Raw genomic sequence first — 288,358 nt, 5'->3', positions numbered from 1 at the left:
GACGTATTTCTTCCGCCTATATATATATCCATATACCCTAAAACCTTCGGGGAATAGAATAGATCGGGGGTTCCGCCGCCGCAAGCCTCTGTAGCCAGCAAAAACCAATCTGGACCCTGTTCCGGCACCCTGCCGGAGGGGGAACCCTCACCGGTGGCCATCTTCATCATCCCGGCGCTCTCCATGACGAGGAGGGAGTAGTTCACGCTCGGGGCTGAGGGTATGTACCAGTAGCTATGTGTTTGATCTCTCTCTCTCCCTCGTGTTCTTGATTTGGCACGATCTGGATGTATCGCGAGCTTTGCTATTATAGTTGGATCTTATGTTTCTTCTCCCCCTCTACTCTCTTGTAATGGATTGAGTTTTCCCTTTGAACTAATCTTATCGGATTGAGTCTTTAATGATTTGAGAACACTTGATGTATGTCTTGCCGTGCGTATCTGTGGTGACAATGGGATATCACGTGATCCACTTGATGTATGTTTTGGTGATCAACTTGCGGGTTCCGCCCATGAACCTATGCATAGGGGTTGGCACACGTTTTCATCTTGATTCTCCGGTAGAAACTTTGGGGCACTCTTTGAAGTTCTATGTGTTGGTTGAATAGATGAATCTGAGATTGTGTGATGCATATCGTATAATCATACCCACGGATACTTGAGGTGACATTGGAGTATCTAGGTGACATTAGGGTTTTGGTTGATTTGTGTCTTAAGGTGTTATTCTAGTACGAACTCTAGGGCTGTTTGTGACACTTATAGGAATAGCCCAACGGATTGATTGGAAAGAATAACTTTGAGGTGGTTTCGTACCGTACCATAATCTCTTCGTTTGTTCTCTGCTATTAGTGACTTCGGATTGACTCTTTGTTGCATGTTGAGGGATAGTTATATGATCCAACTATGTTATTATTGTTGAGAGAACTTGCACTAGTGAAAGTATGAACCCTAGGCCTTGTTTCCTAGTATTGCAATATCGTTTGTGCTCACTTTTATCGCTTGCTACCTTGCTGTTTTTATATTTTCAGATTACAAAAACCTATATCTACCATCCATATTGCACTCGTATCACCATCTCTTCGCCGAACTAGTGCACCTATACAATTTACCATTGTATTGGGTGTGTTGGGGACACAAGAGACTCTTTGTTATTTGGTTGCAAGGTTGCTTGAGAGAGACCATCTTCATCCTACACCTCCCACGGATTGATAAACCTTAGGTCATCCACTTGAGGGAAATTTGCTACTGTCCTACAAACCTCTACACTTGGAGGCCCAACAACGTTTACAAGAAGAAGGTTGCGTAGTAGACATCAGTGATTCCCGTAGCATGCACGTATGGTGAATCGTTATGTAACGAAGTTGGAGCATGAGGTATTTATTGATTGTCTTCCTTATGAGTGGCGGTCGGGGACGAGCGATGGTCTTTTCCTACCAATCTATCCCCCTAGGAGCATGCGCGTAGTACTTTGTTTTGATGACTAATAGATTTTTGCAATAAGTATGTGAGTTCTTTATGACTAATGCTGAGTCCATGGATTATACGCACTCTCACCCTTCCATCATTGCTAGCCTCTTCGGTACCGTGCATTGCCCTTTCTCACCTCGAGAGTTGGTGCAAACATCGCCGGTGCATCCAAACCCCGTGATATGATACGCTCTGTCACACATAAGCCTCATTATATCTTCCTCAAAATAGCCACCATACCTACCTATCATGGCATTTCCACAGCCATTCCGAGATATATTGCCATGCAACTTCCATCATCATCATATACATGACTTGGGCATTTATTGTCATGTTGCTTTGCATGATCGTAAGATAGCTAGCATGATGTTTTCATGGCTTGTCCATTTTTTGATGTCATTGCTACGCTAGATCATTGCACATCCCGGTACACCGCCGGAGGCATTCATATAGAGTCATATCTTTGTTCTAGATATCGAGTTGTAATATTGAGTTGTAAGTAAATAAAAGTGTGATGATCATCATTATTACAGCATTGCCCCAGTGAGGAAAGGATGATGGAGACTATGATTCCCCCACAAGTCGGGATGAGACTCCGGACGAAAAAAAAGAAAGATAAAGGCCAAAAAAAGAGAAGGCCCAAAAAAAGAAAACAAAAAATGAGAGAAAAAGAGAGAAGGGGCAATGTTACTATCCTTTTACCACACTTGTGCTTCAAAGTAGCACCATGTTCTTCATATAGAGAGTCTCTTGAGTTATCACTTTCATATACTAGTGGGAATTTTCATTATAGAACTTGGCTTGTATATTCCAACGATGGGCTTCCTGAAATGCCCTAGGTCTTCATGAGCAAGCAAGTTGGATGCACACCCACTTAGTTTCAGTTTGAGCTTTCATACACTTATAGCTCTAGTGCATCCGTTGCATGGCAATCCCTACTCCTCACATTGACATCAATTGATGGGCATCTCCATAGCCCGTTGATTAGCCGCGTCGATGTGAGACTTTCTCCTTTTTTGTCTTCTCCACATAACCCCCATCATCATATTCTATTCCACCTATAGTGTTATGTCCATGGCTCACGCTCATGTATTGCATGAAAGTTGAAAAGGTTTGAGAAACATCAAAAGTATGAAACAATTTCTTGGCTTGTCATCGGGGTTGTGCATGATGTGAATATTTTGTGTGGTGAAGATGGAGCACAACCAGACTATATGATTTTGTAGGGATAACTTTCTTTGGCCTTGTTATTTTGAAAAGACATGATTGCTTTATTAGTAGGCTTGAAGTATTATTGTTTTTATGTCAAAAGATAGACTATTGCTTTGAATCACTCCTGTCTTAATATTCATGCCATGATTAGACATATGATCAAGATTATGCTAGGTAGCATTCCACATCAAAAATTATCTTTTTTATCATTTACCTACTCGAGGATGAGCAGGAATTAAGCTTGGCGATGCTGATACGTCTCCGTCGTATCTATAATTTTTTATTGTTCCATGCCAATATTATAAAACTTCCATATACTTTTGGAAACTTTTTATATTATTTTTGGGACTAACATATTGATCCAGTGCCCAGTGCCAGTTCCTGTTTGTTGCATGTTTTATGTTTCGCAGAATATCCATATCAAACGGAATCCAAATGGGATAAAAACGGACGGAGCTTATTTTTGGAATATTTGGAAAATTTCGGAAGAAGAATCAACGCGAGATGGTGCCCGAGGTGGCCACGAGGCAGGGGGGCGCGCCTGCCCCCCTGGGCGCGCCCTTGACCTTCGTGGGCCACCCGTAAGGCGGTTGATGCCCTTCTTCGGCCGCAAGAAAGCTAATTTTTGGTAAAAAAATCACTACGAAGGTTTCAGTCCAATCGGAGTTACGGATCTCCATATATATATATATATATATATATATATATATATGAACCGGTGAGAGGGCAGCGGGGGAGAACGCAGAAACAGAGAGAGACAGAGAGATAGATCCAATCTCGGAGGGGATCTCGCCCCTCCCACGCCATGGAGACCATGGACCCGAGGGGAAACCTTTCTCCCATCTAGGGAGGAGGTCAAGGAAGAAGAAGAAGGAGGGGGGCTCTCTCCCCCTCGCTTCCGGTCGCGCCGGAACGCCGCCGGGGGTCATCATCATCACCGCGATCTACACCAACACCTCCACCATCTTCACCAACATCTCCATCACCTTCCCCCCTCTATCTACAGCGGTCCACTCTCCCACAACCCGCTGTACCCTCTACTTGAACATGGTGCTTTATGCTTCATATTATTATCCAATGATGTGTTGCCATCCTATGATGTCTGAGTAGATTTTCGTTGTCCTATCGGTGGTTGATGAATTGCTATGATTGATTTAATTTGCTTGTGGTTATGTTGCTGTCCTTTGGTGCCCATCATAAGAGCGCGCGCGTGGATCACACCATAGGGTTAGTTGTATGTTGATAGGACTATGTATTGGAGGGCAAGAGTGACAGAAGCTTCAACCTAGCATAGAAATTGATGCATACGGGATTGAAGGGGGACCAATATATCTTAATGCTATGGCTGGGTTTTACCTTAATGAACGTTAGTAGTTGCGGATGCTTGCTAATAGTTCCAATCATAAGTGCATAGAATTCCAAGTAAGGGATGACATGCTAGAAGTGGCCTCTCCCACATAAAACTTGCTATCGGTCTAGTAAAGTAGTCAATTGCTTAGGGACAATTTCACAACTCCTACCACCACTTTTCCACACTCGCTATATTTACTTTATTGCTTCTTTACTTACAACAGCCCCTAGTTTTTGTTTAAGTGCTCTTTATATTCATGCAAACCTATCCAAAAACACCTACAAAGTACTTCTAGTTTCATACTTGTTTCCAGTAAAGCGATGTCAAGCATACGTAGAGTTGTATCGGTGGTCGATAGAACTTGAGGGAATATTTGTTCTACCTTTAGCTCCTCGTTGGGTTCTACACTCTTACTTATCGAAAGAGGCTACAATTGATCCCCTATACTTGTGGGTTATCACCGCTCCAGGCTCTGCTTCAGGTCTGCGACCTCCGCAGTATGAGCGGCAGCAGCCAGCAGCGACGCCTGTTTATTCACATAGACATTTTATGTTAGACTCATGCGAACATTATTTTGATCCTCTGTTCGGCTTTTTCTTTCCGAACACCGAACAGAGCATCAGGGGCTACTATCTAGACTGTGATATTCTTTCTACAATTACATCACTTACCTCAAAGCCTGCTAAAAGGCTAGCACAGGCTTCGGTCAGTCCGCTTTTGGCGGACTGAACCTTCTTGATCACCGTACCCATAAGGATATGGTGTTCATCCACAATGGAAGCGCCTCGCAGCGCTTCCAGCAGATTATCCGGTGCCTCTGGTTGGATGGAGGTCACCGGCAGAACAGGAACACCTCCTCCTTTCGGGGAAGGCCGTTCGCTGGACTCTGGAGCCGTGTAGGTCTCCGGAATGATATCCGGCTGGGGCCGAATGAAACTTAGCCCCCATCACCAGTCCCCATGGGGGCTTTTTCCCCTTGTGTTCGGCGGCCGAGGAGTCATCCTTGGGTGCCACCCTGACGATCTCCAAAACCTCTCCCCGGTCTGGGAAGGTCCTTTGGGACACCACCTCGTCATCACCCTTGGTCGATACAGAGTGAGCGGGCGGCGGTGACATGCTAGCCATCTCCTTTGAGTCTAGTGAACCCTCTGTCGAGGATCGCGGGGAGCTGTCGCGGGCCGGACTGCAATGGCATAATTTAAACATATTAATATTACAAAGTGGAAAGGCCAGGCACTTGGATGTGCATAAGGTTTTTGGTACTTACGAGGCAGCCCGAGGCTTGGTCCGGGGCATTCACTCCGGACTGCTATTGATATCCCACGTGGAGTTATCTGCAAGGGAGCCCTTCCCCCTCTTGGGCGCCTTCGCCCCCAGATTTGTGGAGGCCCCCCTTTTCTTCCTCCCCCCTCAAGGGGGGAGTCGCTTTCTTCCTCCTCCTCCTTGTCGTCGTCTTCGGCGGCCGGAGAGTTAGTCTCGTCTTCGGACGACATGTCCGAAGCACCCTTTCAGCGAAGGCCACTCCTTGTCCCTTTGGCCGTTTTCTTGGCCTTCTTCTCCGGCACATCATAAGGCTCCGGAAACAACATCTTCGTCAGGAGTGGGGTTTCTTCGTCTTCGAGTAGCGGGGCCGGACAATTAATCCGCCCCGCTATGTCGGTCCAGGCCTAAAAAATTGATAGGAAGGCTTAGACTCCTTCCTCAAAATATGCCAGTAAAGGCTATACCTTGAAAACATGAAAGAACTTACCAAATTAGCCTGGCGTTTTAAGCTAAGCCCGCGATCCTCGGTCGTAGGCGGTGGTGCCTCGCCGACCTTGAAAAGCACTTTCCAGATTTCTTCGTGCGTCGTGCCGAAGAGCTCTAGCAGCGTCTGGTGCTTGGCCGGATCGAACTCCCACAAGTAGCAAGCCCGGCGTTGGCACGGAAGGATCCGGCGAATGAGCATAACCGGGATCATGTTGACAAGTTTGATTCTCTTGGTTATCAATTTCTGGATGCACGTCTGGAGCCCAGTCAGCTCGTTCGAAGAACCCCAGGTTAGGCCCTTCTCTTTCCAGCAGGTGAGCCGCATCGGAACTCCAGATCGGAATTTGGGGGCCGCCGCCCAATTGGTGTCGCGCGGCTCAGTGATGTAGAACCACCCCGACTACCACCCCTTCACCATCTCCACGAAGGAGCCTTCGAGCCAGGCGACATTGGGCATCTTGCCCACCATGGCACCTCCGCAGTCTGCTTGTTGGCCGCTCACCACCTTCGGCTTCACATTGAAGGTCTTCAGCCATAGGCCGAAGTGAGGTGGGATGCGGAGAAAGGCCTCACACACGACTATAAATGCCGACATGTTGAGGAGAAAGTTGGGGGCTAGATCATGGAAGTCTAGCCCGTAGTAAAACATCAGTCCGCGGACAAACGGATGGAGAGGGAATCCCAGCCCGGACGAAATGCGCGAGGAACACCACCCTCTCATGGGGCTCGGGGGTAGGGACGATCTGTCCCTTGGCCGGAAGTCGGTGAACGATCTCCTTGGCCAGGTATCCGGCCTCTCAGAGCTCCTTGATATCTTTCTTCTTAACGGAAGAGGCCATCCACTTGCCTCCAGCTCCAGATCCGGACATGGTTGGAGTGCTTTCTCGGGCGGGGAAAGCTAGAGCTTGGGCGCTGGAGCTCAAAAATGGATGGGCAGAGGAAGGAGAAGGCGTGGGTGAATGAGGACAAATCCTTATCCCCTTATAAAGGCCGCGAATGTCAAATGCCTCCCCACTCGCCTTAAAACTCGCCTATTCCCAAGTGCTGTGTAAACGGCACGGTTGGGTTACCCACGCCCGTATTGATAAGAATCCCGTAATAAGGGGACACGATCTCTGCTTTGACAAGACGTGCCAGTAGCAACCGCTACTCGAAACGTGGAGCGGCAGACGAAAAATGGTTTGAAATTATGACCGGACAGATGCGATGTCATGTTACAGAGAGTTGTCAGCAGATTGGACTCGTGTAAAATTATATTCTCTCTGCGATTGCGTGTGGTGTGTGTTACAGGTCCGGACACGATACTTCCGAAGACTATTTTGGAGTTCGGAAGGAGGAACCCGCCTTGCAATGCCGAAGACAGACCTACGCGCCGGATACCTTGTCATTGAAGCCACGTTCAGGGGCTACTGAGGGAGTCCTGGACTAAGGGGTCCTCGGGCATCCGGCCTGTTAGCCATGGGCCGGACAGATGGGCTGTGAAGATACGAAGACGAAGACTACACCCGTGTCCGGATGGGACTCTCCTTGGCGTGGAAGGCAAGCTTGGCGATCGAATATGTAGATTCCTTTATTTGTAACCGACCTTGTGTAACCCTAGATCCTCCCGGTGTCTATATAAACCGGAGAACTTAGTCCGGAGGGGGATATACTCATTACCATAGTCATACAAGCTAGACCTCTAGGGTTTAGCCATTACGATCTCGTGGTAGATCAACTCTTGTAATACTCATATTCATCAAGATCAATCAAGCAGGAAGTAGGGTATTACCTCCATAGAGAGGGCCCGAACCTGGGTAAACATCGTGTCCCCCGTCTCCTACTACCATCGACCTTAGACGCACAGTTCGGGACCCCCTACCCGAGATCCGCCGGTTTTCACACCGAGAATCTTCACCTCGACCGGAAACACAAAGAGTTGCCCCTCAACCTACTGCACCTACTTAAATCAATGTTATATTCATGACCCAATCATGAGCTCTCAAGACAAATTATTATACATAATTTTTATGCTCGGCTTTCTCGTAATGATCAATACATGCTCGATACTTCTTGTACTGGTTCTTTTATGAAGAAGACTATTGAAATCAGGTGGGATCTTTCGGAAAGAATTAGACGCAACTCCGAAGATTGGGAACTCGATGAAGGTAAAGAGTCAGAGGTATTAAGCTTGAGTTTGATTGTGTTAAATCTTTTATGAATACCGATGCCTTTCAAAAGTTTAGCACTAAATACGGACTTGACTCTGAGATAGTAGCCTCATTTTATGAATCATTTGCTACTCATGTTGATCTCCCCAAAGGGAAGTGGTTTAAATATCATCCCGCTATCAGAGAAAAGATTGAGGAACCAATTATAGTCAAAAATGAAACTATCATTTACAATTTGGATCCAGTTGTGCCTACTGCTTGTATTGAAAAACCACCTTTCCCTGTTAGGATAAAGGAACATGTTAAAGTCTCAAGTGTGGTTAACAAAAGTAATATTAAAACACCTAGACCCCCTGAACAAATTAAGGTAGAACCTAGTATTTCTATGGTTAAAGATCTCTTGGTCGATAATATAGATGGGCATGTTGTTTATCTCTGTGATGAAGCTGCTAGAATTACCAAACCTTATACTAAAGATAAGAACAAGCCTGTTGTTGGCATGCCTGTCGTCTTAGTTTGAATAGGAGATCATTGCTGTCATGGTTTATGTGATTTGGGTCTACTAGTGTGAGAGCTATTCCTTTTCCCTTATACCAAGAAATTATGAATGATATACACTACAAAAAAACCACTTCCGTGATGATACGTGTTTGTCACAGTAGGTCATGTTTTTTGTCATGCATGTACATCCATGACAATTTTATGACAGAATCAAGATAGTCATACCTGTGCTGTCATAGAAGTGTTCCATGACAATACCAAAATTATCATCATGGAAGTGTCCACTTCCATGATGATAAATGGCGCGTCATGGAAGTGCTTTCGTCAAGGGTAACCGACACGTGGCATCCACCGTAACGGGTCGCCGTTAAGCTATCGGGTTCCGGTTTGGATCCAATAACCCGTTAACAGCCCGGACCAATGGGGACTTTCCACGTGTAAAATCATCATTGGCTGGAGGAAACACGTGTCGGCTCCTCGGTGGGCCAGATGTCATCCGTCCAATGGAGGAGACATGCCTATGATACGTTGACACGTGGCAGGGCCCAACAGAGGCCCATATAGGTTAAAGAGGTCGGCCCAGTCAAAGGCCCGTAATATTTAGTTAGGTACTAGTGGGCTAGCCCAATAACGGCCTGTTTAAACATGGCCCATTTACGGCCCGAAGCCAGATCTAACCGTTAATTGTTCATCGAATATTAGGGCCCAATTACGGCCCAGTGACATTTCGGCCTGTTAGAGGCCCGATGTAGACATGGGCCCATTTCAGCCCGGTGTGTCCTTTGGCCTGGGAATGGCCCATGCTGCCCATGGGCCATATATGGTCCGATGCGACATCCGGCCCTCTAACGGCCCGCGATAAAGGTGGCAACAGTTCAGCCCAACGTGACTTTGGGCCTGTTAAAGGACTGTTGTATAATTCGGCCCGTTGATGCCTCTACTAAGCTTTTAGCCTCTTAAAGGCCCATGATATCAGTGGGCCAACTAAGGCCAGAGATATGTTTCGGCCTGGTAATGGCCCGTCATATAACTGGGCCAATAATGGCCCGGTCTACGTTTCAGCCTGCTGAAGGCCCATCGATGACTTGTGAAAATTGAGGCCCAATGTGCATTTCGGCCTGCTAAAGGCCCATGGTTTCTTCTAGGCCGTAACAGGCCAGCAGAATATTCAGCCTCTTAATGGCCCAAAGCTACATGGGCCCAACAAAGTGCTGGGTCCACTAAAGGCCCAACTAAACTTTGGGCCGAATATAGGCCCGTGTAAGTTGTGGGCCTGGCGCAAAGTATGAAGGCCCCAATGGCCTTTCAGGCCAAAGAAAGTTGCGGGCCGGCCCAATTGTGGCCCGCTAAAATGCAGGCCCGTTAGAGGCGAATGTTTTGGCCCGGTCGACTACATCAGATTTTTGCCCTTTTTTCAGATAGCGAATGATGGCAGAACTAGTAGGATTTAAGAACAAACCTACTCTATGCAATAAACAAATTACGACATAGTAACTTAGAATGAACCTACACTATACAATAAAGGATTTATGGTATGTTACATCCACTGGGCATCAAAGTTCTCCACCAGTGATCATAAAGCGCAATGAAGAAGCAGATTAGAAAAACTGGGCGCCATTGTAGCGTAACAAAATAATAATGAACCAAGACCACTTCCAAGATAGTTCAAGAAAGGTTAGCCTTGTGCGGGAACTACTGCGCAAGCTACTGAGCAAGGTTGTGAGACCGGCCTAGCATGTCGGTCATAGCTTCTAGGTGTAGCTGTTTAGCAATGAGGTTCTCATTGGTGTTCTCCGCAATCTTTCCTAGAGATGGGACTTCAAGTCGAAGTCGAGTTGCAGAATGCCTTTCTGCTAGAACTTGGGACTCTAGAAGTTGAACTGATTCAGACAGCGAATTCTGTGAGCTTGTCTGACTGCTAGTCTCAAGTAACTTGAACACTGCATCAAGACAAGACTTTGGGGTTGTCTCGCTATCTTCAAGATGTTTTTGCCTTCTTTATTGCAATATATGTTGGGATTGTCTCACAACCTTCAGTAGACTTGTGCATGCCATCAGGCATATCACCCTGAAACAAGTAGAGAGATGACAGGTTTTGCACATGTATAAACAAAGATGATAAGTGTGCTGTCAATTCCATCCAATTTCAAATTAGAAAATAAAGAGTAAGCTCAGAATATCAATAGCACAATTTGGCATTGTTCATAATGCGGGGAGCTTCACCACACTACTGGATTACCATGTCAACAAAACAAGCATAAATGAAGGGCAAAGACAATCATTGTATCTATTTTGGTTAATGTGCATGGCATGTTGTTCATATCATCAGCCACATCAGTAAGATAAAATAGGAGATGACAAGGTGCAAACACGGGCTGCTTCACCACACACTAGATTATAGATCCACAAAAACAAGCATACATATAGGGGGTATTGAGTAATGTGCATGGTATGAATAAGGAATTTGGTTTTACAAGTAAAACTTATAACTTACGGTTGCTGCGAGCATGCATTTTGATAGAAACAACAAACTAAACAACAGTTAACGATAGGGAGTATGAGCAAATTAAACAGCAGTTGAGGATAAAGGCTTTAGAAGGACTAACTTACATTAACAGTTAACACCGGCTTTATAATTCCCTTCCCCATGTCAAGGGAAGGATAACTCAAGAATTTCAGCACATAATCTTCTTCATGTACTCTACATTTTGTAGAGAGTAATTATAGATATGATAATACTGGAAGGGATAGAGGATAATGAAGATAAGATGCAGATTGATGCTACATAATCAACTACCAATCTCTGGAAGTACAAGCGCCACAGGACAAAATGTACTGACAAGAGCAATGGGCTACACTTCCGCACTAGCATTGTCTGTGTATTCAACTTTTTGGTAAGATTAAATATAGATCTGATATTTTTAGTAAATGGTGTGCGAGGGAGATCTGATATTTTTAAGATGCAGAATGCTACACAGTGATCCAATCCCCCTTCCCATAATATAAGAGTGTTTTGAACACTTGTGTACTATACAAAATGCTCTTGTACTATGGGACGGAGGGAGTAGCTGTTAATGTAAGTGTAGTGATAAACGGCGTTCAGTCCTTACAAGAGGACTGCAGAGATAAACCTCTTTAAAAGCATTGGGTTGCTAAATTTATGTAAGAGTCGATACGGATCTTATAATGTCCACCAAATGGAGGATAACGAGGCTAACATGTTCAGTGATGCTACATAATCAACCAGCTATGAAAGTAAGTATGGTCATACAGGGCAAGAGGTACTCACAGGAGCAATGCAGTGTGCAGTATAGTTGCGAGATTCCGTGGTCCCTTGAGAATGAATGTTCTTCTGCAAACAGTTTTTCGTACAAGTGAGACGTTAAGGCACATGCAGAAATGTAGTTCAAATTGTGATGTGATATCATAGACAATACCTTACGCTGCATACGAGACCAATGTGTAACAAGATTATTCCAGTCACTATCTAATGAATGTAGCACTGGAGACTTTACAGAAATTTCATTTAGAGGCTTGCAATCGAAGTGCACTTGCCTCAGGTAGGAGCGATACTTCATCAATGAGTGCTTGAAAAGCGCAACCATCCCTTGCTCGTCTTGACTATCTAGTTTCGTTCTTGCCTATTTAAAAGAATGAAATCTTGTGTCTTCTATCAGTAGAAACATATGCAGTAATTACCATGAATAACATTAGTACATGACTTACGCGTAAGTTGCGGAGGAACAATGGAAATTGTTCTTTGTCTGTGGTATAATCTTTCCATGAAGGAAAGATGCGCACAAAGTTCCTAACAACAATATAAGCTTCGTCTTGTAAACTGGGAAGAAGTGGAATAGGAGTCCTATTTGCTGCAATTGGGGCTCTCTCTCGTTCGAAAAGGGATTTGGCATCTGGATTTGGTGTACTCTTTGTTGGAATGGGGGTTTTGCATCATAGAGCTAGTGCTATGTCAACTGGCATCATCATACTGTTTGCGGCAGTTGGGGTCTGCTGAGTTGGGGCATCAGAGATGGCCGATGTAGTAGGGCTAGAGTCTGCTAGAGTTGTGGCCGTGTTTTCTGGGTCTGGTGATATTGCAACTACACCTAATGGGCTATTTGATTTATCAGGTGTCACTACCTTTTCCAAATACTTTGTTCGTGCTCCTCCACGATCAGCAATCGCCCTCTTCCTTTTCAACATCTGATACACAAGAACATCATTTGAATGGATAAATATGGTATGATGACACATGGAATATGTACTGAAAATGGATAGGCAGGGCGTATTCACGTGCACAATGTGTAAACTAAGCTAATGGCAGTGCAACAAAGTAGAAGCAATGCAAAGCATCAGTTGCAAGATATGTGCGACCAATATAACCTTGGAAAGTTAGAGCAAGCACCTTGATGGGTGAATAAGATAGGGCATCTGCCTCTGACTCCTGCACTAGGGAGCTACATTGACAGAGGTCTCCCTCTAGCTCAGAATCACTGTTAGGATCATATTCTGAGCATGAATCTGTAGGTGGAGAGCATTTGCATTGCATTGCATCCAGACTTGATTTCAGTCCCTTAATGCCATGTTTGACAGCCATGGCATTGTTCTTGTCGGTGTACAAAAGTATGGGGCCTTACGTACCCCTTTACCTGTGCACGGGCAGTCGTAGCCACGCCTGCGGCTGGGCTTGGTGGGGCAGAGGAAGGGAAGGAACAAGGCTGCCGAGGCAGCACTCAAGCCAGAGGCATGAAGAGCAAAGGGGCAAGGCGGATTCCCCCGGCAAGCCCCTTGCCGGGGCGTCCTGCACAGCCCCGGCAAGAGCCTTGCCGGGGCGACTTGCCCAACACCAGCAAGGCCGCCACCCTTGAGCATGAGAGTCTTGACACCATCGACAAACAACAAGACCAAGGCTCAGGGGCACCTGCGTGGTGGCATGCAGATCTTTGTGAAGACCAAAGGCCTGCAAATCTAGATGGGAAGCAGAAGACGAAGACCCCCGGTGAGATCCTTGCCGGGGACAGGCGAAGGCCCCTGGCAAGATCCTTGCGAGGACGACCACGAGTCTTGCCGGGGACAACCACAAGACCCCGGCAAGACCCTTGCCGGGACCCTGGCAAGGCCCTTGCCAGGGGCATCTGCAGGGCCACAGCCTGGCCCACACCTACCAAGGCTCCGCTACCCCGTGCCCGTTCCAACACGGCGATCAGCCCGCCAACTAGGCGAGCGCTTGTGTGGCAGCATGTAGCTTCCGGGCCAACTAAGCAAGCACCTGTGTGGTGGCATGCAGATCTTCGTGAAGACTCTGTCACCGCACCAGCACAGCAACCTGCCAGCGTGCATGGCGCTGCATGCCTCGTCAGCTTGTACGCGCGTCGAAGCAAGGCGAGGCGGCGACGGACGGGACGAGCTTCATTGCCGTCCCCGATAAAGCAAGAGGACACATAGGAGGCACATTAAATGCATTTGTCCCACGATGTTAGGGATAGACTTGTACAATGTAGATGCTTTCCACCTTGTTGGATTTTGGGTTCCAGCAAAACCCTTGAGGTTCGAACACTGGGGTGCGCACGAAGATCTCTCCTCCCCCAAGCACTCTCCCTCACCGCGGTCTCAAGGCTCAGCACGTCAAACTCGCAGAACAAAGGGACACAAGATTTATACTGGTTCGGGCCACCGATGTGGTGTAATACCCTACTCCAGTGTGGTGTGGTGGATTGCCTCTTGGGCTGAGGATGAACAGTTACAAGGGAAGAACAGCCTCCTGAGGAGAGGCGCTCTTGTGCTTAGTGAGCTTATGTGGGTGAGGATGATCTGAATAGCCCAAGATCAGTTGCTTCCTCGGCCCCCCTTTCCTACTGTGGTGGCTAGCCCTATTTATAGAGGCCCTGGTCCTCTCCCCAAATGTTAGGCAGGAAGGGATCCCACAACGGCCAAATTTGAAGGGAGACAACTAGTACAAGTTATCCTGACTAAAGGTGGTCTTCGCCTGCCAATGGCTTTGATGGTGATCCTGTCTTGGGCTCCACGGTGACCTCCGTCCTGCCGTCCTACTGGTCTTGGTCTCATTGCACTGATATGGAAACCTTTGCCTGATGCCTCGGGACTCCTCGCATGCGCTTGCCTCTTTAGTACCAAAGAGGAAACGAGGACACTGCGCGTGCTGGCGCCTACCTGGCCCCGGTCGTCATGGCTTGCGTCACAGGAACCTCGCGAGGTGCCCCTTGCCTTGATCTCTCCGCCCCTCGCGAGCCAACCTGGTGAGGCCACCCCCGAGGAGGTCTTGCATCGTCCGCCTCGCGAGGGTTGGCCCCTCGCGAGGGTCTTGAGTGTTTACTGGTGAAGATGGGCCGTACGGGGCTGCTGGGGGAGCCACGCCGTGGGCCGCAGGCAGGCAAGTCTGGGGACCCCCATTCCCAGGACGCCGACAGTAGCCCCCGGGCCCAAGGCGCGCTCGGACTTGGCTTCGAGGTGAAGCCAAGGGGCAAGTGCGGAGCTCTGCGGGCCCCAACAGCATGCGGCCTCGCTGACGCGTGGCGATTGATTGGACGTGGGTGTCTCCGCTTCCCCATGCTGCCTCGGCAACTGCCCGACTGACAAAAGACTGGCGCGGGTTGTATTCGCCTTCATTGCCTTGCTTCGTCTTGCTCCAGATCCCCTTTCTTGCCCATCGCTTCCAGAGACTCTAGATCCACACAGTTCCCCTCGAGCTTGCCGTCGATGGCGCCCAAGAAAGCTCGGGCTACTCCTCCGCCATCCTGGTACGAGCCCGCGCTCGACGTGTCGAGCGTGTCGGAGAAGAACCTTGCCGCCGTGCGTCTGATGACGGCGGAGCGTGACGAGAAGAGGAAGACTGTGCTCCAGGTCGGTTCCACCGAGTCGGAGATTCCCGACAGCACCTTCTACCCCTTCTTCACGAGCAGCATCGTCGTCGGGTTGGTTCCCCCTTCTCCGACTTCTTCTACTCCGTCCTCAGCCACTACAAGATCCACGCTCTCCATCTTCACCCCAACTCCATCCTCCTCCTGTCGATCCTCGCATTCTACTGCGAGGCGTATGTTGGAGTGATGCCGTCCATGGCGCTGCTGTGCCACTTCTTCTTCCTTCGGATCAAGGAGGGCTACCACTCCGGATGCGTTGGCTTCGTCGCGGCCAACAAGACCAATGCCATCTCGAAGGCCGGGAAGAAGGCCGAGGGCTTCAGGAGCAAGTGGGTCCTGATTATCACAAAATTCCTACTGTACTGTACCATTTCTACAATTTATATTGAGAAATATAAGCCATAGAAACTAGAAAACAAGCAAACTACGCAATGAAAACAGAATCTGTCAGAAACAGAACAGTCAGTAATGATCTGAACAGCAACCATACGTCTGCTACTCCAAAAATTATGAGATAAATTGGTGTACGTGAGGAATTTGTCTATTAATCTTCTGCAAAAAGAATCAACTCAAAAGCACTCTTCTGTAAAAAATGGTAGCTAATCCCGCGAGCGCAAAGTTTCTGTTTTTTACAGCAAGATCACATTAACTCTCACCCAAGTCTTCCCAAAGGTCTTACTTGGCACTTTATTGAAACAAAAATCTATAAAACATGATTACTACAGTAGCTTAATCATGTAAACACACAAAAACAGTAAGGGTAAGTATTGGGTTGTCTCCCAACAAGCGCTTTTTCTTTAATGCCTTTTAGCTAGGCATGATGATTTCAATGATGCTCACATAAAAGAAAAGAATTGAAACATAAAGAGAGCATCATGAAGAATATGACTCGCACATTTGAATCTAGCCCACTTCCTATGCCTAGGATTTTGTGAACACATAATTTATAGGAACAAGAATCAACTAGCATAGGGAGGCAAAAAAAGTATAACTTCAAAACTTTAAGCACATAGAGAGGAAACTTGATATTATTGCAACTCCTACAAGCATATATTCCTCCCTCATAATAACTTTCAGTAGCATCATGAATGAATTCAAACCTTCACAACTTTTCAACCGTTTGTCCAAATCCAACGAAACCAACTTCACTTCTACGTTATGATCCCCTCTATCCAGTAAAACAACTTAAACATATTTTTGAAAATTTTAAAAATTGAATTCAAACAGATTTGTTTTTGAACTTTGTTGGATTGTAACTTGAGTTTTATAAGTCCGTTTGAGATGATTCTTTTTGCAAATCGAAGCTCTTGACCTAAAATTTCTGATAAGGCCAAATTCACTTAATTTTGGTGCTGTTAGAAATGGTTTCCTGTTGCAAGAGTTATTTGCTTGGTTTTGAAGTTTTCCGAATTGTTTTCTTCGTTCTTTCCGATCTTTCGAGTGATTGTTATGTGTGATTGCTATTGCTTGCTCAGGATTGATTGAAACGGAGAGTGACGAGTAGAACTATCAGGAGTGATGAGTGTGAATCATCTTCATCAATAGTACAAGACAAGTTCACACTTTGATCATACCCCTTACTACCCAGTTTTTATGCATTAGATTCAATGCTCAAACACTGCATGGTTAGGGCTTGTTAACAAGTGGGTTTTGGGAAGTAGATGATTGAGGTAGAACCTACTATCCATTTTATATCAAACCCCTGGGAGTTACTTCTATGTTATGCTTCTACTGCTATGCTATGCTCGTAGACGTAGATTGGTTGAGTGTATCCATGACAGATGTGAGATTTTTAATTAATGGTTAACTTAAGGTGGCTACTTAAATACACATCTGGGTGGATTGGTTGAGGCACCCTGGGGATATACCAGTGGCATGCCCGGACACCTGGGGATATACCAGTGTTGTTCTAGGAGATCCTGGGGTACCCGTGTGATCATCCAATGGTTCGCCACCCAGGCTCAAAGGGATCATAAGATTATTCATGCTAGACACTTCTGTGTGCAGCCACAAGATATTATGGGCTCTAGTATAGTTGAGTATGTTGCATGACCTCTTTCAGTGGTAGACTAGCAGATGTAGGGGATGTAGGTTGGTACTGTCTACCCAGAGTAAAGAGTTAATGTTTCTGAAAGACTGTGCCTCTGTCATCTGTTTGTCAAACACCATGTAGTGCGACAAAACCAATGGAGGAGATCGAGTCTTGTGCGGAAAAGTGCGCAAACCTCTACAGAGTGTACAAACTAATCATGATTAGCCGTGTCCCCGGTTATGGACGTCTTGAGTATCTGGTACTTGAATTATTGATTTGATCTCAACACTTTACTTAATTAATTTGATTGGGTTAATGAGTATTATTTTGGGATTGAGATGGGGTTACCATTCTCAATGTTTTCAACGAACTTTGTAGTTATATAAAATATATTCCTTTGCAGTAGGAAAAAATTGGCTCTTTGCAAAAATAAACTTAGATATTTCCACCAGCCATATATGCATGTAGTGATAGCTATTATTCATCATTGCCCTATGGTGTGAATTTGCCAGTACATTCAATGTACTGACCCTTTGTGGCTGCAACGTCTCATGTTGCAGGAATCTTATGACGAGTAAGTGATACGTTAGGGTTATGATTTCTACACTCAGCTTTGCCGTTGGTGTTGATGGAATCCACAATCTTGTTGTTACTTTCGCTATTTGGATTGAGGTAATAGTACTTACACTACTTTATACATGTGATTTACCTCTGTTATAAATCCTCGAGTACTGTGTGTGTGAGCATACCGATCCAGGGGTGACACTTAAGCATAGAGACTTGACCGTCTGAGGTCGGGTCGCTACAATATCATGTGACGAATAAAAATATAGCTCCGAGTAAGGTATACCGATAGTTTTGAAGACGAAAGAGGGGATGCCTTCCGGGGCATCCCCAAGCTTAGGCGCTTGAGTCTTCTTTGAATATTACCTTGGGGTGCCTTGGGCATCCCCAAGCTTTGGGTCTTTCCACTCCTTATTCTCCTCATATCGATATCTCACTCAAAGCTTGAAAACTTCAATCACACAAAACTTAACGGAACTTCGTGAGATAGGTTAGTATGATAAAGAGTAAACCATTCACTTTGGTACTGTCAAAGACAAGGTTCATAATTATTCTCACACAATGCCTAATGTACCATACCATTTCTACAATTTATATTGAGAAATATAAGCCATAGAAACTAGAAAATAAGCAAACTATGCAATGAAAACAGAATCTGTCAGAAACAGAACAGTCTGTAATGATCTGAACAGCAACCATACGTCAGCTACTCCAAAAATTATGAGATAAATTGGTGTACGTGAGGAATTTGTCTATTAATCTTCTGCAAAAAGAATCAACTCAAAAGAACTCTTCTGTAAAAAATGGTAGCTAATCCCACGAGCGCAAAGTTTCTGTTTTTACAGCAAGATCACATTAACTCTCACCCAAGTCTTCCCAAAGGTCTTACTTGGCACTTTATTGAAACAAAAAGCTATAAAACATGATTACTACAGTAGCTTAATCATGTAAACACACAAAAACAGTAAGGGTAAGTATTGGGTTGTCTCCCAACAAGCGCTTTTCTTTAATGCCTTTTAGCTGGGCATGATGATTTCAATGATGCTCACGTAAAAGAAAAGAATTGAAACATAAAGAGAGCATCATGAAGAATATGACTAGCACATTTGAATCTATCCCACTTCCTATGCCTAGGGATTTCGTGAACACATAATTTATAGGAACAAGAATCAACTAGCATAGGAAGGCAAAACAAGTATAACTTCAAAACTTTAAGCACATAGAGAGGAAACTTGATATTATTGCAACTCCTACAAGCATATATTCCTCCCTCATAATAACTTTCAATAGCATCATGAATGAATTCAAACCTTCACAACTTTTCAACCGTTTGTCCAAATCCAACGAAACCAACGCCACTTCTACGTTATGATCCCCTCTATCCAGTAAAACAACTTAAACATATTTTTGAAAGTTTTAAAATTTGAATTCAAACAGATTTGTTTTTGAACTTCATTGGATCGTAACTTGAGTTTTATAACTCCGTTTGAGATGATTCTTTTTGCAAATCGAAGCTCTTGACCTACACTTTTTGATAAGGCCAAATTCACTTAATTTTGGTACTCTTAGAAATGATTTTCTGTTGCAAGAGTTATTTGCTTGGTTTCGAAGTTTTCCGAATTGTTTTCCTCGTTCTTTCCGATCTTTGGAGTGATTGTTATGTGTGATTGCTATTGCTTGCTCACGATTGATTGAAACAGTGTGTGACGAGTAGAACTATCAGGAGTTATGAGTGCGAATCATCTTCATCAATAGTACAAGGCAAGTTCACACTTTGATCATACCCCTTACTACCCAGTTTTTATGCATTAGATTCAATGCTCAAACACTGCATGGTTAGGGCTTGTTAACAAGTGGGTTTTGGGAAGTAGATGATTGAGGTAGAACCTACTATCCTTTTTATATCAAACCCCTGGGAGTTACTTCTATGTTATGCTTATACTGCTATGCTATGTTCGTAGACGTGGATTGGTTGAGTGTATCCATGACAGATGTGAGATTGTTAATTAATGGTTAACTTAAGGTGGCTACTTAAATACACATCTGGGTGGATTGGTTGAGGCACCCTGGGCATATACCAGTGGCATGCCCGGACACCTAGGGATATACCAGTGTTGTTCTAGGAGATCCCGGGGTACCCGTGTGATCATCCTATGGTTCGCCACCCAGGCTCAAAGGGATCATAAGATTATTCATGCTAGACACTTCCGTGTGTAGCCACAAGATATTATGGGCTCTAGCATAGTTGAGTATGTTGCATGACCTCTTTCAGTGGTAGACTAGCAGATGTAGGGGATGTAGGTTGGTACTGTCTACCCAGAGTAAAGAGTTAATGTTTCTGAAAGACTGTGCCTCGGTCATCCGTTTCTCAAACACCATGTAGTGCGACAAAACAAATGGAGGAGATCGAGTCTTGTGGGAAAAAGTGCGCAAACCTCTACAGAGTGTACAAACTAATTCATGATTAGCCGTGTCCCCGGTTATGGACATCTTGACTATCTGGTACTTGAATTATTGATTTCATCTCAACACTTTACTTAATTAATTTGATTGGGTTAATCAGTATTATTTTGGGATTGAGATGGGGTTACCATTCTCAATGTTTTCAACAAACTTTGTAGTTAAATAAAATATATTCCTTTGCAGTAGGGAAAAATTGGCTCTTTGCAAAAATAAACTTAGATATTTCCACCAGCCATATATGCATGTAGTGATAGCTATTATTCATCATTGCCCTATGGTGTGAATTTGCCAGTACATTCAATGTACTGACCCTTTGTGGCTGCAACGTCTCATGTTGCAGGAATCTTACGACGAGTAAGTGATACGTTAGGGTTACGATTTCTACGCTCAGCTTTGCCGTTGGTGTCGATGGGAATCCACAATCTTGTTGTTACTTCCGCTATTTGGATTGAGGTAATAGTATTTACACTACTTTATACATGTGATTTACCTCTGTTATAAATCCTCGAGTACTGTGTGTGTCAGCATACCGATCCAGGGATGACACTTAAGCACAGAGACTTGACCGTCTGAGGTCGGGTCGCTACAATATCATGTGACGAATAAAAATATAGCTCCGAGTAAGGTATACCGATAGTTTTGAAGACGAAAGAGGGGATGCCTTCCGGGGCATCCCCAAGCTTAGGCACTTGAGTCTTCTTTGAATATTACCTTGGGGTGCCTTGGGCATCCCCAAGCTTTGGGTCTTCCACTCCTTATTCTCCTCATATCGATATCTCACTCAAAGCTTGAAAACTTCAATCACACAAAACTTAACGGAACTTCGTGAGATAGGTTAGTATGATAAAGAGTAAACCATTCACTTTGGTACTGTCAAAGACAAGGTTCATAATTATTCTCACACAATGCCTACTGTACCATACCATTTCTACAATTTATATTGAGAAATATAAGCCATAGAAACTAGAAAACAAGCAAACTATGCAATGAAAACAGAATCTGTCAGAAACAGAATAGTCTGTAATGATCTGAACAGCAACCATACGTCTGCTACTCCAAAATTATGAGATAAATTGGTGTATGTGAGGAATTTGTCTTTTAATATTCTGCAAAAAGAATCAACTCAAAATCACTCTTCTGTAAAAAATGGTAGCTAATCCCGCGGGCGCAAAGTTTCTGTTTTTACAGCAAGATCACATTAACTCTCACCCAAGTCTTCCCAAAGGTCTTACTTGGCACTTTATTGAAACAAAAAGCTATAAAACATGATTACTACAGTAGCTTAATCATGTAAACACACAAAAACAGTAAGGGTAAGTATTGGGTTGTCTCCCAACAAGCGCTTTTCTTTAATGCCTTTTAGCTGGGCATGATGATTTCAATGATGCTCACGTAAAAGAAAAGAATTGAAACATAAAGAGAGCATCATGAAGAATATGACTAGCACATTTGAATCTATCCCACTTCCTATGCCTAGGGATTTTGTGAACACATAATTTATAGGAACAAGAATCAACTAGCATAGGAAGGCAAAACAAGTATATCTTCAAAACTTTAAGCACATAGAGAGGAAACTTGATATTATTGCAACTCCTACAAGCATATATTCCTCCCTCCTAATAACTTTCAGTAGCATCATGAATGAATTCAACAATATAACTATTCACTCATGTCTGCGGTTCCAGTATTCTGAAACAGGGTGGTCCACCCTAAAAGAGTATTGACAACAAATATGACAAGGCAAGCATAGAGGTAGTGAATCAATCATTACTTGTGAGCTTACTAGGACAAGTATGCAGAAGAATTGTAACTGCAGTAAGAGACCGTCCAAAATCTGAATCAAGAAGTTGGTCTAGCACTTATTATATGCAACTAATCGACGTGAATAATTGGATATCATATCCAATGAGTAAGAAAGACAAGTAAAATTGTCAACAAATCTGGCCTGCAGTAGTAATCAGGGTCAATGTCACTATGACCAACAATCCAAAATGACTAGTGTCTATTCCTAGTGCTGAAATTTTGAAACCCTGTGAACTTTACAGGTACTAAAGATTACTGACATACATCTAAACCATTAAGTGTAGGTAGCACTCATTACACAACAAACCCTAATGACAGTCCTGCCTAATGAGTAATGAATCGATTAGAAAATAGGTGATGAGGAGTGGCTGCTGAGTGTTGAGGACGTATCTCAGGATACATCAGGTTAGCTTCGTGGCTGCTGCACGCCTGAGCCTTGAACGGACTGGTAAGGTAGGCACAGCGGCGCGCCCGGGCAGCGGTGACGCTCTTGGGCGAGCGGCTCCTGACCTCCTGTTAGTCCGGCGTCTCCTCCTAGAGTCATGCCGTCCAGGGACGACAAGTCGTCGGCGAGGCAGGCGGCTAGGGGCGAGTAGAGATCGGAAGCACAACAGAACAGAGGGGAATCAGGGCCTGGGCCGACCCAAAATCCTAGGGTGGGTCGCAGCCCACCGTGGGCACCCTGTAGACACACACCCGAGCGGCGTACATGCATTTTCAAAACTAAATTAGGAACATCTAGCTGAGCAATTAAATGACTCTGTTTTAATAATATCAGATTCGTATTTGAACAACTAAGCTTGTTTAGCTTGATGGGTGGAGCAGTGCTATTATGACACGAAGCACGTATGCTGATCGTATAGTTATCATAAAAGGGGGGAAACCCTAAGCATTTTTTTAGCAAAAGAGGGTTTCCCGTCCGATTTCTATTAAAGAAACCACCATGGAAACAACATGATCAATTAAACCCTCACTACTGGAATCAAGATCTTTGCCGTCAGCCAGCTCTTTGCCATCAGCTAGCTGACGGCAAAGAAGGTATTTGCCATCAGCTTACAGAAAACTGACGGCAAAGAAAGAGCTGACGACAAAGATCATGTTTTTCGTCAACCAGCTCTTTGCCGTCTCCTAGCAGACAGCCTAGAAGCTTTGCCGTCTGCTAGCAGACGACAAAGAGGGAGGGTGGGCCACTAACGAGAACCACCTAACGGCCACTTACTTTGCCGTCTGCTAGCAGACGACAAAGAAAGTGGCCAACCTAACGGCCGTTCCCCCCAGCCCCACCCCACTACCTAGGCTCTTTGCCGTCTGCTAGCAGACGACAAAGAAAGTGGCCGGTAGGTGGTTCTCGTTAGTGGGCCACCCTTCCTCTTTGCGGCAAAGAGATTTGACCTAACTAAAAACGGTCAGTGCGCCACGCCCCACCCCTCTCTCTCTCCCCTCACCTCACCCGCGCCGCCCCCGTGCCCGAGCCGCCGCCGCCCCGGGCCAACCTGCCCTGTCGCCGGTCGCCCGCCCGCCCCGCCCAGGGGACGCAAGCCGCCGCCCTGCCCCACCCTATCGCCAGAGCCGTGCCACGCCGCCCCGGCCGCCGGAGCCACACCGTCACCGGCCTCCCTTCCCCTCGGCGTCCTCAACCCGCGCCCCTTCCCCGTGGCCTGCCTCCTCAACCCGCGCCCCCTCCCAGTGGCGAGTTTCTCTTTTTTTAAGATTTAGTTTAGGTTTGTTTAGCTTAGTTTAGTTTACGTTAGGTTAGTTTAGTTTAGTTTAGGGTTTTTTCTGCTTTTTAAGAATAAACAAGAAAGATGAAAAAAAGAAGTAAAGAAGAAGAGGAAGAAGAAGAAGAAGAGGAAGAAGAAGATGGAAAAAAAGAACAATAAGTAGAGAAGAAGAAGAAGAAGAAGAAGAAGAAGAAGAAGAAGAAGAAGAAAGAAGAAGATGAAAAAAGAAGAAGTAGAAGTAGAAGATGAAAAAAAAGTAGGAAAAGTGAGGGTCGTCGAGGGAAAATAGGGTCGCCGAGTGGTCGAGAGGTCGAGGATCGTGGGAAAAAGGAGTCGAGGGTCTAGGGGTCGAGGGGTCGAGGGTCGAGGGGAAAAGGGGTTAGCTATAAAATGACCTATACTTAGTGTCGGGGATATACCCCGTGGCGTAACCCGGCCGGAAGTATAACCCGGCCGGACTGGACGACTCACTGGTAATCCGCCCGGAGCTTGGCGATTCTCGGGTAACCCGCCCAATCTTGGCGGTTCATTAGTAACCCGGCGGGCGGGTCAGATGGATGACGAGGCCCAAGGCCCAGAAGGCCGGTTCACGTTTAATGGTAGGCCGGTTTATGAGGAAAACACAAGAAATATTCCCTTACAAAGGAAGCAAGACTAGGACTCCACTTGTAATAGAGTAATCCTAATCCAACTAGGACTAGTCATGTAAACCGCCCTTCAACATATATAAGGAGGGGCAGGGCTCCCCAAAGGGGAGAGACAAGCAAGAAGAAACAATCTCTAGGGCTAGACACAAAGAGCCGGTTTACAGCGACTCCCTCGTGATGATAATGAGACCTAGCCACAAACAGCATGTAGGGCTATTACCGGATGATATTTTCCGGGGCCCGAAGCTGTCTAAATCCTTGTCTTGTGTGTTGATCCGCCCTGCGTCTCTCGTCTCACTCAACCCCTCTCAAGCTACCACATAGATGCGTTGGCCTAGCGACTAAGTCCTGACACAAAGTCCACTATAAAAATGGCGTCGTGCCATGGACAGGAGGCTCGCACCGGTTTAAATGTTGTGGCCAATTCTCGCGCCTACGCCGGATTAAATGTCGTGGCCAACTCTCGCGCCTGCACCGACTACCGCTGCCGCGGCCGACTCGATAGTCCGCACCCGTGCGCGCTGGTTTCCAACACCGCGGCCGACTCACCCAGTCGGGCTTACAATGCCGCGGCCGGCTCTCCCGTCCGCACCGGCTTACAACGCCGCGGCCGGTTCATTCGTCTGCTCCCGCGGCCGAATCGCCCGTGGTGATCATCAACTCCGCGGTGGATAATTTCTGGCCTAACATATCAAGGTGAAATCTGTCCGATCAATTTTTATTGATACATTTTTTATTGTTTAAAAGAACAAATTACTCCGGCTTGCGATATTATTTATGCAGGAGCAATTGTTCATCGCAAAAGCTATGGCAGTATTATGGATGTCTAGTTTGCACTACCATTATAATGCGGTAGCATCTGACCACACCATCAAGCTCGGTGAAAATATCTGCAAGCCGCCATCAACATGATGTGGTTAACTCGCCCGTTCTCACCGGTTTACGATGCTGCGGCCGACTCATCTGTCCGAGCCGCTACTGATGCTGCGGTCGTCTTTACCGTCTGTCTCTCGCAGCCTGGTCTACATCAACACACCGGGCCGCACCTGTCTGCATGAGTTTTTTATTGAGTATGAGCAAGTCACAGCTTGGGTAGCCCGGTTTTCTTTCAACAAAACGGAGGCAAATTGTCATATACTATCAACCGTCGTCTGCACAGGGTGGCCCAATGGGCAGGCGCACAAGTCGTCGCCACTACAGTTTGGTTAACTTCAAATAGCCAGTTGAAAGAAACCATTGGCCGAGTTGCTGACACGGCTCATACGGGATCATTTATAACCCGCCGCAGTCACCTCAACCTTCTATGGATTCACATCGTGCTATCAACACCAATGATATACAACTTATGCCGGTTTATGTCACGGTCAAATATGGAGAATCTCATGCCAACTCCTTGAGTCACCTTGAGACTCGGGGGCTACAATGATATGACTCAACAAATGTTGCCGGTTTTCAGTGAAGTCAAGAACCCCGGGACGATGGAGGGAAAGATAACCCGGTCCCGGAGGCTACTACTATATTGATGAAAATTTAAAGGCCGTCAGAAAATTTATGGCTTAAAAAGTATATGACAATTACAAAATCCCGGCTCAATGAAGAAGTTCCGGGTCATCAGAAAGGATTCCGGTTCAAAATCCGGTTCAAGAGACATCTCTCTCCTATAAAGCGTTGAAGCTCTCAAATATCCGGTTTAAAATCCGGCTCAAGGGACGTCAGTCTTACTGAAGCTCCCAAACATCCGGTTTACAATCCGGTTCAAGGGAAATTTGTCTCCTACAAAGTTTTGACGCTCTCAAATCCGGTTTAAGAATTTCCGGTTCAAAAAGAATTAATTTCTCGCAAGTTCAAGCTCTCAGAAAAATTACAGGGACCAAAGAGAGTTGGATGCACAGCACAACTCAAACATAGGTATCCGGTGAGCACATCTCACGAATATGTCACTTGGGGGCTTCCTGTTCAAACATAGGTGTATTCACCAAAGAGAACATAGCGTTACTACCCTTTTGACTGGGTTATCTTGTTCAAACATAGGTGTATTCACCAAAGAGGACATAACCCTTCCGGGTCATCCTGCCTGTATGCCAGCTGCTTCTTCATCAGGTAATCCTGATTGGCCCGCGAACTCTTAACAGTCAATCTTTAAAACAAGACCCTGAACTCGTTAAGGTTAAAACGCCGGTTTGTCATGTGAGGGCACGGCTTACAGATAGCGAGGATGAACCCAGGCTACTAAGCCGCCTTCATTGAAACTTGGTTAAACCTGCCTGTTTGCATGATGCTACTCCGACCTCGTGTACTCTCGATAAGTCAATCTTTAAACAAGACCCTGAACTTATCCAGGTTAAAACATCGATTGGTCATGTGAGAGCCGGCTTACAGAAAGCGAGGATACTCCAGTGGCTATCATGCTAGTTTCATTGAAGTATTCTGTTATCATACACATACATCATCATATATTGCATCATACATTGCATCATCATTACATCATCATAGCATACATCATATCTGCATGGATATACTGGTTTATATTGCAGGAACCGGTTTTCAAACCAGGTTATATTATTCAAATCTTTAATAGCCAACATGGCTGGATTTTTATTACGGTTATCAATAACCAATATTATGATTGAGGTTTTCAAAGTTGCTTCAGCGCATTGGCTATTATTTTATCAATGGATATGATTTATTCTACAATGGAAGGAATAGTCCCGAGTCGCTGCAGGCTTACGACCCGGCACTTGGGGGCTACATTATTCAGATCATGATTATATCAAATATAGAAGTCTCATGTCGCTGCAAGCATGCACCATGGCACTTGTGGGCTAATGCAAGGGCATTTTTTACTTGCCTCATTGAAGACTCGACTCATCACATCATAATGAGCCGGCCCTTGGGGGCTACCAATTGCTCCTGTCAAAAAATTTAAGGTACACAAGTCTTAATCCGTTATATTGAAGGATCCACTGCTCAGTTGGTAAAGCACAAAGCTCTTAACCTTGTGGACGTGGGTTCAAGCCCCATGATGGGGGTTACATTATATGATGTTCTTTTCAAAGAAGTATATATAAAAGTCCTAGCTCAATATTATCTTACTGAGCCGACCCTTGGGGGATACACGTTGTTGTTCAAGTCTACATGATCATATTTATAAAGTCCCTGCTCATTATTGCATAATGACCCGGCCCTTGGGGGCTACACTGGTTGAAGCTTTTATGAGTATAAGGCAATTACAAGTCCCAGGTTGCTACAAGCATGACAACCCGACACTTGGGGGCTACATACAAGGAGTCTTCGGTTTTTACTAGTGACTGAGATGAGCAACATGGATTTCTTCAAAGTGGCAGTAATTATATGGAAACAAGTCTCAAATCATTACTTTGTTCTGTTCAAGACTTGGGGGCTACAGGTAATATGGATATAAGGGAGAAATATCTTCCAATTTTCAGTTTTGAGCTAACCAGATTGACCCGGTGTCTGCAACAATTATGACCCGGCGTCACCAACAATTATTGACCCGGCGTCACCAATCATTATGACCTGGTGTCTGCAAAAATCATAACCCGGCGTCATGAATAATCATGAACCGACGTTGGCAACAATCATGAACCGGCGTTGGCAACAATCATGAACCGGCGTTGGCAACAATCATGACCCAGAATTATCAGTTTTTATAACCCGACGATTTTGGAAATCATAGATCGGCAAGTTCTATATTTTCAAGCCGACTAAATATCAGTTGAATATTTGAAGACCAATATTTTTGTCAAGTCAGAGCATTGAAGGCCGATAAATGGATTCTTTATTGACAAAATATCTTCTGCAAGCAAATCGTTTATGAAGATGGTTATTGGCTCAGATTTTTCAGAAGGAAGAAATGACAAGGACTTAAGGATGATCAAGTGCCGGTTTACAAGAATATTTAAACCGGAGCACAACCCGCCGAATTTGTTCTTGTGTTTATGTTGAAGATCAGTTTAGCATGGATAAATCCAAATTAAACTTGGGGCTAATGTCGGGGATATACCCCGCGGCGTAAGCCGGCCGGACTGGACGACTCACTGGTAACCCGCCCGGAGCTTGGCGATTCACGGGTAACCCGCCCGATCTTGGCGGTTGATTAGTAACTCGGCGGGCGGGTCAGATGGATGACGAGGCCCAAGGCCCAGAAGGCCGGTTCACGTTTAATTGTGGGCTGGTTTATGAGGAAAGCACAAGGAATATTCCCTTACAAAGGAAGCAAGACTAGGACTCCACTTGTAATAGAGTAATCCTAATCCAACTAGGACTAGTCATGTAAACCGCCCTTCAACATATATAAGGAGGGGCAGGGCTCCCCAAAGGGGAGAGACAAGCAAGAAGAAACAATCTCTAGGGCTAGACACAAAGAGCCGGTTTACAGCGACTCCCTCGTGATGATAATGAGACCTAGCCACAAACAGCATGTAGGGCTATTACCGGATGATATTTTCCGGGGCCCGAAGCTGTCTAAATCCTTGTCTTGTGTGTTGATCCGCCCTGCGTCTCTCGTCTCACTCAACCCCTCTCAAGCTACCACATAGATGCGTTGGCCTAGCGACTAAGTCCTGACACAAAGTCCACTATAAAAATGGCGTCGTGCCATGGACAGGAGGCTCGCACCGGTTTAAATGTTGTGGCCAATTCTCGCGCCTACGCCGGATTAAATGTCGTGGCCAACTCTCGCGCCTGCACCGACTACCGCTGCCGCGGCCGACTCGATAGTCCGCACCCGTGCGCGCTGGTTTCCAACACCGCGGCCGACTCACCCAGTCGGGCTTACAATGCCGCGGCCGGCTCTCCCGTCCGCACCGGCTTACAACGCCGCGGCCGGTTCATTCGTCTGCTCCCGCGGCCGAATCGCCCGTGGTGATCATCAACTCCGCGGTGGATAATTTCTGGCCTAACATATCAAGGTGAAATCTGTCCGATCAATTTTTATTGATACATTTTTTATTGTTTAAAAGAACAAATTACTCCGGCTTGCGATATTATTTATGCAGGAGCAATTGTTCATCGCAAAAGCTATGGCAGTATTATGGATGTCTAGTTTGCACTACCATTATAATGCGGTAGCATCTGACCACACCATCAAGCTCGGTGAAAATATCTGCAAGCCGCCATCAACATGATGTGGTTAACTCGCCCGTTCTCACCGGTTTACGATGCTGCGGCCGACTCATCTGTCCGAGCCGCTACTGATGCTGCGGTCGTCTTTACCGTCTGTCTCTCGCAGCCTGGTCTACATCAACACACCGGGCCGCACCTGTCTGCATGAGTTTTTTATTGAGTATGAGCAAGTCACAGCTTGGGTAGCCCGGTTTTCTTTCAACAAAACGGAGGCAAATTGTCATATACTATCAACCGTCGTCTGCACAGGGTGGCCCAATGGGCAGGCGCACAAGTCGTCGCCACTACAGTTTGGTTAACTTCAAATAGCCAGTTGAAAGAAACCATTGGCCGAGTTGCTGACACGGCTCATACGGGATCATTTATAACCCGCCGCAGTCACCTCAACCTTCTATGGATTCACATCGTGCTATCAACACCAATGATATACAACTTATGCCGGTTTATGTCACGGTCAAATATGGAGAATCTCATGCCAACTCCTTGAGTCACCTTGAGACTCGGGGGCTACAATGATATGACTCAACAAATGTTGCCGGTTTTCAGTGAAGTCAAGAACCCCGGGACGATGGAGGGAAAGATAACCCGGTCCCGGAGGCTACTACTATATTGATGAAAATTTAAAGGCCGTCAGAAAATTTCTGGCTTAAAAAGAATATGACAATTACAAAATCCCGGCTCAATGAAGAAGTTCCGGGTCATCAGAAAGGATTCCGGTTCAAAATCCGGTTCAAGAGACATCTCTCTCCTATAAAGCGTTGAAGCTCTCAAATATCCGGTTTAAAATCCGGCTCAAGGGACGTCAGTCTTACTGAAGCTCCCAAACATCCGGTTTACAATCCGGTTCAAGGGAAATTTGTCTCCTACAAAGTTTTGACGCTCTCAAATCCGGTTTAAGAATTTCCGGTTCAAAAAGAATTAATTTCTCGCAAGTTCAAGCTCTCAGAAAAATTACAGGGACCAAAGAGAGTTGGATGCACAGCACAACTCAAACATAGGTATCCGGTGAGCACATCTCACGAATATGTCACTTGGGGGCTTCCTGTTCAAACATAGGTGTATTCACCAAAGAGAACATAGCGTTACTACCCTTTTGACTGGGTTATCTTGTTCAAACATAGGTGTATTCACCAAAGAGGACATAACCCTTCCGGGTCATCCTGCCTGTATGCCAGCTGCTTCTTCATCAGGTAATCCTGATTGGCCAGATGAACTCTTAACAGTCAATCTTTAAAACAAGACCCTGAACTCGTTAAGGTTAAAACGCCGGTTTGTCATGTGAGGGCACGGCTTACAGATAGCGAGGATGAACCCAGGCTACTAAGCCGCCTTCATTGAAACTTGGTTAAACCTGCCTGTTTGCATGATGCTACTCCGACCTCGTGTACTCTCGATAAGTCAATCTTTAAACAAGACCCTGCACTTATCCAGGTTAAAACATCGATTGGGTCATGTGAGAGCCGGCTTACAGAAAGCAAGGATACTCCAGTGGCTATCATGTTAGTTTCATTGAAGTATTCTGTTATCATACACATACATCATCATATATTGCATCATACATTGCATCATCATTACATCATCATAGCATACATCATATCTGCATGGATATATTGGTTTATATTGCAGGAACCGGTTTTCAAAACAGGTTATATTATTCAAATCTTGAATAGCCAAGCAAAGCTGGATTTTTACTATGGTTATCAATAACCAATATTATGATTGAGGTTTTCAAAGTCGCTTCAGCGCATTGGCTATTATTTTATCAATGGATATGATTTATTCTACAATGGAAGGAATAGTCCCGAGTCGCTGCAGGCTTACGACCCGGCACTTGGGGGCTACATTATTCAGATCATGATTATATCAAATATAGAAGTCTCATGTCGCTGCAAGCATGCACCATGGCACTTGTGGGCTAATGCAAGGGCATTTTTTACTTGCCTCATTGAAGACTCGACTCATCACATCATAATGAGCCGGCCCTTGGGGGCTACCAATTGCTCCTGTCAAAAAATTTAAGGTACACAAGTCTTAATCCGTTATATTGAAGGATCCACTGCTCAGTTGGTAAAGCACAAAGCTCTTAACCTTGTGGACGTGGGTTCAAGCCCCATGATGGGGGTTACATTATATGATGTTCTTTTCAAAGAAGTATATATAAAAGTCCTAGCTCAATATTATCTTACTGAGCCGACCCTTGGGGGATACACGTTGTTGTTCAAGTCTACATGATCATATTTATAAAGTCCCTGCTCATTATTGCATAATGACCCGGCCCTTGGGGGCTACACTGGTTGAAGCTTTTATGAGTATAAGGCAATTACAAGTCCCAGGTTGCTACAAGCATGACAACCCGACACTTGGGGGCTACATACAAGGAGTCTTCGGTTTTTACTAGTGACTGAGATGAGCAACATGGATTTCTTCAAAGTGGCAGTAATTATATGGAAACAAGTCTCAAATCATTACTTTGTTCTGTTCAAGACTTGGGGGCTACAGGTAATATGGATATAAGGGAGAAATATCTTCCAATTTTCAGTTTTGAGCTAACCAGATTGACCCGGTGTCTGCAACAATTATGACCCGGCGTCACCAACAATTATTGACCCGGCGTCACCAATCATTATGACCTGGTGTCTGCAAAAATCATAACCCGGCGTCATGAATAATCATGAACCGGCGTTGGCAACAATCATGAACCGGCGTTGGCAACAATCATGAACCGGCGTTGGCAACAATCATGACCCAGAATTATCAGTTTTTATAACCCGACGATTTTGGAAATCATAGATCGGCAAGTTCTATATTTTCAAGCCGACTAAATATCAGTTGAATATTTGAAGACCAATATTTTTGTCAAGTCAGAGCATTGAAGGCCGATAAATGGATTCTTTATTGACAAAATATCTTCTGCAAGCAAATCGTTTATGAAGATGGTTATTGGCTCAGATTTTTCAGAAGGAAGAAATGACAAGGACTTAAGGATGATCAAGTGCCGGTTTACAAGAATATTTAAACCGGAGCACAACCCGCCGAATTTGTTCTTGTGTTTATGTTGAAGATCAGTTTAGCATGGATAAATCCAAATTAAACTTGGGGCTAATGTCGGGGATATACCCCACGGCGTAACCCGGCCGGAAGTATAACCCGGCCGGACTGGACGACTCACTGGTAACCCGCCCGGAGCTTGGCGATTCACGGGTAACCCGCCCGATCTTGGCGGTTGATTAGTAACTCGGCGGGCGGGTCAGATGGATGACGAGGCCCAAGGCCCAGAAGGCCGGTTCACGTTTAATGGTGGGCTGGTTTATGAGGAAAGCACAAGGAATATTCCCTTACAAAGGAAGCAAGACTAGGACTCCACTTGTAATAGAGTAATCCTAATCCAACTAGGACTAGTCATGTAAACCGCCCCTTCAACATATACAAGGAGGGGCAGGGCTCCCCAAAGGGGAGAGACAAGCAAGAAGAAACAATCTCTAGGGCTAGACACAAAGAGCCGGTTTACGGCGACTCCCTCGTGATGATAATGAGACCTAGCCACAAATAGCATGTAGGGCTATTACTGGATGATGTTTCCCGGGGCCCGAAGCTGTCTAAATCCTTGTCTTGTGTGTTGATCCGCCCTGCGTCTCTCGTCTCACTCAACCCCTCTCAAGCTACCACATAGATGCGTTGGCCTAGCGACTAAGTCCTGACACTAAGGACATCTGTCGTGACAAAACCACGACACTTAGCATTTTTTTCCTCCTAAATGACTTAATATGCTTAGTTAGCTAAAAATGGCATAACTACCTAGGATAGCTCAGTAATGATCTATACTTAGCTTACCTAGTTCATTTATGACATAGTTAGCTTACTTAGGTAAAAAATGGCATAATAACCTTGGCTTAGCTGCAAATTGCCATATAATTAGTTTATTTTCCTCCAAAATGACAAAATAACCTTACATAGCTCCAAAATGACTGATTTTAATTAGGATAGCTCTAAAATGACCTACACTTACCATTTTGTCCTCCAAAATGAATAAATATGCTTAGTTAGCTAAAAATGGCATAACTACCTAGGTTAGCTCAAAAATGACCTATACTTAGCTTCTTTAGTTAATTTATTACATACTTAGGTAAAAAAATGGCATGATAACCTTGGTTTAGCTCCAAAATGACATAGACTTAGCTTATTTTCCTCCAAAATGACAATATAACCTTACCTACCTCCAAAATGACCGATTTTAACTAGGATAGCTGTAAAATGACCTACACTTGCCATTTTGTCCTCCAAAATGAATAAATATGCTTAGTTAGCTCAAAAATGGCATAACTACCTAGGTTAGCTAAAAAATGACATATACTTAGCTTCTTCAGTTCATTTATGACATACTTAGCATACCTAGGTCAAAAATGGCATGATAATCTTGGTTACCTCCAAAATGACATAGACTTAGCTTATTTTCCTCGAAAATGACATAATAACCTTACTAAGCTCCAAAATGACCTATTTACCTAGCTTAGCTCTAAAATGACCTACACTTAGCATTTTTACCTAGCTTAGCTAAAAAATGGCACTTTACCTACCTTAGTTAGAAGAAGAAGATAAAGAAGAGGAGAGGAGAAAAAGAAATAGAAGAAAAAAATCTTCTTCTTCTTCTTCTTGTTTTTATTTTTCTTCTTCTTGTTCTAGCTAGTCTTCTTCTTCTTCTTCTAACTTTCTTCTTTCCTGATTTGCAGATTTGCTTTAGATGAGGAAGCTTGTGTTGATGGAGTCTACTCTTATCCTTGTGCTTCCTTTTTGTTTTGATTTTGTACGATGAACAATGTGAAACTTGCGACCTATATATGTACGTATGGACGAAACCATTGTATGCTTGTTGTTGGATATGTTGGCTATATGTTGCATCTGGACTTTTGATTTGGTATGTATATGTGTTGGATGATCATATCCATATGGCAGGGATATGATTTGGTATGTATATGTGTTGGTATGCTTGTTGAAAGTATTTTCAAATGTGTGTGTATATATATATATATGTGTGTGTGTGAAATTCTATGAAATTAAATGAATTTAAGAAAAAGACAGAAAAAACAGGGGCTATACAGGCTCTTTGCCATCTGCTGGCAGATGGCAAAGAGCTTTGCTATCAGCCAGCAGACGGCAAAGCTGCCACGTGGCAGCTACCTGTGCAACCTGGGGGGCACTGGGCTGGCCTATATGGCCAGTAGACGGAAAAGCACATCGTTAACCCCATAACGGACCTAAGTTGCCACGTGTGCCGTGCATGCCCTTTGCCGTCTGCTGGCAGATGACAAAGACCTTTGCATCTTTGCTGTCTGCCAGCAGACGGCAAAGTGCCCTTTACCGTAGTTTGTTCATCCGAATGTGGAGCCGTCTGCTGGCTGACGGCAAAGGCCTTTGCCGTCCGCCATGCATGCCTTTGCCATCAGCCATGGAAGACGGCTAAGTGTCTGATTCCTGTAGTGCTTGAGCATGATCAATTAAACCCTGTTATGACTGTGCCATGCCAGATTTGAAGCTGCAAACCACAGAAATGCTATTTAGCAACCATTATTTGCTTCGAATTAAGAACTAAATTGTAAGAGCTGAAAAGAAAGTACAGTAACCAAGTTACGACTTTCTGGTTGAGATCAAAAAGTTGAGCAGATAAGAAGTACCACCTCTCTTGCGGCACAGTGTAGGCATCGGGGGTGCGACGACTGTTGGTGGCGTTGAAGCAGATCTGCGACGGTAGACGGGTGCATCGGGGGATAAGTCCCGTTGCGGTGGACGAGAAGGTCGTGTGAGCGGCCCCGGCAAAGAGGACGACAACACCGATGAAGCGAGAGGACGTGATGCAAGGCTCCTGGTCCGTCGCCGTGGATGAGAAATGTCCATTCTAGCAGTGGACGATGCGGTCTTGGTAGGCGCTCCGGCATGGTGGAGGACGGTGGCGATGGATGGGGTGGAGGACGGCGGCGATGGATGGGGTGGTGGACGGAGGAGGCTGGTGTGGGGATGGTGTTCTAGCGCGGCTGGTGTATGAATGGGAAAGTGGAGGGAGAGGTATGGGGAACCATGTTTTTGGGACACACCTGTCTGAAATATGGGAAAGTTACGGACTTAGCCCCCGTATAAAATTTGGACGTCTCGTCGGTTGGGGATAGGACGGTAATCTCGCATCTCCCCAATATTTGCCTAGAGCAATTTCGAGCGAGGAGAGGGTGTTTTGGCGCCCACAGTGTATGAACTGAGCTGACAGGTAGGGCGGTCGTGTCACGTCTGAGTGAAGTTACAAACCTACCCGTATTGAAAATATTTGCCTACATCAATTTCGGCTGAGTCGAGTTTGTTTTGCCGCCCACCGTGTATGAATGGGGTAATGGAGGGAGAGACAGAGGTCTTTCGAATGAGCTTGAATCAAATGTGTTTTACCGCCCACGTTTGGCGCTCACCGTGTCTGAATGGGCTCAGAGGCGGTCGTGTCACATCTAATTGAAGTTACTAATCTACCCCTATTGAGAGAAGTGGAAATCGGGCCGATGGATTGTCCGTGTAAGGGGTAGACAGTAATTTGGATCTCCCAAACACTGGCTTCGGGCAGCCGACGTGGGAGTGGACATTTTGCCGCTTCTTTCGAATTTTGGGACAATAAGCATCCACGTTTAGCCTGGCAACTAAATTCGAATCCATTTTGTATTCTTATACGAATCTTTATAAATCATTCTATGTGTTTTTATATATCTTCAAAAACATGACAAAGATGTATTCCACTGTCATATATGAATATGATTTACAAATGCCGATACTCGAATTCAGAAGCTAGAATCCAGTTTAAGGTGAATTCGAATATTTGAAACCACTTTATGTCCAACTCAAGTGTCACACGCATCATAATGTGCACTCCCATTTAGATGTGTACAGAAGCGATGTCTCAAGATTCAAAATACCGAGTCAATCAACCAATAATGTACATACAGACATATAAAAACTTATAGAGTATATGGATCAATAATATCAACTAACATACATAAGCCAGGCCGTTGTACTTTTTTTTTGCTAGAAGAGCATCATTTTTTTAGCGAAGTTAGTACAACACCTTGGCCTTTCAGATGCGTGCCACTTAAGGACCATCTATACTACTATTATTGTTGGATGCACATTCAGCCTGATTGGCATATTTGTAGGTCTGGCACAGCAATCAAAATGAAATGTCTCATTGTCTTATCAATTAATATAGACTTGTGCTAAAAAATTACAAACGAAAAAATAAAAAAACAATTATTACATGATCTCTAAAACAAATGGTTTGATCGTTTACATGAACAAACAACACAAAGGTTATTCAATGATGGAAAAAAACATTTCACCTATGATTTACCAAGTGGGAATTTAATTTCCTCTTTTCCTTCAGGACCTTAACAATGCAGTCAGTCTCAGGTTGTTTCATTTTGAAATCCACCAAATATTTAACGGTTTTTTGAGTACTGCTTGTGATTGTGTTGTTTGCTTCCTCAACATGTCAACTTCATCTCTAAGTGCAGAACCAGAATCTCTTTCTACCAATAGTTTAGCCTCTAGAGCATGAGCAATTGGCAATTCATGATGCACGATTGGGCTGGTGCCACTGCTGTGGGATGATACAACGTCCATGGGGACCTCGCTCTTTGATCTCGGCCTAACCTGTTTTGCCATTAAAGTTCCGATTGGACTCCAAAAAGTTGAAGTTAGCAAAACATCTCAACTAGGAGTTAGAACAGCAAACCAGTTAAACAAACAAGGAATTAAAGAGTTTCAATTGGATGCTGAAAAGTAGTTATTAACATCATTGTAACCGGTTGCAGCAGCAAAGCAGTTTAACAAACAAGTTCTGCAAAAGGTACCTGTTGTGGCATTGGAGTTTCTCTTGGATCTTGAAAAGTTGAGTAGCCAGTAACGTGATTAGAGCAACCGGTTGCAGCAGCAAAGCAGTTAAACAAACAAGTTTTGCAAAAGGTACCTGTTGTGGTATTGGAGTTTCTCTTGGATCCTGAAAAGTTGAGTAGCCAGTAACGTGATTAGAGCAACCGGTTGTAGCAGCAAAGCAGTTAAACAAACAAGTTTTGCAAAAGGAACCTGTTGTGGCATTGGAGTTTCTCTTGGATCCTGAAAAGTTGAGTAGTCAGTAACTTGATTAAAGCAACAAGTTACGGCAGCAAACCTGTTACACAAATATATTTTTGAAAATGTACCTGCTTTGCAATTGGACTTCCAATTGGATCCTGACAACTTGAAGTTGGTAAGATGATTACAGCAACAAGTTACAGCAACAAACCAGGTAAACAAGGAAGTTTCTGAAAACATACCTGTTGTGCCAACAGAGTTTCAGTTGGATCCTGCAAACTTGAATGTTAGCAATCAGAAATAAAGTGTTGCAAGAGCCATAAGAAATTAACATCAAACTAGTAAAACTAACCAGTTTTGGCAACGTATTTAATTACACATGAACTAGTAAAACTAACAAGTTCTTGGCAATGTATTAAAGTAACAAGTCGGTACCGTTTACCATCAACACGGACATCTGTAAATTTCTTTGATGTAAGAAAAATGATTCCAACACACACACACACACACACACACATATAATTCAAAAAGACGGTGTCCCTCATATAAACCTGATAGTTCTCTATCTATGAACATGAAAACATTACTAGTGCTACAAGTGATAACAGCAAACCATTTAAACAAATAGGGTATCAGAACGTAAATTACATGTGAATTCTGCTGCACCTTAGAAGTACATATGACCAGCTATCTACGTGCTTAAGTAGCTATTTAAGTTCAGGCAGACAGGTAATTCTTAACAGTAAGTATCAAACACATAGATAGACGCAGTCTATAATAGGATTAACAGGCTATGGCATTATGTAATCAGTAGCAAACTAAATTAAGCCAAGCAATGTAATTGAACAATTTTGCAATAAGTGGCTAACTAAAATTCCGAGAAGCAGGTAACTGAACTTACGCTAGCTCTTTGTACATGCACACTGCAACTTCTTTTTCGCTTACAAGGTCTACGAAGGAGTCCATGGCATCAATTGCTTGGATACGCAGTCCCAATACTTCTTTCTTCCCACACTGCATTGGTAAGTCGAATGGTTAATCTGATAAGATGGTGTGTCCTTGATATGTTATATCAGGACGGGTTGTCAGACTAGTTTTAGCAACACATCACAATGGCTTTTACTGTATATTTCATGCGATTACATTTGGCATATCGAGATCTAAGCAATCTATAATAGGATGAAAAGACTGGCATCCTTCACATTATTGGCGAACTCAGTTCATAGAAACAAGCAATTCAACCATTCTGAGGGTAAATCAAAAGCGCCACTGGAATATTTTTCACTAACCCAATCATACACGCAAAAAGGGGCGACGCCACCATAGGTGCTGGTATGGGCGGCCGCCTCGGGTGGCTGGAAAGTGTGCACCTAGTTTGAGTCGTCCAGGTTGGCCGAGGCTAGTTTTTATGTCTTAGCGCACGAGCAGGCAATGTAAAAAATGAAGAAAAATGTTTCAATTTGGATGGGCCAATAACGTAAGTGCAAGGTAGGCCGTATATCAGGCTCGCGGCCCGAACGAGCGCCTCCCATATTGATCGACAGTAGGAAAAATCCCAATTCGTTCGCTCCAGCCTCCAGTCTGGTTCGCTCCTAACCTAGCTGCTGCTGGACATACCGACACAGCACTTCCTTGCGCCCTCGTTGGATGCCGGTCGCCGGGCTTCAAGCGATTGGAAGGACAAGAAGATGAAGATCCAACCCTGGATGTAGCCTGCGTGGGAGGCAGCGACGGCAGCACGGGCATGGCATCGAGCTTGCGCAAACTGACAGTTGTAGCTTGCAAGAGCAGCATGCGCAACGAGCAGGTACATCACATCCCTGGTTATATCTAATTCAACTGTTCAATTTCTAGCTAATAGTTAAACCTGACGGTGTTGTAAAACGGCTTGTATGTAGGGAATCTATGAGAAAATGAAACTAATTTATGCGTATTTTATAACTCCCCCAATCAATACTGAACTGACTGAACTTGATGTATCTAATCAAGTTTCCAGTGCAAACATACAAGCTCATGTTGTTCTTGAGCCTAAAGTGTCTAATGAATAGACTGCTAATGAAAGATTTGATGCAAACATTTTACATGCTCCTGGTGATGAACATATAGTGTCTAATGAGGGTTCTAATGCAAGCATTTTGCAAGCTCCCGTTGAAGGATTTAGTGTCTAATGATGATCTACTATGTTGAGAGAGACATGGAGATTTCCAGGAATTGATGACAAGCAAATTATAGTACATTTTCATGGCTTGAGGAAACGTCGAGGCCATCTACCAGAAAGTCCCCGTATCATGACAACGTAGCATAAATACTTTTCTAATCTGTTGTTTGAAACTATTGGCATACTTGTGCAGGATAGATATATTGATATGCAGTTTGCGCACTGGTTATAGGTGCAATTACACTTCAATATTTTCAGCCAGAGAACGAATAATTCAAGCAGGTACAGACCATGTTAGTACTCCTTGTACACCATGTTGCATTTTGTGTTTTTTGGTCCTTACATCATTTAGTGTTTTATAATCTAGAACTACTTTGGATCATTAGCTGGTTTTCAAAGTGCATGTAGCTCCACATTTCTCAAGTTATGTTGATTTCCGGAGTGCAAGTGCCTTCGTATTTTTTAAGTTAAACTTTCACCCCTGGTAACTTGAATTCGTGGATCCGCCACTGCACACAAATCATACACGCAGGCCAAGACGAAATAAATGGAATGCATGGACTTATGCTAGCTCGTTGTACAGGTTCACTGCAGCTTTGCTTGCGCTTGGGATGTTCCATGTACAAGTCCATGCTACCACTTGCTTGGATGTGCAGGCCTTGTGCTCCTTGCATCCCCCTCTGCATTTTTGACATGGCGAATGGTTGATCAAATAAGAGAAATCGACCTTGCTATTGTACCGGAGGACAGGTACTTACAAGGTTATACCGGTGTGCAGGATGTGTGCCAGATCCCGTAGCACCGTCATGCTTCGCTAAAAAATGGTTTTTCTTCTTTCAAATGATATATTCAGAAGAAATAAGAGTTAAATTCAGAGTTGCATAGGCGTGTAAGCTAAGAGAGAAGTGAAAGGATATCCAAACATCATCGGAACAGTGCACAAGGGAGTGATATGTGGATACCTAGTTCGGGCCGGCGTTTGGGCATGCTCGCCTAGCTAGAGTGCGGGTCACTTCAGAGCCGTTGAGGGTGATGCGCTGGCGCTGGCTGGCCATGCACGGATGCAGATCTTGAGTGGCAGCGGAGCGCTACAATGTGGTGGACGAGACCGTTGGTGAAGCCCCAACGGCCTCGGGGGGCGGAGGTGCGACGATGTGCTCGGTGAAGTAGCCCCAGTGAGGTGGGAGACGTCATCGGTGAAGCGCACCTCATGCTATGGAAGACAGTGTCTGTGAGGCACGTCGGTTGCGGCGGCCGATGTTGTCGGTGGACCACCCGGTCCGACAGACGAGGGCGTAGATGAGGTAGCTCCGGTAAGGTGGTGAAGTGCGACCGTTGTCTTCGTCGTCGTTGTCCAGCACAGAGTCGGGGAATAGACGAGATGAGGGGCGATTCGAACTTTGCTTGGGTTGGTGGCGAATTAGGGATTTGAGCGCTCTGGGCGCGGAATGGGACGATGGAGAAGGGAGATTTTGTAGGGCTGGAATTGGGGCCGCCAGATATTTCAATCCGAAACGTGGAAGCACGAACTTATTTTGTCGTCGTTCTTTTTGGGGGGGGGGGGGGGGGGGGGGGGAGGGAGGGAGGGGGTGGGTGGCTGGGTGCTAGCGTCCGTACGACACACGCAACCACCACAACACGACCCTGGTATGCCTGGTGCGCCTACATTTGAGAATGCAAACAAATCTTCTTTGATTTGCAAACGAATCAGTATGTATTACCATGCCCGTGTTTTCCTTGCAAATAATTAGTCATTTGAAACAAGATACTATAATTAATTAATGAGGAGTTATTTGAATTAGAGTGTGTGTCACATAGTGATCTCCAATTCTAACGTGGATTTCGCATTTCACGGTATCCATGCTACTTTTTTAATACAAATTCATATGTATAAGATGAACACCATGGTAGTGAGAAAACTTTGGATGGATTAAAACATATGACCTACAAAATATCACAACAATCGAGTCAATGTCAACTTTTCCAAACCTAGTATGGCACGAATTTGAAATAATTACGAAGGCCATATGCATGGTCCTCAATTCAAATCTTATAATGTACACTAAACTGAAACATCGATATTAAGTCTCATACTATCTACATCCAAATGTTGTTTTTAGCCCCACCCCCCTTGCACACACGCTTCATACTTCCTGTATCGATCAATCTTCCTCTCCTAACCACCTTAGGAAGCTATAGGTTTCCGACATACGTTCATTCTTTCTCTCCATGTTTCGATCTCTAACTCTCTCAACTACACAACCCCCTTTTTCCACTCTGTTACCAAATGTATCTACCTCACACACCCGCCATTGCACTCCATGCCGCGATTTCTCTCTCTCTCCCACCCTCTCTCGCTAGATACATGCATTGCCTATCTAGGACTCCCCTCTCATGCGGACGCACGCACATTGTCTATCTAGGTCACTCTCTCGAGACTCTCTCACTCTTTCTTCCGCACGGTGGCCCACACTCTCTCAATCTTGCTCTCTTTATCTAAGTCTCGATTAACCTCACTTTCTCTCACACACAAATGATATATCTCCCTGTTCGGGCCTCGATCGACACACTCTATACTCTCTCACGCAGATTGTCTATCTAGGTCAGTCCATCCAAGTTGCCCCCACTCTTTCGACCTCATGGCGGGCCACGCTCGCTCAATCTCTCTCTCTCTCTCTCTCTCTATGTATGTATCGATTGACCTCGCTCTTTCTCGGACACAAACGATATATCTCCATGTTTGGGCCCAATTCGACATATTCATATTGTATACTCTCTCACGCACATTGTCTATCTAGGTCATTCTGTCCAACCCGTCTCACTCTTTTGGTAGCACGACGACCCACACTCGCTCAATCTCTCTCCCTTTATCTATGTAATCGGTTGACCTTGCTTCCTCCCATGCACAAAATATATCTACATGTCATTGACTGGATCATCTCTCAAGCTCTATCTTACAACCCTCACCCTTCCCAAAAGCTCAATCGGACAATATCTCTCCAGAGCATATATATCTTTTCAACGAATGCCGGACCACACTCACTTTGTTCTCTCTATCTATTCGTGTCTCGATTGACCTCTCTTTCTCACGTCGTATCATCCACACATTGAAACTACCTCTCCATCCTTCGTAGAGCCGGAGCTATTTACATTGCAAGGGGGACTCCAACGTTGGATTAATTTGTGAAGGCATTTATTCCGGTGGGTTTAGTTATATTTTCGTAGCATTCGGCCCACAACTACTCCAAACACCGTTGCAACCCCCGCACCTCCCCCAATTGATTTCCCTCTAGCTCGATCATCGCTCTCTCGCACGTCCTTTCTCACCTTCCACGTCGCACCATGGTATTTTTGCAAAAAGCTCTGTTGTTTTCTTTAATTATTACAAATAAGCTACAAAACTACACATTGATAGTCCACCTGTAATAATGGAACAAATTTTGACCCACAAATTAAAGTGCTACAAACTACACACCAAGGGGCCCACCTGTCATGGAACAAATTTGGACCCATATATAAATTAAAAATTAAAAAGGACGAGGATCGAACATGCGACCAGGGCTTTCAAGACGCACATCAATAGGCAACATAGTACACCAACGTTTGTTGTACCCCCCCTTTGTTGATATAATGTTTTTATATTACCACAGCTTATTTAATGGATAACATGTTTTAATATTAATTTTAGTACATTAGTGGGACCGGCTCGTTAGCATGTACTATTCGCCATCACTTACTGGTGGGTTCCATGTCTGATCTCTCTCTCTCTCCTCCCCTTCTACGATTAGACTCACGGGCAAACACGAAGAACACTCGGGCGATGTTGCCGTTGACCATATTTGGACGTGGTCACAAGTTACGGCACCAGTTTCACGTACTAGTAGTACTAGTCAATATGTACGTGCAATGCACGTTAATTTGGAAGTATATTAATTGCATGCGGATATTAAGTATGATATTATTTGCGTGTTATTATTCGATTAGCACTATTTTTGGCATGAAATTAACTACACGCTAAACGTGTTGAGCGCTCGACATTGAAGCAGTCTAGGTCGTTGGATTGACATGATTTGATGACCGAGATTAATTGGATCTGCCCCTTTGGTATAGATATAGATTATACATGTAACAAGTTTAGGAACAAAAGTGACCGTGACGGACAAGTTATCTACTACTCCGTAATAATTAAATGCGTTGATAAATAGATGTATCCCCTAGTGCTCGAACAAGGGGATTGGTCGCGCCCTACAAGTATTTGGAATTGACTTCCCTAAAACAATATTTGGAATTGACGTGGTATTTAATATGAAATGTTTGCGATGAGAAGGAATACATGTGGCTTGATGACGTTTTCTATTTAATTTGATACGGCTCTAGCAAAACATTCAATCGATCAAACCATAGATTTCATTCAGTTTGACTCTGACTTTACATTCATACGACAATCGAACTAAAATAAACGAAAACGATAAACGTTCGTATTTTAAGCATGGAAATCCGAACGTTTTTCATGGAAAATTTAGATTATGCGGTGGCGGTGGGGGCGTCTTGTGGTGGGAAGCGGCTCCTCTGCCGTGCTCTGTGTGTCATCGGGCCACTGACTGACAGGGACGGTGACGTCTTGCGCCATTGTTGGCGTACTCCTAGATGTTGGCCCTAGCTTCAAGGAAGGCCAGAATGTTCTGGACTTCAGTCTCCAGGAGCGAGTCAACTGATGGGAGGAGACGACTGAGGGAGACCTGGATTCGGGGGTCCTCAGGTGTCCGGCCTGTTTGATATGGGCCGGATTGATGGGCCATGAAGATAAAGCGTAAGGTTATCCCCCGTATTCAAGTAGGACTCCTGAATTCGTGAACGACAAGATTGGAGTCCGGAGGTATTATTTCCTTCCCTTGTAAACCGACTCTGTACCCCTCTGGTGTATATATAAACCGAAGGATTTAGTCCGTAGAGGCTATCAGAATTCACATAGGCTAGACAGCTAGGGTTTAGCCATTACGATCTCAAGGTAGATCAACTCTTGTAACCCCTATACTCATCAAAGAGAATCAAGCAGGAAGTAGGGTTTTACCTCCATTAAGAAGGCCCGAACCTGGGTAAACATCGTGTCCCCTTTGTCTCCTGCTAACTTCGATCCTCAGACGCACAGTCCAGGACCCCCTACCCGAGATCGGCCGGTTTTGACACCGACTGGTGTTGGTGCAAGGAAGCGGTCGACGGTGGCGATCCATGCCGCTGATGGGGGCACTGGCACCCGCGCGGGGACAGGCGATAGCAAAGGTGAGGCGTAGACATTCGTGTGCATGGGCACCAGCACAGGCGCGCGCGCGTTCGTGCACGCGCAGGCGCATGCGCTAGCAGGTGCACGGGCACTGGCACGGGCGCGTGTGTCAGTGCACGTGTAGGCGCATGCGCTGGCAGGTGCACGGGCGCGTGAAAGTCACCGGGGACCTCGTGGAACCCCATGGCATCAAGCTCGGCGACAATGTGCGGCTCCCAGCCCATCAATGCCACGGGGATGGGCGCTGGCGCAGTCGGGGCGACGGGAGCGGGGACAGGCGCAGCGTCTTCCCACAAGGCTAGTTCAAGCTCGTCCTAATGCGCCTTATGTTCTTGAGACTCCGGCTGGGTGTCTTCCTCAGGAAACTAGAAGACTAAGGGCAGACCATCATGATGCGGCATGGCGTACGGCTAGGTCAGGTTGGTTGGAGGTAGACGACAGGAGAATCAGAGAGCAAGAGAGAAGATTGTAACGATACTGGGTAGTGCGGGGGTGATTTTAAACTGCGGCGCCGGCGCCATTAATAGTGGGGGAAGTTGGGACAAAGGTGGGCGGCCGAGACTGGTCAAAGGGCTTGCCTCCCGGTGAGCATGCGCAGCGGCCTGCTCGCACGCCTCCCGGTCAGCCGGCGCAACGGTCTTCTCGCACGCCTCCCATCGACTCACACGCTTGCTCGGACGGCACCTGCCGATGAGAAGCGGGTCTCGTGGCGGCACATAAACGCCCACAGTTTGAATAGTGAAAGCGTTCGCCTTAACTTGACAGGTTTTTGTTCCAAAATACCTTGGCTCTTCATTGATGCAACTTCTCATAAGCAGCTTGTCTCAAATTGAACAAAAAAATTACGACAACATATTTTTGCCATATCACGAGACCATGCTCAGTTTCATGAATTTCCGGTCACTTTTGGAGTTTTTGAAATTTAAAATCCAGGATTCAAAACAATATCATAACCTACATATGCAATAAATTTTCAAGCGATACATCTTTACTGTTGTAGATGTTAATATTTCTTAAGAAAGGATTTGGTCAAACGTTTTTCTTAGTTAGACTTCAGACAAGTTATATATGCAGAGTAAAAGGATAATCCCTCCGTACCAGTGCATTGCCTGATATATTAACGCAAGTACTAGGCACGAACAAACGGGGCTCAATTCTGTGCTCATCCTGGTGTAGTACTCCTATTAGTTACTAGGCAATGGAGTTGACGGGTGACCTTGGGTAGTGGTGACCGAGGGAATTGAACTGTGCTCGGCACGGTAGGTAAGGTTGTCTAGTTACTAAAGCGTCCCTCCATTGTTCATCGGTAGTCATTATGGACCAGGGACATGAGGGGAATTTCCTAGGGCTGGAATTCTGCCGCCAGATATTTTGACTCGAAACGCGGAGGCTCAACTGGTTGGGGTTGGCTAATGTGCGTACCAGGCACGCCACCAGAAGGACACGAGCCCGGGTTTTTTTTGAGGATCAACACGAGCCCGGGTCTGGCTGGTACGCCATTGGGTGCTACCATTTGAGAATACAAAAGGAATCTTTTAAATTGCCGAACGAATCTATATGTATCACAATGCCCGGATTTTCCTTGCAAATTACTGATCATTCCAAAAGGCACGGTAATTGTTCTATGACGAGTTCTTGAATTAGAGTGAGTTTGTGATATAGTGATCGCAACGTGGATTTCACATTTCATGGCATCCCTAGTAAGTTTTTCATTGCAAATTCAAATTTAAAAAATGAAAGGTATTGTGGTGAGAAAACTTTGTATGTATCAAGCATATGACACACAGACACACACAAATGCAACAACAATCCAGTAAGTATAGTGCATTTATTTTTACAAACCATGCATGTATGAAACGAATTCAAAATACTCCCTCTGTTCCTAATATTTGTATTTTAGAGATTTTAACAAGTGACTACATACAGAGCAAAATGAGTGAATCTACACTCTAAAATATGTCTATATACATCCGTATGTGGCGGTCCATTTGAAATATCTAAAAAGACTAATATTTAGGAACGAAGGGAGTAAAATGTAAGCCATGCATGGTCCTCAATTCAATATTTAAAATGAACAGGAAACTGAAACATGAATATTAAGTCTAGTACTACATACATGCAAATGTTGTGTTTAGGTCTCTCCATCGCCCCCCCCACACACACATACTTCATGTGTCGATTGATGTTCATTTCTTTGTTAATAGAGCTATTGGTATCCATCACACGCGCGCTCGTTATTGCTCTTCACGTTTCGATCTCCATTTATGTCATTCCCGCCCTCACACTCTCAACAAATGTATTTCTCACACACAACCTCATCGTGCCCTCCATGACAAACGCTTCCTCTCTCTCTCTCTCAAGAAAAATATGTTGCCTTTGTAAAACACCTTCACCGTGTGCGCACACACAAAGTCTATCTACGCCACTCTCTCGGTAACTATCTCCCTCCAGCCCTCACCACAGCTTCGCCGCATGATATCTCGGTGTATCGTCTTTAACATTCGAGTGTACGCTAGGCCACACTCCCTCGATCTCTTCCTCTATAAATGACTCGATTGACCTCGCTTCTTCGCGTTGTCTCTCTCACACATAGATGCTCACACTACACCTCTTGCATAGGCGGAGCTATGTACATTGTCGGTGTCAGCATCCTGGGACCGGGGGTGCCCAGACTTGTCTGCCTGCAGCCCATGACGTGGCTCCATCGGCGGCCTGGTACGGCCCAGCTTCAGGATCAACAACCTAAGACCCTCGCGAGGGGCCAAGCCTCGGAAGGCGGACGACACCAAGACCTCCTCGAGGGACGGCCTCCTCAGGTTGGCTCCCGAGCAGCGGAGATTTCTATGCAAGGCTCACCTCGCAGGTTCAGATGATGTGAGCCATGACGATCAAGGCCAGGCGGGCGCCAGCAGGCGCAGTGTACCAGTTTCCTCTTTTGTGCTAAGGAGGCAAGCGCAGGCACGGGGTCCCAGGAATCAGCCAAAGGTTTCCATTTCGGTGCAACAAGACCAAGACCGCCAGGATGGCAGGACGGAGGTTATCACCGAGCCCACCACGGTGTCATGACCAGAGGCTTTTGCAGGTGAAGTCTACTTTTTTTAGGATAGCATGTACTAGTTGTCCCCCTTCAAATTTGGCGGTTGTGGGATCCCTTCCCGCCTTACATTTGGGAAGAGGACTAAGGCCACTATAAATAGGACCTGGCAACCACGATAGAGGGGGAGGGATCATTCGGATCATCCTCACACCAACCAGCTCATCGAGCACAAGAACACCTCACCTCTTGAGGCTGTTGGACCATTGTACTAGTTCATCCTCAGCCTGTCGAGGCAATCCACCACAAAGCTGGAGTAGAGTATTACACCGCAAGGTGGCCCGAACCAGGATAAACTGTTGTGTCCCTTCTACATCCAGTTCATCGAGCTAGGCAGTGAGATTAGCGAGTAGGCAGACTAGGGAGGACGAGTTCTTCGCACGCACCCTAGAGTTCAAACCTCTCAAGGGTCTGCGGAACCCTGAATCTGACATTTGGCGAGCCAGGTAGGCGTGCGTCAGAGCATCTCTTCCGCCGGTCGACTCGCCACCGCTCCACCGCTTCCATGGCTGATGCCCGTCGAGCACGTGCTGAGCGTCGGGCCACCCTCGCCGCTCACGTCGCCCAGATGGTGCCTGCCGACGGGCCTCCCCGTCGTTCTCCATCGCATGCCGCCAACGCCGCCACCGGCCCGGCAGGGCGCGAGTAGCAAGCTTCGTCGCTGCACCCCTCTGTGCGGCGTGATGGACGCACGGCCACCCCGTCGCTGACTCCGGCTGGTTCGTCATCTCATGCTCGTCACGGGCCGGCGGACGCGCAAGCTACACTGCTCATGGCGCGCGAGCTCCTATGCTGTCGCCCCGTCGACGACTTCTACGAAGACTGGCTGGACCGCATCGCCGAGCTAGTCAGCGCCGCTGGAGGCTCCCCTGCACTGTCTCTCTCACTGCCTCGCCCGCCGCCTGCTGCGGGCGACGTAGCCCATGGAGCACCTCCTCCACCTCCCCGTCAAGACGTCGGCCTCAGGCCAAGGCGCGCGGCCCCACGGCGTGACCCGCCGCATAGGGCGCCCACGCGTGAAGAAGAAAGCTGCCAGGAGGTCCAACGGCCGCAAGAAGATGCTCCTGTACTCCCAGCACCACCTCGTCAAGACCGCACGCCGCCTGCGGTGGTAGCATGTGAGCGCCAAGATCAGGCTCCACCTCCACGACGAGCTCCCGTAACTACCGCGGGCAGCCGTGCCTTTACTCTGGAGCTTCGCAGCTTCATCTTGCCAGGGAAGTTCAAGCCTGACATGCCTCCATGCTATGACCGCACCCCCGAGCCTGCTGAGTTCCTGCAGCTCTACAGGCTGACCATCGAGGTGGCCAACGGCGACGAGAAGGTCATGGCGAACTGGTTTCCCATGGCCCTCAAAGATGGCGCATGCTCGTGGCTCCTGAAGCTGTCCGCGGGGTTGATCTCCTCCTGGGGCGAGATGCGCGAGCGTTTCGTTGGCAACTTCCAGGGCACTCGCGACTGCCCGCCGGCTGCGGGTGACCTGCGGTGCATCAAGCAGCAGCCAGGGGAGACCCTGCAGAAGTACATCTAGTGCTTCAACAGTGTACGCCTCAAGACCTGCAAGGTTTCGGACGAGGCCATTATCTCAGCGTTTTGTGATGGCGTCCGCGACGTCAAGATGAAGGAAGAGCTCGCCGTACACGAGGACCTCTGCATGGCTCTGGAGATGTTCAACACGGCAACCAGGTGCGCAAGAGCTGAGGAGGGTCGCCTCTCCCTCCTGGAGCCCCCGGGGACAGACCCAGAAGACAAGAAGGCCAAGGCCAAGGACGTGAAGCTCAAGGGGTCGGTCATGCTTGCGGCTGAGCCGGAGATGAAGCGCGGCTGCGACCACCCAGAGTTATCCAAGGGCAACCACCCGTTCTGTGTCTTCCACAACATGCACAACCACAACACCAACGACTGTCGGGAGCTCAGGGCCATCCGCGACGGGCGCCTCGGTCGTCGCCCTGAGCGCAACGACCGAGGCTACGGCCGCGCAGGAGGCCGAGGAGGAGGACGCTGGGTTGACCGTGGCCCCCGCCAGGAGTGGTGCGACCAGCCTCGTGAGGAGCACTGGCAGGCCCAACCTCGTGAGGGCACCTGGAGAGATCAACCTCGTGAGGATTGTACTCAGGGCAACACCGGCCTCCCTCCGCTGCCACCACCACCAAGAAACGACGACCACCACCAGGATGAGGGGGCTGGGGGCTTCCAGGAGCCTCACGCCATCGCCTGCATCCTGGGCGATGCTCAGGCCCCAGCCTCTCATCGCATCTTCAGGCAGTTTGCACGCGAAGTGAACGCGGCCCTCCCCAGGCTCGAGGCCACGCGACCGCTCAGGTGGTCCAAGTGCACCATCACCTTCAGCTCGACCGACCAGCTCAAATGCACGGCAACCGCCGGTGCCCACCCGACGCTCTACTCGCCCGTCATCAGCAACGTCCTCGTCACCAAGACTCTCACCGATGGTGCTGCGGGGCTCAACGTTCTTTCCATCAAGACGTCCGACCGCCTCCAAGTTCCCTATGACCAGCTGCTGCCCACCAAGCCTTTCTTAGGAGTAACCGACGGTTCCACCACCCTGATAGGGCAGATCCGCCTTCGTGTCACCTTCGACAAGTGCGACAACTACCGCACTGAGCTCATCGACTTCGACATCACCCACATCCGCCTTCCGTACAATGCCATCCTTGGATATCTATCCCTGGCCAAGTTCATGGCGGTGACTCATCATGGTTACAATGTCCTCAAGATGCCAGGGAACCGCGACATCATCACGATGGCCTGCGAGGAGAAGGACGCAGTGTGCTCTCTCGAGCGTGCCTACCAGGCTGCGGTAGTCGAGAACCTTGATGACGAAGCCACCGTCTACCCTCCTAAGGCTGTCCCCAAGAAGAAGAAGCAGCTGCTCCACCAAGGGCCTCAGGAGAATGACATCTCCAGCGGTACCACCTCAGGACCTGCGCCCACAGACGGGACGCCTCCCTCTCTTGCATAGGAAGGTGCGTCCGGTGCCCCTCTTAGGCTGGGATCCGGGGATCTCCTCTGGAGGGCCTTTGACCTAGCCAACGTCATGAGGGAGGAGCTCGGGCACCACGTGGAGGTGTGCTTCAGCGCGCGCTTCCGGCAGGAGGGCACAAGGCATGGGGTGCCAGGTGCTCAGGAGTTCATCACCGAGGCAACCAAGGAGCTTCAAGAGGCGAGAGCCATGCGCGGCGACCGCCACGCACCACCCGGCGTGGATCCTTGTCCTCGCGAGGACAACGAGCTACGCGCCTGCGTCAACATCCCTAGGCTCAACAGGGCCGCATCTCAGGGGCGCTTCTGGCCATCGCGCATTGGTGGGTGCGAGGACCCCCCTCACAGCTACCTTAGCATGCCTTTCAGCCTGCCGAACATGGTTGTTACCTTCCAGTGCCACATGCGGAGCGTCCTGGCGGCTTAGGAGGCCAGGCACCAAGCGGTCCTGATGGAGATGGTGACGGTCCTTCACGAGCCTGCGGGGCCTCTGGAGCATCCTGAGGCGCAAGGCCAAGCTGGCTCGTGAGGAACGACTCCTTCAGCACGCGTCTTCAGCTACTCCAACATCTCTTCAGCAACGGTGCCAGGTGACATTTTCCGGTTTATTCAGTTGGGGGCGCCCCTCGGGCTGCATCATCCCCAGGCCACATGGGTCCGTGCCTGTGGCATGTATTGTTTGCATCTATCAGAACTAGCTTTACTCTTTCCATTAGTCGCTTTATGATTATCATCTGCCTGTCCGGTACCTCGTTGCCATGAAGGTCGTACGCCCTTGAAAACCCACCCACGACCGCCTCATGATTAAGGACTGGCACGACGTCTGTGCTTGGGTCTGTCCCTGCAGCATTGCTAAACCCAAGAGGTTGAGCTCCGGCTCGCGGGCCAGCTCTCGTGCATGTCGCCTCCCATGGCCCGTGGTGCTTTGTTCTCGCATGGGCTAATCGCAGGAGGATGAGCTAGGACGCGCGACCCGGTGCCTCGCCACCACGGGAGCCGCGCGTCGGTTGTTTTTCTTCAGGACTTTTGCATGAGAAGACTGGGCACGGCATCTGTGCTCGGGTCCAACCCTGCAGCGTCGACAAACCCAACGACTGAGCTCTGTCTGACGGGCCGGCCCCATTCACGTCACCTCCTGGGGTCGTTGGTGTTTGGCCTTCTCATGTGATAACCTCAGGAGATTTATTCGGCGCAGGTCGCCTAACCATCTCGCAGGATCGTCACAAGTGTTCCGAATCAAATTCAGGCGCAACCCGCCTTGAGGTAGGGCCTCATGAGTCCCGCGCTGGCTCACAAGTGCCCAGACACACCTCCTCTAGCCCTGCCGTGCAAGCCATGTGTCAGGGCGGGGCTGTACACGCCCTGAGGGCTCCACTCAGAGGGAGCCCCCACCCACGCACCAGTGGAAGCACCAAGCTCAGCGTTGGTAGTCGACACACTCAAGGAGCGGCTATGCCCGTGCAAGTGCGGAAGCGCCATGCTCTGTGCTGGTGATAAACAACTGAGGGCGGCCCCATGTCCGCACCAACCTCGGGGAGTCGCCAGGCTCGGTGTTCAGGCTCACCGCAACCTTTCCCTTCGGGAGAGTCGTGCGAGGGGGCTGGGCACGGGGGCTACGCTCAGGTCACGCCTGGCGTACGCCGCCCTGCCAGGTCCCTCGGACCTGGTCTTCGCGTGCCCCTCCCGAGCGGGACCTCGGCGAGGGAAGGTATGGTGGTCTGTTCTCACGTCAAGGGGACTCCTGAGCATCGCGACCCAACGGCGGCTGAGGTATGCGCGGGGCCGGGCCCTGCCGACGCAGAACACTAATTCCTATTCTTGCATCTCCTTCCCGAGGGCTGTTTGCGCGTCAAGGAGGACTCTTGAGCATCGCGATGAAGGAAATATGCCCTAGAGGCAATAATAAAGTTATTATTTATTTCCTTATATCATGATAGATGTTTATTATTCATGCTAGAATTGTATTAACCGGAAACATAATACTTGTGTGAATACATAGACAAACAGAGTGTCACTAGTATGCCTCTACTTGACTAGCTTGTTGATAAAAGATGGTTATGTTTCCTAGCCATTGACATGAGTTTTCATTTGATTAATGGGATCACATCTTTAGGAGAATGATGTGATTGACTTGACCCATTCCGTTAGCTTAGCACACGGCCGTTTAGTATTCTGCTATTGCTTTCTTCATGACTTATACATGTTCCTATGACTATGAGATTATGCAACTCCCATTTATCGGAGGAACACTTTGTGTGCTACCAAATGTTACAACGTAACTGGGTGATTATAAAGGTGCTCTACAGGTGTATTCGAAGGTACTTGTTGGGTTGGCATATTTCGAGATTAGGATTTGTCACTTTGATTGTCGGAGAGGTATCTCTGGGCCCACTCGGTAATGCACATCACTTAAGCCCTGCAAGCATTGCAACTAATGATTTAGTTGCGGGATGATGTATTACAGAACGAGTAAAGAGACTTGCCAGTAACGATATTGAACTAGGTATTGAGATACCGACGATCGAATCTCGGGCAAGTAACATACCGATGACAAAGGGAACAACGCATGTTGTTATGCGGTCTGACCGATAAAGATCTTCGTAGAATATGTGAGGGCCAATATGAGCATCCAGGTTCCGCTATTGGTTATTGATCAGAGACGTGTCTAGGTCATGTCTACATAGTTCTCGAACCCGTAGGGTCCGCACGCTTAAAGTTTCGATGACAATTATATTATGAGTTTATATGTTTTGATGTACCGAAGATTGTTCGGAGTCCCGGATGTGATCACGGACATAACGAGGAGTCTCGAAATGGTCGACACATGAAGATTGATATATTGGACGACTATATTCGGACACCGGAATGGTTCCGGGGGTTATCGGATATATACCGGAGTACCGGGGGGTTACCGGAACCCCCCCGGGGATTAATGGGCCTACATGGGCCTTAGTGGAGAAGAGGAGGGGCGGCCAGGGCAGGCCGCGCGCCCCCTCCCCCTCTAGTCCGAATTGGACAAGGAGGGGGGCCCTTTCCTTCTTCTCCTCCTCCTCTTTCCCCCCTTCTCCTAATCCAACAAGGAAGGGAGGGAGTCCTACTCCCGGTGGGAGTAGGACTCCTCCTGGCGCGCCCCTCTCCTGGCCGGCCACCTCTCCACCCTTGCTCCTTTATATACGGGGACAGGGGGCACCCCAAAGACACAACAATTGATCTGTTGATCTTTTAGCCGTGTGCGGTGGCCCCCTCCACCATAGTCTACCTCGATAATACTGTAGCGGTGCTTAGGCGAAGCCCTGCGTCGGTAGAACATCATCATCATCACCACGCCGTCGTGCTGACGAAACTCTCCCTCAACACTCGGCTAGATCGGAGTTCGAGGGACGTCATCGGGCTGAACGTGTGCTGAACTCGGAGGTGCCGTGCGTTCGGTACTTGATCGGTCGGATCGTGAAGACGTACGACTACATCAACCGCGTTGTGCTAACGCTTCCGCTTTCGGTCTATGAGGGTACGTGGACAACACTCTCCCCTCTCATTGCTATGCATCACCATGATCTTGCGTGTGCGGAGGAATTTTTTTGAAATTACTACGTTCCCCAACAGTGGCATCCGAGCCAGGTTTTATGCGTATATGTCATATGCACGAGTAGAAAACAAGTGAGTTGTGGGCGATATAAGTCATACTGCTTACTAGTATGTCATACTTTGGTTCGGCGGTATTGTTGGAAGAAGCAGCCCGGACCGACATTACACGTACGCTTACGCGAGACTGGTTCTACCGACGTGCTTTGCACACAGTTGGCTGGCGGGTGTCAGTTTCTCCAACTTTAGTTGAACCGAGTGTGGCTACGCCCGGTCCTTGAGAAGGTTAAAACAGCACTAACTTGATGAACTATCGTTGTGGTTTTGATGCGTAGGTAAGAACGGTTCTTGCTCAGCCCATAGCAGCCACGTAAAACTTGCAACAACAAAGTAGAGGGCGTCTAACTTGTTTTTGCAGGGCATGTTGTGATGTAATATGGTCAAGATATGATGCTAAATTTTATTGTATGAGATGATCATGTTTTGTAACCGAGTTATCGGCAACTGACAAGAGCCATATGGTTGTCGCTTTCTTGTATGCAATGCAATCACCCTGTAATGCTTTACTTTATCACTAAGCGGTACCGATAGTCGTAGAAGCATAAGATTGGCGAGACGACAACGATGCTACAATGGAGATCAAGGTGTCGCGCTGGTGACGATGCTGATCATGACGGTGCTTTGGAGATGGAGATCACAAGCACAAGATGATGATGGCCATATCATATCACTTATATTGATTGCATGTGATGTTTATCTTTTTATGCATCTTATCTTGCTTTGATTGACGGTGGCATTATAAGATGATCCCTCACTAAATTATCAAAGTATAAATGTTCTCCCTGAGTATGCACCGTTGCGAAAGTTCTTCGTGCCGAGACACCACGTGATGATCAGGTGTGATAGGCTCTACGTTCAAATACAACGGGTGCAAAACAGTTGCACACGCGGAATACTCAGGTTAAACTTGACGAGCCTAGCATATAACAGATATGGCCTCGGAACACGGAGACCGAAAGGTCGAGCGTGAATCATATAGTAGATATGATCAACATAGTGATGTTCACCATTGAAACTACTCCATCTCACGTGATGATCGGACATGGTTTAGTTGATTTGGATCACGTGATCACTTAGAGGATGAGAGGGATGTCTATCTAAGTGGGAGTTCTTTAATAATATGATTAATTGAACTTAAATTTATCATGAACTTAGTACCTGTAGTATTTTGCTTGTCTATGTTGATTGTAGATAGATGGCCCGTGCTGTTGTTCCGTTGAATTTTAATGCGTTCCTTGAGAAAGCAAAGTTGAAAGATGATGGTAGCAATTACACGGACTGGGTCCGTAACTTGAGGATTATCCTCATTGCTGCACAGAAGAATTACGTCCTGGAAGCACTGCTGGGTGCCAGACCTGCTGCAGGAGCAACACCAGATGTTATGAATGTCTGGTAGAGCAAAAGCTGATGACTACTCGATAGTTCAGTGTGCCATGCTTTACGGCTTAGAACCGGGTCTTCAACGACGTTTTGAACGTCATGGAGCATATGAGATGTTCCAGGAGTTGAAGTTAATATTTCAAGCAAATGCCCGGATTGAGAGATATGAAGTCTCCAATAAGTTCTACAGCTGCAAGATGGAGGAGAATAGTTCTGTCAGTGAGCATATACTCAAAATGTCTGGGTATAACAATCACTTGATTCAACTGGGAGTTAATCTTCCGGATGATAGCGTCATTGACAGAATTCTTCAATCACTGCCACCAAGCTACAAGAGCTTCGTGATGAACTATAACATGCAAGGGATGGATAAGACGATTCCCGAGCTCTTCGCAATGCTAAAGGCTGCGGAGGTAGAAATCAAGAAGGAGCATCAAGTGTTGATGGTCAATAAGACCACCAGTTTCAAGAAAAAGGGCAAAGGGAAGAAGAAGGGGAACTTCAAGAAGAACAGCAAGCAAGTTGCTGCTCAGGAGAAGAAACCCAAGTCTGGACCTAAGCCTGAGACTGAGTGCTTCTACTGCAAGCAGACTGGTCACTGGAAGCGGAACTGCCCCAAGTATTTGGCGGATAAGAAGGATGGCAAGGTGAACAAAGGTATATGTGATATACATGTTATTGATGTGTACCTTACTAATGCTCGCAGTAGCACCTGGGTATTTGATACTGGTTCTGTTGCTAATATTTGCAACTCGAAACAGGGACTACGGATTAAGCGAAGATTGGCTAAGGACGAGGTGACGATGCGCGTGGGAAATGGTTCCAAAGTCGATGTGATCGCGGTCGGCACGCTACCTCTACATCTACCTTCGGGATTAGTTTTAGACCTGAATAATTGTTATTTGGTGCCAGCGTTGAGCATGAACATTATATCTTGATCTTGTTTGATGCGAGACGGTTATTCATTTAAATCGGAGAATAATGGTTGTTCTATTTATATGAGTAATATCTTTTATGGTCATGCACCCTTGAAGAGTGGTCTATTTTTGTTGAATCTCGATAGTAGTGATACACATATTCATAATATTGAAGCCAAAAGATGCAGAGTTGATAATGATAGTGCAACTTATTTGTGGCACTGCCGTTTAGGTCATATCGGTGTAAAGCGCATGAAGAAACTCCATACTGATGGACTTTTGGAACCACTTGATTATGAATCACTTGGTACTTGCAAACCGTGCCTCATGGGCAAGATGACTAAAACACCGTTCTCCGGAACTATGGAGCGAGCAACTGATTTGTTGGAAATCATACATACAGATGTATGTGGTCCGATGAATATTGAGGCTCGTGGCGGATATCGTTATTTTCTCACCTTCACAGATGATTTGAGCAGATATGGGTATATCTACTTAATGAAACATAAGTCTGAAACATTTGAAAAGTTCAAAGAATTTCAGAGTGAAGTTGAAAATCATCGTAACAAGAAAATAAAGTTTCTACGATCTGATCGTGGAGGAGAATATTTGAGTTACGAGTTTGGTCTTCATTTGAAACAATGCGGAATAGTTTCGCAACTCACGCCACCCGGAACACCACAGCGTAATGGTGTGTCCGAACGTCGTAATCGTACTTTACTTGATATGGTGCGATCTATGATGTCTCTTACTGATTTACCGCTATCGTTTTGGGGTTATGCTTTAGAGACGGCTGCATTCACGTTAAATAGGACACCATCGAAATCCGTTGAGACGACGCCTTATGAACTGTGGTTTGGCAAGAAACCAAAGTTGTCGTTTCTTATAGTTTGGGGCTGCAATGCTTATGTCAAAAAGCTTCAACCTGATAAGCTCGAACCCAAATCGGAACAATGTGTCTTCATAGGATACCCAAAAGAGACTGTTGGGTACACCTTCTATCACAGATCCGAAGGCAAGACTTTTGTTGCTAAATTTGGAATCTTTCTAGAGAAGGAGTTTCTCTCGAAAGAAGTGAGTGGGAGGAAAGTAGAACTTGATGAGGTAACTGTACCTGCTCCCTTATTGGAAAGTAGTTCATCATAAAAACCGGTTTCTGAGACACCTACACCAATTAGTGAGGAAGTTAATGATGATGATCATGAAACTTCAGATCAAGTTGTTACTGAACCTCGTAGGTCAACTAGAGTAAGATCCGCAGCAGAGTGGTACGGTAATCCTGTTCTGGAAGTTATGTTGCTAGACCATGACGAACCTAAGAACTATGAAGAAGCGATGGTGAACCCAGGTTCCGCAAAATGGCTTGAGGCCAGGAAATCTGAGATGGGATCCATGTATGAGAACAAAGTGTGGACTTTGGTTGACTTGCCTGATGATCAACAAGCCATTGAGAATAAATGGATCTTCAAGAAGAAGACTGACGTTGACGGTAATGTTACTGTCTATAAAGCTCGACTTGTTGCAAAAGGTTTTCGACAAGTTCAAGGGGTTGACTACGATGAGACCTTCTCACCCGTAGCGATGCTTAAGTTTGTCCAAATCATGTTAGCAATTGCCGCATTTTATGATTAGGAAATTTGGTAAATGGATGTAAAAACTGCATTCCTGAATGGATTTCTGGAAGAAGAGTTGTATATGATGCAACCAGAAGGTTTTGTCGATCCAAAAGGAGCTAACAAAGTGTGCAAGCTCCAGCGATCCATTTATGGACTAGTGCAAGCCTCTCGGAGTTGGAATAAGCGCTTTGATAGTGTGATCAAAGCATTTGGTTTTATACAAACTTTTGGAGAAGCCTGTATTTACAAGAAAGTGAGTGGGAGCTCTGTAGCATTTCTAATATTATATGTGGATGACATATTGCTGATTGGAAATGATATAGAATTTCTGGATAGCATAAAGGGATACTTGAATAAGAGTTTTTCAATGAAAGACCTTGGTGAAGCTGCTTATATATTGGGCATCAAGATCTATAGAGATAGATCAAGGCGCTTAATTGGACTTTCACAAAGCACATACCTTGACAAAGTTTTGAAGAAGTTCAAAATGGATCAAGCAAAGAAAGGGTTCTTGCATGTGTTACAAGGTGTGAAGTTGAGTAAGACTCAATGCCCGACCACTGCAGAAGATAGAGAGAAGATGAAAGATGTTCCCTATGCTTCAGCCATAGGCTCTATCATGTATGCAATGCTGTGTACCAGACCTGATGTGTGCCTTGCTATAAGTTTAGCAAGGAGGTACCAAAGTAATCCAGGAGTGGATCACTGGACAGCGGTCAAGAACATCCTGAAATACCTGAAAAGGACTAAGGATATGTTTCTCGTTTATGGAGGTGACAAAGAGCTCATCGTAAATGGTTACGTTGATGCAAGCTTTGACACTCATCTAGACGATTCTAAATCGCAAACCGGATACGTGTTTACATTCAACGATGGAGCTGTCAGTTGGTGCAGTTCTAAACAAAGCGTCGTGGCAGGATCTACGTGTGAAGCGGAGTACATAGCTGCTTAGGAAGCAGCAAATGAAGGAGTCTGGATGAAGGAGTTCATATCTGATCTAGGTGTCATACCGAGTGCATCGGGTCCGATGAAAATCTTTTGTGACAATACTGGTGCAATTGCCTTGGCGAAGGAATTCAGATTTCACAAAAGAACCAAGCACATCAAGAGACGCTTCAATTCCATCCGGGGTCTAGTCTAGGTGGGAGACATAGAAATTTGCAAGATACATACGGATCTGAATGTTGCACACCCGTTGACTAAGCCTCTTCCACGAGCAAAACATGATCAGCAGCAAGGCTCCATGGGTGTTAGAATCATTACTGTGTAATCTAGATTATTGACTCTAGTGCAAGTGGGAGACTGAAGGAAATATGCCCTAGAGGCAATAATAAAGTTATTATTTATTTCCTTATATCATGATAAATGTTTATTATTCAGGCTAGAATTGTATTAACCGGAAACATAATACTTGTGTGAATACATAGACAAACAGAGTGTCACTAGTATGCCTCTACTTGACTAGCTCGTTGATCAAAGATGGTTATGTTTCCTAGCCATTGACATGAGTTGTCATTTGATTAACGGGATCACATCATTAGGAGAATGATGTGATTGACTTGACCCATTCCGTTAGCTTAGCACACGATCGTTTAGTATTCTGCTATTGCTTTCTTCATGACTTATACATGTTCCTATGACTATGAGATTATGCAACTCCCGTTTACCGGAGGAACACTTTGTGTGCTACCAAACGTCACAACGTAACTGGGTGATTATAAAGGTGCTCTACAGGTGTCTCTGAAGGTACTTGTTGGGTTGGCGTATTTCGAGATTAGGATTTGTCACTCCGATTGTCGGAGAGGTATCTCTGGGCCCACTCGGTAATGCACATTACTTAAGCCTTGCAAGCATTGCAACTAATGAGTTAGTTGCGGGATGATCTATTACAGAACGAGTAAAGAGACTTGCCGGTAACGAGATTGAACTAGGTATTGAGATACCGACGATCGAATCTCGGGCAAGTAACATACCGATGACAAAGGGAACAATGTATGTTGTTATGCGGTCTGACCGATAAAGATCTTTGTAGAATATGTGGGAGCCAATATGAGCATCCAGGTTCTGCTATTGGTTATTGATCGGAGACGTGTCTCGGTCATGTCTACATAGTTCTCGAACCCGTAGGGTCCGCACGCTTAAAGTTTCGATGACAGTTATATTATGATTTTATATGTTTTGATGTACCGAAGGTTGTTCGGAGTCCCGGATGTGATCACGGACATAACGAGGAGTCTCGAAATGGTCGAGACATGAAGATTGATATATTGGACGACTATATTCGGACACCGGAATGGTTCCGGGGGTTATCGGATATATACCGGAGTATCGGGGGGTTACCGGAACCCCCCGGGGGATTAATGGCCCTACATGGGCCTTAGTGGAGAAGAGGAGGGGCGTCCAGGGCAGGCCGCATGCCCCCTCCCCCTCTAGTCCGAATTGGACAAGGAGGGGGGCCCTTTCCTTCTTCTCCTCCTCCTCTTTCCCCCCTTCTCCTAATCCAACAAGGAAGGGAGGGAGTCCTACTCCCGGTGGGAGTAGGACTCCTCCTAGCGCGCCCCTCTCCTGGCCGACCGCCTCTCCCCCCTTGCTCCTTTATATACGGGGGCAGGGGGCACCCCAAAGACACAACAATTGATATGTTGATCTTTTAGCCGTGTGCAGTGCCCCCCTCCACCATAGTCCACCTCGAAAATACTGTAGCGGTGCTTAGGCGAAGCCCTGCGTCGGTAGAACATCATCATCGTCACCATGCTGTCGTGCTGACGAAACTCTCCCTCAACACTTGGCTGGATCGGAGTTCGAGGGACGTCATCGGGCTGAACGTGTGCTGAACTCGGAGGTGCCGTGCGTTCGGTACTTGATCGGTCGGATCGTGAAGACGTACGACTACATCAACCGTGTTGTGCTAACGCTTCCGCTTTCGGTCTATGAGGGTACGTGGACAACACTCTCCCCTGTCGTTGCTATGCATCACCATGATCTTGCGTGTGCGTAGGAATTTTTTTGAAATTACTACGTTCCCCAACACGCGACTCAGGAGCCTAACTGGTCACGTAGCCCCTCACGCCTTGGTCTCGTCCTGGTGATCTGAACGACCCAACGGCGGCTGAGGTATGCGCGGGGCCGGGCCCTGCCGACGCAGAACATTAAAGCAAATGGGAAGGAAATCACAAAATCCTAGCAAATTATTACAAAACATACTGTCTCTTAAAGGTGCAAAGCATATAAGTTTTTACACCTCCACGGGGCACGATACATGTTGCAGGAGATAAAACAGAGGGGAGCGCCACCATCGAGCTTCTTCTTCAGCCTTGGGTGCTGCCATCGCCCGCAAGGGGTGCGCCGTCGTCGACAATGTCGCCGTCGCCCATGCCGTCAGCCGTGACCGTGGGTTCGGCGGCGCCATCAGCCATGGTCATGGGGTTGACGATGAGGAATTTCCGCAGCAGGGCCTCCACTTGGTCGTTCATGGCTTCGGCAGTGGCGGTGCAGTGCTCTGGGTCCACAGGCTCAAGCAAGGCACCAAAGTCGAAGCTAGGGTCGCGAAGATGGAGGTGGCTAAAGACGCGTGTCACAGCCGAGGTGGGGAGCGCGCGGGCTTCTCCTTCCACCATGGGGCCGACTCTAAGGACAACGCCCTCGAGCGTCGTGACAAGCTGGGGGAGCATCTCGGCGGGGCCTTCCTCCGCAGTCACCAACGGCTCCTTCAACCCCCTCCCGTAGAGGTCCTGCAGTGCCTTGCGAGACCTCTGCTCAAGGGAGTTGTAGGCGGCACGCCCCTCGGAAATAACTTTTGACTTGGCCTCCAGCTAGGCCTTCTCCGCCTCCACCTCCCCCTTCAATTTCTCTAGGCGACCGTGCTCTGCGGCCTACTTCTGTTCCGCTTGCTCCAGCTCAGTGTCACGGTCGATGAGTGCAGCTTCCCGGGCCTTCAGCTTCTCCTCCCGCGCCTCGCGCCGACGAGCCTCGGCGGCCTACCTGTCGCGGAGGGTCTTCAGCTCGGCCTCCGCCACTCGGCAGCGCTCCTCGGCAGCCTCGGCATCCTTCACTGCCATGTCGCGGGCATCCGCGGCCAGGCCGGCAGCCTGTTCGCCCTCCATTGAGGCCGCCACGGCCTAGTGCCATGCCGCCTTGACGGACGCGTCGGCTCGGAGCCATCCCGAGATGAGCTCCAGGCGCCCCGGAGCTAACCACCGGTCGGCGCCTTGAAGGTCGTCACGAAGCTGGTTTAGCGCGGAAAGAGCCTCCTCCACAGCACCAGGTGCGGCAGAAGAGCCGCGGTTTGGCAGCGTAACGAACGAGGGAGGAAGCGGCGCCGGCGCCAGGATCGATGAAGTAGCAGCAGCAGAAGGGGCCGGGGGCTCCGAGGCCTTCGGAACCTCAGTAGGGGAGCTGAGGGCGGGCGCCTCCATAATAGTCCTAGCCCCAGAGACCGCCTCCTCCTGAGGATGGGCCTCCGATCCTTGCGTGGATGACCCATCCGCGGGAGCACGCGCCCCATCCTTCTGCGCCGGGGGTGGCGCGGCCGCAGCAGGCTGCTTAGCCTCGGTGGCTCCGGCCCCCTCCTTCTTCCTCTTCGCCACCGGCGTTGGCATGGATGCAGAAGAAACAAACGTCAGGACGCTATGACAAGATCAAGAAACTAAGACATAATCCCTCTTCCTCTTCCTCTTCAGGAGCGCGAGGCCCGCGGGTGCGTGGGCGTGGGAGCCGTCGTGCCCTCAGGGGCAGACGGGCGCACGACCGACTTTGCAATGGTGGCGGCTGGCAACAAGCCAGGGGCATCGCCTCGGGGGATCAGCGCTGACCTGCTCTTCTTTGGGACCCCTAGCTTCAGCTTCTTCAGCGGGGTGCCCTTGGACCTCGTGCTGACCCCGGCAGAGTGTGGTGACTCCCTAACCGGGTGCTTGCTGGTGTCGTCATTATCAAGAAGGACGCGGAGAAGATCGGACTGGTGCGGGGGGAGGTCTCCCCTGCACCTTCCAAGTTGCCTCCGAGCCTGCCTTCTCCTCCTCGTCAGACTCGCTGGAGGACACCGTCACCAGGGAGCCCGGGGGCCGGGAAGGCGCCAGAGGCATGAGCCCGCGCTCGTCGAAGATGGGCATGGCGTCGGCAATCTTCTCCCCGTCGGGGCGGCAGTACAGCGGAAGATGGGTGTTTGGGGGCACCCCTGGCCTTCCCGAGCAGGAGGCGCATGACCTTGTTTAGCTCCTGGTCGGACAAGTTGTCCGGGCACAGTCGGAGGTCGCCTTCCGCGCCCCTTAGCCTCCACAGGGGGGCGCGAGTGCACCTGGAGCGGAGCCAGGCGCTGCGTCTCGAACTCCTTGACGATCATGGCGCCCATTAGCTTCTCCGCCCTTGGGTCGTCCGGCTTCAGTTCGGCCACCATCTTCTCCATCAACAGCCCCGCACGGGGATCAGTAAGCTTCTCGTGAGACCATCCTTCATGGGGCGTCGGCAGCCCGGTCGACAGCTCCAGCCGGGGGTAGGAGCGCTTGGCGTCCATGAAGATCCACTTGTTCCGGAAGTCATCCACCTTCTTCTCGGCCCGCGAAATTGCGTTGCTGCCGTTGGCCGCGATGAAGTTGGCGCACCCCGAACACTGGCTGCCATTGACCTGAAGATAGAAGAAGTGGCGGAGCAGCGCCACGGAGGGCATCACCCCCACGAACACCTCGCAGTAAAAGGCGAAAATTGACAGGAGGAGGATGGAGTTGGGATGAAGATGGAGGGCGTGGAGATTATAGTGGCGAAGGACGGCGTAGAAGAAGCTGGAGAAAGGGGGAACCAGCCTCGCTAAGACGCTGTGCAGGAAGAAGGGATAGAAGGTGCCTCCCAAGGTTTCCGGCATGGTGGAGCCGGCCCGGAGCGCCGTCTCTCCTCCCTCGTTGCTGCTGCACATCGTCAGCTGGAGCGCGGCAGCGAGGTGCTTCTCCTCGGCGATGGTGGACGCGCTCAGGGCAGGCTCGAACTAGGAGGGTGAGCGCGCGGCCGCAGCTAAGGACTTCGCCTTGTCAGTGACCATCGGTCGCGGGCTTGGGGAAGAGATTCGGCGGATCTAGAGTTTTTCTGGGTAGAAGGAGAAGGAGATCCGGAGCAAGATGAAGGAAGGGCAATGAAGGCCCCGCAGCGGGCGCCAGCCTTTTTGTCAGCCAGGAGCGGTTGCCGAGGCAGCATGGGGACGCAGAGACGCCCATGTCCCATCAATCGCCACGCGCCAACCAAGGCCGTAGGTGGTTAGGGCCCACGGCGCTCCGCACTTGCCCCTTGGCATCGCTTGGAAGCCAAGTTTGAGCGTGCCTTGGGCCTGGGGCTACTGTCGGCGTCCTGGGACCGGGGGTGCCCAGACTTGTCTGCCTGCGGCCCATGACGTGGCTCCATCGGCGGCCTGGTATGGCCCAGCTTCAGGGTCAACAACCCAAGACCCTCGCGAGGGGCCAAGCCTCGTGAGGCAAATGACACCAAGACCTCCTCCCGGGAAGGCCTCCTCAGGCTGGCTCCCGAGGAGCAGAGATTTCTATGCAAGGCTCACCTCGCGAGGTTCAGATGACGTGAGCCATGATGATCAAGGCCAGGTGGGTGCCAGCGGGCGCAGTGTACCAGTTTCCTCTTTTGTGCAAAGGAGGCAAGCGCAGGCGCGGGGTCCCGAGGAATCAGCCAAAAGTTTCCATTTCGGTGCAACAAGACCAAGACCGCCAGGACGGAGGTCATCGCTGAGCCCACCACGGTGTCACGACCAGAGGCTTTTGCAGGCGAAGACTACTTTTGTCAGGATAGCATGTACTAGCTGTCCCCCTTCAAATTTGGTCGTTGTGGGATCCCTTCCCGCCTTACATTTGGGAAGAGGACCAAGGCCACTATAAATGGGACTTAGCCACCACCATAGACGGGGAGGGATCATTCGGATCATCCTCACACCCACCAGCTCATCGAGCACAAGAAAACCTCACCTCTTGAGGCTGTTCGACCATTGTACTAGTTCATCCTCAGCCCCTCGAGGCAATCCACCACAAAGCTGGAGTAGGGTATTACACCGCAAGGTGGCCCGAACCAGGATAAACTGTTGTGTCCCTTCTACATCCAGTTCGTCGAGCTAGGTAGTGAGATTAGCGAGTAGGCAGACTGGGGAGGAAAAGTTCTTCGCACGCACCCCAGAGTTCGAACCTCTCAAGGGTCTGCGGAACCCTGAATCCGACAGTCGGGGGTTAACCCCTCAACCTTAGATAAAATTGTGAAGCTTTATTTTGGATTGTTTAGATTATATTTTTTGAACATTATATTTGTCCCCACCCTCCCAAACACTGATTTGTTGTGCACCTCCCCGGGAGAATATCATGTGCCGCCACACCTTAGATGCTATATGCTGATACGAGTTGCTTGGAGCTTGTAGATCTGAGATATAACAGCTCACAGGATGTCTTAATATTTTTAGAGGAAACCTTAATGAGTTTGAGAATTGCACACAATTTGTACAAAAACTACTCAGACGCACTTGGATCCCATATCAAATGACCTCGAAGCTCATATCACCGTAGCATCTAAGATGAAGGAGGACCTCATATTCTCATGTATGTAAGAATATCAAGTGCTACCACACCTTAGATGCTTTGGTGATACAAGCTCTTCTATGCCGTTGGATCTGTCATCCAACAACTCCTTGGTGGTTCGAATGTTTTTTTGCAAAAAAATCCGCCAAAGAGTTCGGCCACTGCTTACAAGCACAAAGACTGCTCAGATGCCATTGGATCCCAGATCGAACGACCTCGAAGCTCGTATCACCGTAGCATCCAAACTGCTAGAGCACCTGATGTTTTCTCGCACGGGGGAATATGAGGTGCTCCCGCACCGTAGATTCTATGGTGATACGAGTTCTCGGAGATCTAACGGCTCACGGTAAGGTTTGAATGTTTTTGCAATATACGCCTCAAAGAGTTTGGGAATTGCACGGAAAGTACAAGTACTACACATGTGGCATTTGATCACAGATCATACGACTTAGATGCTCGTATCACCGTAGCGGCTAATTAAGCTACAGGGAGCACCTTATATGAGCTACTGGGAGCCATTGGATCCAAGATGCAGCGGCACACACGAGGCCTGAATGTTTTATTTGCAAAAAAAAACCTTGGAGAGTTTGGAAAGTTCGCATAATTACAAAGACTACTCCCAAGCCATTGGATATCAGATCCAACGACGTAAAAACTCGTATCACCATAGCATCTAAGCTGCGGGGTGGATGTGATATTCTATGCCGCTGTCATTTTTGTTCCTAAACTTGCGAAATACGTGTAACTCGTGTCGTTATTTGTCTAACCGCGCAAAGTGTTTGTGCAAAAAAACCATCCTACACTGACATATCGGAACAACACACGGGGGTCCGACTTGTCATTGATCAAATTTGGACCTAAAACTAACAAATCTAAAAGACGAGATTTGAACTGGCAACCTGGACTACAAAGCGTAAGTCGATAGCCTAGAACAACAATGGTTGTTGGCTTTGTCCCATAACTTGATTTTATACAGTACTACGTTGAGTAGAGTAGAGGGAGTGGCCCGTCAACACGTGCATGACCGTTGACTCACTTACTGGTGGGTCCCATGTCTGCGATCTCTCTCTCCTCTCCATCGTCTAACCTTTAGACACACGGGCACACACAAAGAGCGGCGCGAGCTTGCCATGGTGTTATTATAACTAAAAAAGCTTGGAAAATAGAAGAATCGCCTAGAACAAGAGACGGTGTGGCTGGTTGAGACGGATCTAACCACACCTATCCTCCGTGCCACGTTAGCATGATGAAGCTGTGTGGCTAGTGGGGTGTTTTCGAACGACTGGCCGGGTCCCTAGGTCGAACCATAGGTAGTATGTCTGATACAGTATATTTTTAAACGCACATTTTTCCTCCGTGCCGAGATGTGGCACCCTACCACGTGGTTTCTGGGTCCTCCTGGGTGGTGCACCCATATTTTCTTCCTTGCCGAGACATGGGATGCCCTACCACGCGTTTTTTGGGTCCTCTCCGGTTGTAGCGCCGAAGCGAGTAAATGAGTCGTCAGATCACAAAAGACCACCTTTCTCTCCAAGTACATCAGTGAAGCACGATGGCTAGCTAGTTGGGCTAGTGCGACCGATTAGCTAGGCCGCCGCCACATTTGTTTTTTCACCCCTTTTTTTATCTCCTTGCCGGTAGGTAAATTTAAATATCCACCGCGGCGTTTCTCTGGTCTTTGGGTGCAGCAGTCATGGCAGGATTTTTATATTTTTGGTTGACGGGAGCAGGTGCGGCAGCAATTAGTCATGATGCCTCCGCCTGTGAAACCCACTGCTCCCTGATGTGAAAATTCGTCGACTGGTGTTTTCCCATGGTGAAAACCAAAAGATTCACCCCGCTCCTTGGTTGGCTCCCTCTGCCTTCCCGTAGATTGCATTGCCTTTCAGCCATTTCGCCCCCTTTGCTTCCTCTACCCATTGCTTCTACCTGGTTCCATGGTGGCGCACCAAATCATGGAGTCTGAGGTGAGGCGCCTGACACAGGAGCTCCAGGCCAAGGATGCGGAGCTCAGGGCCAAGGACGTGGAGCTCCGTGAGCTCAAGGAGCAGAGGAGTGCCATGCTCCTTCTTTATGTGCGGGAGTTCACGGAGCTTCAAAAGCGGCAGGCGTCCACCACAAAGATCCTCGAGGCATCGGCGGCGTTGCTGCAGAAAGCGGGAGATACGATAGGCGGTCAGGTGAGCCGGCTGGAGCATGAGCGGGCCGATCGTGACGAGGTCCAGGATCGCCTCATCCAGTTGGTGGACCATGTTGCCACGCACATTTTGCAGCTGTGCGTTGCCTACCGTCATGCCAGCGCGACCATGCTATCCGTTGGGCTAAACCCGTTCGACCACCCCGTCGACTTCAATGAGTTGCGGCTTCTTGACCTAGTCACCTTCTTCACCTATATCTCCGAGGAGCTGAGTTGTCTCCGTGCAATGGTAGGGGTGGAGCTGGACAAGGAGGGGTTGCGGGCTGCCGTCGTTGTTGTCGGGCGAATCCTCTCAGGGCTCCATCACCGGAATCCATTCGTGCCATTGTACTCCGTCTTTGACGAGCTGGCTCCCGTCGACCGGGAGCGGGCTCTGCGGGCGGTGGCACCCTGCATCACCAACGTCGTGTGCCTGGAGAAGCAGAGGGACTTTGGTGGTGTTTAGGCGTCCTCTGCATGGGCATGTCCATGCCTCGGCACAACATGACCGTTGGATCAAACTCAGATGGTGCAGATCAGTCACTGTAGCACAAAGCGTGTGGGTGTGTTTGGTTGCATTCTCATCTCAATATAGTTGTTCCCTCTTCGTGCATGCTCATCTCAGCACCCCTCTTCATGCATGCTCCTAGTGTATTTGGGTTAACCTACTAGTGCGGACTCATGCACTCTGCCAAACACCCAAAAGTGGGTCGAGAAGAGAACTTTTGCTCCCATCCCATGCACCCTTCATACACCCTGCCTAACACCGATTCGTGCTTCATATGGTTCATTTTCCGTGGAGTACTATAGCACCGTACGCTCCATGCGATGTAGACCTAGTTCTGTTAACATTGATCTCACCATTCATTCTCGACCGGACAGTTAAAAAGGGGTATGTTACATTACTGTTCATATAGCTGACATGCGCATAACATCATTTGTTATCGTCATATCTTACTACACTAGCAACAAGATTATGTAGTTCATACGTATGAACCACTGCACATGCCTAGTAGTAGGAGCACCGTGTAAGTTCAAATGGCTGCCGTGTTTTGCACTCCTCCGCCGTAAGAGTGGAAACGCTTGTTGTAATCATTTTTTTCTTTAGAAACAATGGACACGATCTACCGTGCGGATCCTCCTCGACGATCGTCAGGAACCTTGCTACTCACTTTCACCGACGTGTGGGACAGCCAGCATCGGGGTGCACTAGACATGCACTAAATTACTTCGTACTAGAGTGCACAACTGCACGGTAGACTACCCGATCGAAGCATCGCAGTAATGCCCAATGAGCCGTCAAATCACAAAACCCCCACCTTTCCAGCAGTAAGTTGGACGGACGAAGCAACCATCATTTCACTCTTCTCCCTCCGCTTCCTCTCTTGAATAAAACCCCAACTCGCTTCTTCCTCATCTTGTTCCTCATTTCTTCAAGAAAACCTTGACCTGCTTCTCTCATTGTTCTTCTCTCCCAAGGAAGGAAAGGTGAGCGCATCAATGGTGTTGATTCTGGCCAAGGCCCAATCTTGCAACCCCGAGACTGATCCTATAACTCCCTCTCCGTTCTTCTTTTGGTTTGTGATTATGGTTTCTTTTATTTTATTTCTATTTGACAATTTCTTGATGGACCCTGGAGCACCGGCCGAAGTGATGCCTATGGCTCTGGCCAAAACCGTCAAGGCACAGGGTACGAAGAAGCGCAAGCACCCCGCCGAGACTACCGCAGACAAGCTCAAGGCCATCGCCCTGTCCAAGCCCCTCTCTTCGGGATCCCTCATTAAGCAAGTCCAGGTAATATCTCTTCTTGACGATCTATTTGGCGATCTTGATCGTGCTTTTTCATCTAACACGCAGTACTAGTACTAGTAGTACAACTTTCTGGGTGATCTTGCAGGTGATTTTTGTGTGCCAAATGACGGTTCTAAATTACTCTTTTGACCAAAACATGCGAGAGGTTGACACTGATTTCTTATAGATTTCTTTCAACTACTTTATGAACATCAATTCTAGCTGTAGGAAATGCAAGATTTTAACTCTCATGCCTTTGAAGAGAGTATATTAGCCTCACTAACTTATGTTATGGATATTGCAAGTAATCCCTCTGCTCTCATGCCTTTGAAGACATGTTCTAGTGTCTTTGTTCACTCATTTCTGTGCGTATATGTTGTCTTATATGGAGTAAAATATCGAAAATCATCTTATATTTCTGAACGGAGGTAGTAATAAAATATTTGGTTTATGTTTGAATTAGAACCAGGTCCACGGTGGAGATGAAGTTCTCATAGTACTGTCGTGTGAACTGGAAGATCTGAGGATGATTTCTATTGCTAAACTACCAACTGCTGTGTCCTTGTCGCCACACGTTGTGAACTAGTGTTTTCCTGTAGCATTGTTGTCAGGCGTGTTCTCGAGGGTGTACTTCACCACAACAATTTCCTGGCTGTGCCTTCGATTATGAAGGGTGTGGTTCTTGAAAAGCTTCCTGACAAATCTGATGCGGACTGTATTCATTGTCATGTTTATGCGTGGCGATGGTGCTGGTAGACATCTCTCATGAAGTCCATGGCCTAGTCAGTTATGTGGGGTACATCCCGTAGGTCGGTGGCAAGAAATAGTCTGCAGAGTTTAATTAGTGCAACTTTGCTTGTCTGTAGTAAGTACTTTTGTTCGGTACTTGATTTGTGTCTGTGAACCCTGTATTGTTTAGTACTGCCGCTTTTGTTTTGTGGTGAGTCCTGAGAATAGTCTATGTTAATGTCTGTCCACTCAATTCAGTCTGTATATTTTGAAGTATCCAGATCATCTTTTTTGTGAGGATGGTTTATCAATTATGGTTACACTCCAATATCTGTATGCATTGCAGGGTTTATCGCACCCACCAAGATTTCCAGTCCCATGGATGTTCAGTCCATACGATTTGTCACAACCTTTGGACTGTCCTGCTTGTGGGACTAAGCGGGGCCCCTGCATGCCACCTGTAATTGGACGATCAATCTTCTGTTTACAACTTGAACATAGTGATTTCCTAGTAAGGGTTCACTCGTGTCACATCAAGTAAATCTTATTGATTTACTATCTAAATCTTATTGATTTAATGTCATGTTTTCTTACTTTTGCTGCAATTTTACGATGCAGGTTTTGCCATGTGACATTCGTTATAGAATAAACCGTTTGGTTTGCTCTATGATGGTTATTTTTGCATGTTTCACTTCTTATGTCGTGTCAGTAATGAAGGCACTATCCATCACTTATATTACTGGACACAATTGGATCAGTCTGTTGTCTGAGTACAATCTGAAGCCCTATGATGAACTGTAGTTTGGTTTAACAAACACGCCACAATTAGTCCTTCTCGCGTTTAAAAGAAATGAAGAAAAAGGCTGGATCAAGGTCAGGAGCCTAGTCAAGTTAGAAAGCTGATCATAGCAGACCAGAGACGATCGCTGCTATCTCGCACATCGGTACCACCTTCAGCAATGGATCGAGCATCGGCACCTTCTCTGACGACACTTGCTCTAGCACTGACAGCGGCAGCAGCTCAGTCTGATCCACCTGAGGATTGGGCACCGATTGCGTCAGCGGATCAGGCTGATCTACCGGAGGATCGGGCACCGACACCGGCACCTGCTTTGACACCGGCAACAGCTCCAAACGGAGCAACATCTCCGGCAGTAGCAGCGGCACTACCAGTCGCACCGGCATAGGCACCAGCAATGGCTCCAGCACCTACACCCACACTTGAAGTTGCAATTGCATCTGCTCCGACCCGTGCAGTGGCAACAGAACCAGCAGTTGCACCGGCAACAAACTGGGCTGCAGTTCACACTGCTTATACCAAAGTCCTTACAAAAACCGACATCTCCACCTTCTAGGTAAGCATTGGCCGCCCAAGTGCTTCATTCTTTTTTCTTTCCATGTTGTTTCACATGATTCATTGTGTTGATCTAACTGTTTGTGTATGTCTTCTTGTGTGCAAACAGAGAATTCCTAGAGCAATGAGGGAGTCGTTCAACAATCCAGGTGACCGTGGCCAAGTTTCCCTTACCATGCGCAGCCTTGGTGTGAATGAACCTGCTCAATATACCGTAAGTACAAAGGATGGTCGCATGATGATTGATGCTAAAGGATGGTCAAGGTTCAAATCTAAATCAAATCTTGCAGTAGGGGATGATGTCAAAATCGAAATTTCTCGGCAAGGAGAGCTGGTCCAAATCAACTTTGAAATTCTTCAGTAGCAGCACGCAACTGCCAAACTGATCTATCCTCCGAGAGATTTTGACGCAATAATATGGCATGGTGAAACAAGTGTCCTGTGTGTATAAGTAGTACAACAGTATTATTTATCACGTAGGATATCTTGAGAGATTTGCAACTCTGATTGCTGGTTAGGAACTGTCGTTCGATTTCATTCTAACAGCTGCCGTGCTTTATTCAATTTTCTGTATTTGCCTTGCGACAGCTTCTAAAACCAGCGCCGTACTGATCGGTGCAATATGAAATGCGCTGAGTTAGAACACATGGGCCCCCAAACATGCAGGCCCACCGGCCTATGGCCCAAAGTCCAGAACCGTGAGCCTGTCTGAGTATAAAGCTGTGATATAAAAGATTTTTATATTTCTTTATAGAGGGAGTATCTCTTTGTCAAAAATATATTTATGTGTAACTAGTTACTCCTGGCTTTCTACTTCCTTTCGCTGATATGTGGGGCATCCGGCAACGGGGTCCACGTGACATGCACCAAATTAGAGTGCACAATTGCACGATAGACTCACCCCGGTCGTAGCACCACAGTAATGCCCAATGAGCCATCAAATCATAAGAAACCCCAGCTTTCCAGCTTTAGCAGTAAGCTGGACAGACGAAGCATCAATATTTCACTGGGCCTGAATCCCCTTCTCCCTCGTCTGCTTGCTCAGAGAAAACCCCCTCTCGGCGATTGCATAGGGTTTTCTCATGGAGAACCAGGTACGAATTCTCCATCCATCCCCGATAAATCCAAGTACCTTCGTTGCGGGTAATCATAGGATGGCAGCGGCCACCGTTGATGCATTTTTCTTCCTACTAAATCTACTGTGTCTCATTTGTAGTGCCCAAAGTGCAAAGACCCTACAGGTTTCTGCGCCCTCGGCGAGACGCCACACTTGTTCCTTCTCATCCTAACACATGATTTTAAAACGCGCACAGTATGTTCCTAGAATCCTCTTTTCTATCCGGGAGGGTGGGGTTTTTTGAACATGCTGTCGACTAATTTGGAAATTTGGATTGCTATATTTGGATAAAAGGTACTAGTACCATAGGAGGCATACTACCATCCTAATAAATTTTCTCATCAAAACTTGGGGGACAAAAAATATCATCTTCATCAAACATAGCATCCCCAAGCTTGTGGCTTTCCATATCATTAGCATCATGGATATTCAAAGAGTTCATACTAACAACATTGCAATCATGCTCATCATTCAAAAATTTAGTGCCATATATCTTATAGATTTCTTCTTCTAACACTTGGGCACAATTTTCCATTCCGTCATTTTCACGAAAGATATTAAAAAAGATGAAGCATATGAGGCAAACTTAATTCCATTTGTTTGTAGTTTTCTTTTATAAACAAAACTAGTGATAAAACAAGAAACTAAAAGATTCAATTGCAAGATCTAAAGATATACCTTCAAGCACTCACCTCCCCGGCAACGGCGCCAGAAAAGAGATTTGTTCACGGGATGTGAGTGCCGCTTACCTAGCCTCCCCGGCAATGGCGCCAGAAAAGAGCTTTATGTCTACTACGCAACCTTCTTCTTGTAGACTCGTGTTGGGACTCCAAGCGCAGAGTTATGTAGGACAGTAGCAAATTTCCCTCGAATGGATGACCTAAGGTGTATCAATCCGTGGGAGGTGTAGGATGAAGATGGTCTCCCTCAAGCAACCCTGCAAGCAAATAACAAAGAGTCTCTTGTGCCCCCAGCACACCCAATACAATGGTAAATTGTATAAGTGCACAAGTTCGGCGAAGAGATGGTGATACAAGTGCAATATGGAAGGTAGATATAGGTCTTTGTAATCTGGAAATATAAAAACAGGAAGGTTGCAAGTGATAAAAGTGAGCAAAAATGGTATTGCAATGCTTAGAAACAAGGCCTAGGGTTCATACTTTCACTAGTGCAAGTTCTCTCCACAATGATAACATAATTAGATCATATGGCAATCCCTCAACGTGCAACAAAAGTCACTCCAAAGTTCCTATCGCGGAGAACATAAGATGAAATTGCTTGTAGGGTACGAAACCACCTCAAAGTTATTATTCCCGATCAATCCATTGAGTTATTCCTATAAGTGTCACAAACAGCGCTAGAGTTTGTAGTAAAATAACACCATATGATACACATCAATCAACCCTAATGTCACCTAGATACTCCAATGTCACCACAAGTATCCATGGGTCAATCATACGATATGCATCAAACAACTTCAGATTCATAATATTCAATCCAACACAAAGAACCTCAAAGAGTGCCCCAAGATTTCTACCGGAGAAACAAGGACGAAAATGTGCATCAACCCCTATGCATAGATTACCCCAATGTCACCTCGGGAATCCGCGAGTTGAGTGCCAAAACATACATCAAGTGAATCAATAGAATATCCCATTGTCACCACGGGTATCCCACGCAAGACATACATCAAGTGTTCTCAAATCCATAATAGTATTCAATCCGATAATAGTGAAACCTCAAAGGTAAAACTCAATTCATCACAAGAAGATAGAAGGGGAGAAACACCATATGATCCAACTATAATAACAAAGCTCGCAAGATCGTGCCAAGTCAAGAACACGAGAGAGAGAGAGATCGAACACATAGCTACTGGTGCATACCCTCAGCCCCGAGGTTGAACTACTCCCTCCTCGTCATGGAGACCGCCAGGATGATGAATATGGCCACCGATGATGGTTTCCCCCTCCGGAAGGGTGCCGGAACAGGCTCCCGATTGGTTTTTCGTGGCTGCACAGGCTTGCGGCGGCGGAACTCCCGATCTAGGTTTCTTTTCAGGGGTTTCTATATTTATAGGAATTTTTGGTGTCGAGAACAAGTCAGGGGGTCCACGAGGAGCCCACAAGACCGGAGGGCGTGCCCTAGGTGGGGTGGAGCTCTCCACCCTTGTGGATGCCTCGTGGCTCTTCTGGCCCAACACTTTTGCTTCGGGGGCTTCTTCTGGTCCATAAAAAGTCACCATAAATTTTTAGCTCATTTGGACTCCGTTTGATATTCCTTTTCTGCGAAACTAAAAAACAAGGAAAAATGGAAACTGGCACTGGGCTCTAGGTTAATAGGTTAGTCCCAAAAATCATATAAAATAGCATATAAATGCATATAAAACATCCAAGATAGAAAATATAATAGCATGTAACAATGAAAAATTATAGATACATTGGAGACGTATCACGGTGCGACACCTTCTGCCCAAATCACTACCCCGTCCTCCAGTTAAGCGCCGCCCACAACCATTTTGCACGCAGTATAGCGTGGAGCTCCGTGGCATCTGGCAGCGGACAAGAAAATCGTGGCCGCACACGTGGATGAGGTCGCAATGGCTGCCATGCGTGCCGACCGCCAGATCTTGGAGGAGGACCTCATCTTTGAGGCCACTGTCGACACCGTCATATGGTTGTCTACTTTAAAATACAGTTTGTGCTATTTGCTCGAGCCACCACCAGTGCCTTCTAGTGATTTGTACTCTGTAATGTTAATGTGCAATCTGATATTTTGAAATGTAATGTTCAGTTAACAGTTTGGTCCAACAATTGCTACATTTTGTAGTAGTTCTCAAGCATTCTTGGTCTCGTTAACTCTCTTATCTTCTAGTATATGTTCTATTCTGCAATGTCGTGCTTAGTTAAGTATTTTGGTTCCTTTGTTCTGTTGTCCAGTTAAATATTTGGTTCAGTTCTGCAATTTGATTTTCATTTGTTCTGGGTACAATTTTTTATTGTTATGCATGTGAGAAATAAATCGAATTTGGCTGTACTCAATACATGATAAACATATATAATTGCTCTATTTCCAAGTTTTTTAGCATGCCTGGTTAGGTTAGCTGGCTTTTCCATGCATCTCGAGTTAATCTGTTGGATCTGCAATTTGTTTATTTTTCATTAATATATTTTACTAATAGTATGGCAACTCTCAGTTTACCTGATCAAGATCTTCCTTATATGTGTTCCAGGGAAACAATGGGAGGCACTGTAGTTTACCATCGAGGTTTTCTCATGCATGATGCTTTTGCTAATAACCCATTATTGTGTAGTTGCAGGAATCATTCTAATATTTAGGGTTCTTACAATTTGGTCTTGCACATGTAGGTCTTGCCGTCAGAGGCTTAGATCCACTGTTCGACCCATTTTGTATATGGGGAAATGAGATGTCCATAAATATCAGACAAGTCAAGAAACTCAGAAAGATTGTTAGGATAAAGAAATTGCGACAAATAACAGCAAGATCTTTGTTTGCACAATGAAGAAGACATCAGTCAACTATATGATGGTACTAACAGTCTTTCTGAGTTTCAAAATTTATAACAATGATTCATGCATATGTTTGTTTTTAGTACTTTTCAAACCACCTGCATGGTCAAGAGGCGAGGAAGGTATTCATTCAACACCCATGGTACAATATTGAAGTCTTCCTCAAGAGGACGAAGGTTGGGCGAGCAATTATGCATAGCCGCTGGCCTAAAGTTGCAAGGACATTCAACATCACTGAAGGCTCAATATTCGCCTTCCGCTTCTACAGTTTCCCAGATGAGATTCATCTGTCTATTTACCATGTATGATGCTACTTTCCAAAGGTTTTCGATGTTGCGTGTGAAACTGGGTGTTGCTGTGCAATGGCGTAGCTAGCTATATCCCTATATAGTGTAACTGAGTGCTGAAGCTATCTGATGTATTCGATTATGAAATCCTGGTTGCCGTTATATGAAATATATAGTGTGTTTTATAAGAAATTTCAATTTGATTACTACATGGATTATCAATAAAAAGGCCAATTACCATGCTTGTTGGGGTTTTCTATTGGAGACGGTTTCTCTGACAACATCATGGGCGATGAACTCATACAACCCACGCGGTTTTCTAGAAAGTAGGCATGTTGGATCAATTAACAATCACACATGGCTTCCGCCAGTGAACTATTTGCGTTAGGCCACCTTGCACAAAAGTTTCCACATAAAAAATTGTGTGTGATATACATACGAATGGAAATTTTTTTCTGGGATTCAATGTGTGGGATGTACTTACGATGACCCACAAGTATAGGGGATCTATCGTAGTCCTTTCGATAAGTAAGAGTGTCGAACCCAACGAGGACCAAAAGGAAATGACAAGCAGTTTTCAGCAAGGTATTTTCTACAAGCACTGAAATTATCGGTAACAGATAGTTTTGTGATAAGATAATTTGTAATGGGTAACAAGTAACAGGTGTAGCAAAAGTGCAGCAAGGTGGCCCAATCCTTTTTGTAGAAAAGGATAAGCCTGGACAAACTCTTACATAAAGCAAAGCGCTCCTGAGGACACATGGGAATTACTGCCAAGTTAGTTTTCATCATGCTCATATGATTCGTGTTAGTTACTTTGATAATTTGATATGTGGGTGGACCGGTGCTTGGGTGTAGTCCTTACTTGGACAAGCCTCCCACTTATGATTAACTCCTCTCGCAAGCATCCGCAACTACGAAAGAAGAATTAAGATAAATCTAACCATAGCATGAAACATGTGGATCCAAATCAGCCCCTTACGAAGCAACGCATAAACTTGGGTTAAGCTTCTGTCACTCTAGCAACCCATCATCTACTTATTACTTCCCAATGCCTTCCCCTAGGCTAAAATCATGGTGAAGTGTCATGTAGTCGATGTTCACATAACACCACTAGAGGAAAGACAATATACATCTCATCAAAATATCGAATGAATACCAAATTCACATGATTAATTCTAACAAGACTTCTCCCATGTGCTTAGGAACAAATGTAACTACTCACAAAGAATGTTCATGTTCAAGATCAGTGGGGTATTGAATATCATTAAGGATCTGAACATATGATCTTCCACCAAATAAACCAACTAGCATCAACTACAAGGAGTAATCAACACTACTAGCAACCCACAGGTACCACCAGTCAGAGGTTTTGAGACAAAGATTGAATACAAGAGATAAACTAGGGTTTGAGAGGAGATGGTGCTGGTGAAGATGTTGATGAAGATTGACCCCCTCTCAATGTGAGGATCGTTGGTGATGACGATGGCTTCGATTTCCCCCTCTAGGAGGGAAGTTTCCCTGGCAGAACAGCTCTACCGGAGCCCTAGATTGCTTCTGCCCAGGTTCCGCCTCCAGGACGGCGGCGCTTCGTCCCAAAAGCTTCCTTATGATTTTTTCCAGGTCAAAACCTTTCATATATAGAAGATGGGCACCGGAGACCTGCCAGGGGGCCCACAAGCCCTGGAGGCGCGCCCTGGGTGGTAGGGCGCGCCCCCTAGGCGTGTGGCCACCTGGTGGGTCCCCTCTGGTAGTTTCTTCGCCCAATAATTTTTATATATTCCAAACAATTCTCTGTAAATTTTTAGGACTTTTGGAGTTGTGCAGAATAGATCTCTCAAATTTACCCCTTTCCGGTCCAGAATTCTAGCCGGCGGCATTCTCCCTGTTCATGTAAATCTTATAAAATAAGAGAGAACAGGCATAAGTATTGAACCATAATGTGAAATAACAACCCATAATGCAATTAATATCAACATAAAAGCATGATGCAAAATGGACGTATCAACTCCCCCAAGGTTAGACCTCGCTTGTCCTCAAGCGGAAGCCGAAATCGATAATCATGTCCACATGTTTAGAGATAGAGGTGTCGATTAAATAAAATACGGACATGAGGGCATCATGATCATCTTTAGAACAACAACATATATTTCCATATAATTTCTTATGCTAAAGTAACAATTCGTTCACAAGGTAAAGTATGAATCAAAAACTTTATTGAAAACCAGCAAACTATAATCTCAGTCATTGAAGCAATTGCTATTTATCATAATGTCGAAAAGAGTCAATGTAAGAGCTTTTATGTAGCAAGTCCACATACCCAAATATCATTTAATCTTGTAATTGCTAACACTCACGCGATACTTATGAGATCAAAGCCTCAATTGGACACAGAGAAAGATAGGGGCTTATAGTTTCGCCTCCCAACCTTTTACCTCAATTGTAATGTCAACAGTAATAATTTATGATCACCTGCATCCGAGTGGGTATATATATCTGGATCTTTCCCCAACATATATTGCTTGCCGAAAAGAAAAAGTGTAAAAAGAAAAGGTGAAGCTCACCATGACTGTTGTATAAAGGTAGAAGGTAAAAGTAAAATATAGGCCCTTCCCAGAGGGAAGCAGAGGTTGTCATGTGCTTTTATGGTTGGATGCACAAAATCTTAATGCAAAAGAACGTCAATTTATATTGCCGCTTGTGATAAAGAACTTTATTATGCACTCCGTCACTTTTATTTCTTCCATAGCACAAGTTCGTATAAAGCTTATTTTCCTCACACTGAAAGATCATACATATTTAGACAGCAATTTTTATTGCTTGCACCGATGACAACTTACTTGAAGGATCTTACTCAATCCATAGGTAGATATGATGGACTCTCATGGCACAACTGGGTTAAAGGATGTTTGGATGCATAAGTAGTATCTCTACTTGGTGCAAAAGATTTGGCTAGCATGGGATGAGAAGCAAGCTCAACATGTTGGAGGATCCATGACAATATAACTTCTATTCGGATATAAGGAAACATAACCCATTATGTTGTCTTCCTTGTCCAACATCAACCTCTTAGCATATAATACTTTAATGAGTGCTCACAATCACAAAAGATGTCCAAGATAGTATATTTATATGTGAAACCTCTCTTTCTTTATTACTTCCTATTAATTGCAATAATGACCAAAAGTATGTTTGTCAACTCACAACAAATTTTATGCGACGTACTTCTTATATGTGAAGTCATCACTTCCCATAAGATTATTATATAATCGTGAACTGGGTAGTTCTCTTCGTGAGGGCGCAATTGCCGAGAGGCATAAGCAATCACTTTGCGGTCTTGCATTAGGACACAGCCTAATCCTTGACGGGAAGCGTCGCAGTAAATGACGAAGTCCTTCTTAGTATCAGGTGGAGCTAGAACTGGGGCAGAAGTCAACTTGTCTTTGAGTGCCTGGAAACTTTCCTGACATTTGTCTGTCCATTGGAACTTGACGCCCTTATGCAACAGGTTAGTCAGAGGCCTGGCGATCTTGGAGAAGTTCTCGACGAATCGACAGCAATAGCTGGCGAGACCGAGAAAACTTCTGACTTTCTTAACGTTCTTGGGAGGAGTCCAATCAAGAATAGCCTGAACTCGCTCGGGGTTGACGGCAATACCATCCTTAGAGATGAGATGCCCAAGATAGGTTACTTCCGGTAGCCAGAATTCACATTTGGAGAACTTGACATATAGTTGATGCTCTCGTAGCTTTTCCAGCACAAGTCGAAGATGTTCAGCATGTTCTTCTTCGTTCTTGGAAAATACCAGGATATCATCCAGATAAACTACGATGAACTTGTCGAGGTAATCCATGAATATATAGTTCATCAGACGAGAGAAGGTGGCTGGAGCATTGGTTAAACCGAAAGACATGACGGTGTACTCGTATGAACCATATCGAGTCACGAACGTCCCCGCCATCCCCCTCGACCCCCGCTGCCACGAGCCCTACTCCCCCCGTGAGCGCTCCCCTCTCCTCTCTCCCTGCCCCGGCTCGGCCGCTCCACGCGCGCCCACCAGTGCCCGCCGCGCGCTCCTCCGTTGCGCCCCGCCGCGGCCAGCGCCCCCCCCCCTCGCCGTGGCCTCGACTGGCCGCGTCCAGTTCGGGCGCCCCAGCGCTCGTCGCCCGCGGCCGCCCCTGCTTCTCCCACCGCTCCGCCTCGCGCTCACCACGGCTACGCCGTCTGCAACCACCCGCGCGTGGTCGTCCCTGCCCGACCGTGCTCCACGCCGCACCGATCGCGTCCCGCGCTCCCCGGCCCACAGCCGCTGCTCTGTCGCCGCTCCGGTGGCTCGCCGGAGCCCTGCCTCCCCTGGCCCTGGCCGCCGGCGCCGGCGTGCGCCGTGCGCGCCCAGCGCCCCTTGGGCTCGCACCGTTCGGGCGCCCGTCGCCCTCGCCCGACGCCCGCTGTAACCGCCCCGTTAAGGCCATGGGGCCTATGACATATGGGCCCCGCCCGTAAAACGTTTAAAAAAAATAAAAAAAAATAAAAAATAAATAATAAATAATAAAAATAAAAATTAATAAATTAATTAATAAAAATTAATAAATAAAAACAAATAATAAAAATAAATTTAATTAATTAACTAATTAACTAAATTAATTAAGTTAATTAATCCTGTTTAAATTAATCTAATTAGTTAGTTAATTTAATTAAATAGTAATTATTTAGCTAAACCCTAATTAACCTAAACAGAGAATGACAGGTGGGTGCCATTGGACCCACATGTCAGTTTGACTTAGTCAACCCCAGTTGACTGCTGATGTCAGCATGACATCATGCTGATGTCATAAATCCATTTTCGAATTAATTTCAATAATTAATTAAATTCCAGAAATTAATAAAATCTTTAGAAAATCATATCTCTTAATCCGTAACTCGGATTAAAATATTTTCAACATGAAAGTTGCTCAGAGCGACGAGGCGAAGACACGCAGTCCGTTCGTCCACCACACCTCCCTAACCTATCGAACTCGCAACTTTCCCCCTCCGGTCCATCTGTCCGAAAACGCATAACATCGGGAATACTTTCCCGGATGTTCCCCCCCTTCGCCGGTACCACCTACTGTCGCGTTAGGACACCCCTAGCACTGCTCATTGTCATGTCACGCATCGTCATGCTTATGTTTGCATTGTATTTACTGTTTCTTCCCCCTCTTCTCTCCGGTAGACTACGAGACCGACACTGCTGCTGCCTAGTTCGACTACGGAGTTGACGACCCCTCCTACTTGCCAGAGCAACCAGGCAAGCCCTCCCCTTGATCACCAGATATCGCCTATTCTTCTCTATACTGCTTGCATTAGAGTAGTGTAGCATGTTACTGCTTTCCGATATCCTATCCTGATGCATAGCCTATCCTTGCTACTACTGTTGTTACCTTTACCTGCAATCCTACATGCTTAGTATAGGATGCTAGTTTTCCATCAGTGGCCCTACATTCTTGTCCGTCTGCTGTGCTATACTATCGGGCCGTGATCACCTGGGCGGTGATCACGGGTATATACTTATATACTATGTACATGACACATGTGATGACTAAAGTCGGGTCGGCTCGTAGGAGTACCCGCAAGTGGATCTTTGTGGCGGAGCGACAGGGCAGGTTGAGACCGCCTAGGTGAGAGGTGGGCCTGGCCCTGGTCGACGTTCGCGGTTACTTAACACGCTTAACGAGATCTTGGTATTTGATCTGAGTCTGGCCATTTGGTCTATACGCACTAACCATCTACGTGGGAGTAGTTATGGGTATCCCGACGTCGTGGTATCAGCCGAAGCTCTTTTGACGTCAGCAACTGAGTGGCGCGCGCCGCATTGGACCGTAAGCTCGCGCTTGTATTAAGGGGGCTAGGTCTGCTTCGGGCCCGCGTACGCAACGTGCAGGTGTGCATAGGGCGATGGGCCCAGACCCCTGCGCGCATAGGTTTAGACCGGCGTGCTGACCTCTCTGTTGAGCCTAGGTGGGGCTGCGACGTGTTGATCTTACGAGGCCGGGCATGACCCAGAAAAGTGTGTCCGGCCAAATGGGATCGAGCGTGTTGGGTTATGTGGTGCACCCCTGCAGGGAAGTTTATCTATTCGAATAGCCGTGTCCCTCGGTAAAAGGACGACCCGGAGTTGTACCTTGACCTTATGACAACTAGAACTAGATACTTAATAAAACACACCCTTCCAAGTGTCAGATATAACCCGGTGATCGCTCTCTAACAGGGCGACGAGGAGGGGATCGCCGGGTAGGATTATGCTATGCGATGCTACTTGGAGGACTTCAATCTACTCTCTTCTACATGCTGCAAGATGGAGATGGCCAGAAGCGTAGTCTTCGACAGGACTAGCTATCCCCCTTTTATTCTGGCATTCTGCAGTTCAATCCACTGATATGCCCCTTTACACATATACCCATGCATATGTAGTGTAGCTCCTTGCTTGCGAGTACTTTGGATGAGTACTCACGGTTGCTTCTCTCCCTCTTTTCCCCCTTTCCTTTCTATCTGGTTGTCGCAACCAGATGTTGGAGTCCAGGAGCCAGACGCCACCGTCGACGACGTCACCTACGACACTGGAGGTGCCTACTACTACGTGCAGCCCGCTGACGACGACCAGGAGTAGTTAGGAGGATCCCAGGCAGGAGGCCTGCGCCTCGTTCGATCTGTATCCCAGTTTGTGCTAGCCTTCTTAAGGCAAACTTGTTTAACTTATGTCTGTACTCAGATATTGTTGCTTCCGCTGACTCGTCTGTGATCGAGCACTTGTATTCGAGCCCTCGAGGCCCCTGGCTTGTATTATGATGCTTGTATGACTTATTTATGTTTTAGAGTTGTGTTGTGATATCTTCCCGTGAGTCCCTGACCTTGATCGTACACATTTGCGTGCATGATTAGTGTACGGTCAAATCGGGGGCGTCACATCCCTCTACTCAAAACTAATCTTGATTATATAACTCACGGACTGGATTACATAGAGGGAACACAAAGCAAAACTCAAAGCAAGATCATACTAAAAACTTTATTATACTAAATCAAGATATAACCGAAAGGATCAAGCTAAGGAAAACAATAAAGCTAAAGACGTGATGGTGATACGATTCCGAGGCACCTCCCCCAAGCTTGGCACAAGCCAAGGGGAGTGCCCATACCCATGTACTCATGTCTCCTTCTTCAGAGGTGGTGATGAAAGTGTAGATGATGCATCTGGCTTGTCCTCCGTCCTCCAAGGCATAGGTTCACCATCATAAAAGGATGAACGAGTCTTCAGGATCCTCAAATCTGCAGCCAAACTCATCCTCTTAAATATGTATTCATACTCACAGTTTTGGTTTTGTAGGTCATAGATCTGGGCTTGGAGATGCTCGATTTTCTCATGAAGCTTGAAGATGGCCTCTCTTATGTCCTTGGCATCCAGCTTGTGGTCACGGGTAATTTCTGTGATCATGGAGTAATTGGCGTTGAGTCCACGTTCCACCATGCACTTGAAGACTTGCTGCTCCATTGCTTCGAGCCTGGTCTCCATGCTTCCAGTCCTCCTTGGTCCCTGAACATCCCGGATGTGCAGCACCCCCTCACACATCTCAATGGTTTGAGGGTGTTGTAGCACCTCCGCAAGGTAGGGGTTGATGACCTTCTCGAAGAACTTGTCCTTTGGAGCGCTTGGCGACGTCACGGCGATCTAAATCTGTCAGAAAACAGCTCGAAGCAAGAACAAAGGATATTGCCATGGTATGGTGGTCAAAACCTTCGGTAGATTATATAATGAATTTTTACCATGCAAAACAAGTAATCTGGGAGAAAAAGGAGTCCAGAGGGCACACAAGGTGGCAACAAGCCAGCGAGGAGTGCCCAGGGGGGTAGGGCGCGCCCCACGGCATGTCGCCTCCTTGTTCACTTTTCGGACTACTTATTTTCCTAATTTTTTAAATATTCCAAAAACGGAGTAAAATTGCTTTTGGGAAAGTTTTGGAGTCGGTTTACTTACCGTATCACATACCTATTCCTTTTCGGAGGTTTGGAACGTTCTGGTAAGTTTCCCTTATGTACTCCTCCGGTGTTATGGTATTAATAATATTGGTTTCAACATTTATGGGAGTACCTAAGATATAATGTTTGATTCTTTGCCCGTTTACCACCTTCGAGGTATTGCCTTCGGCGTTGTTGATCTTGATGGCACCGGAATGATAAAATTCTTCGATAATGTAAGGCCCTTCCCATTTAGAGAGAAGTTTTCCTGCAAAAAAATCTTAAACGAGAATTGTATAGCAAGACATGGTCATCTACATTAAATTCATGCTTTCGTATCCTTTTGTCATGCCATCTTTTAACTTTTTTCTTTAAACAACTTGGCATTTCATAGGCTTGGGTTCTCCATTCATCAAGTGAGCTAATGTCAAATAGCCTCTTCTAACCGGCAAGTTTGAAATCATAGTTGATCTCTTTAATTGCCCAATAAGCAATATGTTCTGATACAACTCCAATGTATCTACTTTTCCTAACGCTTTTCCTCTTGTTTTGGACTCTAATTTGCATGATTTGAATGAAACTAACCACGGGCTGACGCTGTTTTTAGCAAAACTACCATGGTGTTGTTTTTTGTGCAGAAATAAAAGTTCTCAGAATGGAACAAAACTTTGCGAGGATTTTTTATATCAATAAAGAGAATTTCTGGAGCCAAGAGCCACCGGAGGGGGCACCTGGGTGGGCACAACCCACCAGGGCGCGCCTACCCTCCCACGCGCGCCCAAGTGGGTTGTCCCCACCTGGTGGCCTCGTAGACCCTAAAACCGATGCTATAAAATCCTATTTTTCCAGAAAAAATCTGGGAGAAAGAATTATCGCGATCCACGAGAAGGAACCGCCGTCACCTCCTGTTCTTCATTGGGAGGCCAGATCTGGAGGACGTTTGGGGCTCCAAAGAGGGGGATCTTTGTTCTTTGTCATCACCAACCCTTCTCCATCGCCAATTCCATGATGGTCCCCACCGGGAGTGGGTAATTCCTTCGTAGGCTCGCTGGTCAGTGAGGAGTTGGATGAGATTCGTCATGTAATCGAGTTAGTTTTGTTAGGGCTTGATCCCTAGTATTCACTATGTTTTGAGATTGATGTTGCTATGACTTTGCCATGCTTAATGCTTGTCACTTTGGGCCCGGGTGCCATGATTTCAGATCTGAACAGTTTATGTTATCACCATTATATCCATGTTCTAGATCCGATCTTGCAAGTTATAGTCACCTACTACGTGTTATGATCCGGCAACCCCGGAGTGACAATAGTCGGGACCACTCCCGGTGATGACCGTAGTTTGAGGAGTTCATGTATTCACCGTATGTTAATGCTTTGTTCCGGTTCTCTATTAATAGGAGGCCTTAATATCCCTTAGTTTCCAATAAGGAACCCGCTGCCACGGGAGGGTAGGACAAAAGATGTCATGCAAGTTATTTCCATAAGCACGTATGACTATTTACGGAATACATGCCTACATTATATTGACGAACTGGAGCTAGTGCTGTGTCGCCCTAGGTTATGACTATCTCATGATGAATATCATCCAACACCACCGATCCAATGCCTACGAATTTATCTTATATTGTTCTTGCTAAGTTACTACTGTTATCATCACTGTTGCACTTGCTACAAAATTACTGCTATCACTGTTACCGTCATCGTTGCTACTGCTACCATTATCAAAACTATCATATTACTTTGCTACTGATTACTTGCTGCAGATAATTAATCTCCAGGTGTGGTTGAATTGACAACTCAACTACTAATACCTTCAAATATTCTTTGGCTCCCCTTGTGTCGAATCTATAAATTTGGGTTGAATACTCTACCCTTGAAAATTGTTGCGACCCCCTATACTTGTGGGTTATCACTGGCCACTTCTCAATATATTTGCTAGCCTTCGCTTGTACTAAGTGGGAATTCTGCTTGTACATCAAAAACCTTGGACCCGAGTTATTCCAGATGAGTCCACCATACCTACCTATATGCGGTATTACCCTGCCGTCCTAAGTAAATTTGCATGTGCCACCTCTAAAAACTTCTAATAAATATCCTTTTTGTGGGCATGGATCGTTCATGGAATGACAGGAGGTGGTCGGTATCTTCCATGCTAAGAGTTTTATTCTCATGTCGAGTGTTTATTCACTCCCCATCGCACGAGAAAAGGGCAGTAATAGGGATTCCTAGTCCCGAACTCAAAAATGCAAATAATTAAACAAAACTCCCCCGGGACTGTTGTTGGTATGGACGACACCTGTTGTTTCGGACAAGCCGTGGATGTGATTGATGGTGGAGGGGGAGTAAACCTTTACTTTTATCGCTTGGGAACCACCACTAGCGTGCTTAGCATGGAAGATATTGATAACTGATGGTCATGAAGTAAATGAGAAGGGTGCATTTCTCAAAATATCATTTACCTCTGTTAAAAAACTTGAGCTCTGGCACTTCTGCAAATCATTGCTTCCCTTTGCGAAGGGACTTTCTATTTATTTTTATGTTGTGTCATCACCTTCTAAAATAAGCACTAGAACCTGAGAGCACTGCTGTCATGTTGATGCATTGTGTGTAGTTAATGTTGGGTGCATCATGACTGGATCTTTTCTACCATGAATTATAATGTTTAGTCGCTGCTTGAACTTTGGAGGTGCTCTGCATTTATGTTTTGCAGTCTCAGAAAGGGCTAGCGAGATACCACTATTCTCATATTATATCATGGTTGTTTTGATAACGTGTTGCCGTTTGAGATATCTTATTATTGCTCGCTAGCTGATTATGTCATTGATATGAGTTAATATAATTTTTAAGAGTTATTGTCGGCATGGTTAGTTATAATGTTGGCTGAAAACCTGGGTGCTGGTTAAGCTTATTTATGCAAACAAGAGCAAAAGAGTTCATAAAAGTTTTTCTTTTTCACTTTCAGTTTATCAACCGAATTGCTTGAGGACAAGATAAGGTTTAAGCTTGGGGGGGTGATACGTCTCCAACGTATCTACTTTTCCTACAGCTTTTCCTCTTGTTTTGGACTCTAATTTGCATGATTTGAATGAAACTAACCCCGGACTGACGCTGTTTTCAGCAGAACTACCATGGTGTTGTTTTTCTGTAGAAATAAAAGTTCTCAGAATGGAACGAAACTTTGCGAGGATTTTTTATATCAATAAAGAGAATTTCTGGAGCCAAGAGTCACCAGAGGGGGGCACCTGGGTGGGCACAACCCACCAGGGCACGCCTGCCCTCCCAGGCGTGCCCAGGTGGGTTGTCCCCACTTGGTGGCCCCGCAGACCCTGAGAACGATGCTATAAAATCCTATTTTTCAAGTAAAACATCAGGGAGAAAGAATTATCGCAATCCTCGAGATGGAGCCGTCGTCACCTCCTGTTCTTCAGCGGGAGGCTAGATCTGGAGTCTGTTTGGGGCTCCGGAGAGGGCGATCTTCGTTCTTCGTCATCACCAACCCTTCTCCATCGCTATTTCCATGATGCTCCCCACCGGGAGTGAGTAATTCCTTCGTAGACTCGCTGGTCAGTGAGGAGTTGGATGAGATTCATCATGTAATCGAGTTAGTTTTGTTAGGGCTTGATCCCTAGTATCCACTATGTTCTGAGATTGATGTTGCTATGACTTTGCCATGATTAATGCTTGTCACTTTGGGCCCGGGTGCCATGATTTCAGATCTGAACCGTTTATGTTATCACCATCATATACATGTTCTAGATACGATCTTGCAAGTTATAGTCACCTACTACGTGTTATGATCCGGCAACCCCGGAGTGACAATAGTCGGGACCACTCCCGGTGATGACTGTAGTTTGAGGAGTTAATGTATTCACCATGTGTTAATGCTTTCTTGCGGTTCTCTATTAAAAGGAGGCCTTAATATCCCTTAGTTTCCAATTGGACCCCACTGCCACGGGAGGGTAGGACAAAAGATGTCATGCAATTTCTTTCCATAAGAATGTATGACTATTTACAGAATACATGCCTACATTATATTTATGAACTGGAGCTAGTTCCGTTTCGCCCTAGGTTACAATTGTCACATGATGAATATCATCCAACAAATTACCGATCCAATGCCTATGAATTTATCCTATATTGTTCTTGCTAAGTTACTACTGCTATCGTTATTGTTGCACTTGCTACAAAACTACTACTATTAATGTTACCGTTATCATTGCTGCTACTACTATTATCAAAACTATCATATTACTTTGCTACTGATCACTGCTGCAGATAAGTAATCTCCAGGTGTGGTTGAATTGACAACTCAGCTGCTAATACCTTCACATATTCTTTCGCTCCCCTTGTGTCGAATCTATAAATTTGGGTTGAATACTCTACCCTCGAAAACTGTTGCGATCCCCTATACTTGTGGGTTATCATGTTCTAGTTCAAGAGGTAAGTGACAAGATTTTCCATAAACCATTTCATATGGAGACATACCCATAGGGTTTTTATAAGTAGTTCTATAAGCCCATAGTGCATCATCAAGTTTCTTAGACCAATTCTTTCTAGATCTATTAACAGTCTTTTTCAAGATTAATTCTATTTCTCTATTACTCAATTCTACTTGACCACTAGACTGAGGTTGATATTGAGACGCAATTCTATGGTTAACATCATACTTAGCAAGCAATTTACGGAAAGCACCATGAATAAAGTGTGAACCAGCATCAGTCATTAAATATCTAGGGACTCCAAACCTTGGAAAATAACTTCTTTAAGCATTTTAATGGAGGTGTTATGATCAACACTACTAGTTGGAATAGGTTCTACCCACTTAGTAACATAATCAACAGCAACCAAAATGTGTGTATACCCATTAGAGGAAGGAAAAGGTCCCATATAATCAAAACCCCAAACATCAAATGGTTCAATGACAAGTGAATAATTCATAGGCATTTCCTGACGTCTACTAATATTACCAATTCTTTGGCATTCATGACAAGATAAGACAAAGTTATGAGCATCTTTGAAAAGAGTATGCCAATAAAAACCAGATTGTAATACCTTGTGTGCAGTTCCCTCTCCATCATGGTGTCCTCCATAAGCTTCGGGGTGACACTTGCGTAGCATTTGTTCCTGTTCGTGCTCAAGTACACAACGTCTAATAACACCATCTACTCCTTCTTCTTAAAGGTGTGGGTCATCCTAGAATTAATGTCTTAAATCATAGAAAACCTTTTTTCTTTTGTTGGTATGTGAAACTAGGTGGTATAAATTTAGCAACAATGTAATTAGCATAGTCTGCATACCATGGAGTACTACAAGAAGCATTTATGACAGCTAATTGTTCATCAGGAAAGCTATCATCAATAGGTAGTGGGCATCAAGAATATTTTCTAACCTAGATAAGTTATCTCCTACGGGATTCTCAGCTCCCTTTCTATCAATGATATGTAAATCAAAATCTTGTAGCAAGAGAACCCGTCTAATAATTCTAGGTTTAGCATCTTTCTTTTCCATAAGATATTTAATAGCAACATGATCGGTGTGAACAATTACTTTGGAATCAACAATATAAGATCTAAACTTATCACAAGCAAACACAACCGCTAAAATTTCCTTTTCAGTAGTAGCATAATTTCTATGAGCACTGTCTAGAGTTTTACTAGCATAATGGATAACATTTAATTTCTTATCAACTCTCTGTCCTAGAACAACACCAACAACATAATCACTAGCATCACACATAATTTCAAAGGGTAGGTTCCAATCGGGTGGTTGAACAATAGGTGCAGAAATTAAGGCTTTCTTAAGGATTTCAAATGCTTCTACACAATCATCATCAAAAACGAATGGAACATATTTTTGGAAGAGATTAGTAAGAGGCCTAGAAATTTTAGAGAATTCTTTAATAAATCTCCTATAGAAACCAACATGACCAAGGAAACTTCTTATACCTTTGATATATTTAGGACACGACATCTTTTCAGTAGCATAAACTTTATCTTTATCAACTTCAGTACCTCTTTCGGAGATCTTATGCTCCAAGACAATACCTGCATTAACCATAAAGTGACACTTCTCCCAATTCAAGACAAGATTAGTTTCTTCACATCTCTGCAAAACTCGATCAAGGTTGCTTAAGCAATCATCAAAAGAAGTTCCATAAACAAAGAAATCATCCATGAAAACCTCAACAATCTTTTCACAAAAGTCAGAGAATATAGCATTCATACATCTTTGACAGGTAGCAGGTGCATTGCATAAACCAAAAGGCATACGTCTATAAGCAAAGGTACCAAAAGGGGGAGTAAAAGTAGTTTTTTCTTGATCCTCTTGTGACACGGGTATTTGATAAAAACCAAAGTAACCATCTAGAAAGCAAATGTGTGTATGTTTTGATAGTCTTTCTAGCATTTGATCAATAAAAGGTAGAGGATAATGATCTTTCCTAGTTGCTTTGTTTAATTTTCTAAAATCAATTACATTCTATAACCTGTCACAATTCTTTGTGGAATCAATTCATTTTTATCATTAGGAACAACAGTAATACCTCCCTTCTTAGGGACACAATGAACAGGACTTCCCCATCTACTATCAGCAATAGGATAAATTATAGTTGCTTCAAGAAGCTTTAATATTTCATTTCTTACCACTTCTTTCATCTTTGGATTTAACCGTCGTTGGTGATCAACAACTGGTTTAGCATCAGGTTCCATATTAATTTCGTGCTGACATAGAGTGGGACTAATGCCCTTAAGATCATCCAGAGTATATCCAATAGCGGCACGGTGCTTCCTCAGAGTTTTCAATAATTTCTTTTCTTCATGCTCTGAAAGGTTAGCACTAATAATAACAGGATGTATCTTCTTCTCATCTAGATAAGCATATTTCAAAGTATTAGGTAATTGTTTAAGATCAAACACAGGATCTGTAACATCCCAAATTTTAAATTTGGAATGTTATACAATAGATCATCATTGCATATCATATTTTTATTTGCATCTTGGCTAGATCCTAGAAATTCTACGCAACTCAAGGACCCACGGAGAGAGTTGGGGATTTCGTTATTTTCATATTTGGGTTTTCTCAAATTTTGAAAAATAGGATCATTTGATTTTATTTATTTTATCTTCAATTATTTTCAATAATAAAAATAAGAGAGAGGGAATAAAATGGCTTTCCCAAAATAAAGAAATATTGAGGATTTAATAATAAAATCAAATAAAATTTTATTTCAGATTTTATCGCTATTTTATTTGAATTTAGGAAAAATTCGGGTTTTTCAAAATTTCATTTAGGCCCGAAATAAATGTTCATCTTGTCCGGCTTGATTTTAGAGGATAGGAAAATTTTATTTTGGGATTTTTAGAGTCCGTTTAGTATTTCTTTTAATTCTTTTTCTGCGCGAAACTATTAAAAAACGAACCGACCTAACCGGGCCGTGTCCGCCTGGGACACCGACCCGGCTGGGCCTTTAAAGCCCGAGCCACCCGAGCCGCCCCAGCCTGAGCCGTAGTGCATGCGTTGAAGACATGGAGACATTTTCTCATCGGAAACCATTGTGAGGTGTACACGGATCACAAGAGTTTGAAGTACATTTTCACGCAGAAGGAGTTGAATCTCAGGCAAAGGAGATGGTTGGAGGTCATTAAGGATTATGATATGAGATTGCATTATCACCCAAGGAAGGCTAACGTAGTCGCTGATGCGTTGAGCCGAAAGAGCCATGTCAACACACTCATGACCGGAGAGTTAACCAAGGAGTTAGCCGAAGATCTTCGTGAACTATGTTTGGAAATAGTTCCAAGAGGCTTTGTAGCAGAATTGGAGATTTAGTCTACTTTGATGGATAAGATCAGAGAAGCTCAGAAGACAGACAAGGAGATTGCCGAGATAAAGGAAAGGATGAGTAAAGGAAAAGCCAAGGGATTTCGTGAGGATGAGCACGATACCTTATGGTTTGAGGACCGCTTTTATGTGCCCAATGATCCGGAGATCGGGAAGTTGATCTTGCAAGAGGCCCATGATTCACCGTATTCAATTCACCCAGGAAATACCAAGATGTACCCAGATTTAAAGGACAGTTTCTGGTGGACCGGAGTGAAGAAGGATATTGCGGAGTATGTAGCAGTTTGTAATGTATGTCAGAGAGTGAAGGCAGAGCATCAGAAGCCAGCAGGATTGCTACAACCATTGCCGATACCCGAATGGAAGTGGGATAAGCTAGGCATGGATTTTATCACGGGATTGCCCAGGACTTGTTCAGGCTATGACTCGATATGGGTTGTAGTCGATCGTTTGATGAAGGTAGCTCATTTCATCCTAGTAAAGACCACTTATACCAGTGCTAAGTTGGCAAAGATATACATGACCAGGATCGTATGTCTGCATGGAGTTCCGAGGACCATTGTATCAGATAGAGGAACCCAGTTTACCTCAAAGTTCTGGCATCAGTTGCACAAAACTTTGGGTACCATGCTAAAGTTCAGTACAGCCTTTCATCCACAGACAGACGGACAGACCGAGAGAGTCAATCAGATTTTGGAGGACATGCTGAGAGCTTGTGCGCTTGATTATGGATCTAGTTGGGACGATAATTTGCCATATGCAGAGTTCTCTTACAACAACAGTTATCAATCCAGTTTGAAGATGGCCCCTTTCGAAGCTCTGTATGGAAGGAGGTGCAGGACACCGTTGTTGTAGGATGAAGTTGGAGACCGCCAGTTGTTTGGACCTGATTTGATTAAAGAGTCTGAAGAGAAGGTGAAGTTGATTCGCGATAGGCTCAAGGTAGCCCAGTCCAGGCAGAAGAGCTATGCAGATTCTAAACGCGAGGAGACAGTTTACGAAGTCGGAGACAGAGTTTATCTTCGTGTGTCCCCACTTCAAGGTGTTAAGCACTTTGAGGTGAAGGGAAAGTTAGCGCCACATTTTGTAGGACCATACAAAGTTTTGGAGCGTATGGGAGAAGTTGCTTACAAGTTGGAATTGCCCGAAGGATTGTCGGGAGTTCACGATGTGTTCCACGTATCCCAGCTGAAGAAGTGCCATGCGGAGATGGCTGAGATACCACTGACAGATACAGTGCCACTAGAAGCGATTCAGCTGGATAGTGATTTGACCTATGAGGAGAAACCAGTCAAGATTCTCGAATATGCCAGCCGAGTCACCCGCGGCAAGGTTATCAAGTTTTGCAAAGTTCAGTGGAGCCACCATACCGAGGATGAAGCCACCTGGGAGTGAGAGGAAGATCTACGGAAGGACCACCCTCACCTATTTTCTAGCCAACCCGAATCTCGAGGGCGAGATTCATCTTAAGGGGGGTAGGTTTGTAACATCCCAAATTTTCAATTTGGAATGTTATACAATAGATCATCATTGCATATCATATTTTTATTTGCATCTTGGCTAGATCCTAGAAATTCTACGTAACTCAAGGACCCACGGAGAGAGTTGGGGATTTCGTTATTTTCATATTTGGGTTTTCTCAAATTTTGAAAATAGGATCATTTGATTTTATTTATTTTATCTTCAGTTATTTCAATAAAAAAAATAAGAGAGAGGGAATAAAATGACTTTCCCAAAATAAAGAAATATTGAGGATTTAATAATAAAATCAAATAAGATTTTATTTCGGATTTTATCGCTATTTTATTTGAATTTAGGAAAAATTCGCGTTTTTCAAAATTTCATTTAGGCCCCAACTAAATGTTCATCTTGTCCGTCTTGATTTTAGAGGATAGGGAAATTTTATTTCGGGATTTTTGGAGTCCGTTTAGTATTTCTTTTAATTGTTTTTCTGCGCGAAACTATTTAAAAAACGAACCGACCTAACCGGGCCGTGTCCGTGTCCGCCTGGGACACCGACCCGGCTGGGCCTTTAAAGCCCGAGGCGCCCGAGCCGCCCCAACCCCGCCAAACCCTAGCCGCCGCCGGATCCCGCCGCCGTCGTCCCGGCCGCCGCCGCCTCGTCGACCGCCGCCGCCGCCGCCTCGTCGACCGCCGCCGCCGCCGCCTCGTCCCGCCTCGTCGACCGCCGCCGCTGCCGCCCCGCCCGCCGGAGCCCGACGCCGGACCTCACCGGAGGTAGCCGCCCCGCCGCCGGCGGTTTTCTTCGGAAAAACCGCCCGGTTTTTTTTAAAACCGCGGTTGTTTTTTTATTAGTTCGTTTTTTTGGTTTAGTTTATTTAGCGAACGCCCGTTCGTACGTTCGTTTTAACGAACGGTTTTTGTTGTTTAGCCGCAGACAGCGAACGTTCGTTCGTTAGCCTGTTCGTCAGTTTTTCTTTTTCTCGGAATTTTTGCGATTATTTTCGATCGCGATTTCCGATCTGTTTTTTGTTTTAGTATAACTTTTCGCTCGTTTATCGGAATCAGGTGATTCAAGCGCCTAGAGTTTCGTCTCGAAACCCTCTTTCCGTTTAACCAACTTAAACAAGTTTTTGCTACTATAAAGTTTGAATTAGGTCCAGATTAGTAAACGGAGATTGTTTCTTTCGCCGTTTAAGTTTTGTTGCTTCGTTCGATTTGATTCTTTTTGCAAAGCGGAGTTCTTAAGTTGATTTTTCTGGTTAGATATCTTATTTTGAGTTTTACCCGTGCACCATTGCTTGATTGCTTATGTATGTATTGTTTGTTTGCGATAGAGTACCCGGAGTGCGAAGCGTGCTACTACGAGTCTCTAGGTTTCACGGATCATCAGCAAGGCAAGTAACACTTTGATCATACCTCTTTACCACCCAGTTTTATTGCATTAGATCAACCCTCAAACTATTGCATGGTTAGGAACTGTTTAATATGTGGGTTTTGGGAAGTAGATGAGGTAGTACCTATTGCCCTGTTTATTATGAAACCGTTGGGAGTTACTTCTACGTTTGCTTATATTGATATGCTATGCTCGTAGACGTGGATTGGGTTTGAGTGAATTTCCATGATAGAAGTGAGGATTTTAACTAATGGTTCAACTTAAAGTGGTTACTTTAATTCACATCTGGGTGGATTGAGGCACCTGGGGAACCCCGTGTTGCCTGTATTTTTGGATATCCCGGAGTACCCGTGAGATTATCCTATGGACCGCCACCCAGGCTCAAAGGGATCATGAGATTATTCATGCCAGAAACTTCCGTGTGCAGCCACAAGCTATTATGGGCTCTAGCATATTTGAGTAGGTTACATGACCTCTTGAAGAGGTGGGCTAGCAGATGTAGGGGAAAGTAGGTGTAACTGTCTACCCGGAGTAAAGAGTTATTGTTTCTGAAAGACTGTGTCTCGGTCATCCGTTTCTCAAACACCATGTAGTGCGAGAAATCAAACGGAGGAGATCGAGTCTTGTGGGGAAAAGTGCACAAACCTCTGCAGAGTGTACAAACTAATCATGGTTAGACGTGTCCCCGGTTATGGACATCTTGAGTATCTAGTTCTTGGATTATCATGTGAATCTCATCATCATGTTACTTAATTTAATTTGATTGGGTTAATCACGTTCTTAATTGGGATTGAGTTGGAGGTACCTTCTCAGTGTTTAACAACCACCATGATAGTTAAATAAAATTTATTCCTTTGTTGTAGGAAAAAATTGGCTTTTCGCAAACTGTAACCATAGAGCTTTCCACCAGCCATATATGCATGTAGTGATAGCATTATTCTGTTCATTACTCTCTATGTGTTACTTTGCCAGCATATTCCATGTGCTCACCCGTTTTCGGGCTACAACGTTCATGTTGCAGACTTTTCAGACGACGAGTAAGGTGCCATAGGTCGTGGTCTTATACTTAGTGATGCCGTTGGAGTTGATGGACTCACTTTATCTTCCAAGCCTTCCGTTGTTATCGTATTTAGATGGCCTTAAGCCATATTTATTGTAATAAGTTCTCTCTTGAGACTATTCGATGTAATAAGTGTGTGATTGCTACTCTGTTATAAATCCTTCAAGTACTGTGCGTGTCAGCATTACCAATCCAGGGATGACACTGATGCACAGAGACTAGACTGTTTGAGGTCTGGTCGCTACAGGATCACTCTTGGGTGCTAGAGGATCTCCAAGATTCTCAACAGGCAAATTGTGTTTCAAAACAAGCATTTGTTTAAAGAAAATCTCGTCCAATTCCTTTCTTTCATTCATCAACATATCATTTTCATGGTCTAGCAAATATTGTTCGAAAGGATCAGTAGGAGGCACTGCAACATAAACAAGACCAATAATTTCATCTTTATTAGGCAATTCTTTATCATGGGGTTGTCTACGAAATTTGGAGAAGTTAAACTCATGAGACACATCCCCGAAACTTACACTAACAGTTTCTTTCTCACAATCTATTTAAGCATTAACAGTGTTCAAGAAAGGTCTACCAAATATAATGGGACAGTAATCATCTTGTGGTGAACCAAGAACTAGAAAATCAGTAGGGTATTTATTTTTCCCAGACAATACTTTAACATCTCGAACAATCCCAATTGGTGAGATAGTATCTCTATTAGCAAGCTTAATAGTAACATCAATATCTTCTATTTCAGCAGGTGCAAGATCATTCATAATTTCTTGGTATAAAGTAAAAGGAATTGCACTCACACTAGCACCCAAATCACATAAGCCATGATAACAAGGATCTCCTATCTTAACAGAGACAACATGCATGCCAACAATAGGTCTATGTTTATCTTTTTCATCGGGTTTAGCAATTCTAGCAGCTTCATCATAGAAATAAATAACATGCCCATCAATATTATTGACCAAGAGATCTTTAACCATAGCGATACTAGGTTGAACTTTAATTTGTTCAGGGGGTTTAGGTGTTCTAGTATAACTCTTATAGACTACAGCTCAAGCTTTAGCATGTTCTTTTATCCTAACAGGAAAACATGGTTTCTCAATATAAGCAGTAGGAATAACAAGATCAACACTATAAGTAATGGTTTCTTCGTCAGCTTTAATAGGTTCTACTATTTTTACTTCAATGGGAGGATGATATTTAAACCACTTATCCTTAGGGTGATCAATATGAGTAGAAAATGATTCACAGAAAGAAGCTACTATCTCAGAGTCAAGTCCATACATAGTGCTAAATTCACGAAAAGCATCGGTATCCATGAAAGATTTAACACAATCAAACTTAAGGTTTATACCTGACTCCTTACCTTCGTCGAGCTCCCAATCTTCAGATTTGCATTTAATTCTTTCCAATAGATCCCATTTGAATTCAATAGTCTTCTTCATAAAAGAACCAGTACAAGAAGTATCAAGCATGGATTGATCATTACGAGAAAGCCGAGCATAAAAATTCTGAATAATAATTTCTCTTGAGAGCTCATGATTGGGGCATGCATATAACATTGACTTAAGCCTCCCCCAAGATTGAGCGATACTTTCTCCTTCACGATGAACCAGATGCATAGGATAAAACTTCTGATGAAATTCCAATTTCAATCGGTTCTAATTCCACGATCCAATATCATCACATAGCCTATACCATGTCAATGCCTTTAACTTCAAAGATAAAGGGAAGAACTTCTTCTTGACTTCATCCTCGCGCAAACCTACAAGCTTAAATAATCCACAAACTTCATCCACATAGATAAGATGCATATCAGGATGTAGTGTTCCATCTCCTACATAAGGATTAGCTAGCAGTTTCTCTATCATACCCGAAGGAATTTCATAATAAATATTTTTCAGTAGGTGCAGTAGGTTGAGAAGCAACTTATAGATCTTCCATTCAAGGTGAAGATACCCCAAACAAACCCCCCAAAGGATGATTTTCCATAGTGACAAGTGACAGTAAATTTCAGCACGTAATATAAATTTTTCCTAACCAAATTCCACTCACCAAAAGCGCTTCACTCCCCGGCAATGATGCCAGAAAAGAGTCTTGATGACCTACAAGTATAGGGGATCTATCGTAGTCCTTTTGATAAGTAAGAGTGTCGAACCCAACGAGGAGCAGAAGGAAATGACAAGCGGTTTTTAGTAAGGTATTTTCTGCAAGCACTGAAATTATCGGTAACAGATAGTTTTGTGATAAGATAATTTGTAACGGGTAACAAGTAACAAGTGTAGTAAAAGTTCAGCAAGGTGGCCTTTTTGTAGCAAAGGATAATCCTGGACGAACTCTTATTAAGCAAAGCGCTCCCGAGGACACATGGGAATTACTGCCAAGTTAGTTTTCATCATGCTCATATGATTCGCGTTCGTTACTTTGATAATTTGATATGTGGGTAGATCGGTGCTTGGGTGTTGTCCTTACTTGGACAAGTCTCCCACTTATGATTAACCCCTCTCACAAGCATCTGCAACTATGAAAGAAGAATTAAGATAAATCTAACCATAGCATGAAACATGTGGATCTAAATTAGCCCCTTACGAAGCAACACATAAACTAGGGTTTAAGCTTCTGTCACTTTAACAACCTATCATCTACTTATTACTTCCCAATGCCTTCCCCTAGGCCGGAATCATGGTGAAGTGTCATGTAGTCGACGTTCACATAACACCACTAGAGGAAAGACAACATACATCTCATCAAAATATCGAACGAATACCAAATTCGCATGATTACTTATAACAAGACTTCTCACATGTCCTCAGGAACAAATGTAACTACTCACAAAGCATGTTCATGTTCAAGATCGGAGGTGTATTGAATATCATTAAGGATCTGAACATATGATCTTCCACCAAATAAACCAACTAACATCAACTATAAGGAGTAATCAACACTACTAGCAACCCACATGTACCAATATGAGGTTTTGAGACAAAGATTGAACACAAGAGATAAACTAGGGTTTGCGAGGAGATGGTGCTGGTGAAGATTGACCCCCTCTTAATGAGAGGATCGTTGGTGATGATGATGGCTCCGATTTCCCCCTCCGGGACGGAGTTTCCCCGGCAGAACAGCTCAGCCGGAGCCCTAGATTGCTTCTGCCCAAGTTCCGCCTCGAGACAGCGGAGCTTCGTCCCAAAAGCTTCCTTGTGATTTTTCCAAGTCAAAAATTTTCATATAGTAGAAGATGGGCACCGGAGACCTGCCAGAGGGCCCACAAGCCCTGGGGGCACGCCCTGGGGGTAGGGCACGCACCCAGGCTTGTGGCCACCTGGTCGGTCCCCACTGGTAGTTTCTTTGCCCAATAATTTTTATATATTCCAAAATAATTCTCCGTAAATTTTCAGGACTTTTGGAGGTGTGCAGAATAGGTCTCTCAAATTTGCCCCTTTCTGGTCCAGAACTCCAGCTGTCGGCATTCTCCCTCTTCATGTAAATCATGTAAAATAAGACAGAAAAGGCATAAGTATTGAACCATAATGTGAAATAACAGCCCATAATGCAATAAATATCAACATAAAAGCATGATGCAAAATGGACGTATCAACATACGAACGGAAATGATTGGGCCTGTATAATTGTCTGTGATGCCTCGCCCAATCGCACGCGAGCTCATTTTGCCCCGCGTGTGCGACCGGAGGGCCTATCCCCGATGGTTTCTAGGTCGTGTGGGAAGGACCCGCCTATCGCACACACTCACTAGGTGACGGTTTTAAACTCCATCGCGGAATGGGGGTAAAAACCGTTTGTATAGCACGTCTCTACACCAGTGTTATCATATAGCTTCTCATGAACAAGTTTTAATTCATCACATCATCAAAGTAGAAAGCATAAACTTTATTGAAAACGAACAAACTATGATCTCAGTCAACTTTGCAACTACAATTCATCATACTTTCAGGAAGGGTCTTGTACCGGAGCCTTTTGGCAAGTCTGCATCCTCAACCATCATTTAATCTTCTATGATTGCTAACACTCACAACATATATATGAGCAAAAAGTTTCAACCGGACACATAGAAAGATAGGGGCTTATAGTTTCGCCTCCCAACTTATTCACCTCAAGGGTGATGTCAACAACAATAACTCATGATTACTCATATCCATCTGGATATATGTGCCTAGATCTTTCCCCACCACATGATGCTTGCCAAAGAGTAAATAAAAAGGAACAGAGGAGAACACTATGACTCTTACATAAAAAGTAAATACAAAAAAGTAAAAGATAGGCCCTTCACAGAGGGAAACAGAGGTTGTCATGCGCTTTTATTTTTGGATGCCCAAGCTCTTAATGCAAAGGAACGTCACATTATATCGCCCCTTATGATAGCAACCTTTATTATGCAGTCTACTTCTTTTATTACTTTGCCATGACAAGTTCATACAACGCTTATTTTCCCTTACACTAAAAGATCAAACATATCTAGAAGCAATTTTTATTGCCTTATGATCCGATGACAACTTACTTGAAGGATCTTGCTCAATCCATAGGTAGGTATGGTGGACTCTCAAAACATGAACTTGGGTTTAAGGTTTTTGGATGCACAAGTAGTGTCTCTACTTAGTGCGTATTTTTGGCTAGCAAAGGTATTGGGCAAGCACCACATGTTGGAGGATCTATGACAATATAACTTCTATGTGAATATGAACAAACATAAATCATTTTGTTGTCTTCCTTGTCCAACGTCAACAATTTGGCATAAGATATTTAATGGGGGCTCACAATCATAAAAGATGTCTAAGATGGTATATTTGCATGTGAATCTTCTCTTCCCTTATTAATTCTTTCATGAGTTTCATCATTGACCAGTGATATGTTTGTCAACCTTCAATAAATTTTACCACTTATACTTTTACTTATGTGATGTCATTACTTACCATAAATTAGCATATCATATTTTTCATTATTTCCTTTATTTTGATTGAAACAAGAAAGTAAAGAAGCAAAAACTCAAACTAATCTTTATTATATAACTCTCAACTCGATTACATAGACGGATAGATCACGAAACTAGCACTTGAAAATAGATCATACTAAACTTTTATTCAACTAAATCAAGAAATAACTAAAGATCGAACTAAAAACTAGTGAGGATAATAAAAGTTATGGTGATACGATACCGGGGCATCTCCCCCAAGCTTGGCGAAAGCCAAGGGGAGTGCCCATACCCATCTGCTCAAGTTTGGTGATGGTGGTGGTGTCGTGGAAACTTCACACTTCAGCCTTAGTAGTTGCTCCAATCTACGACTGATGCTCCGGAGGGCCATGTTTTGCTCCTTCAACAAAATAATTTCACGAGTGAGATACGTATTCTGAACACAAACTATTTCAAAGGCCCTCGGGGCTTTGATTTCAGTGGGGGTAAGGTGGTTATAGTAGGGTTGAAGGATATCTTCTCCTTTCCCAACTTACCCCTTCTTGAACTTCACCTCCTGCAACTTCCTTGGCCTTGTACTCCTTAGTGGCTTCGTCTGGTTCCTCTCTCTTTAGCTCGATCAGTAGCCAAGCATCTTCTTCTACGTTGTTGGAGGAGGGAGAAGACATGATGCCTGGATTGATAGATCTGACAAAAAATAGCACGAAACAAGAATAGAGGATTTCTCCGCGATACAGTGGTCAAATCATCCGGGGGTATATATAAAGAATTTATATCTTGGGAAACAAGTACACTGCAGGAAAATGGAGTCGGGAAGGTGCCCGAGGGGCCCACTACCCACCAGGGCGCGCCAGGTGGGGCAGACACGCCCTGGTGCCTAGTGGGCACTCGGTTGCCTTCCCGGTGGTTTCTTATTTTTCTTATTTTTTTATAATATTCCAAAACTAATAGAAAATATTTTTGCGGATTTTTTGGAGTTGGTTTACTTATCGTATCACGTACCTCTTCCTTTTTAGGGTTCTAGAGTGTTCTGGAAGGTTTCTTTTATGTATTCCTCTGGTTACATGCTTTGAATAATATTGGTTTCAACATTAATAGGCGTATTTGAAATATAGTGCTTAATTCTTTGCCCATTGAGCACCTTCGGATTGGTGCCTTCAGCATTATTGATTTTAATAGCTCCAGAGCGGTAAACTTCTTCGATGATATATGGTCCTTCCAATTTGGAGAGAAGATTTCCTGCAAAAAAAACTAAAACAAGAATTGTACAATAGAACATATTCACCAACTTTGAATTCCTGCTTTTGGATTCTTTTGTCATGCCATATTTTAACTTTTTCTTTGAATAGTTTGGCATTTTCCTAAGCTTGGGTTCTCCATTCATCTAGTGAGCTAATATCAAATAACCTCTTTTCACCGACAAGTTTGAAATCATAATTGAGTTCTTTAATTTCTCAATATGCTTTATATTCTAACTCAAGAGGTAAATGACAAGCCTTTCCATAAACCATTTTGTATGGAGACATACCCATAGGATTTTTATAAGCTGTCCTATAGGCCCAAAGTGCATCATCAAGTTTCTTAGACCAATTCTTTTGGGACCTATTAACAGTTTTTTTGTAATCACTGGTACGCGTCGGTGCTATACAAACAGTTTTTAACCCCTTTCCACGACGCATTTGGAACCGTCGCCAAGTGAGTGTGTGCGACTGGCGAGCGCTCAAATACGGTAATACATATAGTAGAGCTAAAAAATACAATTATACATGCGAAATTGTTTCCGGCCGCAAGTACATCCCACACAGTCAGTCCCCGCTAAACGTTTCCATTCGTATGTACATCCCACCACTACAAAAAATACACTTCCGTGATGATACGTGTTTGTCACAGTAGGTCACGTTTTTTGTCATGCATGTACATCCATGACAAATTTATGACAGAATCAAGATAGTCATACCAGTGCTGTCGTAGAAGTGTTCCATGACATTACCAAAATTATCATCATGGAAGTGTCCACTTCCATGACGATAAATCACACGTCACAGAAGTGCTTTCGTCAAGGGTGACCGACGCGTGGCATCCACCGTAACGGAACACCGTTAAGCTATCAGGTCCGGTTTTGGATCCGATAACCCGTTAACAGCCCCGACCAATGGGGATTGTCCACGTGTAAAATCATCATTGGCTGGAGGAAACACGTGTCGGCTCACCATTGGGACAGATGTCATCCACTCGTTGGACCCAAAGCGCCTATGATACGTCGACACGTGGCACGGCCCAACAAAGGCCCATTCTTGTGAAAAGGCCGGCCGGTTTGACTTGGTCAAAAGGTGGCGGGTCGGCCCACGGCAAGCCTGTTAACGGCATGTTCGCATATAGCCCATTTACAGCCCGCTAACCCAGGGCCCGTTTATGGCCTATCCGAATTAGGCCCAGTAGCATCATCTGGGCCATCCAATATAATTCCAGCCCGTTTTAACTTCCGGCCGATGTATGGCCCATGACGTCTTTCGGCCCATATGAGGCCCTTAGTAACCCTCAGCCCCTTAACGGCCCATGGTAAAACTGGCCCGTAACGAACAGTGTATCACTTTATACCCATTAACGGCCCATTATTCCGTTGGGCCGTTTCCAGCCCATGTTATCTTTCGGCCTTCTCAGGGCCCATTTATTCTTGGTCTCATTTCCAGCATTCGGTTACTTACGGCCCGTTACTATCATTTTTTTCTTGTGGGCCAAATTCAGCCCGTGGTTACAGTCGGCCCGTTTGTGGCCCGTTAATACGTTGGGCCGTTTTCATGTCAAAAAAACCCGTTGGGTTGTTTTCATAAAGTTATCAAATACGGCCTATTAACGGCCCTTTATTGTCTACGAATAGTATGGCCCATGATTGGCGAAATGATGATACACCCCGTAGAAGGCCCATGGATCCTACGGCCCGTAAAAGGCCCATGGATCGTACGACCCGTAGAAGGCCCATGGATCCTACGGCGCGTATAGAAGGCCAATGGATCCTACGGCCCGTAGAAGGCCCATGGATCATACGGCCCGTAGGAGGCCCATGGTTACAACAGTCCGTGTGTTGCCATGATTATTTTGGCCTAGTTTCCAAAAATAGGTTATTGTGGCCACTAGAAAAACACAGAAAAAGAACTGCAGTGACTACAAGCAAACAACTAAACAAGACAATAAGGAAATAAATAAGCAAGCAATTAACGCTAGCCTATTACCGCTATTACACATATTAGGCATCAAAGTTCGCCACCAATGCAAATATAGGGAACAAAGCAGCATATTACATACACTGGCCGTCAAAATTGGCCACCAGTGCAAATAAACGCGGCAGCAAAACAAGAGCATAACTGAAACAACTTCAGAAGAGCTCAAGGAACGTGGTATCCACCATGCTGGCAATAAGCTTAGCAAGCTTATTAGCTTTGTCCTGTTTGGCGCTAAAATCCTCCAACGCTTGCTGTTGCACCAGAAAGTATGCATCTGAATGCTCCAGGGACTTCTGCAGTCCTTCCGCTTCCTGTCGCAGCACAGCTGATCGATGTCTTTCAGCTTGTAGTTGAGACTCAAGAAACCAAACTGATTCAGACAGTGAGTTTGAATAGCTTGTGCAAGCGGTAGTGGCCAGTAACTCGAACACTAAACCAAGATAGGACTTTGGGGTTGTCTCACTGTCATCGAGATAGTCTTCCTTAGTTGTTTTATCAGCTTTGTCGGAGACCAACAAGGATGTGTCGCTATCCTGAACCTTATATGCATTACTTCCTTTACCATTGCTTAATAAGGCACTCTTCCCCAATATTCTGTCAGCATTCTAAAAGAAGAAACAAGCAGACACATAACAGGTTTATCATGTACTAGTATATGAAACTCATTTCGGTGAACTAGTTCATTAGTAAGGTGGACATGATTAAACTACCAAGTCTTCTATTGCCAAGTACTAGTACATAATAAAAGTATCAAACAAACATATATCTATGTCCTATGGTCACTGCATTGTCTTGCCAAATCAAAATAGAGACACGGTTCAAATCATATTAGTTCAAGACAAAGCAACAGTGAAAGAATACAAAGTGTGGGAAACTACACGGCACAACAAGATTTCAGATGGGTACCACGGGTCTACATGTACAACAACACTATTTGCTATGTTGTGATGCTAGTAATGTGCCTGATATGAGAAGTCAACTGTATACACAATTGGAATTGAAATCAACAGAGCTATTGATAAGAGCAAGCCTGTTAAAGAAACATGCGTGAACATACCTGCTGTGCCATTGGAGTTTTGATTGGATCCTTCAATTTAAAAATAAGTTTGTATGAGTAAATACAGTGATACAAGAGCAAAGCAGTATGCACGATAGCAATCATAGTTAAAAAAGGCGTGCCTAAGCGAGCGCTTAAGCGCACCTAGGCTCTAGCGTTGGCGAAACGCATTGCGCATAACTACGCTTAATCTGTGCATAACTGCGCATAAGCATGCGCATTGGTCGGTAAAGCGCAAGGCGGTGGCAAAACGAACAATTAACGCATAGCGCTTTTTGGAACTATGATAGTAATGGAATCTTAAATTAGAACAGTTGTTCTTCAGGTTTAGGCACTTGTTCTACATGAACAGAGTACAGTAAGATGCAAGAATATAGTACTTCAAATAGAAAATGAGCTCATAGACCTTACCACATTCTTGGTTCGGGACCAGTACAGAACAAGGCGTTCCCAGCCATCGTCCAGTAAATGTGTCTCAGGAGAACGTAAGGGAATTTGATGAGTTTCTTTGCCGATGAAGTACATTTTTCTTCAGGTAATTCTGATACTGCCACCAAGCATTCTTGAAGATAGCAGAGGTATTAGCACAGGTTACCTCATCCTGAGTTTCCAAATCGGTCCTTCTCTATAGAGAAAAATGGGAAAATTTGTTGTATTATAACCATCATGGAGGTAGATGTATGGGACAAAGCAAAGTAATTGCCATGAATAACATTACTTACACATAACTCCTGGACAAACACCTGCAACTGGCATTTTCCTTCATCTTCAGTATAATATTTCCAAGATGGGAAGATACGCACAGATGATTTAACAACATCAAATGCGATAGATGCTAAACTACGACTAGCTAGTTGTGCTTCCTCCACGGGAATAGGCGTACTAACTGGTGGAGTTGGGGTTCGCCCTGGTAGTACTGGCCCTTTGGGCACCGGAGCTGCCTTACTAACTGCTCTTATTTGGGAGCTCTGTGGTGGAGATGGTGCAATGTCAACAGGAACTGGGTTACTATCTGCTTGGGTTGGGGTTAGATTGGGTGAAGCTGGTTCTCAGTCCATCGCAGTAGGGGTACAATCTGCGAGAGGTTGGGTTATGTGTGGTAGGGCTGGTTCCCGTGCATGCACAACCGGGGTGCTATCTCCACCAAGAGGTAGCACTGTTTTATTTGAAGACCGTGTTTTTAGTCCGCTAGATGCTAGCATCACCCGCTCCAATTCAAATGGCTAATAAACAGGAAACATAGTTGAATGTACAGACATTGTATGAGAGACAGATGCAATAGATAGTGTGGAAAAAAGAGGACATGAAATAGTTGACATGTATATTGTTTAACTAAAATGGATAGCATGACATAATTTCACATATATGATGTCTATCTAAACTGGATAGCATAGCATAACATAATTCAAAGATATGATGAATAACTAAAACACCGTGCCAAGTTAGAGCATACACCTCGATGGGGGAATAGGACTGGTCATCTGTCTCTGAATCCATCTCTGAGGAGCTATCGGGGCCCAATAAGAGATCTGCTTCGACAGGTAGCACTGTCTGCTCTGAAGGCCTTGTTTTCACTCCAGATTTTTCAATCTCCCACCCAAATGGCTGATTCACAGGAAGAGTAGTTTAATGTACAAACATTGTTGACAAATGGAAATGTAATGAAGAAAAGGATGGGCAAGGTATCATTCAAATATATGATGCCTGGTTAAACAGGATGGCATTGCACATTTCACATATATTATGGCTGGCTAAAAGACATGAGACTGCATAATTCCCATATATGATATAGAAACTAAACAGGTGGCTACAGAACATGTCTAAACTAAGCAGATGACATATATGATGTCAAAAGTAGGCACTACAAGGCAACATATGCATGACATGACTAACATCATCATGCCAAGGTAGAGCAAACACCTTGGGGGGTAAATAGGAGTGGTCAGCGGCGTCTGAATCCGCCTCAGAACAGATATCTTCCTCTGGATTACAATCTGGAGAGGGGTGGGGAGCGTTTGCCATTGAACCCACCATGGAGCGATGTCTGCATGACATTGTATTGCCGCGCAAAACTCTTCTCTTTTTCTCTACATGTTCAGCATGACTGTGTACAATATCTGACATGCATACGAAAAAAATATGGTGAGATTATGTAAGGAGAGCATGCAGAAATTTAGAGTGATGGTAACAACCAGTGGATGGATCCAAAAATAATGATAGCAGGCTGATGATTGCTTTAATTTAATAGAAAGACAGATGATGATTGCTTTACTATTTGTTTCCCACCCAAGATGAACAACATAGGCATACCCTAGGTGAACCAGATATTAGACAGAGATACTATTCATTGCTTCCTCGATATGTGCCCCACAACTAATTTAGAACTCAAGTTTGAACATTAATTTGGACCTGACATGGAGTCCAAGAGGTGAACAGGAAGATAAAGTAGCAGGTAATTTTAAGCAATGCATAACATAAGCAGAATCAAAAGAGTGGGACCTCTCTTGTGGACCCGTGTACTTTTCAGGTTCATCTGCTGAGTCGATGATGGTGATGCCGTTGCGGTGGGTGCCGGTGGCAGGGAAGGAGATCTGAGGTGGCGAAAGACGGTCAGGATTCGTGATGTCTGGTTTGGTGGATGTTTCTGTCGATGGAGCAGCTCAGGTGAGGTGGACGACATCGCGGCAGGAGCAGGACAAACCACACAAAGTTCCCTTCGACACCTACCTGTAACTGAAGTAATTCTGTAAGGGCTCATTTGGCTTGCATGATTCTAAAAACACAGGTATAGGAAAAACACCGGAATAGGATAGGATTGCACATGGTAAACAGAGCATTTGTAAATATAGGATTTCTGTCAACTTGGGTGTTTGGTTTACAGGAATTGGAAGAGGAGGGGAATGCAAAGAGACATGGCCAAAATAAAGTGAAACCATATGAAAGCGTGTACAGTTAGAATGTTATTCTGCCACTAATGCACTTGGTCTTGTTTTCATGCATAGGATTTTGAAAAGTAAGTCCAGGTGGATGTTTTGCTTCATTCCTTTCAACAAAATGCATGAATAATTGAATAGTAGAGTGCCATTGGAAAATTCCCTATTGCTATGTTTTTCTGTTGAACCAAAATAGCCCTAATGGATCGACATGAATGTATAGTAATAAGTGATGCAACAAGTGTACAACCTCTTTGCCGTAGCCGTATCGACCTCAACATCATTGGCTTGGTCGCTGAAGCAGTTGAGGCAGAGGTGGCTGTCGGAGGTGTGGAGGAAGATCTGAGGAATCTATAGACGGCGTCCAGGGCACTACTCTGTTGTGATGGATCGTTCTGTCGTTGGAGCAGCCCCGGTGAGCCGTAAGATGTCAAGGCTGAAGTAGCACAAGACAGACATCGTCAATCTCAAGTGGGATTCTAATAGCATCTCCAATAGATGATGTAAGATAGATGTAAAATTTACATCACCAAAAACCACCTGACTACAACAGATGAGGTAAAAACTGTTGACTCTGAACTTAACTGTCAAAACTGAAATTTACTGTTGAATCTGAATGTTACTGTCAAAACTGAACGCAATGGTAGCAGAGAGGCACTTGACATGTAGTTTAGGGAGGGCCTGCATTTCATCTTCAAACTGCACCCCCCTGAGCCGCCAGCCACCACCGGCCGAACCACCGGCCCCAGCGCCGCCTCGCCGCCCCGAAACAACTCCCCACCGCCAGTCCGCCGCCACCCCGGCCAGCCCTATAGGCCCCCGCCCCCACCCTGAACCCTAAGATAGATAGTGGGGTACCTCTCCGGCGAGCCCCTGTCCCCGCTGCGGGTGGTTCTTCCTTAACTCCGGCGAGCCCCCGTCCCCGATGAGGGTGGTTCTTCCTTAACTCCGGCGAGCCCCCACCCACCCCCTGAAAATTGACTGACCCAAAAGTCGATTCAGTTGACTGGAGTGTAGCAAAATCGGAGCAGAGCAGCAGCAGGAGCGAGGGGGAGAGCAGCAGCAGCAGTGCGAGCGAGCGAGAGCCGGAGCAGCAACAGCTGGGCGAGCGAGCGATCGAGCGAGAGCCAGAGCAGCAGCAGCAGCGCGAGCGAGCGAGCGAGAGCCGGAGCAGCAGCAGCAGATCCGGCAAGTATGGCCGCCGCGGCCGAAGGGGCCTCGCACTGGGGGAGAGCCGCCGTGGAGATGTCGCCCGCGGCGCCGGCTTCAAGGTCGCCGCTCCATGGGGGTGCGGGATGGAGCACCGTCGGCGCCGGGAGGTCGAGTTAAGGAGAAGGTGCGATGCGATGAGTGTACAACCTCTTTGGTGGCGCCGAGTAGGCCTCGGCTTCGTCCGAGGAGTCGGTGAGGATGTTGCGGTTCCGGTGGAGCAGGTTAAGGCGGCGCTGTGGGGATGGAGCAGCCGCGATAGATGAGGCGATCGTTGGAGCAGCTCCTTGGAGGTGGAGGACGGGGCGGCTGAACCGGCGGGACGACGAGATGGATGACGGATCCTCATCCGGGGAGGTGGACGAGGGACGTCGAGCTGTTGCGGTGGACGACGTCGTCGGGGAAGAGGCTCCGGCTGGGCAGCGGTGAGGTGGCGGACGGAGGAGGGTGGGGTTTCGCGGCTGGAGCGGAGAGGTTATGGCGGCCTGGGATTTCGAATGGCAAAAAGGAGGCGATGGGAGGGGGTGAACCATGACTTAGGGACGCGCTTGTCCAAAATGTAGGGTGTGTTACAAAAGTACCCCCACCGATTTGAACTAGCGGCCCTTTCGGCTCAGGGTTAGAAGGGGGATTTCGCGTGTCGGGATTTGGCAGCTGGAGGGAGTTTTCGCGCGCGTTGTAATTTCGGGATAGCAAGGCGCGGGTTGTGAAGGCGCCAGTTTTGGGAGCACGATATCTGAATTTTCGGGATATAACAAGGCGCGGGTTGAATTTTAGGGACAAGCCTAACGTGTAATATTGTACTTGTACGTACTAAATCAATTCGCACTTCCCTCAACCAAAAAGAAAACGAAAAAAATAAAACTATTCACACCACACAAAGAGAGAGTCTTGCCCCGTTTTACTATAAAATGCTATTCAAAGCTACTCCCTCCTTCCATCTATATAGGGCCTAATGCGTTTTTCGATCCTAACTTTGACCAAATATTAGAGCAATAATATATGACATGCAACTTACACAAAGCACACCGTTAAATTCGTCTATGAAAGGTTCTTTCAATGATATAATTTTCACATTGTGCATGTCATGTACTATTAATCTTGTCAATAGTCAAAGGCGGTCTTAAAAAACGCATTACGCCCTATATAGATGGAAGGAGGGAGTATGAATCCATGTTATGTCCAATTAAATTTTTTTCGCTTGCTGTATAATGCATGTAACCTACTCATACCAACATTTTAGTGCATTCCAAATGTATATACTACCGCTGCAATTCGAACTGAATTTGAATTCGTTTCTCTATTTCTATAAGAATCTAAAATCATGATTGTTGCCAACTTCAACCATCATTCGTGTATTACCTTAATAACACACCACATGATTACTATAGAGATAGATATGAACTATGTGTACTACATGAACTCGAATTCTATTTTTTGAATACACTTGATGTTGATTCCAAATAATAGTACATTTGATGTACTAACTATATATTCATAATCTAAACCATGTTCCATACGTGTACACCGTGTTTATCACACATAGTATAGTGCCCCGCCCCCTACATTATGACAAGTATTTAGACCTGAGCTGCAAAAGCCACACATTAGCCCAAATTATGATCAATGTTCTATATATTATACGTAGTACTAGCAAGATGCCCATGCGTTCCACAGAACATCAACATGATCAAGGGGAGGCCTAATTTGCAAATATGGAGAGGGGTGTGGGTATCTTTTTTCAAAATTGCCATAGTTTCCTTCCTATCCGTCAGATATAAATCGGACGGCCTATATTGCAGGATGGCAGGCACACCATCATCAACAACTCCGTTTTTTATAAGAGTAGAGATAAAATATATTATATGTAGTATAACATGTTCATAACCACACCATGTGTATCACCGTTATATATATTCACACATGCGTCGGTTTAAAACACTATGATAAATTCTTCAAATATCTGAATTCGCTTTTTATAATGAAGTATGATCTCTATTCGTCTTTTACACCCACACAATCCTCTTATCTTTGTAGCTAGCGCTAACTTTCTCTCGTGCATGCACACGCCCGCATCCCTCTCACCCTCCCTCAGCATTCTCTAGCTCCATCGCGCAAATTCGTCTTTTCACTTTAGGTCGTTCACCCACGGTGTGTGTAGGCCCCCCAGCTCCTTCTTTACGGCACACATCGATCGATATGCCTCTCTAGCCAGGTGTGCCTAGCACAAACACAAGCTTCCCCTCTTCTCTTATCACCGTCCATGCCTCACTCCCACCACTCTTTTCATCGATCTCGTACTCGCACACTCCTTCCCCCTCGATATAGTATGACTCTCGCACCACCTCCTAGATGCATCCCTCTCTCTCTATCCTTCTCCCCGTGCCTCATTTGCTTCTAACACACACATGCATGTATACCGATCGATCTCCCAACATATACCTAGGTCGACTTTAACTATTCCCCCCCATCGATCGACGTACCTCACAAGTTATGTCTCTCCTTTCTCTGACAAAGGACGATTGATCTTCCTATGTAGTTATGTCTGCTTACCACAGCCATATCGCCCCCCTCATCATTCGTGCATGCCTCCTGACCCGTCTCTCACACGCACGTGCACAGACAGGCAGCCATCCCCTCTCTTATTGATATTGCAGGCGTGCCCTCCGGTTGTCTAGCAAGCCTATCCCACCATTTGTTAGAAGCAACTCCACTACCACCCCCTCCAACACTCTAGCTCTGTCTCTCTCCCAACCTTATTCCTCTCCTACACATATGCATGGATGTCGATCGATCTCCCTTAATACATGAGGTAGATCGATCTCCCTTAATACATGAGGTAGGCCTCTCTCCTCCTCCACACATATACCAGCCATTGTACCTCTATAGTTAATTAGGCCTCCCTCCCCCCCACCACACACCGATAGTCGAGCGTTGTAGGTAGGTATCCATGCCACAGAGACAAACTGCACCTGTCCCCTCTCACGTTCCAGTAGGCCAGCCACTCTATATCTTTGACGTGGGCACACACAAATTCGATGGCACTCTTTATCGATCGCGCGCGCACACACACACATCATCCCTCTCTTCGATTCTATGGACACCTCAAGCCGATGATACCTCCACTCTCTTCTCGTGGATCGCCCCCTCTATATATATGATATATCCAGGACTCTATTTCACACACATTGCATATGTTACATTTTTTGATTGACCCCCCCCCCCCCAAAAAAACTCTCACGAACCCACACACTATATCTCTCTACGTTTGTATCTCTCTCACACAACCCCACGTAGGTGGTGTACGTATACAAGAAGAGAATAGGTGCACCGTGCACGTACTCACGCTTCGTGCCCAGCCACACCCGCGCGGGTACACGGTGGAGCTCATTTCTGTACGAAATGGCAGCCCACGTGCTAATTTGAACGCGTGTAGCGGTTGTTTACCTACGGAGGTCGTGTACCACGCGTGCACGAAACAAAGTTCGACTTGATGCGTTGGCGCGTTATTTTTAAATAAAGTTATATCGCTCAATGGCACGTACACAGAATATAAAACGATTTTTATGGAGAAAAAGGTAGTCCGCTCCACTATATACAATGGAGCCTGCCTGCCTGGTTTGTCTCTCTTCAGAGTATCTCACACAAGGCTGCGGTGGCCTCTCTCTCTCTCACCGTTGGTCACTGATCCGGCCGCATCCCGTCCGCCGGCGGAAAGGGAGGACGTGCATCGTTTCTCCGTTCGACGGCGCCGAGGCAGCACGTCCCGATCTGCGGTACACGCCGTTCTCTCTGACCAAGCTCCGGCGCGGTAGGGCCTACGCCACCTGCTCGCTGCCGCAGTATGGGCAGATTCCGCCCGCCGCCGCTCACCTAGTTACATCCCGACGACCTCCAGGTATCCCCTCCGGCCTTGCTCCACTGCCCGTCTTCCCACGTCGCTGCATGTGGATCTTCCATAGTTCTTTGCCCAAAACGTAGCTCGTCCGGCGTACTTTCCATATTGCAATCTCGTCCTCACACCGTTTTAGACAAACACAACCGTGTTGTTATCTTCCCTTAGGACAAGGAATATGCTTCTTTTTTGTCGTCGCATGTGTCATCAACTGTTATTGGCCAGTAATTGTTTCCTTTCTACCTCTTTTTTGCAAACAGGGCTATCCATTTCACCTCGTTGCTATTGCGACCTTTTGGTGAACTGCACAAATCACTTTTTTCTTAAGAGTGTTTTGTGCAGTTGTACCAAAATGTCACACGGGCAACGTCTCTACATTTCAGTGCGACTGCACAAAGGGAGATTGGTTTTGCTCTATCCTCCTCATCCAACTCCGAGCCTAATCTTCTCCAACTAGTTAGTCTTAAGAGAGACTGCAAAGGTGACCGGCTTCTATTTGTGTGTTTATTGTTTCATCAGCAGTCCTCTATTATCGTAATCACACTTAATATCTTTGGAACAGGGACGCTCAGCTCTATTTTAGTGGAACTGCACAAAATGATCGGAATGTTGCATGCTCCAGACAGCTACTTTTTTCCCAACATGCCTTGTTGATTTAGACAGAGCTGGGGGGACGTTGCTGCCAATGAAAGCATGGATCAATTTTAATTTAACACCTTCTCACAACTTTGTCTTCAGTTGTGATGTAAATATTAGCTCTGATCTGCTAATAATTGAGATGCATTAGCAAGGAAGTTAGTTTTTTATTGTTTCCGAAAGAGCATCGATGGCAAGACACACGAAACAAAAGCTGAAAGCTCACACCATTGTACAATTTCATGTCGCTGGAAAATTATTTGTATAGTACGTCAATTATGTAAACAAATGCTGGAAGCTTGATAGCATTGCCAGAAGCCTCTTCGGCATCCGGGTCCATGTGCCATGCACAAAATTATACTCCTTCGTTCCTAAATATTTGTCTTTTTACAAATTTCAAATGGGCATATTTTAGAGTGTAGATTCACTCATTTTGCTTCGTATGTGTACTCCCTCCGTTCCTAAATATTTGTCTTTCTAGAGATTTCAACAAGTGACTACATACGGAGCAAAATGAGTGAATCTACACTCTAAAATATGTCTATATACATCCGTATGTAGTAGTCCATTTGAATCTCTAAAAAGACAAATATTTGAGTAGTCACTCGTTGAAATCTCTAGAAAGACAAATACTCCGGAGTATATTTAAGAACCGAGGGGGTAGTGCACAGCCGCATGGGAGACTCAGCCCGGTCGTTGCGCCGCATTAATAGTGAGTAATGAGCAGTCAAATCATAAGCCCCACCTTTCCCACTGTAAGTTGCTCGGAAGAAGCAACCATCAATACGCTCTTCTTTGAATCCGCTCATACTACTCCATCCGTCACTGTTTATAGAGCGCGCTTCAGAAAAAGAAAAAATCTCTGGGACCAAGGCGACTAGCGATCGGCCTGAAAAATAGCATTGGTAGTTATAGCACGGCGTCTATTACTAGAGGAAATAATGCGTACACACATGCATGCAGTGCTTCCACCCCGGGTACACACATGCATGCACTTACTCCACTCCGTAGTACATCGAGAGAAAATTGTGGACTTGATTGCGGTTACCACGCCCTAATTAATTGAGCATTAAACCAAACGCGTCTAAAGTCTCTCTGGTGGTGGAAATGCATTGAGAGAAATGCATCATAATGAAGCGCGCCCTGTAAACTGTGACGGAGGGAGGAGTAGTATGAAGGTGCAAAACCAAGTACGCGTATGGCCAGTCGGTCAACGCACCTCCTCTTGGCATATCACTGACATGTGGGACCGGAGTGTGAGCAAACCGATCTCAATTGACGGCAAAATGGCCAACCCGCCGTTCCTTGAGAGAGACGAGGAGCGAGAACACACAGACGGGCTCGCACGGAGGCCAAGATATATTCGAGCATGGTTGATCGATATCATCATTACATGTTGGGCTGCCGTTTTCCGCCCTTCTCCGGAATAAATGTGTACTTTATCAGAGATTAAAAAATAAGAGTACAGAGGCTCCACCATGCGGTTCTAGTAGTAGTACTACTCGTACTACTAAACCTTGCGCTTGGCTCTTCGCCTCTTCGTGAAGTCGAACAATGATGGTACTCCGCATGTTCGGTACTACAGTGTATGCCTCTGGCAATCTGACACCGAATGAACTGATGCATGTCCACCGCCTGGGCGAGGGTACGTTGCATTAGTCAAAAGGCGTAAGCGAGCTTCACCTTGTCCTGCAAGCTTCTCCTCGTTCTGCGAGTTGACGGGACACACCAAAAAGTAGTGCTAGTCCATACTCCCTCCTTTCCGGTTAATATGGCTTAATCTTTTTTGCGGGTAAATGAGAGAGCTTTATTCATATATAAGCATTCTTAGGACGATCAGCCAAGACACTGGTCACTAGGAAGCGAGGTACCCCGCAAAAAAAGAAGTAGGAAGCGAGGTGTTTCATCAAGCCAGCTCTCGGCCACATTCAAAGTGCAGCAAGCACGGTTCGCACAAAGATGCGCCGCAAGGTTTGCTGACCTGTTTACATGCTGAATAACAAAAAAAGAGGAAATATTACCGAGCGCTCCTATTTGTAACAGGATATGAGCCAGAATTAAGCGAGAATTGTGGCGAGTGTTCCATGCAATCAACTTCCATTATCACATGCGAGAACCCTCGAAGAGAACCAAATGTGTTGAAGATTGCTTTATCACATTTTAAAAATATAATAAGAGTGCAGACGCTCCTCCATCCGGTTCCTAGTACTAGTATAGTACATACCTCTATAGACTATAGTAGTAGTACTAGTACTAGTAAACTTTGCGCTTGGCTGTTCGCCTCTTCGGGAAGTCGAACAATAATAGTACTAGTATAGTGTATGCTTCTGGCAATCTGACACCGAATTAACTGTTGCACGTCCACCGCCTGAGCGAGGGAGAGCTTGCATTAGTCAAAAGTTTCTCCTTGTCCTGCGAGCCACCGCGCGCAAGCTTCTCCCGTCCTGCAAGCTTCTCCTCGTTCGGCAAGTTGACGGGACACAGCAAAGTAATGCTAGTCCATACTGCCTCCTCTCCGGTTAATATGGCTTAATTTCAAACGAGATAAATACACTGTCTGTCACTGTATATTTGTAAAAATACGGTCAGTGGACTTCATAATACGCTCATTGCGCTCAATATATACATTTTCCGGTGTTTATACGGTCACTAGCTCACCCTGGCTGAGTATGTGTGTGCATGCACGTGTAGGTTGAGCACTTGAGCGTGACCGTGTGTGTTCCGTCGTGTGCTCGGACATGCATGCATTAGGGCGTCGCGCGCGTTTTTGCGTCCATGTGTACGTGTGACTGTTGCATACACGTAGGGGGAGTACGTGTAGGGGCCACTAAAGGAGCAGTCAAATCACACAGTAAGTTAGTCGGAAGAAGCAACCATCATTTCACTCTTCAATGACACGTACGCAATATAAAATGGTTGATATGGAGAGAAAAAGAAAACCACTATATATACACTAGCAGGAGCCTAAGCTACAAGCCTGCTTGCTTGGGTTGCTCTCTTCACAAGCATAGAACGACGGTGGCCACACCGCTGGTCACATATCCGGCCTGATCCCGCAGCTGGGGGAAGGGAACAATGTTCTGCGTAGACGCGGTCGACATCGGCGAGGGAGAAAATCCACAGTCGGTGCGTCCCAATCGGGGGTCACCGCGGTATGGGCCGATGCCGCGTCCCAACCGCCCTTCTAGCTACAGCCCGACGTCCCAGGTAGTCCATCTTCCTTTTGGAGCCGGCTTGCTCCACTGCCGCAGCTCCCCACGTAGCTCCATCTCCATGTCGATCTTTCTCTACTTCTACCGGCTTCTACTTGTGATGAGTTTATGTCTCATGAACTAGTGCCAGTACTATTATTCTAATCACACTTCTTCAATATCTTTGCCATCAGGGATGCTCAGCTCGATTTTAGTGGAACTGCACAAAAGCATCGTATGATCCGAGGGTGCCAGCCGTCTTTCCTTCGACAGGTTCTACCTGGCCAGGAAATTAAATCCTGTTTAGGGTTTAGGGTTTGAGTCATAGTGACCCCATCAGTAGTTTTTCTTTCGTACACGCTCTCACAACTTTTGTCTTTAGTTGTGAAGTAAATATTGGCTATGATCTGTGAATCATTGAGATGCATCAGCATGCGTGTTAGTTTTCCTTTGTATTTGATGGAATGTTGTAACGGGGCAACCTTGGAGTAGGAATGAAAATGGAGTGGAAAGTTTCCGTTTTTCCGGAGAAAAATGGAAACGGAGAGAAACCAACGTTTCGTTTCGTTGGATCGCGCCATCGAGCAAAACCAACGTTTAAATCACGTCTGTCGCGTTCGTGTCTCACCCTCCTCCACGGCTCGACCCCACACGGTCGCTCGGCATGCCACTCACCGCAAACCGAGTATACGATAACTTTCCCGCCTGCTTGTCGATGGATCGCGCCATGGAGTACTAGTACTACTGGAAGAGATTGACGAGTTGGGGGAGGACAGCTAGCTGTAGCACGGACTCCCAAGAACTTTTTACATGCATGTTGTGGCCGGCTATTGCGACCTTTGAACGCGGAGCAGTCGCGTGCACCAGGAAGCGGCGCGGGCGACGCTCTCTCGGCCGGCGCGCCGCTTCAATGCCGGCGCCAGTGAGAGGTCGCGTCCGCTCTGGCCGGGCATGAATGCGGCACTGACCGTTTCGGGCGGGAAGCACGCGCGGGTGATGAAGAGGGTTCGGGTTGGTCAGGAGCGGCCGTGGCAGCGGTCCGGACGCCCGCAAACAAGAGATGTTGTACGTTAATATTGCCGCGTATATAATTAACAACGTAAATAATGTGCCAGTTGGACAAATATGATTGGAGATGGAGATGGAAATGGAATTTTACGTAAACACGGATATGCATGTCTATGTCTATGTGTGTGTGCGCGACGACTCTCGCGACCTGGAAGCGGGGGCGTGTTTTTGATCGAGTTTTCTTTCTTGGTACGTTAAAAAATTGTCCGCCAGTTTTCGTTTCTTTTTTCCGGGAACGCGCGTATTCTATTTAAAACCACTGCTATGGAGAGATTGTTTTACTCCATTATAGCCTCTTGTTTGATAGAGTTTCTCGCGTCTCGCTCTCTCACCCTCTCCATATCAAAACAAGATGACAGTGTCCACACTATCTCTCTCCTCACCGGTGGTCACAGATCCGGCCGAATCCCGTCCGCTGCGGGAGGTGAGGAGGTGCAGCATTGACGTTGTCGCCGTCGGCGATGGAGGAAGCCGATGCGCACCGTCCTCTCGGAGCCGGCGCTGGCGCGGACGAAGGTCCTCCGCGCCCTTGTTCGCTGCCGTCGTGTGGGCAGATCCCGCCCGCCCGCCTAAGCGACATCTCGCCCACCTGAGGTATAACTTCTTGTACTGGTCCAGCTCCCCAGGTCGCTGCATGCGGGTTTTCTTCTATGCGACTACTCCCCAGCTCCCCATGTATAGTAGCTAGGGTTCGTCGGCTGGTCCAACATCACCTACTATTATAGAGGAAATGCCACTCGAAAAGTTGTCCTGATTTATGCCTCGGTGGAGGTATACATGTTGTTTCGACAAAAAGTACATGGTGGTTGTGCGGTCATTGTCCATATGCTCCTATTGCTGCTGCTAATCTAATACTATCACTGGTTAAATGAAGAAATGCTTTTTTTCTCGGGTATCCTGGTTTAGTTCCCATCAAGATAATCATGATGCTTCTGTTTGTTGGTGTACTTTTCATAATTCTTATTGACAATTGAGATGTCGTTGTTAATCTTGTAAAACAAAGTAACAACACTATATCCCTTTTTTATATTTTTGGAAACAGCGATGCGTATCTCCATACCCGGGCATGTCTTCCTCAATTTTAGTGGAACTGCACAAAATTGGATGGCCATTGTTGTTCCGCCTCACTGTCCTCTGCCACGTGGTTCTTCCTTCCTCGAGCTTGATTACTGAGAAGAAACAGACCACAATGAGGATTTGTCGAACTTCATAGGTGCCTCACCCAAACTTGATGCCAAATGGATGATGCATCACCACGATGACCTATCGATGCTCATGGTTGCGCCTCATGGTTGCGTCGGCTGGTGAAGCTGATCGATTTTCAATGAAAAACAAGCTGTCTTCCATCAGTGCTCTTTGCTTGTTACCCACAAAGATGATATCCTTCGTCAGTTCACCTTGGTTGCGTTGGAGACGCAGTCGTCTTTCACGTTGGTGCAATTTTATCACACAATTGGCTATGAACCAAATGTTTCCTCGAAGAAGGATCGACGTTGGTACTAAGAGCATAAGTTTTGTATTGATTTCTAAGCCTTCTCACAACTTTGTCTCCAGCTCCCCTGTAATTTTATTTGTCCAGCTATTAACTTTGATTAAAAAATGGTGTGGACTAAAAACCCGGATGGACGTAGTAGCCCTCCATTTTTATTTACTCCGCATATTAGATTTGACTGAAGTCAAACTTTGTAAAGTTTGACCAAGTTTAGGCCGAACACAACAAACCATAATTATTAGAGAGGGCAAACTGTACATACTCTCAAACCTTTCCGATAATTGAAATTAAAATTCTTTATTTGTACACACTCTCACACGTTTCTGATAATTTGGCGCATGTGTGGTTGTTCACTTAAGGGAGGGTAGTGTACCGCACGTGAAGGACAGGAAGTGCGACCAGGACGCGTGGATCATTAGTTCATCGGAAGTACTCCCTCCATTCCTAAATATTTGTCTTTCAAGTGGTTTGCAATGGACTGCCACATACGGATGTATATAGACATTTTTTACAGTGTAGATTCACTCATTTTGCTCCCTATGTAGTCATTTGTTGAAATCTCTAGAAAGACAAATATTTAGGAACAGAGGAGTAGTAGTTTTGTTCACTGGTACGTTAAATAAAGAGTTTCGTTTCGTACTTACACAATTTAAAACGATTGTTATGGAGAGAATAAGTAAACCACTCCACTATATATTAGTCGTATACACGAGTACTTATGGACGCAGCTTCATTGACTTTAGTGCACCTGCCTTTGGGTTTATGATAGGTGGGCCCAAAATGTGGCTGGCCCACCTGTCATACAGCGAAAAGCAGGTGCAGTTAAGGCACCAGAGCTCAGTCTGTTCTACAGTATATATATAAGCTGGAGCCTCAACGCTTGTTCGCTAGGGTCTGCACTCTCCTTGGGTGTATGTATTAAGTATCTCACTATCCTTTTCACAGCCTTAAGATGACATTCTTTGGGGGCCGCTTGATATCGTGCACACATGCACACACTTAGCATAATATCGGGACGAGAGGCACATAGATATAACAATGAACCGATCATAGAGCGGTAAACTTTTTGATCAACCGGTTCACCGTCCTTAGTCAAGTCAAGATGTCCACTAGTAGGCATGGGGTGTATTCATACCTTTGCATTCTTGCATATTGAACTTCTTGGATAAGTCCTTGGTGTACTTTGTTTGAGAAACAAAGGTACCTTCCTTAGTTTCTTAATTTGCAAACCAAGAAAGAATTTGAGTTCACTCATCATAGACATCTCAAACTTCTCCGACATTAGCTTTCCAAACTTCTCACTAAAATGAGGGTTAGTCGAACCAAATATAATATCATCAACATAAATTTGGCACACAAATAGTTCTCCATTAACCCTTTTAGTAAAAAGAGTAGAATCTATTTTTCCAATTTCAAAGCCTTTTTCAATAAGGAACTTGGTCAAGCATTTATACCACGCTCTAGGAGCTTGTTTAAGACCATAAAGAGCTTTGTGAAGTTTGTAAACATGATTAGGTTTCTTGGGATTGACAAGGCCGGGAGGTTGCCTAACATGAACTTCCTCCTCAATTTCACCATTTAGAAAAGCACTTTTAATGTCCATTTGGTACAAGGTGATATCATGGTGATTAGCATAAGCAAGTAAGATGCGAATGGACTCAAGTCTAGCAACGGGGGCATATGTCTCAGCATAGTCCATACCTTCGACTTGAGTGTAGCCTTGGGCGACTAGACGAGCTTTGTTGCGGACGACTTGACTATCTTCATCTTGCTTGTTGTGAAACACCCATTTGGTACCGATGATGTTGTGGTTGTTGTCAGGCTTCTCGACCAATGTCCACACTTGATTTCTCTCAAAGTTGTGTAGCTCTTTATGCATGGCATTTATCCAATCCGGATCTTCCAATGCTTCTTCAACCTTCATAGGTTCAATGCTAGAGATGAATGAATAATGTTCACAAAAGTTAGCCAAACGAGATTTAGAGCGAGTGATTCTCCCGGTTTGGATATCATTGTAGATTTGCTCGACGGGATGGTCTTTGGCGACTCTTGCTCGAACTCATGGGAGCTTTTGCTTTGTTCAGGGTGGAACATCTTCTTCATCTTGTCCTTCTTCTTGGCCTTCTTCATTGTTGACGTTGTCGTTCTCTTGTCATGGTGGAGAAGGAGGTTGATGAGGTTCATCTTGGTGTACGTCCTCGTTTTCTTCGTCTTGGTGTGGCCCACTCGTGGATGCTTCCATGTCAACTCTTGGTTCACCTTGTCGTGAGGTAGAAGCTTCCACTTGGACAGACGAGGTACTCTCCTTCACCTCCGTTGGACGAATCTTGCCGATAGACAAGTCTTGGATTGCTTCCGAAGGGTCTTTGTCTCCTACATCAATTGGCAATTGCTCTACTTGCAAGCCGTTAGATTCATCAAACTTCACATCTACCGTCTCTTCAACCTTTCGGGTGAAATTGTTGTAGACACGGTAAGTGTGAGAGTTTGAGCCATAACCAAGTAGGAAACCTTCATGAGATTTAGGAGCAAATTTAGAACGACGATGCTTATCAAGAATGTAGCACTTTGAGCTGAATACTCGAAAGTATCCAACTTGGGGTTTTTTTACCGGTGAGGAGCTCGTATGCCGTCTTGCCGAGTAGCTTGTGAAGATACAAGCGATTTGTTGCATGACAAGCTGTCTCAACCGCTTCTGCCCAAAAGTGTTTTGGAGTCTTATACTCATCAAGCATCGTTCTTGCCATCTCAATAAGAGTCCGGTTCTTCCTCTCAACAACTCCATTTTGTTGAGGCGTGTATGTAGCCGAGAACTCATGTGAAATCCCTTCTTCGTCAAGAAAAGTATCCACATTTGCGTTCTTGAACTATGTTCCGTTGTCGCTCCGAACCTTCTTGATCTTCACTTCAAATTGATTTTGGGCCTTCCTAGCAAAGTTTTTGAAGATCTTTTAGACCTGCGATTTATCATCAAGAAAGAACACCCACATAAATCTTGAAAAATCATCGACTATGACTAGACCAAATGAGTTACCACCGAGACTCTTGTAGGCATTGGGACCAAAGAGATCCATGTGAAGTAGCTCGAGCGGTCTTCTCGTGGTCATGATGTTCTTCACGGGGTGACTTCCTCCAACTTGTTTTCCTTCTTGACAAGCACTACAAAGTCTATCCTTGTCAAATATAACATCTTTTACTCCAAGGATATGATCACCTTTAATAAGCTTATCAAGATTTCGCATGCCCACATGACCTAGCCTTCTATGCCACAACCAGCCTTTAGAAGATTTAGAAATTAAGTAAGTTCTAGGTTGAGCCTTTTTAGTGAAATCAACAATGTAAAGATCACCTCTACGTATACCGGTAAAGACCATTTTATGATTTTCTCTACGAAACACTTGGCAATCTACTTCAATAAATAGGACTTTGAAACCGAAATCAGCAAGTCTAGATACTGAAAGTAAATTGTACCCAAGAGATTCAACGAGCATGACATTTCGTATGGAGCTATCATGTGATATGGCCACCTTACCGAGGCCAACCACCTTACCCTTTGAGTTATCACCAAAAGTGACATACTTTTGAGGGCCGTCGTTTTCAGCAAGCTCACGAAACATATCTTTGTCTCCGGTCATACAATCAGTACATCCACTATCAAGGACCCATTCCTTTCCTCCAGCCATGTAGCCGCGAAGATTAGCCATAAGACCAAAGTGTCTCATCGCATCATCAAGATCATAGTCACTATCATCATCCTCATCATAGTATCCATGTTCTATATCGTCTTGTGATTGATCAACTCCTAGAGAGGGTAGTTCATTAGAAGTATGACCGTAACAATGTTCATCTCTATGGATTCTAATGACTTCGGAAATGATATTGCTAATAATTCCAACATCTCCTTTGGCATGCATGAGATCACGAAGCTCAAATAGACAATCATCAAACTTAGGATCACTAGTACTCATCTTACTCAAGGCTATAGACCTATGGAGAATTTCTTCTAGATTTTTCAAGGAATAATTTGGGAATCGTTCCTCAAGAAATCTCCATATAGTATAGGCACAATGAAGAGTAGGTAAGCTAGCAATCAAATTTTTGGGCAATCCTCTAATGATAAGATTGATAGGTCTAAGATTACGAATCATGTCAAGATCCTCATCGGGTGTGGGATGCAAAGGGTCAATATGAGGTGCACAAGGGCTAGTAATGTACTTGTTCAAATGATATTGATTGAAAATCTCAAGCATCTCATTTTTCCACTCATGGAAGAACTCTCCATCAAGAATAGGCACTCTATGTCTAAGACTCCCCGATGTAGACACATCCATCTTCCTCCAAAGGTGTTTAAACCAAAGCAATGGAGACCAAGGCTCTGATACCCATTGAAAGGATCGAGAGGAAGTGTCTAGAGGGGGTGAATAGACTCTTAGCAATAAAAGTTGTAGTTTTTTATTTCTTTAAGTTGAAATGGAGTTTTAGCACAAGTTCACACATTCACAATACATATCAAGCAAGCATGATAAGAGTATATGAGCAGCGGAAAGTAAAGCATGCAAGTTGCAAGAATGTAAAGGGATGGGATTGGAGTGTGCAAACACAATTTGGAGACACAGAGATTTTTATCCGTGGTTCCGATAGGTGGTGCTATCGTACATCCACGTTGATGGAGACTTCAACCCACAAAGGGTAACGGTTGCGCGCGTCCACGGAGGGCTCCGCCCACGAAGGGTCCACGAAGAAGCAACCTTGTCTATTCCCCCATGGCCATCGCCCACGAAGGACTTGCCTCACTAGGGTAGATCTTCACGAAGCAGGCGATCTCCTTGCCCGTACAAACTCCTTGGTTCAACTCCACAATCTTGACGGAGGCTCCCAAGTGACACCTAACCAATCTAGGAGACACCACTCTCCAAACGGTAATAGATGGTGTGTTGATGATGAACTCCTTGCTCTTGTGCTTCAAAGGATAGTCTCCCCAACAATCAAGTCTCTCTCATAGGATAGGATTTGGTGGAAAGATGATTTGAGTGGAAAGCAACTTGGGGAAGGCTAGAGATCAAGATTTATGAGCTTGGAATGGAATATCTTGACCTCAACACAAGTGTAGGTGGTTCTCTCTCAGAAAATGTATGTTGGAAGTGTAGGCATGTTCTGATGGCTCTCTCCACGAATGAAGAGTGGGTGGAGGGGTATATATAGCCTCCACACAAAATCTAACCGTTACACACAAATCACCAAACTCGGTGGGACCAATTCAGAGAACTCGGTCACACCGATTTAGTTCAAAATGTGAACGTTAGGATTTTTGGTGGGACCGACATGTCAACTCGGTGGGAACGATGTCATTAGGGTTAGGGCATAACGTAATCTCGGTGAGACCGATTACACAAACGCGGTTGGACCGATTTTGGTAATAAGCTAACCAGAGAGTTAGTCAGGCAAACTCGGTGGGACCGATTCGCTCATCTCGGTTGGACCGAAACGTTACGAAAGGGAAACAGAGAGTTTGCATTGCAATCTCGGTGGGACCGATCGCTCATCTCGGTTAGACCGAAACGTTACAAAGGGAAACAGAGAGATTACAATCCCATCTCGGTGAGACCGAGATCCCTATCGGTGAGACCGAAAACACTAGGGTTTGTGGCAGTGGCTATGTCAAGTGAACTCGGTGGCGCCGGATATATCAAATCGGTGGGGCTGAGTTTGACTTTTGGTTTGGGACATATTTGGATGTGAGAAAGTAGTTGAGGGCTTTGGAGCATATCACTAAGCACTTTGAGTAAGCAAGCCATTAAGCAACACCTCACCCCCTCTTAATAGTATTGGCTTTCCTATGGACTCAATGTGATCTTGGATCACTAAAATAGAAAATGCAGAGTCTTGAGCTTTGAGCTTGAGCCAATCCTTTGTCCTTATCATCTTGAAGGGGTTCCACATCTTCTTGTCCACGCCACTCCATTGTTGAACTTATCTGAAATATACTAGGTGAAAACATTAGTCCAACAAGAGATATGTTGACATTAATTACCAAAATCACCCAGGGAGCACTTGTGCTTTCAACTACATATATATATACACGCTGGAGGCTCAGCGTTCCTTTGCTAGGGTTTGCTATATTCACAGTCTCTCACCCTCTTCACCAGATCTAAACAAGACTGCGTTGTGGCCTCTGTCTCTCTCACCCCCCTCATAGCTGGCGAAGGAGGCGTCCGGATCCCGTCGCACCGGGAAGGGGAGGAGGTGTAGCGTTCACTCTATCGCCTTCGGCGAGGGAGGCAATCCACTGCCGGCTGCGCTTTTCTCTTTCACCCAGCGCCTGTGCAGGAGGGCCACCGACCCCTTCTTCCTCGCTGCCATACGTAGTGTGGGCAGATCCGACCTCCTGCCGCATGCCTTGCCACATCCCGACGACCCTAAGGTATAAGTTTCTTTGAAACCATCATTGGTCTAGCTGCATGTGGATATTTTTTGATTCTGTAGTCGAATCTAGGTCTTGGTTCAAAGAGGAAAGAAGGGTGCGGTGGGGTGGAGCATGAATCTAGGAGATGGTTCAATGAGGAAAGAAGGGAGGGAAAGTAGTATAGACTAGCTATCCAGCCGCTTTGTTGGTCCATATGGGAAAAAGGGGGTAACACAGTACACACATCTGTAAGGAACCGAACTCTTTGTTGAAAAGGGAAAGAAACTGGGGGGTCGGGTAGTTTGTGCAGGACTAGATTTGCTGCCCTCACATAGGAAAAAGTTTCAAAGAGAACAAATATGGGACCAACGCAGATATGCTGCTTGGCTACATACTCTGCATCACCCATTTATACGTGTGGACGCACATGGTGCTGGCATGTCCCATGTCCCATCCACATGATCGTGCAATGTGTTTTGAGATGTTGTGCTACTTGTATTGGTACTGTTTTAAATAAATGTTGAATTGAAGCTATTGTATTGCTCTCTTTTCCCATTAAGTTGGAAACAAAAATGGTACCAACCCAGACATGATGCTTGTTGCTTTGTTACAACAAACTCTGCATCACCCCATTTATAAGTAGATGGAAGCACATGGTGTTGTTGCGCCCACTCGCCCCTGGAACTGTTTATGCTTTTTCTTAATCTAATGCTGATGGTAAAATTAAGCAATGCCACTCTCAGAATTAACTACTGAACTATTTTAAGAGAATTTCTCTGTTAATATGAATCAATGCAACCGTTTTAGAAATGCTACTATCCTATACTTTGTTTTCCATCAAGATAAGGTAGATGCTTCTTTTTGTGGTCGCATGTTTCGTCCTCCTTTATTGGCAGTAATTGTTTCCTTTTTTGCCTCTGTTAAATCAGGGATATCTATTCAACTTGTTGCTATAGCAAACTTAAATGTCACACCGGCGACTTTACTTGATTTCAGTGTAACTGCACAAAACAAGATTGGATTTCCTATTCGTGTTGGCAGATTCGTACGTGATATTGTGTGCGTCATGACAGGTTGGTACTTGCCTTCATCCACATGATCGTGCAGGGTGTTTTGAGATGTTGTGCTACTTGTATTGGTACTGTTTTAAATAAATGTTGAATTGAAGCTATTGTATTGCTGTCTTTTCCCATGAAGCAGTGAACAAAAATGGGACCAACCCAGACATTATGCTTGTTGCTTTGTTACAACAAACTCTGCATCACCCCCTTTATAAGTAGATGGAAGCACATGTTGTTGTTGCGCCCACTCTCCCCTGGAACTATTTATGCTTTTTGTTAATCTAATGCCGCTGGTAAAATTAAGCAATGCCACTCTCAGAATTAACTATTGAATCTTATTTCAAAACTGCAACACTTGTTAGGGATTGGCGGGATTACCATTTTTGTGGCCGCATGTTTCATCCTCCTTTATTGCCCAGTAATTGATTCCTTTTTTGCCTCTGTTAAAACAGGGATATCTATTCAACTTGTTGCTATTGCGACATTTTGCTTCGCTTAATTTTGGTGGAACTGCACAAAATGAGACCGGATTTCCATATATGTGTTGAGATCTCTCTCAGGTCTTCCTCACGAGTTGTTTCAAATCTTGGTCTTGAAAGGTCAGTACCGACTTTCCTCAAAATTAACTACTGAATCTTAGTTCAAAACTGCAACACTTGTTAGGGATCGGCGGGAGTACCATTTCTGTTAGGGATCGGCCGGAGTACATGTTTAAGAAATGTATTGTTCAGATAATGTCTCTGTTATTATATATCAGTTATAGTGTTTTACAAATGGTACTATCCTGCTTTGTAGTTCTTTCTACATGTTTAACCAAGGTATTGTTAAGATAATGCCTCTGTTAAAATGAATCAGTCGCATTGTTTTAGGAATGATACTTTTCTGCTTTGTCTTTCTTTATACATGTTGAAACAAGGCATTGTTAAGATAATGTCTCAGTTAATATGAATGAATCACACTGATTGAGAATTGCTACTCTCCTGCTTTGTTTCCCATTAAGATAAGGTAGATCAATAGATGTTTTTCTTCTGGGAGTACAAGTCATCAAACCGTTATTTCTCAGTAATTGTTTCCCTTATACCTATTGTTGCTTACAGGGATATCAAAATTAAAGCTCGGTTTTATTCCGACTTCAATTTTAGTTGAACTGCACAAAAGGAGCCAATGTGTCTAAGGCAAACTGCTGCATTAGTGGGTCCAGTTGGTCTTACCACTTTGCAGAAAGAAGCAGTCACTGTTTGCGCTACATTACACAAGGAATGATCGAGAAGCTTTACAGAGTATTAGTAGACGCTGGTGACATGACTAGTCTGCAGAGAGCATAGGAAACTCTACAACACGTGGAGTGCACTGGGCAAAAAGTGCCCAAACAAGTACAGGAAGCCAGGACAGGACTCCAAATCTGTCAATGTCATTCTAAGCAACAATGATGGGGCATCTAGGTATGGTAATCTGTTTACCATACTTTCAGTTTGTTAGTCCACCGATTGGTGGGTTGACACTGGGGCCAATATTCATGTGTGTGCTGTTGTGTCTTTGTTTTCTTGCAGCATATAAATACGATATCCACAGGGATGCTCAGCTTGATTTTAGTGGAACTGCACAAAATGTCCAGATGGTTTGTGTCCTCCATAATACTTCATCATGCACAATACATCGAATGGTCCTCTAATCATTCCTCGTCACCTTGAGCCACCGGACTATATGTTTGAATGGTGCTGCCAGCGTCGGCCATTAAGAAGGGTAAGAAGAAAGACAAAAGGAGAGATGGTTGCTTTACTTGTGGTTCGGAGGCACACTGGGCAAACAAGTACCAAGAAGCCAGGACAGGACTCCATGTCTGTCAATGTCACTCTAAGCAACAATGATGGGGCATCTGGGTATGGTAATCTGTTTACCGTACTTTCAGTTTGTTAGTCCTCCGATTGGTGGGTTGACACTGGGGCCAATATTCATGTGTGTGCTGATGTGTCTTTGTTTTCTGGCAGCATATAAATACGAAATCCACAGGGATGCTCAGCTTGATTTTAGTGGAACTACACAAAATGTTCATATGGTTCGTGTCCTCCATAATACTTCATCATGCACAATACATTGAATGGTTCTCTAATCATTCGTCGTCACCTTGAGCCACCGGACTATCAGATGACAAACTGATGACAAACCCTGCCCGTTCCACAATCATAGGCATTACATATTTTGAATGGGAAAAGCTTGTCAAAGTTGACGTTAGTTTAATATATTGGAATTGGAAAACCTTGTCAATTTTTGCTCATTGATGTTAGCCAGAAGACATGCATTTGATATTTTTGAGTGGGACACCCTTTGATGTGAGCGACGTTGATCGTTTTTTCCTATTCCTGTCTTCAGTTCAGAAGTAAATATTTACTCTGCTGAGATGCATAGTCACATGAATGTTGACTTATGTAAGATATTTTAAGAGTTTGTTCTGAATATTTTCTATGTAATGCCAGGCCTTGTGTTTGATTGCAAAGTTGAGCTTGGAATGTTGTGGCATGCGGCATCACGAGTTGTTCACCGTGCCTCCTGAGAATAATGCTTCGTATTGTTTTGCATGTCAATCTAATGCTAGTGGTTTGCTTGTTAGGAAGATCATCCTCTTCTGTTGTTTCCGTGCTTAAGAAGTTCATCGTCTTATGTTTCATTCATAGCCTATACGACAAGTCGGGTAGGTTAGACAAACCATATGATCTTCTAACCAACTCATCATCTTAGGCCGTGATTGGATCGTTGTTTTCCAACCAAACCCGCTTGTAAAACTGACGCTTGTAAATAAAAGCAGATGGTCTCGGGCGAAGCGCTTGGTTGGTCGATTTCGACTAGTAAAATATACACCGGTCTCTCAAATTACATGCGTAACCCGCCAGTTTTACTTACAGACCTCGGTCCCTCGGTTTCATTACGCCTGTATTTTACGTGTTGTTTCCGATGACGAGTAAATTACACTTGTATCTTAATACAGGTGTGAAATAAACCAGAGCTCCCAAGCGCGGCCTTACCGTTTCATGTCGTCTCAGTCTCCCGAAGGTGCTCATAGGTGTCCGATGATCCTGGCTTCCTGAATGAGCAGCGGGCGCTGTATCAGACCATCCGTAGGGCCCGTGAGGCCCTCTCCGTCGTCCTTCGAGTTGTTGCGCTCGCCGTGGCGCCGAGCAATGTTAACATGGTCAATGAACATGAGGATTCAGGAGATGACTTTATTTTCACTGGATGACAGTAGGGACCCACTAGGGCCATAGCCGTACGAACGCAAGTGCCTCCTTATTATGTACAACTATATTTTTTTTGCTGCCTCCTGGTTTCCTCACATCACGGTCCCACAACATTGTCAACCTATGTAGTCAATATAAACGAGAGAATTGCACAAGGTGCGGCCGACAGCTGGGACCAAGCGGCTCGAGCAGTATTTGTGTTTTTCAGGCGTGAGCACTGCAGAGTTTTTCTTGGCGATGTTTTCGTTGTTGTTCAGAGGAGAGCAGGGTATTAACTGGGTGGGCTGTGGCCCGTCTAGCCCAGGAAAGATATCCAACCCAGATATTAATTTTTTTAAGATGAAAATGGCTACCCAGCTATACAGTTTTTTGAGGAATACCCAGGCAAGGTCAACTTGTTATTCTCCGCCCGCGCTGGGCTGCAAATCTTTCCTAGGAGGGATGCATTAGGCTTAACAGGAAAATGGGCTTTAAAAAATAATAAATGGGATGTAATTATAAAAACTGGGCAGTAACTATAAAAAATGCACCAAACACGAAATTAGTTTATAAAATATTATTTATGGATTTTGAAAATCTTTATTTTTAATTGTTGCGTTTCGATAGATTTTTACGTAATACAAATTTATATTTAATCTGACTAGAAATTTCGGGATAAAAATATTTCGGATCCCATCAAAATGTGGGAAATTTTATGAATTCTGTCTTGAACGGTTGGTTGAAATTATTAATCGTTGTCCTAGCTAGAAAATGGGCTATACTTTTAACAAACTGTAAATGGGTTGTAGTAAATTCCATTATAATTCAAAAATGGGCTGTACATTCTTACAAATCGCAAATGGGCTATAAGTTCTCTGCCACACACTTGTGGGCCTACTAAGTTGACGCGTCCCCTAAAAAAGAAGTTGACGCGTATGCAAGGCTTTGTCAACTTATTATAGTCAACACACGGTTCTAGCAGCAGTGGTCGTTGGATGTCCATCCAACGGATGCCGTGCTTCTTCTTCAATCTCGGATATTCTAGCTTCACCCGCCCAAAAAATGATTCCTCCCCCTGACATCTGGGGCACACCATTTCGGAAGCTGACCTATGGGCCTACTAAGTTGACGCGTACAAAGGGCTTTGTCAACTTAGTCAATATGAACGATTCTAGCTGCAGTGACCGTACGATGTCCATCCAACGGCCGTAGTGCTTCTTCAATCTCTGGTCTTCTTGCTCCAGCCGCCCAAAGCAGCGCCGGTCGTGCCGCCTGCTCCTGCCTCCCGTGGCCGGCTGTGCTGCCGCAGAGGCCTCACCGCCCCTACTACTCCCACCGCTGGCCAGGCCATCCCTCCACTCACCCACACCCCCTGTTATTCTGCGGCGACGGCAGCCTCACACCGCAGCCGAACCAGCGAACCCTCGTACTCCTCTCCGCGCGGGCTTCCACTGCCGCGTCTTCCCCGGCTCCGCGTCGTCCCCTTCCTAGGCCTCGCCGTCGTCCACCGCCCTGGTGCTCTCGGCGCGGCGTGGTCAACGTGGTCAAGGAACGACTTCCATCGGAAGAGTACTGTACGTGGAGAGGCTGACAGCTGGGTCCACGGCGGCCGCAAGGAAGTGCCTCCTTATTACCCGCAAAATAATTATTCCTCCACCTGACAGCAGGGACCCACCGGACGGGCCACCGTATTTCGTGAGAAAAAACATTTCCCCCTGACTGCTGGGACCCACCAGCTACATCTTCGCACGCAAGGAAGTGCGTCCGAGCAAAAAAAAAGGATTCGCCCCCTGACTGCTGAGACCCACTAGCTACATCTTCGCACGGAAGGAAGTGCCTAACAGTCGGGACCCACCTGGTCGAAGCGTACGTAGCGTTGTCATTCTGGTCGCGAACGTGTACGTACATACTGGTCGATGTAGAGGCGCGCACGTAGCATGTACACGTACGTACAGCGGCCAGGGTGCAAGAAAGTAAATACGGCCACGTACGTACATACGGGCGGGGTCTCGAACGCCTACTGCGCGTATGTACGGCCAGGGCTCGTGTACATGGCTGGGTCGGAACAGAGAAACTACGTCGTCGTCGTGTTCATGGGAAGGCAACGGAATGCGTCGTGTTCACTGGGAGGCAACGGAACGCGTGGGAGCCAACCGGCTTGGACGGAACAGCCGATGGAAATGAGGCCTGGCGTACCGCAAACCGGTGGAAACGGCCTTGTGTTCGACCCGCCACGTTCGAAACAGGATCCTGTTCATCAGGAGGGGTCTGGCGTACCGCAAAACGGAGGAAACGGACCTTTTACGATCGAAACGGGGGTCCTATTGATTGGGAGGGGTGTGGCATACCGCAAAACGGAGGAAACAGACTTGTGTTGGAGCGCTACGGTCGAAACGGGGGTCATATTCATCGGGAGGGGTGTGACGAACCGCAAAACGGGACTCCACGGGATACTGTTCATATCCACCGTCGACCCCCTCCAGCCTCCACGGGCTACTGTTCATGCACCATCGACCTCCTCCAGCCTCCACCTGTGACTGTTCATCCACGGGCTCCTGTTCATCCAACCTCCACCGCGCGCTACTCCACCGCCTACTGTTCAACCAGCCCTCTCCACGGGCTCCTGTTCAACCACCCCTCCACGGGCTACTGTTCATCCAGCCTTCCACCATCTACTGTTCATCCAGCCCTCCACGGGGTGGTCCTGTTCATCCAGCCCTCCACGGGGTCTTGTTCATCCAGCCCCAACCGGCTCGATCGATCGGGGTCCTGTTCATCCAGAGGCAACACCACAGGGTCATGTTCATCCACCCCCACCGGGAACTGTTCATCCAAACCCCCCCCAGCAACGCTCACTGTTCATCCAGAGGCAGCATCGATCGGCTTCGGTTAGCAGCAGTAGCGAAGGAATCGCTCGATCGGGTTCAGTTAACAGCCATCGATCTGTCGCTCGGGTTTAGTAACGCGTAGCCTACAGTGCAATCGCTCGGGTTCAGTTAGAGCCCAACGCCTCGCACCCACGCGCGTGCGTGTATGAGAGAAACGTGCATCGCTTGGCCCCGACCACCCACTGTAACCGGGAACACCCTGATATTTTCCTCGCCCTCGCTTCTACCACGGTTTTTTCCGTCATGGACGGCCCAAAGAATGTCATGCAGCTGCGTCTCCGGCCCGCCCAGGACAAAAAGCCCATTTTCTGTCATGATTTTTTGTCATAGAAGTAGGAGCCCACCACATCTATGATGATACCGGGTTTTGTCACAATTATCGTCATAGAAGTGTCAGAAGTATGACAGAAAAAAAATTCGTTCGGCCCAAAATGTCATGGATGTGTCTTTTTTTGTAGTGCACACAGTCGCTCCAAGGAAAACGTTTCCGTTCACAGGTACATCACACACAATTTTCCCCATTAAATCGCTTGTGATAGCGTTGCCATTGCACACGATATTAACAATTTCATCTTTTGCGTTATTGAATGCATCACACACGGTGCATAGAAGAAACTGTGTGGCAAAGGCTGTCCATCACACATAGTTTTTATGTGGTAAACGTTTGCGCAAGGTGGCCTAACGCAAACAGTTTTCAAGAGAAGGTCGTGTGTGCAGTGGAGATTGATCGCAGACATAGTGGATCCTAGAAACGTTTCTGATCTCCACGTCTATCGTAGACGTTTCGCTTTCACAAACCGTTGTAGTGTAATCCCTAATTTAAAAATCACATGTTTTGAATTTGAAAGTATGCAATCACTTATTTCATATCCAACCATGTTTATTACAAATATAGGTTCAACCACGAATGCATAATTCGATGCACAGGTACATATACTGAAGAACTACACAAGCACCAAGTAAAGAATGATGAACCACAGTTGTACTAATGACTGTAAAGAGAGAGGCGAAAGACATTCTGGTTGCTGGAGAAGGTGAAGCGGAATGCCCATATTGTGCCCTCCTCCATTCGTAATGCGCGCATGACTCTAGGCCAACCCCTTGTGATGGCAACCTGTCCATCCTTCACTGTCTTCATTACGACTTCTCCATGCTCATTGTAGTCTTGATGAAATACTTTAACCTTCATTGCGTGTCCACCAATCATGTACTTTGCGAGGTAATCTTGAGTGAACTGCTTCGGGAACCACTGCGAACGAAAAAGATTCAGACATTGTTGTCTAACAACTCATTATGGGCAGTAAAAAGAGAAGGCTGCAAAGTTTGTAGTTACCATCCTACAGCTCACTATTGTGTTGGATAGAGCATAAACAAATAATTTGCTTGCCACCATTCGTATCTTTTTGCTAATAATCCTTATCAATTTCCTCACCTGATGCTTGTTCATGAATATCTCATTGCCCCATACGCAAAAAGGGTCGATGCGTGGATCCTTGCCAAGGGCATATGTACCTACAAGCAACAAGTCAATATTAGAAGCTAACAAGTGTCCAGGCCAGGATCTATATGCACTACATTATGGAACGACGGGGGGAGTACAAGCCAACGGATGAAGCTAACCTCGGCGGAAAATGGTGGCCACTCCCGTTGTTGTCCTGCATAAGTAGTGGAAAGGCATGATAAGTACAGCAACCTTAACATCAAACAAATATAGCAAAGGTAAACAACATCATCTCCAAACGATAGCTTGAATGTGTTGGTTTCAGCATGTTGTTAAAGCAGATATAAAATGGAAGGAAATGTTACCGACAGCAGGCTTAACAGCCATCAAATATTGCAATTCAAACTGGTATTGTTGAAAATTAATAGAACGTAGGTAATGCTTAAACATCACACTAGATAAATGTGTAAAACAGAAATAAAGGGCATGTGTTAACTACACCAGGAATAACTGGAACCAAATATAGCCGTTCAAATTGGTATTGATGTAGTCGAGCGGCACAGTTCCGACTTGCACATAATGAGCAACACATTGTGAATGACTGAAATAAACAAGGCATAAATGACCAGTATAACAACCAAATATAGCCATTGAAAACTGGACAGAGTCTCACTACAACCAACCTAACAAGCAAATACAGATAAACACGGCATATGCTTGAAAACTGGACAAATGCTCACTACAACCAACCTAACAAGCAGATACAGATAAACAAGGCATCTTCTTGATAACTGGACAAATGCTAAAGAAAGCAACCTAACAACCAAATACAGATAAACAAGGCATCTGCTTGATAACTGGACAAATGCTCACTACAACCAAACTAAGAACCAAATACATATAAACAAGGCATCTGCTCGATAACTGGAAAAATGCTCACTCCAAGCAACCTAACAACCAAATACAGATAAAAAAGGCATCTACTCACTATAAACAACCAAGTATAGCCATTCGTGAAACTGAAGTGGACAATTCATACTTAAACATCACATAGCCCTATTGAACAATACATTTTTGCATAACTGAAATAATTAAACATGGCATAGTTAAAGCACCGCACGGCAAATGCTACTACAACAAAGGGTATGGGTTGGCAAGCTAGAAAAGGTAAGATTTGCTGATAGAATGTTGCCTCACATTTCATGGACGGGATCCTTCCAGTTGGAAGAGCACAGACCCATGGAGCGCTCTCTGATGTCACAGATGGGTTGTTTCACCTTGGAAGAACCTTCGTGGGTGCCCTCCTCGTGGTCGTGGTCGATGAGATCTGACTTGGAAATTGAGGATCCCAAGCCGCCACCGTAGAACGTGTCCTTCAGAAATGACAAAATGGGCTCGATGGCATATAAAGATCGTAAATCCTTGACCGCTTGGCGTAGGAGATCAGCGGCAGGGCCGTCGAAGAGATTGACGGCGGTTGAACCAGAGGGGTTGGGAATGGACCACTTAACCCGTGACATGGCCCGCATGAAGATGTTGCTGTGCATGAGCTTGATGTTGTAGCCAGCTTTCCCGAGATACAGTAATACGCTAGCCCGCTATTCGGCATGGCAACATAGTCAACGTCTTCGCCGGCTTCCGCGGAGACATGTTGCTCCAGGATCGATAGGTCGGGGCAAAAGGCGGCCACCTCGCCAACGTCCGCCGGAGAGGCCATGATAAACCTCTTCTTGGCCGAACGCTCGTCGGGCTCCCCGGGATACCTGGTCGAGCTTAGGCTGCGACATTCTGGAGCAGGGGATGTGGATCTGGCAGGGAGGGACACCGCAGGCCTCATTTAAAAACTCAGGGGAGTGGGGCGACAGTATGGGAATCGTTGGGTAACCTGAACTTTGTTATCTAAGCTAGGAGGAACGGGCAGACCGGCAGCAGTTGGCGGCGGTGGCAAGCTAGGGTTCGAGGGGAGAGGGGGCGGGTGGGGTACTATGGAGGGGGTGTTTGAGGATACGCCGCGACTACTGAAAATTTTAGTAATGGTGGGTGGAGATGGTGGTGGATGAGGGAGGGCGACGGTTCAAACGCCTCGGCTACAGCAATTTTACTATAAGGTCGGTGCTGGAGGAGTGTGGGCGACTGTTGAAGTACGGCGGCTACTAAAATTTGGGTAAAGGAATTGATGCGGGGCGGGAATGCCCAAGATCACGCACGGTCCAATAACAATATGCGTGTATGATAATAAGGAAAAGTGGCAGAACCGCCGATTTTTGCAACGCTCAAGGCGGGTAGTTTGTTTTATATTTCTAGCTAGATGGTCTATTGCACATGGTTCTTCCTAATTTCCAAATAAACTTACCCGCCTTTAGCTTGCACAGGTGGTAATTTTACAGCGCACTTGCATCACACACGGTTAAGCCAGTACCTCCACCCTTTGCTCGCGCTTGCGCGGTCGTGGTGATTTTACAGCGTACTTGCATCGCACACGGTTGAGCCAGTACCTCCACCTTTACTCACGCTCGCGCGGGCGTGGTGATTCACAGCGCACTTGTATCGCACACGGTTAAGATATTATACCCGTGTTTGTTGAGCATCATCAGAGTCATTGCAGCAAGAAAAATGTTAGAGAGGGTCAGAAGATAGCCACACCAGCATGTGGCCCAAATATATATGAGTAAAAAGGGTGGTCTGTGATGGTCAAAATTCCAATGCACAACTTTTACCGCGTGGGCCCACAGTTGGGCGCGTCGTCGAAGATCGATGAGAGGGGCGAGAAGTCAAGAACCACCTGGAAGTGGCCATATATATGTAGGAATATTGGGGGTGTTTAAAACTTTAAATACACAATGCATAACTTTGGTGGCACCTGCCTTGCAAACCCGAAAGCACCCTTCGATATATATATATATATATATATATATATATATATATATATACACACACATATATATATACATATATATATATATATATATATATATATATATATATAGGATGGCTATTTGGGGCACCTAGGTGCCCAGGCACCTTGCCTAGATGTCGCTCGATTGCATCGTGATTGTGTTCAGATGATGGGTATATGGGTTATTGGGTTTGATCCGTTAACACATGAGATTATATTTTAATTTATATCTTTATCAAAAAAACTTTCCATACTTGTTTGCATGGCTCGGATGCGTATTAATTGTGTCAATGGATTACCTTCCATAGATGTTTGCATGGCGTGCCTTACATGGAAATAGCCAAATCTGTTTATTTAATGTCTGTCATCAATTCTCCATTAGTGAGATCAAGTAATTAAAAAACTTACATAATATTGCGGTGTAAAATATAGTAACAACTTCAAGCACTGCGTATGTAGTGGTTTTTTTTGTATGTAGGGATTTTTAACTGAGTATATCCTCATTAGATTTTTGTGTACGTATATATATCCCAATACTCTACAGCTACATACCGTGGCGTAAAATATATGAATACATAGCTCAATAATACGTAGTTATTATACCTAATATGTTTTACATTTCCCTACATCTACATACCCAGGCGTGAAATATATGAATATATACCGTTTATTTGAGTATATATAAACGTACTTCAAATAATATGTACGTTTACGCATCACCAAGATCAATCTATGGAGTATAATACCTACATATTATTTGAGTATATTCATATATTTCACGCCTGGGTATGTAGATGTAGGGAAATGTAAAACATATTAGGCATAATAACTACGTATTATTGAGGTATGTATTCATATATTTTACGCCACGGTATGTAGCTGTAGAGTATTGGGATATATATACGTACACAAAAATCTAATGAGGATATACTCAGTTAAAAATCCCTACATACAAAAAAAACCACTACATACGCAGTGCTTGAAGTTGTTACTATATTTTACACCGCAATATTATGTAAGTTTTTTAATTACTTGATCTCACTAATGGAGAATTGATGATAGACATTAAATAAACAGATTTGGCTATTTCCATGTAAGGCACGCCATGCAAACAGCTATGGAAGGTAATCCATTGACACAATTAATACGCATCCGAGCCATGCAAACAAGTATGGAAAGTTTTTTTTGATAAGATATAAATTAAAATATAATCTCATGTGTTAACGAAACAAACCCAATAACCCATATACCCATCATCTGAACACAATCACGATGCAATCGAGCGACATCTAGGCAAGGTGCCTGGGCACCTAGGTGCCCCAAACAGCCGTCCTATATATATATAATGACATAATGTCGTACCTAGCTAGGATGCTTGGCCCACCACCTCCCACTTCGTGTCAGCGGGGCGGATGCACGTAATGATCGATACTTTGGTCATACATGCATGTCGCCATGACCTACCATAAGACGGACCAATGAATCTATCATTTGGTCAAACGATAGTTGTTGTTGTCGATAAACCGCTTGGGCCAATAGATTGAACCATCATAAAAATCGCACGAGAGGGACCACAAAACCAGCACCTCTTGCATGCGGCCCAAAATGATGTACGTTGGGAAGGGGTGATGTGTGTTTTCAATATAGAATAATGTACAATTTAGATGTGGTGCCTACCTCTCGATACAGACAACAACCATGAAGGCAAGGTAGTTATGGACGAGATACGCAGGGTATGATGTAGGTCGAACCCAGCAATCCGAGCATGTGGGAGGGAATCCTGACAACGCATTAGCTCGAGCTTTGGTTGAGCGACATTGAAGGTGACCGGCCCTAACACGAACTAGGAGGAATCCATTCATGGCCAACACATACCCCTCATTATCGATCAAAGGGATGATATATATATATATATATAGACACACACACACACTCGGGGAGCCCACAGATATGTGTGTCATCACAAAAAACCGCACAAGGGAAATGTGGTCGATCAGAAGACCCCATATACACTGCATGCGGCCTAAAAATATGCATGGGTACAGTGGTGTGTGATGTGTTTAAATCCCGAATGCACAACTTCGATGGGCCACCAACTACATTACAAACCAAACACCGTACCCGACTCCAAGTCTGGTTCAATACGTACGATGTCGGTTTCCCAACTTCGAGGCGGCGACGGCGGGGGGGGGGGATGTCGGCGTCCTGGGAACGGGGGTACCCAGACTTGCCGGCCTGAGGCCCGTGGCGTGGCTCCATCAACAGCCCGGTACGGCCCAACTTCAGCAGCAAGAACTCAAGACCCTTGCGAGGGGCCAAGCCTCGCGAGGCGGACGACACCAAGACCTCCCTGGGGGCAGCCTCTCCAGGCTGGCTCCCGAGGAGCGGAGATATCTATATAGGGTGCACCTCGTGAGGTTCACGTGACGTGAGCCATGACGACCAAGGCCAGGCGGGCGCCAGCGGGCGCAGTGTACCAGTTTCCTCTTTGGTGCTAAGGAGGCAAGCGCAGGTGCGGAGTACCGAGGAATCAAGCAAATGTTTCCTTATCAGTGTAACAAGACCAAGACCAGCATGACAGCAAGATGGAGGTCATCGCGGAGCCCACGGCAGCGTCACTACGAGAGCCTTCGGTAGGCGAAGACTACTTTTGTCAGGATAGCTTGTACTAGTTGTCTTCCTTCAAAATTGGCCGTTGTCGGATCCCTTCCCGCCTACATTTGGGAAGAGGACCAAGGCCGCTATATATAGGACTTAGCCACCACCATAGAGAGGCATCTGGATCTGAATCTGGAGATCGGAGCCATTCCACCAAGGCCATCTCACCAGCTCATCGAGCTCAAGAACACCTCGCCTCCGGAGGTTGTTCATCCACTGTACTAGTTCATCCTCAGCCCCTCGAGGCAATCCACCACAACGCTGGAGTAGGGTATTACACCGCAAGGTAGCCCGAACCAGGATAAATCCTTTTGTCCCTTGTTCTCTGGGTTCGTCGAGCTTGGTTGTGGGATCGTTGAGCGGGCAGGCTGGGGAGAGAGTGTTCTTCATGCGCACCCCAGAGTTCGAACCTCTCAAGGTTCTGTGGAACCCCGAAACCGACATTTGGCGCGCCAGGTAGGGGTGCACCGAAGCCTCTCTTCCGTCGATAGACGCACCACCACTCCACTGCTTCCATGGTTGATGCTCGTCGAGCCCGTGCTGAGCGTCGAGCCGCTCTCAACGCTCCCGTCGCCCAGACGGCGCGCGTCGGCGGGCCTCCCCGTCGCTCTCCATCACCCGCTGCCAACGCCGCCACCGGCCCGGCGGGGAACGAGTAGTAAGCTTCATCGCTGCACCTCTCTGTGCGGCGGGACAGACGCACCGCCACCCCGTCGCTCACTCCGGCCGGCTCGTCATCCCACACTCGTCGCAGACCCGCGGACGTGCAGGTCGCGCTGCTCATGGCCCGCGAGCTCCTGTGCTACCGTCCCGTCGACGACCTCTATGAGGACTGGCTGGACTGCATCGCCGAGCTCGTCAGCGCCGCTGGGGGCTCTCCTGCACCGTCCCTCTCGCTGCCTCGCCCGCCTCCTGCTGCGGGAGACGTAGCCCATGGAGCACCTCCGCCACGTCCGCGTCAAGACGTCGCTCTCGCACCAAGACGTGCGGCCCCGCGGCGCGACCCACCGCGTTGGGCGCCCGCACGTGAATAAGGAAGCTACCAGGAGGTCCAGCGGCCGCAAGAAGATGCTCTTGCGCTCCCACCACCACCACGGCAAGACCGCGCACTGCCTGCGGTGGTGGCGCGTGGGTACCAAGACCAAGCTCCGCCTCCGCAACGGGCTCCAGTGACCACAGCGGGCTGCCGTGCCTTCACCCCCGAGCTGTGCAGCGTCGTTTGGCCCGGGAAGTTCAAGCCCGACCTGCTGATAACCCACAAGTATAGGGGATCAATTGTAGCCTCTTTCGATAAGTAAGAGTATTGAACCCAACGAGGAGCTAAAGGTAGAACAAATATTCCATCAAGTTCTATCGACCACCGATACAACTCTACGCACGCTTAACATTCGCTTTACCTAGAACAAGTATGAAACTAGAAGTACTTTGTAGGTGTTTTTGGATAGGTTTGCAAGATAATAAAGAGCGCGTAAATAAAAAGCAAGGGCTGTTTAGATAAAGAAACAATAAAGTTAGTATAGCGAGTGTGGAAAAGTCTGATACGTCTCCAACGTATCTATAATTTTTTATTGTTCCATGCTGTTATATTATCCATCAGGATGTTTTATATGCATTTATATGATATTTTATAAGATTTTCTGGACTAACGTATTAACCTAGAGCCCAGTGCCAGTTTCTGTTTTCTCCTTGTTTTTGAGTTTTACGGAAAAGGAATACCAAACGGAGTCCAATGGACGTGCCAATTTTTGACGATTTTTAATGGACCAAAAGAAGACCCCTGAGTAAAAGAGTTGGGCCAGAGAGTCCCGGGCCGTCCACGAGGGTGGGGGGCGCGCCCACCCCCCCCCCCCCCCGGCGCGCCGCCCTATCTTGTGGACCACTCGGGAACCTTCCCGACTTGTTCCCGATGCCAAAAATTCCTATAAATGCAGAAACCTCCCGAAAATAATCTAGATCGGGAGTTCCGCCGTCGCAAGCCTCCGTAGCCACCAAAAACCAATCGGGACCCTGTTCCAGCACCCTGCCGGAGGGGGATCCATCACCGGTGGCCATCTTCATCATCCCGACGCTCTCCATGACGAGGATGGAGTAGTTCACCCTCGGGGCTGGGGGTATGTACCAGTAGCTATGTGTTTGATCTCTCTCTCTCTCTCCCGTGTTCTTGATTCGGCGCGATCTTGATGTATCGCGAGCTTTGCTATTATAGTTGGATCTTATGATGTTTCTCCCCCTCTCCTCTCTGTAATGGATTGAGTTTTCCCTTTGAAGTTATCTTATCGGATTGAGTCTTTAAGGATTTGAGAACACTTGATGTACGTCTTGCATGTGCTTATCTGTGGTGACAATGGGATATTCACGTGATCTACTTGATGTATGTTTTGGTGATCAACTTGCGGGTTCAGTGACCTTGTGAACTTATACATAGGGGTTGGCACGCGTTTTCGTCTTGACTCTCCAGTAGAAACTTTGGGGAACTCTTTGAAGTTCATTGTGTTGGTTGAATAGATGAATCTGAGATTGTGTGATGCATATCGGATAATCATACCCACGGATACTTGAGGTGACATTGGAGTATCTAGGTGACATTAGGGTTTTAGTTGATTTGTATCTTAAGGTGTTATTCTAGTACGAACTCTATGATAGATCGAACGGAAAGAATAGCTTCGTGTTATTTTACTACGGACTCTTGAATAGATCGATCAGAAAGAATAACTTTGAGGTGGTTTCGTACCCTAGAATAATCTCTTCGTTTGTTCTCCTCTATTAGTGACTTTGGAGTGACTCTTTGTTGCATGTTGAGGGATAGTTATATGATCCAATTATGTTATTATTGTTGAGAGAACATGCACTAGTGAAAGTATGAACCCTAGGCCTTGTTTCCTAGCATTGCAATACCATTTACGCTCACTTTTATCGCTTGTTACCTTGCTGTTTTTTATATTTTCAGATTACAAAAACCTATATCTACCATCCATATTGCACTTGTATCACCATCTCTTCGCCGAACTAGTGCACCTATACAATTTACCATTGTATTGGGTATGTTGGGGACACAAGAGACTCTTTTTTATTTGCTTGCAGGGTTGTTTGAGAGAGACCATCTTCATCCTACGCCTCCCACGGATTGATAAACCTTAGGTCATCCACTCGAGGGAAATTTGCTACTGTTCTACAAACCTCTGCACTTGGAGGCCCAACAACGTCTACAAGAAGAAGGTTGTGTAGTAGACATCCAGCAATTTCTGGCGCCGTTGCCGGGGAGGTTAGTGCTTGAAGGTATATCTTTAGATCTTGCAATCGAATCATTTAGTTTCTTGTTTTATCACTAGTTTAGTTTATAAAAGAAAACTACAAAAAATGGAATTGCGGGTGCCTCATATGCTTCATCTTTTTAATATCTTTCGTGAAAATGATGGGAAGGAAAATTGTGCTCAAGTACTAGAAGAAGAATTACATATAATGCTTGGCATAAAATATGTGAATGATGAGCATGATTGCAATGTTGTTAGTATGAATTCTTTGAACACCCATGATGCTAATGATATGCAAAGCCACAAGCTTGGGGATGCTATGTTTGATGAAGATGATATGTTTAGTCCCCCAAATTTCGATGAGCAAATTTATTATGATGAAAGCATGCCTCCTATTTATGATGATTATTGTTATGACACGTATGCTATAAAGAATAAACATAACCATGAAACTTGTCATCATGATTTTAATTTTCAATTGGATTATGCTTCACATGATAGTTATTTTGTTGAGTTTGCTCCCACTATTATTCATGAGAAGAAATTTGCTTATGTGGAGAGTAATAAAAATTCTATGCTTGTAGATCATGAAAAGAATGCTTTATGTGATGGTTATATTGTCGAATTCATTCATGATGCTACTAAAAATTATTATGAGGGAGGAACATATGCTTGTAGGAATTGCAATAATATCAAGTTTCCTCTCTATGTGCTTAAAGTTTTGAAGTTATGCTTGTTTTGCCTTCCTATGCTAGTTTATTATTGTTCCCATAAGTTGTTTGCTCAGTGTTAGAAATATGCTTCATGATTATCTCTTTATGTTTTAATTCTTATCTTTTATGTGAGCATCATCGAAATCATCATCTCTAGCTAGGGGCATTAAACGTTAGCGCTTGTTGGGAGGCAACCCAATTTTATTTTTGTTCTTTGCCTTTGCTCCTGTTTAGTAATAAATAATTCATCTAGCCTCTGTTTAGATGCGTTTTTATGTTTTAATTACTGTTTGTGCCAAGTAGAACCTCTGGGAAGACTTGGGTGAAGTCTTTGTGATCTTGCTGTAAAAAACAGAAACTTTAGCGCTCATGAGATTAGCTGCCATGTTTTACTGGAGAGTGATTTTAGGTTGATTCTTTTTTCATATGATAAATAGATAAATTCCTCACGTCCACCAATTTATTTCAGAATTTTTGGAGTTCCAGAAGTATACGTTTGATACAGATTAATACAGACTGTTCTGTTTTTGACAGATTCTGTTTTCATTGTGTTGTTTGCTTATTTTGATGAATCTATGAGTAGTATCGGAGGGTATGAACCATAGAGAAGTTGGAATACAGTAGATATTACATCAATATGAATTTAGAATGAGTTCACAACAGTACCTAAGTGGTGATTTATCTTCTTATACTAACGGAGCTTATGAGTTTTCTGTTAAGTTTTGTGTTGTGAAGTTTTCAAGTTTTGGGTAAAGATTCGATGGACTATGGAATAAGGAGTGGCAAGAGCCTAAGCTTGTGGATGCCCAAGTCACCCCAAGGTAATATTCAAGGACAACCAAGAGCCTAAGCTTGGGGATGCCCCGGAAGGCATCCCCTCTTTCGTCTTCATCTATCGGTAACTTTACTTGAGGCTATATTTTTATTCACCACATGATATGTGTTTTGCTTGGAGCGTCTTGTATGATTTGAGTCTTTGGTTTTTAGTTTTCCACAATCATCCTTGCTGTACAAACCTTTTGGAGAGACACACATGAATCGGAATTTATTAGAATACTCTATGTGCTTCACTTATATCTTTTGAGCTAGATAATTTCGCTCTAGTGCTTCACTTATATCTTTTAGAGCACGGTGGTGGTTTTATTTTATAGAAATTATTGATCTCTCATGCTTCACTTATATTATTTTGAGAGTCCTATAGAACAGCATGGTAATTTGCTTTGGCTATAAAATTAGTCCTAATATGATGAGCATCCAAGATGGGTATATGATGAGCATCCAAGATGGGTATAACAAAAACTATCATATAAAGTGCATTGAATACTATGAGAAGTTTGATTCTTTATGATTGTTTTGAGATATGAAGATGGTGATATTAGAGTCATGCTAGTTGAGTAGTTGTGAATTTGAGAAATACCTGTACTAAAGTTTGTGATTCCCGTAGCATGCACGTATGGTGAACCGTTATGTGATGAAGTCGGAGCATGATTTATTTATTGATTGTCTTCCTTACGAGTGGCGGTCGGGGACGAGCGATGGTCTATTCCTACCGATCTATCCCCCTAGGAGCATGCGCGTAGTACTTCGTTTTGATAACTAATAGATTTTTGCAATAAGTATGTGAGTTCTTTATGACTAATGTTGAGTCCATGGATTATACGCACTCTCACCCTTCCACCATTGCTAGCTTCTCTAATACCGCACACCTTTCGCCAGTATCATACACCCACCATATACCTTCCTCAAAACAGCCACCATACCTACCTATTATGGCATTTCCATAACCATTCTGAGATATATTGTCATGCAACTTTCCACCGTTCCGTTTATTATGACACGCTTCATCATTGTCATATTGCTTTGCATGATCATGTAGTTGTCATCGTATTTGTGGCAAAGCCACCTTTATAATTTTTTCATACATGTCACTCTTGATTCATTGCATATCCCGGTACACCACCGGAGGCATTCACATAGAGTCATATTTTGTTCTAAGTATTGAGTTGTAATTCTTGAGTTGTAAGTAAATAAAAGTGTGATGATCTTCATTATTAGAGCATTGTCCCAGTGAGGAAAGGATGATAGAGACTATGATTCTCCCACAAGTCAGGATGAGACTCCGGACGAAAAATAAAAAAGAAAGAGAAAAAAGAGGCCATAAAAAAAGAGAAGGCCCAAAAATACAAAAATACAAAAAAAAGAGAAAAAGAGAGAAGGGGCAATGCTACTATCCTTTTACCACACTTGTGCTTCAAAGTAGCACCATGATCTTCATGATAGAGAGTCTCCTATGTTGTGACTTTCATATACTAGTGGGAATTTTACATTATAGAACTTGGCTTGTATATTCCAATGATGAGCTTCCTCAAACTGCCCTAGGTCTTCGTGAGCAAGCGAGTTGGATGCACACCCACTTAGTTTCTTTTTGAGCTTTCATACACTTAGAGATCTAGTGCATCCGTTGCATGGCAGTCCCTACTCACTCACATAGATATCTATTGGTGGGCATCTCCATAGCCCGTTGATACGCCTAGTTGATATGAGACTATCTTCTCCTTTTTGTCTTCTCCACAACCTCCATTCTACTCCACCTATAGTGCTATGTCCATGGCTCACGCTCATGTATTGCGTGAAGATTGAAAAAGTTTGAGAACATCAAGAGTATGAAACAATTGCTCGGCTTGTCATCGTGGTTGTGCATGATTTAAATATTTTGTGTGATGAAGATAGAGCATAGCCAGACTATATGATTTTGTAGGGATAACTTTCTTTGGCCATGTTATTTTGAGAGGACATGATTGCTTTGTTAGTATGCTTGAAGTATTATTATTTTTAAGTCAATATTAAACTGTTGTTTTGAATCTTATGGATCTGAAAATTCTTGCCACAATAAAGAAAATTACATTGATAAATTATGTTAAGTAGCATTCCACATCAAAAATTAAGTTTTCATCATTTACGTACTCGAGGACGAGCAGGAATTAAGCTTGGGGATGCTTGATACGTCTGCAACGTATCTATAATTTTTGATTGTTCCACGCTATTATATTATCCATCTAGGATGTTTTATATGCATTTATATGCTATTTTACATGATTTTTGGGACTAACCTATTAATCTAGAGCCCAGTGCCAGTTTATGTTTTTTTACTTGTTTTTGAGTTTTACAGAAAAGGAATACCAAACGGAGTCCAATGGACGTGCAAATTTTTGACGATTTTTTATGGACCAAAAGAAGACCCCGGAGTAAAAGAGTTGGGCCAGAACAGTCCCGTGCCGTCCATGAGGGTGGGGGCGCGCCCACCCCACCCCACCCCCCCCCAGGGCGCGCCGCCCTATATCGTGGACCAGTCGGGCACCTTCCTAACTTGTTCCCGACGCCAAAAATTCCTATAAATTCGGAAACCTCTAGAAAATAACCTAGATCGGGAGTTCCGCCACCGCAAGCCTCTGTAGCCACCAAAAACCAATCGGGACCCTATTCCGGCATCCTGCCGGAGGGGGATGCATCACCGGTGGCCATCTTCATCATCCCGACGCTCTACATGATGAGGAGGGAGTAGTTCACCCACGGGGCTGAGGGTATGTACCATTAGCTATGTGTTTGATCTCTCTCTCTCTCTCTCTCTCTCTCTCTCTCTCGTGTTTTTGATTCGGCACGATCTTGATGTATCGCGAGCTTTGCTATTATAGTTGGATCTTATGATGTTTCTCCCCCTCTCCTCTCTTGTAATGGATTGAGTTTTCCCTTTGAAGTTATCTTATCGGATTGAGTCTTTAAGGATTTGAGAACACTTGATGTATGTCTTGCATGTGCTTATCTGTGGTGACAATGGGATATTCACGTGATCTACTTGATGTATGTTTTGGTGATCAACTTGCGGGTTCAGTGACCTTGTGAACTTATGCATAGGGGTTGGCACATGTTTTCGTCTTGACTCTCCGGTAGAAACTTTGGGGAACTCTTTGAAGTTCATTGTGTTGGTTGAATAGATGAATCTGAGATTGTGTGATGCATATCGTAGAATCATACCCACGGATACTTGAGGTGACATTGGAGTATCTAGGTGACATTAGGGTTTTGGTTGACTTGTATCTTAAGGTGTTATTCTAGTACGAACTCTATGATAGATCGAACGGAAAGAATAGCTTCGTGTTATTTTACTACGGACTCTTGAATAGATCGATCAAAAAGAATAACTTTGAGGTGGTTTCATACCCTACAATAATCTCTTTGTTTGCTCTCCTCTATTAGTGACTTTGGAGTGACTCTTTGTTGCATGTTGAGGGATAGTTATATGATCCAATTATGTTATTATTGTTGAGAGAACTTGCACTAGTGAAAGTATGAACCCCAGGCCTTGTTTCCTAGCATTGCAATACCGTTTACGCTCACTTTTATCGCTTGTTACCTTGCTGTTTTTTATATTTTCAGATTACAAAAACTTATATCTACCATCCATATTGCACTTGTATCACCATCTCTTCACCGAACTAGTGCACCTATACAATTTACCATTGTATTGGGTGTGTTGGGGACACAAGAGAATCTTTTTTATTTGGTTGCAGGGTTGTTTGAGAGAGACCATCTTCATCCTACACCTCCCACAGATTGATAAACCTTAGGTCATCCACTTGAGGGAAATTTGCTACTGTCCTACAAACCTCTGCACTTGGAGGCCCAACAACGTCTACGAGAAGAGGGTTATGTAGTAGACATCAAAGTGGTGGTAGGAGTTGCGAAATTGTCCCTAAGCAATTGACTACTTTACTAGACCGATAGCAAGTTTTATGTGGGAGAGGCCGCTGCTAGCATGTCATCCCTGACTTGGAATTCTATGCACTTATGATTGGAACTATTAGCAAGCATCTGCAACTACTAACGTTCATTAAGGTAAAACACAACCATAGCATTAAGATATATTGGTCCCCCTTCAATCCCGTATGTATCAATTTCTATGCTAGGTTGAAGCTTCTGTCACTCTTGCCCTCCAATACATAGTCCTATCAACATACAACTAACCCTATGGTGTGATCCACGCGCGCGCTCATATGATGGGCACCAAAGGACAAGAACATAACCACAAGCAAATTAAACCAATCATAGCAATTCACCAATTACCGATAGAACAACGAAAATCTACTCAGACATCATAGGATGGCAACACATCATTGGATAATAATATGAAGCATAAAGCACCATGTTCAAGTAGAGGGTACAGCGGGTTGCGAGAGAGTGGACCGCTGTAGATAGATGGGGGAAGGTGACGAAGATGTTGGTGAATATGACGGAGGTGTTGGTGTAGATTGCGGTGACGATGATGGCCCCGGCGGCGTTCCGGCGCCACCGGAAGAGAGGGGGAGAGGGGCCCCCTTCTTCTTCTTCTTCCTTAACCTTCTCCCTAGATGGGAGAAGGGTTTCCCCTCTGGTCCTTGGCTTCCATGGCATGGGAGGGGCGAGAACCCCTTCGAGATTGGATCTGTCTCTCTATCTCTCTCTGTTTCTGCATTCCCAGATCCTCGCCTTTCACCGTTTCTTATATTCCCGGAGATCCGTAACTCCGAGTGGACTGAAATTTGAACACGATTTCTATCCGGATATTGGCTTTCTTGCGGCGAAAGAAGGGCACCAACCGCCTTACGGGGTGGCCACGAGGGTCAGGGGCGCGCCCCCTTACCTCGTGGCCCCCTCGGGCATCGTCTCGTGTTGATTCTTCTTCCCAAAAATCACATATATTCCAAAAAAATCTCCGTCAGTTTTTATCCTGTTTGGACTCCGTTTGATATGGATTTTCTACGAAACAAAAAACATGCAACAAACAGGAACTAGCACTGGGCACTGGATCAATATGTTAGTCCCAAAAATAGTATAAAAAGTTGCCAAAGTATATGAAAGTTGTATAATATTGGCATGGAACAATCAAAAATTATAGATACGACGGAGACGTATCACCTACCTCCGCGCTACGATGGCACCCCCGATCTTGCTGAGTTCCTGCAGCTCTAAGAGCTAAGCATCGAGGCGGCCAACGGCGACGAGAAGGTCATGGCAAACTGGTTTCCCATGGCTCTCAAAGACGGCACCCGCTCGTGGCTCCTGAGCCTGCCCGCAGGATCGATCTCCTCTTGGGGCGAGATGCGTGAGCGTTTCGTCGCCAACTTCCAGGGCACTCGCGACCGCCCGCCTGCCACGGGTTACCTGCGGCGCATCACGCAACAGCCAGGGGATACCCTGCAGAAGTACATCCAGCACTCCAACAGTGTTCGCCTCAAGATTCCCAAGCTGACGGACGAGGCCATCATCTCAACGTTCTCTGATGGCATCTGCGATGTTAAGATGAAGGAGGAGCTCGCCATACATGAGGACCTGTGCACGGCCCTGGAGATGTTCAACATCGCGACCAAGTGTGCGAGAGCTGAGGAAGGGCGTCTCTCCCTCCTCAAGCTCCCAGCTGTCGACCCAGAAGACAAGAAGGCCAAGACCAAGGATGTGAAGCGCAAAGGGGCGGTCGTGCTCACGGCTGAACCAGAGATGAAACGCGGCTGCGACCACCCAGAATCATCCAAGGGCAGCCGTCCGTTCTGCGCCTTCCACAACATACACAGCCACAACACCAATGACTGTTAGGAGCTCAGGGCCATCCGCGAGGGGCGCTTCGGTCGATGCCCCGAGCGCAACGACCGAGGCTACGGCCGAGGAGGAGGTCGAAGTGGAGGACGCTGGATGACCGCGGCCCCCGCCAGGAGTGGCGTGACCAGCCTCGTGAGGACCGCTGGCAGGGCCAGCCTCGCGAGGGCGCCTGGAGGGACCGGCCTCGTGAGGACCGTCCTCAGGGCAAGGCTGGCCTCCCTCCGCTGCCACCACCAACGAGGAACGACGATCATCACCAAGACGAGGGAGCTGGGGGCTTCCAGGAGTCGCGCGCCATCGCCTGCATCTTGGGCGGCGCGTAGGCCCCAGCCTCCCAGCACATCTTCAAGCAGTTCGCCCATGAGGTGAACGCGGCCCTCCCCAGGCTCGAGGCCACGCGCCCGCTCAGGTGGTCCAAGTGTACCATTACCTTCAGCTCGTCCGACCAGCTCAAGTGCGCGCCAACTGCCGGCGCCCTCCCGATGCTCTGCTCGCCCATCATCAGCAATGTTCTTGTCACCAAGACCCTCATCGACGGCGGTGCGGGGCTCAATGTCCTTTCCATCGATATGTTCGACCGCCTCCAAGTGCCATATGATCAGCTGCAGCCAACCAAGCCCTTCTCAGGAGTGACCGACGGCTCCACCACCCCGATAGGGCAGATCCGCCTCCCTGTCACCTTCGGCAAGCGCGACAACTACCGCACTGAGCTCATCGACTTCGACGTTGCCCACATTCGCCTTCCATACAACGCCATCCTTGGGTATCCGGCCCTGGCCAAGTTCATGGCAGTGACTCATCATGGTTACAATGTCCTCAAGATGCCAGGGAGTTGCGGTGTCATCACGGTCGCTTGCGAGGAGATGGACGCAGTGTGCTCTCTCGAGCGCGCCTACCAGGCTGCGGCGGCCAAAGACCCGGACAACGAAGGCGCCATCTACCCTCCTGAGGCTATCCCCAAGAAGAAGAAGCAGTTGCTCCGCCAAGAGCCTCAGGAGAGCGGTGTCTCTAGCGGCACCACCTCAGGACCTGCGCCAGCAGATGGAGCGCCTCCCTCCCACACATAGGAAGGCGCGCCCGACGCCCTCCTCGGGTTGGGCTCGAGGGCTCTCTTCTGGAGGGCCTGAGACCTAGCCAACGTCACGAGGGAGGCGCTCGGGCACCACGTGGAGGCATGCTTCATTGCATGCTTCCCTCATAAGGGCACAAGGCATGGGAAGGCAACCGAGGAGCTTCAAGAGGCAAGAGCCATGCGCGGGAACCATCGCCCACCACCTGGTGCAGCTCCTTGTCCTAACAAGGACGACGAGCTGTGCGTCTGTGTCAACATCCCAGGGCTCAACAGAGCCGCATCTCAGGAGTGCTCCTGGCCTTCGCGCGTTGGTCGGTGTGAGGGTCCCCCTCATAGCTATGTTCGCATGCCTTTCGGCTTGCCGAACATGGCTGTCACCTTCTAGCGCCACCTGCAGAGCGTTCTGGCGGCTCGGGAGGCCAGGCACCATGCGGTCCTCACGGAGATAGCAATGGTTCTTCATGAGCCTCCCGAGCCCCCAGAGCCTCCCGAGGTTCAGGACCCAGGCGGCTTGTGAGGAGCAACTTCTTCAGCACGCGTCTTCAGCTACTCCAACACCTCTTCAGCAACGGTGCCAGGTGCCTCTTTCCGGTTCATTCAGTTGGGGCGCCCCTCAGGTTGCATTATCCCCAGGTCGCACGGGCATGTCCCTGAAACATGTATCCTTTTGCATCTTTAATTTACTCTGTTGGGGGCGCCCCTTGGGCTGCATCATCCCCAGGCCGCATGGGTCCGTCCCTGCGGCATCTATCGTTCTTGCATTTACCTGAACTAGCTTGCCTCCTCCCTTGAGTTAACTTATGATTATCACCTGCTTGCCTGTTGCCCTTCACGGCCTCCCGCGTAGCTGACCAGCCTCCTGCTCATCCTCCAACGGGGCTACACATGCTGGCACGGCGCTTGTGCTCGGGTCCATCCCTGCAACGCTGACAAACCTGAGAGATCGAGCTCTAGCTCGCGGCCTGCCCCGCGCACGTCACCTCACCAGATCCTTAGTGCCTTCACCTTCTTGCGGAAAGATCAGTAGCAGGACAACAAACGCGATTATGAGCTATATTCTCCCCTCGAACTAACCCGCAGGAATCTCCGGAGCTTAGTCACGGGCGGCCCCGCCGGCTGCCCCCTTCCCACACGATTCGCTTGCGCATTAAAGGGGGGATCCTGAGCATCGCGCCTCAGGAGCTCTTACTGACTCTCCAGCCCTCACCCCCTAGCCTTGACCACGGCATCGTGACCTGGCATACCAGCAGCGGCTGAGCCTCGCTTGAGGGTCGGGACCCGAGGACGCAGAGCATTTAAATGAGCAAGGAAGGGGGAGGCCGGCGTGAGCCTTGCCTAGTAGCACCACCACGGAAGCGCAAATCGGGCGCCGTGCAGGGAGTCACCTCAGGCTCGTTAAGATAAGTCACACGTTCATGTTAGCGTGATGCTACAATCCGGAATTCTCGGTTCTCGCAGCCTTGCTCCGGCAATGCCGCCTTCCTTTTCAGCCTTCAGGAAGCTGCTTGCACACCAAGGGGGACCCCTTGAGCATCGCACCTCAGGAGCTCTTACTGAACCTCGGGCCGCTCACCTCCTGGCCATGACCACGGCATCGCGACCTGCATACCAGCGACGGCTGAAGCCTGCCTGGGGATTGGGACCTGTCGACGTAGAGCGCTAAGCTAGCGCGAGGACGAAAAGGGGGGACAATGCCGAAGCAAGACATGCTACCACGACATTATAGTAGGAATAATAAGCCTCGGAGCAAAAGCACTACAGGTTCTTTACACACACCCACGGGGTTCGTCTCGATTCCTCGCAGGGAACAAAAGAAGAAAAACCTCAAGGAGTCCTAACTACGGATGTCGCCGCCGACGCCATCATCAACAGTGGGCCACGAGAGGCCGACACCAGCCCCATCCAGATCACCGACGACGACGGGCAGATGTCACTGCAACGCTCCGGACACGGCGAGAGCTCGGCAGCGTGTAGCTGTCGTCGCTCGTCTCCGGAGACTCGCTAGTCCCGAGAGAGTCATTGGACTCCCAGGAGTCGTCGCTGCTGCTAGAGGAGCTACCGGCAGGACCGGGGGCAGGCTCAGTGCCTGCCGACGTGCCATCACGGCGGCTCCCTCCAGGGCAGCACTCCAGGCGGCATCCCTCCTCGTCGAAGACCTTGAAGAACAGTGTGGAAGCGCCGTTGTACTCAAAGTGGATCGAGAGGGCTCCCTCCGCACGGCAGGCGTGGGCGACCTCGCCCCATCCTCCGGTCATTAAGATCTTGCCCTGGGGGACGACTTCGACCTCTGCCCCCGTGGCCAGGGTGCAGCACCTGGCGTGCTGCAGCCACAGCTCAAGTGGCCCCCTCGGCGACATCTCCTCGCCGAAGAACCACGGGAACTAGTGCCACGTGTGCGGTGGTATCGCCGCCCACACCACGAACTCGCGCGAGGAGCCCTCCGCATGGGTTCATGGGCCGGCAGCCCGTGCGACCACAGCCTGGCCACCACCGCCGTGGCGCGTATGGAGCGGGGCGCTCCTGCCTTCTTCGGAGCCTTGCACCTCGGCGTACGAGGGAAGCGGGTAGCCGGGAGGAGGCCGCTCATACCAAGGACGCGTCACCCCCAACCTCACGCCAACGTCGCGGGGGCAGCCGAACCTCTTCTTTGGCGGAAGTGACCCCTGCTCCTCACGGGGGGTTTACCCCTTCTCAGCGGCGAAAAATCTCCTTATCGGCGCCATGAGTGTCGCGGCAAGATGGCGAGGTGAGGAGGAAGAAGAAGGAGCAGGTGGCGAGAAGAAGGAGATGAGAAACGGGGGGCTTCACCCCTCTCTTCATTTATAGCAAGGAGGAGGCCAACCGCCGGCCTCCACAATCGCACGTAATGATGGTTTTTCTCTGCATGCAGCAGGGTCTCATCAAGTCGAGAGCGGTTGCCGAGGCAGCGTGGGGAAGCGGAGGCGCCCACGTCCCATTAGTCGCCATGTTTCGGCCGAGGCCGAAGGCGGTTGGGGCCCGCGGTGCTCCGCACTTGCCCTTGCCCTTTGGCTTCGCCTCGAAGCCAAGTCCGAGCGCGCCTTGGGCCCGAGGGCTACTGTCGGCGTCCTGGGAACGGGGATATCCAGACTTGCCTACCTGCGTCCCGTGGCGTGGCTCCATCAACGGCCCGGTACGGCCCAGCTTCAGCAGCAAGAACTCAAGACACTCGCGAGGGGCCAAGCCTCGCGAGGCGGACGACACCAAGACCTCCCTGGGGGCAGCCTCTCCAGGCTGGCTCCCGAGGAGCGGAGATATCTATGCAGGGTGCACCTCGCGAGGTTCACGTGACGTGAGCCATGACGACCAAGGCCAGGCGGGCGCCAGCGGGCGCAGTGTACTAGTTTCATCTTTGGTGCTAGGGAGGCAAGCGCAGGCACGGACTACCGAGGAATCAAGCAAAGGTTTCCTTATCAGTGTACCAAGACCAAGACCAACAGGACGGCAAGACGGAGGTCATCGCAGAACCCACAGCAGCGCCACCACCATAGCCTTTGGCAGGTGAAGACTACTTTTGTCAGGATAGCTTGTACTAGTTGTCTCCCTTCAAAATTGGCCGTTGTGGGATCCCTTCCCGCCTACATTTGGGAAGAGGACCAAGGCCGCTCTATATATGACTTAGCCACCACCATAGAGAGGCATCTGGATCTGAATCTGGAGATCGGAGCCATTCCACCAACGCCATCTCCCAGCTCATCGAGCTCAAGAACACCTCGCCTCCTGACGTTGTTCATCCACTTTACTAGTTCATCCTCAACCCCTCGAGGAAATCCACCACAATGCTGGAGTAGGGTATTACACCACAAGGTAGCCTGAACCAGGATAAATCCTTGTGTCCCTTGTTCTTTGGGTTCGTCGAGCTTGGCCGTGGGATCGTTGAGCGGGCAGGCTGGGGAGAGAGTGTTCTTCGAGCGCAACCCAGAATTCGAACCTCTCAATGGTCTGTGGAACCCCGAATCCGGCAGGGGGGTCATCCCACGCATGCGCTCAAACTTTATTTGGTCTAGCATGGGACACATCTATATCTATACCCCTATATAGTGTGCGAATAACTTTGAAAGTTGGTCGTTGGATGCAGCCAATCCGACGGTACAGAGATGGCAAATCCGAGCACTACTGGTCGTTGGATATCATCTACATTCCACCAGATTCTGCCACATGTACAATCTAGAAGACTCCATGGTTGAACGTAAGCATAATGCACAAACCTCAAAACACAAGCACTTCTCCTTTGTTCTCTAGAATCTTCCATATCTTAATTTCCCAAACTTTTTTTCTAAATGAATTGTCACTTTTTGTTTTTACTTTATGCTTTACAATGCACAATTCCATGAATCTTAAAATAGATTTTTTTATAAAACTAATTGATTTTGGATGAGATGAACTATAAGAATTAAACGAACATATACATCATGCATATATGACTCAAAGCTTACATGCTATAGTGTGGTATTTATTCATAATTTGGTTACCAAATCTCATGCGTGCAATGCATGTGTACCTTACTAGTATCAATAGGAAACCATCATGGTCCAACCCTTCTCGTTGTTGGGTCAAAGGGATAGATTGTGTGGGGGCCCCCTATTTGTCGGTAAAGGATAGTATATATACCTCAGGGAGCCCACAGATATGTGCCGCGTCTATAAGCCGCACAAGGGAGACATGCTCGAGAAGAACACCCTGCCCTATACCCTGCATGCAACCCGAAAAGGTTTATATAATCGCCATGACAGGTCAAGTCAATCATTCTTTAATTTTTTAGAGCAAAAATAACCCATGAAAACATAGTAGGTTTATATAATCGCCATGACAGGTCAAGTCAATCATTCTTTAATTTTTAGAGCAAAAAATAACCCATAAAAACATAGTCTACAAATTAGCAAAACAAGGATCCCAAGGTTTATATAATTGCCATGATAGGTAACTATAGAGACATAATATATCTCTATAATGACCATGTCATGGCACTTAAATGAAGCTTGAGATATGCAACTTCCCACCGGGTCACCCATCCTTGGACTACTCCAGCCCGAGCATGCTTAACTTCTGCGTTCCATTCGACTAGGTTAGCGAATAGGAAGCCGCCCCTTGCTGATAAGAATTGCCTCCTTGCCATTAAGGCATTTAACGCTGGTCACCCTATGGGACCTACTCCCTCCTATCACACACATTTGTGCTTTTAGATATTTACATGGCCGGTGTGTCGCCGCTAGCCTTCAATGAGACTGACACTGGTAGCGGGAAAACAATGGGAGAAGAGGCGGGAAACCGATGAGAGGAGTGGCGAGAAACAGTAGCCTGTTTAGAAAACCTAGCAGAGAATGAAGCGTGAGCTAGCACGACGCATGGGCACGGTGCTTACCCATGTACTGCATGTGCTGTCGAAAGGGCTCAGGGTTGCCATTCGATCTAGGAGCATCCAACGGTGCACACGTACGATCCGTGGGGTTTGGGTTCTATCCAATCAGAATGCACGACTTCGATCGCGCGCGCAGCAGGTGGGGCATCGGCCACGGTTTGGTAGGCACACGGCTTTCATGAGTGAACCGTGTGCTATTTGAAAACATTTCGTGAGAAGAATCTCGGTTTTTAAATCCCCGTAAATCCAAAACTCACCCGAAAATCGTGAAACCTGGCATGGTGTCACGACATGGCACATATATGTCAAGGAATTTTTTTTGTCCATTTTGGCGCAAGTTTTGTTACAAGCCTCTTACAAACCGGAGCTTCTCTCAAAGAAGCCTCGTGGTTCCGATAGGGAAACGTGCCCCCCTTGTGGGCGAAACGTAATCACTGCCTCTTTTCGCCTTGTATTTTCTTCAACGGGCAACATGGAACGACATGATATCCATGCTGAAATTTAAACTTATTCAGGGTTCGTTTGGCCTTTTTATACACTAATTGAGTTTCCTAGGCATTTAATGTCCATAATTCAAATCTGAACTTCAAATACATGCTTCAGTTCATCAAAATGGCTAGAAAATTTATGCATGTGTCCTTGGGTGCATGTTTAGGTCCCATGCCAGGAATGGGAAAAATTACAACCGTACCCGCATCCTGGCTCGTCCTCAAACATTTGGAATCTCGGTTTTTAAATCCCCGTAAATCCTAAACTCACCAGAAAGTCATCAAAGGTGGCATGGTGTCACGTCATGGCACATATATGTCGTGGTAAAAACAATGTCCAATTTGGGCCAAGCTTTATTACAAACCTCTTACAAACCGGAGCTTCTCTCAAAGAAGCCTCGTGGTTCCGATAGGGAAACGTGTTCCCCTTGTGAGCGAAACATAATCACTGCCTCTTTTTGCCTTGTATTTTCTTCTACGGGCAACATGAAACGACATGATATCTGTGCTGATATTTAAACTTATTCAGGGTTCGTTTGGCCTTTTTATACACTAATTGAGTTTCCTAGGCATTTAATGTCCATAATTCAAATCTAAACTGCAAATACATGCTCCAGTTCACCACAATGGCTAGAAAAAGTATACATGTGTCCTTGGGTGCATGTTTAGGTCCCATGCCAGGAATGGGAATGAATTACAACCGTACCGGTGTCCTGGCTCATCCTCAAACATTTCGAATCTCGGTTTTTAAATCCCCATAAATCCAAAACTCACCAGAAAGTCATCAAAGGTGGCATGGTGTCACGTCATGGCACATATATGTCGTGGTATAAACATTGCCAATTTGGGCCAAGATTTATTACAAACCTCTTATAAACCGGAGCCTGTCGCAACAACCCTTGTGGTTTCGATAGGGAAACGTGTCCCCTTGTGGGCCAAACGATAATCGCTCCCTCTTCTAGCCTCGTATTTTCTTCTATACGCAACACGAAAGAACGGGACATTCGCACTGAACTTTGAAATTATTCAGGGTTCGTTTGACCTTTTTTATTCATTAATTGAGTTTTCTAGGCATTTAATGTCCATAATTCAAATCTGAACTACAAATACATTCTCCAGTGCACCAAAATGGCTAGAAAAAACATACATGTTTCCTTGGGGTGCATGTTTAGGTCCCATGGAACGAATGGGAACGAATTCAACCGTCTCGCCGTCCTGGCTTGGCCACAAACATTGCGAATCTCGGTTTTTAAATCTCTGTAAATCCAAAACTCACCAGGAAATCATTAAACTTGGCATGGTGTCACTACATGGTACATATAGTTGTCCAATTTGGGCGAAGCTATATTACAAGCCTCTTACAAACCGGAGCCTGTCGCAACCCTCGTGGTTCAGGTAGGGAAACATGCCCCTCTTGTGGGCGAAACGATAATCCCTGCCTCTTCTCGCCTTGAACTTTGTGTTCTACAGGCAACATAGAATAACAGGAGTGTCGTGCTAAAATTTGAAACTGTTCAGGGTTCATTTGGCCATTGTATATATTGCTAATTACTAAGTTTTCTATGCATTTAATGTAGTCCATAATTCAAATTTGAACTACAAGCACATGCTCCAGTGAAGCAAAATGGGTGGGAAATCGTACATGTGTCATTGGGTGCATGTTTAGGTCTCATTTAAGGAGTGGGAATGAATTACAAACTTACCATTGTCCTGAAAAATTGAGAATCTCGGTTTTTAAATCCCAGTAAATCAAGAACTCACCCAAAAAACATGAAACTTGGCATGGTTTCATGACATGGCACATATATGCCTTGGTAAAAAAATTGTCCAGTTTGAGAAGAGGCGCACACATTAGTAGCCAACGAAGTCCTTTTGAAACAAAAAGCTAACACGTTAATATCTCAAACGGTTGTATTATATTAATCGTGTCGAAATTTAACCATACTCGGTGGCGTGCGTGCACCTGTTTGATTAGACGGGACTGATGTCTGCTAGGACTACGTCGGTATTTCCCCAAAGAGGAAGGGATGATGCAGCACAGCAGCGGTAGGTATTTCCCTCAGTGATGAAACCAAGGTTATCGAACCAGTAAGAGAACCAAGCAACACAATGTAAACACCACCTGCACACAAATAACAACCACTCGCAACCTGACGGGTTAAAGGGGTTGTCAATCCCTTTCGGGTAACGGCGCCATAAATTGGCACGCGGACGGGAATAAAATTGTAGTAGATTGGTAGATCGAACGCCAAATAAAATAAATAAGAATAAAACTCAGCAAGATATTTTTGTATTTTTGGTTTAATAGATCTGAAAATAAAAGCAAAGGAAAAGTAGATCGCAAAGGCAACTATATGAGAAAGAGACCCGGGGGCCGTAGGTTTCACTAGTGGCTTCTCTCGAGAAAAATAGCAAACGGTGGGTGAACAAATTACTGTTGGGCAATTGATAGAACTTCAAATAATCATGATGATATCTAGGAAATGATCATTATATAGGCATCACATCCAAGATTAGTAGACCGACTCCTGCCTGCATCTACTACTATTACTCCACACATCGACCGCTATCCAGCATGCATCTAGTGTATTAAGTTCATGGAGAAACGGAGTAATGCAATAAGAACGATGACATGATGTAGACAAGATCTATCTATGTAGAGATAGACCCCATCGTTTTATCCTTAGTAGCAACGATACATACGTGTCGGTTCCCCTTCTGTCACTGGGATCAAGCACCATAAGATCGAACCCACTACAAAGCACCTCTTCCCATTGCAAGATAAGTAGATCAAGTTGGCCAAACAAAACCCAAATATCGGAGAAGAAATATGAGGCTATAAGCAATCACGCATAAAAGAGATCAAAGAAACTCAAATACTTTCATGGATATAAAAATATAGATCTGATCATAAACTCAAAGTTCATCCGATCCCAACAAACACATCGGCAAATGAGTTGCATCATATGGATCTCCAAGAGATCATTGTATTGAGAATTCAGCAAGAGAGAGGAAGCCATCTAGCTACTAACTACGGACCCGAAGGTCTACAAAGAACTACTCACGCATCATCAGAGAGGAACCAATGGAGGTGGTGAACCCCATCCGTGATGGTGTCTAGATTGGATCTGGTGGTTTTGGACTCTGCGACGGCTGGAACTGATTTTCGTCGACTCCCTAGGGTTTCTGGAATATTGGGGTGTTTATAGAGCAAAGAGGCGGTCCGGGGGGCACCCGAGGTGGGCACAACCCACCAGGGCGCGCCTGGGCCTCCTGGCGCGCCCTGGTGGGTTGTGCTCTCCTCGGAGCACCCCCCAGGCACAGGCTTGGCCCATTAGGTGTCTTCTGGTCCAAAAAAATTCTCCGTAAAGTTTTGTTGCATTTGGACCCCGTTTGGTATTGATTTCCTGCAATGTAAAAAACATGCAGAAAACAGCAACTGGCACTTGGCACTATGTCAATAGGTTAGTACCAAAAAATGATATAAAATGATTATAGAACATCCAAGATTGATAATATAATAGAATGGAACAATCAAAAATTATAGATACGTTGGAGACGTATAAGGGACGAGCACGAGAAGTCCGCCGTGCAGGCTCGACGGGACGCGTGAGAGCAGTCCGCCGCGCAGGCTTGACGGGACACGTGCAAGCAGCAAGGCCGCCCATGCTCACCGGGAAGCGAGCTCTTTGACCTCCATGCACCAGCCGCCGCCCGCCTTGCTCACAACTTCTCCATTAATGGGTTAATTAAAGCACCTGGATGGAGGGTGTTTGCTTGTGATCCCATGGCAGCATTTGCTTTGTTCGTGTTTTCAACTCGTATTCCGCCCTAATTTAAATTTCCACATAGGGCAACGGATAATACGACCACAAATAAAATGGCAACGGATAATACGATGACAAATTTACAATGGCGCAGATAATAATTGTCTTACATATTCCGGATAATTTAAAATGCCACATGCGGCAAAGCTCGAAAGACACGGGGGCAAGAGAAGAAGGAAATTGCAGACAACGATCTGGGTCGCTACTGTCTCTACTCGTCGATGGATCACTGGGCGACGACATCCTCCAGCTCCTTCTTCAATTCCTCATGACTTTGCTTGAAAGCAGCCACATATTCCTCCACCTCCTGCTCGTGCTCGATCTGGAGCTTCCTCAAGTCACCCATCAATTCCTCGACGACCGCTGTCAGCGTCATCCCCGAGGCAGTGCTCTGCTCATGCAGCATCTTCCAGCCGGCGGCCTCCTCCTCCTTCTCGGTGAGCGCCTTGAGAGCTTCGCATTGTCACCCATGAGTTGCTCGACGAGGTCGGTCGCCTTGGCAACCGAGATATCGCTGATCTTGAGCAGCTTCATCAAGCCGTCGACCAGCTCCTGCTGCGTAGTTACGCCAGCGAGAATGTCGTCGTCACCGGCGAAGGACTTCAGGAACGTCGGCTCGTCGCGATGGCCAACGCTGCAAATGCGCTTGTGAGATCCCTCGCGTGCCCGTGAGAGCTCGTTCGAGGGCTCCGCGGCGCGCCGGAACATCTCTGTTGCGGCTTTGTGGCGGGACCTCTCTAGTGCTTCCACGGCCTTGGTCTTTGCTACCTGGTTATATGTCCACCCTAAACTCCTCCTACCGGTCATGGCGGAACGACTTGACAGGAAAGACCAGTTTTGTGGGTGATGAGGAGAGGAACTATGAAGTAATTTTTGAGTTGGTAGTTTTTATAGCCCGGTGCTAAGTGTGAACACATATTAGTTTGATAGGTGTGAACAGATTTGCAATTACTTATTGTGTTGTAATCTGCAATGTGACGAGAAACAAGGTCAAAATTTATTGATGGCAGAAGGTTGACCACGTGGTTGCTCGCCGTTGGGCGGCTGCGGCGCACTCTGCTCGCGTCCGTCCGAGCGTTTTGCTCGCCATTGAGGCGGCCGCGGCGTGCTCCGTTCATCCGAGTCGGCTGTTTACCATGTATCACACACATCTTGTTAAGTTGAACCGTTTCTATTGTGTTCCCTAATCGAAAACAGTTCGTCCGAGTGAACCGTATGCCGTATATCACGCACACTTTGATCTAGCTAACCGTTTCTGTTGCACTCCCTAATAGCAAACAGTTCATCGGAGCGAATTGTATGCCATATATCGCACACACATTGATATGGCTGCCCGTTTCTGTTGTTCTGCCTCATTGCAAACAGTTCGAATGGATTAACTATGTGCCCTGCATCGCACATGCAACTAAAATATGAACCATGTTTGATGGCTCTGCCACCGCAAACGTTTTGCACCTTTTTTGATGGTTTTTTTACATCCCCGTTTGCGATTAATGCATCGCACACAGTTTCATGAAAGGGTCACTGATCGTAGTGTCGCGTTAGCGGCATCCTGCAGTAGTGAATATTAACTTTATTTCTCTATTGCTAAGTTCAACTTGAGCACTAGATTGAGGATGATAGGGTGATGCAATTCTATGGTTGACATCATATTTAGCAAGCAACTTACGGAAAGCACCATGAATAAAATGTGAACCACCATCAGTCATTATATATCTAGGGACTCCAAACCTCGGGAAGATAACTTCCTGAAGCATTTTAATGGAGGTGTTATGATCAACACTACTAGTTGGAATAGCTTCTACTCACTTAGTGACATAATCGACAACAACCAAAATATGTGTATACCCATTAGAGGATGGAAAAGGTCCCATATAATCAAATCCCCAAACATCAAATTGTTCAATAACAAGTGACTAATTCATGGGAATTTCCTGAAGTCTACCAATATTACCAATTCTTTGACATTCATCACAAGATAAGACAAACTTACGAGCATCCTTAAAAAAGAGGCCAATAAAAACCAGACTGTAGTACCTTGGGTGTAGTTCTATCTCCCGCATGATGCCCTCCGTAGGCTTCAGAGTGACATTTTGGTAGGATTTGTTCCTGATCATGCTCAAGTACACAATGTCTAATAATACCATCTACTCCTTATTTATAAAGATTTGGGTCATCCCAAAAGTACTGTCTTAAGTCATAGAAGATTTTTTTCTTTTACTGGTATGTGAAATTAGGTGGTATAAATTTAGCAGTAATGTAATTAGCATAGTCAGCATACCAAAGGAGTATTATGGGAAGCATTTATTAAAGCTAGTTGTTCATCAGGAAGCTATCATCAATAGGTAGTGGGTCATCAAGAATATTTTCTAACCTAGACAAGTTATTAGCTACGGGGTTCTCGGCACCTTTCCTATCAATGATGTGCAAGTCAAATTCTTATAGCACAAGAACCCACCTAATGACTCTAGGTTTAGCATCTTTCTTTTCAATAAATATTTAATAGCAGCATGATCAGTGTGAACAATTACTTTAGAATTAACAATGTAAGATCTGAATTTATCACAAGCAAACACACTGCTAAAAATTCTTTTTCAATAGTAGCATAATTTCTTTGTGCACTGTCTAGAGTTTTACTAGCATAATGAATAACATTTAATTTCTTATCAACTCTTTGTCCTAGAACAACACCAACAACATAGTCACTAGCATCACACATAATTTCAAAAAGCAAGTTCCAGTCAGGTGGTTGAACAATAGGTATAGAAGTTAAGGCTTTCTTAACTGTTTCAAAGGCTTGTACACAATCATCATAAAAAACAAATGGAACATCCTTTTGTAAAAGATTAGTAACAGGCCTAGAAATTTTAGAGAAATCTTTAATAAACCTCCTATAGAAACCAACATGACCAAGGAAACCACGAATACCTTTAATGTCTTTAGGACATGGCATTTTCTCAATTGTATCAACTTTAGCTTTATCCACCTCAATACCTCGTTCAGAAATTTTATGCCCCAAGACAATACCATCATTCACCATAAAGTGGCACTTCTCCCAATTCCAGACAAGATTAGTTTGTTCACATCTCTGCAAAACTCGATCAAGTTGCTTAAGCAATCATCAAAAGAAGTTCCATAAATGGAAAAATCATTCATGAAAACCTCAAGAATCTTTTCACAAAAGTCAGAGAATATAGCAGTCATACATCTTTGAAAGGTAGCAGGTGCATTGCATAAACCAAAAGCCATACGTCTATAAGCATAAGTTCCAAAAGGGCAAGTAAAAGTGGTTTTCTCTTGATCAGGTTGTGAAATAGGTATTTGAGAGAAACTAGAATATCCATCAAGAAAACAAAAGTGTGCGTGCTTTGACAATCTTTCTAACATTTGATAAGTGAAAGGTAGAGGGTAATGATCTTTTCTAGTAGCTTTGTTTAATTTTCTAAAATCACTTACCATTCTATAACCGGTCATTATTATTTGTGGAATGAGTTCATTTTTGTCATTAGGAACAACAGTAATACCTCCTTTCTTAGGGACACAGTGAACAGGACTTACCCATCCACTGTCAGTTATGGGATAGATTATACCTGCTTCCAGAAGTTTTAGTATTTCAGTTCTTACCACTTCTTTCATCTTAGGGTTCAATCATCGTTGATGATCAACAACGGGTTTAGCATCCGGTTCCACATTAATTTGTGCTCACAGTGAGTGGGACTAATGCCCTTAAGATCATCAAGAGTATATCCAATAGCAGCATGACGCTTCCTCGGAATTTTTAAAAATCTCTCTTCTTCGTGTTATGAAAGGTTAGCACTAATAATAACAGAATATATCTTCGTGTCAGACAATTGCTTTAATTCAAACACAGGATCACTTTTAGGTGGAGGAGGACCTCCTAGAGTTTTAACAGGCAAATTGTGTTTAAGGATTGGTTGTTGTTCCAAGAATATTTTATCTATTTCATTTCTTCCATGCAAGTTCATATCATTTTCATGGTCTAGCAAATATTGTTCTAGTGGATCAGTAGGAGGCACAGCAATAGAAGAAAGACCAATTATTTCATCCTTACTAGGTAATTCTTTATCATGAGGATGTCTACGAAACTTAGAGAAGTTAAACTCATGAGACACATCACCAAAATTGACACTGACAGTTTCTTTATGTCAATCTATCTTAGCATTGACAGTGTTCAAGAAAGGCCTACCAAATATTATGGGACAAAAATCATCTTGTGCAGAACCAAGAACTAGAAAATCAGTGGGGTATTTTATTTTCCCACACAAGACTTCAACATCTCTAACAATCCCAAGTGGTGTGATGGTGTCCCTATTTGCAAGTTTAATAGTAACATCTATCTCTTCTATTTCAGCGAGTGCTATCACTACAAAAAAAAGACACATCCGTGACATTTTGGGCCGAACGAATTTTCTTTCTGTCATGCTTATGACACTTCTATGACGATAATTGTGACAAAACCCAGTATCATCATAGATGTGCTGGGCTCCTACTTCTATGACAACAAATCATGACAGAAAATGGGCTTTTCGTCCTGGGCGGGCCGGGGACGCACCTGCATGACATTCTTTGGGCCGTCCATGACGGAAAAAATCGTGGTAGAAGCGAGGGCGAGGAAAATATCAGGGAGTTCCCGGTTACGATGGGTGGTCGGGGCCGAGCGATGCACAGGGGGATTGCGTGTTTCTCTCGTACACGTACGCGTGCGTGTGTGCGAGGCGTTGGGCTCTAACTGAACCCGAGCGAGGCGTTCGCCTACTGAACCCGAGCGATTGCATTGGCTATGCGTTACTGAACGCGACCGGTCGATCGATCACTGGCTGTTAACTGAACCCGATCGAGGGATTCCTTCGCTACTGCTGCTAACTGAAGCCGATCGAACCTGCTGCCTCTTGATGAACAGTGAGCATTTTTGGGGGTTGGATGAATAGTTCCTGGTGGGGGTTGGATGAACAGGACCCCGTGGTGGTAGAGGTCGTTGCCACTGGATGAACAGGACCCCGATCGAGCCGGTTGGGGGTGGATGAACAGGACCCCGTGGAGGGCTGGTTGAACAGTAGCCGGTGGAGGCTGGAGGAACGGGACCCCGTGGAGGGCTGGTTGAACAGTAGCCCGTGGAGGATGGATGAACAGGAGCCCATGGATGAACAGTAGCTGGTGGAGGCAGGAGAGAGACGTCGTGGATGAACAGTCGCAGGTGGAGGCTGGAGGAGGTCGACAGTGGATGAACAGTAGCCCGTGGAGGCCGGAGCAAGGCAGTAGACGGTGGATGAACAGTAGCTCGTGGAGTCCCGTTTTGCGGTACGCCACACCCCTCCCGATGAACAAGACCCCCATTTCGACCGTAGGCGCTCCAACACAAGTCCGTTTCCTCCGTTTTGCGGTACGCCACACCCCTCCCGATCAACAGCACCCCGTTTCGACCATAGGAGCTCGAACACAAGTCTGTTTCCTCTGTTTTGCGGTACACCAGACCCCGTTTCGGCTGTTTCGTCCAAGCCGGTTGGCTCCCGATGAACATGACGCATTCTGACCCAGTCTGTTGCCTCCCGATGAACACAACGCTGTTTCTCCGGTCCGACCCAGTCGGTTGGCTACCGATGAACAGGACGCCATCGTTGTACGCGTTCGAGACCCCGCCCGTACGTATGTACGTATGTGTACACGATATAGACGGGACTGCCTGGACAGCTACCGCTCCTTACTGGGCCACAGTTCATCGTGGCAGAAAGACCGATGGACCAGTATGTACGTACACGTTTGCGACCAGAATGACAATGCTATGTACGCTTCGATCGGGTGGGTCCCGGCTGTCAGGGAGGATAAGGAGGCATTTCCTTGCCTGCGAAGATGTAGCTGGTGGAATCGAGCTGACAGGTGGGATTTGTTTTTTTTCGTAATAAGGAGGCACTTCCTTGCGTGCGAAGATGTAGCTGATGGGTCCATCTGTCATCCTCACCGCGTACAGTCCTCTTGTGATGGCTGTCGTTCATTGACCACGTTGACCATGTTGCACGGACAGCACCAGGCGGTGGACAACGGTGAGGAAGGGAACGACGCGGAGCCTAGGAACATGCGGAGGGTAGTACGACGGTTGACTGATCCAGCTGCGATGTGAGGCTGTCGTCGTCGCAGAATAACAGGGGGTGTGGGGGAGTAGAGAGATGGCCTGGCCAGCGGGGGGAGTAGTAGGGAGCGGTGAGGCCTGCGCGGCAGCACAGCCGGCCACGAGAGGCAGGAGCACGCGGTGGTTTGGATGGATGGAGCAAGAGAATCAGAGGTTGAAGAAGCATGACGACCGTTGGATGTTAACCATACAACGGTCACTGGTGATAGAATCATTTGTTGACTAAGTTGGCAAAGCCCTGCGTGTGCGTCAACTTAGTAGGGCCACAAGTCAGCCTCCAAATTTGGTGGGCCCCAGCTGTCATGGGGAGCACTCGTTATTTTTCGCTTAATAAGGAGGCACTTCCTTCTGTGCCAAGATATAGCTGGTGGGTCCCAGCTGTCATTGGGAGGATTCATTCTTTTTGGCGTAATAAGGAGGTACTTGCTTGCGTGCGGCCATGGACCATGTGGGTCCCAACTGTCAGCCTCTCCATGTACATCCCTCTTCCGATGTTGTCGTTTGTTCACAGCATTGACCACACCATGCCGAGAACACCAGCGCGATGGATGACGGCGAGACCCGGGAAGGGAATGACCCGGAGGCGGCGAAGCCACAACAGTGGAGGGATGTGGGTGAGTAGAGGGATGGCCAGGCCAACGGTGGGAGTAGTAGGGGCGGTGAGGCCTGCGCTGCAGCATAGCCGGCCATGGGAGGCGGGAGCAGGCGGTCCCGCCGGAGCTGGATTTGGCGGCTGGAGCAAGAAGATCAGAGATTGAAGAAGCACGACGGCCGTTGGATTGACATCCAACGGTCACCTGTGCTAGAATCGTTTGTTGACGTATATAATAAGTAAAAAAATCTTGCATATGCGTCATCTTAATAGGCCCACAAGTCAGACCATTCCCTATTTTTTAAATAAGGGACAATTCCATTTCTCCCCCTAACTTGAGCCACCACCTGGCATTTGCCCCTAATTTTCAGGTATGCTCAAAAATACCCCTTTTCCGTCAAGTCCCCTTATAGAAATGCCATTGTCGTCCGGTCAAAGGGCTTTGACCGTCTAGTGAATAGTAACATGGTGAACAGTAAATTCGAAAAAATAGCAAAAAAAACTGAAATTTTGTGGGATCGAAGATACTCAAGGGCGCAAGGTGCGTGCAAATTTTTGCGCTGTTTGGACATTCCAGGAACTCCTGGCAAAGGAAAAAATGTAAATCTATACCCTATGAATAGTAAATTATAAAAAATAGCAAGAAAATTTTAAAAAACTATGATTTTTTTGGCATCAAAGAGGCTTGGGTGCGCAAGGCGCTTGCAAATTTTTGTGATCAAGTGACATGCGAGGTGCTCTAGCAAAAAAATAAAACAGTGCATCTTTTCAAAGTTTTTTCTACGCCAAATTTTGTTTTTTTCTCCACGAGCTCCTACAGTGTCGAAACACAACAAAACTTTGCACGCACCTTGCGCACCCCAGCCTCTTTGATGCCAAAAAATTTCATATTTTTTTGAATTTTATTGCTTTTTTTAATTTACTGTTCACAGTGTACATTTTAAAGTTTTTCCTTTGACACTAGCTACTGGAATGTCCAAACTGCGCGAAAATTTGCACGCACCCTGCTCCCTTGAGTATCTTCGATCCCACAAAATTTCAGATTTTTCGTGCTATTTTTTCGAATTTTATTGTTCACCATGTTACTGTTCACCAGACGGTCAAACCCCTTTGACCTGATGGTAACGGCACAGAAGGGCATTTCTGTAAGGTGACTTGACGGCAGAGGGGTATTTTTGAGCATACCTGAAAATTAGGGGCAAATGCCAGGTGGTGGCTCAAGTTAGGGGGAGAAATGGAATTGTCCCTTTAAATAATTTACAGCTCATTGCAACTTTTATGCAATTTATTGCAGTCCGTTTTTTTGTTGGCTAGGGCCAGGGTTAAAAATTTAAACAAAATTTTGCATATTTCGGTGGGGTCCAAAATATTTTTAATACCAAAATGTCGAGCCAGATTTAAAGTACTTTGAAGATGTATTTAAATTAGGTTAAAGCCTAGTGAAATTGGAATCTGAAAATGTAAAAAAAAAATCAAAAATTTGAAAGTAATTGCCAATTTGTCATCTGTTTTTTATATTTACAGCCCATTTCATATTACTTTCAAGATTTGCAGCCGTCTTGAAAGAGTTGCAGCCCATCAGAGCGTAGAAAAATAAGTAGGCCTTGATTGGGTATTCTTCAGAAAAAATAAATTGGGCTCATTTTCACAAAGAAAAAATAGCTAGGCTGGTCATGCGTTGAACATAAAATATAAGCATGGGCTAGAAAGGCCACAGCCTAGTTGAAACCCTGCTCCGTCTCAACAATAACAAAAAAATACTGCTCGAGCAGCTACGTCTCAGGTGTCAGCCGATCTTGTGTTGTTCTCTTGTCTATTGACTATATATGCTGACAATGTCGTGGGTCCCAGATTTCAGCAAACCACTAGGAGGAAGCATTTTCTTTTTCTATACGTTGACAATGGAGTATATAACAAAAAATGAGGAACTTCTTTGCGTACGGCCATGGACATGGTGGGCCCCTACTGTCATCCTCTCCACATACAGTCCTCTCCTGGTTCCTCTTGTTTGTTGACCATGTTGACAACGCGAGAGGGCGGCGCCGCGGCGAACGTACCAAAGCACGCGGAGGATGACGACGAGGCCTCGGACGTAGGCGTTAACGATTTAGGAGACGGTGGGGCGGCGATGCATGCACTGAGGCGCAGCCAGCCGCGGGAGGCGGAAGCAGGCGGCCCCGCCGACGCTGGTTTGGTTTTGGCGGCTGAGGAAGACAGGACTGAAGAAACACGACAGACTATAAAAGCAGCAGGAGTAGTTAACAACCTTAACTGAAACTAGTAGGGGCACTTAACAACCATAGCTGAAAGCAGTATGAGTACTTATACAGGTTCAACCGTACAAAGCATGCCTCGAACAGTGCTACTTTGACTACAGTTAACGAAGGGTGAGGCCACCAAGCCCCAGGACAAGGCCCAAGCGCCACACCGCGCATCCACAACCTTCTGAAAGCGGCTTCATCTCGCAATGTGGTCGATAAACAGGATATTCGCTTTAGAGCCATGGAAAAGCATGAGCATAACCTTCTGTCCTATTCTCCAAGATGGATGGGCCTTCATTATTTGAGACCGCCCATGAATAAGTATCTTTTCACCTCCAAGGGGAATGGAGTAGGTCGACATAAACATCATGTTGTGACCAAGCACATGTCTGAACCGACCATGGTCAGGCATCTGTATAGGAACAATAGAACTGGGTAGTTTCTGTTTCAAGAAGATTACAGCTGTAAAACTGTGTATAAGCAAGAGTTTATGAACAACATATATAACAGAAAATAGCTCGTACCATAAGTTTCTCGACACGACCTGTTCAATGTGTGCAGCAGTGGCACACATATCCCACGTGGCCTTCCACCATTGAAACGCCCCACAAGGACCTCAAGATGATCAATAAAGTGTAGGAACTTGTGGAAGTCGTCCCAGTCAACTTCAGTGCCATCAGTAACAGTCGAGTTCTTATAGAATAACAAACGAATAGCGTGCTTAACTTTGAAATAACCTACATGTGCCACCAATTATAAGAAATATTAGTTAGAAGTAGCATCTTCGTGAGAGAAGGGAATCACAAATCATTGCTACTTCTAAAGTTAAATTGTGATTAGTAAGACAGAATAGGTGGATTAAGAAGTAATCGAGGCAACAAGCAAGAACCAGATACAAAACTAACATGGATGAACTACTGGAATGACGTCGGGGTGGAAGATCACAGTGAAGATGAGACCAGGTTCTGCTATTTCCGTCAACATCCGTGCGCCAACTTTTAGTCCGTAATACTTGAGAAAGTTTATCCAAGTTCGGCCATAAGAAAGAAGCGTTCTTCTTGGTTCATGAACCCAACTCGGAACTTATATCCATGGCTTGTCTTCAATGTGACCATTAAACTGGTGTATTTAGTTATCGCAAGGCCGGCCATCTTGAGTACATGTGTTCTGGCAGAGCAAGGAATGCACTGCAGGAAAAATAATATGAGAACACAATGTATTCGCTATCCTAATCTAGAAACAATTTCCTCCTTCACGTCAGTGTTGACCATTATGGTGATTATATTGATGAAAGTGGATTTGGAGAGGTCATGACTTTATTTAGTGATGAATCCACTATTTCGGAACAGGTTCCAATTGATTATGAGAACAAAGTTGCTATCTATGATGATTATTGTGATGACATGTATGCTATAAAGAATAATGATAACCATGAAAATTGTCATCATGATTTTAATTTTCAATTGGACTATGCCTCACATGATAGTTATTTTTGTTGAATTTGCTCCCACTATTCCGAATGGGAATAACTTTGCTTATGTGGAGAGTAGTAAAATTTCTATGCTTGTAGATCATGAAAAGAATGATTTATGTGATGGTTATATTGTTGAATTCATTCATGATGCTACTGAAAATTATTATGAGGGAGGAATATATGCTTGTAGGAATTGCAATAATCTCAAGTCTCTGCTTTATGTGTTGAAAATCTTAAAGTTATGCTTGTTTTGTCTTCCTATGCTAGTTAATTTTGTGCCCATAAATTCTTTGCTCACAGAATCCCTATGCATAGGAAGTGGGTTAGGCTTAAATGTGTTAGTCATGTGCTTCATGATGCTCCGTTTGTGTTCCAATTCTTATCTTTTGAGCATCACTGACATCATCATGGCTAGCTAAAAAGGCATTAAAGAAAAGCGCTTGTTGGGAGACAACCCAACATTTATCCCTACTGTTTTTGTGTGTCCACATGATTAAGTTACTGTAGTAATCATGTTTTATAGCTTTTGTTTCAATAAAGTGCCAAGTAAAGCGTTTGGGATAGTGTGGATGATAGTTGACTTGATTCTGTGCAAAAACAGAAACATTTGCTTCCAATCATAGAATTGTTTAAATTCACTGGAATGTGATAAAATTCTGAATGTTTTACACATTATTGATATACAAATTTCCTACGTTTTCCTAATTTTTCAGGATTTTTGGAGTAACATAAGTATGGTTGTTGTTCAGATCATTACAGACTGTTTTGTTTTTGACAGATTCTATTTTCAATGCATAGTTTGCTTGTTTTAGTGTTTCCGTAGCTTATATTAAGTGATATAAATTGTGGAAATGATAAGGTACAGTATGCATTGTGTGAGAAGAATTATGAATCTTGTCTTGACAGTACCAAAGTGAATGATTTGTCTTTATCATACTAACCCATCTCACGAAGTTCCGTTAAGTTTCGTGTGATTGAAGTTTTCAAGTTTTGGGTGAGATATCGATATGAGGGGAATAAGGAGTGGAAACACCTTAAGCTTGGGGATGCCCAAGCCACCCCAAGGCAATATTCAAGGAATACCCAAGCAACTAAGCTTGGGGATGCCCCGAAAGGCATCCCCTCTTTCGTCTCCAACATTATCGGTAACCTCACTTGGAGCTATATTTTTATTCATCACATGATATGAGTTTTGATTGGAGCGTCATTTTATTTCGGTTTGATTTGCTTTCTGCTATTTAAAATAATGTTTTGCATCTTTTAGTTCAATAAAAAGGTCAAGTATAGCCTCTACCATGCTTATTTTGCAAGTCCATATGTTGCTGTTTTGAAAACAGAAAGGTTTCTATCATTGTCTGAATTGTTTAAAAATGTCAAAACATGATAAAATCTTGAAATTTTTACACAACATGCTATGATAAATTTTCTACAGTATGGTAATTTTTTAAATTTTTTGGAGTTATAGAAGTATGAATTTTTTTGCATTCTTTACTGACTATTCTATTTAGACAGATTGCTGTTATGTTTGCATTGTTTGCATATGTTTGCTTGTTTAATGATTCTATTTGAGGATGGGAGTATGAAATATGCAGGGGCATTTAGTATGCCATGTTAAATAATAATTTTAGTGATTTGCTACAGTAGAGAATGATAAGATTTTGCATTGATTTATACTAACTTATCTCACCAGTTCTTATTGAGTTTTGTGTGGATGAAGTTTTTTAGATTTAGGGAAACCGCGATATGAAAGGAATTAAGGAGACACAAAAGCTCAAGCTTGGGGATGCCCAAGGCATCCCTAGTTAATATTTCAAGAAATCTCAAGTATCTAAGCTTGGGGATGCCCCGGTTGGCATCCCACCTTTCTTCTTCAACAATGATCGGTCAGTTTTGGTTGAGCCTAAGTTTTTGCTTCTTCACATGATATGTGCTATCCTTGGAATGTCATTTTATTTTGTTTTGCTTGCTGTTTGAATAAATTACTTAAGATCTGAATTTTTTAAATGAGGGAGAGTCTTCACATAGCTACATAATTATTCAACTACTCATTCATCTTCACTCATATCTTTTGGACTAGTTTGTCATTTACTCGTGTGCTTCACTTATATCCTATGAGTAAATGGTTGAATGAATTGAATATCATAAATCTAAAATTATATATATATATGATTCATATGCTTATCCCATGGGGAGTAATGACTTCACATATAAGAAGTATAGGTGGTAAATTTATCGAAAGTTAGCAAAAATAGTATTGGTCACTTGAACAATTCATGAAAAAATATTGAAGGAAGAGAGATTTCACGTATAAATACACTATCTTGGACATCTTCTATGATTGTGAGCCCCATTAATTATTTTCAAACTTGAGCAAATTAGTTGAAGTTGGACAACGAAGACAACATGATGAGTTATGCTTGGGTATATTTCTATAGAAGTTATATTGTTACGGATCCTCCAACATGTGGTGCTTGCTATTTAGAATCTTTTGCAAGCCAAAATTTCTGTACTAAGCGGGAATACTGCTTGTGCATCCAAAATCCTTGAACCAAGTTTCTTCCATGAGTGTCCACCATATGTACCTATATGCGGTATTTACCTGCCGTTCCAAGTAAATTTGCATGTGCCAAACTCTAAACCTTCAAATAATAATTTGTTTTGTATGCCCGAATCGCTCATGTAGCGACTAGGGGCTGTCAGTATCTTCCATGCTAGGTGGGTTATTCTCACGATGAGTGTTTATTCCCTTACCATTTACGAGAGAGTGGCTGGTAATTGGGATGCCCAGTCCTATGATCAAAAGATGAAAAAACAAAATCGCAAATAATTAAACAAAACTCCCCCAGGACTGTTGTTGGTATGGACGGTACCCGTTGTTTCGGATCAGCCGTGGAGTGTGATTGTCGGTGGAAGGGGGTAAAAACTTTACCTTTCTGTTTGGGAACCGCCTGTGATGTATCTAGTATGGAAGATATTGGGAACTCTCGGTTGTTATGTTGACAATGAAAGCATACCTCTCAAAATTATTTTCATCTCTATTTTAAAAGCTTCGAGCTCTGGCACCTCTGCAAATCCCTGCTTCCCTTTGTGAAGGGCCTATCTTTTACTTTTATGCAAGAGTCAGTAGTATCCCTTCTCATTCCAACCTACTCTTTAGTTGGCAAGCATCATGTGATGGGGAAAGATCTAAGCATATATGGCCACTCAAATATATTTGATCATGAATTATTATTGTTGACAATTATCTATATGATAAATAAGTTGGGAGGCGAAACATTAAGCCCCTATCTTTCTCTGTGTTCAATGGATGCTATTTGTTCTAAAAATATGCTTTGAGTGGTAGCAATCATGGAAGACTATATGATAGTTGAATATGTGGGATTTGCTAAAAAGCTCTTACATAGACCCTTCTTGAAAATAAGATGAATTGCAATTGTTTGATGACTGAGAACATAGTTTGTTAGTTTTCAAGAAAGTTTATGGTCTATGCTTTAACATGTGAATAACTTGTTACTTGATCATGAGAAGCTTTATGATATGAGCTACTGTTATGATATATAATGATGCTAGAAAAAGTGATTGAAATTATCATTGATCAAACTTGTGCACTTGATAGCATTCCACATCAAAAAATCTGTTGACATGGATTTTGACCAAGATAAAATAAAATGCATAAACCACATAAAATAAAATGCAAAACGATATAAATCTGCTTTATGATGAAAATAATCAATTAAAAAATATAATCAACCGCTCAATCAACGATCGACAAAAATAGGCATATTATATGTTCGAACATTGATAATGCACACATTAAACCAACAATCATAATATGACAAAATAAATAAATATTCATCAAGTTCTGTCCTGTATGTACGCGCATCGTTGCCGACGGATATTGATCTAAAATTTCACCGTCAAAGACAACACCGATATTGTCGAAGCATCGTGCAATATGTTCCTCTATCAAAATATCGTCGTATCTTAATGGATGCACACAAAATATAATTTGACAGAGAAAGCCAATAATAAAGTCGATCGTCATGAAAAAAAGGAAACAAAAATCCATTTAATAATGAAAGGAGACAATTTAAAAATAATCAATCGATCAAAGCAAGGGCTGATGAAAATAATGGTATCGACGAAACAAATAAATGCTTATCAAGTTTTGTCCTAATGAAAATATAGAGGACGCATGGCTCACCACATCCATCGCTGGCTCATCATCGATCCATACGCTGCTCGCTCATCATTCATCAATCCATCCATCACTCACGCACATACAACGTTGCTAGCTTTGTTGTCTTCGGCCGTCCGCTCGCCACCGAACGTCCGCTCGCCGTTACCGTCGCCGGCCGTTCGTCTCATCGTCGTCGGCTGCTCGTCGTCGACGTCGCCGCTGCTCGTCCGCATCACTTCCTCACACATACGGGAGAGAAACTAAGTCAAGGTGAGAATACATGGCTGCCCTTTCCCTCCATTATAGATCGATGATGTTTTAGTTTCACCATACATCTCATATATGTTTGGTGCTTCTCAATTATTATTTTTCTTGGTTCGGTCTCATGGTGACCTTGATCCCATGTTGATACAAATCAAGAGTAAAAATAAATGCCTAGTCTGGTCACATACTTATCTTCAATCCCATACTGATGCGAGCTAAGTGCGCGTGTGCAATCAAAATCCCTCTTGTCTTGGTCTCATGGTGATCTTGCATCCCATGTTGATACAATTCAAGACTCAAATATATCCATCAACGGTGTTGTGCTTTCACCGCATATCTCATATATGTTCGGTGCTACCCACAAAAGTTTTCTTGTTTTGGTCTCATGGGATCTTGCATCTCATGTTGATACAATTCAAGAATAAAAACATGATCTTTCTTGTTTTGGTCTCATGGGATCTTGCATCTCATGTTGATACAATTCAAGAATAAAAATATGATCTTTCTTGTTTTGGTCTCACGGGATTTTGCATCTCGTGTTGATACAATTCAAGAATAAAAAATATATGTTCTTTCTTGTTTTGGTTTCATGGTGAGCTTGCATCCCATGTATATGCAACTCAAGAGTAAAAATATGTTCCTTCTTGTTTTGGTCTCATGGGATCTTGCATCTCATGTTGATACAATCCAAGAATAAAAATAGAAATAAAGCTCATATTGATTTGGAACCATAAAGTCCTATTCTGTTGGAAATTCACACATGTTTCTTCCATATAAGTTATAGTTTGGCTAGAACCCTAAATGCACCAGTATAGGGTGTAAACTTACTGCATGCGGCTATATGTCCGTTAGTCTCAAGAAGTAGCATCATACGCTCGGATTTTGTACTAGTGGAAACCCATGTAAAACAAAGCCATGCACACATGACAACTAAACATACATGACTTTTGCTCTTCATAGTTTAGGGTCATATATCTAGACGTTGAAAATTGTCATATGCTTCATCATGTCCATGCAAAACATATATTGATATATACTTCTGTTTGGTTACACCACAAGCATACAATCTATGCTATGTGGTGATAATACAAGCAAGAAGATGTCTCGATACTTCATTTGGTTATGCTACACATGGGCACGAAGTTGCTACATGATGTTAGTACTAATACAAGTGAAGTGAAACTTTATAAAGAAAATATTCTCATGCACTTGAGATTCAACTCCAAACTCATTTGACTAGATTCACTTAGTCGCATGTCCATATATGATATGTTTGAGACTAGGAAAACTAGTATTTAGGCATGACCCATATGTCATAATATAATCTCTCATACAGATTAAATTGTACCATGCATTCCTTTCATATAAATGCATGCATCTACAAAATAGAAAAGTAACTAGGGTCATAGCCAATGTTACTCGCACTAAACATAAATAGTGTGATCGAATATGTCATCAACAAATTTCATATAGCCCTCGGATATAATGGGTCGAGGCAACTCTATATACATTGCTATAAAGTAAACCCAATATTCTACCATTAACTCATAAAAAGAGTTATGCCCTATATTGCATATACACCGTTAGCCTAGCTAGTTAACCATTAAATAGGACAACTACTACATATTCACGATGGTTAATGAGCTAGGCATGAACGTGCTATATGAATGAACATTGTCATACCATGAATGTTATGCAATGCGTATGTTAGCATAGACGAAGTTCAAGGCTCTCCGAGTACGCCGACTTCGAAGACAACTAGGAGGACTTTTATTTCTACATTTTGTAGTTTTCTTTTAATTCTACATTTTGTAGTACTCATGTGTTGTGATGCTATGTACTCCCTCCGTCCGGAAATACTTGTCCTAAAAATGGATAAAATGAATGTATCTATAAATAAAATAAGTCTAGATACAACCATTTCGAGGACAAGTATTTTCGGACGGAGGGAGTAATAGATATGTTGGAATTCTTAATCAGGGGTTTTCTCTATGGAGATGTAATTAAGAGATCTTTTATGTAAATGTAAGAGTTCTGGAAATAAAGTACCAGCAATGTTTGATCCTATTTTTATTGTATGCATTTATGCGTTTAAATTTCACTCTGTATCAATGACGTGGATGCGTATTTTCACGCCCGCCATTTTCCCGTCATCAAAATCTGTTTTTATCATTTACCTACTCAAGGATGAGCGGGATTTAAGCTTGGGGATGCTTGATATGTCTCCAACGTATCTATAATTTTTTATTGTTCCATGCTATTATATTATCTATCTTGGATGTTTTATACGCATTTATATGCTACTCCCTCCGTTCTATATTAGTTGTCGCTCAAACGGATGTATCTAGCACTGAAATATGTCTACATACATCCATTTTAGCGACAACTAATATGGAACGGACAGAGTATTTTATATGATTTTTGGTACTAAACTATTAACCTAGAGCCCAATGCTAGTTTCTGTTTTTTTCCTTGTTTTTGAGTTTCGCAGAAAAGGAATAACAAACGGAGTCCAAATGGGCTGAAAATTTATGGTGATTTTTTATGGACCAGAAGAAGCCCCCGAAGCAAAAGAGTTGGGCCAAAAGAGCCACGAGGCATCCACAAGGGTGGAGGGCGCCCCCCTAGGGCGCGCCCTCCGGTCTTGTGGGATCCTCGTGGACCCCCCTGACTTGTTCTCGACGCCAAAAATTCCGATAAATATAGAAACCCCCATAAAGAAACCTAGATCGGGAGTTCCGCGGCTGCAAGCCTTTGTAGCCACGAAAAACCAATCGAGAGCCTGTTCCGGCACCCTGCAGGAGGGGGAAACCATCACCGGTGGCCATCTTCATCATCCCTGTGGTCTCCATGACAAGGAGGGAGTAGTTCACCCTCGGGGGTGAGGGTATGTACCAGTAGCTGTGTGTTTGATTTCTCTCTCTCGTGTTCTTGACTTGGCACGATGTTGATGTACCGCGAGCTTTGTTATTATAGTTGGATCATATGGTGTTTCTCCCCCTCTATCTTCTTGTGATGAATTGAGTTTTACCTTTGAGGTTTCACTATTATCGGATTGAATACTATTATGGATTTGAGAACACTTGATGTATGTCTTGCGTGGGATACCCGTGGTGACAATGGGGTATTCTATTTATTCACTTGATGTATTTTTTGGCACTCAACTCGCGGATTCCTGAGGTGGCATTGGGGTAATCTATGCATAAGGGTTGATGCACGTTTTCGTCCTTGTTTCTCTGGTAGAAATCTTGGGGCACTCTTTGAGGTTCTTTGTGTTGGATTGAATATTATGAATCTGATGTTGTTTGATGCATATCGTATGATTGACCCACCGATACTTGTGGTGCCATTGGAGTATCTAGGTGACATTAGGGTTGATTGATGTGTATCATATGGTGTTATTTTACTACAAACTCTAGGGCTGTTTGTGACACTTATAGGAATAGCTCAATGGATTGATCGGAAAGAATAACTTTGAGGTGGTTTCGTACCCTACAAGCAATTTCATCTTATGTTCCCCGCGATAGGAACTTTGGAGTGACTTTTGTCGCATGTTAAGGGATTGCCATATGATCTAATTATGTTATCATTGTTGAGAGAACTTGCACTAGTGAAAGTATGAACCCTAGGCCTTGTTTCTAAGCATTGCAATACCGTTTTTGCTCACTTTTATCACTTGCTACCCTGCTGTTTTTATATTTTCAGATTACAAAAACCTATATCTACCTTCCATATTGCACTTGTATCACCATCTCTTCGTCGAACTAGTGCACCTATATAATTTACCATTGTGGTTGGGGACACAAGAGACTCTTTGTTATTTGGTTGCAGGGTTGTTTGAGAGATACCATCTTCATCCTACGCCTCCCACAGATTGATAAACCTTAGGTCATCCACTTGAGGGAAATTTGCTACTGTCCTACAAAACTTTGCGCTTGGAGGTCCAGCACGAGTCTACAAGAAGAAGGTTGCATAGTAGACATCAAGCCATCGGTCGGGGCATGTGGGATGGGGAAGGAGGAGGATGGTGTGGGTGGGGTGTGGATTACCTGACCATATCGACAAGGCCGTGCAGCAAGAAGAAGTGTCGCCAGCGAGGAGGCAGCGCAGCAAGAAGAAGGGTCGCCGGCGAGGAGGCGGCGCTGCAAGAAGAAGGGTCGCCGGTGACGAGGCAGCGCTGCCAGTAAGCAGTAGTGAAGGTTTGAACTTGGAAAGCAAGGAGGAACAGTGGAAATGTAGCTTTTGGTGGGGGCAGGGAGATAGATCTTTCCATGGTGGCCGATTTTTTTTCTCGGTGCTGCGAGAAACTGGCATGCAAGTGCGGGTGGTGGACTGTAGATGACGAAGCTTCCTACATAAGCTAGACAACACGGTGCGCCAAGATATTTTATATCGCATCCCACACGATTCTTGCTAGTAAACTATTTGTGGTATACCTGATTTTTTTCATTCTGTTTTGAAAGACAAAATGGTGTTACGCAGGGAAAGGATGGTGTTTGAATTCTAGAACATTTATCTACAGTGAACATGCAACTATATGAGTGTCGTGTTAAATTTTGGAATTATTCCGGGTTCATTTGGCATTTTTATGCATTAATTGAGTTTCTAGGCATTTAATGTGCATAATTCAAATTTGAACTGCAAGCACATGATCCAATGCACCAAAGTTTGTTGAAAAATCACATGTGTGTCTTTGGGTGAATTTATAGGTCCCTTGCAAGAAATGGGAATGAAATTAAAACATCTGGGCGTCGTGGCTCGGCCAGAAACATTTAAAAACTTGGTTTTTAAATTCCTGTAAATCCAAAACTTGCCTGAAAATCATGAAACTTGGCATGGTGTCAAGGCATGGCACCAACATGTTGTGGTAATTTTTTTGGCCGAATTGGGACAAGTTTTGGTATAAGCTTCTTCCAAATCGGAGCTTCTCTCAAGAAGGCTCGTGGTTCCAAGAGGGAACCGTGTCACCTTTTTGTGCGAAACGACATACGCTGCCCCCCTCTTGATTTTTAATAGCCAACATAGAACTATATGAGTGTCGTGTTAAAATTTGGAATTATACCAGGTTCGTTTGGCCTTTTTTATATATTAATTGACTTTTTGGGCATTTAATGTGCATAATTTAAATTTGAACTACAAGCACATGCTCCAGTGCACCAAAGTTGGTTGAAAAATCACATGTGTGTCCTTGGGTGAATTTCTAGGTCCCATGCAAGAAGTGGGAATGAAATTCAAACATCAGGGCGTCGTGGCTCGGCCAGAAACATTGAGAAACTTGGTTTTTTAATTCCTGTAAATCCAAAACGCGCATGAAAATCATGATACTTGGCATGGTGTCATGGCACCAACATGTTGTGGTAAATTTTTTGGCCAAATTGGGACAAGTTTTGGTATAAGCTTCTTGCGAACCGGAGCTTCTCTCAAGAAGGCTCGTGGTTCTGAGAGGGAACGTGTTAGCTTTGTGTGCGAAATGACATACGCTGCCCCTCCCTCTCAATTTTTTATAGAGCCAACATAGAACTATATGAGTGTCGTGTTAAAATTTGGAATTATTCCGGGTTGGTTTGGCCTTTTTATACATTAATTGAGTTTCTGGGCATTTAATGTGCATAATTCAAATTCGAACTACAAGCACATGCTCCAATGCACCAAAGTTGGTTGAAAAATCCCATGTGTGTCATTGGGTGAATTTCTAGGTTCCATGCAAGAAATGGGAATGAAATTCAAACATCTGGGCGTCGTGGGTCGGCCGAAAACATTGAGAAACTTGGTTTTTAAATTCCTGTAAATCCAAAACATGCATGAAAATCATGAAACTCGGCATGGTGTCATGAACTGCCACCAACATGCTGTGGTAAATTTTTTGTCCGAATTGGGACAAGCTTTGGTATAAGCTTCTTGCAAACCGGAGCTTCTCTCAAGAAGGCTCGTGGTTCCGAGAGGGAACGTGTCACCTTCGTGTGCGAAATGACATACGCTGCCTTTTCTCGCCTTGATTTTTTTACAGAGGTAACATAGACCAATAGGAGTTTCATGCTAAATTTTGGAATTATTCCGGGTTTGTTTAGCCTTTTATACATTAATTGAGTTTCTAGGCATTTAATGCGCATAATTCAAATTTGAACTACAAGCACATGCTCCAGTGCACCAAAGTTGGTTAAAAAATCATTTATGTGCACTTGGGTGAATTTCTAGGTCCCATGCAAGAAATGGGAATGGAATTCAAACATCTAGGCGTCGTGGCTCGGCCGGAAACATCGAGAAACTTGGTTTTTAAATTCCTGTAAATCCAAAACTCACCTGAAAATCATGAAACTTGGCATGGTATCTTGACAAGGAACCAACATGCTGTGGTAATTTTTTGTCCGATTTGGGAAGGCGCACACATTAACAACCAAGAAAGTCAGTTTGGAATAAGTGCTGTCACGTAACAATCGGAAACACAAGTATTATTGAAACCGTGGGCGTTCTACTTACCATTTACGTGCCGCCACATGTACCCTTTTTTAATGGCTAGGAGGCGTCGTGCGTGGTAGCTATTTGAGTATCGGAGGCGTGCGATCAGACCCATGCGTGTGCTTATCGGGAGGAGAGCTCTTTGACCTCCATCCGCCGCCCACCTCTCTCCCAACGTCTCCATTAATGGCGCCCGAGCCCCTGTTTTATGGCGTGGCTATTGATACGTCTCCAACGCATCTATAATTTTTGCTTGTTCCATGCTGTTATATTATAATTCTTGGATGTTTTACAATCATTTTATAGCAACTTTATATCATTTTTTGGGACTAACCTATTGACATAGTGCGTAGTGCCAGTTGCTGTTTTTTGCTTGTTTTTTACTTTGCAGAATATCAGTACCAAATGGAGTCCAAACGCAGCGAAATTTTTTGGAGAATTTTTCTGGACCAGAAGACAACTGATGGGCCAAAGAAGTACCAGAGGGGGCTCCGAGGGGAGCACAACCCACCAGGGCACGCCCAGGTGGGTTGTGCCCACCTCGGTGGCCTCCCGCATCGCCTCTTCGCCCTATAAATACCCAAATATTCTAGAAACTGTAGGGGAGTCGACGAAACACAATTCCAGTCGCCGCAAGTTCCAGAACCACGAGATCCAATCTGGACACCATCATGGAGGGGTTCATAATCTTCATTGGTGCCTCTCCGATGATGCGTGAGTAGTTCATCATAGACCTACGGGTCCATAGTCAGTAGCTAGATGGCTTCCTCTCTCTCTCTCTCTTGATTCTCAATACAATGGTCTCTTGGAAATCTATTTGATGTAACTCTTTTTTGCGGTGTGTTTGTTGGGATCCGATTAACTTTGAGTTTATGATCAGATCTATATCCATGAATATTATTTTAGTCTTCTTTTGATCTGTTATATGCATGATTATTTATAGCCTCGTATTTCTTCTTTGAATCTTTAGTTTAGTTAGGCCAACTAGATCGATTTTTCTTGCCATGGGAAGAGATGCTTTGTGATGGGTTCGATCATGCGGTGTTCTTTCCCAGTGACAGAAGGGGCAGAAAGACATGCATGTATTGTTGCTATTAAGGATAACAAGATGGAGGCTATTCCTACATGAATAGATCTCGTCTACATCATGTCATCGTTCTTATTGCATTACTTTGTTTCTCCATGAACTTAATACACTAGATGCATGTTGGATAGCGGTCGATGTGTGGAGTAATAGTAGTAGATGCAGGCAGGAGTCGGTCTACTAATCTTGGACGTGATCCATATATATTGATCATTGCCTTGGATATCGTCATAACGTCTCGATTTTCTATCAATTGCCCAACAGTAATTTGTTTACCCACCATGTGCTATTTCTTGAGAGAAGCCACTAGTGAAATCTACGGCCCCCGGGTGTATTCTTTATCATATTTGCTTTGAGATGTATTTTTATTCGCTTTTGTTTTCAGATCTATTATTCCAAAAACCCAAAAATACCTTGCTGCACTTTTTTGCTACTTATTTTATTTTGCGTTTTATCGAGATCTATTTATCCAATCTATCACAATTTTATCCCGTCAACTTAACAATTTCTGGCGCCATTACCCGTAGAGGGATTGCAACCCCTCATAAGCGTCGGGTTGCAAGTATTTGTTCTTTGTGTGCAGGTACCGTTTACATAGTGTTGCTTGGTTCTCCTACTGGATTGATAACCTTGGTTTCATAACTGGGGGAAATACATACCGTAGTTGTACTGCATCATCCCTTCCTCTTTCGGGAAATACCGACATAGTTCAAGCGACATCAGCTATGTCTCACTCGACTGAGATTTAAGAAGAAAAAAGAAGATCTGAAAAGAAAATTTTGCACGAATATTGATGTAAAATCCGACGGACATATATAGCATTGACAGCGGCTTATAGCAAGACTGATATCAATATATAAGGACGATGACAGTGGATAATAATTGTCTTACATATTTAGGAAGATAATTAAAAAGGCCACATGCGGCAACGCCCGAAATACACAAGGGCAAAAGAAGAAGGAAGACATAGACAACTATCTGGCTCGCTGGTCTCTACTTTCTTGATGTGTTGCTGCAGGCCGCGGAGACTAGTTCTCGCGACGAGCGGCGATGAACTCTTTCGTGTCCTCAATATGCTGCTTTAGAGCATCCACGGATTCCTCCACCGGCCTTTCGCACTCAATGCGGAGCATGGCATTCTCGTCCATAAGTTTCTTGACGATGACGCCCGTCCTCTTCAACAAGGCAGTGGTCTCCTTGTGTTGCTTCGTCCTTCCGGCGATCTTCGCCCTCAGTAGGTCACGCTCGGTGCGGAGCTTTGCCTTGTCCTCCCCTAGTCCATGGATGACGTCGGTAGCATTTTCAAACGAGGCATTCATCTCGTCCTGCAGCTTCATCCAGCCGGAGATCCGATCCATTGGGTCATCGAGCATAGCGTGCACGCGCCTGTGAGAGTCCTCGCCTGCCGCGAGACATTTTCCCAAGCTGCCGCGGCGCGGGAGGACCTCTCTGCTGCATTCGCGGCACATCAGGACATCTCTGCTGCTTCCGCGACGCGACCGGACCAGTCTGCTGCATCGACAGCGCGGCGGGACCTCTGTGTTGCTTCGGCTGCGTGGCAGGACCTCTGTGCGGCTACAATGGCGCAGCAGGACATGTCGGTTGCTTTTGCGGTGAGGCGGGACATCTCCCGTGCTTCCGCTTCTGTGCTCACCTCTCCCTGGTAGTAATCTCTCGACCCAGAACTCATGCGGGCCATGGCAGATGCAAGGGAACGACGATGCAAGACTTGTTTGTTTTTGTGGATGAGGAGTTGAGGAGGAATGTGCAGTCATATAACCGAATACTAATACGCTCCTAAGTGGGAAACCGTTTAGGTTTTGATCGGTGTGAACAGGTTTGCAATTAAATATAGCGTGGTAGTAATTTGCATAGCCATTCCAAGATATATTGCCATGAAACTTCCACCGCTTCCGTTTTGATGACTTGAGCATTCATTGTCATATTGCTTCGCATGATCGTAAGATAGCTAGCATGATATTTCAATGGCTTGTCCGTTTTTTGATATCTCTGTTACGCTAGATCATTGCACATCCTTGTACACTGCGAGAGGCATTCATATAGAGTCATACTTTGTTCTAGGTATTGAGTTGTAATTTTTATTTCTTTTGAGTTGTAAGTAAATAGAAGTGTGATGATCATCATTATTCATTATTAGAGCATGTCCCAGTGAGGAAAGGATGATGGAGACTATGATTCCCCCACAAGTCGGGATGAGGCTCCGGACAAATATAAAAGAAAAGAAAAAAAGTGAGGTTGTCGGTGTCAAAACCGGCCGATCTCGGGTAGGGGTCCGGACTGTGCGTCTGAGGATCGAAGCTAATAAGAGACAAAGGGGACACGATGTTTACCCATGTTCTGGACCTCTTAATGGAGGTAAAACCCTACTTCCTGCTTGATTGTCTTTGATGAGTATAGGGGTTACAAGAGTTGATCTACCTCGAGATCGTAATGGCTAAACCCTAGTTGTCTAGCCTATGTGAATTCTGATAGCCTCTATGGACTAAATCCTCTGATTTATATATAAACCGGAGGGGTACGTCGGTTTACAAGGGAAGGAAATAATACATCCGGACTCCAATCTTGTCGTTCACGAATTCAGGAGTCCTACCCGAATACGAGGGATAACCTTCCGCTTTATCTTCACGGCCCATCAGTCCGGCCCATATCGAACAGGCCGGACACCTGAAGACCCCCGAATCCAGGTCTCCCTCAGTAGCCCCCAAACTTGCCTTCAATGACGATGTAGTATTCGGCTTATGTCTTCGGCTTTGCAAGGTGGGTTCTTCATCATACTTCGGATTGACGATAGTCTGATTTTGACCTCTATGTTCAGCCTTTATGATTTCTTCCTGTCATCGCCTCGATTTCCATGCATTGGGCGAATGTGAATGGTCCATAAATTTTTGCAAATAAGCCCCTTATCCCGCACGGGCGGCATCTATATAAGGAGGTCAGATCCCCAAATGCCATCTCACATCGCGCAAAGAAAAAACCCGCCAAGATTAGCTACAAAAAAGCCTTCCACCATGGCCAGCGCCCCAGGCTCTTCTTCGCGCCCCCATGGCCCTCAAGAGGGTGATTCGTAGAGCTGCTCAGTGCCTCATCTTCAGTTGAGTCGACTCCAGACGCAGGGCTATCTTCCCCTTGCAGATCTAGTCTCTGTTCGAGCAGGATTGGCCTCAATCAGCAACAACGTGATGGCTGAAAATTTCCCCAACCCCAATAAGGAGGAGAGGCTGTGCTTCGTCCCATTCCTGTTGCGGGGCCTAGGATTTCTAATGCATCCCTTTCTCAGGGGTCTATTGGAATTTTACGGCATTCAACTGCACAACCTTACCCCAGGTTCGATTCTGCACATCTCAGATTTCGTTGCCCTCTGTGAACTGTTCTTAGGCATTGAGGCCCATTTTGAACTATGGAAAAAGTTCTTTTGCCTCGTTCCCTGCCATCGAGGAGGCTCTATATTTGAAGTGGGCGGTGCCGAAGTATGGAACTCCCAAAGAGATATACCCAAAGTGGTCTTTGGAGTGGTTTTATATGGATGACGTCCCACTGCTGGACCCAGTTCGGCGCGGCCTTCCTGAATTTTCCAGTGCTCCTCTAAAGAAGCGCCTCAACTTGCGCCCCCGAAGTCCCAAGGAGGAGGACAGTGCGGAAATTAAAAAGGTTATTCAGCAAGGTCAGATTATTGGCCAATACCAAGCTCTCGATAATCGAGGTTATGGCCATTGCAATAAAAAGATGCGTCCAGCCTCTCCAGTCCAGAGTAACTCCTTTATGGTGCTACAACGGAGAAGACGGTGTGTCTTGTTACAGACGCACTGGTCCGGATACCCCGGCCGAACTGGTCGTGATCTTGACCGATCTATACAAGGGCGAAAAGGAAGACTTCCTCCGCTTAAACTGTCGGGAAGGTCACTCCATGTACAACCCCATTGAATGGGTAAGATTTTGATTGCCTGTGCTGCCTTATTGCTGTCACGGCATGCTAATCCAATTTGTTCTTTATTAAAACAGTCATGGAGGAAGATGATCAAGGACGTTCACTGTCCTGCCTCACAGCCAGAGGATCACAATCGCAACGGAGACCCTGGCTTCCGCGAGGATCCGGATATATACATAGAGTTCGATGGTGGGGTATTTTATCAAGCAAGCCTTGACGGCTCGGAAGTGGCTATCACGGCTGACTACCCCCGCCCCTATCCCTTCTCCATCATAAGTATTTGAAGGGCCCTTTAAAAAGAAGTCCCTACTTGCACCTTTGTCCATTATACTGATCCAGGCATAATAGGATCGGCGCTCGGCAGACTGCACCTCCTCAAGGGCAGCCCCTACGCGGGTAGTCGTTCAAAATGAAAGGAGACCGGGAGTGCCGTAGAAACCTCGCAGTCTTCCAAGAGGTATGTCCGCTTAATACATGCCTCGGCATGAGTTCGGATTGTTTAAAGTCTCTTTTTATCCCTGATTTCAGGAGAAACACGCGGCAGACTGTGGGAAAACACCCTGCTAGCTGAATGTTAGCCAATCCGGTGCCGGAATCGCCAACTAGGATGAGGGCTGATGCAATGCCAGTTCCGCTGCCTCATGAGGATTCAGATGACGTATCTGTCATGAATTCCGAGGTGGAGAGCGTGATGAATCACCGTCGGTTGAAAGAGGCCATGCACGCTCCGGCCTTTTCCGAGCAAGAATTTACCGCACTCAGTTCGGTGGATGCATATATCCCAGCTGCTCGAGACGGACTTGCCGAGTCACTCAGCTATTCTCAAAGGATATACAGGTAAAAGTTTATGCAATTTTGATAGTCGTATGCCAGTAGCCCCCGAGACTTGAAGTGGTGAAGCAAACCCATTGAAGGATCGATATGACCCGCAGATTCTCAAAGAGAAGAATACTGCACTATCCCAGGAACTGAAGATAAACCAGGCGCAGCTAAATGTCGTCACCGCCGAACTGGCAGAAATGAAAAAGGCCGCAATGAGTACGTCCGAGAAGAACAAACACGAGGAGGAAAAAGACAAACAATCCGAAGAGATAGAGAGCTTAAAGGCTCAGTTATCGGCTGCCCAGAAAGAAAATGAGAAGTTGAAGGGCGGCATGTTTGGTATGTCTTTTTAAAACCACCATAGGGGCTCATGTTTAGTCCATAATTCGGAATGTCATAACTCTGTTGCTGTAGGTCTGTTAACTGGTCGGTCGAAAGAAGAAGTATCCGGATTTCAAGGCGACGTGCTAAAGGAACTGTCCGTGGTACATGCTCGGTCCCGGAAAGCCATGAGGAGTATGGTCAAGGCTTTATGGCCATCCGATACCCCTCCAGAAAGTATGGAGGGCTTGGCAAACCTGTTCAAAGGTGCCCGGCGCCGCTTTGAGCTACGGAAGATGTCTTCCTGCCATGAAGGCGCACGAGAAGCCTGGGCTATGGTGAAAACACGCTTCACCAAGCTAGATACGAATCATATGGCCCGAGTGGGACCGCAGGGACCAGACGGGAAAGAAATTCCATTGAATTTGGTGTATGACCAAGTAATGATAGCAGCGAAATATCCGCAGGAAGACTGTAGGTTAGACAGTCTAATAGATGGAATAGATAAGGAATAGGTATTTGATTCAATGTATTAATGTACTTTTATGATCAACCTGGATCTTCAGTCGAACATGTGGAAAGTTTGTCATCGCAGACTTTCGGCGTTAATCTCTGGACCAAAATGGTGGAGTGTTTCCGGACACTTTTTTGGAATGAAAAGAAGCATTCACTATGTCTGGAAACCAGGCAACCCAGTCATTGTGCTCGAACAGACAAAAAATTGTAGTTCGGGAGGAATGTTATATTACATATGTAAGAAACATCTTCCAAGGACAATAGTTCTGTTAAGGGTTCCTTTCCTTGGGTTGGCATGCTTTAATTATGCGTGCCTGGGCTTTGGTCCGTAGTTCAGAAAATATTGTCCTGTATTTTTGAAGAGTTACAAGAATGTAACAATCTGTCGTTTGATTGCCGACCAATTATTCTCTTAAGAACGCTAGCTTTCGGCTTCACCCGTCTGAGGTATAGGTCCCGATTACCCGGTTGTAACAACCGCAGAGGTGCTCCCTTTATGCCCTAGCCGAACAATCGGGAACGTAGGGCATAAACACAGGAGCGAGGCAACCCAGCTTGGCAAAAACTTAAGTCATAGATGTGCATATAATGTCAAAAGGAGTTATGAACAAACGATGTATAAATTGTGAGCTCCAGGCTCTGAATAATAATATGCTTCTGTTAAAGAAGCCCCTAGTCATGGAGGGGTGTATACATTTTAAGATGTGCACCCCTTAAGTGTTTGGCCTATCCGAACATATCCTGGGAATCATATAAAAATGAGAAGACAAAGAGAAATGAAGAGGAAAAGCAAAGGGCGAAAAAGAAACAGGCCAAACTTATGCGTTGAATCTTCGGAGCCGAGCAGCGTTCCATGGATTCGGCTCTAGGCGATTATCTGATGCATTGCGAAGGCGATAGACTCCCCCTGTGAGAACTTCATTGATAATGAGGGGACCCTCCCATTTTGGTTTGAGCTTGTCCTTCTTCTCTGGGAGACATAAAATGATGTCGCCGACATTATAGGTCTTGGCCCGCACTTCTCTGCTTTGGTATCTCCGAGCCTATTGTTGATAAAATGCGGAACGGGCTCTTGCAATATCGCGCTCCTCCTCCAGGTAGTCTAAGTCGTCCTGCCTATCGAGCTCGGCTTCTCTCTCTTCATACATGCGAACTCGAGGTGAGTCATGAATAATGTCGCAGGGCAAGACAGCCTCTGCGTCGTACACCATGAAAAATGGTGTGTATCCGGTCGTGCGATTGGGCATGGTCCGCAATCCCTAGAGTACGGAATTGAGTTCCTCGGCCCAGTGTTTATCTGACTCCCGTAGGGATCGCACTAGTCTGGGTTTGATGCCGCTCATTATTAGGCCATTAGCCCGTTCGACTTGACCGTTTGTTTGAGTATACAGAGGCATAATCGAGCTTAATGCCCAAGTTAGCACACCAATTTTTTACCTCATCGGCTGTGAAATTAGAGCCATTATCAGTGATAATGTTGTGCGGGACACCATAACAGTGTACCACGCCTGATATAAAGTCAATCACTGGCCCGGCTTCGGCCGGTTTTACAGGTTTGGCCTCTATCCACTTAGTGAATTTATCCACCATAACCAGCAAGTATTTCTTCTTGTGGCTTCCCTTTTTAAGGGGTCCGACCATATCTAGCCCCCAGACCGTGAAGGGCCAAGTCATGGGGATTGTTCTTAAGGCAGTGGGCGGCATATGGCTCTGATTGGCGAAAAGCTGCCATCCCACGCAACGCTGTACAAGGGCATGTGCGTCTGCTCGGGCCGTTGGCCAAAAGAAACATGTACGGAAGGCCTTGCTCACGAGGGCCCGAGCCGCGGCGTGATGGCCACCCAGACCAGCATGTATTTCAGCCAAAAGTTGTCATCCCTCCTCTTCGGAGATGCATCTTTGAAGGACTCCAGTAGTACTTTTCTTGTAGAGTTCACCTTCGTGAACTTTGTAGGCTTTAGAGCGTCAAACTATGCGACAGGCCTCATTCTGGTCATCAGGGAGTTCCTGCCTATTGAAGTAGGCCAGGAAGGGTTCGGTCCATGGGGCAATGACGGCCATGATTACATGGGCGAAAGGTGTCATTTCGGTGCCCGAGCCCCCGATGATATCATAATTGTCTTCGACAGCTGGGGGTATGATCGGCTCCGGACTAGTATTTCCGCTCTCATCCTGCCATACCACGGATGGCTTGAAGAGCCTTTCCACAAAGGTGTTAGGCGGGACGAGATCGCGTTTAGCGCCCATTCGAGCAAGGATGTCCGCTGCCTGATTGCTGTCTCGAGCAACGTGATGGAACTCAAGCCCCTCAAACCGAGCTGATATTTTGAGTACGGCGTTTTGGTATGCCGCCATCTTTGGGTCTTTTGCATCGAATTCTCCATTTATTTGGGATATTGCAAGGTTCGAATCCCCACGCACCTCTAGGCGTTGTATGCCCATAGAGACAGCCATTCGGAGACCATGTAGTAATGCCTCGTATTCGGCCACATTGTTGGAGTTAGTATACATGATTTGTAACATGTAGCGGACTGTGTCCCCCGTAGGGGATGTTAAGATGACGCCAGCCCCCAGTTCGGCTAACATTTTAGAGCCATCGAAGTACATGATCCAGTTGGAGTATGTGTCGTAATCTTTAGGGAGTTCGGCTTCCGTCCACTCGGCGATAAAGTTGGCCAACACCTGAGATTTAATAGCTAGGCGTGGCTTGTATATTATTTCAAATGGTAAGAGCTCTATGGCCCATTTGGCTATGCAGCCGGTGGCATCCCGATTATTTATGATGTCATTGAGTGGTACTTCGGATGCCACCATGATCGAACACTCTTCAAAGTAGTGCCACAGCTTCCGGGATGCCATGAAGACCGCATACGCTATCTTCTGATAGTGTAGGTATCGAGATTTGCATGGTGTAAGGACCGCCGATACATAGTACACTGGTTTCTGGATTGGGAATTTGTGTCCCTCTTCCTCTCATTCGACGACGAGTATGGCGCTCACCACCTGGTGAGTCGTAGATATGTAGAGCAACATAGGCTCGCCAACACTTGGTGCGGCTAGGATTGGGTTGCTTGCTAACAAAGTCTTTATTTCTTCCAATCCGGTTGTGGCCGCATCCGTCCATTCGAAGTGGTCGGTGCGTCGGAGCAGTCGATAAAGTGGCAGCACCTTTTCTCCCAATCTCGAGATAAAGCGGCTCAAGGCTGCCACGCACCCAGCTAGTTTTTGGACCTGCTTTAAGTCTGTTGGCGTTGCCAATTGTGACAGGGCTCGGATTTTGGCCGGGTTCTCTTCGATTCCTCTATGGGAAACAATGAACCCGAGTATTTTCCCGCCTAGAACACCGAAGACACATTTTGCCTGATTGAGCCGTATGTCATGTGTTCAGAGGTTGTCGAATGTGAGGCGTAGATCGTCCACCAATGATTCGACATGTTTAGTCTTGATGACTACATCATCCACATATGCCTCCACTGTCTTGCCAATTTGCTTTTCCAGACATGTTTGAATCATGCGTTGGTAAGTGGCGCCAGTGTTTTTGAGCCCGAGAGGCATAGTGTTGAAGCAGAAAGGCCCATACGGGGTAATAAACGCCGTTGCGGCCTGGTCGGACTCCTTCATCTTGATTTGATGGTATCCGGAGTATGCGTCGAGGAAACACAATGAGTCGTGCCGTGCGGTCGCGTCAATGATTTGGTCAATGCGAGGCAGCGGGAAGGGGTCCTTAGGGCAAGCCTTATTGAGGTCTTTGAAATCGACGCAGAGGCGCGAGGATTTATCCTTCTTCGGCACCATGACCAGGTTGGCTAGCCAGTCCGGGTGCTTGATTTATCTAATGAACCTGACCTCAAGTAGTTTGGCTAGCTCCTCGCCCATAGCTTGTCGTTTGGGCTCGGAAAAGCGCCGCAACATTTGCTTGACTGGTTTGAACCCCTTTATTATGTTGAGGCTATGTTTGGCCAGTCTTCGTGGGATTCCGCGCATGTCCGAAGGATGCCAGGCAAAGATGTCCCAATTTTTGCTTAGGAATGCTCGTAGGGCAGCGTCGATTGCTGGATCTAGCTGTGCTCCAATGGATGTTGTTTTGTTTGGATCCATCGGGTGCACTTGAAATTTGACTATTTCATCTGCTGGTTTGAAACATTTGGATTTGGGCCTCTTGTCGAGGATTACATCGTCTTTGTCCACTATGGAACGCAGAGTGGTTAGCTCTTCAGCCGCGAGGGCCTCGGATAGTGCCTCGACGGCCAAGGAGGCGGTTTTGTTTTCGGCACGGAGTGCTATATTCGGATCACTGGTGATAGTATTACTCCATTGGGCCCTGGCATTTTAAGCTTCATGTACCTGTAATGGGGTATGGCTTGGAAGCGTGCGAAGGCGTCCCGCCCCAAAAAGGCGTGATATCCACTATTGAAAGGGGCCACATGGAAGAGCAACTCTTCGGACATGTAGTTATCAGGCGTGCCAAATACTACATTGAGTTTAGTTTTCCCCGAGCATCGTGCTTCCCGGCTGGGGATAATACCTCGAAAGGTGGTACTGCTTTGCTCGATGCGACTCTTGTCCATTTGCATTTTGTCGAGCATATCTTCGTAGATGAGGATAGTCCGCTACTGCCGTCCATGAGCACTTTGGTAAGTCAAAAGCCGTCCACAATTGGGTTTAAGACCAAGGCGGCTGGTGCTCGGACTGATCGGGCCCTTGGTTCGTCGGCGGTGGTGAAAGTTATGGCCGTATCGCTCCAAGGGTTTATTGCGGTTACTTGGTTGACTTCGGCGCGGTCGCGGAGCACCCGTTTGCGCCGATTATTTGAAGAAAAGTTCTCAAAGACTGTAAAGATGTTGACATCGTCATCCTCCGAAGAATACTTCTCTGGAGTAGTACTGGTGAGGATAGCCTCACCGCTCTTAGCCAGTTGCCGGAGTACCCAACATGCCTGAAGGCTATGCGTTGGTTCGGTGCTCGGCGTTGTATGTATCTGACAGGGCTTGTCGAGAAGTTCGTCAAGGACGGTTCTATATCCCCTGAAGGATTTGTTTTTCATGTCAACGGGCTTGTGGTCGGATGTCTTGTAAGGGTGCATCCGTTTTGCCCGTACGACGGTTTGCTTAAAGGCAGGGTGTTCCCACCGGGCTGTCCGGGCTTTCCATGCGCTTTCCATCGCGTAGTACTTCTGTACTATGTGTGCCAGGTCTGTGAAGTGCTGTATGCGGCGGCGGTTGAGGGCATTGAGAATTCCCTCGTCTGTACAGTTACGGCAAAAAACTGAAACCGCGTCGTCATCGCAACAATCTTTAATCTTGTTTCTAACAAGGAGGAACCTGGCCCAGAAGTGATGGACCATTTGTTGAGGTTGCTTCCATACATACATTAGGTCACATATGTCTGGAGGCCCTAAATTGCTTGGGGAATATTGCTTGTGGTGGGTGGGCGGGCTAAAATCCGAACCCTGACCCACGATTGGATCCGGAGTTTGAAGAATCTCCGAGGTCACCAGTTCAGGATCAGCAAGGTCCTGAAGACTTCCAGGATTAATGCCTGATCCTATGTTCGGGGGACATGAAGTCTCTTCCCGAGGATGGGTATCCGGCTCGCAGGGCTCAGAAATCCGAGCATAGCTGGTGCTTAACTTAGGGGGAGAAGCGTTCTTAGCTCGTTCCTCAACGACCGCTACCAGATGGTTGATCAGCGGGGACTTGATTTCCCTCTGATCGGGTTTAATCCCAATCCGATCATAGTCTGTTGTGACCCCCAGGACGGTGATGCGATCTAGCAACTCGTTCAAGGACGAGACATCTGTCGGATCCATCTTTTCAGAGTGTTAGAGGCTGATGTGGAGATGATGTTTGGCGATTGTGGGGGCTGCGGTTGGCTTGACGGCCGAGCGAGCACCCATGGTAAAACCACCGAGCTGGAGGACCTGTCCTGGATTTAGGGCCCTTCCAAAAGTAATATCGTCATTAATGACAAGACGAGCCATCGATCCTTCTATCGGCAACACAAAGGAACTCTCAATGAAAGCACCAATGTCGGTGTCAAAACCAGCCGATCTCGGGTAGGGGGTCCCGGACTGTGCGTCTGAGGATCGAAGGTAACAGGAGACAAAGGGGACACGATGTTTACCCAGGTTCGGGCCCTCTTAATGGAGGTAAAACCCTACTTCCTGCTTGATTGTCTTTGATGAGTATAGGGGTTACAAGAGTTGAGCTACCTCGAGATCGTAATGGCTAAACCCTAGCTGTCTAGCCTATGTGAATTCTGATAGCCTCTACGAACTAAATCCTCCGGTTTATATATACACCGGAGGGGTACAGAGTCGGTTTACAAGGGAAGGAAATAATACATCCGGACTCCAATCTTGCCGTTCACGAATTCAGGAGTCCTACCCGAATACGGGGGATAACCTTCCGCTTTATGTTCACGGCCCATCGGTCTGGCCCATATCAAACAAGCCGGACACTTGAGGACCCCCGAATCCAGGTCTCCCTCAGAGGCCAAAAAGAGCCCAAGAAAAAAAAGAAAAAAGAGAAAATAAAAAATGAGAGAAAAGAGAGAAGGGGCATGCTAATTCCACACTTGTGCTTCAAAGTAGCACCATGTTTTTCATATGGAGAGTCTCCTATGTTGTCACTTTCATACACTAGTGGGAATTTTTCATCATAGAGTTAGATGCACACCCACTTAGTTTTCAGTTTGAGCTTTCATACACTTATAGCTCTTAGTGCATCCGTTGCATGGCAATCCCTACTCCTCACATTGATATCTTTTGATGGGCATCTCCATAGCCCGTTGATTAGCCGCATCGATGTGAGACTTTCTTACCTTTTGTCTTCTCTATGTTTACTCCTATCATCATACTCTATTACACCCATAGTGCTATGTCCATGGCTTGCGCTCATGTATTGCGTGAGGATTGAAAAAGCTGAAGCGCGTGAAAAAGTATGAACCAATTGCTCGGCTTTTCATCGAGGTTGTGCATGATAAATACTTTGTGTTAAGAAGACGGAGCACGACAAGTTACATGATTTTGTAGGGATAGCGTTCTTTAGCATTGATATTTTGAAAGACATGATTGTTTGTTGGGATGCCTGAGTATTGATGTCCATGTCAAATTATAGATTGTTGCTTTGAATCACTCGTTTCTTAATATTCATGCCATGATTAGATATATGATCAAGATTATGCTAGGTAGCATTCCACATAAAAAATATCTTTTTTATCGTTTACCTACTCAAGGACCGGCAGGAATTAAGCTCGGGGATGCTGATACGTCTCCGTCTTCTTATAATTTTTTATTGTTTCATGCCAATATTATACAACTTTCACATATTTTTGGCAACATTTTATATGATTTATCGGACTAACATATTGATCCAGTGCCCAGTGCCAGTTCCTGTTTGTTGCATTTTTTGTTTCGCAGAATATCCATATCAAATGAAGTCCAAACGCGACGAAAATTTATGGAGAATTATTTTGGAATATATGTGATTTTTTGGAGGTGGAATCAACGCAAAAGGAGGCCCACAGCGCCCACAATACACTAGGGGGCGCCCCAGGGCCTAGGCGCGTGGTGGTGGGCTGTGGTCACCTTGTAAGGCGGTTGTTGCTCAACTTTGGGCGCAAGGAAGCTTATATCCAGAAAAAATCGTGTTAAAATCTCAGCGCAATCGAGTTACAGATCTCCGGGAATATAAGAAACGGTTTTCGGCCAGAAAACAAGAACGCGAAACAGAATAGAACATAGGGATAGATCCAATCTAGGAGGGGCTCCTGCCCCTCCGCCGCCATGGCAACCATGGACCAGAGGGGGAACCCTCCTCCCATCTAGGGGGGAGGCCAAGGAATAAGAAGGAGGAGGGGGCTCTCTCCCCCCTCTCTCCTGGTGGCGCCGGAACGCCACCGGGGCAATCATCGTGTGACGGTGATCTACTCCACAACTCCGTCATCTTCACCAACAACTCCATCACCTTCCCCCCATCTATCTACAGCGGTCCACTCTCCCGCAACCTGTTGTACCCTCTACTTGAACATGGTGCTTTAAGCTTCATATTATTATCCAACGATATGTTGCCATCCTATGATGCTTTAGTAGATTTTTGTTGTCCTATCGTTAATTGGTGAATTGCAATGGGTGGTTTAATTTGCTTGTGGTTATGTTGCTGTCCTTTGGTGCCCATCATATGAGCGCGTGTGTGGATCACACCATAGGGTTAGTTGTATGTTGATAGGACTATGCAATGGAGGGCAAGGGTGACAGAAGCTTCTTCCTACCATGGAAATTGATGCATATGGGATTGAAGGGGGGCCAATATATATCTTAATGCTATGGTTGGGTTTACCTTAATGAACATTACACGTTACAGATGCTTGCTAATAGTGCCAATCATAAGTGCATAGAGTTCCAAGTAAGGGCTGCCATGCTAGCAGTGGCCTCTGCCACATAAAAACTTGATATCGGTCTAGTAATGTAGTCAATTGCTAAGGGACAATTCCACAAATCCTACCACTACTAATCCACACTCATTATACTAATTTAATTGTACTTTAATTAGAACAACACCTAACTTTTATTTCCACATTCTTTATTATCTTACAAACCTTTCCTACCACACACAAAGTACTTCTAGTTTTATTCTTGTTCTAGGTAAAGCAAACATTAAGTGTGCATAGAGTTATATCGGTGGTCGATAGAACTTGAGGGAATATTGTTCTACCTTTAGCTCCTCATTGGGTTCGACACTCTTATTTATCAGAAAAGGCTACAAATGATCCCCTATACTTGTGGGTTATCAAGGACATGGCGCTGACGCGTAATACAAAGGAAGTGGACGACGAGCACCGCCATAGGATAGGTTTAGTTCCCGGCCGCTTTTTCAATGAAAATGTCTGAATTGTAATGAATGCGCTCCTATTTATATGAAGATCCATTGTGTTTGCATGAATTTTGTCCGGTTAGTTGAAACAGTGTTTGAAATGTATGCGGGTAGCATTGGATGGCCCGCTCCCGCACCTGTGTCTGGGATTAGCCCCCCTTGTCCGTGGACGGATGAGTGAGCAAATTTGTGGGTCAGCGTTTGAGATGTCCTTAGTTACCAATAGTGCACTCTACAACTACTGGATATCAACTTCTCAAGTCTACAAACTATCAAATAAAAAATATTCTTAACTCCACAGTTGAAAAAAGGTTGTTTAAAAAAATGGCGCGATACCCCCTCCCACATCTCCTCCCAAGTCGTCTTTCTGGGTGGCTCGGGAGGATTCTCGTGGACACTGACACTTGCCTCCCCATTACGCCCCCCTCCAATCCCTTGCCATCGTCAGTGATGCCACAGGGCAAAGCCCTGACCTTGGGTGGCGACGGGGCTCGACCCTTCTTCTCTCTCCCCTACCCGTCGGCTATTGCTGCGCTGCCCTGTGTAGACTCCCACGAGGCTGGTCCGGTCCCATTCGCTTGATACATCTCCAATGTATCTATAATTTGTAACTATTCATGCCACGTTTACAACAGTTTTATATGGTTTTGGTATGATTTGATTAGAACTAACCCAGACTGACGTTGTTTTCAGCAGAACTACCGTGGTGTCATTTTTTGTGCAGAAATAAAAGCTCTCGGAATGGGCTAAAAATTTACGGTGATTTTTTATGGACAAAAAGAGACCCTCGAAGCATCGGAGCTGGGCCAGCAAGTGGCGAGGGAGCCACAAGCCTGGAGGGTGTTGTAGGATCGAAAGTATGTCTAGAGGGGGGTGATTAGACTACTTGACCAATAAAAATCCAACCTTTTCCCAATTTTAGTGGTGGGCAGATTTTAGCAATTAGCACAAGTCAAGCAATCAACCTACACATGCAATTATAAGAGTGTAGCAGCGGAAAATAAAACATTGCATATGAAGGTAAAGGGAAGGGTTTGGAGAAGGCAAACACAATGGAGACATGGAGATTTTTGGCGTGGTTCCGATAGGTGGTGCTATCGTACATCCACGTTGATGGAGACTTCAACCCACGAAGGATAATGGTTGCGCTAGTCCATGGAGGGCTTCACCCATGAAGGGTCCACGAAGAAGCAACCTTGTCTATCCCACCATGGCCATCGCCCATGAAGGACTTGCCTCACTTGGGTAGATCTTCACGAAGTAGGCGATCTGCTTGCCCTTACAAACTTATTGGTTCAACTCCACATCTTGACGGAGGCTCCCAAGGGACACCTAACCAATCTAGGAGACACCACTCTCCAAAAGGTAATAGATGGTGTGTTGATGATGAACTCCTTGCTCTTGTGCCTCAAATGATAGTCTCCCCAACACTCAACTCTCTCTCACAGATTTGGATATGGAGGAAAGATGATTTGAGTGGAAAGCAACTTGGGGAAGGCTAAAAATCAAGATTCTTGTGGTAGGATTGGAATATTTTGATATCAACACATGAGTAGGTGGTTCTCTCTTAGAAAATGTATGGTGGAAGTGTAGGCACGTCCTGATGGCTCTCTCACATATGGAGAAGGGGTGGAGGGGTATATATAGCCTCCACACAAAATCCAACCGTTACACACATTTGACCAATCTCGGTGAGACCGAATAGCTAAACTCGATGGGACCGATTATTTCAAAATGTGAACATTAGGAATCTCAGTGGGACCGTCTGGAACAACTCGGTGATACCGATGTGCTAGGGATTTAGGGCAAACATCACCTCGGTGGCATCGATTGCATCAACTCGGTGAGACCAAAGTGAAGCAATAAGGCAACAAAGAGAATGTCAAGCCAACTCGGTGAGACTGATTGCATAACTCGGTGAGACAGATTGCATAACTCGGTGAGACCAAAATAAATGCAACAAGTGACAGAGTGTTGGCAAGGCCATCTTGGTGAGACAGAGACCCGAATCGGTGAAACCAAATTGCTAGGGTTTCTGGCAGTGGCTATGTCATATGAACTCGGTGGCGCCGGGTAGGAAATATCGGTGGGTCTGAGTTGGAGTTTAGGATTTTGACATATTTGGATAGAGAAAGTGGTTGAGGGTTTTGGAGCAATATCACTAAGCATTTGAGCAAGCAAGTCATTAAGCAACACTTCATCCCCTTTTAGTAGTATTGGCTTTCCTATGGACCCAATGTGATCTTGGATCACTAAAATAGAAATGAAGAGTCTTGAGCTTTTGCCAATATGTGTCCTTTGCATTTTGAGGGGTCCACATTCTAGTTCATGCCATGCCATTCATTGAACTTCCTGAAATATTTATCTTGAAAGGATTTAGTTCAATGAGCTATATGTTGTTATGAATTACCAAAACCACCCGAGGATTAGTTGCACTTTCAGTCTCCCCCTTTTTGGTAATTGATGACAACATATAGATCAAAGCTTCGACAAATGATAAAATGAATGAAATACATCCTCACTTTGAGAAGTATGAGATAAGCAAGAGCTCCCCCTAAATTTGTGCATTATTTAAAATTTGCATTTGAATGCAAGTGCACAATCGATTAGGATCATGGGTCACTCTTCCATGTCACATACATCTTGGTGGAGCGCACAAAATGATAAGAGTAGAATAACATGCACGCATCACCAAAGATATAAGTGAGTGATCATACACAAGAAATCATAATGATAGTCATATAAGCACACATTAAGCATAGTATGATCAAACACATGATCGCACGAGGTATCTCACGACCATAATACAATAAGTAGCATCAACCAAACAAAGTAACAAGGCAAATGAAAACCAACAAAGAAGCAAAAGACTCTCTCTCTTTCTCCAAGCCTATGATCTATACACTTTCTCCCCCTTTGGAAACAAGTTACCAAAAAGTTTGAAAACATATAGTGCTATACTGCACTCTAGGCACGATCTCCGGGAGCTCCTAAAGGGTTCTTCTGGCTTGTTGCTCCGGTGTGCGTAGACAGCATTGAGAGAACTGCGTCTGCAAATGCTTCAGCTGATGTCTGTTGAGCAGGTGGAGTTGACACTAGCTGTCACTTGCTTCAGACATCTTTGCAAAGTGACCCTGTGAATAGATGGGTATGGGCAGAGTATATGAGCATCACAAAAAGCAGCTTGTTTTGTAAAAAAATTGAGTCAAAATCTTAGTTTTAGCTTTCTACAGAAAGCATTTCGGAGCTACCGATATGAAAATCTCGGTGACACCGAAGCACTAACAGAGTCTAAACATACAACATCGGTCAGACCGAGTTGCAGTTCAGTGACTCCAAGATGCTAGGGTTTCACTAAGAATTTGCTTTCGGTCTCACCGATCAGTACACTTCGATCAGACCGAGTTGTATTTAGTGCAATGGCCAGGGCCAATCAGTGGGACCGAAAACTTCATTTCGGTCGGTCCGAGATGAGCTCAGCGGAAACCTAACCCTAAGAGTTTTCATCGAATCTAATCTAAAGGAACTTTTTGCTAGATAGAATGTTTTCATATGTGGAAAGAAAGCAGGCAGAAACTTTGTGCAATGAATCGAAAAGGGGAATAGGCACAAAGTGGTTGAACCGTATCCTAACTTGGTGATGATTCTCTACGGTGGCAACGGCGGTGGAGAAATCCGTTGACGACAGTGGAGACCTCCGGCGGAGGCGCACAGGTGGAGACGGTGACGATTCGGAGACCAAGGGGCGGCAGTAATGGGGTGCGGGCTCGAGAGGTTTGAAGGAATTTTCAACCAAACGGGCCGCACGGTATATATACCCATACGCTGTCGGTGGCACCGAATGGAATCTCTCAGTGGCACCGAGATGCAAAACTACGTGCAGTTACTGCAACTCGGTGAGACCGAGTCATTCTAATCGATAGCGCCGAGATGAAAACCTAGATCAATCTAGTGGTTTCGGTGGGACTGAATATGAGTGTGTTGGTCTGACTGAAAATCACAAGAAGGTTTTGGAAGGCAGCCCTTGACGGATCGGTGGCTCTGAGTGCTCCTCACCCGGAGGGTCCGAAAGAGACTTGTTCAATTTTTGTGATGTAGCATGAATAGAGTTTGAGAAGAGAAAATTCATAGATAGCTAGAGAAGGTTCTTAGGCATTCTTGTCCATCCATTTGGCCAATAAATAGCAAGACAAGCAAAACAACAAATGGATGTCCTTGAATGGAGAAATTATGTAACCAGCATGCTCACACAATAAGATAGCAAATGAAATATGTGACAAAGCATGCACAAACAATTCTAGCATCTATCGAGCAATTGGCGATGACTAGGTCATCTATATATGAGTATATTGACTGAGGAGTCAAATGAGAACATTTGATCGTAGGTCATACTCATCATTTAGGCACAAGTGGGGTTACCACTTTTACATAAAGCATTGATGTGTTCACACCAGTAGAGTTGCTTTAGCTCAATTCTTAGAGCAAAGCTCCCCCTAGATGTGATATCCCCCCTAAGAGGGATGAACTAACCTTGGGTTTTGTCGATAATGAATTCATGTAGATGTTGAAGATGTGGATGCTCAATGTTGATGTAGATCTTTTGGAGCAGTCCATTGGAGTGTTGCACTTTCAATGCCTACATGGGCTAGTCCCACAAGGAACATACAAGGATATCCATAGACATAGAGTGAATTTCACATATGATGATGTCCATGAAAGCACTAGGTTACCTTCTCCCTTATCTTACCGACAAGAGGGTTTGTGACTCTATGAACTAGTGCAAGATATGAAAGTTGATTACACAAGTCCTTGCCAAAATGAATATGAGTGAAATATGTTGGCGGAGTCACCCTCAAGAACGCTCTAGTTCTTCTTCTTTGGGATCCACGTCAACTTGATGGGAACCCTTGAAGTTGTAGTTGTACGTGATGATGTAGAGCTTGACGTAGTCTTGGGAACCCACTTGACCATGGCCTTACAAGCTTATTCAAATGAGTCAATCTTTTCTTGAAGCTTGTCCTTGCCTTTTAGCTTGTGACCTTGTGGTGGAAGATCGTCTTGAGCTTGTGTTCCCTTGAAAGAAGTGGGGTCATACTTCTCTTGTTGAGGAACAAACTTCATCTTAGGGTAGTGATCTTCTTCCCACTCAACTCCATTGGCATTGAACTTTCGTTCAAAACCAACACCTTAATTCTTCCGGTGCCTTCCTTGCTTGCGTACAATTTCCTCAAATTTCTTACTTCCGGTAAGGCTCTTGTAAACACATTTCTCTATAATTCCCTCAATAAGCTATTTTCTTGATCAAGTGTATCTTGGCTAAGAGAATCGTTAATGGAATCAAGAGAACTACTAGAAGCAACAATATTGGATTTAACATGGTTATTGTCACTACTAGAGGAAGAATATTTCTTGCTCTTATTGCTAGATTTTACTTGTGGCATATAAGTAGACAAGAGGAGACATTTGGCGAGATAAGAAGAACTCTTCTTTCAAAGATCATCATTGATAGCTTTTAGAAACTCATGTTCTTGCTCTAAATTTAGCTTCTCGAAGCGTAGCTTCTCATGAGTCCTTAGGAGCTCTCTATGATCCTCTAGAGTTGTTTCATGAGCTAACTTAAGAGTGTTTAGTTCTTTAGTTATACGCTCAATCTCCTTCTTATCATTGTCATTCATTTCATCTTGATTAGCATGATTACTAGCGAGTTCATCATAGTTTTCATCACTAGCATTGTCAACAAGTAAATCACCATCACCTAGCAAATAAACTTCATCACTATTGAAATCAACACACTCGGGATGTGATACCTTAGGGCCTTTAGCCATGAAGCATCTTCCAATTCATCATTTGGTGATTCAAATATGTCGTAGGAGTTGGATGACAACAGTGCAAGACTGGCAACACCTTCATCTTGAGTTTAGTCAGAGTCGGAGTGATAGCTTCTCTCGGAGTAGTTATCGGAGTCGGAACCGGATACCCATTCACCAACGTGAGCTTGATGTCTTCGTCTTGTGTAGCTCTTTGATGAATTGTCCTTTCTTTTCGAATCCTTGCTTCTACGAGAGGGTCTTCATTCATAACGATCATCTCTACTCCTTCTCTCTTTTGGAGGCCATTCATATCTTCTACTCCTCCTTTTTGGTGAATCTTCTCTTTTCTTGTAGGGGGTCGTACAATCATTGGAGTAGTGTCTGGGTCGTCCACAATTGTAGAAATTACGATCATGAATAGAAGATCTTTTGTCATTGTAGGACCTTGACTTGGAGCTTCTCTCTTTGCTTCTATTCTTGTCGAACTTGTTGAAGTTCTTCACCATTAATCTCAATTCTTCTTTGGAGACTTGCTTCTCACTTGATGTTGTAGGAGCATCACTTGAAGCTTTGTAAGCACCACTTGACTTGTTGTGGAGCTCTTCCTTATCCTTGAGTGACATCTCATGAGCACAAATTCTACCAATGACTTCCGTGGCTTGAGATCTTTGTAATTGGGCACCATTTGGATCAAGGTGCACACGGTATCATATTTTCCATCCAAAGCTCTTAGGATCTTCTTGATGATGAATTTATCGGTCATCTCTTCACTTCCTAAGCTGGCAATCTCATTTGTGATGAGAGCAAGCCTAGAGTACATCTCAGCAACTCCTTCACCATCCTTCATCTTGAACTTGTCAAGTTTACTTTTCAGCACATCCAATTTGGATTCCTTGACGGACTTGGTACCTTTGTGCATATCAACCAAAGTATCCCAAATTTCCTTCGCATTCTCAAGGCAGCTGATTTTGTTGAATTCTTCGGGGCACAATCCATTGAAGAGAATATCGCAAGCTTGAGCGTTGTATTGCAACATCTTCATTTATTCCGTTGCCGCTTCACGATCCGGTTCTTTTCCATCCTTGAAGAAATCACCTTGCAAGCCAATACGCACAACGGCCCAAATGGCAGGGTTATGACCAAGAATATGCATTTTCATCTTATGCTTCCAACTAGCAAAATTAGTACCATCAAAGTAAGGACCTCTACGGTGGTAATTTCCCTCGCTAGACGCCATACTCTCCTAGGTTGTGAAACCAAGGCTATGATCACCAAAGCTATGGGAAGCAAGGCAAATGGAGACCAAAGCTCTGATACCACTTGTAGGATCAAAAGTATGTCTAGGGGGTGATTAGACTACTTGACCACATAAAAATTAACCTTTTCCCAATTTTAGTTGTGGGCAGATTTTAGCAATTAGCAGAAGTCAAGGAATCAACCTACACATGCAATTATAAGAGTTTAGCATCGGAAAGTAAAACATTGCATATGAAGGTAAAGGGAAGGGTTTGGAGAAAGCAAACGCAATCGAGACACGGAGATTTTTGGCGTGGCTCCGATAGGTGGTGCTATCGTACATCCACGTTGATGGAGACTTCAACCCAAGAAGGGTAACGGCTGTGCGAGTCCATGGAGGGCTCCACCCATGAAGGGTCCATGAAGAAGCAACCGTGTTTATCTCACCATGGCCATCGCCCACGAAGGACTTGCCTCACTCGGGTAGATCTTCACGAAGTAGGCGATCTGCTTGCCCTTACAAACTTCTTGGTTCAACTCCACATCTTGATGGAGGCTCCCAAGCGACACCTAACCAATCTAGGAGACACTACTCTCCAAAAGGTAGTAGATGGTGTGTTGATGATGAACTCCTTGATCTTGTGCTTCAAATGATAGTCTGCCCAACACTCAACTCTCTCTCACATATGTGGATATGGTGGAAAGATGATTTGAGTGGAAAGCAACTTGGGGAAGGCTAGAAATCAAGATTCATGTGGTGGGATTGGAATATTTTGATCTCAACACATGAGTAGGTGGTTCTCTCTTAGAAAATGTATGGTGGAAGTGTAGGCACGTTCTGATGGCTCTCTCACATATGGAGAAGGGGGTGGAGGGGTAAATATAGCCTCCACACAAAATCCAATCGTTACACACATTTGACCAATCTCGGTGAGACCGAATAGCTAAACTCGGTGGGACCGATTAGTTCAAAATGTGAACGTTAGGAATCTCAGTGGGACTCACTGGAACAACCCAGTGAGACCGATGTGCTAGGGCTTTAGGGCAAACACCATCTCGGTGGCACCGATTGCATCAACTCGGTGAGACCGAAGTGAAGCAATAAGACAACAAAGAGAATGTCAAGACAACTCGGTGAGACCGATTGCATAACTTGGTGAGACTGAAATAAATGCAACAAGTCATAGAGCATTGGCAAGGCCATCTTGGTGAGACCGAGACCCGTATCGGTGAAACCGAATTGCTAGGGTTTCTGGCAGTGGCTATGTTATATGAACTCGGTGGCGCTGGGTAGGAAATATCAGTGGGGCCGAGTTTGAGTTTAGGGTTTTGACATATTTGGTAGAGAAAGCGGTTGAGGGTTTTGGAGCAATATCACTAAGCATTTGAGCAAGCAAGTCATTAAGCAACACCTCATCCCCTTTTAATAGTATTGGCTTTCCTATGGACACAATATGATCTTGGATCACTAAAATAGAAATGAAGAGTCTTGAGCTTTTGCCAATATGTGTCCTTAGCATTTTGAGGGATCCACATCTCTAGTTCATGCCATGCCATTCATACTTCCTGAAATATTTATCTTGAAAGGATATTAGTTCAATGAGTTATATGTTGTTATGAATTACCAAAACCACCCGGGGATTAGTTGCACTTTCAAGTGCGCCCCCGAGCTTTTGGGCCCCTCGGGCATCCCCTTAGCATGAGACCGACGCCAAAAATTCCTATAAATACCCCAAACATCGAAAATAACCCTAGACGAGAAGTTCCGCCACCGCAAGCCTCTGTATCCATGAAAACTCAATCGGGACCCTGTTCCGGCACCCTGCCGGAGGGGGAAATTGTAGCGACCCGGCCTCAGACGATCAAGTCTCTGTGCTTCAGTGTCATCCCTGGATCGGTATGCTGACACACACAGTACACGAGGATTTATAACAGAGGTAAATCACATGTATAAATAACATAAATACTATTACCTCAGTCCATATAGCAGAAGTAACAAGGTTGTGGATTACCATCAACACCAACGGCAAAGTTGAGTGTAGAAATCGTAACCCTAACGTATCACTTACTCGTCGTAAGATTCCTGCAACATGAGACGTTGCAGCCACAAAGGGTCAGTACATTGAATGTACTGGCAAATTCACACCATAGGATAAAGATGAATAAAGGCTATCACTACATGCATATTTGGCTGGTGGAAAAGCTCTATGGTTATAATGTTTTTGCGAAAAGCCAATTTTTCCCTACTGCAAAGGAACATATTTTATTTAACTACAAAGTTGGTTGATAAATATTGACAAGGTTCCTCCAACTCAATCCCAAAATAATAATCATTAACTCAATCAAATTAATTAAATAAAGTGTTAAGATCAACATGATAATCCAAGAACCAGATACTCAAGATGTCCATAACCAGAGACACGGCTAATCATGATTAGTTTGTACACTCTGCAGAGGTTTGCGCACTTTTCCCCACAAGACTCGATCTCCTCCGTTGGATTTCTCGCACTACATGGTGTTTGAGAAACGGATGACCGAGACACAGTCTTTCAGAAGTATTAACTCTAACCCCGGGTGGACAGTCACACCTACTTTCCCTCTACATCTGCTAGCCCACCATTGGAAGAGGTCACACAACATACTCAACTATGCCAGAGCCCATAATGGCTTGTGGCTGCACATGGAAGTTTCTAGCATGAATAATTTTATGATCCCTTTGAGCCTGGGTGGCGAACCAAATGGACATCACTGGTCTATCCCCAGGTGCCCGTAACCAATCCACCCAGATGTGTATTAAAGTAGCCACCTTAAGTTGAACCATTAAGTAAACAACCTCACATCTGTCATGGATACACTCAATCCCAATCCACGTCTACGAGCATAGCATGGCAATATAAGCATAACGTAATAGTAACTCCCAAGGTTTGAATGCAGGGCAATTGGTTCCTACCTCATCAACTACTTCCCAATACCCACATGTTATCAATCCTACTCATGCAATGTTTGAGGGTGAAACTAATGCATAAAAACTGGGTATGGAAGGGATATGATCAAAGTGTGAACTTGCCTGTACTGTTGATGAAGATGATTCGCACTCAAAACTCTTGATAGTTCTACTCGTCACACTCTGGTCAATCTATCGTAAGCAAGCAATAGTAACCACACATAAGCAATCACTCAAAAGATTAGAAAAATCGAAGAAGACAATTCGGAAAACATCAAAACCAAGCAAATAACTCTTGCAACATAAAACAAATTCTAATAGTACCAAAATTATGTGAATTTGGCTTATCAGAAAGTTTAGGTCAAGAGCTTTAATTTGCCAAAAGAATCAACTAAATCGGAGTTATAAAACTCGAGTTATGAACAAAAGAAGTTTGAATTCAAATCTGTTTGAAATCATATTTTAAATTTTCAAAAACATGTTCAAGTTGTTTTACTGGATAGAGGAGATCATAACGAAGAAGTGGGCGTTGGTTTCGTTGGATTTGGACAAACGAGTAAAAAGTAATGCTAGATTGAAGTCTAGGGGCTAATCTGTAAATATAATATTCACGGATGGGTCCCTGACCGAAATTAAAAGAAAAAACTATCGAGCGAACGCTCGCTAACAGAACCTAAGTGATGAAACCGTTCGCTCTAGAGGTTAACAAAGCGAACGTTCGCTAAACAAAGCAAGATGTTTCAAAAAAAACATCTCGATCTGGACCGTTGGATCCAGATCAGACGGCGGGGAGAGGTGGCGGTTACCACGACGGCGGCGGTGGTCGACGGCGAGGCGGCACGGCGGCCAGCAGCTCGGCTGCGAGCGGGGAGGCGGCTACGGGCGTCGGCGGCGACGACGGAATAGCTGGGGAGGGGTGGCGCGGAGCGGCGGGTGCACTGGTGGCGCCGGCGGCGGTCGGCGGCGGCCGTGGAGTGCGGGGCGGCGGCGGCGGCGAAGTCGGCGGCGCGGTGAGATGGGTGGGCGGCGGCGCGAGGAGAGAGAGGGGTCGGGGCCGGGCGGAGTATATAAGGGCGGAGGGAGGCGGCTTGCGGGAGGGGGCAGAGGAGGTCGGAGGCGGCACAACGGCCATGGTGGCGCGGCGGCGGACTCGGGAGGAGTCCCGGTCGGGGACGGGAGGGAGGCGGCGCGCTGGGTGGGATTGGGCCGCGGCTTGGGCCGGTTGGTTGGGCTTCGGCCCAGCTAGCCCGAAGAGTTTCTTTTTTTTAACACAGTCAAGAAAATAAAATAATTAAACAAAAGAAAATAAAATATTATATAGGCATATAATATATCAAAATTTTCAGAAAAATATTTTACAACGTGGACATTTTTGTCAAGTCAAATAAAATCAAGAAAAATTCAAATAATTCAAAGAGTGCTACTGCCCTACTAAAATCCAATAAAAATCATTTTAAAAATACCAAAATTAATTCAAACTTATTTCTCTCCAATTTTCTGACGTAGGGAATCATTTTACCCTAATTTCCATATATTTTATTTTTGGAGAAAAATAATTTGAATAAAAGTCAAATAACTCCAAATTGAAAATAAATTCCAAAAGGGCTTTAAATTTGATTTTTGACACTCCCAACTCATAATCATATAATTTGAAGAAGTCATTTTATCTTCTCTCGTGAAATCATTGAGTTGCATAAAGTTTCTGAGTTGGAAAATATTTCCAAATGAAATTCAAATATTTTCAAAAACCCTTTTCATTTATTTAAATGGAAGAAGTCATGTCATCTTCTCTCTAGGGTTTTGTATTTGAAAAGAATTTGAATTCACGGTGATCATAAATGCAAAATGAAAGTTTGGGAAAGTCCTTTTATTCCCTTTCATTTAACTTTCGAAAAGTTTCGAATTTCACTCAATTTCACACAAGCAACCACACCACAATCAAACAATCATTCAAATCTATCTATTTAATATAACATTCCAAAATTTAGAATTTAGGGATGTTACAGAAATCCTCACCGGAGGCCATCTTCATCATCCCAGCAGCCACCATGATGAGGAGGGAGTAGTTCACCCTCGAGGCTGAGGGTATGTACCAGTAGCTATGTGTTTCATCTCTCTCTCTCTCGTGTTCTTGATTTGGCACGATCTTGATGTACTGCAAGCTTTGTTGATATAGTTGGATCTTATGGTGTTCTTCCCTCCCTACCTTCTTGTGATGAATTGAATCTTTTCCTTTGAGGTTTTTTTATGTTGGATTGAATCTTTTGGATGTGAGAGCACTTGATGTATATCTTGTGATGGGATATCCGTGTTGACAGTGTGATGTTCTATTGATTCACTTGATGTATGTTTTGATTATCAACTTGCGGATTCCCGTGGTGACATTGGGGTAATCTATGCATAGGGGTTGATACGCGTTCTCATATTCCTTTCTCCGATAGAAATCTTGGGGTACTCTTTGAAGTTCTTTGTGTTGGATTGAATATTATGAATCAGAAATTGTGTGATGCACATCGTATAATTAACCCACGGATACTTGTGGTGACATTGGACTATCTAGGTGACATTAGGGTTGATTGACGCGTGTCATATGGTGTTATTTTAGTACGAACTCTAGGGCTATTTGTGACACTTATAGGAATGGCTCAATGGATTGGTCGGAAAGAATAACTTTGAGGTGGTTTCATACCCTACAAACAATTTCAACTTATGTTCTCCGCAATAGGAACTTTGGAGTGATTCTTTGTTGCATGTTGAGGGGGTTGTTATATGATCCAATTATGTTATCATTCCTGAGAGATCTTGCACTAGTGAAAGTATGAATCCTAGGCCTTGTTTTCAAGCATTGCAATACCGTTTTTGCTCAGTTTTGTTACTAGTTACCTTGATGTTTTTATTTATTCAGATTATAAAAATATATTTCTACCATCCATACTACATTTTTATCACCATCTCTTCGCCAAACTAGTGCACCTATAAAATTTGCCATTGTATTGGTCGCAGGGTTGTTCGAGAGAGATCATCTTCATTCTACGCCTCCCACGGATTGATAAACCTTAGGTCATCCACTTGAGGAAAAATTGCTACTGTCCTACAAAACTTTGTGCTTGGAGGCCCAACACGAGTCTACAAGAATAAGTTGTGTAGTAGACATCACTGTTGCCTCCTGCTTGGGAACTAAGGTTGAACATAGCAGGAGAAGCAATAAAATTGTAACAAGATGGTTGTGTGAGGAGGGGATTTGTGGCACGCAGGTGCAGGGTCACGCAGATGATGGACCGTCGATCTGCACCAAGATTCGCCCATCTCTGTATGTATTTTTTGTATTGGCTTTCGTAAATCCGTATCCCTATATTTGTATTCACATCGTAAAGCTAAAGTATTGTAGTTGTTTTTATGGGTCTGTTACTGGAGGTACAAAAATTTTGGTGAACAGTTCCTGTTACGAGTCTGCACTAAAAGGTTATACCTGACACGAATGTGTTCAATGTGTTCTTCTTTCTTCCTTCTTCAACCATACTCTGCTTCTCTTCTTAGAACTCTTGTGTTCTAGTAGCGCCGGCGTATACGAGAAGGGATCTATGTCGTTCGTTTGCAAATCGCTCAGAGACGATGACGACTAATTGACAGTCGTAGAAGACATATTGCATAATGATAGAGGCAAAGGTGTCCCGTCTTTCGATGAGATGATGGATATCGCTTTGGTGGAAGTCGACTTTGACGATCCGACTACGAACGTGCGATGACGTCGCGCCTTAGCAATCGCTAAACCAACTCCGAGAGGTTATTGACCACGCTGGAGCACGATCAACCTGACCACGAGGGTCTGTTTCCTGCGAGCAAACGAAGAACAAGCAAGAAACTGAGATTGCAATCTGGATATTGCGAATATAAGATGAAAGCTTTATTGATCAAGGTGGGGTTCTGTGACGCCTTTGTCTGGTCGTTGAACACAAACGAAGTACGCGAAGTTGCAGTTATGGCGAACTTTTAATCTAAACAAAACCCAAAGTCTAAACGACGCCCTAAGGGCTGTATATATGGAGGAAGAGGGGGGAATTTCGTGGCCCTTGGGGAAGGGGTCCGAAACCAACCCTATCTCTTGTTTCCCCACACATACGGACTCTAAAAACAGCCTATACTCAAGTATTTCGAAATTACATGGGCCTGGCCCAATAATAAGGTGACGCGGCACCTAGAATAGCCTCTGGACGAAAGTTATGAAGTAGCATCTTGTATATTTCGTCCAAGGCTTCATGCACGCATTATGGTGGCTTCAACGTCCTGAAATCATCACTTGTAACTCCGTTCTTGTTCCCCATGCGCATGCCATCATCTCCATGCTTGTTCTTGCTCCAATGTTCATCCTTCTCAAAGCTAGGCCCTTCATTTGTAAGCAAAACAAATGTATCCAATTTAGGCAGCATCATATTCTCATGAACATTAGAATCATTACCAAGAAACGAAAGTACCTGGTAATTTAATTGGCGTGCGCGAGCTCTAGTAATTGGTCCAGTATGTATAGCAGCAGGGGTTGTGGGTGTAACAATGGTATTGATGTCCTCATCATCCTCCCCTTCTTGAAATGAAGTCGTCCTCGACGGAAGCTCATCTCCCTCACCCAAATAAGGCTTCAAATCTGCAATGTTAAAAGTGGGACTAACCCCAAAATCTGCAGGCAGCTCAAATTTATATGCATTATCATTTATTTTCTCTAACACCTTAAAAGGACCATCAACACGTGGCATTAGCTTTGATTTGCGCAAATTAGGAAATCTATCCTTACGCAAATGTAACCAAACAAGATCTCCAGGTGCAAACACAACATGTTTTCTACCCTTATCTCCAGCAAGTTTATATTTAGCATTCATACGCTCAATGTTTTCCTTAGTTAACTCATGCATTTTTAAGATCAATTCAGCACGTTGTTTAGCATCAAAATTAACCTTCTCCGAAGATGGAAGAGGCAACAAATCAATAGGTGCACGAGGTAGGAAACCATACACAATTTCAAAAGGGCACATCTTAGTAGTAGAATGCAATGAACGATTATAAGCAAACTCAATATGAGGCAAGCATTCTTCCCACATTTTCTTATTATTCTTCAAAATAGCCCTAAGCATAGTAGACAATGTTCTATTGACTACTTCAGTTTGTCCATCAGTTTGGGGGTGACAAGTAGTACTAAAAAGCAGTTTAGTCCCCAACTTAGCCCATAAACATCTCCAAAAGTGGCTAAGAAATTTAGTATCACGATCTGAAACAATAGTATTTGGCACACCATGCAAACGAATAATTTCACGGAAGAACAAATCAGCAACATTAACAGCATCATCGCTTTTATGACATGGTATAAAGTGTGCCATTTTTTTAGAATCTATCCACGACAACAAATATGCTATCCCTCCCCTTCTTTGTTCGAGGTAAACCTAAAACAAAGTCCATAGATATATCCTCCCAAGGAACACTAGGTATAGGCAAAGGCATATATAAACCATGAGGATTGAGTCGCGACTTAGCTTTTTGACATGTAGTGCAGCGAGCAACAAAATGCTCAACATCCCGTCTCATCTTTGGCCAAAAGAAATGTGTAGCAAGTACGTCCTCCGTCTTCTTCACGCCAAAGTGTCCCATTAATCCTCCTCCATGCGCCTCCTGCAACAACAAAAGACGAAAAGAGCTAGCTGGAATGCATAGCTTGTTAGCACGGAACACAAATCCATCATTAACGACAAACTTGTTCCAGGTTCTTCCTTCTTTACAATTCTGCAAAACATCTTTAAAATCAGCATCATGCACATATTGATCTTTGATGGTCTCCAAACCAAATATTTTGAAGTCAAGTTGTGACAGCATAGTATAGCGACGAGACAATGCATCAGCAATAACATTTTCTTTACCCTTCTTGTGTTTAATGACATAAGGGAAAGTTTCAATGAATTCAACCCATTTAGCATGTCTACGATTCAGTTTAGCTTGACTTTTAATATGTTTCAAAGATTCATGGTCAGAATGTATAACAAATTCTTTGGGCCATAAATAATGTTGCCATGTTTCTAAAGTCCGAACAAGAGCATATAGTTCTTTATCATAAGTAGAATAATTCAGACTAGGCCCACTCAATTTTTCAGAAAAGTATGCAACAGGTTTACCATCTTGTAATAACACACCTCCTAATCCAATTCCACTAGCATCACATTCAAGCTCAAAAGTCTTATTAAAATCAGGAAGTTGGAGTAAAGGAGCATGTGTCAACTTATCTTTCAATACCGTGAAGGCTTCTTCCTGTGCGGTACCCCAAACAAAAGGCACATCCTTCTTTGTAAGCTCGTTGAGAGGTGCAGCAATGGTGCTGAAATCTCTCACAAAACGCCTATAGAAACCAGCGAGGCCAAGGAAACTCCTCACTTGTGTGACCGTTTTGGGCTGCGGCCAACTCTCAATAGCTTCAATCTTGGCTTTATCAACTTCAATTCCCTGTGGAGTAACAACATAGCCAAGAAAAGATACTCGGTCGGTGCAAAAGGTGCACTTCCCAAGGTTACCAAACAAACGTGCATCACGTAGAGCAATAAAAATAGCACGTAAATGTTCCAAATGTTCTTCCAAAGATTTGCTATAAATCAGTATATCATCAAAATAGACTACCACAAATCGTCCAATAAAAGCACGTAAAACTTCGTTCATTAGTCTCATGAAAGTACTAGGTGCATTAGTTAACCCAAAAGGCATGACTAACCACTCATATAAACCAAACTTAGTTTTAAATGCTGTTTTCCATTCATCTCCCAGTTTCATACGAATTTGATGGTATCCACTACGCAAATCAACTTTGGAAAATATTGTAGAGCCACTCAATTCATCAAGCATATCATCTAGCCTAGGAATAGGATGACGATAACGAATAGTAATGTTATTAATGCCTCTACAATCAACACACATACGCGATGTACCATCCTTTTTAGGCACATGTATAATAGGAACAGCACAAGGACTAAGAGATTCGCGTATATAACCTTTGTCGAGCAGCTCCTGTACTTGACGCATAATCTCCTTCGTCTCCTCTGGATTGGTACGGTATGGTGCACGGTTGGGTAGCGATGCACTGGGAATTAAGTCAATTTGATGCTCAATCCCTCGAATAGGTGGTAATCCCGGTGGCACGTCTTGTGGAAAGACGTCAGCGAACTCCTGCAAAATGTTAGTGACAGCAGGGGGCAAAGAGGAAGGCACGTCCTCGAATGAAAATAATGCCTCTTTGCACACAAAAGCATAGCAAACAGATTTGTTGAAATCTAGCTCATCAATATCAGATTTTGTGGCAAGTAAACATGCACTTTTCAATTTAATTTCAGAAACAACACTAGATGGTTTATTATTAGGTTTCATTTGTTGCTCAAATTCTTTTGCCACAATCTGATTTTCACTCTTATTTTTCTTCTGTTTTGCTTTATTAGCTCTATTAATGTCATCTTTCAAAATGGAATCAGGAGTCATAGGAAGCAAAGTAATATTTTTATCCTTATGAACAAGAGTATACTGATTGTTTCTACCATGGTGTATAATTTTTTTTTATCAAATTGCCATGGTCTACCAAGTAATAAGGAACATGCTTGCATGGGTACCACATCACAATCAACATAATCAGCATATGTACAGATACTAAAATGCACACGAACAGTACGTGTTACCTTAACCTTGCCGCTGTTGTTGAACCATTGGATGTAGTAAGGATGTGGATGTGGTCTTGTGGTGAGAGATAGTTTCTCCACCATCTCCATGCTAGCCAAGTTGTCACAGCTCCCTCCATCTATGATGACGCGAACAGAACGTTCCTTCATAACTCCCTTTGTATGGAACAAATTATGCCTCTGATTTTGCTCTGCTTGTGTGACCTGCACACTCAAAACACGTTGAGCAACTAAACATTCATACCTGTCAGCGTCTTCAGGAGCCATGTATTGCGTCTCATTTTCAAAATCATCTCCACCATGTTCTTCACGTGTAATAAGAGCCAAAGTCTCCTCAACATAGTCACTAGCGGACTCATACCCACCATCCTCAGTAGCAATCATTACACGCTGAGATTTGCATTCTCGCGCATAATGTCCTCTTCCCTTACAACGACGACAAATAATATCACTTGTGTGCCCTGTTGATGCCATGGAAGAAGAAGAGCTCTGTGCAGGCCCGGCAGGTGCGCTCTTGGCAGATAGTGGTGGTTGTGCCTGCTTTCTTGTATCACGGCTGGAGGTGGAACCTGATGGAGGTGTTGGTGCAGTGGAAGTAGAAGATGCACGCGGTGTCCATGGTGAAGGTCGACCTGCAGAAAAGTTAGTTCGCGCCAATGCTTGTCGATCCTGCACTTCACGTTCAGCTTTACAAGCAAGATGGAATAAACGAGTGATATTTGTATACTCCTTATACTCTAGAATAGTCTGAATCTCTCTATTTAAACCACCCATAAAACGTGCAAGCATAGCTTCATTCTCCTCAACAATACCACATCTAATCATGCCAGTTTGTAATTCTTGATAATATTCTTCTACAGAATTTTTCCCTTGTCGTAAACGCTGCAGTTTTTGAAGCAATTCACGTTGATAATATGGTGGAACCCAACGACTACGCATAGCAGTTTTCAAAGCAGCCCAAGTAGCTGGAATAGGATATAAACTAGTGAAAGCACAAACAGCAGCAGCAACCCGTCTCTCCTCGGGATATTGTAAACATGTAAAATGTTGTTCAGTTTCTAACTCCCAAGTAAGATATACATCAGGAATGTATCTACCCTCAAACGGTGGAATATTCAATTTCATTTTAGGAACATGGTCATGATCTCATACCTGAGGTGGTGGTGCAGGCCTACCGTTGTGAATATATACCTGAGGTCGACCTGCTGGAGGTGGTGCTGGTGGCTGCACGTAGTTCTGATTTTGATCAACCTCATCCTCATAATCGCCCGCATAATCGTCATCCTCCTCAGCCGCCGCAGTAGCAGAAGCCAAAGAAGCATCAACAGTAGGTGCAGCGGCACCCGAATTTTGACCAGTCTCAATTGGAACGCGCTATGCTCGTCCCACTTGATTTGGAAGGCGGCGTTGGAGATGTGGTTGTTGTTGTTGTAGAGGTGCGACAGGTGCAGCCGGTGGTGGTTGGGGAAGACGCTTGAGCAATTCATTAAACCTGTTATCCAGCTTTGTCTCAAACGACTTCTCCACGGCATCTATCTTCTCCATAGCCTCTTCAAATCTGTTTAGCACATCTCCCACCTGGCCACTCATCATTTGCTGAAATTTATCATGCAACCCCTTGTTCGTCATGTTCTCCCAATCAGTCTCATCGGCTTGTGATCCTGCCATGGTTAGCAGCAATAGAAACACAAAAGAATATGATCCTACAGACTACTAGGAAGTGGTGGTGATGGTGGTGTGTCACAAATCCTTCAAGCGAATCTCAAATTCTTACCAGTTCTTACCCAGCAGCAGGTGGTGATCGGCAACCGTTGTAGTCAAAACTCTCAAAGCTTGGATAGAGCGATTACCAGGGAGAGTCAAACGCACGACGTAGATGTATGTGGAGCTGGGAAGGCTTATAATATGGTAGCAAAAAGGGTCAGCAATAATCAATTCAGATATGCAAAGTTGAATAAACGCTCAACGACGGTACTGTGCTGGTCCTAGGCTAGACCGTGCTAGAGACGCGAGCCTAGAACACTAACAAAATCACGGCGTTGCACGTAAACAAGGGAGGAGCACACTCTGAATTTTTTTTCACTTTTTTTTGCACTTTTTTCCTCTCTTTTTTTGCTCCGCAACAATTTTTTTTCGAAAAAGTCTACAAATGGTCTAAAAACTGCCTAGCCAGAATTTTCCAGACTTAGTTTTTTTTGTTTTTGAAACTGGAACTATTTTTCTACTGCGGGTAACACAAAAGTTTGGGAGTCCTTCTCTGTCACGACTCGGAGTATGGCGTGATCTGGAAATCCAAAGTAGAGTAACAAAATACTGGACTTGGACTGGTAGCGGAGATGAATCTGGTGGAACTCGGACTGGTGGCGGAGATGAATCTGGTGGAACTCGGACTGGTGGCGGATATATGTTGCAGGTGTACTCGGATTGGCGTGATGGCGGCGGATATGTGGTGGCGTATATGGACTCGGATTGGCGGTGAATATGTGGTGGTGGTATATGGCAGCGGCGATGAAGTTGGTGCGGTGCTGGTATATGGCAGCAGCGATGATGATGATGCGGTGGTGATATATGGCAGCGGCGACGTGACAACCTGTGAACAGAACGCGAAACTCTAAAGGACTAGACGCTAAGACCAGCAACTTGACACGACGATGCAACCGCAAATTCAACAAAGCAAACACAGAAAAGATTATGCAAAGGCTCAGATTGGTTCAGATAGGATGAACTAACCCTAATTTTTTTTGGCTTTTTCGTGGACTATAGGTATGAATAACAAACTCGATCTAAACTACGAAAAACTGTAAAATCTCACCGAGCAACCTGGAAATCTGATACCACTTGATAGAGGCAAAGGTGTCTCGTCTTTCGATGAGATGATGGATATCGCTTTGGTGGAAGTCGACTTTGACGATCCGACTACGAACGTGCGATGGCGTCGCGCCTTAGCAATCGCTAAACCAACTCCGAGAGGTTATTGACCACGCCGGAGCACGATCAACCTGACCACGAGGGTCTGTTTCCTGCGAGCAAACGAAGAACAAGCAAGAAACTGAGATTGCAATCTAGATATTGCGAATATAAGATGAAAGCTTTATTGATCAAGGTGGGGTTCTGTGACGCCTTTGTCTGGTCGTTGAACACAAACGAAGTACGCGAAGTTGCAGTTATGGTGAACTTTTAATCTAAACAAAACCCAAAGTCTAAACGACGCCCTAAGGGCTGTATATATGGAGGAAGAGGGGGGAATTTCGTGGCCCTAGGGGAAGGGGTCCGAAACCAACCCTATCTCTTGTTTCCCCACACATACGGACTCTAAAAACAGCCTATACTCAAGTATTTCGAAATTACATGGGCCTGGCCCAATAATAAGGTGACGCAGCACCTAGAATAGCCTCTGCACGAAAGTTATGAAGTAGCATCTTGTATATTTCGTCCAAGGCTTCATGCACGCATTATGGTGGCTTCAACGTCCTGAAATCATCACTTGTAACTCCGTTCTTGTTCCCCATGCGCATGCCATCATCTCCATGCTTGTTCTTGCTCTAATGTTCATCCTTCTCAAAGCTAGGCCCTTCATTTGTAAGCAAAACAAATGTATCCAATTTAGGCAGCATCATATTCTCATGAACATTAGAATCATTACCAAGAAACGAAAGTACCTGTTAATTTAATTGGCGTGCGCGAGCTCTAGTAATTGGTCCAGTATGTATAGCAGCAGGGGCTGTGGGTGTAACAATGGTATTGATGTCCTCATCACATAAGCTCATCCCGCATAGGTTAGCCTCACCTGCTATTTGTCGATGACAACCTGTTGCTTTTCAAATCAACCGTGCAGGGTGTGCAAGCAGTGTCAAACCTGCTTGACTCATATTGTGCGGCGTTTGGCCAAAGGATGAATCGTGAGAAATCGTCTATTTTTTTCCAACAAGGGATGCCCTCAAAACCTAAGATGGGAGGTAAAAGATTCTCTCAATGTTCATAGTGAGTCACTTAGTGAAAGATACCTCGGGATGCCCATGGATGTGGGTTACTCCATCAATGGGACTTTCAGTTATCTAAGGGACAAAGTTTGGGAAAGGATTAGAGGCTGGATGGTCCTGGAGGGGGGAACTTGTGCACAAAACTTCCGTACCCTACGATGCGGAAGCGATCTTGAGAATACCCATTCGCACCCGATGAGTTTTTGACTTCTGGGCTTGGGCAACGAATCAGAAGAGACGATTTTTCGTACGACCAACATACAACATGATCCTTAATACAAAAAACCTAGGTGAAGAATGGCTGGAGGCACAACATGGCATCTCCAACAGGCAGCAAAACTCGAACGACTGGGAGTCAATTTGGAGGATGTGTGTTTCTTCTAAACTAAAAGTATTTTCTTGGAGATTGGCTCGACAGTCTCTCCCGACCAATGACTTGCTTGATCATCGCAACATGGCTACTTCTCCTGTATGTGCGTTGTGCGGAGAAGCGGACAGCTGGAGACACAATTTACTTGAGTGTAGCACGTCTAGAAGTGTTTAGGCCCTCTCAGATGAGCAAATGGTCGAACATATGTGCCAAAACACCGAGCCCAATGCAAAGGAGTGGCTATTTGCCAGAAATGACACACTGTTGTAGGATGAGTTTACACGGTTGATCTTCACATTATGGGAAAGATAAAGCTCCCGAACGAAGGCAATTCATGAGGACATATTTCAAAGGGACAATTGCATTTTTACCCCTAGTTGGTTCCTACCCACGGATTTTGCCCTTACTTTTTGAGCTTGCTCAGTTTTGCCCTTACTTTTTCCGTCATGGTCCCTCGAATGCCCTTTGACCGTTTGACCAAAACTTTGAAAATTCATAACTAATTCATATGAACTCAGGAAAATAAAAATAAGATATCAAAATGTTTAGATAATCATTACCTTTATGTGCATATCATTTGCATTCAGGAAAAAAGCACCCTTTAAACTATCTGAGGTAATTAATGTTATTAACATTATTAAAAATAAAAAGGTATAAACAATATTTTTTTCATGAATAAAAATTATATGCAAATGTAGGTGGTGTTTTCTGAACATCCAGATATCTTATTTGCATTTTTCTGAGTTCGTATCATCTTGTTAAGAATGTTCGAACGACTTTGACCATTATTTGGAAACTTCATAACAAGTTGATACGAACTCAGAAAAATGCAAATAAGATATTGGGATGTTCAGAAAACATCACCTACATTTGCATGTAACTTTTATTCATGAAAAAAATATTGTTTATACCTTGTTATTTTTAATAATGTTAATAACATTAACTACCTCAGGTAGTTTAAAGGGTGCTTTTGTCCTGAATGCAAATGATATGCACATAAAGGTAATGTTTATCTGAACATTTTGATATCTTATTTGCATTTTTCTGAGTTCATATGAATTAATTATGAATTTTCAAAGTTTTGGTCAAACGGTCAAAGGGCATTCGAGGGACCTCGGTGGAAAAAGTAAGGGCAAAACTGAGCAAAGCTCGAAAAGTAAGGGCAAAACCCGTGGGTAGGAACCAACTAGGAGTAAAAATGCAATTGTCCCTATTTCAAAGCACGTCAACTACCCATGGTTTGTTATGTCTTTTTTGTCAGATATTGAATTTCCACATAAGCACACGGTGTCTACTTAGACAGCTCGAGTACCAAGGCCAAGCCAGTGGATCCCTCTGCTGGCAAATCATGTGAAAATTAACGTTGATGTAACGATATCAAGAGATGGAATTTGCGGCACGGTCGGTGCAATATGCCGAGACCGGGGGAACGTTCATGTGCGCGTCTACGATGTTCTTTCCATACGTGTTTTTTGCGAGATATTTCCACACGTGGTTGATCCTTCTACACTTGAGGTTCTAGCCATCATGGAAGCGTTAGCTCTTGTGCAGGACCTTTATGCTCATCATATTTTCGTCTTTTCAGACTGCAAGTTGATTGTGGAGAAAATCAAGAGCAGGAGCTCAGCTACGTATGGAGCTATTACCACAGATATCAAAGTTACTTATTAGATTTTGCTTCTAGCATCTTTAGAGCAGTTCTAATAGACCACGTATAGCAGTGGCCCTTATATCGTGAATAAGGGCCGAGAGATTAGAGGTTTGAGGGGTGAATTCTTCTGCGGCTGAACTGAGACCGTATTTGAAACCGTAAATTTTAAAAGAAAGCATTTCCGGGTGAAATTGAAGAACACATACTACATTCATAGTTCGATCATAGCTACATTTGGAAAGTTATATTACATTGCGCCGTACCCTAATCTAGGCACAATCGGAGCTCACGGAAGCTCTCCGGGTGCAGCGGCGACCCTGCGGCGGCGGCGGCGCTCACTCGTCGTCGGAGGAGGAGACAAGGTCAATGTACTTCTTGTCTTGCTACTCCTACTCGCGGTGCCATGCAGCTTGCTTCTCGTCGAACTCGTGAGCGGTGGCGAGCGCCTGCTCGAAGAGGAGGTCACTGAGCTCCTCGTCCCGCCGGCGACGCACGTCCTCCTCCTCCTGCTCTCACGCGCAATGCGCTCGGTGAGCGCCGCCTCGAAGGCCTCCGTGTTGGGCCCAATGAGGTAGTCCTCCGGGCCGATAACGCCGCGGCCGCATGGGCGCTCCTCCCGGCTCGATCTTGACGGCGCGGAGCTTGCCTGACTCCCTCTCCTTTACCGGAAGCAGTCCCGCGCCGGAAGAGCTCCCTGTGCTGGATGAGCTCCCCGCGCCGGAGCGCTGCGCATGGCGGAGGCCGTACTCCTCCATCACGTGGTGGAGGAGGGACAGCGGCACCGGGAGCCCGTACTTGGTGTAGCGCTTGGCCGCGCGCTTGCGCGCCGCGTCGGAGGTGATGCAGCGCTTGCGCTCTGGGTCTTCGCCGTCACCGCGCCGACCAGAGCTCCATATCGTCACAGATCGGTGGGCGGGGGTGGCGGATTTCTCACCGGCGACGAGAAATTGGAAAGGGGAATGGGGAATGGGGAATCGCGGCGGCGAGGGGATAGGGTTTTGGCCCATATACTCGCGGCAAACCCCTAGATATACCGCCTCGGGGAGGGGGCCGTGGTATGTGGGCCACCGTAAAATTGTTTACGGGCCGGGCGACTATACGGGCTCTAGTCTGACCCAAAAAATGGTCAAACCCGTATAGTCACCAAAATTTTACAGTTCGCACGAGTATACATGGTCTGTTAGACATGCTCTTAGTTATGAATTTAGAGCAACTCCAATGGGGCGACCTAAACAGACGACGATTTCGTCCGCTCTTTGTCCATTTGGGTCGGCCGCCCGCCCAGCGTCCGCCCTGTTTTAGATATGGGTCGGCAGCGCGCCGACCCATATGTGCCGGCGTGGCTGGCTGGCCGCCCTACTTTGCATTGATGAATTTGTCAAATAACATAGTTTGAACCGAATAAAATAGTATAGTTTGAACCGAATAAAATAGCATAGTTTTACAAGCCGAATAAAAAAAATATCTCACATAGTTTTGCAAACAAATAAAAGAAGATACATCTATTGGTTGCCAACATGAGCCCACATGTGCTCAACCAAATCATTTTGGAGTTGCACGTGAGTTTCCCAATCACGCATGTCATGATGAAATTGGGTGAACTGTTCAAACGTTGCCGCTCCTCCATGCCCATGCACGACATGCTCACCCTGAAACTGAAACCCTTGATCGTACAGACGTTCCGGACGCTTGTCTTCTACGATCATATTGTGCATGATCACACAAGCAGTCATCACCTCCCACAGTTTCTGCGTGCTCCAGGTATTAACAGGATACCGAACGATGCCCCATCGAGATTGCAAAACACCAAAGGCACGCTCGATATCCTTCCTAGCACTCTCTTGCTCTTGGGCAAATCTTTTCCTCTTCTCTCCGACAGGGTTGGGTATTGTCTTGACAATAGTGGTCCACTAAGGATAGATACCGTCACCCAGGTAGTATCCTTTGTCGTAGTTGTGGCCGTTGACAGTAAAGTTCACCGGTGGGCCGTTGCCTTCGGCAAGCCTAGCAAACACCGGCGAGCGCTGAAGCACGTTGATATCATTGTGTGATCCAGGCATGCCAAAGAAAGAGTGCCTGATCCAGAGATCTCGAGACGCCACGGCTCTAGTATGACAGTGCAAGCCCTGACATGGCCTTTATACTGCCCTTACCAAGCAGAAGAGCAGTTCTTGCACTCCCAGTGCATGCAGTCTATGCTGCCAAGCATCCCTGGGAAGCCCTGCTGGCATTCATCACCAACAAACGGGCTGTATCTTCAGCTGTTGGCTCTCTCAAGTACTCAGGGCCAAACACAGCAATAACAGCCTTGTAGAACTTATACAGGGACTCTAGGCATGTAGACTCGCTCATACGGATGTACTCGTCAATGAGATCACCGGGCACTCCGTATGCAAGCCTTCGGATGGCGGCAGTGCATTTCTGATAAGAGGAGAAATCAATCTTGCCAACGGCATCCTCTTTGCACTCGAAATAGTCATAATAGCCGACCACCCCCTCTCTAATACGGTTGAAAAGATGCCTACTCATACGGAAACGGCGGCGGAATTTTTGATGTTTGAACAACGGGTTTGTTGTATCAAAGTAGTCCTTCCAAAGAAGGAAATAACCGCTCTCTCGGTTGCGATGCAATGCCAGAAGGTGGCCCGGAATGGAGGCACAGAACAACGGCCGCTGGCTGTTGAGGTGGTGATGGACCAACACGGCAACCAATATCTCCTCCTCCTCGTCGGACAACGAATCGTCGGAGTCGCAAAGGAAATTGTGAAAAAGAACTCGTCGGCGGAGTCCATTTTGCACCTTGGCAAACTGTCGAACAACTTGCGGGCGTCGACGAAGGAGACGGCCGGCGAAGGGAGTCGCGGCGTGCACGGACCAGCTAGCTGCCCAGCCAGCGTCCGACGAGTGGGTCGGCGTCCGATGAGCGTGCCAGTGAGGATCTGGCCGGGGCAGCAAGGCGGCTTCTTGGTCGCGGGCGGCTGTGTGGTGGGGGGTGGGGGCGCGGGGTGGGAAGCAGTCGGCTCCCCAGCGTTAAGACGGCGGTGGCGGGCGACGTGGGAATGGGCGGCGTTGTTGGGCGGATGTGGAGGCGCCGGCAGCTGGCAGAGTCGCCGGCAAAATGGGCGGCGGCGTCGGCGACGAAGGAGGCGGGCGAGGGTTGCTGTTGGATGAGGGGAGGCCAATGTGCCACCGACTAGCGAGCCCGGGAGGAGAAGGCGAGCGTGCGCGCGTCCGTCACGTGTCCGCACCGACGTAAATCCGCCTAAAAAATGGATCGGGAATGAGTCGCACGCGGACGAAAAGCAGACGCGCGTCCATTTGGGTCGGCACGACGGCGGCGGACAAAATGGGTCGCCCTATTAAAGTTGGTCTTAAGAATATCAAATGTAAAGGCTCACACTCTCATAGAGCATGGTCTCCTGTTCGCCATTAGGATCTTCTCTTCGTCCTGTAAACTTGTGACGACTTAATAAAGTTTGCAAGGTTGTGTAAAAAAACGCCTGCACCCACGCGAGCAAGAGGACTAGGGTTTCTCTCCCTGTCGATTCACACCCGCATTCGCGTCGCTCTCCTCACTCCTCTCCTCTCTCCTGCGGACGGATCTCGCCGCCCCGTCGCCTCGCAAGCACGTCGCCGGCGCGCATCCTCACCGCGCAGAGGTTGAACTCTCCTCCTCCCCTCCCTCTCGGATCCCTCTCATCTCCCTCTTCCCCTTGCGCTGCTGCTTCTGCCGATGCCGATGTGAGCAGGCGGCTAGGCGGGGTGCTGCCGTTCCCTGCGCGCGTTTTGGTCGGAGCCGAGCTCCCTGCCATGGCTGCCGTGGCCATGGGAGATGCTCCCCTCGCCCCTGTACAGGCGCGAGCACCCACACGCACCCATGCGCGAGCACGCGCGTTCACCCCTGCCCCGCACGCACACGCACGCCCACAGCCGCCATCCACATGCTCTGTCCCGAATCTCCTCCTCCTATGGATCTGTGTGATTAGCATGCATCTATGTGAGCTATTGGGCTAGTAATTTTTGTGATTATCATGGATCTGTGTGATCTGTCCCCAAGAGTTTGCTAGCTTGTGGAAATTAGAAGGAATCAGTAGGTAGAAAAAAATAGTTATGCAATCACAAAAATTCAATATGTTAACTTCCTGAATAATTTGTGCATATATTTTATTTTGTTTTGATGATGCAAATGATGTCAATATTATCAGTGCCCATGCCTTTATTAGTTTATAAAATCTGTCCTGAATTTATATAGATGGATGACAACGGCAAGACCCGAGATAACGAGATACGCTGATAGTGCAAGCTGCTGGTTTGGTTGCTGTTTTGTGTTCCTATATGGCCATGATATAAATCAAAAAAGACCATCAAAGTCTAGGGGTGTTAAGCACTTTGCACAACTCAAGACTGATAGTAAGCTTGAATTTCCTAAGCCGAAAAGAAAAAAAAAACAGTTTGTCAGGGGCTCAGGGCTTCTCGCTACCTTAGTTTATTTCCACCGTAATCCATAACCCTGTTTTTGGAACTTCAAATCCCCATCACCAGTCAAACATCCATCTGATTTCGATTCCTTTTGCCGGTAAGCGAACCCCTAGTTTGCCTGGATTGTAATTCGGACTGCTCTAGCCTTTTTTGTCTGCTGTGAACAATTGAGTCCTACCATATCTTTCTTCGCTGTTACCATCCTCAGTTATCCTGAAGTGATACTACAAATAGCAGTTTATTTTTGAAAAAAATGGGCCCTGTGCTTCGCGCTAGGCCTGCCCGCCTGGTACGGCACCCTGGTTTGCAGTCCTTGGATTGTTCCCTATTAATTAGCGTGATTTTCAGAAATTCCCTAGTTGTTCATATACTCCCTAGTGTGAATTTCTCAGTGTTGGTCACCTTATTTCCGTAGTGATGGTTTGCTGACATGGGCATTCCTGTGACGGAGGGATCTTTCCCAGTGAACCTTGAAATTTACTTTAGAAACTTCATGGTATATCATTAACATTCTAGTGCCACATCTGGGCCTGGTGGAAGTCATAACGTATGTGTTAGTGTATTTTCTTGTCCAGTCATGTTTATGTTTCAGAAGATGATGTTACTTTGCTATGTTGAATCCATGCTGACAGAATTGTCTGTTGGTTCAGTTATGATTGGTGGCACATAAGTACCAAAAATTTCAACTAACAGAGTTATGGTATTCATATACAGAGATGGGCTTGTGGATGCTGCTGGAGGGTTTTTTGCTTCTTGCAAATTCTTTGGCGATCCTGAATGAAGACCGCTTTCTTGGTCCCAGGGGATGGAGCATGTCTGAAGTTTCAGGAAATGGGCAAACAAAGTCGTTGAAGGGGCAGATCGTGGGGCTCATCTACGCCACTCAGTTTTTGCGGATGCCCTTGATAGCGCTTAATGTTCTTATCATTGTTGTGAAAATGGTGTCAGGCTGAGGCTCTTTGTCGTGTCTCTGCTGTTGAGTTGAACTGATTTCAGTTCCAGCATTATGTGAAAGCTAATCGTGTTCAAAAGTTGCTGCAAGGATGTTCACGCTGACTTGAATGCCTGTTGGCTTTGTTGCTGTAAATCCCTCCTTGCTCTGAGGGTAATCTTTCCTCCTGTATGACTTGTGAATCATGCATGCATCTGTTGCTATTGGTGTGGGGGTATGCACTTACGCTACCTTGATCACCATGTAAATGTTCAGTCTAATTTAAACATCGGTACTGCTTACGGTTAATGACATTATCTGGTGGCAGAACCAACGTTTTCTGTAGTTTTGCCTTATTTGCCGTCTTAGTTGTTGATTGTATATCCTTTTCCTTGGGAATCATTTTGAGCCTAGTCTCTTGTTTTCGGTTGTTTTTGTGAAGGTGTTTTTTGTTGTAGTACTGTATACATTGTGCTGGCACTGCTTTTATATTTAAACTCTTGCTGAGCTTCTCAACTTTAGATGATGATCAAGCTATGTGAGAAGGATGATTGACCCATTCACACATTTTGTGTTGCAAGTTGGACAAAAGTATGCTGCACGCTTAGTGCTCCACACAGGATTTTGTTTTCCTTTATTCACATGCTTACTACACTCTAGTCTTGTAATTGGTGTTGTATTTTGACCTGGGTACTCATGATAACAGCTGCGACTGTTTTCTTGAATGAAAGATTAGGACATTTACTCATCTGGCACCTTCCTCTAGTTCAGCTGAACCTTAACATACCCACGAGAACGATCATATCTGAACAAATTCGAACGTGTGTATCTGTACATTCTCTCAAGCAAGCTGCATTCATTGATTAAACTACGTACGTACGTACAAATTTCTTTGCATGAGCCAGGACGGATGCTAACATTATTATATCGAGGCCACATTGCCTCTCCTAGTATGTAGTAGTAGTAGAAGCAGTGTGCACTTTGGTTAAGGTGAGGTCGACGCCGAACTCCGGCTCCACTATGAGTTTCAGCGCTGGGGAATGCTGATAGAGCGGCGAGAGCTTGAGCGCAAAGTTGGAGATGATGAGAGATATGAGTATCTTGAGCTCCGCCGTGGCGAACCCTTGGCCGAGGCAGGTCCGAGCGCCGGCGCCAAACGGCAAGTAAGAGTGCAGCTGGGGTCGAGCGTCGGAGAAGCGTGCCGGGTTGAACTCCTTGGCATCAGGACCCCACAGCTTGGGGTCAAGGTGCATTGTGGAGACAGGGATGTAGATGTTGACGCCTTTCGGTATGTGCACACCCCCCAGCTTCAGTTCCTGAAGGGCCATCCTTGACACAAAGGCGCCTGCTGGGTACAGCCTCAGGGTTTCCTGAATCACCATCGTCAGCTGTATTTCCAAAGGTGAAGTTCAAGTCAGTAGGCTATCATCATAATATGATCAGCTTCTGAAGATGGGGGAGCATATGTAACATACGTTCTTCATGTTCTGAAGTGATTGGGAGTCTAGTGGACGGCCCCCGCAGACGTCCAGGACCTCTTGCCGGACCCGGTCCTGCCATTCTGGGTGCAGGCCAAGGAGCATTAGGCACCAGGCAGCTGTCACAGCTGTGCTCTCGTATCCTGCAAAATATATGCTCTTGCAGTTGTCCACTATAAAGTTCTCTGCCTCGCGGAGCCCCAGCTTGCTGCTGCTTGCGCTGTGAAGTATCGCACGCAGTAAATTCTTGTCCTCTCCGCTTTCCTTGACGATCTCTAGTATCAGTCTGTGCACTTGTTTGTGAAGCCCCCACGCCTGCCTGTTCTTCTTGGTAGGAAAGAACCTGCAGAATGAGGATCTTAGTCTATGTTCCTTCACCGACGAAAATGGTGAATTGTGAGAGTTTCTACATTTTGATGAACATTTTTTTAACCTTAGGCCGGTCATTTCAGCTAGCACGTTTGGCTTGGACACGGCCTTCTGCAGCTCTCTGAGCTTCAAGAAGATCTTCTTTCCTTTGACGTAGCTGCTTCCGAAGCATGTCCTGGAGATGACATCTGCGGAGTAGGCTCTTATGTCGTCGTCAATCTTGATGTCTAGAGTGCCGCCACTCTTGTCGACCCTCGCTTCCCATGACTCGAGCAGTGTTTGTGCAGAATCTACCATCAGATCCACCATTCCCTGGTTTGGTTATATATATGAAGATACAAAATGAGTCTAGCTGTATATATGCTGCTCTTAAATAGAGTACTGTACAACAGCAGCGCAGAATAATGCAGGATTACTTGCTGTAAGTGGTCCTAATTACTAGAATCTTATCAGACACTGTCTAGCTGGATCGGAATGTTGTTTTGCTGCCGGGCATGCATGGTCCAAACCAAATGAGAACACTCACGACGCATTATCTAGCTGGAGCTGAGAATGCTACGTACCTTGACCTTGTCGAGAAAGAACTCGGGCGCAATGATCTTCCTCTGGTGGGCCCAAGCCTCGCCGTTGGACTTGAGGATGCCTCTGCCAAACAGTGGCTCGTGCGTGGCCTTTAGGTAGGAGCTCTTGCCGAGGTCCAGCGAGACGCAGAGGTTGATGTCCCGGACCACGTCTGGCCGGCTCACGTGAAGGAACACCACGTTCCCCATGGAGTAAGTGAACACTGGACCTGCACTTGATGTCGAGCCACCAGGTTAATGAATGAACCCCGCCCAAAAATACATGTTCATCATACTACATAGAATCAAGATGTACTGTACTGTTGAGAAAATAATGAGTGTATTCCGTTTCATCAGTCAGTCAAAAAGAAAAAGAAAAAAGAGAGCAGGAATCTATCTAGCTAGGGATCGTTCCTGCCATTGCCATTGGCTTGCCGGTCACCATCGACGGCTCTGTTGGATTACCTCGGCGGAACGACCGCAAACCGACACGACGGTGGGCATCCAACAGGAGTCCGGCTCCTCCCGGCGAATGGCGATCCAGTCACGCCGCTCAAGAAAAGAAAAGGTGAAAGCGCAGGCGTGCGGAATGGGACAGACGAGACGACACAACCGGCAGGCAGCCAAGTTGAGGGAGCGGCGTCTCCATCGGCCGATCGCCTCATCACGCGCCCCTCCGCAAAGCGGTGGACGGGAGCTCGCGCGCTCTGGCTGGCGGCGGCCAAATGAGGCGCGAGCCCACGCGCATGCATGCAGGCGCACACGGGGGCGATAGCTCCAGCTCCGGCTCCCAAGTCCTCTGCGCGCGCGCGACATGGACGTGCCGGCGGTCCAATCGTCTCTGGCGGTCCACACATGACATGATCCACCCCGGCGCGGACACCGCACCGGTGGAGGAATGGATGGCGTTGCTGTTGCTGGCGTTGGGAAGCCAGAGGTGGTCTCGTAGTACGTACTCTATGTTGCGTTGCGTACCCACCCACCTGACGTGATATGTCGGGGCTGCCTACTGTTTGTTTCGCCTCTATCGTATCGTATCGTATCGTATGTATCATCATGGATAATCTGAAATTACTCTTCTAATCTAATCTCCGGTAGTATCGACCATTTCCATGTGACTTGATTGTGTCTTTTCTGCTTAGTGCATCAAGTTACATATTGTTACTTGCAAGCTAGCCGCTATCTATACATGCATGCATCAAAGGACGAACAAGATTTATTTTGAGGGAGCTTGGATGGATGCACATGCTGTCATCAAAACCAACGCTCAAACCCAAACTTTCCGAGCGTGGCTAGCTCACGGCTACATCGTTTGCATCACGCCAAAACTAGAGGATAGGATCTACAAGTACAAGGAGTTCATCGCCTTGACTCATTTCAGCTCTCTACAGTTACGTGGTTTGTTTTTTTCCTTTTATAAAACAAAATAGAAGTACTATCGTATAGGGGGTTGGGTTTGTTGTTCTTTGTGGGCGCGCATGTCCTCTCCTATTACATCATCCAGTTTTTGAAACTGCTCTGCGTACGATGGTGTTTTCGTCCGACCAATACGACCAGAGAGTAAATCATCTCTAAATGATATGACCCACAAACTGAATTATCTAGGATTGTCTCTAATCGTACAGTGTTGGATAGGCACTCTGTCGTACCTATAGCAAGGTCGTTCAGTTTTAGTAGGGTGGGTCCGAGAGATCAGTTAAATCTTGCAAGCTGATGGCGCCTAGCTCACCTAATAATATTAGTAATATACATGCATCCTTGCTATCCAACAGTGTCATGCAGCAACAGGAAAGGCCAAATTCTGAAATTCAGCAGCACGAGACCACCACAAGTTTAGTCGACCTGTCGACGTTGCAACTTCTAGAATTCACTTAAGATCCACATCACAAATACGGATTGACAGGTTGATTTATTTAAGGAAACCATTTATTTATTTAATACTCCTACTGCTCAGCTGGAACCTCATCATTGTCGGGTCCTGAGAGAGATTGCACTTGATGATGCCAGAATTTTAAAATGGCCAACCTATGTTTGTTGCTATATGGAGTACACCAGCTTAGTGTCCAACACTAGAATGAATCAATCATTCGGCTAAATATGTATGTGCTAATATAAACAATCAAGCATCTTTGGGCTCTGTTAGTGCTTACTACTAAGCTCCTTCCCTCAACAACAACAACAAAAAACAATTAGATAAGCTCCCTCTCTTCTTTGGGAGCAACGCTGCAAACTATTTGGTGGCCGATGCCAGATGGGGGGCATGAGGGGTGAGAAATATGAAGATGACTTTGTTTTTCAGGGAAAAGAACTAGACTGAAAAATTAGTAAGCTAAATATGTATGTATGCAACAGGAAGAAGATGCTTCAAAAGGATGAATAAAGCAAAAATATAAGCTGATGGCCGGAGACACATATATACCATGCTCTTTCCTCCATTTATCGTAGAAGGGCAGCACGGCTGGGCGGTAGTCGTGGACGATGCGGCCGCCGGCTCGGGGAGCCGACTTTGCGGCGGCGACCGCCTCCCTCATGTCGGCGATGTTGCCGTAAGGGAAAGACGGGCGCGGGCCTCCGATGCCCTGCCTCCTGAACCCGGCAAGGAGCCTCTGCGGCACCACCCAGACGGTGTAGTAGAGGTAGATCGCGAGGGAGCACGCCCCCACGCAGCATAGGCTTAGCACCACCTTCATCGCCATGCCCACCTCCATCATCTCTCTCTCACTCTCTCTCTCTACACAGCTTGATCTCTGTACGCACTTCTCTCTATGTGAGGAGTGTCAGAGCGTGTGGGGGTAAAGATGAAGAAGCTAGCTAGCTAGGTGGAGGTGGTACTTCACTGTGTTATATGGGGGACGGGAAACAAGTGGGGAAAGGTGGTAGAGTCCAAACGCCAAGTTTGGCATAGAATGGCTCCCCCGAAAAGAAATCCATCACCGGCAGTGAGTGTGGGCCGGGCCCTGGCAGGGCCAGGGGGTAGTAATATCCAAAGTGTGTATTGCGTGTCTATCCAGCCTTCTCTTTTCTTCTCTTTTCTTTTCTTTTTACAGTACAATATATAATATTCCCCTTCTTTCTTTTTGTTGCGGGAAGGGAAGGCGATCTAGTATCTCTTTTGATCTGCGGCGACGAATCAAAAGGTTCATATTCACTATTCAGGCATGCCTGCGGCCTCATTTCATGAAACAGTCTGAGCTACCACCTGAGCTAGCTAGGAGACAGCAGCTCTCAAATCTCGCCGTCTCGTTCAATCTTATCCACCAAAGTCGGCAAAAAATAATTCTGATGCGTGACTCCACCCACCTCTCCTCCCGGTGGAATGGTGGACTTGTTGTTGCACGGCACCCCACTTCCTCTGTTAGGGCAACTCTAACGCGCTGACGCATTTGATCCGCGTGTATCCATTTGGATCAAATGGATGAAAACGACGGCTCAACATGTCGACGCAAACCCAAAATTCGTCCGCTCGTCGTTCGCCTGGGCGCATTTTAGTCTAAATTTGCGTCCACGCCGACACGAGACGGACGCGCCGCACGTCTGCTCAGTGTCCGCCTCAGGTCCGTGTGTCAGCCGTCCAACAACCACCGCGGTCCTACTAAATGCCCACCTACCAGCTCGGACCCCTGTGACAACCAGTGGAAGCGTCCGGAAGTCCACTTCTTTTAAAATAGCAAGCGCACACGTGTGTGTGTGTGTGGGGGGGGGGGGGGGGCTACTTCCCCGTCCACAGCAAATCTAGTCACACTCGCCATCACGTTGAGGACAGGAAACCTTAGCCCGAGCCATGGGCTTCTTCGGCGGCAAAGGGAAGGGCAAGCCCAAGGTGGAGGAGGGCTCCTCCTCACGCCCACTGGTGGCAAGGTGGGTGCTGGTGCCAGCGGCGGGAGGGAGCGTCGGCCGCCGAACCGCTTGAACATCCCAATGCACCGCGCGCGCTACCGCTGGGAGTACCGCGCCACGCTGCCATGGCCGGACATGAACCTCCACCACGGCTGGCACCTCGACACCCACTGCATCCCGGTGCCGGCGATGCCGCTGTCAGCTCGCGCGCACTCGGAGGAGGTGCGCAAGCGGCGCGCCTTCCTGACGCGGGAGCAGCGCCGTAACCCGGCGTTCGCGCAGACTCCCTCAACTGGGAAGTCTGGTTCACCATCAAGCACGACACTGCCCGCCGTGGTGCCGCTCGCTCAGTTCACTCGCAGAGTCCTTAGACCAGTAGTTTTGGATAGAGTCTCGCTCATAAAGGAAGAGTAGCGCACTAGCGTGGCTCGCTTCGCTTTTCGACGCGAAGCTCATCCAGATTGATGCGGACATCCCTCCGCCGTCCCCGGTGGTGGCGCTGGAGGACCAGGAGGCGGAGGCGGCGTACCAGGACGCCCTCAAGGAGGTGCTCCAGCGCGCCCTCGAGGAGTCCCAGCGCGAGGAGGACACGCGCTGGCCCGGCATGGAGGAGGCGATCCAGCTGTCGGCCGTGGGGACTGCGTCTACCCCCCGCCACCACCGCCTCTTCTCGAGCCCACGCCCATGCCAACGCCACCACCACCACCCGCCTCAACGAGCAGTACCACTCGCAGGGGTACATTCGCGAGTGGGGTGCCCCCGTCTAGCTGGGCACGATGCCGGAGCAGGAGGCGGTGTACCTCCAGCAACGGAGGGCCCGCACACTGGCGGAGGAGCGGGAAAACGGCGAGCATTGTGCATGTAGATGAAGCGCAAGGAGGAGGAGTGTCGGCAGTGCTGGTCACGCTAGGAGGAGGAACATCGGGAGTGTGAGGAGGAGGAGCGTGCATGCCCCGCACCAGATCCGCTAGTGTAGCACACGTCGAAGGAGGCGACACGGGTAGCGTGGCAGCAGGCCTTCCCGTGGGCAGGGCCGCCACCGAACTTTGTCGACCTCACCGGCCTGAATGATGGCTACGCCTAGGCGGCGTGTGGGACGGATAGGAGGCGCAAGTTCTTTTTTTAGTTTTAAAATTTATATTTAATTATGTTGAAGTGGACAATGGTCGACCGTTGACTGGACGTTTTAATGTGTAATTATGTTTAATTTATACACATGTTTTTTTTCGAGTCCACGCAGACAATGCTCGGCCACCGTTGGGCGCACCGACCGACTTGAACGAAAAAGCGGATATGCCCGTCTGCTCGGCCGACCCAAATGGAAAAAGGGACAATTCACATCTGTTTGCGCCGGCGCTTTGGAGTTACCCTTAGAGCATCTACCGCCGGCATCTTCAAATCCTCAAACGTGTGTGGACACGACCTGTTAGTGACTGGACATGAGAGAGAAGTGAAAAAATGATCCAACTGGATCCCTCATATCATCACTATACATCCGGACTGTCCACAAACCCTCGACTGTTATTGCGGCCCTGCCAAACAATTCACTGGACCGGTCAGCATATGGTCATCTGATTATGGAGATTAAGAAAATGCTAGCTCTTCGGGTGTTTATTCCTTTAAAGTAGATCGTATTCAAAATAGAGTTGCTTATAGTCTAGCTAATATTGGTCGTTCTGGGGGTTGCACCGCCTGTTGGTTGCACCGAGTTCCAGACGCTGCTTCAGAGTTTGTATTAGCAGACTGTGACACTATTTCTAAGGAATAAAACCCATGCTTTACCCCGCAAAAAAAAATGTAGGAAGAATATGAGGGCCCGCACACCATCTTTTTATTTTGTTTATTCTTTCTTTTATTGTTTCTCTTCATCTCCACTAATCATGTGTAAGTTACCAGACATTTTTTTTCTTGAATATGCATGAGTGTGCGTACTATATATTAAGGAAGAAGAGCTACCCGTGAGGTTAGCACCCACATCCACTGTGACAACACAAACAACTAACCCGCCTTGCCCGTACTCAAGCCAAACAATGGCGAAGAGGACGGACACATAACACACAGGCCGCGTCCTCATGTATCAAACACCTCAAAACACGACAAAAACATCTAACCAAACTAGATCAACGCATTCTCGACCCTTGGTGCCTAGAGGATCGGCAGGCGGACAGCGGGAGCTAGCCTGACTCGAAGAAGACGCCATCGAAGAGGCGCCGACGATGGAGTACATAGTGCCCCGGATGCTCCTGCCCACAGCAACAACCCGCACATGACAACTTGGCACCCCATGACTCGCCGCTGCCGAGGCGAGCGAGGCAGCCCACCAGTTGCTCCTCCGGACGCACCCTGAGCACCTAGGCAGCGCCTCCAAGAAGGGGACGACGCCGACACGTCACCGCTGCCTAGCCGGGCGAACCAAACCTAGGGTTTCACCCGATGACAGAACAGGGGATGGACATGGCCATGGCAACACCCAGGGCCGGTCCTGGGATTTTGGGGCCCGGGGCGAAAGTAACATTCAGGGCCCCTTAATATAATCATAACAAAAAATAATAATTAGTTTAATTCTACACGAAATGTTACCAATAAATACTTAACTAGATCCAAAATCCATATTTACACATTATTATCTTAAAATATTTCTTGTAACAATCTTTGATGCAAAGTCGCTTATGATTGTGTCGATGTCAATCTCATCCTTCTTCCCCATGCATAATGTTACCTAACCATTTAAGCTTTATTGGGTCATTGTTATGCCAAATGGTCCTTCAATAATTTCAAGTTTGAAAAGCTTATTTTAGCTGTTGCAGAAATCACATGCACAGTAAATCCGAATAAATGTTTACACACCATGAGTTTTTTAAACCCTTTTTCAATTAAGTGATTCATATGAACCAAAACAAACAAATATTTAACATGAATTTTTTTTCTCACCTTCTAGAATTTCTTCTTGGTCAACTACTTTTATCAAACTGATTCCTCCCTCATAGCATGAAACTTTGTTTGAAATTGTGGGGAACAGTAATATGATATACCTCAGATTGATTGGATCGGGGCAATGATGTGATGTGGGTGCTCGGCGATACGCATGCGCCAACTCCATCAGTGTCGATTTTTAGGAGCCTCGCGATGGTCGTGCTGCGTTTTCACTGCGTACAGCGCCTTGAGACCAGCCAGCCTTCTGCGACTTGGGATCTGAAGTTTGGAACAAGGGAACAGAGAATAGGAAATTTGGGATGAACACATGGCGCACCATCGTCTCTTTTAAGGAGAATGTTTCCCGATCGCAAGGAATAAGGAAAGAGAACGGTACTGTGTCAAAAAAATAGGAAAGACGACAGCCGCAAAAAGAAGGAAAGAGGACGGGGACGACTTGATTTACGTGTGTACGCTGATCTTTTCGGAATCCCTCGCGATCTGATTTACATGATTTAGGTGCGTACACTATTACCTGCCATCCCTTGCCAGGCTACTTTTTTTCAACAAGAAGCTATGGGCCTATGAGCTGATACACCTGAAAGGGGGGCCCTGGATCTTAGGGGCCGGGGGCGCCCCCCCCCCCCCCCCTCAGGGCCGGCCCTGGCAACACCCTTAAGGAGGAGACAGCGCCCACAAGTGACCAGACATATGAGGAAGAAAACAAAAAGTTTGGATGCATGGACGGACAAATAGGGCTTAAAACAGACACACATGGTCACTGACCGAGCGCGTCGCGTTTGGGAAGTCAGATTTGATAAGTCCGACTGTAAATGCTCTTAGCAAAACTCAAATGCTGATTTTTCACCTTGCATTTACGATCACGCAAATGCGCCTCAACAACAAAGTTTGTGAAGTTCAGAATTTATCACCTACATCGAAAAAACAAGGAAAAACAATGGCCGCTCTAGTTGGGTGTGCAAAACAATCACTGTTCTCCCATGCAATGAGTGCAGAAAGGAGGAGCCCGTGTTTTTCTTGTTTGAGCGCATCGAAAATGTATGGACGTTAGTCAAAGAGATGAGATGTGCGGCCCACACAGATATATACTGCCAGCCAGCAAGCTAGATTCGATCTTCTCTACGATCTCGTGAAAGGAGAAAAGATAAATGGTGGAAAATTACATGAGCGTGGGGAGAAATCAAACATTCACCATCACAGGGACCCTCTTGCATTAGGGCCAATCATTTTGCCAACTTTGTGCACCGGTGCCATGTAAAATGATTCACTGAATATATATCTAGTCGGCATCTAGTTTCCGAACGTGGTAGGTGGGTTAAAGATCGTATATACCTAGCTTGGTGACACCATTGGAAACAAAACGACGTTCTTGATATGTTTTTTTTCTTCTAAAAAGGAGCATTAGCCCCGGCCTCTGCATTAAGCGATGCACACAGGCATTTTATTAAGTAATGCAGCAATAAAGTATGAAACTTAACTCAGATGCAAAAGCAAAAGCAGACCATAAAACAAAGTGCCACAACCAACAAAAATAGAAAACAATGCCTAAACACATATCATACTATATCTAGATTAGCCCCCGACCTAACCTTTCTCCGACCCCCCGTGCGGCGGTGCCCCGCCGCACCGGGGCTTCCCCCGTCAGTGCTCGAGGCCCTCTCCCCTCCCTCCGCGGCCGCCGGAGGCGCTGCCGGGCGAAGCCCGCGTGTCGTGGCGGCGGCAAGGCTCCTGCTGGTCATGGCTAGGAGTGGCCGCGGCGGCGCCCGTTCCCCCTCCTTCTGCTGCGGTGGTGCATGGCTGCGGCGGCCAGAGGCGCAACGTGGCAAGCGGCTGGCAGCGGCGGTGGGGCAGGCTCGGTCTAGTCCTGCATGGGCCAGCTGGCACCCCTGTTGCTTCCTGTGCCTGGCATCGACGGCCTGCGGCTCTGCCCGCATCACTTGCGCACCGGGGCGTGATGGGGAACGAAGCATGAAAATAAAATAAAAAATACCCAAGATTTAATCTAGGAGATGCAAAGCAATGAGAGGGGAGTGTGTCTACGTACCCTCGTAGACCGCAAGCGTTGGCGTATGTAACACGGTTGATGTAGTCGTACTCGTCGCGATCCAATACGATCCAATCCGATCTAGCGCCGAACGGACGACACCTCCGAGTTTAGCACACGTACGGCTCGGCGGCATCATATCCTTCTTGATCCATCAAGCGAGGGAGAGGAGGTAGATGAGATCTGAACCAACACAACGGCATGGTGGTGGTGGCAGCGGAACGCCGGCAGGGGTTCGCCAAGCGCTGCCGGAACGTGGAGGAGGAGTAACGGGAGGGAGACGGGGCAAGGATGGAAGGGTCCAGCTCCCCATGCGCCTCCTCACTATATACAGGGGCGAAGGGGGCTGGTGGCTTGGCCTCCAAGCCCCTAGGTTCATCGGCAAGGGGGGGGGGGGGGGAGAAAATCCCTCCTTTACTTTCCACACCGATCGCTATGCATCTTTTTAGGGATCTCGATCTTATCCCTTCGGGATATGATCCTATTCCTTGTAAGGGGGGATCTTGGTGCGCCTAGACCAGGGGTGTGGGGCCTTGACCCACTACCCACGTCCATGTGCCCCCCATGCAGGTGGGCCCCACTTTAGAACCTTCTAGAACCTTCGTGGTACAAACCAAAAAATCCCGAACATTTTCCGGAACCCTGAATATGACTTCCCATATATAAATCTTTACCTTCGAACCATTCCAGAGCTCCCGTGATGTCCCGGATCCCATCCGGGACTCTGAACTACTTTTAGACTTCACCATATGAATATCTCAATACTACCCTAGCGCTACCGAACGTTAAGCATGCGACCCTACGGGTTTGGGAATCATGTAGACATGACCGAGACTCCTCTCTGGTCAATAACCAATAACGGTACCTGGATACCCATATTGGTTCCTACATATTTCACGAAGATCTTTATCGGTTGAACCACGATGTCAAGGATTTAGCTAACCCCGTATGCAATTCCCTTTGTCCGGCGATATGTTACTTGCTCGAGATTCGAACGTAGGTATCTCCATACCTAGTTCAATATCGTTACGGGCAAGTCTCTTTACTCGCTCCGTAATACAAGATCCCGTGACTAAACTTATTAGTCACTTGCTTGCAAGCTTCTTATGATGTTGTATTACCGAGAGGGCCAAGGGATGTCTCTCCGTCACACAGAGCGACAAATACCAGTCTTGATCCATGTAACCCAACAAAACACCTTCGAAGATACCTATAGAGCACCTTTATGATCACCTAGTTACGAAGTGACGTTTGATAGCACATAAAGTATTCCTTCGGTATCCGGGAGTGGCATGATCTCATGGTCTAAGAAACAGATACTTGACATTACAAAAGCTGTAGCAAATAACTAAGTGATACGATCTGATGCTAAGCTTACGGTTGGGTCTGTCCATCACATCATTCTCCTAATGATGTGATCCCGTTATCAAATGACAACTCATGTCTATGGTTAGGAAACCTTAACCATCTTTGATTAACGAGCTAGTCTAGTAGAGGCTCACTAGGGACATAGTGTTGTTTATGTATTCACACATGTATTTAAGTTTCCGGTCAATTCGAGCATGAATAATAAACATTTATCATGAATGGGAAATATGATAATAACCATTTTATTATTGCCTCTAGGGCATATATCCAACAGGGCGGCGGCCCAAGACATGGCGGCGTCGGCCTCCTCCTCCTACCAGAGGTGGGAATCTAGATATGGTTGATCATGGGATCTCATGTCGCCCAAAATAATCGGCCAGGCAGTGGCCCTAGTGGTCTTTGCGCAAAGTCATCGTTCTACCTGTTATCAGTATTCTTTGATCTGGCCATCATCGAGTTTCAGACTTCTCCTTCGAAGGAAAACAAGGACTGGCGTATATGGTGCTCTTTGGACACCTTGATTGGATAGGCCCGGTTGTGTGCACCTGCAACATCAACATAACCAGCTTCACCAGGGTATCACGAAGCTTTGTTTTTGTTGACACCTTGGGACATGTCTGCACCAAGATGTCCAAGGGATCAACACATATGCGGAGAATGCCATGGCATGATTATAGTACCTGCAAGTGGCGAAGGCGGGGTCTTGGATGCGATGAGGACTTTGCTTCACATGCAATTGTCCAGTCTTGGCCTACGGGATATGTTCCTGTCCAAACCGAGCACGAGTTGTTGTGAGCCTGGTGGTATGTGGCTTGTAGTAGTAGCCTACGCAAATGGGGGCGGCAACATTGGAGGAATTCTTTGTTGGTGGTGCTCCTTTGAGAACCGAGTCATGATTTCTAGGGTGAAAACCCAAGGTCTAGCCTTTATTGGTTGTGCCTAGCAGTGGCCTACTTGAAGACATTGTTTTGGGAACACAATCTTTCTCCAGGGTAAAAACCTAAGTTCTTTGATTGGGTAACGACAACACTTGTACATTGTTTCCTTCTTGGAGGCATTGCTTTGGGAGAACCTTCTTTCTAGTTCGGGTGTTGTCTACGGTGGTGGTTAGAGTGCTGCTACTGTGGGTGATTGATCACCGTGACAGGGTCTCTTTTCTTCCTCTTTTTATTTTATTTTTTGGGTGTGTGCATCCTGGATGTTATTAGGCATCTTGTTAGTGCAAAGGCTGGGTATAATTGGTACCTACTTGATATTAATATATTTCCCTTTTCAAAATATATATTTTATTGGACTCCCATCCAAACCAGCTGTACGAATCCATGCTATCATCTCCTAGCGGCTACTCAACCATTACGCATGACTGAGTAAAGATCATGTACGAAGATATGACCGGAGGCATAAACTGTCGAGGGGGGCGCCGCACATGGCTAACGATTGTTGCTCTGTGTTCTAGGCGCCCCCTCCCCACATATATATAGGTGTGAGGGGGAGGGGAGCAGCAAGGGTGCGCCCCAAGTAGGAGGAATCCTATTTGGGGTCCTCCCCAATTCGGCCTCCCCCCTTCCATATTTGTCGGAGGGGGAAAAGGGAAGAAGAAGGAGAGAAGGAAAGGGGGGAGGGGGCGAACCCCCTCTTTCCCTTCTCCCATTCGGCCTCCTTCCTTGGGGGGGGGGACGCCACCCCTTGTGGGCTGGTGTGCTCCCCTCTTATGGCCCATAAGGCCCATTATTCCCCCGGGGGTTTTGGCAACCCCCGGTACTCCGATAAATACCCGATACTATCCGGAACACTTCCGGTGTCCAAATACTATCATCCTATATATCAATATTTACCTCTCGACCATTTTGAGACTCCTCTTCATGTCTGCGGTCTCATCCGGGACTCCGAACAACATTCGGTCACCAAATCACATAACTCATATAATACTAAATCATCATCGAACTTTAAGCGTGCGGACCCTACGGGTTCGAGAACTATGTAGACATGACAGAGACACCTCTCCGGTTAATAACCAATAGTGGAATCTGGATGCTCATATTGGCTCCTACATATTCTACGAAGATCTTTATCGGTCGAACCATTATGACAACATACGTTATTCCCTTTGTCCATCGGTATGTTACTTGCCCGAGATTCGATCGTTGGTATCCACATACCTAGTTCAATCTCGTTACCGGCAAGTCTCTTTACTCGTTCCGTCATACATCATCTTGTAACTAACTCATTAGTCACTTTGCTTGCAAGGCTTCTTATGATGTGCATTACCAGAGGGCCCAGAGATACCTCTCCGATACTAGGAGTGACAAATCCTAATCTCGATCTATGCCAACCCAACAAGCACCTTCGGAGATACCTGTAGAGCATCTTTATAATCACCCAGTTACGTTGTGACATTTGATAGCACACAAGGTATTCCTCCGGTATCCGGGAGTTGCATAATCTCATAGTCGAAGGAATATGTATTTGACACGAAGAAAGGAATAGCAATAAAACTGAACGATCAATATGCTAAGCTAACGGATGGGTCTTGTCCATCACATTATTCTCCTAATGATGTGATCCCGTTCATCAAATGACAGCACATGTCTATGGTTAGGAAACTAAACCATCTTCGATTAACGAGCTAGTCTAGTAGAGGCTTACTAGGGACACGGTGTTTTGTCTATGTATCCACACATGTATCAAGTTTCCGGTTAATACAATTCTAGCATGAATAATAAACATTTATCATGATATAAGGGCATATAAAATAACAACTTTATTATTGCCTCTAGGGCATATTTCCTTCACACGCATCTCAATGGCTTGAGGGTGCTTCAACACCTCCGATAGGTAGGGGTTGATGACCTTCTCGAAGACTTGTCCTTGGAGGAGCTTGGTGTAGCCATAGTGATCTAGATCTGTTAGAAAACAGTACGAACAAGAATAGAGTATTTCTCCGCGATGCGGTGGTCAAATCGTCTGGGGGTATATATAAGTAATTTTATCTTGGGAAATAAGTATACGGAAGGAAAACGGAGTCGAGAAGGTGCCCGAGGGACCCACTACCCACTAGGGCGCGCCTGGTGGGGTTGGCGCGCCCTGGTGCCTTGTGGGCATCCGGGTTGCCTTCCCATTTGTTTCTTATTTTTCTACTTTTTCAAATATTCCAAAACTGACAGAAAATATTTTTGCGGATTTTTCGGAGTCCGTTTACTTACCGTATCACGTACCTCTTCCTTTTTAGGGTTCTGGAAGGTTTCTTTTATGTGTTCCTCCGTTGTCATGGTTTGGATAATGTTACTTTCAACATTAATAGGCGTACCTCAAATATAGTGTTTAATTCTTCATCCATTGACCACCTTCGGATTGGTACCTTCGACATTATTAATCTTGATAGCTCCAGAGAGATAAACTTCTTCGATGATATATGGTCTTTCCCATTTGGAATGAAGTTTTCCTGCAAAAAAATATAAAACGGGAATTATACAATAGAACATATTCACCAACTTTGAATTCCCGCTTTTGGATTCTTTTGTCATGTCATCTTTTAACTTTTTCTTTGAACAGTTTGGCATTTTCATAAGCTTGGGTTCTCCATTCATCTAGTGAGCTAATATCAAATAACCTCTTTTCACCAGCAAGTTTGAAATCATAATTGAGTTCTTTAATTTCCCAATATGCTTTATGTTCTAACTAAAGAGGAAAATGACAAGCTTTTCCATAAACCATTTTATATGTAGACATACCCATAGGGTTTTTATAAGTTGTTCTATAGGCCTAAAGTGCATCATCAAGTTTCTTAGACCAATTCTTTCGGGGCGTATTGACAGTTTTTTGTAATAGTAATTTTATTTCTCTATTGCTAAGTTCAACTTGACCACTAGATTGAGGATGATAGGGTGATGCAATTCTATGGTTAACATCATATTTAGCAAGCATTTTTCAGAAAGCACCATGAATAAAGTGTGAACCACCATCAGTCGTTAAATATCTAGGGACTCCAAACCTTGGGAAAATAACTTCTTTAAGCATTTTAATGGAGGTGTTATGATCAGCACTGCTAGTTGGAATAGCTTCTACCCACTTAGTGACATAATCAATAGCAACCAAAATATGTGTGTACCCATTAGACGAAGGAAAAGGTCCCACATAATCAAAGCCCCAAACAACAAAAGGTTCAACAACAAGTGAATAATTCATAGGCATTTCCCGATGCTTACCGATGTTACCTGTTCTTTAACATGCATCACAAAACAAGACAAACTTACGGGCATCCTTGAAAAGAGTGAGCCAATAAAAACCAGATTGTAATACCTTACGAGTAGTTCTATCTCCTGCATGATGTCCCCCATAGGCTTCGGAGTGACACTTCCATAGGATTTTTTCTTGTTCATGCTCAGGTACACAACGTCTAATAATACCATCTACTCCCTCTTTATAAAGAAGTGGGTCATCTAAAAAGTAATATCTTAAGTCATAGAAGATTTTTTTTCTTTTGTTGGTATGTGAAACTAGGTGGTATAAATTTAGCAATGATATAATTAGCATAGTCAGCATACCAAGGAGTATTGTGAGAAGCATCTATTGCAACTAGTTGTTCATCAAGGAAGCTATCATCAATAGGTAGTGGGTCATCAAGAATATTTTCTTACCTAGAAAAATTATCAGCTACGGGGTTCTCAACTCCCTTCCTATCAGTGATATGTAAGTCAAATTCTTGTAGCAAGAGAACCCACCTAATGAGTGTAGGCTTAGCATCTTTCTTTTCCATAAGATATTTTGTAGCAACATGAACGGTGTGAACAATTACTTTGGAATCAACAATCTAAGATCTGAATTTATCACAAGCAAACACAACTGCTAAGAATGCTTTCTCAGTAGTAGCATAATTTCTTTGGGCACTGTCTAGAGTTTTGCTAGCATAATGGATAAAATTTAACTTCTTATCAACTCTTTGTCCTAGAATAGCACCAACAGCATAATCACTAGCATCACACATAATTTTAAAAGGCAAGTTCCAATCAGGTGGTTGAATAATAGGTGCAGAAGTTAAGGCTTTCTTAAGTGTTTCAAAGGCTTCTACACAATCATCATCAAAAACAAATGGAACATCCTTTTGTAAAAGATTAGTAAGAGGCCTAGAAATTATAGAGAAGTCTTTAATGAACCTCCAATAGAAACCAGCATGACCAAGGAAACTATGAATACCTTTAATGTCTTTAGGACATGGCATTTTCTCAATTGCATCAACTTTAGCTTTATCCACCTCGATACCTCATTAAGAAATTTTATGCCCTAAGACAATGCCTTCATTAACCATAAAGTGTCACTTCTCCCAATTCAAGATAAGATTAGTTTGTTCACATCTCTGCAAAACTCAATCAAGGTTGCTTAAGAAATCATCAAAAGAAGTTCTGTAAACGGAGAAATCATCCATGAAAACCTCAACAATCTTTTCACAAAAGTCAGAGAATATAGCAGTCATACATCTTTGAAAGGTAGCAAGTGCATTACATAAACCAAAGGGCATATGTCTATAAGCATAAGTTCGAAAAGGGCAAGTAAAGGTGGTTTTCTCTTGATCAGGTTGTGAAACAGGTATTTGAGAGAAACCAGAATATCCATCTAGAAAATAAAAGTGTGTGTGCTTAGATAATCTTTCTAGCATTTGATCGATGAAAAGCAGAGGGTAATGATCTTTTGTATTAGCTTTCCTAAAATCAATTACCATTCGATTGCCAGTCACTATTCTTTGTGCGATAAGTTCATTTTTATCATTAGGAACAACAGTAATACCTCCTTTCTTAGGGACACAATGAACATGACTTACCCATCTACTATCAGCTATGGGATAGATTATACATGCTTCCAGAAGCTTTGGTATTTCAGTTCTTACCACTTCTTTCATCTTAGGATTCAAACGTCGTTGGTGATCAGCAACGAGTTTAGCATTAGGTTCCATATTAATCTTGTGATGACAAAGAGTGGGACTAATGCCCTGAAGATCATCAAGAGTATATCCAATAGCAGCACGGTGCTTCCTCAGAATTTTTAATAATCTCTCTTCTTCATGTTCTGAAACATTAGCACTAATAATAACAAGATATATCTTTTTCTCATCAAGATAAACATACTTCATAGTGTCAGGCAATTGTTTTAATTCAAACACAGGATCACCTTTAGGTGGAGGAGGACCTCCTTGAGTTTCAATAGGCAAATTGTGTTTAAGGATAGGCTGTTGTTCAAAGAATATTCTATCTATTTCATTTCTTTGAAAGTGCATATCATTTCCATGGTCTAGCAAATATTGTTCTAATGGATTAGTAGGAGGTACAACAATAGAAGCAAGACCAATTATTTCATCTTTACTAGGTGATTCTTTATCATGAGGTTGTCTACGAAACTTAGAGAAATTAAAGTCATGAGATGCATCACCAAAACTAACACTAACAGTTTCTTTATCACAATCTATCTTAGCATTGACAGTGTTCAAGAAAGGTACCAAAAATTATGGGACAAAACTCATCTTGTGGGGAACCAAGAACTAGAGAATCAGTAGGGTATTTTATGTTCCCACACAAGACTTCAACATCTCTAACAATCCCGAGTAGTGTGATGGTATCTCTATTAGCAAGTTTAATAGTAACATCTATGTCTTCTATTTTAGCGGGTGTTATATCGTTCATAATTTCTCGGTATAAGGTAAAAGGAATAACACTCACACTAGCGCCCAAATCACATAAACCATGATAGCAATAATCTCCAATTTTAACTTAGATGACATGCTTGGCAACAACATGTCTATTCTTATCTTTAATGTCGGGTTTAGCAATTCTAGCATCTTCATCACAGAAGTAAATAACATGCCCATCAACATTTTTGACCAAGAGATCTTTAACCATAGCAACACTAGGTTCTATTTTAATTTGTTCATAGGGTTTAGGTGCTTTAATATTACTTTTGCGAACCATTGTTGATACCTTAGCATGTTCCTTTATCCTAACAGGGAAAGGTGGTTTTTCAATATAAGCAGTAGGAACTACTGGATCAATATTGTAAACGATAGTTTCATCTTTAGCTACAACTAGTTATTTAACTTCTTCTTTAATAGGGGGATAATATTTAGACGGTTTCTCCTTAGGGATATCAACATGCGTAGAAAATGATTCACAAAAAGAAGCTACTATCTCAGAGTCAAGTCCATATTTAGTGCTAAACTTGTGAAAAGCATCAATATTCATAAAGGTTTTGACACAATCAAACTCAAGCTTAATACCAGACTCTTTACCTTCGTCGAGTTCCCAATCTTCAGAGTTGCGTTTAATTCTTTCTAAAAAATCCCACCTGAATTCAATAGTCTTCTTCATAAAAGAACCAACACAAGAAGTATCGAGCATGGATTGATCATTACAAGAAAGCCGAGCATAAAAATTCCGAATAGTAATTTCTCTCGAGAGCTCATGATTGGGGCATGAATATAACACTTACTTAAGCCTCCCCAAGCTAGTGATACTTTCTCCTTCACGAGGCCAAAAATTATATATATAATTCCGATCACGATGAACTAGATGCATAGGATAAATTTTTTGGTGAAATTCCAATTTCAATCGATTCCAGTTCCAAGATCCAATATCATCGTATAGCCTATACCATGTCAATGCTTTCCCCCCAAAGATAAAGGGAAAACCTTCTTCTTAACTTCATCTCTAGGTAAACCTGCAAGCTTAAACAATCCACAAATTTCATCCACATGTATCAAATGCATATCGGGATGCTTTGTTCCGTCTCCTGCATAAGGATTAGCTAGGAGTTGCTCTATCATACCCAAAGGAATTTCATAACTAATATTTTTAGTAGGTGCAGTAGGTTGAGGGAAACTCTTTGGGTTTCTGGTCGAGGCGATGATACCCCGAACAAACCCCTCAAAGGATTGTTTTCCATAGTAACAAGTGACAATAAATTTCAGCACGCAATATAATTTTTTCCTTACCGATTTCCACTTACCAAGAGTGCTTAAATACCCGGCAACGGCGCCAGAAAAGAGTCTTGATGACCCACAAGTATAGGGATCAATCGTAGTCCTTTTGATAAGTAAGAGTGTCGAACCCAACGAGGAGCAGAAGGAAATGACAACCGGTTTATAGCAAGGTAATTTCTGCAAGCACTGAAATTGTCGGTAACAAATAGTTTGATAGTAAGATAATTTGTAACGAGCAAGTAACGGTGACGGTAAATAAAGTGCAGCAAGGTAGCCCAATACTTTTTGTAGCAAAGGACAGGCTGGAACAATCTCTTATAATAAGCAAAGCGTTCTTGAGGGCACACGGGAATTTCATCTAGTCACTTCCATCATGTTGGTTTGATTCGTGTTCGCTACTTTGATAGTTTGATATGTGGGTGGACCGGTGCTTGGGTGTTGTTCTTACTTGAACAAAACTCCCACTTATAATTAACCCCCTCGCAAGCATCCGCAACTACGAAAGAAGAATTAAGATAACAATCTAACCATGACATTAAACATATGGATCCAAATTAGTCCCTTAGGGAATAACGCATAAACTAGGGTTTAAGCTTCTATCACTCTAGCAACCCATCATCTAATTGAAGGAAATATTCCCTAGAGGCAATAATAAAGTTGTCATTTATATTTCCTTATATCATGATAAATGTTTATTATTCATGCTAGAATTGTATTTACCGGAAACTTAGTACATGTGTGAATACATAGACAAACAGAGTGTCCCTAGTATGCCTCTACTAAACTAGCTCGTTAATAAGATGCTTAAGTTTCCTAGCCATAGACATGTGTTGTCATTTGATGAACGGGATCACATCATTAGAGAATGATGTGATGGACAAGACCCATCTGTTAGCTTAACACTAAGATCGTTTAGTTTATTGCTATTGCTTTCTTCATGACTTATACATGTTCCTATGACTACGAGATTATGCAACTCCCGAATACCGGAGGAACACTTAGTGCTCTATCAAACATCACAACGTAACTAGGTGATTATAAAGATGCTCTACAGGAGTCTCCGATGGTGTTTGTTGAGTTGGCATAGATCGAGATTAGGATTTGTCACTCCGAGTGTTGGAGAGGTATCTCTGGGCCCTCTCGGTAATGCTCATCACTATAAGCCTTGCAAGCAATGTGACTAATGAGTTAGTTGCGGGATGATGCATTACGGAACGAGTAAAGAGACTTGGCGGTAACGAGATTGAACTAGGTATGATGATACCGACGATCGAATCTTGGGCAAATAACATACCGATGACAAAGGGAACAACGTATGTTGTTATGCGTTTTGACCGATAAAGATCTTCATAAAATATGTAGGAGCCAATATGAGTATCCAGGTTCCGCTATTGGTTATTGACCGGAGATGTGTCTCGGTCATGTCTACATAGTTCTCGAACCCGCAGGGTCCGCACGCTTAACGTTCGATGACGATTTGTATTATGAGTTTCGTGTTTTGATGAACCGAAGTTTGTTCAGAGTCCCAGATGAGATCACGGACATGAAGAGGAGTCTCGAAATGGTCGAGACATAAGATTGATATATTGGAAGGTTATGTTTGGACACCGGAATGGTTTCGAATAGGTTCGGGCATTTTCCGGAGTACCGGGGGGTTACCGGAACCCCCCGGGGGATTAATGGGCCACAATGGGCCTTAGTGGAGAAGAGAGAGGGCCGGCGAGAGGTGGCCTCCCCATGCCCAGTCTGAATTGGACAAGGAGAGGGGGTGGCGCCCCCCTCCTTCCTTCTCTTCTCTCCTCTTTCCCTTCTTCTCCTACTTGGACTAGGAAAGGGGGGGTGAATCCTACTTGGACTAGGAGTCCAAGTAGGACTCCCCCCATGGCGCGCCCCCTCCTAGGGCCGGCCTCCTCGCCTCCCTTTATATACGTGGGGAGAGGGCACCCCAAAGGCACACCAAAGTTTCTCTTAGCCGTGTGCGGTGCCCCCTCCACAGTTACACACCTCGGTCATATCGTCGTAGTGCTTAGGCGAAGCCCTGCGCCGGTAACTTCATCATCACCATCACCACGCCGTCGTGCTGACAGAACCCTCCCTCGACCTCAACTGGATCAAGAGTTCGAGGGACGTCACCGAGCTAAACGTGTGCAGATTACGAAGGTGCCGTACGTTCGGTACTTGGATCGGTTGGATCGTGAAGACGTTCGACTACATCAACCGCGTTACTAAACGCTTCCGCTTTCGGTCTACGAGGGTACGTGGGCACACTCTTCCCGCTCGTTGCTATGCTTCTCCTAGATAGATCTTGCATGATCGTAGGCAATTTTTTTGAAATACTATGTTTCTCAACACTAATAAATACTCCATAATGCATTCCCTTAGGCCCAATGATGGTGAAGTGTCATGTAGTCGACGTTCACATAACACCACTAAGGGAATCACAACATACATACCATCAAAATATCGAATGAATATCAAATGCACATGATTACTTGCAACATGACTTCTCCCGTGGCCTCAAGAACAAAGACAAGTACTCACAAATAATATTCATGCTCAAGATCAGAGGGATATTAAATAGCATAATGGATCTGAACATATAATCTTCCACCAAATAAACCATCTAGCATCAACTACAAGATGTAATCAACACTACTAGTCACCCACATGTAAGGTTCAGGTACAAAGATTGAATACAAGAGATGAACTAGGGTTTTGAGATGTTGTTCAATATGTTGATGAAGATTGGCCTCCCAAAGATGAGAGGGTTGTTGTTGATGATGATGGTTTCGCTTTCCCCCTCCGGGAGGGAAGTTCCCCCGGCAAAATAGCTTCGCCGGAGGGCAAAAGTGCTCCTGCCCAAGTTCCGCCTCGAGACATCGGCGCTCCATCCCGAAAGTCCTCTCCTTATTTTTCTATGTCAAAAGACCTTATATACTAGAACATGGGTACCAGAGGTGGCCCAGGGTGCCCACTATGTACCAGAGCGTGCCTGGAGGGGGTGGCGCGCCCTGATGCCTTGTGGCCACCTGGCTGCCCCCTCCGGTAGTTCTTTTCTCCAGTATTTTTTATTTATTCCAAAATAATTCTTCGTAAAATTTCAGTTTGTTTGGAGATGTGCATAATAGGTATCTCTGACATAGCTTTTTCAGGTCCAGAATTCCAGCTGCCGTATTCTCCCTCTTTATGTAAACCTTGCATATTATGAGAGAAAAGATATTAGAATTACTCCACAAAGTGTTATAAAGCATAAAAACACTATATATATAACAGTAGGAAAACATGATGCAAAATGGATGTATCATAAATCGCCTGGGGTAAGCTATATTTATTGCAGCGTGTGTTTGGCAACAAAGGGTGTGTTGAGCTCACCCAGCTGTGGCGTTCCGCAGAGATCTTCGCAGATCTTTCGAACAACATTCTGGATGCCGTCCAGCATTTTGACCAGTTGGAAGGTCATGAGGTGGAGAAGGCATTCTGGGGGAAGTTCCCGGGGTCTCCGTCATCACTGATGCTGGATCACCGAGTGAAGCAGCTGGCGGAGTTATTCCGCATGGCGAGATCGGCGCTTCAAGACCTCTGCATCGTGCTGTGGCTCACCGAAGCCCTGCCGTCCAGCTTCTTCGGCCTCTTGGCTCGTCTGCGGGACGTTGTCCCGTGCGTTGATACCTGGAGGAGGTCCACGTGCTTTGAAGGAGCATGGAGGGCGTACGCCTGTGTGAAGACGCACTTCCGAAAGGTTGATGCGGTGACGGTTGCTATGGGGCTCCCCGCAGAGAAGCCATGCACCACAGAGCAGTTCTTCGCCAAGGTGGAGGAGGGAGCCCGGATTACCGAGGCCATGTTTCTAAAGGACACTTTGTATTTTTTTAGGTAGCACTTCTGGATGCCGGAGTTTTGAAATGTACAAGACTTATCGTTTGCTTGAATGAGTATGGCTTTAAATTCCTTCATATATCTGTGCTTTTTAATTAATTTTTCTCCTATGCGACCGTTTTAAACTGAAAGTGGCCAGTCATTGGCTTCTGCCCTAGTGTAGAATATACAAAGGGTGTTCCTTGAGGCATGTTTGACCCTTGTCCGACGTCTTGGTACCCGGAGGTGGTCTGTGCTCGTAGGAACTAGGCCATCGGACTATAATAGCTTGAGAACTTTCACTTAGTCATGGGAGTTTGACTGTGGGGGATGATGACGAGCCCCCGATATGGGAAGTGGTCGCCTTAGCAAGCCGAGGTCTACGCCATGACGCACTTTGGCTAGAAAGGAATCCATTCGTTTGACATGGGTGATCTCTATTTTCACATCGCTTAACGTGGTCTGCGGATGGCCAACCAGTTTGCGCTTACCTAGATAGTCAGTTTTCGGCTTTCTCCACTGAGGCGCTCTGCGAATTAACCTGGCGGCACTGTCGCAGTGGTTCTCCCATTACACCCTTAGCCGAATTCATCAGGAACATAAGAGGTACACATAGGAGCCAGGCAACCCAACTATTGACCAAAATCTAGGTTCGAAACTGATGCGTATAAAGCCAAATCTGAGACGTCGAGTACTTCGTACTTGTAAGACAGGGGAACGTAGCCCCTTAACAATTGTATCTTTGAAGACATTCTTGTAGCGCAAAGGCAGTGCTTTTATAGAAATACAATAAGGACCTTTAAAGGGCATGATTTCTTTATTTTATAACTTCAAGCTTTTTCATGCCGAGCTGCAACGAGAGGAGCTAAAAGAATACAACATAAAAGAGTAAATAAAGAAGGAAGAAAAACAAGGCGGATATTTTCATTGGGTTTTAGCAGCCCGAGCTGCTTCCTGCCACATGTCTGTGCTTCCGAGTTGTTGACCAGCTTGTCGTCGTTAATGGTGAGGACTGATGCAGTCTCGGCCCTTTATATGCTTCAAGCATTTATTGGCCAAGCCCTTTGGAGGAGGTCTTGCAGGAGTCCATTGTGTGGTTTAGGCCACATTGATATAGTCATGTTGGCCGGTTCTTTAACAGAAACTTGCCGATGTGGGGGCTCGAAGCCACATCGCACCTCGGTCGAGCCATTCCGATGTTTCCGTAAATTTTGGCTCCTTGACGACCTAGGGAATTTTGAGTGCAAAATTATGCACCCTGGGGACGTAGTTCCCATCCAAGGAGGGCAAGCAAGGAGCCCATATCCCAATTTAGGGTGCAGCGGTACGTGGCCAAGGTCGACCTGCGCAGCCTGCTTGCGCTTCAAAGAGCTGGCGGTGCGTTTACCGCTGCGGGCTGCCTCCTCGGACGCATGTACCTTGGGCGCGAAATCCACGGTCTGCTCCTCCGTCCGAAGTGAGCGCTCAGTGTTACCATTGATCGTGATAACGCCATTAGGTCCTGGCATTTTAAGCGAAATGCAGGACTGCATTGAAGCGTGTGAAAGTTGTGCGCCCTAAGAGCGCGTGGTATCCACTTCGGAAGGGGACGATGTTGAAGATTATCTCCTCGCTTCTGAAGTTCTCGGGTGAGCCGAAGACTACCTCCAGTGTCACCGTTCTGATACAGCGGGCTTCCGCGATTGGAATGACACCTTTGAAGGTGGTGGTGCTTGGCTTGATCCGAGATGAGTCGATGCCCATTTTCCTAACTGTGTCCTCGTAGATTAAGTTGAGGCTGCTTCCCTCGTCCATAAGGACTCGTGTCAGATGATAACCATCGACAATTGGGTTCAGGACGAGCGCCGCAGATCCACCATGCCTGATGCTGGTCGGATGGTCATGCTTGTCGAATGTGATCGGGTAAGCCGACCACGGGTTATACTTCGGGGCGACTCGCTCTAACGCATTGATAGCCCGAAGTACCTGCTTCCTCTCCCTTTTGGGGATGTGAGTAACATAGATCATATTGACCTATGTTAACTCATTAGGAAACCTCTTTTGGCCTCAATTATTGGGCCGCCGGGGTTCATCCTCATCTTTGCTGTGGTTTTGGGTTTTACTTTGACCCTCCGTCACTACCTTGCTAGCCTGTTTAAATACCCCGCAATTCCTATTGGTGTGGGTTGCTGGTTTGTCCTGAGTGCCATGGATTTGGCACGGCTGGTCCAGGATCCTGTCGAGCTGGCTAGGTTCATCTTTGTTCCCTTTAAAGGGCTTCCTTTTCTATCGGGATCTAGGTTCAGTGAACCCTGCATTGACTGTCGCGTCCTCTGTGTCACTCCCGCCATTTTTATGGTTGCGCTTGTTATTATTACGCTTAGGCTTTCCATTGGCGTCACATGTTTCTGAGGTGCCCGCCTCGCCGTTATGGGTACTTCGGGCGACCGAGCTGTCTTCTCCCACTCAAAAGTGGGTCATGAGTGAAGTGAGGGCTCCATGGTCCTCGACTTGTCTTGGCTGAGCTGGCGGGCAAGCCACTCATCTCGGATGTTATTGTTGAATGCCACAATGGCTTCAGCGTTAGAGCAGTCAATGATGTGGTTCTTTTTGGTGCGGAACCTGTTCCAGAACTTCCGAGCTGATTCGCCTGGCTGCTGGTTGACACGGCTGAGGTCATTAGGGTCCAAAGGATAGAGTAAGTGCCCTAGAAGTTTGCTTGAAAAGGGTCTTCAAGGGCTTCCCATCTCCAATAGAATGAGGAGGCAAGTTGTTAAGACAATGCCTAGCCGGACTCTTTAGCTTGAGCGGCAAGTATTTAATGGCATGGAGGTCGTCTCCATTGGCCATATGTATGTGGAGAAGGAAATCTTCAATCCATACTGCGAGGTCTGTAGTGCCATCATATGACTCTATGTTGATGGGCTTAAACCCTTCTAGAAACTGGTGTTCCAAGACCCTATCTGTAAAACAGATGGGGTGGGCTGGACCTCAGAATCGGGTGGTGTCCTGTCGGAGGCCAGGGGAGAGCCGTGTGTAGGCTTGATCGCGAGCGTGGCCGTTCCTATCCATCTAGGCAGCGTAGCCGTCCGTCCCGGTTGGCGCGCGTCCTCTTGATCTGTAAATGGATTGAGGAGGTGACCTTTTTGCCTCAATGTGACGTCAAACGTCGTGAGGGTCCAGGTAATCCACGGGATCCTTGCCATAACGGTGTGGAGCCAGCCGAGTGTTGAGATTTCCCCGCATTGGCCTTTCCCAACCTCCAGGGGGCAGTCAGGCTCATCGGCGGCTAGTTCTTTGTCGAACTCCAGCAGCAGACGCATGCGTGGGTATGATTTCGGTGCACTATGGCACCGGTCTTCTAGATCTTGCTCGTCCGAGAGCACTTTGACCCACTTTTCATTTAGTGCGTCGGTGTTAGCTTGTAGCAACTACTACTGCTTTCATGCTCCGAGCTGTGCCAACAAGGCGCCACCGGAAGCGCTCTTGTTCGAATGGTCTTCGGGGACGATGTAGTCCTCAGTACCGAGGCTCTCGTCTTCCTCGGACTCCGGTATATAATTGTCATCGGCCCCTCAAAATAGGTCGTCGGGATCTAAGTCCTCGAGATGTCCTTTAGGTGTGCCGTTCTGTACTGGGGAGGCTTGAAAGTCCTCCTCGGGGTTGTTGGCATCACCAGCTACTACGTCACCGTTATCGGCGGTAGCATTGTTACCGCTAGTTTTGTTGGGGAACGCAGTATTTCAAAAAAAAATTCTACGATCACGCAAGATCTATCTAGGAGATGCATAGCAACGAGACGGGAGAGTGTGTCCACGTACCCTCGTAGACCCAAAGCGGAAGCGTTTAGTAACGCCGTTGATGTAGTCGAACGTCTTCATGATCCAACCGATCCAAGCACCGAACGTACGGCACCTCCGTGTTCAGCACACGTTCAGCATGATGACATCCCTCGAGCTCTTGATGCAGTTGAGGACGAGGGAGAGTTCCGTCAGCACGACGGCATGGCGACGGTGATGACGAAGTTACCGGCGCAGAGCTTTGCCTAAGCACTACGACGATATGACCGAGGTGTTAAACTGTGGAGGGGGGCACCGCACACGGCTAAGAGATTGTCTGTTGTGCCTTTGGGGTGCCCCCCGCCCCCGTATGTAAAGGAGGGGAGGAGGAGGCCGGCCAACAAGGGGCGCGCCAGGGAGAGGGGAGTCCTACTAGGACTCCAGTCCTAGTAGGATTCGGCCCCCCCTTTTTTCCTTCTTCCGAAGGGGGAAAGGGGGAAAGGAGAGGGAGTAAGAGAAGGAAATGGGGGCGCCGCCCCCTTCCCTAATCCAATTCGGCCTCCTCCTTTGTGGGGGGGGGGTGGCGTGCCAGCCCCTTGTGGGCTGGTTAGCCTCCCTCCTATGGCCCATATGGCCCATATATTTCCCCGGGGGGTTCCGGTAACCCCTCTAGTACTCCGGTATGTGCCCGATACACTCTGGAACCCTTCCGGTGTCTGAATACTACCTTCCAATATATCAATCTTTACCTCTCGACCATTTCGAGACTCCTCGTCATGTCCGTGATCTCATCCGGTACTCCGAACAAACTTCGGTCACCAAAACACATAACTCATAATACAAATCAGCATCGAACGTTAAGCGTCCGGACCCTACGAGTTCGAGAACTATGTAGACATGAACGAGACACATCTCCAATCAATTACCAATAGCGGAACCTGTATGCTCATATTGGTTCCTACATAATCTACGAAGATCTTTATCGGTCAAACCGCATAACAACATACGTCATTCCCTTTGTCATCGGTGAGGGAGTCCTGGATTAAGGGGTCCAGTCCGAGGAGTCCGAATGGGGCCATATGTTGTGGTATGAGGGATACATAGAATAACGATCAACTGGAAGGCTTGGGCAGACCGCTTGGTTTAATGGCCGATGAGGTATGCGATTTAACGAGGCCACTTTGTACTTTGGCTGTGATGGTCGTGGTGTACTCTTCAGAACGGGGGGTGTTCCGTGTTTCCATTGATCGTTATGACGCCACATTGAAACGAGCAAAAGCAGTCCGCCCAAGCAGTGCATGATATCCACGGCAGAATGGAACAATATCGAAGGTCAAGGCTTCGCGTCGGAAGTTGTCCAGCGAACCTAAGACAACTTTCAGTGTGATTGAGCCCGTACAGTGAGCTTCTTCGCCGGGTATTACCCCTTTGAAGGTAGTTATGGTGGGCTTGATCCTTGAGGGATCAATGCCCATTTTGCGAACAGTGTCTTGATAGAGCAAATTAAAGCTACTGCCGCCGTCCAGAAGGACTTGTGTGAGATGGAATCCATCAATGATTGGGTCGAGGACCAGAGCTGCCGAGCCTTTGTGACGGATACCTGTTGGGTGGTCATTGTGATCAAAAGTGATCGTAGAGGCTGCCCATGGGATAAATTTTGGTACGACCGACTTTATGGCGCAGTCGTCTCGTGGTACGCGCTTGCGCTCCCTCGTAGGGATATGCGTCACAGATATCATGTTTACTGTTTTTACTTCGGGGGGGAATTGCTTTTGTCCCCCGGTGTTCGGCTTGCGAGTCTCCTCGTCATCACTGTCACTAGGCGGCCCCTTCCCTTTGTGTTCGGCGTTGAGCTTGCCTGCTTGTTTGAAAACCCAAAAATTTCTGTTGGTATGGTTGGCGGGTTTGTCAGGGCTGCCATGAATTTGACAGGGTCTATCCAATATCTTGTCTAAACTGGATGGGCCATCTTTGTTTGCCTTGAATGGCTTCTTCCGTTGATCGGATTTGGAACCACTGAATCAGGCGTTTACCGCCGTGTCTTGGGTTCCTACATTATTGTTTCGACGCTTGTTTTTATTGCGTCGAGGCTTGCCATTGCCGTCCCTGACCTCAGAGGTGCCAGGATCGTTGGTGCTATTGTTTCGTCGAGCCAACCAGCTATCTTCTCCCGTGCAGAAGCGAGTCATCAGTGTGGTAAGAGCTACCATAGACTTTGGTTTTTCTTGGCCGAGGTGGCGGGCCAGCCATTCATCTCGGACACTATGTTTGAAGGCCGCTAGGGCTTCGGCGTTCGAACAGTCGACAGTTTGGTTCTTTTTAATTAAGAACCTAGTCCAGTGCTTCCTGGATGACTCTCCGGGCTGCTGGATGATGTGACTGAGGTCATAGGCGTCCGGAGGCCGAACATATATACCTTGGAAGTTGTCGCAAAAGGCGTCTTCCAGGTCTTCCCAGTTGCAAATAGAGTTTTCTGGGAGGCTGTTTAGCCAGTGCTGGGTTGGTCCCTTTAATTTTAGTGGGAGGTATTTGATGGCATGTAGATCATCGCCACGGGCCATGTGGGTATGGAGAAGGAAGTCGTCAATCCATACTATGGGGTCAGTTGTACCATCATATGATTCGATATTCATAGGTTTGAACCCTTTTGGGAATTCATGCTCCATTACTTCATCAGTGAAGCAGAGGGGGCGTGCCTCTATGTCGGGCCAAGTCGCGACGTAGCTCGGATGGTGTTCGTCTGCGGTTTTGGGCCCGGGCGTGATTATGCTTGTCATGTCCGGCTAGATAGTCGTCGTCACGCGTCGGGGCACGCCCCCGCGATCCTTAGATCGATCTGGTCTGACTTGCTCTACTGTTCAGGTCTTGCCGCAGGTCGTATGTATATCCCTGAGCTGTTATGTCTCTACTTTACGGCGAGGTAGTATGGGCTGGTGTTCGGCTTGAGTTGCCGTTTTGTCCCGGCCACGAGGTGGTCGGTCAGCCGCATTACGTGCTAATGGTGCGGGCTTGAGGGCCTCGTCGTCAAATTGGGGTAGCAGTTTACGCTTTGGGTAACTTTTGGTTGGGCGCTCGAGGCCGTATTCCTCGGCTACCAGGACATTAATCCACCTATCGTTGAGCAGATCTTGATCAGCTTGAAGCTGATGCTGCTTCTTTTTCAGGCTCTTTGTAGTGGCAATTAGCCGGCGCTTAAAGCGCTCCTGCTCGAGAGGTTCCTCAGGTACGATAAAGTCTTCGTCACTGAGGCTCACCTCGTCCTCGGAGAGCGGGAGATAATTACTGTCCTCCGAGTCTTTGTTTACGCCCTGTTCGTCAGGGCTAACTTGCCCATCTTCCCGATTGTCCTGTTCGAAAGTTGGCTCGACGAGATCTTCTTTGTCTTCGGCATCGTCCGGAGTGTTGTTTTCTCCTGTGCCGGTATTGCTGTCTTTTCCACGGCGTGATTTAGAGCGGCGCCGCTGACGTCGGTGCTTTGGCCATATCTCTGGAGGTTTATCCTCGACTAGATCTTCTTTGTCATCGTCGTTACCCTCTTTGGGTGTGTCCACCATGTACACGTCATACGAAGAGGTGGCCGTCCAGCGTCCGGTAAACGGCGGGTTTTCGGCCTGCTTCTCTCCGGCATCGTCATCCATACCGTCGATGTCTTTGGAGCCGTAGTCGAGCATGTCAGTTAAGTCCTCGACAGTGGCTATGGAGTGGGTGGTGGGTGGGATGTCAAATTCCCCGCTCTCAGCCCCTAGTCCGGGCTGGGCGTAGTTCGGACATTTCTCCTGTGTAATGATGAGGGATCGCATCAAGTCTAGAGCCTCGCTTAAAGGCGAGGTTTGGCCAGGGAGAAGAAAATCCGTGGAGTACGGCGGGAAGGAAACTCCTTGGCCGAGCTCACACGATGCTGATTCCGAGGGTTCGGAGCCAGTGTTCGGAGAAGAGTCCGGCTCCATGATGGTAGCCAGCGACACTGCTTCATCCGGCTCTCCCGTACTGGGTTTAGTGGCCGCAGATAGTCCGGCGGGCTCAGTAATCCCGTCTTCGGACCTGGCGATGTGCTCTGGATCTAAGGCTAGGGCAGTGAGGTCCTTCCGGATTTCCAAAGAGGGTAACACTGATGATAAAGAAGATCCAGTCGAGGATAAACCTCCTGAGACACAACCAAAGCGCCGACGTCAGCGGCACCGCTCTAAATCACGCCGTGGAAAAGACAGCAATACCGGCACAAGAGACAACAACACTCCGGACGATCCCAAAGACAAAAAAGACCCCGTCGAGCCAATTTTCGAACAGGACGATCGGGAAGATGGGCAAGTTAGCCCTGACGAACAGGCCGCAAATGAAGACTCGGAGGACAGTAATTATCTCCCACTCTCCAAGGACGAGGTGAGCCTCGGTGACAAAGACTTTATCGTACCTGAGGAACCTCTCGAGCAGGAGTGCTTTAAGCGCTGGTTAATTGCCACTGCAAGGAGCCTGAAAAAGAAGCAGCAGTAGCTTCAAGCTGATCAAAATCTGCTCAATGATAGGTGGACTAATGTCCTGGCAACTGAGGAATATGGCCTCGAGCGCCCAACCAAAAGTTACCCGAAGCGTAAACTGCTACCCCAATTTGACGACGAGGCCCTCGAGCCCGCACCATCAGCACGTAATGATGCTGACCGACCACCTCGTGGCCGGGACAAAACGGCAACTCAAGCCGAACACCAGCCCATACTACCTCGCCGTAAAGGTAGAGATATAACAGCTCGGGATATACATATGACCTGCGGCAAGACCTGGACAGTAGAGCAGGTCAGACCAGATCGATCTACGGATTGCGGGGGCGTGCCCCGACGCGCGACGACGGCTATCTAGCCGGACGTGACAAGCATAATCACGCCTAGGCCGAAAACCGCAGACGGACTCCATCCGAGCTATGTCGCGACTTGGCCCGATATAGAGGCGCCTCACACCCCCTCTGCTTCACTGATGAAGTAATGGAGCACGAATTCCCAGAAGGGTTTAAACCCGTGAATATCGAATCGTATGATGGAACAACAGATCCCGTGGTATGGATTGAGGATTTTCTTCTCCATATTCATATGGCCCGCGGTGATGACCTCCATGCCATCAAATACCTCCCACTAAAACTCAAGGGACCAGCTCGGCACTGGTTGAACAGCCTGCCTGAAAACTCAATTGGCAGCTGGGAGGACTTGGAAGACGCCTTCCGCGACAACTTCCAAGGTACATACGTCCGACCTCCGGAAGCCGATGACTTAAGTCACATAGTTCAACAACCCGGAGAGTTAGCCAGGAAATTCTGTACTAGGTTCCTAACTAAAAAGAACCAGATCATCGACTGTCCAGACGCCGAAGCCCTAGCGGCCTTTCAGCATAGCATCCCGATGAATGGCTCGCCCAACACGTCGGCCAGGAAAAGCCGAAGTCCATGGCAGCCCTCACAACACTTATGACCCGCTTTTGCGTGGGCGAAGATAGCTGGCTAGCCCGTAGCAATAATAATGCAAGCAAACCTAGCACCTCTAAAGCCAGAAATAGCAACGGCAAGCCCCGATGCAACAGGCACAAGTGTCGAAACAACGGTGACAATACCGATGACACGACAGTCAATGCCGGATTCAGTGGCTCCAAATCTGGCCAGTGGAAGAAGCCATTCAAAAGGAACAATCCGGCCTCATCCAGCTTGGACCGCATACTCGATCGTCCATGTCAGATCCACGACACCCCCGATAAACCAGCCAATCATACCAACAAAAGTTGTTGGGTCTTCAAACAAAAGTTAAATGCCGAGAACAAGGAGAAGGGGTCGCAGAGTGAGGACGACGACGAGGAGCCCCGTCCACCGAACACAGGAGGACAGAAGAATTTTCCCCCCAGGTTAACACGCTGAACATGATATACGTTACCCATATCCCCAAAAGGGAGCGCAAGCGTGCGCTCAGGGACGTCTATGCGATGGAGCCAGTCGCCCCAAAATTCAACCCATGGTCGTCCTGCCCGATCACCTTTGATCACAGGGACCATCCGACCAGTATCCATCATGGCGGTTCAAACACACTACTCCTTGACCCAATCATTGATGGATTCCACCTCACACGAGTCCTCATGGACGGTGGCAGCAGCCTCAACCTGCTCAATCGGCATAGAGTCCGCAAAATGGGCATCGATCCATCAAGGATCAAGCCCACCAAAACTACCTTTAAAGGAGTAATACCAGGTGTAGAGGGCCGCTACACGAGTTCAATCACATTGGAAGTTGTCTTCGGATCCCCAGACAACTTACGAAGCGAAGACTTGATCTTCGACATCATCCCCTTCCGCAGTGGCTATCACGCACTGCTTGGACGAACTGCATTTGCTCGATTCAATGCGGTGCCACACTACGCTTATCTCAAACTCAAGATGCCCGGACCACGCGGTGTCATAACAGTCAATGGAAACACGGAGCGCTCCCTCCGTACCGCGGAGCACACAGCGGCCCTGGCAGCGGAAGTACAGAGTGGCCTTATCAAGCAGAACTTTAATTCAGCGGCCAAGCTCCCGGACACTGTCAAACGAGTCCGGATTACTCCGCAGCTTGACAGTCCAGCTTGTCAGGAGTTGGACCAGCAATTCGACCTCTGTCTCAGTCCCAACCAAATGGCGGCGTGCGTACTGCGCGTACATAACTACGCACTCAAAATACCATGGGCACAGACGAAGGCATAACTAGATGGTGGCCCATAATACGGCTTAACCTAACCTGGGCACACATGCCTTCCCTTTCCCTTTTCCCCTTTTCAGGCTTCTTCTTACAGGCCCCTCCCGACGGCCTGACCATCGGTCCTTTCGAAGGATGGACATACCAAGGCGGCAAGCAGCACAGACGTGTGGGGGAATCTCTAGATGTTCTTCTTGACGATCATTCTACCTGTTTTCAGGACCCGCTCACAGCTCCCCCTTGGTCTTGGCATGTTAAAATAGCCCTGTTGCTTATCGCACTATTTGTACAAATATGCTTTGATGTATTAATCAAATTATAATGGAAACAGTTTGCGGCCCAACTTATGTGGCACTAGCTTACTGCTTCATTTTATTTCGTTATTCTTATCGATCGCACCCGTACACTTTGGTACGCTTTAATTCACCAGGGGCTTCATTGTGCTCCATACTACGGCAGCAAAGTCCGAACACTTTTTACATTATAGTTCGGCACCCCGAAGTTAGCATTATATGCATTGGCTCCGAATCATGTCTTTGGTCAATAGTTGGGTTCCCCGGCTCCTGTGCTTGCTACCTCATGTTCCGTCCTATCGGCTAAGGTAGTAAAGGGAGAACTACTGCGATTGTGTTTCTGGTTTATCCGAGCAAACACCTCAGTAGAGAAAGCCGAAAACTGACTGTCATGATGCGGCGAGAGCTTGTCAGCTATTCAGAGGTTAAAAAACTTTTGTGATTTTTTCCGCATTATGCGACGAATCGACCTCTACCCGATCAGGTGTCTACAGTACCCTAGTCCGGATTAAATACCAACTAGGGGTTGCACCTACATTTCTATTGTCAAACTCCTATGGCTAAGTGAGGGTGATAAAGCCACAAAGTCCGATTGCCTGGTTTGTTGCGCTAAACACCTCCTTTAAGGACCAAACTCTTGGATCAAGAGTGTTTAGATTCCATCCCGAACACCCCCGTACTACCTACGTGCGGGCTGGAGCCGACGAGTGGCCAACTCTCAGATTTAACAAAACGGCCGCACAGGAGGTAAAATTTTAAAACAACAAATATTATATTACATAACGGCTTTGTTTCATAATACAGGAAGGAAATAACATGAATGAGTTTGTCGGTGTCCTGGAAATGGGGGTTCCCAAACTTGCCTGCCTGCGGCCCACGGCGTGGCTCCACCAGCGGCCCTGTACGACCCATCTTCACCAGCAAACACTGAAGACCCTCGCGAGGGGCAAAGCCTCGCGAGGCGGACGACACAAGACCTCCTCAGGGGCGGCCTCACCAGGCTAGCTCGCGAGGGGCGGAGAGATCAAGGAAAGGGATACCTCGCGAGGTTCCTATGACGCAAGCCATGACGACTGGAGCCAGGCGGGCGCCAGCGCGCACAGTGTCCTCGTTTCCTCTTTGGTGCTAAAGAGGCAAGCGCAGGCGAGGAGTCCCGAGGCATTAGGCAAAGGTTTCCATATTGGTGCAATGAGACCAAGACCAGCAGGACGACAGGACGGAGGTCACCGTGGAGCCCAAGACGGCGTCACCACCAGAGCCTTTGGCAAGCGAAGACCACCTTTAGTCAGGATAATTTGTACTAGTTGTCTCCCTTCGAATTTGGCCATTGTTGGATCCCTTTCCGCTCAATATTTGGGGAGAGGACCGGGGCCTCTACAAATAGGACTAGCCACCACCATAGAGGGGGGATCATTTAGGTCATCCTCAACCACACAAGTTCACCAAGCACAAGAGCACCTCTCCTCAGGAGGCTGTTCTTCCCTTGTAACTGTTCATCCTCAGCCCAAGAGGCAATCCACCACACAAAACTAGAGTAGGGTATTACACCACATCGGTGGCCCGAACCAGTGTAAACTCTTGTGTCTCTCGTTCTTCGGGTTCGTCGAGCTAGGCCTTGTGATTTGGCGAGAGCAATCTAGGGAGGGAGAGATCTTCGTGCGCACCCCAGTGTTCGAAACTCAAGGGTTTTGCCGGAACCCGAAATCCGACATTTGGCGCGCCAGGTAGGGGTGCGCCGAAGCCTTCCTCCCACCAATCCGCATCCCGTTGCTTCGCCGCATCCATGGCGGACGCTCGCCGCGCCCGCACTGAGCATCGGGCCGCCCTCGCCGCGCCCGCACTGAGCATCGGGCCGCCCTCGCCGCCCGTGTCGCTCAGACAGCTCCTGTCGGCGGGCCTTCCCGTTGTTCCCCGTCACCCGCTGCCAACGCCGTCACCGGCCCGGCGGGAAACGAGCAGCAAGCATCCTCGCTGCGCCCCTCGGTGCGGCGGGACGGCCGCATCGCCACTCCGTCGCTAACCCCAGCCGGCTCGTCGTCTCACGCTCGTCGCGCTCCCACGGATGCGCAGGCCGCGCTGCCCATGGCACGCGAGCTCCTGTGCTACCGCCCAGTCGACGACCTCTACGAGGACTGGCTGGACCGCATTGCCGAGCTCGTCAGCGCTGCAGGGGGCTCCCCCGCGCCGTCCCTCTCGCTGCCTCGCCCCCCGCCAGCTGCGGGCGACGTGGCTCACGGAGATCCTCCACCACCTCTGCACCAAGATGGCACTCTGGCGCCAAGGCGCGCGGCTTCCCGGAGCGACCCTCCTCGTCGGGCGCCCGCGCGAGAAGAAGGAAGCTGCCAAGAAGTTCCCCGACCGCAAGAAAACGCTCCACCGCTCCCAGCACCACCACGTCAGGATCGCTCGCCGCGGCAGGGCCATGCGCCACTTGCCGTGGCGGCGCGGGGACACCAAGATCAAGCTCGCCTCCACGACGGGCCCCGGTGGCCACAGAAGGCTGCCGCACCTTCACTCCTGAGCTGCATAGCGTCGCCTGGCCGGGCAAGTTCGAGCCAGACCTGCCTCCTCGCTACGACGGCACCCCGACCCCGTGGAGTTCTTGCAGCTCTACGAGCTAAGCATCGAGGCGGCCAACAGCGACGAGAAAGTCATGGCGAACTGGTTCCCCATGGCTCTCAAGGACGGCGCTCGCTCGTGGCTCCTGAACCTGCCCCCGGGATCGATCTCCTCCTGGGATGAGATGCGTGACCGCTTTGTCGCCAACTTCCAGGGCACTCGCGACCGCCCTTCGGCCGTGGGTGACCTACACCACGTCAGGCAGCAGCCAGGGGAGACCCTGCAGAAGTACATCCAGCGCTTCAACAACGTTTGCCTCAAGATCCCCAAGGTCACAGATGAGGCCATCATTTCGGCGTTTTCCGATGGCGTCCGCGACATCAAGGTGAAGGAGGAGCTCGCCATCCACGAGGAGCTATGCACGGCTTTGGAGCTGTTCAACCTGGCGACAAAGTGCGCAAGAGCTGAGGAGGGGCGCCTCTCCCTCCTCGAGCTCCCGGCTACCGACCCGGAGGAGAAGAAAGCCAAGGCCAAGGACGTGAAGCGCAAGGGAGTAGCCGTGCTCGTGGCGGAGCCAGACATGAAGCGTGGCTGGGACCACCCCAAGTCGTCCAAGAGCAGCCGGCCGTTCCGCGCCTTCCACAACGTACACAGCCACAACACCAACGACTGTCAGGAGCTCAGGGCCATTCGAGATGGGCGCTTCGGTCGACGCCCCGAGCGCAACGACCGGGGCTACGGCCGAGGAGGAGGACGGGGCAGAGGATGCTGGGACGACCGTGGCCCTCGTCAGGAGTGGCACGACTGGCCTCGCGAGGACCGCTGGCAGGATCAGCCTCGTGAGGGCGCATGGAGGGATCAGCCTCGCGAGGATCGCCCTCAGGGCAATGCTGGTCTTTCTCCGCTGCCGCCACCGCCAAGAAGGAACGACGACCGCCATCAGGGCGAGGGGGCCGGGGGCTTCCAGGAACCGCGTGCTATCGCCTCCATCTTGGGCGGAGCTCAAACCCCTGCTTCTCAGCGCATCTTCAAGCAGTTTGCTCGTGAGGTGAACACAGCCCTTCCTAGGCTCGAGGCCACGCGCCCGCTCAGGTGGTCCAAGTGCGCCATCACTTTCAGCTCAGCGGACCAGCTCAAGTGCACGGCCACCGCTGGCACCCTCCCGATGCTCTGCTCACCCGTCATCAGCAACGTTCAAGTCACCAAGACCCTCATCGACAGCGGCGCAGGGCTTAATGTCCTGTCCGTCGAGACGTTCGACAGCCTCCAAGTGCCGTACGACCAGCTTCAACCTACCAAGCCCTTCTCAGGAGTGACCTACGGCTCCACCACCCCGATAGGGCAGGTCCGCCTCCCTGTCACCTTCGGACAGCGCGACAACTACCGCACCGAGCTCATCGACTTTGACGTTGCTCACATCCATCTGCCGTACAATGCCATCCTCGGGTATCCGGCCCTGGCCAAGTTCATGGTGGTGACCCACCACGGCTACAACGTCCTCAAGATGCCAGGAAGCGGCGACATTATCACCGTCCCCTGCGAAGAAAGAGATGCGGTGTGGTCCCTCGAGCGCGCCTTCCAAGCCGCAGCGATCGAAGACAACGACAACGATGCAGCGCGGTACCCTCTTGAGGCCGTCCCCAAGAAGAAGAAGCAGCTACTCCGCACAGGGCCTTAGGGAAGCGGCGCCTCTGGTGGTGCAACATCAGGATCGGCGCCCGCGCCTGGAGCGCCTCCCTCCCTCGCATAGGAAGGCGCGCCTGGCGCCCTCCTGGGGCAGGGCTCGGGGGCTCTCTTCTGAAGGGCCTCGGGCCTAGCCAACATCACGAGGGAGGCGCTCAGGCACCACATGGAGGCGTGCTTTGCAGCACGTTTTCCTCAAGAGGACACCGGGCGAGGAGCGCCCGACGCTCAGGAGTTCATTACCAAGGTCACTCAGGAGCTGCAGGATGCAAGAGCCATGCGCGGCGACCGCCGCCCACCTGGCGGGCTGCATGTCTGCGTCGACATCCCAGGGCTAAATAGGGCCGCATCTCAGGAGCTCTTCTGGCCTTCGCGCGTGGGACGTTGCGAGGGCCCACCTCACAACTATGGTCGCATGCCGTTTGGCCTGCCGAGTGTGGCATCCGCCTTCCAGCGCAACCTGCGGAGCATCCTGGCGGCTCAGGAGGCCAGACATCATGCAGTCTTGACGGAGATGGAGACGGTCCTCGAGGAGTCGTCCCGGCCCCCAGAGCCTCCCGACGCTCAGGGTCCCAGTGGCTCGTGAGGAGCAACCCCTTCGCCACGCATCTTCAGCTACCCCAACATCCCTTCGACAACGGAACCAGGTGACATTTTCCAAGTTTATTTAGCTGGGAGCGCCCCCGGGCTGCATCATCCCCAGGCCGCGTGGGCCCGTCCCGGCGCATGTATCCTCTTACGTCTTTAGCATTACTTTGCTGGGGGTGCCCCTCGGGCTGCATCACCCCAAGCCACTCGGGTCCAACCCAGTGGCGTATATCGTTCTTGCATTTACCTAAGCTGATTCGCCTTCCATGCTTAATCTATCTATGGTTATCACTGCTTGATTGTCACCCACCATGGGAGCCGCGTGCCGACCGTCTTTCTTCAGGATCCTTCGCATAAGAAGGCTAGGCACGGCGTCTGTGCTCGGGCCCGTCCTTGCAGCGTCAATAAATCCAACGGCTGAGCTCTGTCTGGCGGGCCGTCCCCGTTCATGTCACCTCCTGGGGTCGTTGGTGCTTGGCCTTCTCGTGCGATAACCTCAGGAAATTCATTCGGCCCAGGTTGCCTAACCATCTCGCAGGAACACCACAACCATCAAGCACCAAGACCAGGTGCAACCCGCCTTGAGGTAGGGCCTCGTGAGTCCCGCGCTGGCTCACGAGTGCCCAAACACACCTCGTCTAGCCCTGCCGTGCAAGCCACGTGTCAGGGCGGGGTTGTACACGCCTCGGGGGCTCTCCGCAGTAGGGAGTCCCCTCCCACATACTAGTGGAAGCACCATGCTTCGCGCTGGCAGTCGACACTACCGAGGAGTGGTTATGCCCGTGCAAGTGCGGAGCGCTATGCTCCGCGCTGGTGATAAACAACAGAGGGCGGCCCCATGGCCGTATCAACCTCACGGAGCCCTTAAGCTCAGTGTCTGGCCCCATCGCAACACTTCCCCTCGGGAGAGTCGCGCGAGGGGGCTGGGCACGGGGGCTGCGCTCGGGTCACGCCCAAGCATACGCCACCCTGCCAGGTCCCCTGGACCTGATCATCGCGCGCCCCTCCCGGGCCGAGCCTCGGCGAGGGCAAAGGTATGAAGGTCGTTTGAGCGTCAAGGGGGACTCCTGAGCATCGCGACTCAAGAGCCTAACTGGCCACGTAGCCCCTCACTCCTTGGTCTCGTCCTGGTGATCCAGATGACCCAACGGCGATTGAGGTATGCGCGGGGTCGGGCCCTGCCAACGTAGAACACTTGACCTATTCCTGCATTTCCTTTCTGTAAGCTGTTTGCGTGTCAAGGGGGACTCCTGAGCATCGTGACTCAGGAGCCTAACTGGCAACATAGCCCCTCACTCCTTGGTCTCGTCCTGGTGATTAGGACGGCCCGACGGCGGCTGAGGTATGCGCGGGGTCGGGCCCTGCCGACGTAGAACGTAAAGCAAATGGGAAGGAAATCTCAAAGAAAATATTACAAGACGTATTGTTCTCCCAATACCAAACGCAAGTTTAAACGCCTCCACGAGGCATGGTCCATTTTGCAGAAACTAAATAGGAAAGGAGCCGCCAACAAGCCATCTCGTCACCCCCGGACGTCGCCGCCGTCGCCTGCAAGGGATGCTTCTTCTTCAACGGCGTCGCCTTCACCTGTACCACCAGCCGGAGTTGCAGGATCAGTAGCACCGCCGGTCGAGGGCGCGGGAGCGAAGGCGCGGAACTTCTTCAGCAGGGCCTCCACCTGACCCTTCACGGCAGCGGCAGCGGCCGGGCAATGCTCGTCATCCACAGGCTCCAGCAGCTCATCAAGGCAGGTGGCAGGGTCGCGAAGATGAAGGTGGCTGAAGACGCGCGTCAACGCGGCTAAGGAAAGAACGCGGGCTTCTTCCTCTGCCATGGGGCCGATGCCACTCACTACGTCCTCAAGCGCATCAACCAGATAAGGAAGCAGCTGGGCGGGGCCCTCATTGCTGGCGGCCAGCGGCTCCTCCAAGCCCTTCTCGTAGAGTGACTGCAGCGCCGTGCGAGACCTCTCCTCGAGGAGCTTGAAGGCCTCACGGTCCTCAGCCAGGACCTTCGCCTTAGCTTCAAGCTCGGCCTTCTCCGCCTTCAGCTTCTGCTCCAGCTCCTCGAACCAGCCGCGCTCCGTGGCCTGCGCCTTCGCCAACTGCTCCAGCTTGGCGTCGCGATCCCTGACGGCGTCCTCTCGGGCCTTCATCTTCTCCTCCTCCACCTTGCGGCCTCGGGTTTCTTTCGCGCGCTCCCTCCGCACGGTCTCCAGCTCAGCCTCCAGCGACCAGCAGCGGTCCTGGGCGGCCCCGGCATCCTTCAGCGCCACCTCGCGGGCGGCCACAGCTTGGGCGATGGCCTCCTTGTCCTTCTTAGAGTCCAATGTAGCCTGGCTCAGCGTCCCCCGGACAGACACATCAGAATGAAGCCAGCCAGAGACCAGCTCTAGACGCCCGGCCACTAGGCGACGGTTGGCGCCTTGAAGATATTCTCGCAGCAGGGTCATCACAGAAAGAGCGCACTCCAGAACATCAGGGGAGGCCAAAGGACCCGGAGATAGCAGTGCGGCAGAAGGGGGAGGAGGCTACGTCGTCACCATGGCCTGGGAGGACGGAGGCTCATGAGCTTTCACGATCTCGGCAACCGAGCCAGGCGTCGGCGCACCCGGAGCCAGCGGGGCCACGGGGGCTGACTCGTCCCGAGGATGCCCCCCAAGCCTCGCGAGGATGATCGAGCCGGAGAAGCGCGGGCGCCGTCACTGCCCTTATCCATGGAAAGGGGTGCGGCCACCGCAGGCGATCCGGTCCCGAGCAGCACTGCCTCGTCCTCTTTCCTCCTCTTCGCCGTGGGCGTCGGCCTAATCACACAACGGAGAAGCGTCAAGGGAAAGCAGCTGAAGCACGAACAGAACAGGACAAGAACACTTACTGGTCTACCGCGGCGTAGTCCCTCCGCTTCGTAAGCTTGAAGCCGGAGAGCCTCGCAGCCTGAGGCGCAGGCGCACGGGCTCCAAGAGCGGAAGAAGGGGCAGCGGATGGACCTGAAGCAGCTCCAGGCGGAGTCAGAGCAGGAGCGTCATCTTGGGGGATCAACGCCGACCTGCCCCTTGATGTCTACTACGCAACCTTCTTCTTGTAGACGTTGTTGGGCCTCCAAGTGCAAAGGTTTGTAGGACAGTAGCAAATTTCCCTCAAGTGGATAACCTAAGGTTTATCAATCCGTGGGAGGAGTAGGATGAAGATGGTCTCTCTCAAGCAACCCTGCAACCAAATAACAAAGAGTCTCTTGTGTCCCCAATACACCCAATACAATGGTAAATTGTATAGGTGCACTAGTTCGGCGAAGAGATGGTGATACAAGTGCAATATGGATGGTAGATATGGGTTTTTGTAATCTGAAAATATAAAAACAGCAAGGTAACTAATGATAAAAGTGAGCGTAAATGGTATTGCAAAGCTAGGAAACAAGGCCTAAGGTTCATACTTTCACTAGTGCAAGTTCTCTCAACAATAATAACATAATTGGATCATATAACTATCCCTCAACATGCAACAAAGAGTCACTCCAAAGTCACTAATAGCGGAGAACAAACGAAGAGATTATAGTAGGGTACGAAACCACCTCAAAGTTATCCTTTCTGATCTATCTATTCAAGAGTCCGTACTAGAATAACACCTTAAGACACAAATCAACCAAAACCCTAATGTCACCTAGATACTCCAATGTCACCTCAAGTATCCGTGGGTATGATTATACGATATGCATCACACAATCTCAGATTCATCTATTCAACCAACACAAAGTACTTCAAAGAGTGCCCCAAAGTTTCTGCCGGAGAGTCAAGACGAAAACGTGTGCCAACACCTATGCATAAGTTCACGAGGTTATGGAACCCGCAAGTTGATCACCAAAACATACATCTAGATCTCGTGATATCCCATTGTCACCACAGATAAGCACATGCAAGACATACATCAAGTGTTCTCAAATCCATAAAGACTCAATCCGATAAGATAACTTCAAAGGGAAAACTCAATCCATTACAAGAGAGTAGAGGGGGAGAAACATCATAAGATCCAACTATAATAGGAAAGCTCGTGATACATCAAGATCGTATCACCTCAAGAACACAAGAGAGAGAGAGATCAAACACATAGCTATTGGTACATGCCCTCAGCCCCGAGGGTGAACTACTCCCTTCTCGTCATGGAGAGCGCCGGGATGATGAAGATGGCCACCGGTGAGGGATCCCCCCTCCCGCAGGGTGCCGGAACAGGGTCCCGATTGGTTTTTGGTGGCTACAGAGGCTTGCGGCGGCGGAACTCCCGATCTCTTCTGTTCCCCAAAGTTTTTAGGGTATATGGATATATATAGGCGAAAGAAGTCGGTAAGGGGAGCCACGAGGGGCCCACGAGGGTGGAGGGCGCGCCCAGGGGGTGGGCGCGCCCCCTGCCTCGTGCCTTCCTCGTTGCTTCCCTTACGTACACTCCAAGTCTTCTGGATTGCTTCCGTTCCAAAAATAACTCTCCCGAAGGTTTCATTCCGTTTGGACTCCGTTTGATATCCCTTTTCTTCGAAACACTGAAACAAGGGAAAAAACAGGAACTGGCACTGGGCTCTGGGTTAATAGGTTAGTCCCAAAAACAATATAAAAGTGTAAAATAAAGCCCATTAAACATCCAATATGGATAATATAATAGCATGAATACTTCATAAATTATAGATACGTTGGAGACGTATCAGCATCCCCAAGCTTAACTCCTGCTCGTCCTCGAGTAGGTAAATGATAAAAGAAAAAATTTATGAAGTGTGAATGCTAGCAGGTGCACAAGTTTGATCAATGATAATTTCAATCACCTTTTCTAGCATCATTATATGTCATAACAGTAGCTCAACTCATAGAACTTTTCATGATCAAGTAACAAACTATTCACATGTTAAAGTATAGACCATAAACTTTCTTCAAAACTAACAAACCGTGTTATTAGTCATCAAACAATTACAATTCATCTGATTTTCAGGAAGAGTCTATGTCAGAGCTTTGATTCCGCAAACTTCACATACTCAACTATCATTTAGTCTTCCATGATTGCTACCACTCAAAGCATATTTTTAGAACAAATAGTATTCATCGAACACAGAGAAAGATAGGGGCTTAATGTTTCGCCTCCAAACCTTTTACCTCAAGGGTAATGTCAACAATAATAATTCATGCTCAAATATATTTGAATGGCCATATATGCTTAGATATTTCCATCACATGATGCTTGCCAACTAAAGAGTAGGTTGGAATGAGAAGGAATACTACTGACTCTTGCATAAAAGTAAAAGATAGGCCCTTCGCAGAGGGAAGCAGGGATTTGCAGAGGTGCCAGAGCTCGAAGCCAAAACAGAGATGAAAATAATTTTGAGAGGTATGCTTTCATTGTCAACATAACGACCAAGAGTTCCCAATATCTTCCATTCTAGATACATCATAGGCGGTTCCCACGCAGAAAGGTAAATTTTTTACTCCTCCTCCACCAACATTCACACTCCACGGCTTGTCCGAAACAACGGGTGCCGTCCAACTATCAACATTCCTAGGGGAGTTTTGTTTAAATTATTTGTGATTTTGTTTTTGATCTTTTGATCATAGGACTGGGCATCCCAGTTACCAGCCATTTTCTCGTGAATGATGAGCGGAGTCCACTCATCGTGAGAATAACCCACCTAGCATGGAAGATACTGACAGCCCCTAGTCGCTACATGAGCGATTCGGGCATACAAAACAGATTATTATTTGAAGGTTCAGAGTTTGGCACATGCAAATTTACTTGGAACGGCAGGTAAATACCGCATATAGGTAGATATGGTGGACACTCATGGAAGAAACTTGGTTCAAGGAGTTTGGATGCACAAGCAGTATTCCTGCTTAGTACAGATATTTTGGCTAGCAAAGGATTCTAAATAGCAAGCACCACATGTTAGAGGATCCATAACAATATAACTTCTATACAAATATACCCAAGCATAACTCATTATGTTGTCTTCCTTGTACAACTTCAACTAATTTGCTCAAGTTTGAAAATAATTAATGGGGCTCACAATCATAGAAGATGTCCAAGATAGTATATTTATATGTGAAATCTCTCTTCCTTCAATATTCTTTCATGAATTGTTCAAGTGACCAATACAATGTTTGCTAACCTTGAAAAAATTTACCACCTCTACTTCTTATATGCGAAGGCATTACTCCCCATGGGAAAGGCATATGAAACATATATAATTTCAGATTTATGACATTCAAATCATTCAACCATTTTCTCATAGGATATAAGTGAAGCACACGAGTAAATGACAAACTACTCCAAAGAGATATAAGTGAAGATCAATGAGTAGTTAAATAATTATGTAGCTATGTGAAGACTCTCTCTTATTTAAGAATTTCAGATCTTGGTATTTTATTCAAACAGCAGGCGAAACAAAAGAAAATAAAATGACGCTCCAAGCAAAACACATATCATGTGGTGAATAAAAATATAGCTCCAAGTAAAGTTACCGATGAACGAAGACCAAAGAGGGGATGCCATCCGGGGCATCCCCAAGCTTAGGCTCTTGGTTGCCCTTGAATATTACCTTGGGGTGCCTTGGGCATCCCCAAGCTTAGGCTCTTGCCAATCCTTATTCCATAGTCCATCGAATCTTTACCCAAAACTTGAAAACTTCACAACACAAAACTTAACAGAAAATCTCGTGAGCTCCGTTAGCGAAAGAAAACAACACACCACTTCAAGGTACTGTAATGAACTCATTCTTTATTGGTATTGGTGTTAAATATACTTTATTCCAACTTCTCTATGGTTTATAAACTATTTTACTAGCCATAGATTCATCAAAATAAGCAAACAACACACGAAAAACAGAATCTGTCAAAAACAGAACAGTCTGTAGTAGTCTGTAACTAACACAAACTTCTGGAACTCTAAAACTTCTACCAAAATAGGACGACCTAAATAATTTGTTTATTGATCTGCTGCAATTGGAATCAGTATTTTGTCACGTTCTGGTGATTTTTAACAATTGTTTTCGTGAACAGAAAGTTTCTGGAATTTTCAGCAAGATCAAATAATTATCATCCAAGAAGATCCTATAGGTCTTACTTGGCACAAACACTAATTAAAACATAAAACCACATCTAAACAGAAGCTAGATGGATTATTTATTACTAAACATAACCCAAAATCAAAGAAACTAAAATAAAATTGGGTTGCCTCCCAACAAGCGCTAATGTTTAACGCCCCTAGCTAGGCATGATGATTTCAGTGATGCTCGCATGAAAGATAAGAATTGAAACATAAAGGGAGCATCATGAAGAATATGACTAGCACATTTAAGTCTAACCCACTTCCTATGCATAGGGATTTTGTGAGCAAACAACTTATGGGAACAAGAATCAACTTGCATAGGAAGGTAAAACAAGCATAACTTCAAGATTTTAAGCACATAGAGAGGAAACTTGATATTATTGCAATCCCTACAAGCATACATTCCTCCCTCATAATAATTTTCAGTAGCATCATGAACGAATTCAACAATATAACCAGCACCTAAAGCATTCTTTTCATGATCTACTTGCATAGAAATTTTACTACTCTCCACATAAGCAAAATTCTTCTCATTCGGAATAGTGGGAGTATCATAAGAGACTTGAATACTATAATTTTTTTCCACATTAAAAGAGTAATGTTCAGAAAAGGGGTAATCATAATCATGACAAGTTTTATAAATATAATCATCACTACTTTTTATAGCATAAGTTTCGTCACAATAATCATCATAAGTAGCAACTTTGTTCTCATCATAATCGATTGAAACCTCTTCCAAGATAGTGGAAACATCACTAAATAAAGTCATGACCTCTCCAAATCCACTTTCATATTCATCACAATAAGATTTAACATCCTCCAAAATAGTGGGATCATTACTTCCTAAAGTTGACACTCTTCCAAACCCACTTTCATCAATATAATCATCATAAGTAGGAGGCATGCTATCCTCATAATAAATTTGCTCATCAAAACTTGGGAGACTAAAAATATCATCTTCATTAAACGTAGCATCCCCAAGCTTGGGACTTTTCGTATCATAAGCATAATCACTCTCATCATTAATAGTATGGATAGCACCAATAGTATAGCAATTATCATCATCACAATGAGTAGTAGGAGCAACATCATTTGGGAGGGATACCTATTTACCTTTGCTTCTCCGTTTTTTTCTTTTTCTTCTTCACATCATGTGCGGGTCTATCCCTCTTTTTGGAGCTCCTTATTGATGAGATTGGTTGAATAGAAAGCTCCTCCTCGTTACCTGATTCATCATAAGAAATAATAGGAGGATATTGGGAAGCCTCTTCCCTTTCATTAGTGTTCTCTTCATATTCTATTTGCTTTCTTTTCTTTATGTAATTGGCAATATAAGGATTTTCAATGCAATTCACCGCACAATACATATAAATTTTCTCTAGATCAAAATCAAGAAGTTTATAACGGGCAAATTCTGGAAGATGCTTAGTTATACGTTTCATTTCTTCGTAACCCATAAGCAAACTAAGTTCATTATAATTTGCAAGGGAAATCAAGACATCACAATTTTTGGACACGATTAGATCATGAAACAATTTGCATCGGATAGTTAAATGACCCCGTTCATTGCAAAGTTCACAAGTACGGCTAACAGAATTTAAATTTTTAGCACAAACATCTAGCCTTTCTTGCAACAATTTAGTTTCTAAATGCTTATGCCTCTTGCAATATCTATCTTCCCTATTTGGTGTGTACTTGCAAACCCAATGCACTCCACAAAAATTGACATGTTTATAGGAGACATTTTCATCATAACTAGTGCAATCATCATTAGTACTATGGATATTCAAAGAATTCATACTAACAACATTGCAATCATGCTCATCATTCAAAGATTTAGTGCTAAACATTTTATAGACTTCTTCTTCTAGCACTTGAGCACAATTTTCCTTTTCATCATACTACGAAAGATATTAAAAAGATGAAGCGTATGAGACAAACTTAATTCCATTTTTTTGTAGTTTTCTTTTATTGACTAACTAGTGATAAAATAAGAAACAAAAAGATTCGATTGCAAGATCTAAAGATATACCTTCAAGCACTCACCTCCCCGGCAACGACGCCAGAAAAGAGCTTGATGTCTACTACGCAACCTTCTTCTTGTAGACATTGTTGGGCCTCCAAGTGCAGAGGTTTGTAGGACAGTAGCAAATTTCCCTCAAGTGGATGACCTAAGGTTTATCAATCCGTGGGAGGCGTAGGATGAAGATGGTCTCTCTCAAGCAACCCTGCAACCAAATAACAAAGAGTCTCTTGTGTCCCCAACACACCCAATACAATGGTAAATTGTATAGGTGCACTAGTTCGGCGAAGAGATTGTGATACAAGTTGTAACATCCCAAATTTTCAATTTGTATTGTTATACATAGATCATTCATGCATATCATATTTTATTGCATTTCGTTTCGCGATCCTCGAAATCCTAAGCAACTCAAGGACCCTCGGAGAGAGTTGGGGATTTCCCTGTTTTCATATTTGAATTTTATCAAATATTGAAACGAGGATTTTGATTTTAATTATCTTTCTATCCGAAAATATTTCATATTAAAATATATGAGAGGAGATAATATGAGTTCTCCAAAATAAATGAAATATTGGAGGAAAAATATTAAAATCAAATATTGGATTTTATTCGGAGTTTTGTTGCTATTTTATTTGAATTAGGAAAAATATGTGTTTCTCAAGATTGCATTTTAGGCCCAAATAAATGTTCACCTTGGCCGGCCTATTTTTAGAGGACGGGGAAAATTTATTTCGGAATTTTTGGAGTCAGTTTAGTATTTCTTTTGTTTCTTTTTCTGCATGTCGGAATTATTTAAAAAAAAAGTGAACCCACTCCGGGCCGTAACCGGCCAGGACTCCTCGGGCCGGCCTTTAAAGCCCGAGACCCCGAGCCCCGAGCCAGCCCAGCCGCCACCCGCGCCCTAACCCTAATCCCGCCACGCGCCGCAGCCGCCGCCGCCCCGCGCCGCGCCGCCGCTCGCCGCTACCGCCACCGCGCCGGACCCGAGGTAGCCGCCTCGGTTTTCGTGAGAAAACCGTCTTGATTTTTTTTTCGAAACCCTAGATCCGGTTCGGTTTATTTTCGGTTTAGTTATTTAGCGAACGCCCGTTTTACGTTCGTTTTAACGAACGGTTTTCACCGTTTAACCGCAGACAGCGAACGTTCGTTCGTTAGCCTGTTTGTCAGTTTTTCTTTTTCTCGGATTTTCCGCGATTATTTTCGATCACGATTTCTGATCCGATTTTCGTTTTAGTTTATCTCTTCGCTCGTTTGTCAGAATCAGGCGATTCAAGCGCCTAGATCTTCGTCTCGAAACCCTCTTTCTGTTTAACCAACTTGAACAAGATTTTGGTACTGTAAATTTGAGTTTAGTTCAGATTAGTAAACTGATCTTGTTTCTTTCGCAGTTTGAGTTTCGTTGCTCCGTTTGATTTGATTCTTTTTGCAAATCGGAGTTATTAAGTTGAACTTTCTGGTTAGATCTTCTTATTTGAGTTTTACTCGTGCTTCTTTGCTTGATTGCTTATGTATGCTATTGTTTGTTTGCGATAGAATTCCCGGAGTGCGAAGCGTGCTACTACGAGTCCCTAGGTTTTGCGGATCGTCAGCAAGGCAAGTAACACATTGATCATACTCTTTCCACACCCAGTTTTTATGCATTAGTTTCAATCCTCAAATATTGCATGATTAGGATGTGATTAACATGTGGGTTGGGAAGTAGTGGATGAGGTAGAACCTATTGTCCTGTTATATTCAAACCTTGGGAGTTACTTCTACGTATTGCTTATATTGCTATGCTATGCTCATAGACGTGGATTGGGTTTGAGTATATCCATGACAGATGTGAGATTGTTAATTAATGGTTCAACTTAAGGTGGCAACTTTAATACACATCTGGGTGAATTGCTTGTCGGGCACCTGGAGAATCCAGTATTGTCCTAGGATATCCCGGAGTACCCGTGTGATCATCCTAAGGTCCGCCACCCAGGCTCAAAGGGAACTGAGATATTTTCATGCTAGAAACTTCCGTGTGCAGCCACAAGCTATTATGGGCTCTAGCATAGTTGAGTAATGTAGCGACCAGACCTCAAATGGCATGTGCTGCTGTGCACCAGTGTCATCCCTGGATCAGTAATGCTGACACGCACAGTTTAAATGGAGGATTTATAACAGAGTAGCAATCACACACTTATTACATCGAATATCTCCGAAGAGATTAAGTATGAAAACATGGCTTAAAGGCCATCTAATAACGATAACAGTGGAAGACTTGGAAGATAAGTGAGTCCAACAACTCCAGCGGCATCACTGAGTATAAGACCACGACCTAAGGCACCTTACTCGTCGTCTGAAAAGTCTGCAACATGAAACGTTGCAGCCCGAAAATGGGTCAGCACATAGAATATGCCGGCAATGTAACACATAGAGAACAATGAACAATAATAATGCTATACTACATGCATTTATGGCTGGTGGAAAGCTCTATGGTTACAGTTTTGCGAAAAGCCAATTTTATCCTACTTCAAAAGGAATAAATTTTATTTAACTATCATGGTGGTTGAAACATTGAGAAGGTACCTCCAACTCAATCCCAATTAAGTATCATCATTAACTCAACAAAATTAATTATAAGTATCACGGTGATGAGATTCAAATGATAATCCAGGTACTAGATACTCAAGTTGTCCATAACCGGGGACACGGCTAATCATGATCAGTTTGTACACTCTGCAGCGGTTTGCGCACTTTTCCCCACAAGACTCGATCGCCTCCGCTTGATTCTCGCACTGCATGATGTTTGAGAAACGGATGACCGAGACACAGTCTTTCAGAAACAATCACTCTTTACTCTGGATGGACCGGTACACCTACTTTCCCCTACATCTGCTAGTCCACCTCTTCAAGAGATCCTGTAACCTACTCAGCTATGCTAGAGCCCATAATAGCTTGTGGCTGCACACGGAAGTTTCTAGCATGAATAATCTTATGATCCCTTTGAGCCTGGGTGGCGGACCTTATACATACAGGCAACACTGGGTTCTCCAGGTGCCTCAATCCACCCAGATGTGAGTTTTAGTTGCCACCTTAAGTTGAACCATTATTAACAATCTCACATCTGTCATGAATATCTCTCAAACCCAATCCACGTCTACGAGCATAGCATGGCATTAATAAAAGCAACGTAGAAGTAACTCCCAAGGGTTTGATAAAGTAAAACAGGTAATAGGTACTACCTCAACTACTTCCCAATTCCCACAATTTATTTAGATCCTATCATGCAATGTGTTTGAGGACAATAGATCTAATGCAATAAAACTGGGTATGAACGGAATATGATCAAAGTGTTACTTGCCTTGCTGATGATCCGCAAAACCTAGCGAGTCGAAGTAACAAGTGGCACACTCCGGGTACTCTATCGCAAACAAACAAGCATACAATCAGTACTCATCTAATGCACAGGTAAAACTCGAATGAAAGATCCAACCAGAAATTTCAACTTAAGAACTCCGGTTTGCAAAAAGAATCAACTCGAAAGAAGCAACGAAAGTCAAACGGCGAAAGAAAGAAACTTCGTTTGCTAATCTGGATCTAGGTCAAATTTAACTGTAGCAAAAACTTGTTTGAGTAGGTTAAACGGAAAGAGAATTTCGAGACGAAACTCTAGGCGCTTGAATCGCCTGATTCCGATAAACGAGCGAGAAGTTAAACAGAATCGAAGATTCGATCAGAAATCGAATCTGAGATAATCGCAGAAAAATCCGACGAAAAAGAAAAACGGACGAACGGTTAAAGAACGGACGTTCGTTAACAGAGAAAAACCGACGAACGCGTTCGTTAAAACGAACGGTTCGGTGAACGCTCGCAAAATAATAAAACCGAAAAAAAAACCGATCTAGGTTTTTTTAAACAAAGGTTTAAAAAAACCGGCAAAGTCAACGGGCGGCAGGCATACCTCGTCGGGCTCCGGCGAGGGGCTCCGGCGGGGCGGCGAACTCGGGCGGCGGGGCGCGGGGCTCGGCAAGGGGCGGGTGAGGGCGAGGGCGGCGGCTCCCGACGGCGGCGGCGCTGGCCACGGCGGCGGCGGCGGGGCGTGTTGCGGGCGGCGGCGATGAGGGGCTCCGGCGGCGGCGGTGGTGAGGAAAAAGAGGGGGGGCGCGGTATATATATAGGAGGGGGGGGTGCGGCGGCTTGGGGGAGGGGTCGGGCGAGGGGAGGCGTGTGGCGGCCGGATACGGTCATGGCGGCGGCGAGCTCCCGTGCGGGAAGAGGAAGGCGCGAGGCGGGCCGTCGGCTGGGCCTTTGGCCCAGTCGGCGCGCGGGCGTTTTTTTTAAAGTTCCGCGGAAAATATTGCGTAGAAAAATAAATAAAAATCAGAAAAATATGAAATAAATTTTCCCCGTCTAGTTAGAAAATCTAGAATAGGGTGAACATTTTTATAATCAAAAATAAATACTTTGAAAACATGCAATATTTTTAATGCAATAAGAATTGCAAATGAAATCCAAATAAATTCCAAATAATGATTTTAACATTTTTCCTCCAGTATTTCAATTGTTTTGGAGAAGTCATATTTTCTCCTCTCGTTTATTTAAAATGAAATATTTTTCCGGAGAGAAAAATAAGTAAAACCACAATCCTCATTGGAAAATCAAATTTGAAAAATTCGAGAAAATCCCCAACTCTCTCCGAGGGTCCTTGAGTTGCTTAGGATTTATCGAGGATTTGTCAAAATGCAACAAAACATGATATGCAATGATGATCTATGTATAACATTCCAAATTGAAAATTTGGGATGTTACAAACCTACCCCCCTTAAGATGAATCTCGCCCTCGAGATTCGGGTTGGCTAGAAAACAGGTGGGATTGGTTTTTCTGTAGATCTTCCTCTCGCTCCCAGGTGGCTTCATCTTCTGTGTGGTGACTCCACTGAACTTTGCAAAACTTGATAACCTTGCTGCGGGTAACTCGGCTGGCATATTCGAGAATCTTAACTGGCTTCTCCTCATAGGTCAAATCACTTTCCAACTGAATCGCTTCCAGTGGCACAGTGTCTCTCAGTGGTATCTCAGCCATCTCTGCGTGGCACTTCTTCAACTGAGAAACATGAAATACATCATGTACTCCAGACAATCCTTCGGGCAATTCCAGCTTGTAGGCAACTTCTCCCATACGTTCCAACACTCTGTATGGTCCGATAAAATGGGGCGCTAACTTTCCTTTAACTCCAAAGCACTTCACTCCTCGAAGTGGTGATACTCGAAGATACACTCTGTCTCCGACTTCGTGAACGGTCTCCTTTCGTTTAGAATCAGCATAACTCTTCTGCCTGGACTGGGCTACCTTGAGCCTATCGCGAATCAACCTTACTTTCTGCTCAGACTCCTTAATCAAATCTGGTCCAAACAACTGACGATCTCCAACTTCGTCCCATAACAACGGTGTTCTACACCTCCTTCCGTACAAAGCTTCGAAAGGGGCCATCTTCAAACTGGTTTGATAACTGTTGTTATACGAAAACTCCGCATATGGCAAATTGTCGTCCCAACTAGATCCATAATCTAGTGCACATGCTCTCAACATGTCCTCCAAAATCTGGTTGACCCTCTCGGTCTGTCCATCTGTCTGTGGGTGAAATGCTGTACTAAATTCCAGCCTGGTTCCCAACGTTTCATGTAACTGCTTCCAAAACTTCGAGGTAAATTGGGTTCCTCTGTCTGATACAATGGTCCTCGGAACTCCATGCAAACATACTATCCTGGTCATGTATATCTTTGCCAACTTAGCACTGGTGTAAGTGGTCTTCACTGGAATGAAATGAGCCACTTTCGTCAAACGGTCGACTACAACCCATATCGAGTCATAGCCTGAACGAGTCCTGGGTAATCCCGTGATAAAATCCATGCCTATTTTATCCCACTTCCATTCGGGTATCGGCAATGGCTGCAGCAATCCTGCTGGCTTCTGATGCTCTGCCTTCACTCTCTGACATATATCACAAACTGCTACATACTCCGCAATATCCTTCTTTATTCCGGTCCACCAGAAAGTATTCTTCAAATCCAAATACATCTTGGTATTCCCTGGGTGAATCAAGTATGGTGAATCATGGGCTTCCTGCAAAATCAACTTCCTGATCTCCGGATCATTTGGCACATATACGCGGTCTTCGAACCATAAGGTATCGTGCTCATCCTCACGAAATCCCTTGGCTTTTCCTTTGCTCATCTTCTCCTTTATCTCTTCAATCTCCTTGTCTGTCTTTTGAGCTTCTCTGATCCTTTCCATCAAGGTAGACTGAATCTCCAAAGTCGCTAAATAGCCTCTTGGGACTATCTCCAAACATAGCTCGTGAAGGTCCTCGGCTAACTCCTGAGGTAACTCTCCTGTCATGAGGGTGTTGACATGACTCTTGCGGCTCAACGCGTCTGCTACTACGTTAGCCTTTCCAGGGTGATAATGCAATCTCATATCATAATCTTTAATGAGCTCCAACCATCTCCTCTGTCTGAGGTTTAACTCCTTCTGCGTGAAAATGTACTTCAAACTCTTGTGATCCGTGTACACCTCACAATGGTTTCCGATGAGAAAATGTCTCCATGTCTTCAATGCATGCACCACGGCTGCTAATTCCAGATCATGCGTAGCATAATTATTCTCATGGGGTTTAAGTTGTCGTGAAGCATACGACACAACTCTTCCTTCCTGCATAAGCACTGCTCCAAGTCCTCGACGAGAAGCGTCGCAATAAACTTCATAGTCCTTGCGTTGATCTGGCAGAATCAACACTGGTGATGTAACCAATCGTTTCTTCAACTCTTGGAAACTAGCTTCACATTCCTCAGTCCAATTGAATTTGGTGTCCTTCTTCAATAGCTCAGTCATGGGCTTAGCAATCCTTGAGAAATTCTCGATGAATCTCCGGTAGTATCCTGCAAGTCCAAGAAAACTCCAGATTTCTCCAACTGTCGTGGGTGATTCCCAACTTGTCACTGTGTCAACCTTGGCAGGGTCTACTGCTATTCCTTCTCCAGAAATAACATGTCCAAGGAATCCAACTTCCTTCAGCCAAAACTCACATTTGCTGAACTTGGCATATAACTGGTGTTCTCTGAGCTTCTCAAGTACCAATCGTAAATGCTCCTCATGCTCTTCTTCATCCTTGGAAAAGATTAAAATATCATCAATGAACACCACGACGAACTTATCCAAAAACTCCATAAACACTTTGTTCATCAGGTTCATGAAATAGGCCGGTGCGTTAGTCAGTCCAAATGACATAACGGTATACTCATACAATCCATATCTGGTGGTAAATGCCGTCTTGGGTATATCCTGCTCTCGAATCTTTAACTGATGGTATCCTGATCGTAGATCGATCTTGGAAAATACTTTAGCTCCTTGCAAGCGGTCAAACAAATCATTGATCATCGGCAGTGGGTACTTGTTTTTGATGGTCACTTCATTCAATCCTCGGTAATCAACAACCATCCTTAGTGATCCATCTTTCTTCTCCACTAGAAGTACTGGTGATCCCCACGGTGACGAACTTGGGCGAATATAGCCTTTATCCAGTAACTCCTTGATCTGCTTCTTAATTTCCTCCAAATCCTTTGCGGGCATCCTGTACGGTCTCTTAGATATTGGCCCTGTGCCTGGCAAAAGTTCAATCAAGAACTCAATGTCTCTATCTGGTGGCATGCCTGGCAACTCTTCTGGAAATACATCCGGATAATCCTTCACCACTGGTACTTCCTCCTGTACAACTCCTGATAAGGAATTCACTTGAGTCCTCTTCGGCATATGCCGGGATACATACTTGATCCTTTTTCCTTCCGGGGTGGTAAGCAAAATCGTCTTGCTGGCACAATCGATGTTTCCTCCATACAACGATAGCCAATCCATTCCCAAGATCACATCCAAACCTTGCGATTCCAAAACAATGAGGTCTGAGGGGAAAACATGCCTACCAATGGCCAACGGTATCTGAAAACATCCTTGGGTGGCCATATACTCTGCTCCTGGCGAGGTTACTAACATGGGCTTTTGAGAACTTGGGTGGACATCTTAAACTTGTTTACGAATCCCCTTGATATGTATGAATGCGATGCACCAGTATCGAAAAGAACGGTTGCAGTAAATGACTTAACCAAAAACTTACCTATTACTGCATCAGGCTGAGCTTCAACCTCCTCCACGCTCACGTGGTTCACATGTCCTTTGTTGAACGGGTTCGGCTTCTTCCCAGAGCTTCCATTGCCAGTTCCATTTTGGGCTTCGGGACAATCAGTAGCATAATGTCCCGTCTTCTGGCACTTGAAACAAGTAATGTGACTTAGATCTCTCTTGGTTGGGGTAGATGGGTTGGTGCGGTTCTGTCCGTTTCCTCCTCCATTCCCATTACCATTCTTGGAGCCATTATGGTTGTGCGAACTACCTCCTCCATGGGTATGCTGAAACTGTCCTCCCGGCTTCGGGGTAAATCGTGGCTTCTGCTGGGCTCCAGAATTGTACTTCCCTTGTCCATACTTCCTCTTACGGTTTTCAATCTGCTGTTGCTTCCCTTCAATCATGAGAGCTCTATCTACCAGCTCCTGGTAGTTGTTGAAAGTTGCTACCATCAACTGCATACTCAGCTCATCATTCAATCCTTCCAGAAACTTCTCCTGCTTGGCTGCATCTGTAGCAACGTCATCTGGTGCATAACGTGCTAACTTACTGAAATCCTCCACATACTGGCCTACGGTGCGTCCTCCTTGGCGTAGGTTGCGAAACTCACGCTTCTTCATAGCCATAGCTCCTGCTGAAACATGAGCTGTACGGAAAGCTTGCTGAAACTGGTCCCATGTGACAGTGTCAATAGGATGCGTGGCTGTGTAATTATCCCACCATGATGCTGCGGGTCCATCAAGCTGATGTGCGGCAAAACGCACTCTTTCCGCATCTGTGCATCCTGCAGTGGTCAACTCCCTTCCAACTTTGCGGAGCCAATCATCTGCAACAATCGGCTCGGTGCTACTGGAAAACACTGGCGGGTTTAGCCTTAAGAAACGGGCTAAGTGATCAACAGGTGGTGGTGGCGGTGGGTTGTTGTTGTTGTTGCCTTGGTTCTGAACTAACACTTGCATCAGGGCATTCTGTTGCTGAATCAACTGGGTGATCTCTGGTGGAAAAACAAATCCGGTGTCGCGTCTCGGAGGCATCTGATAGGTTTAGAAAAGATGAGAGTTTAGAATAGAATGAGGTCTAGAGAGAAAACACTACCCATATGCTCATGAGACAAATTCAATCAATATCACTCAATCAATCCAAACAAGGCAAAACAATCGATCTAACTAGCGTTACAAAGTGCTTGAACTATACTATTAAATGGGGGAAAACTACTACTGTTATGGTGGTCTACTAGAAATTCTGATCCGTTGAAGACTCCATGATGTCTGCTCCAGCTTCATCAATCCATTCATCTTCACTTGGTTCCGAGTCGGTGTCGTCGATGATGATGTAGTTATCCGGACAAGTGCATTCGTCGACTTCTGCTTTTGGCACTGGATTTCCCACGAATGCTCCAATCTTATTCTCCAGGTCGTCAATCTTCCCTACTAGTGCGTTGATTTCCTCCAAATAATCTTCGCGTGTAGTCTTGAGTTCTTCTTGGAGTTCCTTGATCTTCGTTAATGCCTTCTTCAGTTCTTCCTTGTCCGTGCACATTTGATTCTCCTGGCGTCGAATATGTTGGTTCTGCTCCTGGATGAAAGCTGCAATTGATCCATCCTTCTTGGTCTTGATCATCTCCCATTGCGCGTCTCGACGTCCACAAATCTGATAAATTGTATCCTTAAGCTCCTGGTGGTAGACTTCTCCGATCCGTCCCATGGCGATGTGTGCGGCCATGCTCTTCCCTAAACTCCAAGTTGGTGCTTCGAAAACCAATCTTATGGGTTCAGTAATTGGCACAAACGTCCTTCCTGGAATGATAACTTGAATCTTCCAGCTCTCCTCTTCCGGTAATGAGGCGTTGTAGGTTCCGGTGACGCTTGGTATTCCTATGTTCAAGTACTTGGTGACTTCCTTCAAATGTCGTCCAAACGGCGTGTCTTCATCTGGTTGCATGAACTTGCTCCTTGCATTCGCCATTCCTAAAAGAGTAGAAAGTGGAGAGGGTCAGAAATGAGAAGAGAGGAGCTTTCTAGGGCTTAAGCTTAGTGGTCGTGTCCTACAGTCAACGTGTGCTCTGATACCAACTTTGTAGCGACCAGACCTCAAATGGCCTGTGCTGCTGTGCACCAGTGTCATCCCTGGATCAGTAATGCTGACACACACAGTTCAAATGGAGGATTTATAACAGAGTAGCAATCACACACTTATTAATCGAATATCTCCGAAGAGATTAAGTATGAAAACATGGCTTAAGGCCATCTAATAACGATAACAGCGGAAGACTTGGAAGATAAGTGAGTCCAACAACTCCAGCGGCATCACTGAGTATAAGACCACGACCTAAGGCACCTTACTCGTCGTCTGAAAAGTCTGCAACATGAAACGTTGCAGCCCGAAAACGGGTCAGCACATAGAATATGT

The 288,358-nt window shown here is 45.9% G+C and overlaps 2 protein-coding genes across 3 annotated transcripts; one reads left to right on the top strand and one right to left on the bottom strand.

Annotated features, from left to right (window-relative positions):
* The first annotated feature begins 226,777 nt into the window (after positions 1–226,777).
* LOC123097573 (protein transport protein yos1) lies at positions 226,778–229,064 on the top strand. Its single transcript, XM_044519346.1, has 2 exons — positions 226,778–226,964; positions 228,499–229,064. The coding sequence occupies exon 2, from the start codon at positions 228,501–228,503 to the stop codon at positions 228,735–228,737; it is 237 nt and encodes a 78-aa protein (XP_044375281.1). The 5' UTR covers positions 226,778–226,964; positions 228,499–228,500; the 3' UTR covers positions 228,738–229,064.
* A 414-nt stretch (positions 229,065–229,478) lies between these two features.
* LOC123097572 (cytochrome P450 714B3) lies at positions 229,479–234,036 on the bottom strand. Of its 2 annotated transcripts, XM_044519344.1 has the most exons (5): positions 233,542–234,024; positions 231,126–231,352; positions 230,627–230,874; positions 230,191–230,536; positions 229,479–230,103 (listed from the first exon to the last, which is right to left on the bottom strand). In XM_044519344.1, exons 1-5 carry the CDS (start codon positions 233,831–233,833, stop codon positions 229,663–229,665), a joined length of 1,554 nt encoding a protein of 517 aa, XP_044375279.1. In that variant the 5' UTR covers positions 233,834–234,024; the 3' UTR covers positions 229,479–229,662. The 2 variants fall into 2 exon arrangements, with proteins under 2 accessions (XP_044375279.1, XP_044375278.1); XM_044519343.1 differs by having other exon boundaries at positions 230,191–230,874; positions 233,542–234,036.
* Positions 234,037–288,358: the final 54,322 nt, after the last annotated feature.

This window comes from Triticum aestivum, chromosome 4D (genome assembly GCF_018294505.1).
Source record: "Triticum aestivum cultivar Chinese Spring chromosome 4D, IWGSC CS RefSeq v2.1, whole genome shotgun sequence".
NCBI classification, from domain to species: Eukaryota; Viridiplantae; Streptophyta; class Magnoliopsida; order Poales; family Poaceae; genus Triticum; species Triticum aestivum.
The sequence above is the reverse complement of the archived record's forward strand: the minus strand, read 5'-3'. Positions and strand labels throughout refer to the sequence as shown.

Excerpts from the sequence above, each read along its gene's own strand:
- LOC123097572 (XM_044519343.1), bottom strand. The coding sequence starts at position 233,833 with ATGATGGAGGTGGGCATGGCGATGAAGGTGGTGCTAAGCCTATGCTGC. Across the intron at positions 230,875-231,125 it reads TCTTTCTCGACAAGGTCAAG|GGAATGGTGGATCTGATGGT; the intron begins GTACGTAGCATT and ends TAACCAAACCAG. Across the intron at positions 230,104-230,190 it reads CACTTCAGAACATGAAGAAC|CTGACGATGGTGATTCAGGA; the intron begins GTATGTTACATA and ends TTGGAAATACAG.
- LOC123097573 (XM_044519346.1), top strand. The coding sequence starts at position 228,501 with ATGGGCTTGTGGATGCTGCTGGAGGGTTTTTTGCTTCTTGCAAATTCT.